Source organism: Rhea pennata, chromosome 17 (assembly GCF_028389875.1).
Source record: "Rhea pennata isolate bPtePen1 chromosome 17, bPtePen1.pri, whole genome shotgun sequence".
Classification (NCBI taxonomy): domain Eukaryota; kingdom Metazoa; phylum Chordata; class Aves; order Rheiformes; family Rheidae; genus Rhea; species Rhea pennata.
In genome coordinates this window covers 1,326,917-1,557,418 of record NC_084679.1, presented here as the reverse complement: position 1 = coordinate 1,557,418, position 230,502 = coordinate 1,326,917, and the positions used below count along the sequence as shown (strand labels likewise).

The 230,502-nt window shown below is 50.2% G+C and overlaps 3 protein-coding genes and 1 long non-coding RNA gene across 5 annotated transcripts; 3 read left to right on the top strand and 1 right to left on the bottom strand.

Annotated features, from left to right (window-relative positions):
• Positions 1–3,015: 3,015 nt before the first annotated feature.
• Positions 3,016–7,351, top strand: CRYBB2 (crystallin beta B2). The gene is made up of 5 exons (XM_062589826.1): positions 3,016–3,084; positions 4,357–4,475; positions 5,953–6,085; positions 6,681–6,823; positions 7,183–7,351. Exons 1-5 carry the CDS (start codon positions 3,031–3,033, stop codon positions 7,349–7,351), a joined length of 618 nt encoding a protein of 205 aa, XP_062445810.1. The 5' UTR covers positions 3,016–3,030.
• Positions 7,352–36,704: 29,353 nt separating this feature from the next.
• On the top strand, positions 36,705–111,085 carry GRK3 (G protein-coupled receptor kinase 3). Its single transcript, XM_062589750.1, has 21 exons — positions 36,705–36,899; positions 54,864–54,940; positions 75,866–75,939; positions 80,572–80,673; positions 81,818–81,892; positions 83,624–83,685; positions 84,727–84,778; positions 85,431–85,522; positions 88,692–88,791; positions 95,238–95,316; positions 96,546–96,676; positions 97,543–97,637; positions 98,827–98,934; positions 101,485–101,551; positions 101,783–101,883; positions 103,024–103,090; positions 103,476–103,571; positions 105,987–106,149; positions 106,816–106,952; positions 107,922–108,035; positions 108,575–111,085. Exons 1-21 carry the CDS (start codon positions 36,787–36,789, stop codon positions 108,734–108,736), a joined length of 2,067 nt encoding a protein of 688 aa, XP_062445734.1. The 5' UTR covers positions 36,705–36,786; the 3' UTR covers positions 108,737–111,085.
• On the bottom strand, positions 108,506–114,763 carry LOC134148055 (uncharacterized). 2 transcript variants are annotated; one of them, XR_009960135.1, is made up of 4 exons: positions 114,241–114,763; positions 111,112–112,854; positions 108,902–109,007; positions 108,506–108,730 (listed from the first exon to the last, which is right to left on the bottom strand). It is a non-coding gene; the product is annotated as an uncharacterized LOC134148055 (long non-coding RNA). The 2 variants fall into 2 exon arrangements; XR_009960134.1 differs by having other exon boundaries at positions 108,506–109,007.
• Positions 114,764–119,538: 4,775 nt separating this feature from the next.
• MYO18B (myosin XVIIIB) lies at positions 119,539–200,702 on the top strand. Its single transcript, XM_062589747.1, has 41 exons — positions 119,539–119,828; positions 120,066–120,132; positions 120,230–120,342; positions 121,218–121,397; positions 122,868–123,066; positions 123,185–123,327; positions 124,700–124,800; positions 126,458–126,521; positions 131,184–131,328; positions 141,520–141,690; positions 143,503–143,593; positions 146,342–146,534; positions 148,087–148,167; positions 149,349–149,496; positions 150,009–150,168; positions 151,750–151,933; positions 152,742–152,943; positions 153,554–153,663; positions 158,155–158,220; positions 159,841–159,969; positions 160,188–160,331; positions 161,532–161,621; positions 164,719–164,838; positions 164,950–165,058; positions 165,308–165,432; positions 165,869–166,023; positions 166,579–166,702; positions 167,450–167,650; positions 167,761–167,871; positions 170,108–170,212; positions 172,707–172,859; positions 178,488–178,601; positions 179,094–179,210; positions 179,988–180,071; positions 181,385–181,522; positions 181,938–182,123; positions 190,294–190,427; positions 190,877–190,918; positions 191,286–191,438; positions 197,812–199,124; positions 200,478–200,702. The coding sequence occupies exons 1-40, from the start codon at positions 119,622–119,624 to the stop codon at positions 199,121–199,123; spliced, it is 6,471 nt and encodes a 2,156-aa protein (XP_062445731.1). The 5' UTR covers positions 119,539–119,621; the 3' UTR covers position 199,124; positions 200,478–200,702.
• The last annotated feature ends 29,800 nt before the right edge of the window (positions 200,703–230,502 follow it).

Below are 230,502 nucleotides of genomic sequence, written 5' to 3'. Positions count from 1 at the left end.
CCCCCACCCCCGAGCGCAGGGGGCAGTGCGAGCCGGGTGCTGCTGGGGCTCGGCCTGGAGCGCGGCCCCCCCCCCCCCCCCCCCCCCCGTGCCCGAGGGTGCCGGCTGGTAGCCGAGGGGGGAGGGAGCGTCTCCCCACGGCGAGCAGCACGGCGGCAGCCCCGGAGCCAGCCCGGGTTCCCAGACCCCTCACCCTGTGGGGGGGGCACCGGGCCATAGCCCTTAATGCAGGGGGGGCCGTCAGGCGGCCTGAAACACCTTCCCAGGAGCCTTTAACCGCTTCCTGCCCGCGGCCGCTCCTGCTCGCTCCCCGGGGACGTGCGGCCGTGGCAGTGGTGGTGCTGGGGGCAGCCCTGGGGCGGCTCTCGCAGGGACTCGCCCCACCCCGGGCCGGCGGCGGCGGGGCCCGTGCTCGTCAGCCCACGACGACGATGACGACGGGCGGCTGCTGCAGCCCGAGGCCGACGGCGGACGCGGCTCTCGGCGCTGCTGGGATGTGGGCAGCTGGGCAGGCTCTTGCTTGCATGCTAGAGCTGCAAAGAGCGAGCAAGCCGAGTCCGTAAAACACTTTCCCCCGGAGCCCCGGGGAGTGCAAAGCCCTGCGGTGGGGACCCCGCGCGGCGCCCCGGGCCGAGAAGCAGCGGAAGCTGCCGGCCGGGAGCGGGTGGGAGCGCTCCGCAGGGAGCTCGCCCCTCTGTCCGCAGGGCGGCCGTGCTGCGAGACACTGGCTCGTGGCACGCTACGGCCGCGTGGCGCGAGGGCCCTGCTCTGCCGGGCCGGGGGGACCCGCAGCAAGAGGCCACGGCCCCCGGGGAAACTCGCTCTGCGGCGGCAGGAACGGACACGCTGCACCGGGCGGGTGGCGAGCCGCAAGCCAAGGGACTGGGGTGCCGTGCTCTGCTTTCGGCGCCTGCCTGGCACAGGGGCTGCCGCCGGCCGCAGAGCTGCTGCGGCTCTTGCACCTTGCCAGTGCACTGCAGGTGCAGCGCTGAGCCCTGGGCTCGGTGCGGTGGCGCTGGGGTAACTGGGCTTAGCACTGCTGCAAACAAACTCCCGTTGAGCTCCCAGGCTCTTGTTCATCGGCTCGGGGCACCACGTCTCCAGCAACAGCCGGCGTTGGCACCACGGCGCCTGCCAGGCCCTCGCGGCCGGGAGCCGGACACGCCGCTGTCGATCTTGGCTTTGGTCGTGGCGCTGGTGGGGCCGCAGCAGGGCTCCTTCCCACGGCCCGCTGCCCGCGCCGGGCTGTGCCCACTTGCAGCCAGAGCCCAGCGGCTGCGGCGGCTCAGAGGAGGCGACCGTCGCCCGCTGCCTGTCGTGCACGCTGCCGCGCTCCCCGGTGCGCTCGTCCTCTGCTCCGCGAGCACGGCACTGCAAGGCCACTACAGCACGTTCGGCACGGCCGGCGTTGGGCTCTGCCCGTGCCCTTCCCACAGTCCCCCGCCGGCTGGCGGGAAGTGGAGTGGGGCAGGACGGTGCATCCTTGCTGCTTGCTCTCTGCCTGTGCCCAGGAGCCTTACACGGCCCCTTGGGTCGCCTCTGCGGTGTGCGCTGGGCAGAGGCACCACAGTGCCGTGCTCAGGCACCGTGCATGGGCCTTCTCTTCCTGCTGGAAGAAAAGACTGATGTAAACAGACATTTACCAGGTATTTGAAAGCTGCCGGTTTGATGTGTGCAAAAACAGCCAACTTCAGCAATTTTTTGTGCATCTAGCTGTGGGGCAGTTCGTCAGTTTGTCAGAGGGATAAAGTCTTTGGCTCCAAAAATCCTGAAGCAGGGCTGGCTGGTGCTTTGTTTGAAAGAGATGGTCTGGGTCTTGGCATGCATTCGGCTGATGCATGCAAACTCCAAATCTCCTTGCCAACAAACCCAACAAAGCGGGCAACGCGAATGTGAAAGCTAATGAAATAATTCCACGCCTTGGTGTTTAGGGAGACAATGGCTGCTGCAGATCAGCTGACCTCCGTTTTCACTGAGTTTTAATCCAGCATTCTCGCTTGGAATCATGCGTTAACTATTTTGTAAATAGTTTTGGCACCACTCTTCTGCAGCTCAGTATAAATTCCACCTCTCAGCCCCAGCACTTCACTGGCTCAAGCGGGTACTGGTATTACTGGTAAGAAATTTCTATTTGTTGTCCTCTTTTTTTTGGTTTTGTTTCCACTCCAACCCCGAGTCGAGTAGCTCCCACCCGGAGCACAACAAAGAGAAGTGGCGGTGGTGTGTAGGTGCGTATATACAGTAAGGTGAACCAGCGGGACCAGCGCATCCCGCAGCGAAAAACCAACCCCAAAGCGGCTGCCAGCCTGGCCGTGGCTTGGTCTTGTTTCCTCAGCAATGATCCGCTTTTGCCCGCTCGGGCACGGCGGGTCCGGCGGGGCTCCAGGATGAACGTGCTGGCCGGGGGAGGCTGGGCACAGCGGCGCTGGGCTGCCGGCGCCCCGGCTCGCTGCAGCCCCCGGGGCTGTGCGCACGCACGCGGCCGGGCACGGCTGCTCTCCCTGGCACGCCAGACCGGCTGCCTGCCGAGGACGGGCTGCCTCAGGGAGTGACTTCCCGGGTAGGATCCGTGGGAAAAGTCTCAACAGCTGTGAACAGCCGCGAACACCTAGGGTCTTGGCTGGGCTCACACGTGTCCTGTGCTGGAGCCCCTGTGCCGGTGCAGTCGCGGGGCCGTCCCGCGCCCGGACTGTCGGAAGCCAGGAGCTGGGATTTGGCCCAAGGCACTCTCCACAGGCACCCACACCTCCGCTCGCCCTGATTCCCCGCAGCTCCATGCAATCCTCAGCGAGCACAACCCTTGGCGCTGGCCTCTCTTCCCTGGCAGGGCCGAGTGCAGCTTGCGGCCCCGGGGCGCCGGGAAGGGCCGTGCAGGGAGTGCTGCAGCGTGCCGGGCGCCGGGAGCAGACAGGGGTGCCTCCCACGTGCTGCGTGCTGCAGGAGGGCGAGCGGGCTCTGCGGTGCAGTCCCCAAGGGCAGCTTTTAACCGGGTGAGTTTTCTTCCCAGAGGAACAGACCCTCCACCTTACCATGGCTTCCGAACACCAGATGCCAGCCTCCAAGCAGCAGCAAGCCAGCTCCAAGGTCAGTGCGTGATTTCTGCCCCGGGGCACTGCGGCAGCTGTGCCGGGGCTCGGCAGCTCCCTCGCAGCCCCCGGCAGCTGCGGCCGGCCCCTGCCCAGAGCATCGCCCCGAGCATGGGGCTCCCCTGGGAGCTGCAGCCTGGGCTGCTCCTGCCCTCTGGGAGCTGCTCCCTCCTCCCCACATGGCAGACGGGGTATTTGGCACTGACCCATTTTGGGAAGGGGACGGGTGGGAGGAGGGACAAGGCTAAACCCTGGGAATTGCCCTGGTGTCACCAGGTGACGGGCTTTGCTGCGAAAGCGCTTCCCAGGGCTGTGTGCGCGCGTGGGCAGGAAACTCGTAGGGTTTTGCGGGCACTGCCCAGGGCCCTTTCCTGAGGCCTCAGTGCAGGGGCCGGGCTGGTGCCTGGGGGTGGGGGTGGTGTCTCTGCTCCCCTCAGCAAGCTGGAGGAGACCAGGCAGGGAAAACCCTCCGTGTCGGGCTTGGACTCCTGCCCGGAGTGCAGGGCCTGGCCCAGCGGCTGCTTCACCTGGCAGGTCCCTGCCGGCAGGGCTCTGCCCTTCCCGCAGCCCGAGCTGTCGGTGCCACCCCTTGCTGGGGGCGTCCCAGTGACCTTGTGGGAACCGGTCAACTCCTAATCTCCACAGACACAACACATCATTGGCCTCCCGCAGCTCCACTGACCCATGAAATCCGTGCTGAGCAGGCAGAGCCCAGCCCGCCGAAGATGCACTAATGCCGTCCGACCATGGCTAAGCCCCTGTTGATCTTGCTGACTTGCTAGGAGCCGGAGTCAGGCTACAGCCGTGACCGAGAGCTGCGTCTCAGGCAAACAACCCCGGTTGCCCAGCCACATTTTGAACCTGTCCTTTGCTCAGGGAGCTCTTTGCGAGTGGCCCCACCGTGCTGGGAAGGCATGGGGAGGAAACCCAAAGCAAGTCAGAACTGCGAGCTGATAGTGGCACTGGTGGCTGGAGGGACTGCAATGCTGGCTCTGAAGCTTGCTGACTGCTCAACAGTCACCAAAGCAGCAGTGCCCATTTAGGAGGAAAGTGCAAGGTCTGGACCGCAGAATGAGGGAACCCACGAAGCTCCCAGAGAGGGAGCAGGGACCCACGCCAGGCTGAGCACTGCTCTGGGTGGCCAGCCCACAGTGGGACATAGCATAGGGCACCCGTCTCCCCCAGGTCCTCTGCAGGGAACCCTTTGCTTTTGGCTCTCGCTTTGCTGAAGCCAATGTGCTGCTACTCTTCCCTCTCTCTTGTGTTTCAGATTGCCATCTTTGAGCAGGAGAATTTCCAAGGCCGCTGCCATGAACTTAATGGTGCCTGCCCCAACCTGAAGGAAGCTGGAGTGGAGAAAGTGGGCTCCATCCTTGTGCACTCGGGACCGTATGTACCGGCGTGGGGGAAGCGGAAGGAAAGGGACCATGCGTGCGGGTTGTCACGTGGGAGGGCTGAGCTGTGGCAGGGCAGGGTCCGAGCTACTGAAGGGACCCTGCCCTGCTCCCCGGCATCAGCACCTGCACCCTGGATTTCACGGCTGGCTGCCTGGGTGAGGACAGCCCCACACAGCAACCCTCAGCCCTTTCAGGCAGCACGAGGCTTCGTTGGATCCCCTTGGCTGTGACACCAGTCCTTGCTCTAGGACTGGAGGCTGTTTTCCTGCCAGTCTCAGGATGGGAAGGCACTTGCCTTGCAGGCGTTAAATGCCCAGCTGTTTGGAGGCTGGAGGCCTCCGCTCCGCCAGGCTGGGTTCAGCTCCACTGCAGCAGCGTGAAGATTGCTCTGTGCTGGGGCGGGCCACCTCTCCGCCCCAGCCAAATCCCCTGCAGGGCTCATTTCTCATTTTGCTCTGTGCCGAGTGCCCCAGTTGTCCCATAGGTGACTTGTGGTGCCACCAGATGTGCAAGTGGGAGCACAAAATGTCCTGGGGTCAGCCTGCATCTGCCCTAGCTTTGAGGAGCCTTAGCTAATAAAAACTGCAGTCTTGGTGTTCAGCCCTCCCGGGTGCTTTCTGCCGTGACGGTAGGGCCGATTGTAGCTGGGAAGTTCAGCTTGTCGTGTCCAGGATTTCCTGTGCTGCACAGTGAATCCTGTGGTGCTCCTGCCTCCCCCCTTCCTTGGTAGGGAGAGGAATAGGAAAGCTCTAGCACTAACTGCACTGTTAATCGTCTCCCCCTCCACCCCCAGTTTGGCTTCCTTCCTTTTCGGAGTTGCGATAGGCACAGGCGGTTCCTGCTGCTCCACCGTGCACAGCTCTGCAGGCATTGCCGCCTTCCCTTGTTTATCTTTTGACTCCCTCTGTGTGTGCTCCCAGCAAGGGAATTTGCTTCCCAGAATCAGAGAGCGACTCTGGGCAATGAGGAATTCCTTAAAAACACCTTCCAAAGCCCCAGAGCAGATCCCCTCCTCTTGTGAGAAGCAGCACTCGCCATCCCAAGGAAAGCAGCGGAGCAGCTGCACGGCAGCTCTGGCAGGAGCGCAACGCCCATCCAGGTCATGTCGGTGAGGACAGTTGCGCTTCTGCACAGTTTTTGCTGATAGAGGCCTGGGCTTGACTGCATCAGCACAGCTGTTGAACAGGCTCATGTGCCCTGCCAAAGAGGCACTGCCATGCAGGCAGAGCTGCCAGCTCTCACCCTGGCACCTCTCCGGGCCCCTTGCCAAGGCCACCAGGATGCTTGTTTCCACTTTATACTAGAAATTAGGGGCCTGTGCGCTGCCAAAAAGGCATGCTCACAGGGCTAACACTGAGGGCCAGAGGAGACTGTGTTTCTTGGGCTCCCTGTTGGGAAGCACAGTGGTTGGGGGTGCTGGTTTGTGCTCCTCTGCCCACTTCTGAAGTTCAGCCTCTGTTCTGTTCCAGCTGGGTGGGCTATGAGCAGGCAAGCTGCAAAGGAGAGCAGTTTGTGTTTGAGAAGGGGGAGTACCCCCGCTGGGATTCCTGGACCAACAGCCGGAGAAGCGACAGCATCACTTCCCTGAGACCCATCAAAGTGGTGAGAGCACCCAGACAGCCACTACCCACCCGTCAGGCCAAGGTCTGCAATGAGAAGTCTTCCCCAGCCTTCCCCAGCCTTCCCTAACCTCGCAGGTGGAGGAGCACCGACTCCTTTGCACCATTTGTTTGAGTTCTCCGTGGCCCCCCTCCCAGTATCCTCCAGGGCACAGATGCAGGCATAGGTCTCCATTGGAGCATCACACACAGCCAGGAGCCTTGGCTCACTGGGGGAACGCACGGGGCATCGTATAGGCTGGGGAGCAGTCTCTGGGTGTAGCTTTCAGAGGGAAGTGCAGGGACAGCAGGCAGTGACAGGACAACCTGATCGCAAGGATGTTTGTTGTTAAGTCTAACAGTGCCCACAGTACCTGTGCACACAGCCAGGTCTTGGAGCTGGAAGGGAGTAGAGTGCCTCTGGCACCAGCAAGAGCCACTGCATGCAGTCCTAGCCTGCCAGGGCCTGCTCTGGGTCCAGTCCCTCGCCTCAGTTTCCCCATAACCCTAGGCTTGCTGTAAAGTGCTTTGCTTCCCTTCTAACCCAGCCCTGAGTTGTTGCAATCGCTGACCCCCTGTTTCTGATCTCACCTCTGCAGGACAGCCAGGAGCACAAGATTGTTCTGTACGAAAACCCCGGTTTCACTGGCAAGAAAATTGAAATAATAGATGATGATGTGCCTAGCTTCCATGCCCATGGCTATCAAGAGAAAGTATCGTCCGTGCGGGTGCAAAGCGGAACGTAAGACTTCAGGATTGGGTTTGCCCTGTGTATTGGGACCTGGGCAACGTTTCTGCTGCTCCCTGTCCCTGCAATGAGAAACCCTGGGGCAAAAGCACTGCTCTGCTGGAGGCTGAACAGTCTCAGCTTCCTGGCTGCATCCAGCTTGGTGGCCAGGCTGCTCCAGGTGGAACAGGAAAGTGGGCAGTTCATGGCAGGGAGCCCAGGGACTTCAGGGCCCATGCAGGTGGCCCTGGGGCCCTGCCACGCTTTGCTGGGTCTTTGAGCCCTGGGCCCTGGCTGGGGTTGGTCCTGTGGCAGGGGCTTCTCTGCTGCGTGGTGTCTTTCAGTGTTCAACTCTGCTGTGCTTGCCTTGGCAGGTGGGTGGGCTACCAGTACCCAGGCTACAGAGGTTACCAGTACCTGTTTGAGAAGGGGGATTACAAAGACAGCTCAGAGTTCGGTGCCCAGCACCCCCAGATCCAGTCGGTCAGGCGCATCCGGGACATGCAGTGGCATCAGCGCGGGGCCTACCACCCCACCAACTAGAGCCAGCCGGCCCCCGCACCCTGCGGAGCAAGGAAGCAGGAACAAGCTTTCACCGCTGCTGTTTTCCAAAGGCCCCACGCTCCCACCGTGTGATTAACGCTGCCGCTGAAGCAACTGAATAAAGCTTTGAGTTTCAAACTCTGGTCTGGCCCCTTTCTTCCCTGTGGGGAGGCGGATGAGGGCAGACGCACCAGGGCCTGGGCTCCTGGGGGCACAGCATTAGCGCAAGGCAAAGCACTGCGCCCCTCGCCTGACGCATGTAGTGCTGACCCTGCTTCCCACCACCCTCCCTGCAAAACAGTCGGCATCAGCATCATTGCGGCAGTCCCTAGCCAGCGCTGATAAAATATGAAACTGTGATGCAAAGAGCTTCTCCCTCGGGAGGGAGCTGAACTGCTGAGTTCAACAGGAAGGACAAAAGCCCTTTGCCTCCTTCACAGACCGTGCCAGTCTGTTCCCACGGGGCTGGGGCCCAAACGCTGCACCCCACGCCCAGGACCGGTGTCTGCCGGGAGGGAGAGGCAGCACGGGGCGAACGCCTCCTCTCCAGCCTGGCGTCCTGCTGCCAGGCGGTGATGGTGTTTGGGGAGCTGGCAAAGATGTCCCCAAACTGCCATGATGTCTGGGCAGACACACCTGCAAGGGCTGGTGGTTTTACCCTCACAGCCAGAAAGCCTTTCAACTAAATGAATAATTACTTTAATAATTATTTGTAAATTGCGCAAATGAAGCTGTTCCATAGTGACTCTAGCAGAGAAAAGCAGGATTTTTCCTGAGTGCCCGTGCTTCCTGTAAGACTCATGTTTGCTCATGCCCTGCTGGTATGACAGGCATCACAAATGAGGCCTTGATGCCCCTTATCTATCTATTGCTAGGAATTATTTTTACAGTCCTGTCAGGATTTTCACAGCCAGCGGCATGCAGTGCGCAGTAGTGCCAGGGCAGGTCGCCGAGCCTCGGGGTGCCGACACGCTGCCGTCCAGGCGCTGAGCTCGGCCGCTGCAGGACGCTGGCTCGGCGGCTCCACGCCGGCCGCCCGCCACGCACACCTACGGACACGGCAGGGGCCAGGAGGCGGCGGGACGCGGGTGCCTCCTGCGCGGCGCAGCCCGGGCCTCTCTGCCCGCACGCTGGATCGCGGGCAGCCACTGTGTGTCACTGCAGCTTTGCCCAAGGCGCGTGCGGCGAGGCTGCCGGAGATGCCGGCTGCGGGGAGCAGCATGGCTCCTCCGGGAGCTTGACCACAGCTCGTGGCCCGTGCAGGGCGAGGGCTGGGGGCGGTCGCCGGTACCTAGGGAAGCGCGCGGGTCCCCCGTGGAGCTGCCACCCCCCCAGCAGTGCGTGTGCCAGGCAGACGCGCAGACATGGCGATGGGCGCTGCCGCCCTGGTGCTGGCCACGTGGGCCTCCGGGCAGCTACCCGCTGCGTGTCGCGGCGCCGCTCTCCACACCGGCCCGGGCGCTTCCCCCACGCTGAGCCTCAAGCGCAAAAATCCCCTGGGGCAACTGGCTGGGGGCCGGCAGGCGGGCGGCGTGCTCACGGCCTATTCCCTAGGCCGGGCGGTGGGTGTGAACGGCAGCCAGCCGCCCCACTCAGCCCGGACCGAGGAGGCGTCGGCGAGCCGACAGCCGTCGGGGCGCGGGTCGAGGCGGGAGAGGCGGACAAGATGGCAGCCTGTCAGCCACCGGACAAGATGGCGGCCGGGTGGTTGCCATGGAGACGGGCCCCTGGGGCCCCCAACAGCGGGGTTTTCGCCCTGCAAGTTCACTGCGTCTCGCGGCCCTTCCGCTGTGCTCCGAGCGCCTCTGCCCTGCCGAAGTCACCCCTTTTGGAAAGGCCTCCCTCAACCGGGCGATATTCTGAATTCATCAGTTGGCAAATGCTACTCGGAAATGGCAGCTGTTCCTCGAGTCGTTCTTTGGCAGTTATTTATTGCGCCGGCTTAATGGAACCGGTTTCCTGTGAAAATCTGTCCATTTTCCTCAAAGGGAAAAATTCAAAATGATCCCAGACCTGAAAATCTCTGCCCAAAGAATAGCTGTGAAAAATGGGGTTTTAACAAAAATAGTAACAGAGATCTCTCTACTGATGAGGGGAGGACACTGCCTCCTCTTGGCTTTTGTGTTTGAATTGGTAAGAAAAAACATCTTCTGTGGATGCAAACTGATAAAATAAGAAATATGCCAGAGAGCAGAGACCTGTTGATCTGGAGAGTGGAGCAGCTACAAGGAAGACAGGCATGAGGAAGATCTGTCGCTATCAGAGTAAGAGGATGTGAGGGTGGAAAGCAACCAAAGCAGAAGAGGACAACGTCAATGAACTTAGAGGCAACTGGTCTGTGACCTGCCAAAGGGATTTCCTTATCTGCAGCACCTTCGCGTCCGGGTCCGTTCCCTTAGGAGGCAATGGCAGCTGAGACTGGCCCTGTTGATGCAATGTGTACTCTGCTGAGTTTGGAGAGGGTTTTGGTTTTTCTGGGGGGTCTTTTTTTGAGAGCTCCCTGCTCTCATCCACCCCAGTGTGGAGAAGGCACGGTTTTGACACGGCCTCTCTTGGGGCCGAGCGCTGGACCAGCTCCTCGGAGCTACCATGTGTGCTGTCGCAGCCGCCTCTCCCCACTCCTCCTGAATTACTGAATTGACCACAGCGCTGAGATAGAGCTAATTAGTTGCTAGCTTTTCAGCTGCCAAACGGACTAGGAGTAGTTTGTAATCACAGCAGGTGTCCTTGTTTTTTTTACTTTTCTCTCCAAGCAATGCTTTCTGGGTAGAGTATTCCCTTCCACATGGGCACCCTGGTGGTGATTCCCATTGGCTCCCACAGGTCTTGCGTGTGCCATCTGCACAGGGTGATGATGGGCTCAAGCCCTGGCTCTTTGTTTCAGCTTGCCACCTCTCCAGCCTGGGCCAGGTGACACCACCTCAGTCAGCCTGCCAGAGTGAAGTTGGTCTCATTCCTGACCCCAGGGAACTGGCTCCAGCTCAAGCAGGGATAGAAGGATGGATTTGGTTACAGGCAGTGCTTGAGGTCTTCTCCCAGACCTCAGGAATCACCTGAGTGGGCTAGGATGAACTATCCCAAGGGACACCAGCAGGTAAGAGGAATCAGCTACGATCTGGCCCTTCCTTGGGGCTGAGGGAGGTATCCTGATTCATGCTGTACCAAGGCTGGGACCTGGGGATGTGCCATCACCTTTTCTAGATGTGAGTTCTGGTCATTGGCCTGAGTGAGAGACAGGCGGAAATGGACCAGCCGTGGTGATGGCAGGAGCTCAGCTTCCTTACCTACTCGCAGCTTGGTCCTGCTCTGACCATACCATGTGCTGTTTTGCATTGGCAGGGTGGGCTGTCCCCAACTCGCAGAGAAGTGGTGGGTGGGTGCATCAGCGCTGCAGAGCTGATGGTTTCTGCAGGGACTGATGTAGGAGGAGATGTGTTTTCCTGACTCTAATTGTAATGCGCTGAGCAAGTGGTTCTGTTATTTTGCAGTTGCTCCTGCTTTGACTCACATTTGTTCATCAGTAACCCCAGCCCTCAAACGTGTATTTGCCAAAGGAAGTAAAATCCCTTTCTGAACACCTTGCTAGTATGTTTTCATCTCTGGCAGGCGTGTGCAGTGTGGGTGGGGAACCCCCCTCTCCCATCAACAGCACCTTTTCTGCTTCACTGGGCTACATGCCTCAGCTTTCTCCTTCCCCACCTGTACAAAGCCACTCAGATGCACACCTGAGAACCAGCTGTGCTTTTTCCTTCCTCTTCAAGCTCAGAGAATTCAAGCACATTGTGCACACAATACAGGTGTATTTGTGACACTGGTGTCCTGGCCATGCAACGGTCTGTGGTTTATGATTATTGTGCTTTTTCTCCCATCACTCAAGGTAACAGATCAAGTCTTTTATTCTCATCTTGGTCTCTCCAGCCTGTGTTTAATACTGACTCACAATCTTACAGTTACCTGCTTGGAGTGAACTTTGAAGAGGAGCAGAAAGACAGAGTATTTTTAAAATGGGGTTATCATCCCTGTAACTAAATCCTCCCTGCTGAGTCAGTTCTTGTGAGATGTGGCATGGTCTCACCACTTTTGACCTGTCTCAGTAGAGAGGATGGGCAGGCAGGCCCCTGCTACTAAGAAAAATGTTATGCAGGTAGTAGAGCACCGTTTTTTTCACAGTTCCCTGTATCATTCCCCTGGAGAAGGCTTCATCTCCACAAGTGGTAGCCAGCCTTCTCTGTGCAACTCTTGCTTGCCTTTCTCAATCACTTCCCCATATCCACACAGGTGTCAGGGTGTTCCACTTGTCTCTGGACCACAGGATGAGGAGCAAAGCCAAGATGTACTGTTCCTGCTGACAGGTCCCCATCTCTCTTTTCAGGTGGGACTGGCATTATTCCTGGTCAGTGTCATAGTATCACTGCTGTTTTTGACTGCTATGAGTAAGAATAAATTCAGAGAGATCAACTTCATCCATCTGATTGGATTTTTGAGCAGATAAAGATAACAAATATTAAGCCATCTGCCCTATAATGCAGGAAACCCATGCAGAATGGGCAGATCTCCCAGTCTGCCTGAAGACATGGACTCAATTGAAAGAGGCAAAATCCAGATCTGTTTGGCTCTGAGAGAGTAGAAAAGGACTCACCATTCTATGACACTCTGCAGGTCCATTGATGACTCCCCAGGTTACAACTGGGCATCCCTCCTCCCTGCCTGTTGATGGCATCTCTCGGGTATGGACGTTTTGCCCATCAGCAACTAGAGGCTTTGACCAACAACAGAGCCCTGTGGTGCAAGAGACTGCAGACATTCAGGAAGAGGAAATTCCTGTCATCACAGCAGACAGCCTGGAAAGAGAAAAGGCACCTGTTTTTTCTCTAGCACTGAAACATGTCTCTCCTGTGGAAACTGGCCGTTCCTTCTTGTTTCCATAATGTACATGAAAAAGGTTTTACAGCTCACATCTTTGCGGTCCTCTGAAGGCTCTGCAAATAGATGCATGCTTGCACTCTAATTATTAAATTCCTCCTTAAAGGCCAACTCCATCTGTGTTTCCTTTGCAAGGAGCAAGTTTGGGCTGGAGAGGAAGAGGAAAGGGGAACAAAACAGCTGCATTACCCTGTGGCCCTGTAGTGGTGCATATTCACTGGAGCCTTGGATTTACCATGTAGCTCTGACTATACTGCCAAGAGCAAGAAGACGGTGAGCTTTCCGTTCAGGCTGAAATTAATGCAGACCTCAACTTTATATTGAAGAGATACATGAAATGCTTTGTGTTGGTCCTGGGGCTGGAGGAGAAGGATTGGGCCGTGCAGGTACCATCTCCATCCTGGATCCCCCCTGAGGCAGACCTGAAGGAGGATGTGCCAGTGCATGTACTGAAAGCACTGCAATGGGAGTCCATTGCCTGGGTCTCCTGTAGGATGTGAAAAACTCAAATGGTTACTAATGACACCTGCTTCTCAGCAGTCCTACATGTGAGCTCACATGAAACCGATGTCCTTGGAAAGCAAAGAAGGTTGCAATTTTCCAGTGCTGAGCAGTCCTCCAGAGTGTGTGACAGTACCTCTTCTGAGTTTCTGCAGCAGCTGGTTCCCTGGATGTCTGTTTGGTGAGCTGTTTTTGAAGGTTTTATTTCTGAAGACTATTTTGTGGGTTGATTGTTAGCTTCTCTCCCTCCTGCTTCACATGGTGTCCAATCTTTATTTCTGCTTGGCAGAGCTGGTCCTGTTGGTTCGCTGAGGCCCTACTTTTTTTTTTTTTTTTTTTTTTTTTTTTTCTGTGTGTGTGTGTGTGTGTGCGTGTGCATGCTATCTGGAGGTTTCTCTTCTGAAGTAGATCACAGGCTTAAAAGGAAATGGTGAGCTTTCTTGTTAAAAGCAATAACTGAAAAGGATCCTCCCTCTCTCACTGCAGTGTGGTGCCTCTAGCCCTTACATCTTCTACCCTGCTGCAAAACAACAGTGCTTGCAGCCTGGGGCTCCCCTTTTTGGTTCACTGCAGGTTACTAGCTCTTGTTTAGCTGGTGTGCACAACTTAAATGAATCAAAGGTGCTAGGAACTCGCAAAGTACTGGGGACTGCGTGCTTCCTGCAGATGCATCCAGCACAGGAAGGGGCAACTGGGTGATTGCATAGGGTTTTTGCATCTCTTTCGCTACGAAATGCGAAGAAAGGAGTTGTTACAAGCAGATGACTGGTCAGGACCTGTTAGGACTCTGGCTGTGACCCAGCATGTTCAGCTCCTGCTGAAACTGTTCAAAAAGCACAAGAGCTGATGGCGTAGAGAGTCACAGCATTCTCTGAGAGCAGTTCCTGGGCTACAGTATGCACCCCCTCCTTCCCCTGCATGGACATTAAGAGTTGGAGGGTCCAGAGAACAGACCAACCTGATAGCCCCTGCCACTAGCTATTGGGTGGCTGTGCAGTGGGAGCAGGAAATGCCAGGATTCAGCTCTCGAATTAAAAATATTGCAGGAAACGCTATTAACTGCAGAGATATCCTGGCTCTCCTCTTACAAGGATTATTTTTCAGCTGCTTATAACTTTCCCAAACTTTCTGATCTACCATACAAAGAGTGTGGGGTTGGAAAAGTAAGTGTGGGCTGTATGTTCTAGTTCTGTGTCTTCCTCTGAGATGCTTTCTCCCTTTGCTCCTTTAAATTCTCCTGTCTCTTGTTCTTTTGGAGAAACTGTAGAAATTTGTGAATCCAGATGGGGGTACAGAAACATGAGACTAGAAGGCTTTTTAATTCAATAGTCAACCAAACAGCAAGATCCACTGACTGGGAGTTGAAGCTAAACAAACTGAGATGAGAAATAGGTGCTGAATTTGAATGGTGAAGGTATTTCTTTGGAAAAACCACCCTTGGTCTCTGGTGGATTTGCCACCATTGCAATCTTTACTATCAAACTGAGTTTTTCTCTAAACAGTCTACTCAAATCCGGCATGAGTTACCTCAGACAAGCCTATGGACTGTGACCAGTCTTGCTGATAACGGAGCTGTTACAGCTGTAGCTTCTGGCCATAATTGCTGTGTATCAGTGTGTGGAAACCGGAAAGCTTTCCTATGACTGGTACCATTTCCCACACTGAACAAGCTGGAAGGGGATGAGGGGAGCACTGGCATTACTCAACCTGTGGGCTGTACATTAGTTCATTTGGGGGAGTCATGGTGAAGTGACAGAGCAAACCAGGAACCAACTAGCTAGAGAAGAAATGGTTTCAAACTGTGGTGTCCTAGCTGTCAGCTGAAGAAGGTGGTAGCACCTGAGGCTGTGTAGACAAAGGTTTTGAGGGTGACAGCTGTCCCATGCTGTCTGCTTTTGCTTTCACAGCATATGGTAAGACCAGTGCAGTTAGGTCCATGTTATTTAGATGTTCTAGAAGCATGGGGAGATGTAGTCATGCGAAAGGAGCAGCTCCTCAGAGCACAGCTGAACTGTGAATAGACACTGTCACCGAGTTGGAGGGAAATGTGAAGGTTTGAGGGTTTTTCTTTTCTTTTTTCTTTTTCTTTTTTTTTTTTTTTTTTTGAATTTTATTCAAAAGCACAAGATCGCCTCCATCCCACACTAGCTGAGAAGGTGCCATCTGGCACTCTGTTCTCCCTGCCACTCACTTCCTGCTTCTCCTCCCCCCTGCAAGGATGGCTGCCTTCTAATGGCTTGGGCTAAGATCCTGCCCCATGGATGCCCCAAAATGTGTCTCTTTGATCTTCATCTTTTCCTCTGCCTATCTGGACATAGCTAACCAGCAGCCCCACAGAGCTTCTGTGAAAAAAATGAGTGCTCGTCAGCAGTGGTAGCTGGTGATATTTCAGCAATTCCACAGCTCTCCCTGCTTGTGGGTGGTTTTGCTATTATGCCAATAGACTAGAGAGCTAAAGCTGTTCTCCAGACTGTCAAACTATTCTTTTCATCAGGCAAATAGTATGGGGAGCTACAAACCCAATTGCCATTATCCACAGTTGGTTTCTTCCCCCTCAGATGGCAGCTTCCTCCTCTTCTAGCCTTAAGGGCTCCTGTGGTCATTTAGGCATGTTCAGTGCTCATAGGAGCTTCAGATGCTTTTGATGGTGTCATCTGAAGCTGATGATCCTCCTGTGACCCTCTTCTCCTCTGCAGATTAATCTCAGCTAAATGCCAGGATCCCAGAGTTGTGTCTAAGGGCTGGGACACAAGAATGGATGCTATTAACCAAAAAAAGGAAAGTGCAGCAGTGATTTGTCACAGAGAAACTCATATGAGAATAAACATAATGCAAAACCATGGCTAAATCACATCTGAGATTTTAACGCCTTTTCCTGTAGCAGTTGCTCTGTGCCAGGACATCTCTTTTACATTATCATCAGAGCACTAGGAATCCAGTTCTATAAAGAACATTGCCTTTGAGAGCTAGCAGGCCCTGAAATATGCCTAGAAACTAGTGCAACCTTCATTGATCCAGGAATTTCAGTTCTTGAAATGTAGTACAAAAGGCAAAAAGATGCAACAGAGCCATGCACAGCAAATTGAAACAAACTGTAACTGCATGTGGAAGAACCCAGTTCCCTGCTTTTTCTATTTTCCCTTACTTTTCAACTTGACATTGGCCATTGCCTGTCCTTGAAATGTGTGCTCATGTGGTATCATACCTGATACAGAGAGGGCTGGTTGTTAGTGAAGTAACAAGCTTAATGAAAAGAAATATGAAAATACCAGTGTATTCACATTAGACTTCATTTGCCTTTCTATTGTCTTCCACAAATGCAGTGCTGTGCCTACTGAGCCTCAACAACTGCAGCTGTATGAATCTTCCTTTGTGCCATATTGTGTTAAGGATCTGGGAGACATGCCAAGGTCAGAAAAATAATTGGCTAAAAAACAATAGTCTTGAAAATATGAAATATTTATTCTTAACCATAGTGGGGTGATTTTTATCTTATCTGCTGTCTGGACACGTTGGGTATTGAACGCACCCTGCCAGCTTTTAGAGTTTTATCGCAGGTTATACAGATTTTGTCTTTTTAAAATTATTATTATTATTTTTAATTATCCCGCTGCTGGAGCCAAGTGATTACATGAGACTCTTAGTTTTGAATTTTTTAAATTAAACTGAGCTCCTAGCCTTATGTATATGCAGATGAAAGCCTCTAAACTCTGAAGACTTAAGAAACAAAACTAAAATAAGAAGGAACATAGCATATATTATTAAAAGTTCATGATTTTCTAGCTAGATTTTCAATTTTTTTTCAATGCTTGGCTTTGGCAGTATTGGATCAGGTATGTGGAATGGGAAAATATTGTCTCTCATCTCTAATTCATGTAAAATCTGGGACAAGAATGAAATAACCTGGTTTTATTTCTCCAGCTCAGAAAGGACCCTCTGTCCACTTTTGAGAGGCTCTGAATTCAAGACAGCAGAGGCACTGACATGGAAAAGGTGCTCTGATTGCGCGGTTCGGCTCTGAAAGGCTTATTGCCTGTCTGTGCCGTGACACCCTCGGAGATGCAAGCCGATATTTCCAGGATAAAGGAGGTGCTTGCTTCCAGGTTATTGTCCAAATGAGATGATGAAACAACTGAGCTGGCTGCTGTCTCCTGAGAATGGAGCAGAGCTGCTTTCTAACTGTTTGTTTACTTGTTTTTCCCTCTGTTGGTTTGAGTAAACAGCTGGCAAGAAAAAAGCAGCCCCTGAGAACATGGGGGAGAACCTGCTGTGTCAAAGTTCCTCAACAAACAGTCTGACACTGTCAGTCAAATGCAACTCTGGGGTTCGTGGAGGAAAGCAAAGGCAGTAGGAGGGCGGGACATTTGTGACAACCATGACAGAGGACCGTGAAGCCCCGGTGAGCAGAAATTCACGTTGCTTTGTTTTTATAAAATCATCTTTGGTTTATAGCTATAGGTTTTTAATACTCATATGGGAAAAGTGTTTTTTTAAATATTTTTTCTGCTTCAGACTTAGAATGCTGCAGCTAAAACATAGGATTAAAAATGAAAAGGAAATAAGCCGTGACTAATCACTGCTAGACATTGGTACAGAACCTATTAGCTTCTTTGGATTTAGTGCTAGCCCAAAGTACAATTTCTCCTGTCTTACAGGGGGCTGTGCAGGTCACCAGAGGATATGTCTTGTATTTATAGACTGAGATATTACTGAGTCCTAGTCAGCATCAGAACTGAGAACAGGTGAGACAAATGTGTCTTGACCACACCTTGGTACGCAGGGCTTTGCTGCCATGACAGGAGAGCAGATTACCAGAATCAATGCATGCTGTAGTCCAGACTGTCAGGCTCTCATGTGCTTTCTTTCTGCTCGTTTTTACTCCTAATATTAGTACAAAGAGGGAGGAAAAGGGAAGAAAAATGTCTTTACTGCTTCCTAGCCTTTTCTTAGCAAATAAAACTCCTGTCCAGTAGAAATGCAAATTAAGAAACATCATTTCTTCAAAGGCCAGAATTGGAGACATAATGGGATTAAAATGTATCAAGGGATTATAACAGTAGTAAGGATTTAGCAGAGTTGCTCCTGCCCCATGCACTATTGTCAGTCTTTCAGTATGTTTTTCCCAGGGTTTCATTATGCAACAGTCAGGACAAAAACAAAATGCTTTAATGATCTGAAAAGGCAGTGGTATGCACTGGGAAATAATGAATAGGCTGTGCTTGAACACCTAGCTGTAAAGAGCCTCCAGTGCATGACCTGCATCTGGATGTGCTCAGTCTGCCAAAGATCACCAGTGCAGCAGCACACGGAGCCAGGCAGCTCTTGTCCCCTCTGTCACTGTGGCAGCATGATGGCCACACAAAACATCTCTTCCACTGAAGTTCATGAGGGCCATGGCTGCAGTCAAACGTGATTCTGTGTAATGTCGCAAAGCCAGTGACAAGTGTGAATGCGAGGCAGTGAACACCTGCAGTGAGTGGTTTCCTCTGAGATGTGTCTGGAGTCATGCATGGGGAAGAACCACACATGGCATGACACTCCCTCCCCTTTGCAGCAAGAAAAAGTGATGTGAAATACAGTGATGAAACCTTAGCTGATAAAGGCATCACGAGAGCCAGCAGCTGGGAATGCAGCAAAAAATCCTTCAGTGACAGTAACTGCATGAGGAGTTCAGGAGCACCTGTGGGGCGAACCAACAGATAAAGCCAGAGGGATCAGCTCTGGAGCTGCTCCAGCTGAAAGGGGTGGTTTTGATGCTAGGAGATGAGGAGGAACGCTGCCATTCCCACAAACTGCTGCAGGTCAGTCCCCATTCCTGAGCTGACCAGGAACTGTGGGCATGGGACCACCATGCTCCCAGCTGGCACTACCTGTGGCATGCTGGTCTGCCTTCACGTGGCTCCGGGAGCCAAGGCTAGCTGCTGGGAGCTACCCTAGCCTTCTTGTCTTGAGTCAAGCTCAGGCCAGTGACACAGGGACCTGCCACGCTGTCAGCCCAAATTCTGGAGGTAGCAGATGGGAACTAAGTCAGGCTGAATGCCAGGAGTTGTGTCTAAGCTCCCTTGTTGGAAAATTGTTGTTTGTAGCTCACTCTGGCTTTTCAGAGAACCTGGGGATCCAGGGGCCAAAACCCAGGACAGTGGTGGCGAAGTCCTTTAGACACCTTTGAACTATGCCACCTTCTGCTGTTAGAGGAGGCTTTACATCAAACATCTTTACTCAAACATATCTAAAAAAAAAGAAAATGTCTTTCTCTCTGGGCAAGTGGCCAGGGCGGCATGGATTGCTTCCTTATCCTTCTACAGCAGGCAATTAAACCCTAACTATTGCCCGCAAACTCTGAATGACCTATCCACTGTACTAAAGCACTCTGACCTAATATTAGCACTGCTGCCTTTGTAGAAAAGATAGCAGTTCAAGGTGAGTAATTGGAATATGAGCAGCCAATACCATTATATAATTTTAGGCTGTAAAAACGAATAGCAGGGTCTCACTTTGAATGTCAGCATGAAAGGCAAAGAAACTGTTTTCAGTGATGTAAACTCCTGGGCAGCAGAAGTGCCAATTAAGAAACATCTGTTCCTCATACTCCAGGAGGACTACAAGTAACCACATGGCAACATAACGGGATTAAAATATATCACCAGATTATGTTAGTACTGCAAAGATCAGCTGCTGTGGATGTTCTTATGAAATCAGTGCAAAAATGAAAAACAAATTTCTCTCTTCAGGAGGGACATAGCCCTCTTTTATTTCATAATTTGTCTCTTATGTAACATGCAGAAGCTAGTGCCATACCTGTTCTCCATACGGTTCAGTTCATCTAGAAAGACAGTATGTGCTCCGCTGAATTTAGACAATTTTAGATGAAATTGCCACATACAAAGCTAGCCCCTTCCATACCTTGGATGATGTTTTCACAGCCTGAAGTTGGGCAGTAAGAGGCTGCAACCCTTATGCACTGGCTTTTTCCAGGTGCCTGGAGGATAGTGAAATACTGGCTGTCTTCCCTGTGCCACATCTGCGCTGCCTCTGTTCGTGTTGGTGGGTTTGGAAGGTGTGGTGCGAGCAGAATTTGGGTTGCTGGGGTAAGGCAGTGCCTTTTACTTCAAGTCATTAGTCAAACAGCTGCAGGGAAGTCTGTGCAGACATGCAGGAGGAGGAGGATGTATCGGTGAGTATCAACTCTGTACAGCTTCCTTGGGGGTGGAGTGAGAGCGAGGGCTTTTCTCACAGGTATTTGTCCTCCATTCTTAAAATATGGTCTGTGGAAAAACATGGGATGAAGCATGAAGAAAAAGAAAATACAACGCAGGGAGACAAAGGTTATCAGAGTAAGAGAGAAACCTGCTTTGCTGAGTCTTTGAATCTCATTTCACCTGCAAGGCTTTTTTGTTTTTACATCTTATAATGGGAACGTGAGCCAGCGCATCCTGTCCTTCTATATGGCACTGCCACCCTGGCATTCTCCTGGGGCAGAGAACCAAGATGAGAGCAGCTTAACTGATTAATGGTTCCCAGACTGTCCCACACTGCAGCTGACCCACCACAAAATAGTTTTGCACAGCAACAAGCAAAGATTTCTAGTCATTACATACTGTGAACTGAACAGACAATAGGGACATTCTTCAGTAAACCATACTAATAAAACAGAAATGCACCCTATTTCTGGATGCTCATATGCTCTAAGGCAAATGTCATTTATATGTAACATCCATTTTGGGAGCCTAGTAATGAAATCGTGCATCATAAGAACAGAATCGTTCGCTTAGCAACCTCCCCATCACATGATACGTTCCATCTGAGGGACAGGATTTCTCCTCAGACATACATGAAAACAGAATGCTGCTCACTGCTGTCTCAAAGAAATCTTTAAATTAAAGACACATAAGCTCCCATTAAAATCAAATTCTTGATTCTGGATTATGCCCCGAGTTAGATCTCACATAACACTTATGCTACAAGAGCCAGTCTGGGTCCTCGTGGCTTCTGATTTACACCAGGAAATTTATACACGGCCTTCTTAACTATTTCCTCTTTTTACAGATAAAAAGAAGTTGGGGCATTGAGTGATTTGCATGAGCCCTGGTACAAAGAAAGAAATGGAGCCCATGCTCCTCATCTTTGCTCTGCACAACAGTTTGGTTTGTGGCTGCAGTGCCATTTCCCTGGCTTGTAGCTGTGCCTTGTCATGTCATTAATTCTTTCTTAAATGTTTAAAGGTCCTTGGATGCCCTAAGCTGATCGAGCTATTGCAAACCTTTTTCCCACTGTTTCAGTTCGTCTGCTAGAAGTGCACAGAGGGGGCAGGCCAGGCGCTAGCAGTCAGGCTACAGATGCTGCAGGAGAGCTGCAGCGATTGCCTGAGCCTAGAATAGCACAAGGGGCTTCGGGGCAGGCATGCTGTCAGAAATGTGGATCAGGACAAGGTGGATGTAACCGAGGTATCTCCAGGTCAGGATTTAGGTTCCCCGGTAGAGCTGTGAATGCGCATGTGCACGCATCAGGCCTGGAAGAAAAAAGGGCCATTGCAGGTCATGCTGGAGGTGCTTTGCCTGAGGCTTAGGCTGTGCGAGTATTGCAGGTTCGTGGGCTGAGGTGAGGCCTCAGAAGCTGGCATGGGCGGGGGGCATTACTCGGTGTGCTTACTGGAGGACATGCCTTGCCCAGACGAAGTGCCTGGCTTCTCACGCTTTGCGTTCAGATGACATTTACAGAAACAGTGTGCTTTGAACTGGGAGAAAAACAGAAAGAAAGCGCAAAAGCCATCTCATTTATGTTTCCAGCCTCACGTTGTGTTTTTCAGCAGGCTCCCACGATCCACTTGAAGCAAGTAATGCTGTTACTTAACAGTGATTCTGAAAGGTTATTAGAAAAATAGCACGGCAGTGTCAGGGCTCCTCAGGAGAGTGTCCTGAGGAGCCCAAGAGGAACCACGTTTGCCATTTGCTACAGAATCTCTTTTTGTTTTGGGAATGCTACAAGACTGACAGGGAGAACTGCAATTTCAATTTATGTTGAGAATCACTAAGACTTTAGTGCAGTTGTCTGACAACATTAAAATAGCTAATGGCAAACTCGGCAGCATCGTTTATGGGAAATGCAGCTATAAAATCCTCTTGGCATTTTGTTCATGAAAGAGTCTTCAGAGAAACAGCTTGAAAACTGACCCCTGCTTTCTGGTGACTGTCACTTCACAGCTGCATCTTTCAGATGTCTCTGCCAAGGGCTGAGTCCGGTCATTGCCTTCTGCCTCCAGCAGGGTAGAGAGCTGCGGGCGGCAGCTCCTGGAGCGCTCACAGAAGTGCAGTTGGGTGTGTGCTGGCTGCAGGACCATGGCACAGCTGGCTGAGGACAGCCATATCACATGGGGAGAGAAGTGTTTCTCCTGGCTTACCCTGAGGTTTCTGGGTGATAAGCAGTTAAGAGAGAGAGATTTACAGAAGATTAAGTCAGAAGACAAAGTCCATTATCTGACTAGAAGAGCTCTGAAGGAAGAGGCTATACCGAACAGGGGAAGTATGACATTTTTACTATTAAACTCTCTTTTGAAATAGATCACTGTCTATGAAGGACAGTGCTGTCCTCCTGCTTAGGTGGTGACCTCTGCAAAAACTTCTGCACAAGGACTGTAACAGGTCTCTGCACACTCTCTTTTCCCCTTGGCCCCACTACCCTTGCTTGCTCACAGAGGACCGTGATGCTTGGCATCGCAGTAACTGTGCTTTCCCTTCCAATTTCTGAGCACATGGAGGGCCCACCCCACAGGAGGGAGGCAACAGATGAAGATCAAAGACTGGCTGGCAGCCAGAGTAAAAAGGGAACTCTCAAAGGATTTGGTTCATTCCTGACTGGTGGGGCATGCAGACCTCTCAGGCTGGGCACCAGGACCAGGCACTATTTCTACTCTTTCTGCTATGTATGATGTGTATGGGAACAGTTCACGTTGATAGGAGGAGACCTGTAAGAGGGCCTGAGATTTGCGGCATAGTCTGCACAAGGGAATCAGGAAGTTTGCAGGAGTGCTGAGATATCTGGAGGACAGCAGTGGCATTAGGGGAAAGGAACATGAGAGGGGCATGGGAATAACTTCAGTCTGTATCTGGTTCAGCACAGTAGGCAACATAACCTTGCAGCTAATTAACGTAATGCAAACATATGTGATATGAATGGTCTAATTTCCCACTGCTGTATCCATGTAAGATGTTTTTAACTTTTTCAGCTTCCTTCATAGAGATCTCAGTCTTCTTTCATTCTGGATCATGCTCAGTTCTTTGAACTATGCAGTAATGGCTTTTTTTGTACCCGAGTTAGGCCTCATTCAGCAAGTGTATAACAAGCACCCTTCTTGCATGAGAAATGTAAGCATATGTGATTCGAATGTGTTGTTTAAGACTCTGTACACCTGCTGTGTGCAGCATACACACTACACTGTAGACCTCACACAGAGGAAGCAATACGAAAGGTGTTATTTGTTGAGTTTGTGGTGCATGTGCCTACACAACAACAGTAATTAATACCTTACACTCTCCCATGTGTGGTTTACAGGCATGTAGCCTTCCTCTGCCCTACGCAAGCAGAAAGGAGCATGTTGCTTTTAGTATTTAATTGAAACAATACCATCAGGTTTTGATTTGCTCTTAGAATGCTCTTAGGCATGGTAACGATTGCTTCTTTTAGAGGATAAACTATTCTGAACTGTCCTATAAAGGAGGTGCTTTGCAGCATTGGGTCAAGCTGAGCTAAAGATGCTAGATCCACACACAATGCCCAGTCTGGTCTCAGCATGAGAAAATGCCAAACACATTTTAGAAGAAAGATGCTTTTGAGGCCACTGATGGTTTATTCACTGTGTTTTTTTGGAAATGTAAATCTTTCTGTGAATTGTTCCTTTTCTCGCAGAGCAGGCTCTCTTTGGGATGCTGCAGCTATCTGTCAGAACGCTCCGAATTAAACCTCAGCTACATGACGCATCCTGCTGCTGACTTCCTGTGTGCCCTTGGGCAAGTTGGTCTCTTTGGAACCGAGTTTCCTCAGCTGTGAAATAAAGATAATTTACTGGTTTGCTTTACAAGGACATTGTGAGGGTAGATTAATTGTTTGGCATATGGGGAGCCACAGACAGGATTGCTTATGTTCATGCAAATCCTTCTGCTTCATTATTATTCATATTGCAATAGCAGCACTGCTTTGCTCCATGGAGATTGCAGGAGTTCCTTACTCCACGTATGGCCCTGCATCTTCTAGGTACCTCTTTAGCAATCTCACTCTTGCTGAGTGCTTGTCATGCATTCAGGTGCCCATCATGAGGGCAACCCTTTAATCCAGACATGATCTCATTGTGCTGCTGTGATTCCTCTCACAGCTTCTGATTTTGGGCTGTGCGTGTTGGAGACAGCTCAGGTGCTGCTCAGCTTTGGGGGTGATCCATCTGAGCAGTACTGGAGAGCTGGGGGCTCACTGGATGGCGTCTTCTTGGCCAGGAGATGGTTTAGTTTAGCTACTGAGATTTATTTTTATTTTTTGAGAAAGCTGAGGATCGATTTAACCCTCTTCAACATGCTGCAAGACAGTAAACAGAAACAGCATCTCAGGGGTGGCATATTAAGTGGATCTGGCTACCTCCCACCTCACCCTCAAAGAGGACCACAGCCTCTGGTGACAGTGTGTGGAGTTGCGATGCAGCTGTCATTACCTTGGGGAGGAATCAGCTGCCAAATATACCTTTAGTGCCTGGAGTAAACCTTGCACGGAGACACTGAAAATCTTCTTAAAAGAAAGCTGACATAATTCCTTATGTTTCCAGCACACAAGCTGCAGTGAGAATTCAGATCCCTTAGTGCTACCAGGCATGGGTGTCAAAGGCTGTCTACCTGTAACCTATTACATACAGTTAATAGACAGGGACGCCTCATGGCAACATCCTATAGCAGAGGAGAGAAAATCCTCTCTTATCAGATGGTTTCAAGAGTCTGCAGAGAAGTGACAGATGTCCCTGAAATGTCAGCAGGCCAGACTGTCTGCAGCCACCGGCCCTCACCCCCCTAGCAGGGAGGTGCTTGGGCTGCTTTGCCGTGTCAGTCCCTGATGGATGTGGAAGGGGAGGCCACACCACAAAATATTTTTGCTCCCTGTCAGCTCTTCTTCTTTTCTATGCACCATTTCCCAAGCATCCTTTTGCCCCATGACCAGCATCAGTCCCTTGCCACGCAGAGGCTCACCAGTGAGGAGTGCCTCCCCTTTACCCTGCCCGTCAGCTTGCCCTTGACTCCTTCCCCTCACTTCTGGTCAATTCTGGGGATGTTTATTCTAAGATCAGGAGGTTTTGGGGGAAGAAAGTACCTGCTCAAGTGCTGGTGGCTGTACAGGCATAATGGTACTGTGAATCTCTTCTAGGACCTGGCTGCTGCGGATACAGAAGTAAGTTATCACTGTCAGCTAATACCCAACTGGAAAAGGCAGTAATTAAGGCTGCTGAGCACACACTTCTTCCAAAATTACCTCATTTATTCAAAGAATCAGATGCTGCAGTCTTTCGTGGCTTCTTGCAAGGCTCAGATCTTGTGGGATGTGAGTCTATTAATAGGAACAAGTCTTTCCCCTTTTTCTCCTCCAGGCTAAAGGGAGAAGAATTCAAACAAGGGCCCCTTTGATGTAACGAAAATACAGATAAACTCGATGCCATTTTGTTCCCAAGCTGCCAGTGAATTCCTGCGGTCTTTACTCTGCGTGTCTCGCGGGGCTTGCCTGTACGAAGGCGAGGGTAGCCGGCACCTGCGTGCCCTGGAGAACGGTAATGCAATGGACGGAGCAGGCCTGCCTGACTAGGATGTCGCAGCACTTTGAAAAGACATGGAGAGCACCAGGTTTCGGTCTGGGAGAGAACGGTTTTTCTCTCACTGAAATAGGCAGTGATGCAGCCAAGTAGAAAAATTAGCAGGGTAACAGCTGGCTCTCTGGCAGGCAGAATCGCTTGACTTTCCTCCTTGCTTTGTGAGCAGTCACAGAGAAAGAACCTTCCCTGCATAAATTTTAAATACAAAGCCCAGGCAGGAGGAAAGGAGGGCTGAGAAATCGGCAGCGGGGCGCAGGAGGCTGCGGTAGCGTGGCTTTCCTGCTCTCGTCTTGCTGCCTCTGCCCTCGGTCGCTGGATGTGAGCCTCCCTTCACACCTCTTCAGTTTTTGCAGGCGGTGGCTGGTGCTGAAGTGAAAAGCCTTCCCTTTGCTCTGGCAGGAGGCTCTTTTCTCTAGCAAGACACGGGTGGTGAAGCGGTGGTTAAGCAGCTGCTGGGCAGGGACAAGCCAGCATCATGCCATGGCTGCCTGCATTTACAGAAGCACCCAGGTTTGCTGCAATATACTTCTAATATCAGCTCCGTCCAGACCAAGACTAAGCTGCCAGGCTAGAGAAAAGATGACATTGCTGTGGTTCTCAGTGCCACTTTTGCTATGAGGTCTTTCCTGGGCCTGGCAGCTCTGCGAATAGAAGATCTAAGGCAGGAGATTCCTCTTTGCAAGGAGCAAAGCCTGGGTAGCGAGACTTGCTGTGGCAAAGACCTGCCATAAATCTGTGTGCCGTTTGTACCAGCTGGAGTCAGCGCTCCGCAGAGGGCCTGGCTTTTGGTGCTTCATTAATTTCTGGGTTTCAGAGCTCAGCAGTCCTGCCAGGTCTCCCCTAGCAGGGACAGCTCCATGATGATGTGCCACTGAGCACCACAACATGCTCTGCACTCCCCTCAGCCTGGACTTTGGCTTCTTCTACTATTTATCTTCTAGCTAATATTGCTGTCGTCTGTGGGTCATATCAGGCATCCAGGGATAGTTCTGAGACCAGATGTGGAATATTGGATTCAGGTGAATAATCAGCCAGAGCGGTAAATACTTATTTGTGTGCAAATAGACTTTGAGTATAAAAAGCCAAGGAAGATAAATGACTAGAAAGCATTTCACACATAACTGGAATTGTTTCCAAGGAGCATATTTTAAAGGTTTTCTAGTAGGCTGGCTCAGCTGCTGCTGTGCCTCCGAATCCAGGCGTGTCGGAGGCAGACGTGCTGGCCCTCCGGGAGCCACTCGGTGACTCAGTCCTGGAGCCCCACATGCAGCTGGTTGCCAGTCTCCTCGCCCTGCTCCTGGTGTATCCTGCAGCTTCCCAGGGCTCCCTTGCCGAGAGAAAGCCCTGTGCCCTTCCACTGGCTGCCCAAGTTGATTGTGTCCTTATGATCTACTCTTACAATGGGCAGTAAAATCACCCCAGAGATCATGTCTTTTATTTTCGGCATTACATGATGTACCTTTCATAAGATGTTGTGACAGAATCAAAATTAACTTGTGCCATTTCACTATCCTGCACAATTGTTGGTTTTTCTTCTTCTATCCCTCAAAATATATAGCTAAATTAGTCAATTATTGATTTTTTTTCTATATCAAGTTACATTCAAGCCTGGCTGTGGAACAGTGACTGCTCTTTGGTTCCCTCTTGACATCTGTTTGTCTAATCAGTCTGTACAGCAAAAAAGCTTCTTTAATGTCAGCTGAGATTAACTCTCTCATATAATGCTTTAGGGAGATTCTTTTCAGGGTTTTAAGATTTTGCTGTTATGGTCCTCGTTGGTTTTACTTGCTTTAAATCAAAACAACATTTTCTGTTAAGTCATTCAATCCTTGAAGACAGGTCAGCTCTGAGCTAGGTAAAGAGACATAAGAGCAGAGAGGGGACCTTAAGGTTGGTCCTCTGCAGCCCCAGCAAGGCGTTTTCTATGATGTGCATTATCAAATCTCTCCTGGCTTCCCTCAGGCACGTTTAACACGGTGGACAGCAGCGTGAGGAAACCCCCCAGCACATCTGATACGCGTCTGTGTCTATGTTACGCTGCTGTATGGAGAATCTAGGTGGAGATTTAGGTGTAAAATTGGCTTGAGGTTCTCCCAGGTCTTCTCCTGCCCTATGACAGTTGGTGCAGGGCCGTTCCTCTTGCAGAGGAGCCCAGGGTGGGTGTAACTGGTGCCAGGTGGGGTGGGAGTAACGGGTGCCAGGTGATGCTGCACAAAGAGCAGAAAACAAGGCTGGGTGTTAGGAGAGCAAATAAACCCCTGTGCCAGCCTTTCTCCTGCAGCAGGAGCAGTGAGTATTTCTGGATCCGCAGTGTCACGCCTGTGTCTCAGCTGGTTGCCCTCAGGCCAGGCAGAAGCTCGTTGGCGCGGCTGGGTTAGCTCTGCAGACCACACTCACTCGTAGCTGCGCCGCACCGGAGACTCCGCTCCTGCCTTCTCCTTTCAAGCTTCCACTGGCCAGATCAGAGGCATGCATCTTTTTTTAGATGTGTGTATGGTGGGGAAGAAAGCTGATTCATCACTGTGGTCGGTTTTAGTAACATTCCTGTGGGTATTGCTAAGAGGTTACATTCAGCTCAGGCTGCGTGCGGTGTGCGGACTGCAAGGAAACAAAGCCAAACCAAACCTGTGGGAAAGAAGTGATGGCTTTACGCAGCAGCGGGTGCGCATCACAGCCGGGAGGGAGGGAGAGATTGCTCGGCACTCGTTTTCAAGGGAAATGCTATTTTTTTTTTTTTACCCTATGTGTGGAGCTGGTAAGGGTCATTCAAGTTCCAAGAGTGTTTTTACATTTGAACTCTGTAGGCAGCCTCAAGGGAGGACACCAAGGGAGGGCACAAATGTCTGTTAACTCTCATTTTACATCTCAGTCATAAATAAATAAATAGTCTTTAATTACTGTGCTGCACTTGCCACTAAATTATGAGGCTTAGCCCATAATGCTTGGATCTTGAACTGATGCTCTTAAGCTCTTCACCAGGAAGCCCCTCGGAGAACTTTTGGTTCATGATCTCTCGCTGAGGAGAAAACAGTACTTGGAAGTGAGGTGAGTAAGAGCTGGGACCTTTAGTCCATGCAGATCGGTTCAGTCCTTGGCTCGGACCACATCGCGTCCTTTCGGTGATAGGTTCATGCCAACCTGCCTCGCTACCGGTATTGTGTCCTGGGGAAAGCAGTCTGCATTTTTGGAGATGAGCCAGAGCTAGCTTTCCCATCCCTTTGACTTCTTAAGATATTTGGTTTCTTCCTATTCTGCTGGAGGACAAAATCAAAATGTATTTAAAAAAAGAAAAAAAGGATACATGCCATATTACTAGCTGCTTGGAGGTGCCTGGTGGTTGGTTGGGTCTTTCTCTGCATCTTGTTGGAGCTGTTCCACTTTATTTGTCAGGTGAAGGAAGGGTTGATTTCATTACTCACTAACTCAGATACTTGTGTGAGTGGTGGAAAGTTGCATTTTGGTTCCTGGTCAGAATTAAACACAGGAGGAAGCTGAAGCAAAGGCAGGCAGGGAAAGACAGGACCAGGCTCCTTCTGCACTACTTCACTCTTGGTTTTCACCTGAGCCTGCACAGCCCTTTCTGCTCAGTCGGTGTACTCCTGCAGGGAAGTTCAGTGGCAATGAACAGCCATTTCCTATCCATTTTTGTGCCTTTAAAACTCTGTATTTTCTCCATGACATTCAATGTTTTTGTTCATGCCTGTTTCCATTCCTTCACTGAAAGGAAGTCAAGGGAAATAAATAGTAGAGACTCTTAAAAATCGAGAGTGATTCCAAAGGAAGGAACAGTATGCTTATTTAAAGAGAGAAAGAGAGAGTTTTTTTGTGTTTTTTTTTTTTTTTTTTTTTTTTTTTTTTTTTTTTAAGTCTCTTTGTAAGTTTGCACTGCTTAAATTTGGCCACTTTGTGCTCAGCCATTTTTCCAAATATCTTAATAATGCAGGAATTCCTGCATCACATGACAATTTATTTATGCTTTTTAGAAAGTTCATCTTTTAGTGAATTAATTTTCCAGCCATCTTTTCGTCTAAGTGTTTTGCCTCCTGCTGGCCCCGAGTTGCCCATTAGCTTGCTTTGAGGTTGGAAATTTTTGTCATTCAAAATTTAAAAAATCGTTTGTGTACGTAATTGTGGACATGCAGAGTAACTGCGTGAAATCAACTGTTCAAGGTTCCAGCATCTAACACTGGAGCTGCCACGCGGAGGGGTTAGTCCGGGTGCCTGGTTAGCCCAGAGGAAAGGTTCAATGTGCAATAATCTGAAAGACAAATTTGGTCTGTGTGAGGAGTCCTGAAAACACTGTTTCTGTGACTATCCCCTCAAAGTGAAATTCTTCCCTAAGACAGGGATCACAGAGCAGTCACTCATGTTAAGAGCATGCAGGATGGTTTTAGCTGGTCTCTATCAAGCTGGGGAGACCAGAAAGCGATGGACCTGCCTGGGATTCCTCGTGGCTTTGGGCTGTCGCATTAGCGCTTTGCCTGACGTGCATGCCATGTTAAAATTTTTTAGGGCTGTGGGTACATGACGAGGAGTCCCAGGTTGTGAGAAGTGCTGGTACACAAACCAGGCAGCTTGGCTCCTGTGGAGTATTTAAGCATTTATTTAGTGACCAAGTTTATTACTGCTATTGACGACCGTTAGTAACTATGAATGAGACCAATCCGACCAAACTGTCAGCTCAGCTCCTGGGGAGCGACCAGCTCCTTGGCTGAGGCTGGTGCAGGAGACAACCTTGCACCCTCCTCACCGGGAGAGGGACTCAACCCCTGTGGGCTCAGTGTTTGAGGCTGAGGAGGACTTTCCTTCAGATGTACTAATATTCTCATGGCTACAGTAGTAATAATTCAATGCAACTTCTTTCTGTGTACTGTCAGAGTCTAAATTGTACCATTTATTATTGTTGCTTTTCTCCAACTCAAAAGCCCGGCCATCCATCTATGACAAATGTAGAATCTAATACTGCCTTGGACTCCGGGCAGTACATGACATCAGTAGCTGTTAACCTGCTGCAGAAGAGGATTATTACTATAATTAGTGCTGATGGACATAGACCGCTCAAATGGGGCGGCGCGAGCTCCAGCAGGGCTGAGGGGCAGGCGCCTGGGAGGCGCGCGTCCGTACCGGCCCGCGAACGCCGGTGGAGCTGTAAAAATCAACCTCGGCTCGGGATTTGGGCCCCAGTTCTTAGGACGTGATTTGTACTGGAGATTGCCAGCCACACAGGACATCTGATTAGCTAGGGGCCAGAAGGATACGTTCTGATGTTGCCATCATCTGAATTAGATTCATTATTTCTTCAGAATTTATTTTGATAAAAATACACTGCTAAAATCATTTCAGTCAACTTCGAAGAACAAATATTTCCTCCTGGAGTATTAAGCAGAGGCACGAGTCCAGCCAGGCATTGCCACGAAATAGAGCAGAAGGGACTCGAGCTCCTGCTGGCCTCAGCAGAGCCTCCGTGATTTGCTGCTCCAGCAAGAGACTCTGAGACTCTTCCGAGCCGCCCCAGTGGGAACGTTTTGGAGGTTAAACGCCAGGCGGCCCGACCCCAGGGGAGTCCGGCGCACGCAGGACGCGGCCGCCCGGGCCGGCGGCAGCTGCTCACCTCCCCGCCGCTGCTGGGAGAAAACACCGGCCACCGGCGAGCCGGGACCTGACGACGAGTCACAGAACCAAGAATTACAGAGCCGACCGAGGAAAGACGAAGACAGAGAACAGGAGATTCTTAAGTGGCGTGTTGGTTTAAGAAAACCTAGAGAGGAAAGTGTCTGCAAGACGCTTTTATTACAGTAGTAAGAGAAGAGAAGTGGTAGAGCTGAAAACTGCAGGACCCGCACCTCTCTCCCCAAGACTTCGGAAACGGCATGGCTCTTGACTCCGCTCTAATCTCTATCCCCAGAGGACCTTATTACAAGTCAGACTATTAAAGCACGAATGTTTGGTGGTGCATAATACTTTTGATAATTTAATTACCTTTTATTTCCTAATTAAAACTTGGCCTCATCATAGTGTCAGCTAATTGCAGAAAGGAATGTGGTGATGACAAATTACATTAAGTGCTTTACCTACGAGCAGCGGTTGAAGCGTCTTCGTTAAGAGTATCCAGGAGAAAGCCGGAGGAGCGTGGCGAGGAGGACCGCTCTCCAGGAGGACAGACCGGCGGCGCTCGGTCCCCTCCCCGAGGCGCGGGGGCCCCACGCGACGGCACTGGGGAGGCAGAGCTGTTGTCTGCAGAATCGCTCCTTCTGGAGCGGTCGGTGAATAAAGGCGGCTGCAGCAGCAACGGCTGCTAATTATCCTATTTGTCTGCAATATTGCCTCTCGCTACGCGCTGGTGGAGCTCGAGGAAGCGCGTGAAGGGGATGGGACGCGGCACCGACGCGGTGCGGGTGCTGCGCAGGACGCCGACCGCTCGGCCTGGCCGTGCCTCTCGCGCCGCTCCGTCCCGCGGACGTGTGCCGGCGCCGGCCGGCAGAGAGGCTAAAGCCACCGCGGTGCCCAGCAAATCTGACTCTGCTCCTGGAGGTGCGGGAAACTGCTGCAAAGTCCTTTTCTCCCGACAGAGATAAGAGTGATCAGAGTTTTGTGCTTATTTAATTCCTAAATGATAGTTTTGGAACACTTCATGCTATACGAGCTGTGAAAACGTCGGTGAACTGTGTTTACCAAATCTGAAGAGGGCTAACGCTGCCGTAGCACTTCGGTCCGGCGGTGGTGAGGTCCGTGCTGGGAGAGCTTCCCTGTGCCCTAAGTTTCCCATTTTTCCTAATCGTAAGCAAGAACAGTTTGCATTTATTTATCTCCTCCTGTCCGTTGGGCACTTTGCTGTTAACTAAAGAATCCTCCCCCAAACTCACCAAGGAGCAGCTACCGTCGTTGGCTTTTCAAGGCAGCCCCTCGGTAGGAACCCGCTTTGACGTGTCTGGGAGAGCCGAGCTCGATAAACGGTGCGTGGCGAGCGCAGTCCTCCTGTCCCAGCCACGCGAGCTAGCGCGCTCCAGTCAAGTTAATACCGAAGTAGAGGAAGCAGCAAAGCGCAAGCTCCCAGCTTGGCTATTACACCGACAAACCGCTGAGAATCAGAACCCACCTGGATCCATCACCTGCAAATGCAATTTACTCCCACAGCACCGCTGCGAAGAGCCGGGGCTGGAGGAGATTTCTGCTCGCTTGCTCGCTCCCTCCGTAGGCAGCAGCATTACACGGAGGTAACTGAAGGTAACCACCACCTAATATTCTTAATCTCAAAACTACATGTACCTATGATAATATTAACATTAGAAATATTTTTAAAAATGCCATTCAGTAATTTCTAACATGACCTTTCCCCTCAAGTGGAATACTGTCACCATCAGGCACACAGCGCAGCAGAGATTGCGTCTAGTATCGGATTTTCCACAAGCGTGAAGGCAGCGGAAAGGATACCTCGGTCCTGTTTTGCATCATTGTCTTGATGTGACGGGGTTGGTATAGGAAGCACTTACAAATCTACTTTTGACCCGTTCCTCTCGGTAATACCGTCCGCCATTCTGTGAAGCAGAGCACCTCCAGAGCCAAATTAAACGTGGAAATCTTACAGAAATGGCCGGAGAAACTCGTGCTTCCAAAGGCAGGCACACGGGGCAGTATCCAGGAGCTTTTGGCCCCTGCAACGGGTACGTGCGACACTCTTTCAATGCCTGAACAGCATCGTCGCCTTGGCTGACGTGCGGGAAGCCACCTCCGCGGGCTCGGCTCGAGCGTACCGTCTTCCAGCCGCGCGCGCCGGGCACCAGCTGCGAGCACACGCAGACAGCACGCACACACACCCACGCATGCTCTTCCCTCTCCCCGTTCTGGAGCAGCGTTTCTCCAGTCAGCTTAAAAAAGTCTCCTTTGACCTCTGCTAACCAGAAGTGCCTTCACCTCGCCAGGTAAGGAAGCTGCAAGGTGAAGCTACGGATGCTTTTGGAAGAGAGCTAACGGTAATCGGAGATAAGGAAGGGATGCAAAGTAACAACGCAGGGCTGCGGACGCCCTTGCCTGCTTTTTCCCCTACGTGAAGGACTGCATTGGGGAAGGCAGCAGCGTGGGGCCATCAGTATTAACCTGCATGGAAGTTATTAATTCAGTGATGTGCTATTCACAGGCTGAATCCTTTTTCTTTTTTTTTAATCGATATTTTAAAAGTTATTTTTCAGAACACAGGCTGAAAATAACACATTTTGCTTTTCTGGTCAATTACTGCAAACATGCTCATGTTGTTCTGTTTTTTAATTCTTCTTAACAGACTTTGCTTTTGCTTTTGGGAGATATTTTGGAGAAGAGTGGAGGTACGTTGGGCAAAATTATAATACCTTTGCTTTTGCTACTTTTGTAATCACCGTATCTTCATGGTGTTTCCCCTCTAACCTCTGGGCTTCTTTCAACTACAGCTGCTACTTCCATGTACCTGCTCAAATGCGGTTCCTGTTCTTTTTCTGTAACCATAAAAGAAAAACTTTCCTCTTACTGACCTCAGAGCATTACAAATACACTTTTGGAATAAATTGTGAAGAGAACACCATTTCTTATACCCAATATTTTGGGCTTTCTTATACCACCAATATTTTGGTTCTAGCTGCTGCTACATGTGCGCTAGCATCAATAAAAAGCCAAAAGCATCAAGAAGAGAACAAATTCTTTAACTGAGTTTTAGTATTCGACATTTTTAAACATGACTTCCTAGAAATTGTGACAAATAATCTCTTTGAAGTGTACGTTACAATAATATCCAGATAAAAATAGTAAAAACATAGTTCAGAAATAAAAGGAGAACATTATGAATCCTAAGTGGCATTTTCTTGGCCATTATTGCAATTGTTATCATTCTAAAGTCATTTAAATATTTTAGAAAACAGAAGGACTTTCTTCAAAAAGGCGGTGCTAGGCAGGCATTAATGCATTTCTATTTGTTTCTTCTTCTCCTCTATGAGATTGCATCGTGATTTTGGTTTTTAGCAACACTACCGTGTCAGGTCAGCTATGACAACCACATTGCAGTTCTGCTGCTTCTTTCCCTGACCCCATTTCAGGAAATGAAAACTCGTTCTTTCTGTAAAATATCTTTGTGCTTCTTTCTAACTGAATGGTGAATGAGGACAGCGGGATTGCAAGAGCTGTAACTTCAGTATCCCTTTGAAAGAGTCAGCAAAATGCACGTGCCTGGTCAAGCACACAGGGTAAAAGTGTCGTAAGGGTGGCATGTGTTTAATCCCAGGTGGAAAAAAAACAGAATATTCCTTACAAGAGTGGATCAAATAGTTTTAGACCCATTGTTAGATAGTATCAGCCTTTCTCATCAAAACTTCTTAAAAATGCTAAAACTATGAAATAATAGGATTCTATAGATGAGGCACAGACCCCTTTTTTGCCTTAGTCAGTAAATTAGCACTTTACAGTGAAGCTCATCATATATACTTACACATTTACAACTAATTAGACAGTAATAGGATGTGTACCTGTATGTGCATTAATAATTTCAAAGAAAACACTAGGACAGCAGGAAAACTAGAGGGTAAGTGTTCAGGCAGGCTGGGGGAAGAGCCATTCCCAGCTCCTCTCCAGGCTGAGCCTTATGGCACACAATACCTTAAAAAAAAAGCTGGAATAACTGTACCCAGGTGTAATGTCTGTCTGGTTACAGGAACTCCAAAAAAGAGAACTGGTGTTAAGACACCGAGATAAACTTCAGACTAGGAGAACGGGGTCCAGACTGAGCTCTGAGCCTTAGGATTTAGGGAAACTAAGCTACAGCCCCCAAGCCAGAGCCCGTTTTCACCGCCAGCTCAATGAATTTATGAACAAAAACCACAGCTTCCGATGTTTTATCCAGAGCCGGAGGATCCTCTGGGCAGGGCTGGCGGGAAGGGCGCGAGGGAGAGACCCTGGGCGGCCGTGGGCACCGCGCCGGCTGCGCCCTGCCCGTGGGAAACCTTTCTCCGTTGATACCTTCTGGTGAAAAGTGTTGGTTTCGATTGACGTTTTCAACAAAAAAGCGGGTTCCCAGGCAGTTCGTAATGAGCCCTACTGCGAAATCCTCCCAGCCGTATACTTTACCCAGCTTTAATCAGATCATTAACTTTCATAAAGAAGTAGGAAGGAGGAGTGGCGGCGCTTGAAAAGAGCTCAAAACAAGCTGAGTTTGAAACTTCAGACTTGTCATTGACTTAGCCTTTCATTGAGCCAATTATTTATGACATATTTGAAGGAATTCAGAGAGGAAAGAAACTCCAATCTGCATACGCGCCCGACAGCGGCGAGGACGGCGGGGCGCGGAGGCGGGGAGCCGCGCGGCGCGCTCCCACGTGAGGCCTGCTCCTCGCCAGCCAGCGCCCCGCGGCGGCGTGCACGCGTGGACCCGCTTGGCGCCGGCCCTCGCGGGCAGCACGCTTTCCGTGGGCGCCGGCGGAGCCGTGTCCGGCCGCGTTAATTCCCACCCGTGCTCTCTTACGTTGCGATAACCCGAAACAGGGGGAGATCAGTTTCCAAGAGGAAGGCGAGGGGGCGCGGTGGCGCGCGCGCGCGCGGTCCGGCCACGCGCGCCGCCGGCCACGCGTGGGACAAACCCGCGGCGCGGCGCGGCCCGCTCCGCCGCGCCCGGCGATCCAGGTCCGCGTTTTCGCAGCGGCCGCGGCGCCGCCTCGCCGCCGCCGGGGCCGGGGCCGGGGCAGCCCCCGCTCGCCCGCGGCCGCGCAGCGCCGCGCCGGGGCTGCCCGGCGGCCGCCATGGGCTCGGCGGCGGCGGCCGCGCGCTGAGCGGCGGCCGCAGGGCCCCGCGCCGGCTGCGCGGAGGGCGGAGCGGGCGGCGGCGGCGGGGCGGAGGCGGCGCTCGGCCGCGCGGCGGGGGTTTCCCGCCCTCCGCCCGGCGCGGCGCGGCGCTGAGGGCGCGCAGGGGCCGGCGGCGCGGCCACCCCCGGGCGCTGCGGGCGGGCGCTGCGGGCGGGCGGGAGGCGGCCGCTGAGCCGGCGCCGCGCCGCGCGCGCAGCCGCGCCGGGCGGCGGAGCCGGGGCGGGCGGGAGGGGGCAGCGGCCCGCCGCGCTCGCCGCTCTCGCCGCGCTCGCCGCCGCCAACCCGCCGCGCTCGGGGGCGGCTGCCCCCGGCCGAGCCTCCATCTGCAGCCCGGCGGCGGCGGCGGCGGCGGCGGCGGGAACATGGCGGACCTGGAGGCGGTGCTGGCCGATGTCAGCTACCTGATGGCGATGGAGAAGAGCAAGAGCACCCCGGCGGCCAGGGCCAGCAAGAAGATCACCCTGCCCGAGCCCAGGTACCGCCCGCCGCCGCCCTTCGCGCCCTGAGGCGCCGCGGCCGCGGCTAACGGTCCGGGGGGCGCCAGGTGCGGCGCGAGGGAGCGCGCGGCGGCGGCGGCCGGGGGTCCGGGGGGTCCCGGGGGGGGTCCCGGGGGGGTCCCGGGGGGGTCCCGGGGGTCCCGGGGCGCTGAGGAGCCGGCCCGGCTCGGCGCCCCGCGTTCGCGGCGGGTCGCGCGGGGCTGCCGAGAGCCGCTGCGGCGGCGGGGCGGGGGGGGGGGGGGGGGAGCCCGGGGGCTGCCTTGCTCCAGACGCCCCTTTTCATCCAGCCGATGAGAAAAACCGGCTGAACGTCGAGGTGAAAACACGGCAGAAACAAGTTGAATCGTTCTCGGACTGTTCGCTCTCTGCAGCGCTGTTCGGGGGCTTTTTCCTCTTTCATTAAATATATATATATATATATATATATATATATATATATATATATTTTGGACGCTCCATGAGATCTGATTCGGGTTCGCCGGCGCGATCCCTGCCCGGCGGCGCGCGGCGATGGACGGATGCGCCGTGGCCTTGGAGCCAGCCCCGCCGGTGGCCTGGGCCCGGCACCGGGGCGCTGCCGCGGCTGGAGCCCCGCGCTGTGGGTTTAGCGGCAAAACTGGGCGAAACTCGGCGAGGCGGCAGCCCCCGACTGCCCGCGTGTGATAAAACGATTTGAGAATTGCACGCTCTTTGCATTTATTCCTCAGCTTAAAATTAAGCTTTCCCTCTATATTCCTGCCATATATATGAATATATAAAAATCAGGATGTAGCCAGCAAACATTGCATGTGTTGCATGCACTACAAAATACGTGTAGGTAGTTTGCAAGTCTAATGGTGGCCTCGCTGTCTGCCGTGAGAGAAGGATTAGTGAAACCCTTTGCTTGTTTTTCTGTCTTTAGTCTTGAATTCTCAAGAGCTGGCGGAGGCAAGCGGCTGCCAGCGCCGTGCTCAAGCCGTGATGCTCGCAGAGACGTTGAAACCTCAGAGTTTCACCGTCGTTGTTCAAATCCAGTTAAGGACGGCTTGCTGGGGAGCTGAAAGTGACTCTTTTTGTTATTGCAAGTATTTACACATACCAGGATATGCTGTGTCCGTAAAATTTAGCCTATACTTTTAACCCAAACTACAATATACTCTACTCGAGATGCTTGCAGTTGTGTTTATCTGTGCTTTGGTCGCGTGTGGTGTTTTCTTTAGTGCAGCGTGCTCCTTGTTTGTGATGTTGGCACGACGCGTTTGGGGACCGGAGAGTGCTGGCACGGAGGTCGCGGTGGGGAAGGTTCCTTTCGGTGCCGTTAGAAATCCCGGCAGCGTTGACGGTTGTGGTGGAGCTCGAAAGCTTCCGCCTGGGTTGACGGCCCCTCGCAGCAAGCGCAGCGCAGGCTCGCGCGGAGCACGAGGCCCGCAGAGCCTGCCGGCTGTCGCGCCCCTGCGCGGTTTGCGTTGCGGGGCTGTCGGTAGCTCCTGGGAGCTCAGCGAGCGGGTTGCTCTGCATTTGGCTTTGCGGGACGAGGCCTCGGCTGCGGCCGGGCTCGACGGGAAGTTTCCCCGGGAGCGGGAGGAAGGGCTGGGGGTTGCGTTGCTGAAACGCTGCGCTTGTAGGGAAGAACCTGCTTTGCAAATTGTGTCAAATATTAAAGCAAAATAACTGTTTGCCATCCCCTGTGGAGCATCATGTTCTGGAGAAGGTGAGAAGCTGCGAGCGGGGGAGAGACGCGCAGCTGCGAGGTGGCGGAGGGCGGTGCGGCGGGGATGGGGAGAGGGCTCGGCACAGCGGGAGGAAGCTGAGGGACGGCTGAGAACAGGCACTTACCTAAGCCCAGGACCACAAACAGCTCTGCAGCACTTGAAATGACTGAACTTTTCAGTTTTTAACTGAAACCAGGGATTTCCTCATACAGTAGGAAATTGTGACCGTTATTCTGGTGTCAGATGTCTTCATGGTGGTTTCTGTGTTTTTTTTTTTTTCTTCCAACCGTTCTCTTTAAAAACAGACAGTGGTGCATTGGGTATGTTTGTACGTTGTGTACCACTGGCAAACCGATTCATCTAAAATTGCATATATCAGCTAGTTAAATGTAGGTGGATACGCTAATATAATGATATAATAACAAGAAATTAAAAAAAAAAAAAAAAAAAGGCAGGGAGGGCGGCCTTTTCTTAAAGAGTTCTGAAGTGGCGCGCGTTCCCAAGGACTTCCCGGGTGTCAGTTGCTGGGCGCTGGGGCGGGGAGCGGGGAGGTGCTGGCCGGAGCAGCGCGGCCTCGCCTGGAGCCGTGCATCGATTCCCCCCGGCGGGCTGCTGCCCCCGCAGCCTCCGCGCTGCGGCTCTCCCCCCTGCCAGAGGGACCACGGAGGGTTTGCCGCTTTTACTACAATTTGCCTTTTGGCTAGCGCGGGTACACCTGTTGTCGCAATTTTATCTCCCTGAGATAAGACTGACACCAAACGAAGTAAATGAGTTCACTGTAATGAAAATTTGAGGGGGCTTCCTGTTTATGAGGAAATAACTGTAGTGGAGGCAGAATAAATTCCAAGGCTGCAGGCCAAGGCTTAGCAGCAAATAAACCCTGAGGGTGAAGAGTTTATTGGCCAAGGGTCTGATTATTGCTGAATTTACGTGAAGTGTCCTCGAGCTGTTTTTGTGCTGAAATTGTTAAGTATTACAGTTTGGAAAGAAAGAGGACAGAAAACACTAATGAGACAAGAGTACCTAAGGAAAAAGCTTAGTGTGTTTTTAAAAGACCAAAACAAAACAACCCTTTCTGCAGCTCCTGTCATCTGCTTTTGCTTCCCTTCTGTTTCCTCCTTTCATTCCAGAGAGCCTTGCTGAGAAGCAGGAAAGCTGCAGTATTTTTTTAATGTATGTTTCTTTCTTGAAAGACTACTGTGCACATAACTTTGTGTGGATTGACAGGAGTAGGACTCTAACTGGGCAGGAGGACTCACAAAGGCAGAATGACCTGCGGAAATAGGGCCTAATTTGGGAAGGAAGGCATTCATATTTTGATGTATGAATGAATACGAAACCTTAATCTTTTTCTACAGAATTACTGTCAAATGTTTTAGAGATTTGGGAGAAAAGGAGCAAATGAATTGCACTCTTAACCTTTTAGGCTGGTCAGCAGCCTTTTGAAGTTTTTCCCTTTTCCATGTAAATTTTAATTTCCCTTACTTTGGTCAAGGGGAACAAAAAAAATAATTATCAGCTTTTTTATTTGCAAACAGCTACTCACTTCTGCGTAAAGGATTTGCATAATAAAAGCTGAGAAAATAACTGCAAGTGGTCCAGGAAATTGGACAACTAGAATCAAAAAGAGTGCAGGGCTTGCACAGCACTTGCGTAGCACTGGTGTTCTTTACATTGGCTGTAACTGTTCTGTCAGGATAGTTAGTATTAAAAGCTGCCTTACTATAAACATCACGTAAGCTTAGGGTGTTTTTGGTGTACAAGTATGAAGGGCATGGTAACAAAACGTAGCATGCATTTATCCACGGTTCTCTTCCAAGTCTTTTGCCACAGTTGCGGATATTTCTCATCTCATCTTCCCTCCTCCCCACCTTGATTACTTCAGTAATTACATCTCTTTCATGTTAATTCTCATTTTTCTCCCGACTCTTCCACTTGATCTCCTGCCTTGCTCCAAATCCTTCTGCTTGGAGAGAGGAAGCATGTTGTAGTCTCGTCTTTCTTAAAATCACACTTTTGCCGTGATATTTTTGTTCAGTTATCATCGCATCCCCATTTTATCTCTAGAGGTGTTTTCCACGCTGAAGACCAGGGCAGCGATGCCCCGGCTGCCCCTTGCCCGGGTGGTTCAGGCTGTGATGCGCTCTGTGCTCTCGTAGCTGGTGTGCAAACTCACTTGGTTAAGGCTCTCAGCACTACGCTGCAGCCTTTCTGAGACCCTTTGAATGGAGGAAGATTGTTTTTTCTTTTTTTCTTTTCTAATTTCATCCTGAGTTCTTTGTGATTTGCTTTTTTCTTGTTAGGGTGCTGAATGCTGCTGAAACCTAAGTGCCATCTCCCACTAAGAGTCATTACTATTTATTTTCTTTGCATTATTGTATTCTTTCTCTGGTTCTTTCTTTTTTATTTTTTTTTAAGTTGTTTCTCAGATGTATCCTTCAGTCTTTTTCTCATGTCTCTTCAAACTTCTGCAACATCTCTGAGTTAGAGGCTAAATCTCTTCTCTGGTCTCTTTTCTTTGGCTTTGTTAATGCCTTCTTCTCCTGCTTATTCATTTAGTGTGCTGTCTCAGAAAATTATCCTGATGTTTGTTGATGTCGTTTTGCTGGTACTCGCTGCCGTTGTGCCCATGTCAGCCCTTCATTTGCGCCATTGCAGGCACTCCTTTTTCTCTGTCTTGTCCCATGTAGGATGTCTCTGTTCGGTTTTTAGGGTTCTGCACTTAGTTCTGAACTCACCTTACATTTATTACTATCAAGGTATCAGACACTTCTCCAACTGGCTGCCAAGGGCAACTTCTGTCATTCGCCTACTTAATTTAAAACAGTTTCTCCTTACCGCTCTCCGTGCCACTGATTTCGTTTCCTGAAGGCTTCTCTCACGATGAATCTGTCCGTGCTTGATGTGTAGATACTCATGTTGGGTTTGCTGACTGCCTGTGTGTCTCGGTCCGTTTGCACGCTCGTCGTAGATGGTGAGCACGGGACATGGGGTGTCTCTGGGCTGGGTTTGTGCTGCGCAGTGCAGTGGGTTCTTAGGAGCAATGCAGGGTTGTTAATACCAAAACCCCTGCTTTGTATGTGGTTTGTTTAGAGAATATAGTGGTTCCAGGAAGCCTTGTACTTTGCTGTACTATTTCTTCATAATGTGAATGCAAATAGTAAAAACCTTCAAAAACACTCTTTCAGAAGAAAGTAAGCTCATGCAAAGGTTTACGCATTTGCTGAACTTTACACAAAAATAGTGCCATTGACTACGCAATTAAATATGAGATTATGTGGAGGATTAAGAATCTAAAGGCTAATTCCGGTGAATTTATGTCTCAATAACTTTGCTTGTGTAATGTGGTGTTATTTTATTGATATAAGCAGATAGAACAAGCTTCAGTAATGATTATAAATTAATTTAACATAACTTCTTGTTGTATCATGAACTCTGTTTAAAGCAGTAGTGGATCTGTTTAACATATTTAACATAAGTTTGGTTCCAGCTGGAGTTAGAAATTAAAAATAGTGTTCTGTACACTTGAACTGTTCAAAGTAGTTTTATTCACATGCAATTTGTTAAACTGCAGAAGGAAAAAAGATTTGAAATTAAATAGCTTTATATTTCATCTATAAATTAATTTATTATTACGCAACTATACTATGTGCCACTGTTTGAATTGAACATTTAATCAAGAAATAAAGGAAGGAAATTTTGTGAAAGCTAAAGATCTCTGAATATGTAGTGTATGTAAGATGGAAGTATCCTGAGAATTAGGACTAGCTTTGTTTATTCTTAAGTAGGTGAGTACCTGAGGCAAGTACTTTTCAAGGTTAGTGTCCCCCAGTTAAACTCATAGTTCATTTGGGGTTTTCCTGAAACTGATAGTTAACTACTTAAATTGATACATTCCATGTTACTGGGCTGTCTAAAGCCTCCAACAGGTGCAGCTAGTATTTCTGAAGTGGTGAGTGTGGTCTCATTTCAGCGAGGCAGCAGAGCATCTGCCCTATTTTCAGGTGCTAAAAATACCTGTGAGTGTGAGAGAGTCCCCCTGGGGATACTGCTGGTTCCTGTTCAGCAGGTACCAGAGAGGGGGTACGGCGTGGATGCTCAGATGCTTTGTGCTTGCTCGTTATGCCTGGGTCGTATCCTAGCCTATCCTGATGTTTTTCCCTCCCTACTTTTCTAAGATACTAAATTATTGCCAATCATCATGAAGAAAGATGTTGTTCGTTTAGTTTAGTGCAATCCAAAGCAATGTGTGCATTTCAGAGATCAGCTTATGATCTTTGGTTTATATGGCTTGGGTGAAAAGGTGTGCTTGAATTTTCATATGGTAACCATTTGAGGAGGGGAAAAATAATGTTTTTTGCTGAACTGGCATTGCAAGAATGGTTAAACATTTGTATTTTTATAGTGGAATAGCTTAATCTTGACTCAGAGTGAGTACAGATGACAGAACAGTTAAAAACTCAGTTTTGTTAACTTCAGAAGTTCTGCCTTCTTCTAACTTTGCTCTTAGTAGAAGTGTTGGTGGAGAAGGTAGTAAAAAGATAGCTTTCTCGAAATAGTATCCCCAGCTTTCCCTATATATGCTAACAAAGCATATTCACTTTTTGTCTGGATTTAGATTTGGACCGTGGTGTTTTCTTAATGGGAAAAAGCGTGCTTCGGAGTGGGGGTGAGCTCTTGCATTGTAGGAGACTGTGCAGAAAGGCTGATAATGACCTTGCTGCATGTCCATGTGGCAATTCAGATCCCTGTTACAGCTGCAGCATCTGATGTCTTAATAAAAGACAGGGCCTTATTCTGTTGGGCAATACAGAAGTGCATGGAGAGAAAAAGGTCCTATTGCAAAGTGCTTGCAGCTTTGGTGGACAAGAAATCAGTGTCTAGAAGAAGGGCACTATTTTATTTGTGTGTATAGATCCCAAGTGAAACCAATAAGAAAAGAAGTGATAGATCCTTGTTCATGCGTAGCATATCTGGCAGGCATAGGAATTACAGCTTGAATTTCCAAGTTTCAGATGAATGATGGAGGCCCTAGACTTAGACTGTCTTATTCTGTAGCATGCAGTACTGGAGTCTCTCTGGGGACAGGAAACAACGAGCTGGCCTTAAGAGACAAGTTCCAATTAGTACTCTCGTCTGGAAGTAAAAGGCTGAAGCTTACATTTTTAAACATAAACCTTTCCCTAGGGCATTGCTAACTTAATTAAGAATAAAGGTAAATCCCAAGCATGAGGATGAACTGGGAAGAGATCAGTGTTCAGTCTTCTGTTACTGTGCTAAAAACAGAGGGACATTTATAGAATCTTTTTTTTCCAAAAATGTCCCTATGACATGATCTTATGTTCTTGGTGTAATACGTATGTATGATACTGTGCTTAGACTGGGCAGGCTGCTGGTGCCCCTGGAAGCTCAGCATGGAGGGACTGGAGGGAGCTAAGCTGGTGTGCCGCACACTACGCAGACTAAGTATTGCTAGTGAGAAATAGGTGTAGGCAGATTTGTTTTTCAGTGTAATTAACAAATGTGATAGGTATAATTATTTTTCAGCATCTGAGACCTTCCAATATGATATGCTTTCAGTAAAACCCTGGAACTACGACACCAGGAAATGAACGCATGCAGCTCTTGGTTCTGTTCTGGTGAAATCGTGCGGAATGGTCTGCTTTAATCTTCTTAGCGATAATAACTTTGCTTTTTATAATTAATAAAATTAGAAAAAAGCCTATCAGAAGCAGTCAGGTGCAGGTGCGTAAACTGAATCACATAATTTAAGTGAACTAAAATGTCATGAAAGCAGCAGTTTCTAGCTGTAGAAAATACAAACATTTTCCACATAAAGAGCTTTACCCCATGCTTATTAGTTTCTCCAAGAAAATTGTTTCAGTACTGAATAAATGCATGGGCCTTGCATAAATAAATAAATAACAAATTCTGTGAGTGTCGGGAGACTGCTTCTGTACAGTAGCCTGACAGTCCACTTCCAGTGATGCAGGAAATTGTCCTGTTAGCATGAATCATGCCCTGCTGAGAAAGAAACTTGGGAAAGGACAGATCTTTTGGGATCTGGTGGAAAGCTCTGCAAATCGAAACATTAATGAAACATTAGTAGAAATGTAGTAAAGTTGATGCTGCTTGTATGTGATATACTGCAGAAGATAAGCACCACCTGGCAAATCCTCAGCCACCTTTGGACCTCTCTGGCATCTCGTGTTGCCTTGGGTACTGCTCTGGAGAAGGGTGGATGTTTGTTACCCAGGAGGAGCCACCTCCTCCGCCCAAGGTGCACATAGGGAGAAAGCTCCCAGAGCTGCTACTCTCTCCAAGAAAACTGAAAAGCCTGGAGAAATCCAGTAAAGTGCTTGTGCTGCAACCCTGGCAGGGAACCCCCCCTTATGCAGGGACTGAGAGCGGCCTCCGTGGTGACAGCCTTCGAGGTGCTGCTCTGCTGTTGATTGCAGTTTAGTCTTTTAAGTTCAGAGGCGAGGGCAAGCTCTGTGAAATGCAAGTTTTGGTTAAACTGAACTCTATCTGAAAAGAACGCAAATGAAAACGTTGATGAGAGCTTTACTCTTGAGGTCTGAAGAGCCTTGTAAGACAAACCTATCTGCAACATAAGCCAATCTGCCCAACAGGAATTCAGTTTCAGCCGCTTAGGGCTGCTGTCCTGAGCAGCCTGTGGAGCTGCAGGGTGGCATGGGAGCAGTGTCCCTTGCCTGGGGCTGGCGGTTGGACCCCAGGGGCTCTTCTGCACTCGCTTGGTGCCGACCTCCTGCGGCATGCAGTAAGTCCTCCACATCTCGTGCTCAGTGCTGATTGCCCCAGTGCTTGCTCCGTGCCTCCCGACGGATTGCCCCTGTGGGATCTTGCCTGTTTTCCTGCAGGCCTTCCTATGTCTTTTAAAAAAATTACCTACTTTCCTAATCTTTTGCTTTCCTTCACTGATAAAGCTTCCTGGATGTCTCCTCAATACCTTGTAGTTGCAGATTCATTGTGCCAGCTTTTCACTCCTCTCTGTCCCCCATCCATTCTGCAGTTATTTGCTGTTCCTTTTTCTCTCCAGTTTCTTCCTCTTACTGCTGCTTTCTTCTGTGTGGTCTCTAAGGTGGTTAACCTCATCACTTCTGTCACTCTTCCCTTGTCTTCAGCATTTCAGCTCCCTTGATGCCATTTCCCAGCCCTCAGTATGTTGGAAAGATGTCTGAGTCCATGCTTCTGCGATAATTGTCCTTCCTGAGCCTTCTCAGTGTTCTCTGTTTTCTTAAACCTCCAGGCTGATTCCCTGAATCTTTCCCTTCAAACTGTTTGTTTTTACGTTTAAGCTGTTCTGTGTCTCTGTGCATCGATCCCCCCCCCCTTTTACTCCAGATTTTCCCAGTCTTTATTCCTGATTATTCTGTTTGTCAATTTTTAGTGTTCCTTTGTTCACATTGCCCTTATTTTTGGAATCCTAGAATTAATTTCAAGTTTTAAACACATGGTGAAGAGCAAAAATTCAATAAAGTCAGTTTTACGCTTTTTTTTGCTTTAAGATACTTGCTACTGCTGTGTTTTAGGTTCAAGGCTATAGAGGGATACTTATTTGTTTAAAGGAGATTGTTTCCTCTAGAATTAAAGAAAAAAAAAGCAAGGGAACATTTCTGTTAATTTTAACTTTTGTTTAAAAAAATTTTGAGAATCTAACTTTAGGACAGATATTTCTTGGCAGTTTGCTTTTTTTTATGACTTTGCATGGCTAAACCTTTAAAATACACTTTTGTAAGAAATATTCTGGCTATAATTACTATGTACTATTTTGCTATTTTTCTGAATTGTACTGTGTTGACTCTATTACGCTTTCAGTTTGAAGGCCTTTGAGGCAGGATTGTTATGATGGATTTGTATAATATTTAAATGTAAATAAACATTTAAATCTAAAGTTGCATCCCAAGATTAGAAAATGAAGAAAACTAAAACTCAGGTGTAGTATATCTCACTGTTTCAGTCAGTGTTGGCCTTATTAATTCTTGGTTTGTCAATTATTGTTTGTATTTGCACAGTAATATTCAAGGTGCACTAACTTTCTCTCTCTGTATCTAGAGAATATTTAGAACAATCTGACTTGTTTAAAAATATTATTATTGATAAATGACTTATTTGTAGCATGAGTGAAGAAATGTGATTTCCCCACCCCCTATCCCTCCTTGTAATTTCTCACTGGTAGCGTTCTGGTGGAAGGGCAAGTCCTTGACATTGCAATTCAGGGTAATTATTCCTGAAAAATTCATGTGCACAGAAGCTTTTATATTAGTTTCAGGTTTCAGCAATGATAATACAAATGATACTCAGGGAACTTCAGGGCAGTGCATATATTGAAATCATGGCTACATAGGTAGTGCTTTTGGCTCCCTTGTCATAAACTTTCTCATTAATATCATTTGCATAAGTGAAGCTGCATGGTCTCTGAGATCAGATATGCACATCAGAGGGGTTATGGGAAGTGTTGCTATGCTTTAATCCCTTACATTGCAAACAGGGTTCTTGACTAAAAAATCATATTAATCATCTTTGACACTGATAAGAGCATTAGTTCACTGCAGTTTAAATGGTTTAGGAGAAATGTGCTTAGCATAAATTTTAAAAACTAGAGGATATGTGAAGATGGAAAATGGGATAGAAATGGGGAAAGTTGGAACAGAAGATGGCAGAGCCCTATTCATGTCCTTTACAACATCTGGTCCAAGCTTAGCTTCAGTTCACTGCACAGGTACTCACCATAGGTGTAGGTATGCATGCATTATGTACATGCATGTACAATGTCTATCCAGAGAAATATAACAGTTTAGTTTCACTCATGGCACTTTTATTTACCAGCTGATGAGAATAAGAGTAAAATGAAGGGGTACACTAATTAATTTAGTACTAGTGATCACTTTGATTTTTCTACTAAAATAACTAAGTTAATTGGATATTGCATTGCTGTCAGGGTTATTCTGGTCATATAGGATGCTCAAGTCACAGAATAAAAGGAACATACTTTTTTTTCATGTTTGGGTATGCTGTTATTTCAATGGTATCCCAAAACGTTCTGCCCTATCCCTTTTTTCCCACTCAAATAGGGAAGTTTACAAGTAATAGGTAAATAGATTGAACTAGATGGTCTGATGAGCCCTTCTGGCTTTATACTCCGTTAATTTACTTTGCCATATGCATTACTTGGACAAAAGTCACAATGTAAAATCTCTTATGGTCTCTTAAGGACAAAATCATTTGGAGAAGCATTAAATTTTACAGAACTTTGAACTAGATAAAATATGGCGTGGAAACAAAATGAAATGTACTGAACATTTCTGGTATATTTTCCGTTTCTTTTTTGCCCCCTATCTGAGAAGGATGCTAATTCTTTTATTTATGGGGGTGTATCTAGTGTCTGCCCTTTGTTTTCACCCACAAGCCGAGCGTTCAGCAGACCTGGAGTTGCGATGCAGTGACTCGTTGCAGTTTACAGTCTCATTCAAGGGGAGTTGTGATCTTCTGTCCAGCTGGAGAGATACTTCCTGCCAGTGATGAATATGTGACAAGACAATAATGGACTAAATAGAAATCTGTATGTCTGACTAATAGTGATTCTAACAGACTTGAACTTGCTCTTTATATCAGAAAAAGTTTATTTTCTTCTCTCCATTGTCTTCTGTTAATGTATCTTTTTTTTCTTTTCTATTCTGCAAAAACTTGGCAGGAAAATACTTCCAAGGAGGAGAAACTGTATCACTAATGACATATTGGTAGTATTATACTTCAGACTTTCAGATTTTCTTGTCATTTGAAGTTAAATCTTAGAGGGTTTTGACTGTAAGCAAGCTCAGGTTTTTGTTAGTTTTCTAAGTTACACTGGCATTCGTGCAGAATGAGAAAGCATAGAAGAAAGTATAAATGAAAGCTGGGTGGGATGAGAGGACATCATAACTATAGTGAGGAAAGCAAGGTGAGAATAATATCAGATATATTTGAAAAAGAGAAATAGATTTTGATCAAGGAGAAGAAGGAAGAGGAGAAAGCAGACAAGAAGAAACGGGAAGTGACTACGCAGTGTAGGAGGGGAGGCGTGGAAGTGCCGCAAGTGGGAAGGTGTCAGAGACAGTGCAGGCGGTTGACATTCAAAGGCAGCATTAGCTTAGTTCCTTTCTGATATCTAGCATTTTTCTGAAGTAAATATTAGCATTTGAGTAGTTCTTCAGGACCTTCGTGTGCTGGGTACTGGACATACATGTGGCAGAAAGATAATACTTGCCCTGAAGAATTCATCTTCCAAACTCACAAAGAGCAGCAGAAGAGAAAATATTACTTTATTTTCCAGACTGGGGAACTGAGGTAGATACTGCTTATGACTTGGCCAAGATGTGCAGGAAGTGTTGGTAGAGTTAAGTACCGAACTCTGCTCTCCTCAGGCTGGTATCTGCAAAGTTGCCATTTCATTCTTGTTTTGTTTTTCTGTTCTCCTTTTTCTGTTTCAGCTTGTCAGTGAATATATGGCCGAGTATAAGTGTGCATTCTTAATGCATTTGTGATCATTTAATGCTGGCAATAAGGCCAAACAATCAGACCACATCATTTTATTTTTTTCAAGCTCTGGTGTGCATGTGTGCATCTGTACAATAAATAATAACCCACAAACCTGAACTCTTTATGAAAAAATAATGTGCTTCTATCATAAATAATTAAAAACTCCTTTAAGACACAGTAGTAATAAGGCCAACAGTAAGTAGCTGTTTGATCTAGTTCTGATAGTAGCAGTATGGATGTATCTGTATACATACCACCAAATTTTTCTTTACCCTTTGCATTTCATAGGTGAGAGATGCTTTCAAGAGAACTACTGTATAGTTCAGTATAAAAAATCCGCTGGGACAAAATTCGTACGTCTCTGAAATTAATAGCAAAACTTTTAGGAAATGTCAAGATAAGAGTATCATTTGTCTCAGGCTCTTGCAGTTTCTGGATAAGCCCTCGGTCCTGGGCTGTCTCTATGGCATTAGGCTACTGCTATGACTGCAGGCTCGTGCTAAGGTACTGGCTGTCCTGTGGCTTATACATACAGACCCAGCAGGTCGCTACCCTATGGGTTATGCAGTTATACGTACAAACCCAGCAGAAACTGAAATTCTTCTAATAGGCATGCTTGTTATGGGGGTCCCAGAATATCACTGATCTGCCACTGGGGTCTCAAGCAGGAACAGCTGCTGCTGCAAACCTGAGTGCAGCCCGTCTGCAACCAGGTTGTGCCTCGGAGGTAAAAACCCTCTCCAAAGTGCCTAGGGGCTTGTTTCTTCTGGTAGAGCTAATTTGAGAGGGAACGTTATGAATATGTGGCACTTCTGCAGTGCACGCATCCTTTTTCATGTTAAAAAGAACATTTTTAGTTTTCGATAGTATGTGTCTAAGTAGATATTTTCCCCTTGTTTCACTACACTGGCACTGTAATTACTGTCTGTGTGTCTTGTCAAACTGCGTGCTATGTTGCATACTTGCTGAAAGTGGAAGCTTTTTAATTATAGAAAATATTTTAACCTTGAAGGTTGCTTTTCAATAGTCATCTTTGATCAAGTTTGAAAGCCTGGAGTGCTGATCATTGTAACTAGAGCTCTAAGATACAATTTAAAGCTTCTTGTAACAGATTCTGCAGTTTCATCTTGTTACAAGCTTGCTGGCTGGGAAGGCAAAGAAGCTGACCTGGATAGACTGATGCATGCACTAAGTTTATATTTTGATGCAAAAAGTCCTCTTTGAGCCCATTCCTGTGATTTACCCTGGCAGAGGTGGTGGTGCGCTTGCTGCTGCAAGGCTGGGCAGGTCCTTTGCCCTCCTGCCTGCTGGATTGCTGGAGCAGAGGATTGGTTACTGGTGCTCCAAGGTAAATTGCGACCCAGATAAAATGATGAAGAAAATGGTAGTTTTCAGTCATGGAAATTACAAGGATATATCCAGAGTTCAAGTTGTGTTTTTGCATTTCTCACAAAATTTTAAGCCTGACTTGTGATTTCCCAAAAATACGTGCATCCTTTTATTTCAGCAATTTGGACAACAATCTGAGGATTTCTAATATTTTTATTTCTTGCTGTTTTCTTCCTCTCTGAAATATAAAATATATGGACAAAAGGTTTTGATGCAGTATAGTCGGATATGCTTTTGTTTCTGAAGTCTCTCTGGATTTCATTTTTAGCCGGCTTTTGTTTCTGTTTATTTTGAGTGTTGCTATTAAGGTAGAGCATGCTGTGAACTGAGATGAACTTATGCAAAAAGTCCACTTCTAGCATGAGCGTCTTGTTTGCTCTGGAAGCGTATTTGGATATGGAAAGTAACTATAAAGCTTGTAAGGGTTTTTTTGCCTTGTATTACAGAAATGACTGCTTTTCTGTGAAATGAAGCTTTTAATCCTGGATTATTTATATGTGTGGCAAATAATGATTCAATATACAAAAGCAGAGAAAAAACCTTCTTTCCTGTTTGTGGAATGTACTGGACTCTGTTTTAAAATTTTCCATCCGTACATGGAATATGTAGATTCTTCATCATTTCTTTTGAGCTTGGTAGGATTTTTACCTTTAACTTCTCCATGAGAATTAAAAAGACCATTATTTTGATGGTCATAACCTTTTCTACTTAATTTATTCATATGGCTAAACAGAAATGATTTTGAGGAGATGAGTATCTGTTGTTCAGAGCTTGAAATACAGCTTGGACTTCTGTAGCCTGTGATTGTTTCACGCTTACAAACTTGTTCAGATTCTTTAGTTGAGAAGACATTTAGTTTCTTTGACGTGTTACCTGTTAGACCAGAAGTAGTTAATAGCAAAGGAGAGAAGGAAGCATTCAGAAGAGCTTTATAGTTGCACAGGTCGTCTTGGTTGCTTCAGCAATTTAAGTCTTTTCATTTTCTTCTCTGTCTAGACTAAGATACATTTATGTAATTTCTTAGAGTATACTTGCTACAGCAAAGGGAAGCTTCCTTGACATCATTATTATTAAAAGGACTTATTACATTAATAATGTTGTGAAGAGCAGCTGGGAATGGGGCGTTGCTGTGAGTGTCCCGAGCGACTGTGTTGCAACGGACAGCTCTGGCGAGCCCCTGTTCCATGCTGGGAAGGTGGAGGAGAGGTTTGGGCTCTGTTGGGATGAACACTGTGCTCGGTCCTCCTGTGAGCTGGGTATCCCACAGTGCTGGAGGCACGGAGGTGCTCTGTCAAGGCAATACGAGCTTGCCTGGAGAGCAGTGGGGAACGTGGCATGGAGGAGGAAGGAGGAGTGTGGGGACCGGCAGCAGGAAGGGAAGGACGCAGGTGGAGAAGAAGGGAAGAGCCTGTGCTGGCTGGAGGAGCGGGGAGGAGGGCAGAGGGGATGTCCGATGAGTGCAGAGCGGTTAACGGGAGCGTGGAGCGGTTGGTGGACAGGCAGACCCGGAGGAAGGCACTTAGGTTTCTGTGGACCAAAGGCACGCTTGCAGTGCCGCGTGGCGTCTCGTGGGCGTCCGTTCCTGGCAGATCGCATAGCTCCGCTTTACAGCGGTGTGAGTCAGGGAGGAGCGCGATCGCTTCTGCTGCCTGTGCTCGCTCATATATGAAGTTGTTGGTACAAGTGGAGGATTTTGCCACTATTATGCTGTCATTTGATGGGTTTATGAGAAGAATTAAGTTTTATGATCACTATTTTGAAAAAGGCACTAAACTAGGATGAATGTTTAGAAAAACCTACCTGTAGAGCAGGCAAAACTTCGTAATTCTGCCAAATAAAATTTTCCTTGTGTTGCCTTGCTTTTTCTGAGTTCTTAGGATGTGAACAGGGTTTGAATTTACTGTTTCCTCATCATTCAAAACCACTCTTTGCTTGTGCTGTTAGAGTACTCGGTGGGTAGGCCTCGCTTTTGATGAACAAACAAAAAGGCTAGTAAATTCTTCAACAAATAAGTTAGTCTTAAACCTGATTAACGATGTTTAACGCTCCCAGTTTTGGTTGAACTTGATGTGCTTGTTAGCTTCTGTAGTTCTTACGTTGGATCGAAGTTCATAGATTTGTATTTTATGCAGGGCTTTGAGATGTACATAAAAACCATTAACAGAAGAATTTCCTAGATTGGGGTTTCAGACCTTTGAGTTAATTTCTTGGCTTTTATTATACACTTTTTTTTTCGTCCTGGCTCATGTCATTCAGTCTTTGTGCCTCAGATCCTTGTTTGAGGGGGAGTACAAATACTTTCCTTCCACAGTGATGATGGGAAGATATGTCCATCAATATTTGTGAGATTTTTTCAGACCTGATGGCGGTGGGGCCTCATAAGTGATGGGAGAAGATGGTCTCGCCCTTTGCAGAGTCGTGTGTTATATTTGAAGCCTTTCCCAGCAACGTGGCGTTGTGATCGTTGAGCCGAGAGGAGCTCACGGAGTGCTGAAGACAGGGGCCTCAGAGGAGGCACTGAAGAGGAATAACCACAAATATCTAGTATTTCTCCAGAGTATGTCCATTAACATTTCTCCACCAGAACTGGCTTGGTCTGCTGCATTGCAGAAGTCAGTATCTGAGTTTTTTCCTGACACTATGTGATTTAGAGTCTGCATCTTGCAAGGATTAGATGCTCAGTTTTCTGTCTGCAGCAATCAGAATCAGTGAGTGTTTTTTGACAACCTCATTTAGGATGTACTTCATACAAAATATTTGAGGTTGTCTTTATATAAACAGTAAGTGTGAAAATATCTTTTTTTATTATTATTTGGAAAGAGAGAAGTATAGGGGAATTTTGACTTAATGCTGTGACTCAATATAGTTGTTTTAGCAAAGCACAATACTGCTGTGCTACTATGTTGATTTTCAAATGTATATACTTACATTGTTGCCGATATTAATTCTTTGTGAACATTATATTAAAATGACTACTGAAGTTACTTTGTAAATAAGTTTAATTTTTGCTAATGCAATTAAATGTGTGATTCTGGTGTTATAAATTAGACAAAGGAGATGTTAAATGTACTGCAGCCTGGCCTAAATGTAGCTTATTTTGTCTAATTTTCTAAGTAATACATAGTAATTGTGTAAACAAGCTAGCATAGCTTTGATATGCTTCTACTTTTTTCTTTTTTTTGTCTTAGACTATGTAAATATTTTGTTTCATAGCTTTTCTTAAGAAAAATTGTTCAAAAATCAAATAAAGCAATGTAAGAATGCAGAAATGAAGAGAGACTGTCCCCTTGGACAGGGCTCTGGCCTCTCGAACTCAGCTCATTTTAAAGTGAGGGCCAGTTGATGTGTGCTGCCTGATGTGTCCTTCACACTTCCCCTGCAGTCTCGTATTTCTGTTTTCAGGGAAAAATACCCAGCATATTTAGTGCCTTGGCGCTTGATGGCATCTCAGTGCTGACATTCATTTCAGATTACCCTGTGCTAATGCCTGCGTGTAGCTTGCAAAGGTGTCGAGAACCGAGAATTGACTCTGAAATCTCATTAGAGCACATAAGGAAAGACTGCCCCATGGCAATGTTCAAATATCTACCTGGGATAAAAACCCAGCAAAAGCCTGGTAACTTTATCTTGAGATAGTCTTACTTCTGTAGTGGCATGCAGCAGAAGGAACCATATGGAAATACTGTTGTTTTTTTTTTCCCCTATCAATCTTGCAGTATAAAAGTAGTCTCTTCCAGACTGAAAAGGTACCAGTGTTAGTATTTGCAATGAGAAAAGAGATTTTTTCTTTTTTTGAGTGTAACTCAAACCCCAAGTGTATTTGAAAAACCTTTTAAAAAGTAGTTGTATTAAGACTATTCATGGCTAATTTCATTCTAGTAAAGTGGTGCTTGGAATTCATAGATCAGGATTAAAATTTCATAAAATGATTTGCAGTGTTGAAATCTTTGAGTTAATGGTGTGAAATTAGTTTAGTTTCTTTCCTGGCCTGTCATCTAAGGAGTTGTTTTGGTTTTTGATATCTTTTACAATATAAAACTGTGATTGTGGCTTGACTAAAAGCCTGTTAAGTTAATGACTGCAGTTCTCTGAACTCTCCTGGGCTTTAGCAAAGACCATAGGCTTTGCCTGTTGTGGTCTGAGTTGATGGAAGTAAATGGGTAGTGGCATCTGCTTGTGCAGGAATCTGTTACAATGATGTTTCATCACAGTGATCCTTTTCTCCCAAGTATATTAGAGTTCCTTAAAAAAAAAAAAAAAAAAAAAAAAAAAAAAAAAAAAAAAAAACAAGGTTTCAAGTAACTTTTTTTTTCTTTCTTTCAGTATCCGCAGTGTTATGCAGAAATATCTTGAGGAAAGGGGTGAATTAACCTTTGACAAGATTTTTCATCAGAAAATTGGTAAGTCATATTTGAACAAAATGTTACTCATTCATATATTTTCAAGATTGGCTTGCCTGCTACTTCTCAGTAAAGGATGCTGAAGCTAAATACTGTAGGTAGTCTTAAGAATACAGTAATATAGACAGGACTTAGTAAAATAAAGATGTTGAATAAAATGAAATGTTGTGAAAAGGAAAAAAGAGAAGCCAAGCAATCTGTCAACTTAACTTCAAGTTCTGGAAAACTGCTAGAAAAAAATACGTTTTTTGCAAACATCTAGGAAAAAATTTATTATTCAGCATGGATTTGTCAACAATAGGATATGTCAGACCAGTTTAATTTCTTCTTTCACAGGGTAATAAGCCCTGTTGATAAGGGAGCAGTAGTATAAAAGATACCACGTGTTGTCTTTACCATCTCACATCATTTTCTTGCTAGCAGCATAGGTAAATGTGGCCTAGGGGGAGTGGGCCAAATTGTGAGGATGTGAGGAACAGTGCTCGGTGCTTCACTGTCAGACGTGGAAGGATGTATCCAGTGGGCTTCCGTGATTCTGTGAAGAGTGGGTCAGAGATCGGTCAGTATGCAGTATTTTAATTAACGGTGTTAGTGTTGGAATGGAGAATGCATGTATTCAGTTGTGTGCTGAGGACACAAACAGCATTACAAAAGATTACGACAAACTGGAGAAGGGGATGTGAAAAAAAAAAGATTTCTCTGTAAGAACAAGCACTATCTTCTACACATATGCGGGAGTAATTAGTTACAGAGGAATAATTAGGTACACAAATACAGGATGGAGAACCACTGTCAGATAGGCATTTTTAACAGACTTGAATGCTAGAGCGAATTATAAGCTGTGATATGTCAACTATTCACATAACTTTAATATAAAATCAGGATTGTACCCTGTGAGGCGTGTGAAATAATCCTCCTTTGGCAGAATGCTATGTCCAGTTCTGGCACTGGACTGCAAAATATACATGGACCTGCTGGAAAGAGTCCAGGGGAGAGCAGCAAGAACAAGCAGACCTTATTTAGCAGTCTGCTAAATATGACCTATGAGGAAGTATTGAAATAGAGTGTTTCGTAGGTTACGAGAGAGAAAAGTGAGGTCGAACAGTCTTCAAAAAAATAAAAAGCAGTTGCAGAAGTTGTGAGGTTAATCACAAGTTAAGCTGCTGGAAAACAGACAAAAAATATGAAAAAATATTTTAATGGTAGCATAGCAGTGGAACAGATGTCATGAGGGCTTGTGGTATCTCTGACCAGTGGACGTTTGAGCGAGGGCTGCTGTAGATCTGTTCGGATAGTACAACTGCTCCTTTCCTGAGACACGGGCACGGGGTCGTAAAACAGAGACTGGAAAGACTTCAAGGTATCAGAGGGTCTATTCCTCTCTGAAATGGGGAGGGTTAGAGTGGAGCAAACCCTTGGGAGCGAAGTACCCGCCGTGCCCTGGTTCTGGGCGACCCTGGTGGGGTCGAGGCCTCCCCGGCCGGCCGGCTTGGCGGCAGGGCCGGTCCCCGCTGCTGGCTGCAGCTGCGCTCAGAGCTCCTGGCAGCCCTGAAACGTGCCGCTGAGGAGGCCTGAGGATACGTGTGGTGAGAGATTTGAGTGTTGCCAAACTCAAATTAATTAACGGTATCGTAGGTTGTCATTAATAGGATTCATAGCTTTTTACAAAGGAGGCTGTGGAAATGCTGTTGGAAAATTTGTGAGACTTATATATACGTACTTTAGATTATAGACACAGGCTCCTCTTCAATTACTGTAATTTGTGCATAAAAACTGTGATTTCTTATATTCTGACCAGAAGTTTTATGCTGTATATTACATAGATATTTCTTTTGTGCTGACATCTTTCGATATTTGCCTCAGTTTAGCTCTTTATGCTGAATATTAATGTATTGCTAGTGCACAGGAGTAGCAAAATAAATAAGCAAACTTTTAAGCAACCTAATAAAGGCTGACATTTATTGCTACCACAGAGAATCAAACAAGTAAATGAAACTTTAAAAAAAAACACACTGTTTGTATGTAATGGATATTTCTATTTATATAATTGAATACTTTTCATTAGGAGGTGGTTTCAAAGAAAGTGAAAAATATTGCAGTTATTTTGGTAGGTTATAGCAGTTACAGTTAGGTAATTGTAGCCATGGAAGAAGTGAAGGATTTAATCTGTTTCCACATCTCCTGCCCCAGCCTCATTAACTACCAGTATTAGAACCTAGTATTAATTTTATTAGAAGATTGGTCTTTCCCCAGATCTTGAGATGCATCGTCAAGAGGTGCAGAGAACATATACTTCGCCTTGTTTTTCCTCTGTGCTTAGCACAGTCATAGCTACAAAATCTCTAATTCCAGGGATATGAGAAGGTTGTCTGTAATCATTTTATTTGGCTACTTCTGAGGCTGTTTTCTCCTGAAGAAAGCTTTAGAGTGAAGGAAAAAAAGATAAAAGAGAAATGTGACTATTCTTAACAGAATACTTTCCATTACATTGAAAATACTGTATTTCCTTACTGCGGTTGTTCATTTAAATTTTATTGCATTTTCTAGCCTGTTCTTTGTCATTAAGTTAGTTCTGTTTCCAGACATTAGCATAATTGCTTGTGGTAAAGTACCTTCAATTTTGGGCAGGCATTATGCAAAATGCTGTGAAAATAAATATGCTGCAGTAAATAGAAAGAAAAAAATCACCTTTTCATTCTTACTATATTTTTGTATCCCAAGGATATGTAGAGGCTTCAGCTAGTGTTGGACTGTAACCTGCAGGTCTGTGGCCAACATATACAGCAAGATGACAGTTGTTATTCTAAGGAGTTTAAATCAATTCTTAGTCAAGTGTGTATCTTCTTAAGAAGTATAACAGCTGAGATCATCTTCTCGCTACTGGCTCTTCCTATGCCTTTATTTTATCAGTTAAAGAGCCTTCCAGTATACAATACTTTCTCCCTGTGTAGTAATTATAAAACTTGATCAGGCTACGTCTTTTATTCTCTTTGGTAAGTGATGTAGATAAGGACTGTTAAGTTTTCTTCCAGACCACAGATCTTTCTTACAGCTCCATTTCATTGTTTCTCCTGTTTTTCAGTATCCTTCTTTCAAATGTGAAAAATGTGTTAGTTCTTTGGTACCAGTCTTTCTGATATCATGTAATGAATCATGTAATTAAGTAACTTTTTTTTTTATTCCTATTGAATGTTTTATTCTTAATGTGTCTAGTTGTGGTGCTAGTCCTTTCAGCTGTGTTTATCCACAGTGAACTCTTAAATCCCTTCAGGATCAGTGCTTTCCAGCTCTGGCCAGCCTTTCCACCCCCATCCCACCCCAGGTACATGACTGCAGAGGATCTCATGGGCTTGTGAACTGAAACCTTCATTCTTTCGTTTGGGCTGAAAACAGTGCAGGAAGCTCCGTCAGGCTGCAGTATGGCAGTACCCCCTTGGGGGTGATAAAGGTCTTGAGACTTCATAATATTTGCATAAACAAACCTCTGTCCTCTTAATTACATCATTTTCTTCATGAAGGCAAATAAGTTGCTCTCTTCACTTGAGAATAGCATGAATATTTGCAGGATTGATTCTCCGAGATGTTCCTCAACTCTGTAAGACTGATTTGTTGAGTTACAGAGGACATGGAGATGATGCAGCCAGCCAAAAAGTTGCCATGCCAGCATTTATACTACAGCCAGCCTGCTGTTCCCAGCATCAGTTGCTTCCTCTGTGACACCAGCTTCATGGGGAAGTACAGCATGTGTCTAAGCGGAATGTGTAACCACCTTAAGTAGTTTTCTTTTTACCACATCCTGTTTGCTACATCACCAGATTATGTGTTTGCTTTAGAAAAAGGACATTTTCTAGCATTCCAGTATTTGTTTAGGTATAATTTATCTATGGAATCTGCTCATCCACTCACCTCATTACTGGCTTAAAATTGTATTTGAAATTCTTTGTGCATTAGGTTGTACTGCAGGAAGAGCATGCTTGTGAAAACACTGCTTTTGGAGAGCAGTTTTGTGATCTGTCCCAGTCTGCGTGTGCAGTAGGAGCTGCGCTGGCGTAAGCACAGCGCAGCCCTCAAGGTGCCGGTGGTACCCCTGGGCAGCCAGGGTAAGGCCAAGGTCTTCTGCAGCGGACACGATTTATAAGTATTCAACATAATGAATTAGATCACGTTATTACTTTAAAATAGGTTTACTATAATTATTACAGTTGAATCCTTTGGAGCAAACGTCAGTTATCGGTGAGTCTTACAGACTTTCAGACAAATTTTATGTACCTGGCAGATGATGAATAGTATGATGTTGGCTTAGAACTTCTGAGACTTGAAGGTAAAGAATCTTTTAACTTCAGGTCATGGCCTAGGTTTACCCCAGGGTTCTCCGGCAACTCATCAGAAGCTGATGACACACGGCAGTTTGACTGCGCTGTTCTCAGACTCTTGTTTGTTGTAGGGAATTTTGTGTTTGGGTGTTAGTGAAAAGTTAGAATAGAACATATTTTAGCTGTTTTGGCAGCTGGAGGTACTGCTATATGTATTTTTCACCTTGTTTAGTTTCTCTTTACCTCTGAAACCAGATATAATTTCTGTTTTATTTTCTTGAAATAAAATGCTTGTTTAAAAAATGTCATAACAAGTTGTAAACCTATATTCTTTTTCCTCTTCATCAGCTTTGGTATAGTGGGGAATGTTCTTTCTTGGATGATTCATTTAACTTTCTTTTGTATCAAATCGGCAAACTCCAAGTTGCAGGTCTTCCCAACCCGGGGTGAGCATATTGCCATCTGTATCTGAGCTTCTGCCTGCACACTGATGCCTTGTTAGGGGTTCTCTTGCATCCTTGCTGGTCCTTCTACACTGCTGAGGCTAAGTATAGCTAGTCTGGGTTTTGGTAGCTTTTTAACTGAGTTTTCAGAGCAGATAGATAAGCATTTGATCTACTTTGTAGTTACTTCTGCACAAGGGGCCTACAGCTGGGGGAGGGACTTTCCTATGCGCCCTGCAGTCAGAGGGAAATGTGCTCCTGACAGTTTGGACTGTTTTTTCCTCTAGCTTCATCAGTGAGCGCTTTCTGCTGAAAAACTAGGGTGAGAACAGCTTAAAAAAAAATAGGGCAATGTATCATGCTTTCTTTTGCTTGTTTTTGTAGTATGGACCCATCATATTTCATTAGTGCAAAATGTTGATGCTAATGATTAGATGGATCTTGAGTTAAAATCTGTTGAGAAAAACATTGTTGCTCTTCCTCTTTCTGTTGTGCAGTATGGCAGCACAACACATTGCACTCCCCTAGATACCTAAAAATAACAACCTTGAAAAAGTAGCTCCCTAAAGCATTATTTAAGCTATTGTTTAATTTAAGCACAAGATCTATGTGGCATTGGCATTTGAACTAATTAAATAGTCCTCTGAGGAAATAACAGCAAAAGAGTAAAACTTGGTTGGGAGTAAAGAAAAGCACTAGCGTTTTCAGCTATTAAATGAAAGGGCACAATGTAAAATTTGTATTAACAGATCTTATTTCTAGTCATTTCTGGCCACCGATGATGATTTTAAAGTCAAATGCATATGTGCACTATAGGAGAAAGGCATGTAAGAAGAGGGAGGGAGCTGTGCAGCCGGTATTCTCCCCTCCCATGTCCAGCTTAGCTCTGCAGGGATGTCCGGGGCTGCAAGGAGCCGGCGAAGAAGGGCTGGTCCTGGCGTGTTTGTGGCATTACTGTGGGAGCCCCTGGAGGGAGGTGGGCTGGGAACCTCTTCTCCTCTGGGAGAGGGAAAGCCAAGAGCAGAGGGGGCTGCACAAAACCTGTTCTGAACAGTGTGTTTAAAAACTGAGAAGATTTTTGGAGCAAAAAGTCATTTAGGGGCTTGGCACATATTAGCGACTGATGTAAGATGTTATTAACAATTAAAAACGTTGTGGTCTTGGAGTTCTTTCTCGGGAGTATATGTGAGACTTGTATCATAATGGTTATCCTCTATTACAGTTTGTTGATATTAAATAAGTGTGCAACTATGTAACAGGGAAAATAAAAATTTGCTTTGTGAGATTTTCTCTAAGAGCCAGAAAACCATTTATTCAGGCGTGTTTGTTTTGGGGTTCTATTTCTGACCTGGAAAAGACAGCTGCCACAGAGAAGTCGGACACCATCAGAATTAGGAAGTAACTACAGTAAAGAAAAATGATATTTAAAATGTTATGTTGAGGCTGATCTTCTTCTTTCTCTTGTTACTTCTTATTTTTAATTCAAGTTTAGACTAAAACCTGGATTGTGGATGATTTACAGGAATCTTTTCTGAATCTATTGAGCTCAGGCTTCCTTGCACATCTTTGAAACATGGTTCATATTATCAATTAAAAACAAGACGAAATCCAAACCACAAGTAAATGTCAGAAACTATGTGATTGTAAACTGAAACAGAAACTGTTAACGTAAGACAATTTTACTATGGAGCTGGTCTTTTAAAGTGATTCTCCACTTATATCAGACTAAAGTATGTACACTGACAGAGAGAAAATCAAAATAAACTTGGAGGTTTCTTACAAAAATCATTTCTTTATACATTTTTTTCACAAAATTAGTTTTAAAAACTAGTTTTCATCTCATAATTTTATTGGAAGCTACATTTCTCTGCATAATTTTTATTTTGTTACAAAGTAAACATGATATTTGCATGAACTATATTGCAGATCATTTAAATGGACACTGATAAAGCTGCCTGCTGTAGACTTTGTGTGCCTTTTACCTGCAGGCAATTTTTAGGTGTCTGTCTGTGTCAAGGGCAAATAGGGCTGAAAGCCAATATAAAAAATGTATGTATTCATTCTGTTTTTTCTAATAATGAATAATTGAATATTTCTTTGTTGGAATACAGTCTGCTATGCTCCATGGCCTTTTTTTTTTTTTTTTTTTTAAGAGGAGATGCAGATATTCTGTTGTCTGGTTTCTCAGTGGAGTTGCAGGTTTTTGTCTGAGCTGTAAAAAAGGCAAAATATATATCCTATAGCCTAACTCCATATAATGGATAATGTGCACATGCTGATACATATTAGCATTCATATACAGTATAGTTCTTGGAAGATTTAAGTCATAGGGAGAAAATAGTCTTTATCTCAGCACAGCAGTGTAGTTTCACAACTTTGGGGTTAAATGCTCAAGAATTCTAAGCAGACTGGAAGCTTTGAACTCCAGAAGCAGGTTATTGTAGGAGAGAAAAGAGCAAGTATAGATAAGGAATTATAAATTATCTGAAATAATTTCACGTGGATGTTTCTGCTTTTAGGTTTTCAGCAAAACGTACATATTAGCCAGTAAAATGCAATGCAGTTTTGACTGCAGTAGCTCTGTATACTTTCCCCTTGGAAGCATAAATGTAAACTGATTCCTTTCAGATTATTTGCTCAGTCAGTCACCTTGCAGCTGTACACCTTGTGGCTGCTGGGGCTTCGGAATGGTCTTCTGCAGCAGAGGGGCCCTTGGAGTTTCCTCCTGGGTCCCTGGCGCCCGGGATGGCTTTTGGGGCCGCGTGCGTGCGAGATTGCCACCTAGCTGTGCTCGAGTCCATCGAGCTGAGCTGAGCGGCGATGGCAGTCGGCTGCAGGCCAGCTGAGGGGTCGATGGCGAGTGACATGCAGTTTGGAGCGCTGGTAGGCTTCCATGCCCTTGGAAAGGTCTTTTTGCAGATACTGTAAACAGGACAAGGGTCAAAGTGTAGATGCCAATTTTAGGTGAACTCTAAGACCTTTGTGGCTTGCCAGATCCTCAGACAATCCAGAAGGGGTTATCAGTTTGGAAGGCTTTGAACTAAAATGTTATAAACACATCCTGAGTATGTTGCAAAGTGATTTCCATACCAAGCATAACATTTTTTAAATGCCTTGTTTGCTCTCTGCTTGCACTCCCTTGAACTTGCGGAGTTCATCTCTGATGTAATATCCTACTTGCAGATACAGGAGTGATGCAGGATTTCCCTCTGTCTTTTCTTAGTCAATCAGAAACAGTTGCATTCCCATGGAGTTTTTCATCTGTGTGTCTTGAAACAATTCACAGACTAATTAAGCATCAGAACACCACTATGAAATAGGTAAATATTAATTTTCCAAATCTGTAACTTGGCATAATAATAGTTTTAATGAAATTTACCTGCATAGCTGTGAACTAATAATAAACAAACTGTAGTCTTGCCAGTGCTACTCATTCATCTCAGTGGGGTAACTCAATAGTAACAGGAGAAGACCTCGGATCTTTGTGCCACTAAGGAGAATAAGTAGAATCTGGACTACTGAAGCTCTAAGTCCTTCTAACTTTCAACAATGGTCTTAAGTTTTATCAGGTCCTAGAAATTTGCAGAGCTGACAAGCTAGAGAGCTCTACCTGCCAGTCACCCACAGTTACACAGCTAGTGACACGGATGTTTGCTGTAAGCCTTTCAGATGTTTTATAGTACTGTACTTATATCGGTCCTGTAAAGGACACCTGCATGACCGAACCTGCAGCCCCCTGAGGATTTCTGCACATCTGCAAGGCTCTTGCTGTGAGCGGCGTTCAGTGCCCTGGCAGGAGGTGACTAATACGTGGTGTAGGGACTCTGAATCCTCAAAGTCTGTAGGGGAGCAGAGCAGTGCCCTTATAGGGTAGTTGCTTCTCGGTTTCCTGGCCTGTTTCCACTGACAGTGTTGTGTCCCGCCGGTGCATTTGTAATGCTCTGCTCTCAGATGTGTGCTTGTCTGGGTGGTGCTTGGACAGGTAGGGTCCGGAGCGTGGAAAACAGTTTCTAAATGTTTCTAGATGCTTCACGGACTTCTACTGATAACTTCTTTGAATAGAAGGGGAAAGTTTGAAGAGCGCTCTATCTATTTCTGAATCTGCAGCTCTCAGCAGTTTTTTCTTCCAGCTGCACAGAGCAGACCAGAGAGAGGCTTTAAAACTCATGTAGGAGAATCATCTGTGCCTTATCGCTGTTCTTTCAGGGGTTTTGCTCATTTTTACCTAACTAAATACGCTGTGTATTTACTAACTATGTACTACTGGTTTGTGTTCTGATATTAGCCATTGCATAACTATCTGCCTGGATGCTATTTTAGAACAGTTTGATTCTTTACAGTCGTTACAGTACTAAACAGTACTTGCTAAGGGGAGTACTGACATCAGAGATCTGTTTAAAATACCTTCCTGTTGTAAACGTGTTCCACATTGTCATTAAACTATCCTCTTGTCCAGCCTTAGCCCCATTTTGAAGGAGTCCTTTCTAAGCAGTGGTTACAACCAGTTGCATGCGTTCAATTTGCCTGTTCGGCCTTTTCTCTTCCTTCTTCCTCCCAGCATACTTCACTTACATATTAAATAATATGTAACAGTGATCTGTGCCTAGCCCAGGATGCTTCAGAATAAGTGGTGTGTTTTTCATTATTAGGGGATGTTGCCTTGCATTGTTTTAGTAATTTTTAGAAGTTGTATCATTGGTCAAGGGGAAAAAAAAAAAAAGCTCATGTCCTTTGTAGAGACAGAATATGTTTGTGATGTGGGGAAGGACCTGTTGCAAAACAATAATGGCATTTTCAGCCTATATGCTTGTGTGGTTTGGAGGTTTTCTATTTCCTTGTGAAAAAAGAATAAAAACTCCAAGTTTTACGTGTTTCTTGATGACCTCTAGTGAAGGCATTTCATCACATTCTTTATAGTAACTGACTGACTGAAATGAAATGTTTCTGTTCTAAATATGTAGCTGTTTGTTTAAAAGTTAGAATATTTTTACATATCTTCATTTAGCAGTATTAGTCCTAAGCCTTTCAGAGATATTTTGTTTAATGTAGAATCCTTTTTTCTTTCACCTCTGTGCTGAATGCCTTTGATATTGAGCTTTCAATGTATGTGTAGATCTCCTTTAGTTAACTGTAATTCTGCACATTAGGGAGAACAAAGCATGAAAGATAGCTCTGAACCACATTTGATGCCTAAGTTTTCCCCGTTCAGTTCTATTCATGGGTTAAAAAGTGATTTGTTTTATGTTCAATATTCAGAAGTACAATTCATGAGCATCTTATTAATATGATACGTGTTTTTCACCGAGCACCGAGGCAGAGTCCCAGTGGCAACTGCAGTGGGTGAAGCACAGACATATATATTTTTTTAATGGTTTACAGCTGCAAGTTAAAAATAGAGCACATTTTCCTTTTCTTTAGAAATGCTTTTATCATTTGAATTGGTGTGCTACCATTTGACATCTTGACAGCTGCTGCTTCTGCCCTTTGAAAGTGCTAAACTCTCGGCTGCTGTCAGTGGAAGTGGAAGGTAGTTTGCAGAGTGCCTTCTCATTTGAAATGTAGATCGTGTAATTTACCTTGAGTATTTTGCTCTAAACTGCTCTTCTGGGCTTGGAGTGGAATAATTGAATGCTCTCCATAAGTTGTTATATTAGCTCCTTAAAAGTCTCTACCTTGCAAGCCAAAATTGAAGCAGATTTGAATCAGAATCTCTAAGTACCCCTTGATGTCTGAAACGCGTGGCTGGGTGGAAGAGTGCAGCTCTTGTGTGGCTTTGTGCTGGTCTCGCGCAGTTTTTGAAGGCTTGCACAAGTCTAACTGTTAGGAAGATGGCTGACAACGACAGTTTTAATGAGTGGTTCCCTTGTGTGCAAAGCCTGCTGGAAAATACGGTTGGAAATCAGGATTTTCTTTAAAGACACTTGAGAAACTTTCTTTTTGTCTGTGGTTTATTTTCACGTAATGATTTACAGGAATCATTAAGCAAGCTACCTCGCTACTTCCAGACTCACTTGTGTTCAGTTTGCTCCTGCTCTGGGGAGGTTGTTCTCCTGCAGCCACCAGCGCTTTCTTGTCAAATATAATTCCTTCTTCTCCCCTGCTCTTTCCACACAGGGTTGTGTTTTAATTTGTTACGATACATTATTTTAATGAAAAGTGAATGTATGCAAGGCTCTGTTAGGAAAACAGGTTAAAGACAAACGACTCATTGGAAAGAGAGGTAGTGAAATGTGTGATGCCGCCCATGCTGCGAGGCTTTTCATGGCTTTGCTCGCAGACAAAGCTCCCATTCCTATGCAGATGAGTTTCCCGGCTAGTAGCAAGTCTCTTTGTTCCTGAAAAATTGTTGGTTCTCGTAATTCTGGAGCTCTAGGTGGTCTTAATTATCCTGTGCTATGGCAACTGAGTGCATAAATGATACAGAACAAGATTTTGAACTTGACTGGATATTCTGCAACAACCGTAGGTTGGTTAGAATTACGGTTTTTATGTGGTTTAAAAATAATAGACCTCTATTCCTAATTCTGTGGGTCAGAAACCCAGATCTCTTACTTATATCCATGGTGAGCTTATTGCATTATTTGAGACAAATGAAATAAAATGGGATAAAATGCTAGATGTTATACTGGGTGGAATAGTCTTGGAATTTTCCAGCAGAAAAGACAAATACGATCCCCATTTTTTATGATACAGGCTCTCTATTGTACAAAGGCTACGGACTGCACTGTAGAAGCATATCTGTATTGTTTCACTGAGCTGTAACAAGAGCTTGCTTCCAGCTGAAGATGATTTCAGGTGGGGCAATTCAGTTTAAGCATAAATATTTATAATAATTTCGCTGTAGGGCCTGTGTTCAGTTTTGCCGTTACTCCATGGCTACGGTGGCGCAGTTCCCTTGGGAGCGCTGCACGAGCGCTGTGCGGGAGGCAAGGCGCGGGTGCTCGTGCTGCCCGCCTGCGTCTGCCAGGTCGCCTTCCTCCAGCTCCTCCGTTCTGTTGTCCAAATCCAGCCAAATAAGAAAGATCAGGTGCCGTCTTAGAGGGAGTCAAGAGCGAGACCCGTAAGCACCCAGAATAAGGCAAGAACGCTGCGTTAGGCGGTTGGAAGCCGCGGCGGGTCGCAGCGAGGAGCGATGCCCAGGCGCGCTTCGGCTGAAGCTGCTGCCAGCCGAGAATCGGAGCCGCTAGCCCTAATCCATAGGGAGCAAGTCGTAGTGATTCCTGTGCATGTGTAACTACTTATTTGTTTTTCATTATTCTGAATTTATGTACTGCATGTTTTGATAGGGCTTGGAAGCAGCTTGATATTTTTGTTTTCTAATTTGCTATTTTGTCTACTAGAAAGGGCCTGCATCAGCATTCTGGACTGAATTCAGGTTTTCTCTAAATAGATTCAACTTCCTTTCAATCAGTGACATTGTAAGTACTTTTATCAGGGCTAAATTTGTCTTTTTTTAGCTGTGCTGTGTCACCTAGTGACTTCTGTTCATCTCTGCTTTAATAATATTTTTATTTACTCCTTAAAAGGGTGTTTGAATCCAATACTAATAAAATCCTGGTTAGGAACTGAGTAGTTTTCTCCAAGATTAATTTTATTATGAAGTTCCTCATTAAAATATTTTTTGAGTATTCTCTATTATTAATTGATGTTCTGCTGAAGAACATGATACAGCAGCATGAACGAAGAGCTAAGCTTTAAAATATCAGGACGTCAGCAGGACAGAATTGGCCCTGGGGCTCAGCGGTGGTTTTGCTCAGGCTGCCGTCCTGTTCGTGACGATGGGCAGGAATACACTGGTATTCATCATTAGCTTTTCATTAAAAATCTTGCTTTAGTAACGCTAATAATAGGACAGGAAAAGTATAAGCAACTTTGAAACTTCTGAGGCTTGTGTAAAACTGGTGTTTGCGGAGGCTTGAATTAAGCATTTCATAGAAGCAGATGAGATGCGTTAAGCGAATAAAGGTGGCAGGCAGGGATGGTGTGGGCAGAGGTCTGGGCTGGCGGGACCCGGGCGTAACCGTGGCTCTCCTGGGCCGGCAGACGCCTGCCGAGAGACCGGCAAGGGCGCCCCGCGCCGAACCACGTGGGCTTGTTCACTCTGCTATAATAAAATAATGTCAACTGTAATCAGCTTGTAAACATAGTGTCACTGGCCAGGTCGAGTTTAATAGAATTGCACAGGGGACTGACTAGCTGTATTTCTGTTCTTGGCCCCAGCTACATATGCCCAGAGTCCGGCAGTAAGAAATATTGAAGGAAATAAAATCCAGGCCTTATTGAATTTAGAGTGAGTCTTGGCATCGACTTAAGAGCCAAGATTTCATGCAAAACTTTGAAATCAAGTTTAAAAAATTTAATTATTTGAGATAAAAATTAAAGTTTTTTGGTTGTTGTTTTTTTTTTCTCCAGCAGAGAGGAGCTGACCTTTTTCCCTTCCCTTGCCTCCCCCTAGGCTTGCGAAGCTGCCCGTGTTTGGTGGGGGGATGCTCTCTGGGAATGACCCTGCTAATTTAATAGTCCCCGACTATCTCTGCTGAGTCTTCTGGTACTCAGCTCACCTTGGATAGCTCCTCATCTTTTCTCGAGTATCGATTTGAGATTGAGCTTCAAAGTTTAAGCTTCTTTTCTTATCCCTCTCTGAAAGACATTTTGTCTTGCTTATTGGGTTTATGGCAATTAATGGCATTTGACAAACTAAGCTGTTTAGGATTGTCCATAAAAACAAAATAGGAAAAAATTATTGCCCAGAAGATGGGGTATGAGAAGATTATTTTGAAAGTAGAGGCTTGGAGTTAGCTGTTCTGACACACACGTGTATTATTGATACAATCCATCACTTTGATGTTGCTAGAAAAGCTTAAAAAATACCTTTTTTTCTACAGATCCAGTTGTTGTATAAATTGTATAGAATAGAAGAAGAAAACTTTAAAGCAAAAAGCTGTCAACATCTTTATTTCATATGTAGTTGCTGGTTTCTTTTATCTGTTACTTACACTATCATTTTTTAAATTCCTCCTTTGTGTTCTTTGTCTTATTTTTCAGTGCGTAGTTAACTGTGCTTATTGTGCTTTTCATCTGTTCTACGTGAACTTCTCAAAACTACTGTCACTTATTCAATGTGACTTCTGTCAACTAGTTTTGCTATTATCTGAGAGCTGCAGTTCCTGGCTGATAATTTTTCACTCCATCTAGAACACCTGTAAGAGGAGAGCTATCCTTAATGCTGCAATGAGAATGCAAAATCCCATATTACAACAAGAGGACAAAACAGAAGTGAGAGCATTATATTCTAATTGGAATTGTTGTTTGAATTTAGGGCACAGTGGAAGGACAAAAGTTTAAGTATGCTGATCACTGATGTCATTGATTCTATAATCAGACCAGCTGTAAAGGCAAAAAGAGAAATGAGTATTATGTTTGCATTTGAAGTCAAGCTGTAAAAGTATAACTGATTTAAGGTCAGTCATTCCAAGTTGATTAAAAAAAAAAAGAAAAAAAAAAGAAAAAAAAAAAGAAAAAAAAAAAAAACAGGGAATAAGATCTCTTAAATGAAGAATTCACCCACCAAGTCTTCTTGAGTTTTTCTTAATATTCATTTTTTTTAATAGATTCTTGTGAACATTATTCTTAATTATAGAATGGTGCTTCTGATTCTGTTTTCCTGTATTGCAAATTTTTGGTGAATGATTTACAAGTCACTACAAACTGTTGCTAAACCCATGATACAGCAATCTGTTTTTGTTTCTCAGCTTCCCCAGTGATTTTTTTCCTTAATCACAGTTCTTCAGGCTTCACAGGAGTCATCCTGTCTTTATCAGATCTGCTTTTTACAGCCCCCACATCCTTCTTCAGTCCTTTTCCCTAAACATCAGCCGTGTTTCCCGAATCTCTCTCAGCCTCTGTTCATTTATCCCTTGCAGTACATCCTTCCTGCAGCCCTCCCTTCTTCCTGGCACTGTCGCAGTAACTTCCCCCATCCCAGCCCCGTTGCAGAGTATCCTGCTCACATCAGGCCTTGGACAGCGTTTGCCCTGATGCTGCCCATCCAGGTCCTGCTGGCACTGCCTGCTTCCCAGTGTCCTGTTCCCTCCTGCATCCCGCACAAACAGGAGCACCCAGGTGGGATGAGGGGCTGGGATCAAGAGAAAATGTCTCGGCTGACACCTTTCCCCCTTGTTTTCGTGAAACAGGTTAAAAAAAATTAATCACAAGAATCTCAATTAATTATAAAGAATCCCAACACCCAGCTTCCCAAAGTACAACCTGTTGAAGAGAGAGATTGAATTGGACTCCCACTGAGTTGTTTGATACATGTGTTGCTGGTAACTTAAAAATGGCAGTCAGGGTTGCCTGATGCTAACCAAGCATTAGGAAGCATGTAGAATCTCTGAAAGAATATGATTTGTGTCAGTCAAACACAAAATGGTCTGTTGTACTCTGAAAGAAGTGTATTTCCCCAACTGCAATGTAATAAAAAGGCTATCTAAATTCAGACTCTAGCACCTGATCTCACTTTACAGAAGGCAGTTGGCCAAACTCCCATGCAGTATGAGCAATTATGCTGTTAATTTCCACTACAGAGGTATTAATGAACACTGCAGCTGCCTATCCAGTTTCGATTTTAGTGTATTTTTCCAGTGTTGAAGCCACCATATAGTATTTCTGATGCTGGTACGGATGCTGTCATACGAAAGCAAGAAATGCAGTCTTGAAGGTATGCAAAACATATGTACCAGTGGTAAGGTATGGATCTTAATTAAAAGTTGCATGGAAAACCTGTGGGGTGAAACAAAAACTGGTACTTGATTTCAAAGCAGTGTATGTGTCTTTTTCTAGGCTGTTGCTTAGAAAGCTTATGTTATACAGTGCTTCTTGTGGCTTCATTATAGCATATCTTTTTAAAAAAAATAGAAACTTTTCTTTCAAAGGAAGTTGGTTGATCTGAAATGCACCACTTAGGTTCTGAAACAATATGCAGTGCTGTTATGAAAGGTATCCTCGAAAGGTATTGTGTTTGAATTAGCAAGTTTTACACGGTAAAATTCATCATCCCTCAGTTCGTAAAAGTTGTATCCTAAGGAATACTTTGTTTAATAACTGTGTAAATTGCATGTTTGTATACAACGATATGTTTTAATACACATGTATGAATACTCCTCGTCAATAGGTCTTCAGAGGAGGTTTGAAAGGACTTTTTTAATATCAACTCAACGAGTATTAAACACTGTTTGTTAACAGGGGATGTACCTCCCCAGCCCCTCTAAAGAAAAGAGTGAATAGCTGATAAAAGCTGATGCTCTAACTTACGAGAACTAAACATTCCTCAAGTATAAGAATATTATTCTTCTAAGTACCTGGATGTTGCTGTCTTTTTGTCAAATGTTTTCTTTCCATCACAACTCTTAAAAAATTGGTCTGAATGATTTCTCTCGCTCTGCAATAATTCCCGTGAGATCTCCTGCAGTAGCAAAGCCGTTAGTGCCTGTGTTTAGGAGAGGAGCAGACTCTGCTTTGGGGCTGGCGCATGTCCCCTGCTGAGGCCCAGGGGCTCTTGAGTCCCGTAGTTTCCTCTCTTGCCCCAGGAGAGGCTCTTGAAGGTGGTGCTGAGCCTAAAGAATCACCATAATTTTTTTCTACAATATGTTCTCAGATGTCTTATGTATCCTAACAGTGACTAGTTTAAGTATTAGTACCCTCAAAGAGAAAAGGTGTAATTGGCTTTACTATTTACTATTCTATTTCTTATTTCTTTAACTAGCTCACATTTTAAACGTTGCTGTAATACTTCTGCCCATCTTTAATGGAACCTGTAAAGCATCTATAAAAGTATCTTGCTTCTCCTTGTTTTAGATAGCTCCAGTTTTTGCATGGCAATACAATAAAAAGAGAAAAAAGAAAGACTCGGAAAAGGTCTATATAAAGCAGGCAGCACAAGGCTATTTCTCCTTGTTTGCTCTTCTTGTGAACCTTCGCTGCTTCTGTGATAATTAAAAAGTTTGGAAAATATTAAAGAGGGCTAAAATGTTTGGAATGGCATTGTTAAAAATTTGTGTTGCTATATTTTTGCACTACTCCCACAGTTGCCTTTGTGGGTATTTTTTTGTTTGTTTGTGGGTTTTTTTGGTAAATGGCCAGTAGTTGGGAACATGCCAGGGATTTTTCTTTGACTGCATTCATTTCTGTTTGTGCCACTCTTTAGTCGCTTAATTACATGACTGTAATCTTTTTTGGGTCATTGTCCAAACAAAAGTTCAGTTAATTCAGCATTATTTTGCTCTATGTTGTTGATGGTGTTGATCATGTGTAAAATAAGAGTAACAAATTACTTTTAGTTCCAAAAAGTGCCTTGTTGGAAATTCAGAAGTGTGAATTTAAAGGAATTTTTGTTGTTTTCAGATTCACACCAAAACCTGGTTTCTGCCACGTTTACCATGCAGGCGAGTTTGCGCTCTCTAGAAACGGTGATTTACATGTGCTTCAGGAAAGGGTTGGTCGGTCTCTGCAGCTCGGTGAGGTGTGATGTTCTTGGCGAGGTTTTCAGAGGAGCAGCTTCATGCTAGCTGGTGGCTTGCTAGGCGTGCTCTCCCGGGGAGAGCTCTCCCTCCCCGGCCGTGAGCCGGAGCGCGGTGCAGGGCTGCGGGTGCCGGGCGCCGGGCCGAGCGCCTCCTCCCTCCGCCCTGACGATAGGCAGCTTTACGAAGAGTATTTCCAGGGAAATGCAAACTAAGGCAAGCTTTTAAGAAGAAAAAGTCACCATACTTCCAAATTACTTTTAAGGATCGGAGAATGTGTGTTTTTAAAATACTTATTTGCAAAATATTTAAAGATTGATTTCTTTTTTGAAAATAACTGCAAAACTTGGAGAATCTCTTAAGATGAAGAAAACTTTCTTGATCCAATTAGACTGCCCTCATTTTAAGAACAAAAAACAGTTTTTATAGTCTTTAGAATATCCTAACCAGCTAAAGTAATCAAGCAGAGTATTGAAGGTCTTTGGTCAGGATCCCATTTTTACATCCTGATTTTGACCAAATAAATCAAAGGGGCCGTGGTGAAACATAGCTCTTACATTATGAAATTTAATTTGGGATCTAGATGAAGCTATAGAGAGACTCTATCAAGATGCTGATAAGTCACTTCCAGTTACATGTGAATTAACGCTTTTGTTTGCCTGATTACTGATGCTTTGCCCAATGTGATTAATGGCTTTGCTTATAAGAAATTTGTGAGTTTTTTTTCTGTAGGTCTTTGATAAATAGGGATAAGAGGGTGTTGAAGCACATGGTTTTTATAACTGATCATTAAATGCTTTTCTATATGCACTACTTTACCTTCTTAAAATTTACATTTTTGATGTCCTCTGTATCAGCCCTTACACATACTGAAAATGTGTGGATCATTTTGGCATGTTTATTTGATGTTAAATGATGCAGTATCTGAGAAGAATTTCTCTTCCAAGAAGCATTTCAGTCAATAAATAAAGGAAAAGAAAAATGTATGTTACGAAATTGAGATGATTATTAGTAAAAACCAACCAAACAAAACTCCTTATTTAACTCGATGTCATCTCCTTCCTCCCCTGCAGCATCACAAATGCAACATCCAGTAGAAACTTCAGTTTTTGAAATATCATAGCTAGTTGATGAAAGACAATAGAGATCTACAATATTTATAGAAATATTTTTAATTTATAGGCAAATAAAGCAACCTTTGCTTGTAGATCTCTGGTATAGAGGACACCTTGCATTTTGGCTGAAGAAACTACTACAGTGTAATAGTAGTAGAACAGAGAGATTTCCTTGTTCACTGCAAAGATTTTCTGGAGAATAATAATGTAACATTTGAGATGTATGATGGTCACAGATTTTCACGATGAGTTTACCAGTGATTGAACATTTAGAAAATTGCAAAGAAGCAGCGTATTTAAATATGAAATTATTCTTATTTTCTGTGCTGTTGAATTTAATTTTTAAAGCTGCTAAGCAAGTGTGTTTGCCAGCTGAACGTCCACGGAGGGGCCAGACCGGGCTTTGCCCGGCGGTGGGGGCTGCGCGGGAGCACTGGGCAGCCCTGGCCGTCAGCGGATCCCTGCTGCTGCCCACGCGCCCTCCCCGGAGCATCCCGCTTCGGCATTACCGCGCCTGCATGCCTGGCTCTTCGTTGGCTGTTTCGTGGGGTACAGATTTTTTTCCTTCTTAGAATGATTTTACATGGACTGTTTAAGCTGAAATTCAGCATATCAAGAATTTAGGCACTTTATCAATGATAACGTAAATCGATCTCTTAAACAGAATGTGGCAGCGCGCAGCTTTTGCATTTCCGAAGGCAACCAAATTATGTGACCAAGTTCTCACCTTTCTTTCTTTCTCACAGACAGACATTTTTGTTTGGTGCCCTGGTCGTTAGTTGTATTACAGGGACATCCGTTTGAACACTTGGACACACAGATGTGAAAGGAGGGTTATGTATTTGTCAGTCAGAGGATACACCTTCCTCAACACTGTTCTAGTTCAATAGCAGAAGCCTGGTATTTGCATTCGCTGAAAAAACCAGATTTCTGTCTGTTCTCTGCCTCTTTCGGAAGTATCTCCTTTTTTCTTTCTTGTGTCTTTCTTATTGGTCTAAGGTAAAAATCTGCATGCATTAACAGAATTGCAGTGTAATTGTCCTTAGATCAGGATGAGCCTCAGTAATGTTGTAGCAGCAGTGCTAATTAAATTGCTTGGTCCTTCGGTTCTTAGTGTTACTGCGGATAGTTTTGCTCCATTGAACTTCATGGGCACGAGAGCTCTCTGGTTTTAATTGGAGTCTTGCACCACAGCAGATTTCCAGTGACAGCAGCTGCTGTGTTTACTTGTTTGTTGACTTATCTTTAATTTGAGATATTTTGACACCCCTCACCCCCAAAATTTGCCGAAGACGGACAGACAAGCAAAGGCCTGCCTCCTTAAAAAATACTGTTTGGATGCCTCTTGTATTCTAGTCCTTCTGATAGGCAGGAGAAAGAGGGCATTCAAGCCCTTCCGAAGCAGTGCTTGGCATAAAAAGCAAGATAGCCGAATTTACCGTGACGTGGACGCGATGCTCTTGGCGAGGCTGCCCGGAGGTGAGCTGGCCCCGGCTCGCGGAGGGGAGGAGCGCCGCTGGCCGGCCTGGCGCGCCTGTGCCCGGCGCCGGCCGCAGCTGTCCCCGCAGCGGAGCTGCACCCTCGGCGGCCGAGGACCGGGCACAGCCGCGCGCTCCCGCGGCCCTGGCCCCGGCAGCCGAGGAGGAGAACAGGGAACGGTGTAGAGCCAGCTCGCCAGAGCCCTGGGAGCAGCTGCTCTGTCTTTTCTTGCTCACTTTGTTATTTTAGTGTACATTTTTATGGTCTTACCTACAAAAGTTGGATGTGCTTTCCGTAAGTAGGTAGTAAGCCCAAATAAGGAAAGGGGTCACCTGCCGAAATGAGCTGAACGCGTGTTCATTTACAGCTCTACAGGACTTGCAGATAACCCAAGCAATTAGCTGTGACAACAGATAGCTGCGTTGAGTAAAAGGATATCAGCAGAAATCAGCACGGGCATACACAAAGACAGTACTTCCGTGAAGCAAAGCCTGGGTGACACGGCTGAGATGCAGAGTGCAGAGCCTACACTTTAAATTACTTGCAGAGGGCCCATAAGGTTTCTAATGCAATCTGAGTGTGATAAAACGTGCTGGAGGTAACATTAACCAGTATTTTTAAAATCAAAGTCTAAAGGCACTGAGAAAAAAGTGTTCTTATCGCTTAAAAAAAAAAAAAAAGGTAAGTCTATTTCAAATAACAAAATACATGAATTTGTATGGATATCTGTCTTTTTATTCTGAGAAGAAAACCCTCCAAAACTGGTCGGTGTAGAGGAGTGGAAATTTCAGTATGTTAGGTAAACATTCTGTAAAGTTTCCAGCAGGTAGGAATTGGAATATGCTTAATATACCTATGGGAGGTGAATTATGTTTATAATCTTTTTCTATTCAGAATACTGTAGGGCCACTTATCATTGGTGTTAAACCTTGTCAATTAAGAATATTTACACAGCTATAGGCAATCCACGAAACTACCCGTTTCTGTGTATCCTTTGTTACAAGCTATTGTATTATGGGTGTGTTTTTTTTCCTGAAAAATGTTTGATTTTGTTTTTCAGGATTTTTGCTTTTTAAAGACTATTGCATGAATGAAATCGATGAAGCTGTCCCTCAACTGAAGTTTTACGAAGAGGTAAGCTGCCTTTTAGCTGCCTTTGGGACTGTGCGCTCGGGGACGTGGCTGGGGAAGGCCGGCGATCAGGCAGTAGGATGAGGATGCGTAAGGATCCGTACTGTTCTGGTTCCACGCTTCAGCTTCCAAGCTTGTATGGTTGATTCATAAGATACAGTATTTTATACTGTAGTAACTGCAACTCAAAGGAATAAACTTATTTAAACATGTTCAAGAGAGAGGTTTTTTTAAATGGTCACGTAACTACTTAATCAAGTTGGTCATTTAGCACAGTACTTTAATAGTGTATATTAGCAGAACAGTGTAGATGATTCTTTGCTCTTACTGGTTATGATTATATAGTTAAGATTTAGAAAATGGAGTATTTATAGCAGAAACTTGCTTAGCTCAAATTCTAACATTGCTTTTATTTGCATGTACTGAAACAATGTTTTTATTAAACATCAAGTGTATCAAGACCTTTCGAGGTGCTTTGTTAGTTGAAGAGTAAAGTGTACTTCATTTTGAAGTATATGTTGAAAACAAAACACTGGAAGAAAGTTTACGAGAAGACAGACACTTAACCATGTGTTTGTTCACCACATTCTTGCATCCAAGGATAACTTGAAAAATATACAAAGGATGATGAGGGAGAGAGTCCTAGTAGAGATTAAAATGTGTTTAGGCTTATTAATGCTTTTATCATAAGATGTGCTCCTTGACTGTGGGTCACTTGAAATATTCATAAGAAGTGAGCTTTGAATTAGGCTCATCTCAAGTCTCCGTTTGCTAAATGTCTCTGATGTCTTGAAGTTAGGCCAAGATATGTCCTTGAGAAATAGGATGTGCTTTTGATCTTCACTTGCGAAGGAGGTGATAAATCCTAGTTCAGCTACAAATATAGAGATGAAGTTATAGAAAAGTAATTAGCATTTGCTAGTTTTTGCTGGAATTACAGCAGTGGATTCCTTCTTTCAAAAAGACCTGAAAGCAAAACCAGTGTTTTTTTCCTTATAGCCGATGTTAAGCCTGTATTATCCGTTACGCATAATGAAGGCTTTTCCTTAAAGGCAGAAAGCCTGAAATAAGACAAACCCAGCAGAGAAACCCATCTCACATTGTCCCAACGCACATCAGCAGAAAACGGAGCGTGGTTTTCCAAATGCAGACGGCTTGTGTGTCGCGGATGGCGGTTGCCATGGAAATCGCTGGCAGCTCCAGGCTCCGTTCTGTTCCCATCCATCCTGCATGGAGGAAGAGGTGTCAGTCTTCCTCCTCCTGCTCCCCTATCCTTCCCGGTGCACCCTGCAGACACCTGGGGATCCTTAGTGCTCTGCTCATTGCTGTTAGGTATGTGACACTGAGTATAAAAAGGTAGTTAATCCTATCAGAGATGTTGCATTTGCTTAAGAAATGCATGAGCGTTTCTGTGAGGTAGCCAGTGTTGTTCAGTGTCCTTGAGAAAAGCTGCCGAGATCACCTTTGGCCAGATTGCTCCGTGACCTATGGCTTCAAGTTCTTGTCACTAGAGGGCTAAAAAAACCCCAAATAGGCTGCGCTGGTGTTAGTCGGAAGATAAATTCTTAACAGTATACAGTTCCCCCACTCAAATTAGATATGCCCTTTTCACAAAGAGGAATCTTTTTCTACTCTTTCCATCTTTTTATACATTGAACGTATCACTGTCATCAGTAATCAAAAATGCAAGTTGTAACAGATTGTTTAGCAAGATATTTCTAGCTACCTCTTTATCTCTGAAACAATTTAAAATTGTATTTTCAGGTTATTAGCAAAGTCTTGCCTAAAAAAATTTTAAATGCTGTGTCATGCGCTTTTAGAAAAATTCCATTAAAGATATTTAAAGAGAGGTTCATTGCATTTTTGTCCGTGACGTTCTGGATTCAAAAGGGTTGTGGTTTTTGTTTTTTGTCATTTTAATATTTGATTTACTTACTGCATTCATTACATGTAGAATAATTTGAGTACACTGTTACATTAAAAATCGCTTGATGTAGAAGGGCTCCGTACTCCAGGGATTTCATATTATTGCAGCTTAAGTCACGATCAAGCATTTAGCTGGATGAGTGATTCATCCAAATCTCTTCTTTTGAAAGAAAAAAAAGAAAAAATCTTCTAGCTGCCTGAAAACTAATGCATTCTAATTTCAAATTTTGAAAAGATACTTTGTCAGACACTTTTCGAAGGTGAGCTGAAGTTTGCCGGGGAGGTATTGAAATACAAGATGACATAGTACATTATCTCTGGGTCAAGAGTAATGCTGAGGAAACTGCTGCTTGCGGAGACAAGTTACATGATAAATGGTGACGCTTCCTTAGCTCTGCCCATCATTGTATTTTTTTGGCATGGTACAGTAATGTTCTATTTAATGAATGTGTAAAATTAGCTTGTGAATGTCAGGCGTGCATGTTAAATGTAATCGCAGGAGAGTGTCTCATCACACTGTCTCGTAGCTTGCAGTGGGCCAGTGTATTTGAGGGGGCACGTGACTGGAGGTGAGGCAGGTGGGTGGTGTGGCACAGCTCACGGTTTTAACACGAGTAAGTCTTTGGGACTTCTGTGGAGGATGGGGTGATTTGACCAAGTGGGAGAGACTCCAAGTATGTATCGTCCTTTTCTCTAGACCCTTAGAAAATCTTGATTTGGTTTTGGAAAATGTTTGAAAATGCAGAGGACAAGGGGATTTTGCAGTGGTTAAAAAGATTCCGTAAAGTCAGGTTGATGGCAGCGTGCCTGTGGGGAGGTTGCTTCAGGAGACCTCTCACGGCTTTGGGTGCTGGAGTTACATGATGTCTGCTCAAAAAATGAAGGAGTGGAGGCTGCATTCAAGTAAGACAACCTGTTATGTACCAGAGTTTCTCCCATTCTTTTAATTATTTTTGAGGCATTGCATTAATTAAAAAAAATCTTTCTTTGAGATGTTTTGAATGATTTTAATGAGAAATTGCTAGAAACGGGGAGGTAATCACAGATGGCAAACCATGGTGGAACTGTTGCATTACTGTAGTCAGCAAGCAAGGGGACTGTGGCTGGAAAACCACGGAGCTGGAGAGCGTGGTCAGTGACGGTGTTCCGCCCCCAGAGACGGACCCCTCCGGGTTTGTCGCCTCAGGAGGCCTGTTCAAGAGCAACAAGCACAGCTCATGCTATGAAAGGAGCAGCTTCTGAAGGGGGGAAAACAGTTACTGTGAAATGGAAGCAAAACACAAGCTTTTTCCTGACGTTTACTTTTAAAAGTCCTGAACAACCTGCATTCTGTTAATCCTGTTGTTGCTCTTGCAGCTTGCTGGGTGGAGTGGCAGGAGCAGAGGGTTGTGCCTGAGGTCCCTCGAGGCCGGACACCATGATCGCTCTGCTTTGGAAGGAGATGCTCTGCTACATTGTTTGTGCAGAGCTTATCCTGTAGTCTGAGGATACCAGCAGCTCCAATACGGCCTGTTCCTTCCTAGGCAGGCACAGATGAAATCCAGCTGAGCCTCAGCCTGCTTTGATTTTCCTGACTTGGAGCAGGAATACAGAGTACATCTGCATGCTTTGGGTGCCCCTTGGATCCCGGGACATCATAGCCTGGTGCCAGGAAGGTCCAGCGCGCCTGCAATTCAGTGCGTGCGTCAGAACTGAGACTCTTCCCCACAGCTCTTATGCTTTTTGCTTGCTTTTTCCTCCTGTCTGTCCTAGAAGAACTTCTTCCCTAAATACGTCCAAAGGACTCTTGAACTGATGTTTTTTCCCCCTCCCCCGGAAGGCTACCATTATAAGCATGATAGTCTCCCAGTAGTTTTGTTCTGTAATGTTAACCATGTGGGTTGGCTGTTAATTCGTGTGGAACATGCTGATGACTGATATAAAACCAGCAGAAACTCAATAGATTATACGCAACTGTCTTTCTAGCGACATCTAGGATTCAAATCCAACATTTACCTGAACTCTGTGAACAGTTTTAAGAGTGCCTCACATTCTTATGTAATCATCTTTACCTAACATGCTGTAATTGCTCCTGATCAGGACGTTCCAGTTTTCTCTTCTGAGCTGGGTCCATCACGAGTGATGCTTGTGCCGCATGCGTAATGCTGCACCCTCGAGCTGGTGTGAGCAGTGCTGCTGGCACTGGGCCCTGCGTATGTCCCAGAGCATCATGTGAGGTAGTCTGAGAGCAGGGATCAACATTCTTGCCTGCAGCAGGAGCTGAGGCCGTGCTCTCCATCTCCGAATGGAGCAGAGAGGAGAAAACCTCCAAACACCTTGTGCGTGTTGACTTGTTTGGCTCTCCCTGCCCGGTCCGGTCCTGGCACGCAGTTTCCTTCCTGTTTCCTATGGAGATCTGTAGCATGGCAAATGGTAAACAGAGCAAAACATGCCTCTCACTTAGTCCTTTTCAGAGTTTTGGAGACAAAACTTTGTGGTCGTGTTAAGCAAGTAAATTGGTTTCTTTGCGTAAAAAATTCTAAGATAAAAGGAAAATCTTAACGTCAGCTTTAGGTGCAGAATTGCAGGCAGCTCTTCTTTAAGAGCCTTTACTAAGAGTATAATAAAGCAAAATAGAACTTCAGCCAAAGCAAAGTCCTGTTTTTATCTAATGAGTGAAAAGTATTTAAAAAGGGCTGTTACGAGTGATCCTTATTTTTTGTATTGCAGATAAAAGAATATGAGAAACTGGATTCTGAGGATGAGCGTCTTACCAGAAGCCGGCACATTTATGACACGTATATAATGAAAGAACTCCTGTCGTGTTCCCATGTGTGTATCATCTAAATGTCACCCTCTTCTTTTCATTACTTTGAGTGGCTTGGTAGCTGTGGTAATTTAGAATAACTGATATTCATTCAAAGAACAATTAAATTTATTGCTGAAGGAATTGTTTCTACAAATATTTGCTGTGGATTTCAATTTGAAATCCATGGGACTGGGTTTGTCTGAATTCAGATTTTTTCCCAGGAGTGAAGTATAAAGATCTAGCTTTTGTTAAATTTGGTGATATGCAAAGGAAATACTTGAAGGATTCATCTATTTTATATGATTTCTTTAAACCAAAGCTATGTTTTAGAATAAGATAAAATGTGGATAGTTTTTGTGTCTTGAGCGCATCTCTGCGTGCGTATGCAACGCACACACACAGATACGTATGTATGTAAATAAATAAATAGAAAACCTAACTCTCTCCCTTTCCAAATCCTACAATGGCCATGAAAGCTTAATGAAAGTGTAAAAGTTGAGATTTTATCTAAGGCTGGTCACACAAAGTTTTTTTTTTTTCAATTTGAATTTGTTGGATAGCAAGCAATCTTTCTTATTGTGTTAGAGACAGTAGCCTTCTTAGCTGCAATATGATAAATTAAAGACATGCGGCTGCATGGTGACAGATGCAGCTTTGTTGAAGTCAATGAAAGCACACATTTACTGCAGCTGAAGTTTTGGCTCGTTGATGTACACTGTACACTGTTTAATTTTGGTTTTGTTTTAAGAACAATTTGCAAAGTATTTTGCCCTGGTTGTATGGATTCTTTTGAGGGAGGGTTTTAAGGAATTCCATGTTAAGTATGCATTATTGTCTCTTTATCGATTAAAAAGTCCATGTCCACTTCTGTATCTGTAGCTGTCCCTATACAAAGTTCTCTTCACAAATTGGGTGAAGGAGCATCCTCTTGCCTTTTTACCTTCACCTTTCTCCTCATCTTCTTCCCCTCTCCCTGCCTTCTAGTTTTAGAATAATGGGATTAATACTGTGTTCAACATGCTTTACAATAATACACTTACTGAAAGCTCCATTGCGTTCATTCTGAAATACATTTATTTGTCATATGATTAAAAGAATGACAGCGCTAGAGACCTTAAATGAAACTTCTAACATTTCCAACTGTTTGTAATTTTTCTTTCTCAAAAGCCTTTCTCAAAACAAGCTGTAGATCATGTGCAAATGCATCTAGCCAAGAAACAAGTGCCAGCCAGCCTTTTTCAGGTAGGTTAAGATGGGCTGAATGTTCAAGTTTTCCTCATTTATTTGACGGTGAGTGACTTTGTATATGTTTAAGGAGACAGACTAAAGGAGTTTTGGTAAGTGTTCTTCTGTGTAATAGAAAAACATTCTGTTTTGATTATCTAAGTTGAATACAAATGATAAATTACTATTTTTCTTTTCCAAAACATTTTAAGCACATTTATGAAAACAAAATATACCTTGCTATATGAATAGAAACAGTTCTTAAATTTATGTAATTTTAAGCCATTAAATGGCTTAGAATAAATCATTTTGCATCAGCAAGCTGCACATCCTGTCAGCATAAACTAAATCACAAAGTGGAGGATTTGTCTTAATGTTTAAATAATACGAAATCTTTGAAAGCAGTGAGATTTAATGTAACAACAGGTTGTATGCATTTTTTCCTTTAATTCTCAGGTATATTAATTTGTAGTTGACGATGGTGAGGAATTTGTCATTTTTACTATCTTGAATGTTTCTCTGCCTCTCCAAAAGGCAAAATTGAGTCAGAAGTTACCTTTAAAATTAGGATTTTCTGCCCTAGTGGAATTATGGTGCTTTTTTGTTACTTTCTTCTAAAAATTTAGAATTTTAGAAAGTACAGGCTTTGCTTACACTCAATTTAAATAGAAAAATAAATAATATCCTGGCTGATTTGCTGAATTCTTTATTTTGTAGAGAAAACTAAAACAAAAAGATAAAGAAATGGGAAATTAAATATTTATTGTATTGTTACAGCTCTAACACAGGTCAATGTAACATAAAAAATTCAGATTGATGCAAACATTTATATTTAAGATGAATTAAACCGGTGTGTTTTTACAGATATGAACCTCATCAGTCACAGGAGTGTCTGTAGGCTTAAATTTCTTTGCAATACATTTTACGTATTTGTATACACTGTAAAAATGTGAATATTGTTCCTGCTAGATTTTTCTTGCTGTTCGGTGAACTATGTTTAATGTTACAATTGGGTGAACTGACAAACTGATAACTACATTGCTTGAGTTGGAGCTCACTGCTAATCGGGTTGGGATTTGAAATCACTGCATGCCATAACACATCAAGGAAAAGTATTTCTCTACAGGAAAAGTCACTTATGAATTGAAGGTACTGATATCTTGCTAAGGTCAGAAAGGAGAGAAGCACGAAAAAGATTAAATGTGTCAGCAGCTCTTTGGGATTGTGGCCTCCAAAGGAGAGAACATGTTTAGTGTTTAAACACATGTGACAGAAAAGAAACTTCCAGTTGGATGCCGTGATTCTGTTATAAAGCTTCAGTATTTGCTTCCTCCTGTTGTACATAGGTAGGCATAATACACAGGTTTCGTGCAGCTCCCACAAGGAGAATATTTAAGATTTTGTAGCTCATGAAAATACTGTATGTTCAGCACAACTGCTAAGATTCCAAAAGCTAAATGAAGCTTAAATGCTTCAATGAGCTTAATTAAAGCAAATTACAGTAAATACTGTGGTTATGTAGGGCTAATGTTTATAGAATGCAGAGCAAATTTTCAGCACCTTACAGAATTATGCTCATTGCAGAATTTTCAATGGCTGGATGTTGGCTTTTAAAATTTAATGGCAGCCTGAGCTTCTAATGGCAGCAAATTCTGGAGCTTTAACACATGAATTATGTTTAATGGATAGTATTGCATCATCAGTTTATTATGTGCTTAAATATTAAATGTATTTCTTAATCCTTTTTAGCCATATATAGAAGAAATTTGTGATAGTCTCCGAGGAAAAATATTTCAAAAATTTATGGAAAGGTATGAACATAATATATTGCATGAACTTTCTACCTAATCTAGGAGGTAGTCAGGTCCCTTAAGTATTGCTGTAAAATAAGGCTAAAAATGTTTAGTAACTTCATTTAATGATTCATTAGTATATTATGAACAAGCTGTGAATGGCTGTCTTTGTGTGTATTATGGTAAAGGTCAGGATATATTGGTAAAAAAAATTCTCTAAGGGTAGTGGAAGATGGTTCTATTGCTTAATGAAGCATAAAAACAGACTGCTTATAATTTGTATCTTAAAGGTTTTAGAAAAACTCAAACAGTGATTTTAGGGAATATTTTCATGAATAACCATTTCTTCTATGTGACTAAAAAGACCTGCTAATTTTGTTTTGTATCTGGACACCTTGCAATAAAACAGAAAAGATCTGAATGGAGCTACTCCTGTATACAGAATCAGTAAAATTTGGCCCATGCCACCTACTGCCAACTATATCATATAAAATGGTATGGTGGTATTCTACAGACAAACTGAAATAGTTATAAAAATGTCTTTTTTGAATATAAATAGTTAATAATTTATTTTGAAATAGGAAAAGATTTTTTTGGCAACAGCCTCCAATAATACTGATGTTTTTCCTGTTTTAAGATAAAATAAGTTTAAAATATTCTTTGGAGTATACTGTGGTTCATTAACGTACATTAAACTGCCTGTTTCCTTAAAAATATCTTTTTCTTTCTGTAATTTAAAAGTTTGTTAATTCTTAGATTAATTTGCTGGTTGCTTTAAAAAATTAAAAACAGAGTCTGAAAGATATAAAGAAATATTGAACACTTACAGTTGCAGGAATACTGATGTATGGTATCTTTTTCTTGTAAGGATGCAAATATTAAGTATGCAGTGTTGAGTAATTATTGAGGGGAGAGATTACAATTGTTTATAAAGAAGATTATTGATTACTAAATATCACAACTCGCCATGTGGTAAATTTTATTTTCAATAACAGTGTGTTGATATTTCGTATAATACTTCAAATAGCCTCAGGTAACTTTTCATTTTTTTTTCTACAGTGACAAGTTTACTAGATTTTGTCAATGGAAAAACGTAGAACTAAATATTCATGTAAGTACTTACAAGTGTATTTATCTTGTCAAAGGCTGATACGAGAAAGAAAATGTTCAATTTTGAATACTGCTTCTTAAAAGGCCTTATTAAGAAGCACAGTGAATGTTGCTGTTCTACTGTTCTATTCTTAGCTGTTCAGTCTTAACAGTGCCTTTCTGGACATCCTTTCTGCCTGTTTTGAGCTAATAGCCTTACAATTTTATAAAAGCTGGAAGAAATTGAAGTGCTAGAAGTGCTTCTCTTTAACCACCCCACACCATCCTCTCTTCTTTTTCCCATTACAGTTCAGGCATTGTCTCCAGTATTCTTAAACTTAGCTTCTGCTTTGTCCCTCCATGTAGTTCTCGTGCAGCTTCTTTTTCTGTAAAAACAAATATCCTCTTCTGCAGACTTTGTCGTGAATGAGAATGTGTTAGTGTCTTTGCTAACAACAGTCTCATTTTTGTCTTACTGTTTTTTGTTACTACTGAGACTCTAGTGCTCGCAAGTATGTTGAAAAATAAATGTTAAGGTGCTAAGTTTTCTAGAGCAATGTATACTGTATGAATAATAATAGTTAAGCCTCTTAATATATTAGTAGATTATTTAGAGATTTTTCACAGTAACTTTCATAATATTGAAAAATGAAGCCTATTTTTTGTGCTTACAGCTGACCATGAATGATTTTAGTGTACATAGAATAATTGGAAGAGGGGGATTTGGTGAAGTATATGGCTGCAGAAAAGCAGACACTGGAAAAATGTGAGTATATACACACTGTATTTTAAAGATAATTGTAAACTCTGAACTATGCAAGAAATCCTTCCAGTAATTTATTACAAAATCACTGCAGAGCAGTGTCACATTACTGTGTACTTCATTGGAATGAAATTTTATGCCAAGAGGTTCTGATTTCTGGATCATCTTTAAGTCTCATTTGATATTTGATCCTGTTATGTCCCAGGCAGTGAGGCTCCAATCTAGCAGAGTTTTGAAGCACATCCTTTATTTAAATGGTCTTGTCCAAATTAATGGAGACTGCACATGTGTTTAAAATTAAGTATGTGCTCAAGTGATTTCCTGGATCAGAGCCTGACAGTGCAGAACAATGTTCTTGTGGAAACTGGTGACTGTGTGAGGTGTTATCCCTCATCTGCTGAAGGTTACTGTTCTTGCCATGAAACGTATCATGTAGCTGATGCTTCCCCTTCTCCTTTGGGTGAAGTTTTCCAGCTCAGTTTGAGCTACCTCCATTAAGGAGGTGGATGGTAACCTCACAGAATGGAGGTGTTGAACAGGTGGGAAATGAGTCATCATAAGGTAAGGTTAAAAGATGATAAGGGAATATGACCCCAGTGCTTTTCAGTTTGTAGGGCACATTCTGAATATGGCATTCTACATTTGTATAAATTAAGAAAGTTTTGTCCTCATGAGCACACATTTCAGTAGCAAAAGCAGTGATGCTTGCTTACACCGGGAAGAACATGGTTCCAGTGTTGAACTGTTAAACAGAATGCTGAGGAGGAACTGAAGATCAGCCCCTGTGTGTTTTGGTTTTCTCTGGGTTTCTTTGGTTTTCGCTGTCATTCACATATCTCTCCTAATCAACAGATTTCAAGTTTTAGGCATAATTGTCCCTCTATGTTGTGTTTTGAACATTTAGACACTAATTTGCCAAATTGTTCTTGGTGAGATTTTTACTTTCATCTTGCTCTTCTCTTAACAATCTTGGTCCAAGAACTATCCTTACACTTTTCTCTTCTGTATAAGCATGACATGTTTGAAGAGCCAAGTCTTTGCAGTTACAGCTGGCTTCATTGGCAATTGTGTGTGCTTTGCCTCCTTGATAATAAAATTCTGAGCTATTAATAAGTGGAAGACCTCTTAAAGTTACCTTTGTCCTCAATGTTTTTGCAGTGACCTCAAGTATACGTCCTACTACTACTAACAATACTGTCTTTGTTCTTGCTTTGGTACTTCCGTCCATGTACAATTCATTAATTTGTCTATGTACAAAACCAAACATTTTATTTAGCTTGAGCCACACTAAATAGGCCTCTACCCTGAAGAGGTAGCTTTTGCCTTTCAGTCATTGTGATGTCTGAATTTTTGCCATGGCACGAGGTGGATAAGCCTTGGGTCTATGTGGGCAAGCAAAGAACAGCTTTTCTCAGTTGTAGGTAGAGTAAAGGGAAGTGAAATGCAGGAAATCCAGATTTTTCAAACTTGAAGTGAAACTTGAGATCAGGCTCAGTTTCTGGGTAGAGGTTTGGTTTATTTCTTTCTTAATCCAAACCTGTTTACCCATCCCTAATCCAGATCCCGTCCACTCTAGATGTCTGCCTCTGCTGCACTTACTGTCTGCAAGGAGCTTGGGAAGCCGCCCCTCTAAGGTAAATGCCGTTGGTGTTACACTAACCCACAAAGATACACCTGAGGCTTCTTTCACATCACTTCCTTCAAGGACATATAAATAGGGGCAAGAAATGCAATTCAGAAAGCAGTCTAAAAGGAGGGATAACAGTCATCTTCTGGCACATAATTTGATAAAAGAATGAATGAGACACTTGATTTCAGCCAGCCTTAAATGGCCCCAATCATTCACTTGGATCAGTAATGTCAAAGCATAAGTAAAGGGTAGCTTGTAAAATGCTGTTTATAGTTGTTGTTTGCAGACTTCTCAGCAAGAACCTGTTCTGCAAATATATTCCTGTCTTTTACGAAAGTTTTAATGCCAGTATGTTCACTCTAACTTTTCTGCCACTCACAACACATGCATGGCAAGCAGTGGATTTGCTCGTGTAGGGAGTGCTAGTGGTGACATGCAAAGAGAAGGTGATGCAAGGCCTTGTTCAGTGCAGAGCTGCCTCAGTGTGCAGCCAGTGTGCATTGATGCCATGCTGTAATGTAGTGTTTTCCAAAGAATATTTTGAAATGAATGACTTTGTCCTAAAAATCCATGATTGCCCATGTCTAGAAATCTATGGAAGAAAGTAAATGTCATTCTGTGTCATTTTCTGCTGTTGTCTAGTAGGAGGCTCACCAAGCATTTTGAAAAAAAAAAGAAAAAAAAAAAAAAAAACACACCGACCGTGATACATCCTACTTTTGTTTGGTGGTTGTTAGATTAATGTTCTTTTTCAAGCAAAGCTTCATTACTTTGTAAAACTGTAGCTTTATTGTTCTAAATACAATATTTTATTTAAAAATCTGATGATAAAAAATTCATGTAATCTTTGGTCTTGCATCTATGGAGTAGGCACCAGCTGGCATCAGCCAGGAGCTGCCTCCCAACTGCACTTCCCATGAGCAGGGTTGCAGGTGGGAACCAGCCCCCGGCCATCTGCAAGGACGGTATCAAAAGCAGTGAGGCACTGATGATTATTCTTGTGCATCTCTTTGGAGGTATTTTGTAATAGCCACTCATTAATTCTGTGTAATATAAATGTAGAAGAAGATTAAAAAGCTATCTGATCATCTTTTGGGAGTAGAACACAAACTTCAGGAAAAAATTAAAAAAACCTAGTGTGTGCTTAGGATGTTACTTTCCCTGTAGAGTTGTAAGTGTTAAATGAAGGTATAAATGATCTATATTAATACAAACTGCAAATTCTTGCTTAAAGGTATTGAGGAATGGTCCTATGATACATAATTCCCATATTATTATGATGTCTTACTGCTGAACTCAAACTATTTGTTTAAGTATATTTCTTTGTTAGGAGGCTTCTGATGAAAATTATGTTTTCTTTCTGTGAGATTTTGGATGCTTTCTTATTTAGTCATGTAATGATATTTCTGGTATCATGTACAAGTCCTTAAGGAGACTGCATAGAGGCTGCTATAAATATGCATTGCATGACTGCTTGTAAAAAGTACTGTGCACAAGAGGACTCCTTTTCTGGTGCTTTTTCTGAATGGTTAATATTTTCAGGTATGCAATGAAATGTTTAGATAAGAAGAGAATCAAGATGAAGCAAGGAGAAACATTAGCCTTAAATGAAAGAATTATGCTGTCTCTTGTCAGTACAGGAGTAAGTATCCTTGATTTGTTTTTCTTCTTTTTTGCATGTAATATTAAAACTGTGACATATAGTACATACTTCATTAATTCAGTTGTGTGACATGCAAAAATACTCCTCAACACGTTCTAGCAATGTGTCCAAAGTAAGGATGGAAAAATAAGCTTGCTTTTTGGTTTGGGTGCCTGTAGAAATCAGCATCTCATCTTTGCAGAAAGGATTGAGGAGGTACCCCTTCCTTAGCTAATTCTTTTATTTTTTTTTCACCATCTGAGTTTTTAAAAATTCCTTTTAAACATATTTATATTTGAAGCTTTTCCAAAATGTTATTCTGTTTGGTAAAGAAAAACTTATTTTCTCCTATAGTTATATAACACTCTTATAAAAATATAAGATGCTGTTTCAGAAAAAAAAACTTAGTTACTGATTTTTCCACCTCCTCCTATGACCATGACATTAGCTTATCGAATTTTTCTTTTCTTTTTTTTTATGTACTTTGGCTGAGTAACTATCCATAATATGTACAAAGTGAGTGTGTCTAGGAGCATGCAAGTCTATATAAAGTTGGAAGCATCACAGACATGCATAAAAACCAACTTAACTGGCTTTGGTTCCACCCGACAGTGTCTTGTTACCTGTAGAAGAGAAGTTCAGTGGTGTCCATAACATATTACTCTCTTCAAAGCAGACTTTGAAGTGCCAGAACCTGCTGAGTACGCTGACCTCATTAAACAAAACTTGAAATCAGCTCTTATCACCATGGTTACACGGGAGGCTGGTAAAAAGGTTAATTTTGCTCATGGCTGTTACGGTGTTCAAATGAAATGTTGCATTTGCAGCCCAGGGTAAGCACATCCACTTTTCCCAGCCCAATTACAGCCTGGGAAGGCATTGCACACGGTGCTGTTGCAGGCCTGTTGGACGGCAAGGATGCGGGCACCACGTACGTCTTCCGCAGGAATGCGGCTGCTTTTGCCTGTGCGACTGCAGGGAGGGCTTTCTGCTTTTCTCTCAAAGACGAGATCCGTATCTTTTGCAGACTGTGGAAATCTTACCTTCACTTCTGCGTTGTCCAGATGGATTCATAAATGCTGATTTCTTTTCTGAGATCTAATTTGTTGTGCATTTAGTATCATTTTGGCCTTTAAGTGCATGCTCAGCATCCTTGAGGTCCTCTGCTGGTAAGGGGGTCCCATCAATCCGATGAGGCTTTGACGTGGGCTGTTTTCCCCCAGCCGATAGTCTGACAGCTGGCACTGTTTTGCTCACAGGCCCAGTTACAGAGCAAGCTTCCCGTGCTGTGACAGCCCCTTGTCTTCTGCAAAGTTAGGTTTAAAAAATAGAAATGTGTTTTTCTGGGTTTACATACAAATACAAAATTTCAGTTGCTAAGTAATGCGCTTTTCTAGGCAAACAAAAACACTATGAATTTGACCACATTTGTTACTTTCTAGCCTCCTTGTAGGCATGCGAGGTGCCTTTTTGCACAAATTGACAGAGGAATGAAGCTGGTTGCAATTTTGTTCCTTTTAGAGCAGCTTTTGAGCTTCTGCTCTGTTCTGGTTGGGTGATTTTTCTCTGTTGTTGGAAATACTCTGATTAGGTAAACTATAAAAAGGAAATTAGGGAAGCTATGCATCAAGATTTCACCATAAAGTTTAATTTTTTTCTTAGTGGAAAGCCCCTAAGGCCCTTGCAAAGACAGAATGGTTTGTGTGTTTCTTGTGCCTTTCTTCAGAAACTGTCATACCCATCCCCTGCCCCAACCTTTCACAGCAGAGAGGTAGACAGGCACTGCTATTAAAAGTCAGTGTATTTCCGTTACTGTAGAATTGCATCCGCATTTGGCTTGAAAATGAAGCTAGAAAAATGATAGAAAAAATATTCATTTTTTTTTAATGTGCGAAATTAACAGTTGGAACAGTTTAGCAACAGAATTGTATTGGATTTATCAGTTAGACTTTTGATTCAAGTTCCTCCCCCTGCCCTCCAAAAAAAAATAATAAAATAAGTTCTAGCTTAACCAAAACTTTCAGGATTCCGGAAGGGCAAGTGGATAAAATTTGTAGTGCAGACTAGGCAAGAAATCAGCCAAATTAATGGTAATTGTCTATTTAACTTCAATTTGTGATTCTTTTTCTTCAGTTCTGAACATGAATTTTTGTGTCTAATGGTTCAAAAATAATTCTTTACAAGGCTGCTAGTGGTTGGAACTAGCTCTGATGCGACAGAGCATAGCTAGTCATTTAGCAACAAAAAAGTAAGGCAAACATTTCTTTCATTGTTTTTTTTTTTTCCTGTTTTGTTTTGCGAAGGGTTATCAGCTCATTATAGTGTAGCTTCTGTTAGATTCTCAGAAGTTTGAAAAAGAGTTTGATAAAAGACAGACTGCCTGTCCCTGCCATTTCCTCCCAATTTCCCCCTTAATTTTTCTAATGTGAAGAGAGATTTTATACATCCAACCTGAATTGATAGCATTTTGTATCTGTCATTGCATCATAGTCCGGAGCATTTTGAATATGCAGAATTAAATAGATTCTGAAAATGATAGAATAAGATAATTAATTTCAGCACTGTGAATACGAGCTATTAGAGTTGTGTGGTGCTCGCCTTTCCCCGCAGCAGGATTTGTGCACTACACAGAGCAGCAGTGGACCTGGGGGGTTCGTCTTCGCACAGTTAGTCATTTAACTAGGAGTCCAGCTGTCTTTACAAAACACGTAATAACAGCTGTGCAGATTACACAAACACTTGTGTAATCGTTTTTTATTATCCCACCTAAAATTCTGGCATTCACAACTGGTTCTTCAATAGGGAGCTCCTACGTTTGAGAACATTGTGGTTACTTTACCAGAGCAGCTTTTTCCTGGTGGTGCTTTGACTCGGTGCTCGCTCGGGCACTGGGCTTTTGGTGCAGCGTGGGCAAACTGCTCCCTAGGTTTGTTTCTCCCCTCACAAGAAGATACAGGCCCCCTTTTCCTGCGTGGGAGAGGTGTTCAGTCTTCAGGCTTGAAACACCTCTTCAAATTCGCAGAAGATAGGATAGCAAGGAAAATATTGCAGTTTTGTTAAAAGATATTTATTTCCTTTACTGCATGATATTTGCCTAATACTCAGAAACCACAAAATTGAAATCAACCAGAACGTCACTGCTGATGGACTGTAAAAAATCAGTCTACCAAAATGCATGGTTGAAGAAGGTTGTTATTAAATAAATCTTTTCCTAGAGGGTAACAGGTGATCACGCAGACGGCACAGGTGCCGGATCAGCAGCCTTGCAGGGCTGTGGCTCCACACCGCTGCACCTTTTGGTTTTCTGGTTTTGACAAAAACAGACAGATTGGCTGTTCATCTCTCTTAGATAATTTGCCTAAAGGGAGACTGGATTCAAGTTTCCCCCAAGGGATGATGAGTATCAGGTACTCCTAGAAAAAGTGGACAAACTGCATCTGAGATCAATGGTCAAATATGGTTTGGGTTTGGGGCTGGGCTTTTGTTTGTTTGAGAAGAACAGGCACTTTGTTTTCATGAGCACCAAGATTTGTAGGAGTCTTGAGTTCAATGGAAGAATGGAATCTTCTCCCAGATTTTTTTAGTGACTTCAAGAACCATCTGTTGAAATAGCAGATAAAATCTCAGCATTGTAGAAGCATCGACTTTTACATCTTTCTAAAAAACACCCGTCAGGATAGAGCTACTGTTAAGTTAAAAACAGTATGTGGATACTTCACACTACGAACATGGTTTTTGCTGCTGTCCTTTCTACAGGACACGCTCTGACGTCGAATATTGAGGTATTTACAGGAAAAAGTCAGAATCAGAAGGTTTCCATCTGAAGTCTTTTGTAATATGGCAACATCTTTAAAACATTACGCTCCTACAATTTATGACAGATATTCTCATTTTTCTCCTTCCACATGGTGTATTACTAAAAGTTTATCTTCTATCAGTTATTTTGGATTTAATGCAGAATTGCTCCAGTGTAATGAGCTGTTTCCAAATTATTCTTAATTCATATATTGTTACCACACTCTTCTTCAAATTTTTCGGAGCAGAAGCTTAACTGAAACATAGTATTAAAAATATTAATCTCTTGGGAAATTTGATTTATTGCTTTGTGTTTCATTTAAGATAAATGTACTTCATTTAAGGTAAATACTTTTTGTACTTCTTTATTTTTATGCTGGAAAACACTCTTTTCCTGACATATAATCAGCTGCAAAATATATTCTGGCACCATCACAAATCTCTCCTCTCTATTAAATGATGAAGGAGGTAGTGATTAAATTAGGAAGGTTTACACTAAAATGAATTATTCATCACATTTATGCTTGCAGATTTCTTTTCTTTGAAAAATTGAATTCCATTAAAATCTAGGCACTTTTTCTGGGATGGAAACACTCTTATTTTTTTATGTTACAGTGTTTAAATTCTAACACTAAATCCTAGATGATTTGATTGCTCTAAGTTTTTAGGATGCTTGCTTGGGAGATTCTGAATTATGCAATTGATTCAGAAAATCAACTTAAATAGTCTTACTAAAGCTTTCATTTTGAAGTTGAGTGGTAACCATAATGGTCTGCTGTTATGAGCAATACCAAGTTTATAAGGAAAATAATATCTTTTATTAGATTCCATATTGCCTTGCCTATAGTCTTGTCTTTGCATATTTCCAGGACATTTAGCAGTTAGGCATTTGTCTCACGCGTGTTTCTACAGAGCGTTTCAGATGTGTGCCTGTGTTTTGTTGAGTTTCCTTGGAACTTGTATTTGTGCAATTAACATTAGAAAACCAGTTAGATCTGAACAGTACTGCAGGATCAATCCAAGAAATCCGAGAATCATCTGTAATTTAAATATGAGCATATCAAGGTTTGCGTGTAAGCTTTACTTGATTTTCCCTTATGGAAGGGAAAATCTGATGAACTGACTTAAACTGACCTGAACGGGCAGCGAATATTATGTGGCCACTTCCTTCTATTTCCTATTTTGTTGAAGATCAGCCAGCTGCCAGCACCAGGACCAGGGAGGGGGCCTGCAGACCTTGCTGCATAGCTGCTGTCATCTGGTCCAAGGTCATCGTGTTTTGCTGTTTCTAAATTGGGAAGGAAACGAGTTCCTGTCACAGATTCCCAGAGCTTTCACTATCAATACTATAATAATTAGGACATTGTTTAAATTATGTTAGTTCATATTCTTGTTTCCTGCACAGTATACTCGCTCATCAGCCCTTAAGCTTCTCTTCCTGTCGACTTCTGAGGTTTGGGTTCAGGCCTTTACATATCAGTATTTACAGCTCAGTCAAATTTGCTTTGATAGCACAACCGTTCTGTAAGTTCTTGTGGACTAGCAGAACAGCGAGGGTTTCATATGGCTTCTGAGACGGGCTTGGTGGTGCAGTAGCCACCTCTGCTAGGAGCCACGTGCATCAAGGGTGGGCTGAAGGAAGAGAAGACCTAGCAAAGCTCTGATGTCTTTCCATCACGGCTTTCTGTAGTATATGTGCATTACAGTATCAGCACACTGAACAGATGATTAGCATTAAAGAGGTGTTTTCCCAGCTGTGTTTTTTTTTTATGGCTGCTAATTGTAAACATCTGCGTAAATTAAGGTTAACTGCATTAAGAGATAAAAATGTAATCCATCCCAGGGAGTGGCTTCTCTTCAGTGACATTCTTAAATCCGCACCCATGCCTCACTTCATTTCTGGATTACTGATCTTGCTTCCCACATGTCATATAGGAGACTTGTAGTTTCCTTTCTAGTGTATTTATGTTCCTCCTGAACATCTGCTGTAAATGCTGCTGAAACGTGGGGTTACCTGAGCAGCAGAGGGTGGCAGAATTTTTGACTGTCACATTCGTATAGCTTTGTAAGTGAAGTGCAACCTGGTGGACAGTGGGTTATCAGTGTGCCTATGTTTAGTATATGGGTAAGGATAAAATTGTCTTCCCTTTGGCATTGCCTTTGGAATTTCCTATATTACATGACTCAGATTCTTGATTAGTGTTCCAACAGCTAAACATTTTCCCTGCAATCAGGGAAATCATGTGTATCCTTTACACTTCATAGGAAAAGGATTATTTTTCTGAGCTGTCATAAAGCTTTTTATTTTTAATATATCTTTCATTTAAGTCTAGTACAAACTCAGGTAAATATTTCTAGATTATCTTATGTTCTGCAATTGGAAATGTTTAGAAGATAGCTTTATTGCCTGCATTTCTTTCAGTCTTTGATTTATTGTTTTTTATTTTCAAATTTAAACCTGATAGCAAATTTAAGATCTTTAAACTGTAGATGAAACATCAGAGATGTAACTTTTAATAAAGAACTTGCTTTAACAAATTATTATGAATATTAGCAAATATCATAGGAAAAATAAATTTTATGTTTTTAGGTTCTGTAAATAGTACTCTCTTTATTACTTGATATAAACTATTTGCTCATTCCGTTCCTAGGACTGTCCCTTTATAGTGTGTATGACCTATGCCTTCCACACCCCTGACAAACTTTGCTTCATTCTGGACCTGATGAATGGTAAGCAAGGCTAATGAAAGGAAGATGATGATAGCATTACAGAAACTAGCCAGAGGACTTGCTGAGATCATGAGCAGAGTGTGTGTGGGGAGGGAAACAGGCATCAAAAAGCACCCACCTAAGAGCAGGAGGGGGAAATGGCCCTAAACAAGTGAATGTGTAGAATGAGCTGAAAAATACCCATTTCTCTATAACATTAGCATACCTAAATTAAGATAAGAGGAGCTATTAGGCTGGAAGCTTAAGGAAAGAATGGTCATGTTGGAAAAGTATGAGGAGATTTAGGTGGTAGAATTTCCAGGAACAGAAGTAAAGGGCTAATATGAAGAGCACTGCAAGGAAAATAGATGGGCATTCATCAAAGAAGCATTCATCAAAGGAGAGAACTGATTTCCAGAAGCCTTAGCATAACTGTTATGAGAAGGCACAAAGAGACCAATTGGCAGTGCCAAGAGGGAAGATCTTGCAGCTCTGTTACTGCAGAGGATGCTCTGTGCTTGTGGGATTCCCACTGGAACTCTCACTGTGGTCCGGCAGTGAGCACTGAAGGATGTTGGAGTACATTTACACATCGCATGTTACAAAGTGAAAAATTTGGTTGAGAAATAGGGCTCAGATCCTGTAAGCAGTTGAGACTGGCTTTGATGTTTTGCTCGTTAGGACTCTCATTAAAATCTAAACAGTAGGTCAAATTAAAATAATTGGTTGATTATTTTAAATTCTTAGCTTGATCAGAAACTGTGTTCTTGGAATATTCACTATTCATTCTGTTGATGGTGTGGATTACCTCATAGAGTGACACTGTATTGTGTCTATATTTTGATTTTAAAAGTGTGAAAACATCCCTAGCATGAATATTTGTATATGCTAATTTATTCGGTCCTACAGAAACTTGTATATATTCAGTTGCTGGATTGTTCACTGAATGCAAATGTGGGCAAAGTAAATGTATTTTAAAAACGGTGTTCCAAATTGATCATTTTTTTCTTTAACTTCCTGAGATATTTTGTCAGCATATATACTTGCTGAGTGTACTTGCTCATGATGGAGTGTGCAAACACTTGAATCCAGCACTTGAATCCTCTCATGCTTGGTTATTAAACCTGCAATTGCTGTGCTCCCTGCTACCCCACACCTGCCTCTTTCTTCCCCAGTCTGTGTATTGCCATCCCTCAGTGCAGCAGGATCTTACTCTTCTTTTAATCATGTCCCAATCCTTCTAATTTTAGGAGGAGATTTGCACTACCACCTCTCCCAACATGGAGTGTTTTCTGAAAAAGAAATGAGATTTTATGCTACTGAAATCATCCTGGGCTTAGAACACATGCATAATCGCTTTGTTGTGTACAGAGACTTAAAGGTAAACACAAGGGCTGCATGTGCATAGATTGCAAAGATTAGGTAGCAACAAACAATCCAGAAATACAGATGAGTTAAAGGAATTTCTTGTACACTCCCAGTATCTTACCTGAAATCTGTTCTTGGCAAGGATATAGATTGTTTGTTTACCTTTTTATCTAAATTTCTCGTAATTGTTCAACATAGTTCTAATTTGTTATTACCCAGTTAAACAGGCCTGGAAGCTGCTTCGTTGCTTGTGTTGCAATAAACCCTGTTCAGTATATTCACCTCATTTACCATCTTAATGATGATATTAGTTTACAGAATGTACTAGGCTTTGAAAATGCTTAGAGGGGAGTGTGTGTGATGGGAGACTGACAGAAAGGCAGTAGCTCGAGAGTATGTTTCACTGACAGTTGGGAAATTGAGGGATATCCCAAGGCAGGGGGACATTAGGCAGATGACCAACAAAAATGGAAAAAAATCTGCATGGAGCCAGTAGAATGTAGAATGCAATTAAGGGGTGTAAGATGCACATGCAGCCCCCACTGTAAAAGAACCAAAAGGAGTGAGGACTCGAGGCCAGATTGGTTTTGTTCCGCTGTGTGGCTCACGTTTCAAGCCTTGTCTGTTTTGCTTTTCTCTTACTTTTCAGATTTTCATAATCTTTGTACGGAATTGAATAGTACAATCTGCTAGAAAGGTGTAGATATTATCTATAAAATATTTGTTGACTTTGAAAGTTGTGTTTCTGTTTTGATTTTTAATAAAAGTAGCAATCCAGAGGGTATTGATGTTTGAGACTGTTGCTGTGTTTTGAGGATTTGTACCACCATCAAACAAAAAACACTGAGCAGTATTCTTTCTCTTTTTATTCACTTCTAGCCTGCAAACATCCTGTTGGACGAACATGGGCATGTAAGAATATCAGATCTTGGGCTGGCCTGTGATTTTTCTAAAAAGAAGCCACATGCTAGTGTGTAAGTATTATGTGAGCTCTGTTGCACATGAAATTATTGCTAAATAAATTCTTTACATTTTTTTTTTATTATTTGCCAAAAGGGAAATAACACTTGTGTGGCATAGGCTTTCTCTGTAACAGAGCTTTGCTGGCTATACTGTTACAGTTTTTCGGTCTCCCTTTTCTGTTTTCCTGCACAGTTGTAGCAGCTGCTGTGTAGGCATGGCTGGAAGATGACACATTATTTCAAGATGATTCATTGTTCAGAGAAGATAAGAACTTGACTGAGTTAAAGTTCACATTTGTTTTAATTGTCCTAAATGGAAAATTAAAATATTCTGAAACTGACTAAAAAACCCAGGATTTATTGTATCTTTCTTTCTTCTAGATTTTTCTGTAAGTTCAGGCAAATTGTATTCTTTCTGTATCTCTATCTCTTGACATCAGATCATAACTGGAACCTGAATTTTGTGCATCATACATGGATTCCCTAGTTTATCTGGCATGTTATATTATTAGGTCCTCGTTTGTGCCAATTTAGTCTCAGAGTTTATGCAAAAAAGCTTGATCCTGTCATATTTTTAAAAGATTTGCACTACAGTAGCTTCTTGAAAAGTTTATTCTTGCAAATTAAGTAGAGGGTAAAAGCAGTACATGGTAACTTTATTGCTGTGGGTGGCCAGCGCTTGAGGAGATGTTCTGTTGGCTATTTCTGTTTGTTGAAAGTGGCATGTGAGTGTCGGCTGAGAGAGAGGTGTGTGAAAGAGGTGTCAGAGAGCATAAACCAGGCCTGCTAGCCCTGTGTCTGGGGTTGCCTTAGTCTCACAGGGCCCAGGGCTGGAGCAGTCCGGCCTCAAAGATGAGGAGCCCTGGCTGCCTCCTCGTGTCTGGCTTCCCTGTAAGCCCAGTGGTCAGAATACGCTACCTTTCTAACTCTTTCCTCTCCCGCGCTCAGATAGATTACTTACTGACCTCTCTTCCAGTTCTGTTAAAATCTCACTGCAGGTGCTAGAGTTTGTTTAATTTTTCCTCTTGTTTCTGCTTTAAGGTATTGCATGGTCTCTATGGATGAGTGTGCAGCAATGGCCATAGGAAAAGCGAAAGAACAATGATGTTTAGGATTCATTCTTTTAAAGTCTTTTTAAGAAATTACAGGACATTTTTACAATGATAATTCTGACCATAATCAAGATTTTATTACTTGGCAGAGGTACCCACGGATACATGGCTCCAGAGGTGCTCCAGAAGGGAACAGCATATGACAGCAGTGCCGACTGGTTCTCTCTGGGCTGCATGCTTTTCAAGCTGCTGAGAGGGTGAGTCAAGTCTCGTCACCTGTTTTGTTTGTTTGTTTTTAACATGTGCCTGAAACTCATACCACATCTGCACATGAGACTAAGATAAGCTGTTTTCCTTCCAAAACAAACAACTAAACAAAACTCGAACCCTGCTTCCTTTAGTAGGCGCGTGCGGTGAGGAAGGCTGAAGCTCCCATCCACTCTTTAGGCCTGTTCTCGTGACTTCTTCTGATAGGCAATCCACTCATCTTTTGGCAATAGTTTAGTATTTTAGATGATGTGATATTATTCATTGCTTAAATATACTAGCTGCCCTTTTAAATTAGGGAATTAATTTTATGCTTAGGAACTTTTCTTATGGTGAAAAGACTGTTGCATTGTTCCTTTTTTTAGCATTATACTTGTTCTTTCCTTTTGTAGTTTTTGGGTAAGTTCTAAGGTATGGATGCTTCCAGTAACAGAATTAGACCTGTGAACATATTGATGTGCAAAAGTATAATAATTACAGCTTTTGTTGACTGTTACCTTGCCACTAAACTTACAAGCCTATGTAGAATTTACTAACAGATTTATCTGAACAGTCAATATGTGGTGGTTGGCAAATATTTTTTGAAAATAGTTTCTTCAGTGTTATTGGTGAAACAGAAGTTTTCTAAGCTTTTCAGAGCATTTCTCTGTAAATACTGGTCATCAGTTAAGTTTTTCTGTGTCCTTCTAATAAGTGATAATTAATTATAAGATCTTACCTTTATACATGCCAGGCACCATACAATGGAAGGTAAGCTTGTATTTTCCACTTTTTCACAAAGTAAATGTATGTGTGTCAATAAATAAAGAAATAGTGTTAAATGGTTCCTTTTTTCTTTGCAATTTAGAATTATGCATCATGCAACTGTGAGCAATACGCTGTCTCTAATCACTCCCTGAAGAATTTTATAGGTAGCAAGCTATGCAACAGTTTGGGTTTGCTGGGAGGATAGAGAAGAATGTGTTTCAGAAAGAGGACCGCTAGGGACTCCTCATCTTTTCTTTTGAGCCCTTTTCCCTTTGAGTTACTTGGGCACAGAGGAGCAGGGCATCCATCTGACGCTGATATGATTCCTCCTTCATAGGTTTAAAGTTGCTTGATGAAAGAACTGGCCCCTAGAAGTTAACAGTCCCATTTAGCAGCAAAACTCGGACTTGTGGGAAGAGGAGGTTGCAGTCTTTGCAGACTGATTCTTCCCAGCCGAGGTGTGTGGGGTGGTATCAGCGGGAAGGCAAAAGGGAGAGGATTATTCCTCGTGGGCTAGCTTTCCTAATCTGTTTGGAAGTCAGTTAAACAATCCAGATTGCAAAACAAGGATTGGGCGTGTAGTGCTCTTTCTTGGTGTTTAATAACTTTAGTTGATCATAAGATCCTGTCGGTAAGTATGCAGTCAGTCGTTTGCTTTCCTGATCAAGTTGGAGCCTCATTGTCAAAGTATCTGAGACCATATTTTAGCAATTTACTCTTGCCTCCTTACCTGTCATGCTTAAAAACAGAAAAACGAATTTCTGATCTGTCCAGCAGATCCATGGTACAGAAGCAATTTGAGGACAAATAGGAAATAACTCCAGAGTAGCAGGTCACCAGTGAAACAAGGCAGTACATGCTACTATGTGGCAACACAAAATGCGTTATAATGGGTAATTAATGAACTAATAGCTAAATAACCCTTTAATTTTGAAAAGTAACATTCCCTTAAGGTTTTGAAGATGACTAGGAAACAGGGAATACACATTAAATTTAATTTAAAAAAAAAAACCCACCTCATAATAAAAGATTTTTTACTTTCTCTTAAGCTAGTGTTTAAGTTTTGCATGGTAAATCTGTAATATTCAAAGGTCTGTATAAATTCCTGTATAGATGAGCGGTAAGTTCTGTAGGATGTTTTCATTTTCCATGTATAGGTCAATGTTTTTGCATATCTGTATTGCAATTGCTGTTGAGAACTTTTTCTTGTTAGATGGAGCGATTTATTTTATTGGAGATGTAATTTATAAGGAGTTTACAGCACAGTGTTTCAGTACTGGTCAGGGTCATTTAAGAATACCTTGATTCACAACAAGCATTAGTATGGATTAACTGAATCAGGTTTCCCTGATTTTAGTAATCCTCACAGGGAAATCTATATGTTGTCTGGAAAGGAGTTGAATGACTGCTTTCCTGTGGCTTTAATTTTCATGTCCACTGTATGCAATCATGCTGAAAATGGGAAGGATGTACTTTTTTGCAAAGTGGCACAGCTCTCTGCAGTGAGAAAAGAAAATGAGATGTTAAGAACTTGAACTTGAACTTGAACGTTGATATTTTTAAGGTGTGACTAGTAGTCACTGTGTTGAACTGTATATTAATGTGAAAAGTCTAATTTTTCATTGTAGAAGCTAAGCATTTCACTGCTTATCTTATTGTTCTGCAGGACAGGATTGATGAGGTGGAAGAACAGGACTAAAAGGATGCTACACACTTTCCTGGAGTTGCCACCGCTGAAATAACCTGATATGTTATGGCTTTACATTTATTAGTGCATTTTCTTATTTCTACAGTCACAGTCCTTTCAGACAGCACAAAACCAAAGATAAGCATGAGATCGACCGGATGACACTCACCGTGGTAAGGATCTCAGTGGCAGTTGCAGTTACGGTCTTCTCACTTACTAAACTGCGTTTTTGCTAAAAAGTACATCAACTTATTCAAGGCCTGCTTTCTGAGAAAGAGCTGTATTTACATATGCAAGAGTAGTTTTTACAAATGCTATTAAAGAAAAGCTACTTTTGTATGTGGTGAAAACAGATCAAAATAAATATATTAATTAATGCCTTTTTGATACTACTTTTTTCATAGAATGTGGAGTTACCAGATTCATTTTCTCCTGAACTAAAGTCCCTTTTGGAAGGGCTTCTGCAGCGGGATGTTAGCAAGAGACTTGGCTGCCAAGGGAGAAGGTAGGTGTCATCTTCTCCTTAGACCTATGACTTTAAAAACTTCCACTTTTTAAAATAAATGTCATAGTATGAAATAAAAAAAACTTCCTTGTAATTTTACTTTAGGTAAGAAAAAATTGAAAAGTGCAATTATATGATACTGTATTTCAGCTTGCTTTGGTTGTGGGCACATTACAAAATTTCTGTCATTAAAGATTTTCTCTTTTCCCATTTAGTTCTCTGTAATCACGTTCATTTTTGTTGGGGTTTATATATCTTATTCTAGATGTTAGTACTTTTCATCCCTGTTTTGTTTTTATGTTGTTTTGCCTAATCTGTTTTGACATGAAGTTGTACTACTTGATTCAGGCATACTGATAGCTAAAAATATTATTTGTGTTGTTGCAACTGTAATGATATGAGGTTATTCTACAAAAGATGCCCAGAAAGCCATGAACACTTGCTTCATTTTGGGTTACCTCTATTTTAAATGGCAAATATTGTTATCTCCCATATTCAGAGAGAAGCAGGGTTATTGCTGTGAGTCTCTAAGGTGTTGCTATCACTCATCTAAAAAGCAGTATTTGCCTGATGTGAGACCAGGGAAGAAAACTGCGGGAGAAGTAAACAGCTGTTGAGAAACTGTTGGCAATGTGTGGTGCCTGTTGAGTAACAGTCAGTCATACCTAAGATGGATGCAAGGTGTTGTTCCAGTGATATATTCAGAGTTTTACGTCATGAAGTCCTTGATGATAGTCACCAAGTCTGAGATTACTTTTCAAGCTCAGGCTTATCAAGAGCCTGATTGCTCTTGATTTTTGCTTATTTTGCTATAAAGTAAATATAATATCAAATGCAATGGAGCAAGGATGTTGCTTAGAATTAATCTATAGGATCTGAAAACAGAAGAGGACTGTTTTTTATTTGAGGTAATGGTTTTTCATAGTAAAATGAGTGTGACTGCTTCCCAGACGTTCAGCACTGCTTACAGGGTTTCCATATTAGTCTTCTCTTCTGTTGTTTATGTAAATCTTTTTTGAAAAAAAGCATTTTATTGATGTTTTCAAGTGATGTAAATGCTTGACCATTGAAAGCTTTAACTTTCTCAAACATACTTGAAAAGCCCTTCATTTTGTTAACTTCAGTTAATTTATTTTGCAGTGCACAAGAAGTGAAAGAGCATGCTTTCTTCAAAGGGATCGATTGGCAGCAAGTCTATTTGCAGAAGGTAAAGGATTCAAACAGTAACTTTAGCTCCCATAGTAAAGCAGTAAAAATAAGGAAGTCTGGACAGGTAGCAGATAGAAAACTTGGGGATTCCTGTTCCCAGCACAGGTACTCACTTGTGCCAGTACGTGGAAGATGGTTGATGAAAACTGTTATCAGCAGTTATCAAAAGTGGGATTTTTTCCTCTAAAAAAGATAGAAAAGACCTTTTACTAAAAGAATGGAGAACTTCTTTGTACTGAAATTTACTTTCAAGTTTTCAAGTGACATGCTGTTATGTAGTCATGTATGATGTGTTAAAAAAATGAAAAGGCCATGTTTATCTACAGAATGAATTTAAATAGTGTACATAAATTTGTCTACAATTACGCTATTTTTATTTCCAGTATCCTCCACCATTGATTCCTCCCCGGGGAGAAGTAAATGCAGCAGATGCTTTTGATATTGGGTCCTTTGATGAAGAGGACACTAAAGGCATTAAGGTACACACCTTTAAATGATAGGTAAAGAATGGTACTTTGACTGCTGTGCTCAACTTTCACATGTGCATGCCATTTCTTTGCTTTGGGGGCTACTGACACAGATCCATTAAGCGAGCAAGGGATTGTTTTCAAGTTTGGAACCATGACTGATTTAGAGTGTGCCATTGTGAAACAGTAGCTTGGGCTCATTTGTTGGTTTATTTTTGCTTGCCAAGTCTGTATCTCTTGTTTATATTTTAGATTGACTGAAATCTACCTTCCTATCAAAAGGTTTACATGATAAAGCAAAACTAGCAGATGATCAGACGACTTCAAGGAAATCCTCAGATTTTCAAGAATAATTAATATTTTGCAGTTTTAAAAATTAGTTCCTGCTCTGTGGAGGGAAAAAAAAATCATTTAGCATTCATAAACATTCATAAAACACCGATTGATTTAAATGCACATTCAGTAGTAATCTTTAAAAAGTTGCCGTTTCTTACATATTTAGGATGAAATCTTCTGGCTTTGGTAATCACAGTAACAATTTTATTATCAGTGCAGTTCTTCCCTGGATTAGCTTCATGTACATCCCATAAATCTGTGACAAACCAGTGTAGGAAATTAAGGCAGAATGTGTAGAACAGAACTTTTATCATGGTTTAGGGAAAATAATTATTTTAACTGAGTTACTGTTTAACCCTCCTGCTGCATATTTCAACTGCAGAACATGTTACCATCAGGAATCTTTCTGATGATGTTAAAGGGGGCGTCCCATCATGTCCCTATCCCCCGACAGGGGAAAACGCAGTTGATAATTTAAGAGTTGTCTCAGATTTTGTAGAAATTATTTTTGAAGAAGAAACTTGCCTTTCATTCTGTAAACATAAGATTTTGAACAAGTTCCTGTATGGACTGCAGTGAAACCTGGTGTATTAGTATCTGCAATACTGTGTACTATAATGGCACCCAGTCATCTGAGAACCTATTCTGGAGAACAAATACTGGCTCTTGAAAGCTTAGAAAAATAGAACTAAACCTTATTTTAGTAGTACTACCTCATGCCCAGAGAGCACAATGGAAAGCACTTAAAAGTGACAAACTATGTATTAACGTTTTTATTAGGTTAGAAAAGTGATAACTTTTCTAGTAACTTTCAGGTTCTGATATTTCAAAATCTTATGAAAACAGCTTAGAGGAAAAAATTCTGGAGTTAAAGCTGCTGGCCCATTCAGTCTTGCGTGGAGCAGGTGTGATGCCCTGCGCCTGTCCTGAAGCGTCCTTGGTCCTTGGAGACAATAGGTGAATCAGTGATTGTCTTGGGCATATCCTGTTCATTATTCTTGTCATACCTTTCTTCAGTAGATCCAACTTTGTTCTTGTTATTACAGAAATGAGTCAGGAGAGAAACTAATTGTTCCAAACTTTGTAAGCAAAAACATATTAACTCCTCACTGTGCCTAAAAGAGGGACTTATCTGTCAGTGTCACCTTCTGTAATTACAGAGGTTGACATAAAAAAGATTTTACGTATTTAAAGAGAAATGCGAAGGATCCGAGATATTTTCTGTCACACAAAACTCTACAGCTTCAATGTTAGTTTACCAAGATTTCATTGTCTGAAGTTGTGGAATGCTGTTATTTCCAAGGACCATTTTGCAAGGAGAAATGAGGTTGCCTTTCATGTGCTTAGGGGGTCCTAGATTCTCAGCGAGACTTGGACCCATAAACCGTATAGCCAAGTTGCCCTGCGTATTCTTTGTTCAGGCTACCTCTAAGATTTATTCTTAGATGTGAGTCAATGCATGGTGTCATGTACTGCTGCTTTGCTTTACTCTTTGGCTAAGACATCATAGTCCTGTAGGAGGGACTGAATAATTCCCTAGCTCTGCGTTGACCACAGGCAGAGCTGGGCTTGTGTGGCTGTCTCAGATGGTGAGCTGTCAGTTGTGAGCACTGTGCTCTCTCCTCCACTGCCTCCCAGGATCATATTTATCCTACCATGCATCCCATGACACTTAGAGGAAACATGTCCTTTAAGGATACAAACTAAGTGGACAACGGCCAGCAGACCTGACTGTCCCGGGTTACGATGTTCATGTGCATCAAAGTTAGGAATGCAGTAAAGTTAGGAATGTAGGTGTTTACATTTTAAACAATTATTTAAATGTAAGGACTGCAGAATAGGATGGGACAGCATTGAGTAAGGCTTTTAATGTTATTAAACCAAAAAGTTTTTGAACAGGTGGCCTATTTTCTCTATGTAAATTAATATCTGTACTAAAATTAATATCTCTACTTTCAGTGTTTGCACCTATTTGTTCTGGTAAGGTTATGGTTCAATACATCTTTTAAAATTGTGCTGTTATATGGGAAACCTTTGTTGTGGTTAAGAGTAATCAAACTTATTAAATGTGGGTTTCTTTTCCGTTGCAAGTTGTTTGATAGTGACCAGGAATTATATAAGAATTTTCCTCTGGTAATATCGGAGCGCTGGCAGCAAGAAGTAGCAGAAACGGTTTATGATGCGGTAAATGCAGACACGGATAAAATTGAGGCCAGAAAAAGGGCTAAAAATAAGCAGCTTGGCCATGAGGAAGGTAATCTATCAAATATATTTTTTTGTATTCTACTACTGGATAGTGATTTGTGTATTTGAAGTTCCAAAGAACAGACTTTCATTTTACTCTCATTTACCACTAGTAGAATTCATTTAGTCCGTATCATGTTTCTTAATGTTTTGAAACATTGTATGACGATATAATGTTTTGGAAGATCTTCAGCACATCGTTAAAGATTATTTTGTACAACCCTTTATTGCTTTTGTTTCTGATGTATGCTCAGAAAAGAATATTCAGGATTTCATTTCATGGCAAAGAGAAATGGAAAAGTTTATAGAAAACTTCACTTGTTTGCGTGAGGTTGCTACACAGCAGATTCTGACCTTTGGGTAGCACTGCACAACTCTTAACAGTAAATCAGTAAATACTGTTTTTCTGTTTTTGTTTTTTGTTTTGTTTTTGTTTTGTTTCCAAAGAAACAAAATCTGTTCGTGGTTATTCCACTGCAGTTTCACTAACTTGAGTAACTGAGGCAGAATTGGCTCTCTCTTCCATGTGTGTGCGTGTGCACATGGAAGCACTACCAAAAATCTAGCACGCTTGGTCCCATTGTGTCCTGGAGTATATCCTCTCTCAGCATAGCACACCTGCAGAATGCTTGAGGCAGTACATTATCTTGTGTACTAATGTTTCCTGTTATTGTAGATTATGCACTTGGGAAAGACTGCATTATGCACGGATACATGCTGAAATTGGGGAATCCATTCCTGACTCAGTGGCAGCGTCGTTACTTCTACCTCTTCCCAAACCGACTTGAATGGCGAGGAGAAGGAGAATCACGGGTAAGTGCAGTTACTCCACAGAGCAGCAACATCAAAAGGCATGAAAAACAGGCGGGTGTTGAGGCAGATCTGAGATCCCGTACTCAAACATCTCTCCCATGGAAGCAGAATTTGGCCTGAGTAAATGACCAGTGGATTTGAGTAACTACTCAAGGTAACCTATCCTTGCTTTAGTTAATGGGAAGCTACATCGCACTGAAGAAATATAAAGTTGACTTGAGAAATCTGTTTGTTTTGTTTACATTTTAAAGGGAATTTGGTAGTTCATGGTGTTGTTTTTCGTTTAGGACTTCTGGACTATTTATACAAAAAACCATAAACTGGTAAGGTAATAAATGATATAGCATTTTCTTTGAAATGGAATGCTATAGCAACTTTAGTTTAGTAGTTTAGTCCAGCTGTCATCATGTCCTAGGTGAATCGTTTGTATATTTAGTTATGTGAAGTTTGGGGGTTTTCAAAATGTTGTTCTCAGAGTATATGGGGAAAGCTTTTCTGCAACTGTTTTGTATGTTATTTTCTTTGTAAGTATATAGAGCTCAAGTATTCCCTTTCAGCCCTTTGATATAGATAGTAAGATTGTCCTTTGTTTTTTATAGCAGTAGTACTTCAAAATGCATAAAATTATATGTAACTCTCTTGAGGGAAAATAGTGCATATTTTATTTGTAGACACACCTATTTGTAGATTCCTATTTCATACTGTCATTACTGTCTCTTTTGGCTTATATTTCACTGTATCTGTTTAACTGACCAAGCCCCTTGCTAAATATCTCTCTTACCTTATAATCTATTTTTAGTTCATGAATCAGTCTTCAGAAATCAGGAAATGTTTGTGTAATGACTGTTGATATTCATTTATATGGATAGTCCAAAAAATATCAGTTATTGACTTTATTTGATGAGCAACGTTATTTTTTTTTTGGTCAAATCATATCTCTGCTTTTGTTGTTGTTTGCAAATACTCTAGCAAAATCTACTGACGATGGAACAAATAGTATCTGTTGAAGAAACACAAATTAAAGATAAGAAATGCATCTTACTGAGAATTAAAGGAGGAAAACAGTTTGTCCTACAGTGTGAGGTGAGACGCTTGTTTTTCAGTAATTGTGGATCAGATGTTTGTTCTGGTCCTCCTATAAGATACTGACTATGTAGCAAATCTAAATCTAAGCAAAACTAGGGAAGTTCTTGCTATACTTTATTTCTAAGTAGGAAACCTGCATCTATATCAGTTTGTCATCCCTAAAAATACGGATTTCAATGTTACTTTTGCCAAAAAGAGCTTAGTATTTTGAAGATCTTAACTTTTTATTACTTCTAACCTAGGCTGGCTTCTAAGGCCTTATTGATACAGGTGACTAATCGAAGTTAGTTTATGGCATTTAATGTGTTTGAAATGGATGAAGTAGGCAAGCGTTGGAACGTTTTGACCAGCTTTAGTTGCTGCCGACTTGCCTTATTTTGACTGAGTGATGGAAGCAAATGGCTGTTTATTTTCAATATGCAAAGGTACTCATTGCTGCAGAAAATGAAAATAAGTTACTTAAAGTGTTACACAAAAGAGAAGACAGTATTGGCAGTTTATTATGAAGTGCCAAACTACTTCTGTATCTCTTTCAGAGTGACCCAGAGTTTGTTCAGTGGAAAAAAGAGCTGACAGAAGCTTTTACTGAGGCACAGAGGTTGCTGCGTCGGGCTCCAAAGTTTCTCAATAAATCTCGCTCAACAGTTGTAGAGCTTTCAAAACCACCCCTCAGCCACAGGAATAGCAATGGTCTGTAGAAGAAATAGAGAACAAAGTTCACATAGGGAAAGCTGCTTTGTGAACATGTCGAGTTCCACAGAATCATTATTAATGAGTTACTTTGTACAGTCCTGGAAACAGGATGTACTTAGGAGAAGAAGAATTAGATGTTTACAGCATGGGATAATGTCAGAACTCGGTACCTGGCGGCTGTGAAGACAGAAACGATGGCAAGTGAGTTCATACCCCAACGGTGGTGCGAGTTCCCAGACGTGGAGGCTGCGTATTGCTCCCATGCATTCCTGCACCCTGGTGGTGTTGGAAAATGGTCCGTTACTCTAGAACTACTGATGGAAGGAAGATCCTGTTTTCTCTGCAATACCTTAGTTTGGTTTATACCAACCCTGGAAACTGAAATGGTTACTGCTGGTTAGGATTTACACTTCTGTATCTGATTTCGACAAATCCCTCAAATCTGGAAGGAGCTGCAGACTTGCCGTGTTGGAGAACATTTAATCTGTCATGTCGCCATGTTCTTTCCGACCATTACTGCTGACTTTACTATAACCTTTCTCCATACTGCTGATAATCAACAGTGTGACTCTTATGCACTTCAAAGTACTGAATTCTAACTGTCCTGTGGTTTAAATGTTATTGCTACTTCATGGAAGCATTGAAGTCAAATTATTCATTTGGTTTGTTGTACTCACTAGTAGTAGCTACCACCGTTTTGCTTCTTCTACGTATATGCAGTACTATAACTGACACAATAGAGTAATAATTGGTGAAGAGGAATTTATGGTAGCTTCATCTAGTGCTCTGTTGTATACATTGACTATTTTAGCACAGTTTTTAAAGAGCAGATTCCTTTTGACAAGTTTACAGTGAATATAAAGACAGTTCTTTTCCATTTCAGGTCAACTGCACTTTTTAAAAATTAAAAAGAAGTTATTCAAATTGAATGCATTGTAGTGCATGTACTGGGTTAAAACATATGGGTACCTTGGTACGTATTCTGGATGACTCTTCAGTTACGGGACTTGTGGATCCTTTTGTTTTACACAAGAACATAAGCAAATGTGTTCTCATAGCATAAATATCCCCAACTTTCATGGTAACCAAGCTCAGAAGAGTCATGTGTGCATCATAGGACTCGGCTTGCAGAAGGCTTTTTAATTTTCTTTTCTAGAGAATTCAAAATGTCTACATTGAAAACAGTCGGAAAATACTGAGAATGGAGCTGACAGAATGAGCTGATCTAATGCCAGAGCTATATTAATTTTACTTAAGACATCAGTATGTCATGTGGAAACTGTTATTTTGCAAAAGTAAAGATACAATCTCTTAATTGTTAGACAATTTTAAGCATGTCAAGTCAGCCTTTCCCTGGTTGTTGCGTGTTTTTTTTTTTTTTTTTTTTTTTTATGAGGGTTGTTGGGGGCTGAATTTAAGTGTTCTTCTGATTCTGTAAACACCCTAAGAACATTTTTCTGCCCAATTACAATGGTACAACTCTCATAGTCCCTCAGTACAATGGGAATTGCATCTCTGTAAATGGGAGCAGCACTTGCACCAACAACCTGTGCTGTTTGCCTCTTGTGCACAGTTTACATTCAGCTTGTGTTGCTAGCGAATTACCAGAGAGTTTCAGACCTGTTTCCTTCAAAATACAGATTAGCAAAAATACAGGATTTATTTCAGAAGTATTTGATTATCCTGAACACACCTGTGATAAAATCAGATGTATTTGCTTCTAAAAGTTGGACTGGCTAACCTTTGCATAGCATGTGCTTTGACAACTGTGCAAACTCTTTATTATGATCTGGCATAGCATAAAAGGAAAAATGCATTTTAGAAAATACCTCATGTCTGTTAGATAATATTTTTAATGATATTCCCCCCCCCTTTTTTTAATTACTTTATAAAAAGAGTTCCAAGCTATGAGTCCTTCTCACTGGTAAGTGATGTTTAGTGTCTAAGCATCCTCTGTAAGGAGCAGTTGTGGTATTTGTTGAAGTTTATACTGGTTTGGAATAGAAAATGTCTCATTTTATTGGCATTGACTGTGTATTGAATATTTTAAAGTTTTTTCTACAATACCATGCAATGCTCTTATTTTCCATGTTGATTTGAAAACTCAGTTTATGATAAAATCTTAGTTCTCATGTAACTTGTTATTTTGCTCATATTTTCTGAGTTCAATACCTACTCCATATTTTTCTTTGAATTATTTTCCATAGCTGCTTGTTATGATAAAATCGTTTGGGAACAGTAGCTGGGTTTCTGACAACGTACCATAGATTCTGCGTTGCTGCTATCCGTGAATAGGGGAGAGAGATGTCTGCTATTGAGAAACTGTGCCTCAAACCCACAGATTTTATATGAAACCAAGGCTGTATATTGGTTTACTTACAGAGGTATGTTTGTTTTGAAGCGTGACGGAGTTGGGATGGCCCTAGAGCAAGTTCATTATTTTGTCCTTCGTTGCCTCGTTCGCTTAAGTGGCGATTTGAAACTCTGGCAGCGGAGCTGTGCCGTCCGTCAGCTCGCTGCGGGAAGAGGTCACGTGGCGGAGGGCTAGTGAAAGAAAGTAACATCTGCTTTTCTTTAAGTCTGACTTTAGACAATTTATGAAAAAGTTTCATATTTATGACCCACGTACAGCTGTGCTTTTGTAAGAGAGAGAGAGAGAGAAGGGTTACCTTAGCAAAAACCTCAGGTACACACTGGTGAAATTACTTTCCCACTAACAAGTAGATTTCTGTGTGAAAAGAACTGGATCTTCTGGTGTAAAGAGAGCTTTGAAATTCAGCCATTCAAAACAGAATATTTGATACTGCTTTTAACTGGTAGTTCCTGATTTAGATACCAAGTTCTCTAAAGTTTTTTTTTTTTCTATTTTGAACAAACATTATTTTTCATGAGCATTGCCTTTTATGTATTTTAACCACATTCATGTTCTATGTTTTTGTTAGACTTTCGGGAAGGTAAAAACAAAAGAAATTAGAGCTTCAAGCAGCTTTTTAAACAAGTTACCTGAAAGTCTTTTTTAAAATTTCTGCTGTACTGAGGATTGATGCATGTAGGGAGGTTGTCTCTTATATTTCAAAATATAAGAAAGACCTAGATGGAGTCACCTTAAACGCTCCTCTGACCTAGCCCATGTTCCCTCAGAGTTGTGGGGATTATTTTCTAACCATTCTTCGTCTCTAACATTACAGCTGATAAATGTGGTAAGAGCCCATTTGAGAATGTAAGTGCATGAATTACATGATTGTAGCAAGATGTGTGCTTTTTGGAGGATCTGGACTTGCAGGGCTTTGTAGTGGCTTTTGGAAGAGTTGCGGCTCCGTTCTTTATGCTTTTCCTCCTTTTTCCCATCGTGAGGTCAGCAGCATTTTTGATACGCAGGTGTTGCTGTAAGTTAATGCCGCAGTTCAAGACAGGGTTAAAGCAAAGTCTCACCAAAGTCAAGGAGGCTTTTCTGAACTGAAAAACGAGTGTAGAAAAGGCAAAGCTCCGGTAATTCGTACTGCCAGCAAGGCTGTGGCTGTGGCACCGTCCCGGGCTGGGTGCGCGTGGTGGCTCCGGTGCGGCGGTCCCTGGGCGCTGTGAAGGGGCTGCGATGTCCCATCGCTGCAGGCGTAGATCAGGCACGTTTTATTATTGAAATTCATTCCGTGCTTGTGTTGTAAATCCACAAAGCTGTTAAAGGAACATTTGTTAATGTTCCTTCAAGTCCTTCCTCTGACTGTAGGCTGTTCAGTTTTCTAAATCGAGAGGCTTCTTCACGTACGTGTGCTCTACCTTCGTGCCGCTGTCCCTGGCTCAGTAAGATCTAAGGCAGCAGTTTCGTACGATACTGCTCATAATACTGCTTTGAGATCACTCCTGTTGTAAATGCCGGAGTTGATGCCACTTTCCTTGGCGTTACTGGTGTTACACCAGCCTGTTAGACTTCAAAAGCGAACTCTGAGCGGTTGGGTGGTGAAGGGGGAGATCTGGCACGTACGGGCAGTGCTGCGCCCTCCTCTGCGAGCATGACTGCGTGCACAGATCCATGCAATATACCTCAATTTAGTCAGGTTCAAATTTTCTTTAATTTCAACAGCTCTCCTCTAGGGAAGTGGCAGAAGTTCTGCTTCTCTCACTTTTACTGGAAAAAAAGAAAAAAAAAGTAAATAGGATCATTGGATTGATTTTGTTTAATATAAATGCAGATGTTTGTCCAGTGAGTAGATAATAGGAAATATTGTGTATTTGGTGCTAAAAAATGTTTTCTCTTAAGTTGTGATCCTGTAAAAATGGATGCTGTTGATGTCCAAGAGAACTGCTTCGGGGGCTGATCCCGTACTGCTTGAGTCAACGGGAGTGTTGCCATCAACTTAAGCAAAAGCAGGATCATGCCCTATGTGCATACAATTACTCATGTACTAATGCTTTTTAGGATTACAGTCTCAGATGATAGAAAGTTTGCTCATGAGAAGTGAAATAACCTGGAGCTCTGAGCGTGTGGCTCTTTTCCTGGCAGCTGATCAGTTTAAGTACTAAATTCTTCAATTCTTCTACTTACATATTTATGTACTGTAGATGTTCACAAATCATATAATTATTTTACTGTTCCCCACACAGCAGATGTCAATGATGCAGTTACTTTAACTATGAGATACTCACACGCTAAATATATATGGAGGAAGGACTATTTTGAACTGTACAGTAGAAAGTAAATACTACTAGTTATGTTAATTAATATAAGAAATAAGTCAATTCTGCAGATTAAAAAATCTGAAAAACATATTTTGAAAAAGCATAGTATTAATTTTAATATTGTAAAAAAGTGGAAAAATTGCTAAAATATACAGAGAACATATGTATATCCAAACGTCTGAGGAATTTCAGGATGATCTACTTCTGTTTTCTGTTCATTTCTATTCCATGGTGTACATATTGTGAGGACTGAACATTGGCTGTTTTAATACTATTGTTAAATTGTATTTTTATTTTGTGTTAAACTAATCATCACAGACTCAGCTTTATTTTGTTTATGTAAAGGTTGCTATGCTATGTAGGTATAAAACCAAGAATTCTATTTTAACAAAAAAAAACATTTTATATTATTTATTAAATATATGTTTCTCCAACTTCTGACATTCCATAGAATTTCTGCTCCTTATACATATAGCTTGTTTGAAGAAATGGCAGTTCCTTTCAAATAGGATCAGTCAGCTTTATTCTGTTTTTCATAATAAAGTCAAACTAATTTCAGTCAGCATGTCCAGCTTACCATTTTATTATAAGCACATTGACTTTAATACATTATTAAGACCATCTCTAAGTGCAATGGCTCATGAATGCAGAAACAGTTAAAAAGTTATTGCCAGTAAAACCCAGTGTTTGGCTGATGCTTCTAAATTTCTGCTTTATTCCTCAGCATTGCAGCGACTGAGGTTTTATTAACAAGAAAATGGTCTCCCGAGTCTGTGCTGGGCTGAATGGGCAGTAGTGGCCGTAAAGTGGGGCAAGGAGGAGGCAGCTCAGATACCTGAGGACAAGCTGTTTGGTTACCAGGCAGCCGCGGCGCAGGCCCGCCCGGAGAGGCCGCGGCTTCCAGCGCTGGAGCAGGCGGCAGGTGAGCGTCGGCTGGAGCAGTCTGGGGAGAGCCGGTTCGGCCGCAGCCCGGCGTGTCTGCTGGAGGTGACCTCTGCCGTTTTAGACTAATTCCGCAGAAAAGACGCGAATAGTCCTTAAACACAAAACGTACAGCTTGTGAAGTCAGGAGACCAGTCCCGCAGGGACCATCTCGCCCGACTTCACGTGTTCGGCAGCTGGGTCGGACGGAGCTCGTCCCGCTCCCGCCCCGCGGGCAGCGGTTCCTGTCCGAACGCGGGTGTCCGGAACGTCTCCTCCTCCGAACTAGCCGAGCCCTTGGACGCGGTGTCACGAGCCGGTCGAGCCCTGCGAGTAGCCGTCCGGCGGAGCCGGGAGCCGGCCGGGGGCCGCCGTCCCCCCGGGAGCCCCTCCGCCCCGAAGCGCCTCCGCAGCGGGCTCGCTGGAGGTGACACAGAGACCTCCTGCCCCAGCAAGGTACCAAAATAGCCTCACATTCATCAGATAACTCATTTGCTAAAAATAATTCCCGCGCTAGTCACGGCCTCCGCTGCCGGAGCGATACGTGGCAGTGCCGAGACGCGGGCCTTTACCGTCGGCCTGTCGGGGAGCCCGCGGCTCGCTCACGCTCCCGGCGACTCGCCGAGCAGCATCCTGAGGGCGCGATGCGGCTTGTGCCGCCGCCGCCGCCTCGCGCCGCCGCGTTTTGTTTCTGTGGCGGAAAGCTGAAGGGTAGCGACGAGCTGCCCTGGCCGAGAGCAGCTCCGGAGAGGCAGAGGCGAGACGCACGCGAGCGGCGCCGGCGCTCGCCGGCACGAATCTGCCGGGATTTGGGCAGTGCCGGTTCCAGGGCTGCTAAACCGCCTTGGCTCGCGCGGCCGGGGGTGTCCTGCCCGGAGCCGGGAGCTGCCCCGCTCGCTGGCCCCCCGGCTCGGCGGAGGCGCGGGCCGGCACCGGCCGCAGCGCGGGGCCGGGAAGCAGCTTCCCGGCTCCGCTGGGCATCTCCTTGGCCAGGGTCAGGAGAGGCCAACGAGCAGCAGAGATGGAGCGGGGCAAAAAATACAATGATAATAAAAGGTCTGAAAAACAGAATAAAGTAAGAATATCCTAGGAGAGGCATTTTTACGAGCACTGTTTTAATGACTAAATATGGTCCTTCAAAAAAAAAAAAAAAAAATTGGAGCAGATTCACATGAATAGTTACTAGTGATTTTAAAAATATATATATTGAAAGAGAACCTGTTTTCAATGTGTAATTTAATGGTGAGAAAAGCCAGTATCTGTAAATAACTTTAGATATTGTATCTATGAGAATCACTATCTGTTTTTATGTACTTTGCTCTTTTCATATTTATTGTGCAGAAGGGGGGTTTCTTCCCCGCCGGTATATACTCCTGCACGTCGGAGGCAGTACTTTCACAGAGACTGTGTTCACGGTTTACAGTCCGCAGCAGTTTGTGATGTGCCACACTTAGCTAATTCTGCCGTTATTTTTTTAAAGAATTCTTTTGGAAGAGCTAAGCTGCTTCTGTGTGTTGGTCAAAGAGAATTCCAATAAAAACAAGCTATGTGCGTGCGTGATGCCGTTTGGTTCTTTCCAGCCTCACGTCCCCAGCGCCCCGCGGCAGCGACGGCACCCGGCTCTCCTGGTGCGGCGGCCGCCTCGGCGCGGGCAGGTGAGTCGGACCCGGGCGCTCCTGGTTCTTCCAGACAAACGTTTTTTGGAGCGGAAGAAGGTGGAAGAACTTAGGAAGCAAAAAATCTTTGGTGAGAACCTGTGACCAAAAGCGCGGGACTGAGGCTGAGGAAAGTTCCTGCTCCCCGGGGTTCCCCCGGCTGCGGGCGCACCGGCCGAGCGGTGCCGGCACGGTGCGAAGCCGGCGGCGCGGCCCGTCCCCGTGCCGATCTCCAGCGCAGTCGGGCTCTGGCTTTTATCAGGTGTCGCTGAGATGCTTGGAGTGACCGTCGGTGCCATGTTAGGAAACTCGGGCGCGTTCCTATCCGCTTTCAGCTGAGCTTTCGGGGCGCCGGGGGCCCTTGGCAGAGCGGCGGCGGCGCGAAGGCTTCGTTCTCGCGGTCGCGCTCGGCCTGACGCCGCCGGCGCGGGGGCGGCCAGCGAGCCCCCGCCGAGCGGACGCCGTGTTGTTGGAAAGCGTTGCGGGGCGGCGGCAGTGGCGGAGCCGAAGTGACGATTTCTTTCCGTGGAGCGGAGGCTATTTCGGGCGCCGCGCTCAGCTCGCTCCCCCGGCTCGGCGGGGGCCGGCGGCGGGCGCGGGGCTGCTGCCGCGGGGGGCAGTGGGGACGGCCCTGGGGTCCCTCCGGTGCTTCCCCCCACCCCGGTCCCGCGCCGGGACCTGGGCTCGGCCGTCCCCGGGGCGCCGGAGCCGCTCGCCGGCGCGGCGGGGTCTCGGCGCGGCCGGCCGTGGCGGGGGGCGAAGGTGGCGAGGCCGCGCAGCCCCCTCCCTTGCCGGGGCCCCGCGCCGCCGGCCGCTGCGGGTATTTTTAGCGGTGACACGTGTGGCCCCAGCTGCCGCCGCGGAGGGGAGGGAGGAGAGGGGAGAGGAGGGCGCTCGGCCACCGCCACCACCGTCCCTGCTCTGGAGGCTCCCGGCGCCCGCACAGGTACCCGCCTGCCCGCGGCGAGGCCCCGCCGACCCCTCCGGGCGCGATCGCTGCCGGGCCGGGGCCCCCTCGCCCGCGGGGGCTGTTTTGAGGTGGGAGCGAGGGGCTCTGGGAGCAGCTCGGGTCTCTTTGTTTCCAGCGGCCCGTTTCTCCCCGCCGGGCTGAGCCGCGAGGGAGGGCTGCCGCGTGCCGTGCCGCGCCGTGCCGGCAGCTCCCGGCGGGCAGGGTGGGCTTTCCTGGGTGCTGGCCAGGAGCGGGCTGGGGGGTGGGTTGGGGGGGTACGGCCCCCCCCCCAGGCAAGCGGCTCGATGCCTGGAGCACCGGGAGAGCCAGTTCTGCTCGGGGCCTCGCTCGAGGCGCAGCCCCCTCCGTGCCTCGGTTTCCCCGCGTGTAGAGCAGGGCGGAGGGTCCCAAGCGCCGCGGCCGGCAAGGCCAGGGGGGGGGCTGGACGCCGGCGGGGCCAGGGCACGCGGCGCCCGGGGCCTTCGCCCAAGAAGGCGGGTGATGTCCGCGAGCCGGGGCTCGGGGGCCGTTCCCGCGGTCCTGCCCTTTACTGTACATGGAAATACCGCTCGCTTCGCTGCCGCGGTGCCGGGCCAAAGCGGCGGCTGCGCAGCGGCCGGGAGCAATGAGCCCTGACCCGCTCGGCGCATGAATGATCTGCACAGGTGAAGCCTGGGGCAGCCCCCGGCAGGGCACCGCGGGGCTCCCGCGAGCCGGGAGCTGAGCTGCCGCGTGGAGCCGCCGCCGGCTGCACCGTCCCCTCCCCGGTGCCGTAAAACGACCCGCGCGGCTGCCGCTCCGCTGCCGGCGAGGGGCTCGGCACACGGAGCTGCGGCAGGAGCGCACGGGCTCGGTCCCTGGCCCCGTGCCGGGCGCTGCGTCTGCCGGCGCTGGTGCCGGCACGGCACGCTAACGCTGTCCTCTCTCTCCTCTCCCTCCCCCCGGGCCCGGCGCGGTCCCTCGCCTCCGTAGAGCGTCCCTCGTGCCACCGTCCCGTGCCGCCGCCGCCGGCATGGCCATCTCGTCGCGCCTGGCGCTCTGGGAGCAGAAGGGAAGTGTCTGCCGGCGCTGCCGCCCGCTCTGGGGCGCAGCGGGGCCTTTCCGGTCCCGCCTGGGGCTTTGAGCAGTTTCTCCGCTCTCTGGGGCTGGTCCCTGTGCGTGCAGAGGGCAAACGGCCTGAAAAGCACCTTGCCAGGAGATCTGGGGGGGAACAAGCTCTGCAGCCCTGCGGGAGCTTGCACTGGGGCTTCTCCACAGGGTGGGGTTTTTTTTGATGCTTCTCCTCCTCCTCCTGCTCGCGGAGGCATCCTCGCGCTAGCCTGGCTGCTGTGACGGCCGGTGCCGGAGCAGCCTGGTGCTTGCTAGCGAGCTGCTGGGAGTGCGGGAACGGTGCCGGGCTCCTCCCGGCCACGCTGCCCTCGCTGCAGCCACGACGACGAGCACCTGCGCTGGCCTTGCCGTCCTGCCCGGTGCTTGGACGAGCTCGGGCTTGGGGAGGCCAAGGGGGCTCAGCCCCGGGGGGCACGTGCTGCTGGCAGCACCGTGGGGCTCGTTTGCAGAGCCGGCTGTGGGGCCAGGGTCTGCCTGGGCCGTCGCAGCATCCCCCCGTCCTGCCCCGTAACGCTGCCTCTGCTCCTGCAAACAGATTCGGGAAGAGGACCGGAGCCCGCCCCCGTCCTCTCCCCCGCTGCTTTTCTCCATCATTCCTGGTGGGTTCATCAAGCAGCTCGTCCGGGAGACCGAGAAGGAATCCAAGGAGGCAAAACTGAAAAAGAAAAATAAGGATATAGTGAAAGAGGATGTAAGTAGCAAACCAACGTCAGCTGAGCTTCGTGCTGCCATTCGGGTGCTCATGTGGCCAGAGCTGTCCGGGCGGCTGCACCTCCGGCTCGAGGGCCGCTTTCCGGGGGGTGTTGTGGCTCCTTGCACCAGGGCCGTGTCCGAATGCCCCGCGGGTGCGCCTGGCCGGCAGCGGGGCAGGGAGGCCCGTTGCACCGCCCGGGTCAGACCTAGAGGAGCGCAGCCGCAGCACCTTGCACGCTCCGACAAACTCCAGGTCCCTCCGGCGAGCTGCCCGGCTTAAAGGCTTGGGAGCTCGCGACTTCCTTAGCGCGGTTTGCTGTTCTTGATTTGCTTAATTGCAAGGCTAGTAATTAAGCAGTGAAACGTTCCCCGATTGGCTTCATCAGGCAAGCGTGGTGAGCGCGCGGGGCTTCCCTGGTTGCCGCACCGGGGTGGCGGGAGGGTGACGGGTCCCGGGCGCACGGTGCTGCAGCCGCTGGGCTGAGGTTGCTCCGCTGTGCCCGGCAGCCTCCGGGGACGGCGGAGGACGCGGGCCAGGCCGGACCAGCACCGCGCGCCCGGGCAGGGGCGGCGAGCGCCCGGCGGCTCCTGCAGAACGGCCCCAGCGGCGAGCAGCGGGGAGGCGACGCCGCGGCCCCGGCGCCGGCCGCCCCGGGGACCGTCCCCGGCAAAGCCGCGGCCCCAGTCCCCGAGCCGGCAGAGCCCCGAGGGCCGGAGGCGCCCCGGGCTGCGGAGCCCCCCCGCACCCGGGGCAGCCCCACGAGCACCGGGAAGGAGAAGGCGGCAGCCAGGAGCCGCGAGGAGCCCCCGGCCAAGGCCCGGAGCCGCGAGGAGCCCCCGGCCAAGGCCCGGAGGGAGCCGAGGTCGGCCAAGAAGGAACCGGAGAAAATGAAGAACGAAGCAGGAGGATGCAAGAAGGAGCCGAGGGACGTCAGCGAGCCCAGGAACGCTAACCAGGAGGCGCAGGGCTCCAAGGGGGAGCCAGGAGGCCTCCGGGCGAAGCCGGGAAGAGCTGCGGAGAAGGAGGCGGGGAAGGTTAAGGAAGAGGCTGGAGAAAGGCGAGAGGAGCCTGCGGAAAGCACAGGCCAGGACCAGGTAACGCGGCCCAGAAGCGCCCGGCTGCTCTCCCGCGTGGCCGCCAACGCGTTTTTTCTCCTGTTCCCGTGCAGCGTTTTGCACCTCGCCCGGGATTTCGGGGCCGGTTTTCCAGCCAGGGCGGCCCGGCGGGGCAGAGCGAGGGGCGTTCGGGCGGCTGGAGGCGCTTCCGGAGCCGGGCGTTTTTCCAGACCGTGGCGCCGGGCCCTGCCCGGCTCCGCTCCGCTCTCTCCGCAGGCTCCGAGGGACGCGTGGTACGAAGGCGAGAAAGTCTGGCTCATCCAGCAGGACGGACTCGCGCTCGGTAAGCTCCCTGCCGCTGCCTTCGCGCGCCGGCGCCTGGAGAAGGGGCGTCTGCGGCGCCGAGCTCGCGGCCAGCTCAGCCCGCGCCTCCCCGGCAGCCACGCGGCTGAGGCCGGACGTGGGGACGCCGGAGCCGCCGGCCGGCCGCGCGAGGGTGCGCCTGGAGGCGGACGGCAGCGTCGCCGAGGTGGACGAGGACAGCGTGCACCGGGTGAGCGCCCGGCCCCGCTCGCCGACGGCCTCCCTCCCCTCTGCCGGACCGGGGCTCCGGCCGGGGGAGCGGGCAGATGGGGGTGCCCGGGGGGCGCGGGGCAGCTAGGGGGTCTGGGGGGATCTAGGGGTCTGGGGGGGCTGGTGTCCAGCGGGCTCGGGGCAGCTCCAGAGGGGCTGGGGGGATCCGGGGGGCTGGGGGGGGGGGGTTGGGAGGGTCCAGGGGGCTGAGGGGATGCAGGGGGCTGGGGGTGGCTGGGGAGGATTGGGAGGGTCTAGGGGGCTGGGGGGATCCGGGGGGCTGGGGGTGTCTGGGGGAATTGGGAGGGTCCAGGGGGCTGTGGGTGTCTGGGGGGGATTGGGAGGGTCCAGGGGACTGGGGAGATCCGGGGGGCTGGGGGTGGCTGGGGGGGATTGGGAGGGTCTAGGGGGCCCAGGGGGCTCGGGGGGATCCAGGGGGCAGCTCTGGGTGGCTTTGGGGGCACAAGGCAGCCCCTGAGGAGTCACGGGGCCGTGGGGTGTGGGGCAGTCCCTGAGGAATGGGGGGGGGGGCGGGGGGTGAGAGGGTCCATGGGGCACAGGGCAGCTCTCGTGGGGCTGGGGGAGTGCATGGGGCACGGGATAGCCCCTGAGGAGCTGGGGGGTTGTTGGGGGGCCTGTGGGGCAGCCCTGAGGGGCTGGGTGCTGTCCGTGGGGCACGAGGTGGCCCGGAGGGGCTGGGGAGTGGGGGGGTCCGTGGGGCGGCCCTACGGCGCTGGCGGATCCACGGGGCGCGGGGGGGGGGGCCCGGGGGGATCCGTGGGGCGCGGGGTTCCGTGGGGCGCGGGGTTCCGTGGGGCGGCTGCCGCAGGGCGGCCTCCCGCTGCCGGCGCGCAGGCCGAGCCCCGCGGCCAGGAGGGCGCCGAGGACCTGGCGGCGCTGGGCAGCCTCAGCGAGTGCAGCGCCCTGGCCGCGCTGCAGCAGCGCTACCGCGCCGGGCTGCGCTGCACCCGCGCCGGGCCCGCGCTCGTGGCCATCGCCGCGCCCCGCGCCGAGGTGAGGGCCGCGCCGCGCCGGGCCGGGCCGGGCTGGGCTGGGCTGGGCCGGGCCCGCGCGGGGCTCGCGGCGCTGCCGGGGCCGGCAGGTGGCAGCCTGCGACCGGCGACAGCGGCGCGGGGCGCGCGGGGGACGCGGCGTCGCGGTGGGGGGACGTGGAGGATGCGGCCTCGCAGTGGGGGGACGTGGGGGACGCGGCGTCGCAGTGGGGGGACGTGGGGGACGCGGCGTCGCGGTGGGGGGACGTGGGGGACGCGGCGTCGCGGTGGGGGGACGTGGGGGACGCGGCGTCGCAGTGCGGGGACGTGGGGGACGCGGCGTCGCGGTGCGGGGACGTGGGGGACGCGGCGTCGCAGTGGGGGGACGTGGGGGACGCGGCGTCGCAGTGCGGGGACGTGGGGGACGCGGCGTCGCGGTGCGGGGACGTGGGGGATGCGGCGTCGCAGTGGGGACGTGGGGGACGCGGCGTCGCAGTGGGGGGACGTGGGGGACGCGGCGTCGCAGTGGGGGGACGTGGGGGATGCGGCGTCGCAGTGGGGGGACGTGGGGGACGTGGCGTCGCAGTGGGGGGACGTGGGGGACGCGGCGTCGCAGTGGGGACGTGGGGGACGCGGCGTCGCAGTGGGGGGACGTGGGGGACGCGGCGTCGCAGTGGGGGGACGTGGGGGACGTGGCGTCGCAGTGGGGGGACGTGGGGGACGCGGCGTCGCAGTGGGGACGTGGGGGACGCGGCGTCGCAGTGGGGACGTGGGGGACGCGGCGTCGCAGTGGGGGGACGTGGGGGATGCGGCGTCGCAGTGGGGGGACGTGGGGGACGTGGCGTCGCAGTGGGGGGACGTGGGGGACGCGGCGTCGCAGTGGGGACGTGGGGGACGCGGCGTCGCAGTGGGGGGACGTGGGGGACGTGGCGTCGCAGTGGGGGGACGTGGGGGACGCGGCGTCGCAGTGGGGACGTGGGGGACGCGGCGTCGCAGTGGGGGGACGTGGGGGACGCGACTTCGCAGTGCGGGGACGTGGGGGACGCGGCGTCGCAGTGGGGGGACGTGGGGGACGCGGCGTCGCAGTGGGGACGTGGGGGACGCGGCGTCGCAGTGGGGGGACGTGGGGGACGCGGCGTCGCGGTGGGGGACGTGGGGGACGCGGCGTCGCAGTGGGGGGACATGGGGGATGCGGCCTCGCGGTGGGGGGACGCGGCTTCGCGGCAGCCGGTGGCACTGGCGTGGGGGACGCGGCGTCATGGTGGGGGACGTGGCGTCGCGGTGGGGGGGATGTGGGGGACGCGGCATCGTAGTGGCTAGTGACACCGGCGTGGGGGACACGGTGTTGCGGTGGGGGACACGATGTCGCGGTGGGGGGACGCGGTGTCGGCTGGTGACGTGCCCGGGTCAAAGCCGTCCCGGCCGCTCGCCCCCGTCCCGTCCCGTCCTGTCCCGTCCTGTCCCGGGCCCACGCGGTCCCGCGCGGTGACGGCGCCGCTCTCGCCCGCTGCAGGCGCCGCGGGGGCAGCGGGACGGCGTGCCGCCCCCGCTCCGCGCCGCGGCCCAGCGAGCCTACGGCAGCCTGCTGCTGCGGCGGCAGGACCAGGCCGTGCTGGCCCTGGGCCGCCGCGGCGCCGGCAAGACGGCCTGCTGCCGCGGCGTCCTCGAGTGCCTGGCGGCCGCGGGCGGCTGCGCCGACGGCGCCGTCTCAGGTAGGGCCGCCGGGCGCCCGGCCGCGCTCCGAGCCCACGGGCCCGAGCGCCGGCGCTCTCGCGGCGGGGCCGGGCCGTGGGGCCGGCGGCACAGGGCCTCTCGGCGCTGCTTTTGCAGTGGAGAAGATCCGGGCCATGTTCACGATCCTCGGAGCCTTTGGATCCGTGACCACCAGCCACAGCAGCAGCTCCACGCGCTTCTCCATGGTCGTGTCGCTGGATTTCAACGCCGCTGGCCGAATAACGGCTGCTCACCTCCAGGTATCCCCGCCGTCGAGACGGGAGGGCTGCAGCCAAAACCTGCTGCGGGTCTTTGCTGGTGGGGGCACAAAGATCCCCTGCCCTGGGCCCGCGGTCGGTGGCAAGCCCAGGCGGAAGAGCTGTACCGGAGGGCAGGAGGAGCAACGTCCTCAGCTTTGCAACGAAACGGGCTCCGCGCCGGCCCGGATGTGCGCAGGGAAGCACTGGGTGAACCCAGTAGCAGGCTGAACCTTGTAGCAACACTTAGAGATTTCCCAGCGCAGGGCCCAGATCTCCAGTCGTTTTCCGCACCCTTCAATGGGTGCGCAGAGGAACCCTTTTGCTGGAAAAATCTGGCGTACTCAGTCCTCTCCCCCTCCTTTCTGCTGGAACAAAGTCCCCCGGGCTATAGCTGAGCAGAAGCTCTGCTAGCGGTGTAGCTGGGTCCCCCGGCAGCCAGTCGCCGGCAGCCCCTCCGCTGGAAGGGAGTGCGGAACAGCACTACAATGAAATATTTATGAGGAGATGTATAATTCAGCATTTCATTAGCAGCACCTTGCACATTAGCCTTGGAATTAAAGAGAAGCCTCTGCGGGCTTTTGTCACCAATTCCACACCGTTGTACAAAGACGCTTCAATCGAAGACCTGCCTGTGCAGCCTGGGCCTGGATTAGGGGAGGGGGAGGCATGAGCCAGTGTGTGCTGGTAGGAACCACAGGGGTTTTTCATTTCTGCCCTGTATTCACCTCACACCTTGGCAGGGAGCAGCTGCCTCCGGCTCAGAGACCTTGCTCAGGAGTGGGAACGTGCCCTGGGAGCCCTCGCAGGGTCCCTCTCCTGACCATCAGCAGCTTCCTGAGCTCCTGGAGAACAGGATAGCCATGGAGCTGGCAGCTCAGCAGGAACTCGTTCCCTGGGTCAGGGCCAGGAGCAAGCTACCCTGAGGAAGGGGGAGTCTGAGTTAGGCTTGCCTCAAGCCCTGGCAATGGCTTATCCATTGCAAGGACCCTGTTATGGCACCTCCTGAGGTGTTGAGAGACTGTGGAGTATTGCACGTGTACGGCTGAAGTAGCCCATGATGCATGCCTGGGGGCAGATCCTGCTCTGCTGCTGCATCTGCAGCATGCAGATCTGACTGCCCTGATGCTGGAGGAACAGTCACTAGATGTGACTCCTCCAAAGTCTGGTCTTGGTCATACAATGAAAACCCAGACCCTTCCTCAAGAGCTCCCACTGATGTCTCCTTGTTTTGGGGCTTGTGGGTGCTGCTGTTCCCAGATGCGTGGCTTTGCCTGGCTGTGGTGGCGAGCCCACCACCCTCCCTACGCCGTGGGGCTGGTTCTCATGGGGGCTCGGGGCTGCTGCTCATGCCTGTCTCTGCTCCTTCCGCCAGACCATGCTGCTTGAGAGAATTCGTGTCACCCAGCAGCCCCAGGGAGAGAGCAACTTCAACGTCTTTCCTCTGATGCTGGCAGGCCTGGACGCAGCTCAGAGGTAAGCGTGCAGCCGCTGGGGCTGGGTGCGCCTGGCTGCTGCCAGGACCCTCCAGCGTGGCTGCGGGAGATGCCGGGTGCAGGCGGCCATCCGGGAACAGCCGGAGAGCTGCTCGCAGCCCTGGGCTCCTCGCTTCATTGCACGGCTGACAGGGTACCCCGCTACCAAGGGCATTTGCCTGTTACTTACGTTCAAAAACATGGATCCTCTGTGATAAGAAAGGGGTACAGCGCAAAAGAGTGCGTGGTGCACAGACTGGCGGGAAGGGCAGGGGTACAACTTCACACGTCGATCCTCTACTGATAAGGAAGGTGGAAGAAAAACACCTGAAAGGCCTGTTGTTCACAAGGACATTTTAAGAGAGCAGCAGTGGCCTTGGCTGGTGGCTGTGTTTGAAAGAGCCAGGGGTGCTCCAGGGTCAGGTGGGACTGGCGGCAGGGACCAGCAGAGGACGTGGTGATGTTCGGGGACGGCTGGATGAGGGTCCTTCCTCAGCTAGGGGAACGAGATGCCTCCAGAGCAGCGCCAGTTTTGGGGAGGGCTCCTAGCTTGGCTGGGGAAGTTGGGTCTGGGGTGCCCAGACAACAGGGACAGGGCCCTGCACAGCCAGCAGGTTGGGTCTGGCTCTCCTAGTTGGTGACAAAGGGACAGATTTTTGTTTTAGATCCCCAGAGGATTGCTAATTGTTAAGTTAATCGCTTTAGTGACATGGCAGGGATTTTTAGACATTCTTATTTTAGATATTTTTCAGAAAACGGGCGTTTTCTGATGACTTTTTTTCTCTTTACTAAAACTTAAATTGGTCTATTCAGCAAAAATGGGACATAAATATGGTTTAAAAATAGGAACATGGTAAGCGTATATTCGTTCACAGAACTCCTCTGGATGCTGGCAGTGGTGGTGTCTCATGTCGTGTGGTTTCCCCTGGGATCCTGGGGTAATTTGTGCTGCAGCTCTGCCATTGCAATGCCTGCTACAGAAATAGACTGTCAGCTGCGGGCTCAGCTGGCAGGGACCAGCTCTTCTCCAGCCTGCGAGCTCCTGGCACGCTCTCTGCAGTACAGCAGTGACGACTGCCCTGGAGCCGGCAGCCCAGACTGAGTCTCTGTTTATTCTGGCTTTCCCTGCAAGCCGTGTGTCCCTAAACTGCCCGGGGTGAAAGGTACCGGGCTGTTTCTGGTGCCAGGCTCTGGCCAGGGAGGCCATAAGAAATGTCCTGAGGACAGGGTAGCTGGATTTTGGGGAGTGCTGTAGTGCAGGCAAGGAGGGAAATCCCTTTAGATGATAGTCTGGAAGCTGCTGCTAGAGAGGTCTTTTTTTCTGAGCATTACCTAACGTCCCGTTTGGCTCAGCAACCTCTGAGGCATGAGAGGTCGTGTTTCGAATCCTGTGGCGCTTTAGAAAGGTTTTGGAAGCCTGTCTGGGAACTTGAAGCAAAGAAAAAAACTAAATTCTTCCAAATGGTTGTGGTGCGGGTGCCTCTTCTGGCAGAGAAACTGCTTTATCCAAGCTCCTTTGCTGGCGCTGAACTCCACATGGTGCTGTGGGTTTTGGTATCGTTTTCATGCACCAGTCCCTCTTTCCTTTGAAAAGCAATAAGCCTTATCATGTTGCACTGAGGTATAGCTTCATTTTCATTTTTCATAACTCCTTTCAGGACAGTGCTGCATTTGCACCAGATGGCTGAGAGCAACTCTTTTGGAATCAAGCCATTTGCAAAGGTAGGGATAGACAAACCAGCTGTGTTAACTCCTGCTTTGCCTGTTTGCTTTCCTCCATACTGAGCAGCCGTATTTAGCACGCACGCTCTGTCTGCACATGCCAGTTGGCAAGTGCCCTGCAGTTTTCCTATGGCTTCCTTCAGCGACATGTCAGCTGTGGAACAGAATGAAAATAGCTTTTGGCTGAAATATTAGCCCAGCTTTACCAAGTCCTTCCTGCAGAGTTTCTTGGAGGCTTAGCTGTGTGAGTCCCAGGTCATAAGCAGAGTGCATGGGACTTGAGTCTTCCTTGCACTGGCTGAAGGTAAAGTGACTGCACATTAAACCTCCGTGAATGTTGAGGATGGATCTGTCTAAAACCTGCTGAATTACACCTGCAATTTCCCCTTCATTGACCTTGGGATGGGCAGGCAGTTCCCTCTGAAGCCCTGCTGTTGGCCATGGGATGCTCCATGCTGGAGTGAGCAGGGCATGTGGCCGGCCTGGCTCCCGCACGGGTGCGCGGGCTCTGCGCCGCACATCCCGGCTGTCCAGCCTCGCAGCTGGAGCCCCACGCCAAGGGCTGAGCGAGCAGCCGAGCTGCTGCTGCCTGCCGTCCATGTTAGATTAATCCACTTCCCTTCTGGAAGTGAGTTTGTCTTATGGCATTTCAGAATGAGACAGGCAGAGCTGCTCACCAGGGGAAATACATCGGTTTCTGATATCACCCGTTCAGCTCAGAGACAGAACGTACTGCTCTAAGTGTGAATAATTTCTGATACTTCCCTGCGACAACGGCTCTCGGAGGGGTGAGTGCCTCCTTCGGAGAGCACAGAGTGCTATTTTTAGGGGCTGAAAATACTGCGTTTGATTTCCAGCACCAGCTCCTTATTAGTCTGAGCTGTTTGCAAGGATTAGGCAGATTGCCAATAAGCCAAAGCACTGGAATTAATTGCAGCAATTTGCAGTTATATCATCTATTGATGAATTCAATATTCAATCTTTCTTATGTATCTACTGCTCAAATCCAATGGCCAAACAAATTTAGCTTTTCGAACAGTTGCTCCCATGCCCACGGCCTGGGTGAGGTTTCTAGTTACTGCCCCTTGCTCCCAGCCGATGCCTGGTGCCACCAGCCTTGCTGCAGGGCTGAGATGTGGCCCCGAGATGTGGGCAGCTGCTCCACGGCAGTGACCGTCCCCCACGCCGCAAATGCCTCAGGCAGAAGAGAGGAAACTGGGTGCTCGGGGAGGTGGCTCTGCCCGGCAGCGGAGGTGAGCGGCATGGTGGGGCTGGGGCTGTGTGCTGTGGGGTGTGTGAGTAAAGGCCTAGAGATCAAAGACGCCCCTGGGTCTAGCTTGTGCTGTGCATATCTGAGCGACGTCTTGGCCCGCTGTGCACCTCATCAGGAAAAGGATCAGGCAGGTTTCCCCATCTCGGATGCGCAGGGCTAGCCCTGCCTGGGGATCACTGTCCCTCCCCTGCGCAGGTTCAACCTCTGCAGGAGGCCCAGCTCAGACCACCGCCCAGGGACGGGCAGCCACTGGGGCACCACGTGCACGCTGGAAGTGCAGAGCTGCAGCCGGGCTGGTTTGGGGTTTGATGCTCTCTGCAGCCAGCCAGCCATGGTGGAGGAGGGTCAGGAGGAACAGAACGAATGGTTCCAGGGTTAGCAAGAAGCAAATTGCTGTTTTCACTCCATCAATCCAAGTCTCCTGGAAAGAGGGGAGAGTGGAGATCTTGAGTCTGTTGCCAGTAGCCTGATGGGACCAGCTAATGGGGATGGGTGACTGGTGACAGTCTCATTTCACAGTCTGCAAAAGGCTGGGCAAAGGCTTCCTCTGCTCCCGCCACCACGCAGCGTGGGATGGAGGTACTTCAGCTCATCTTACACAGCTCTGGAGGATCATTAGCCTTCCTCCCTCCCCTCCTGCCCCCTCTTGAGTACAAGCCTGCCCTTCTAGAGGGGTCAGGGTGCTGGAGCCAAAACTGAGGGGATCTGTGGAAACAGCAGGCATGCTCATGGCCTCGGGCTGGAGCTGCAGTGGTGACTTCCACGCTGCTGCCTGCCCGACAGCCATGCCACAGTGTCCTGTGGTTGTCCTGGTGCTTCTGCGATTGTGGAGGCAGAGCATGGCACCATGAGTGGCCCTGTGCTTGCAGGCTGCCTTCAAAAGGGCTGGTGTCCTTTTCTGAAGCATATGAGCTACGCAGCTCTTGAATCCAGGAAATACTCCCGCCTTCCTCCCCATTGTGATCCCTGTGCTCGGTTGAATGCATCATTGCTATGGTTACAGCTGAGATTTATTTTATTTAGTCTCTTTATGTAGCACCCCAGGTACATGCAGTGAGCGTGGGTGTCCTCTGCCAGGCACAAGGCATTGGTGGGCTGGTCAGGTCCAGCAGGAGATACGATTCTGGGCTGGACAGACTCAGGGCATTAATCCAGGCTGGCAGGAGAAGCAACCGCAGGATGAGCACAGCTCTACTCTGTGTGCCTGTTGGTGCCACGGAAGCATTAATATTGCCCGTGATCTCCATGAAGTGGCAGATGGTCAGAACAAGGACCCATCCTCAGAAATAGGTGTCCCCGCCATGATTTTTTTTGTCCTTCCAATGGTGCCAGAGATGTTCCCTGCACACATAAGTGTCTCTTGAAAGCCCATTTCAAACATTCAGCTTGGAGAGGGCTCCAAGAGCATCCCACACCAAGTGTTAGCAGATGGCCCATTTGATCTGCCTGATTGAGAGCCATGTGTCTTCCTAAGGCAATGTCACCTGGCCTGTGCCAGCAAGGCCATGCATCTTATCCCTGCTGCCAAAGGGGTCACCTAGGGACTGCACCAGGATTTGCTGGGGAAAAAGAAGCATGAGAGGTCAAAAATCTGCTTCCCTGCCAGAGATGAGCAAGTTCTTGGCACTGGAAAGGCACTGTCGCTGCAAGCTCTTATTCTAGGGATGCTCCCCTTTGGGATGAAACCATGCCTGGTCGTTCTGGGCTTAAGGGTGACCCTTGGTAATGCCCATTCACATGCACTTAAATTAGCTGTGAAGGAAAGCAAAAAATGTGCAGAACTGTATTGTGCTTTGTTTTGTTTTAGTTTGGAATCTGATGAAATTTATTGGATTTATTTCTGGATTAAAAAAAATTGATATATTTTCTATTCTGCCCCTCCCCTGTGCAGGTTTAACCTCCGCAGGAGGCACAGCCTATTTTTCAGACTGGAATTCTAATTGGTGGCTTCCCAGTCTTAGACCTGCTAGTCTGTGGGAATAACTCTACGCCACTTGCTGTGATGCTGCAGTCACAAATATTTGGGGGGTTGAGTTTGGAGAAACTGCAGACTTCAGCTCTGTTTTCTCATTAGTAGCTGCCTTGTAGGCCTTTGTAGGAGCAGAAATCCTTTAGATCGTGCAGGCTGTTTGCTGCCAAGACAGGGATGCTGCTTGTCGAAGCCCTTTTGTGCTATGTCTAGCCTCAGGGCTGCATGTGTCTGGATCGAAAATCCTCAGTTCAGGGGAAAAACTAATTTGTTGTGGGGCTACATTTGCAAATGGACTCATCGAATGGGATGAGGGAGCTCCTCAGCCCTGCTTGGGGGCAAATCCTGGGTTTAATGGGCTTTCCTCCGCTTGCCCTGCCTTGGGACCACATGCTGCACTGCTTGGATGGTGGAATGGGCTTAAAAGAAAGGAGACTAGACCATGATTTCTGGTGAGGACCAGCCAGCCCACTGCACTTGGACTCTTCGCCAGTGTTTGATTTGGATTCCTTCCCCCTTTCCCTCTGGGGAAGGAGCACTCCTAGGAGCAGAGCACTGGCTCTTCTGTTTGTGCAGCAGAAACCAGCCCCTCTAAAACTTGCTAGGAACTGTGATCATCCCACCCAAGCAGCCAGGGTAGGTTTCCTCAGCAGGTGCTATTTTTCTGTAATCCAGCCAGAATAACTCAATGATGAGTGAGAAAAATCTAAATTTTCCTTCTCCATCCTGCTTCTGGCATGCAGCTCACACAGGCACAGCCACAAGCTGTGCTTTTTCTTGCAGTGCACTGTGGGGCACTTGAGTTTTTGCTATTTATTATGTCAGAAGTATAAAAATGCAACTTTTCCTGGGGTTCTGACATTTGGCTGTTCCCTAGTGCATGACACAGATGGCTCCTGTTAGGATTAAGCTCCTAGAATAGCAAATGGCAAGTGAGAGTTGTTATCTGGTACCATCACACTACAGATGTGTTAACTGCTTTTAGGTCTACAAGGCAAACAGTGTATTTGAGGTGACTAGACAAAGTCCAGCTGGATGACTTGCAGTTGTTTAGCTAACCCTAATGTACCTATAGGTTGGTATATTTAGCAAGAGGTGGAAAGGTCTAAAATGTCTCACTTTAGGAGCTACTGTTTAACATCCTTTGCAGATATTTCTGAAGTGGGAAATATGCCTTGTCATATGATGAGATAACAAGGCTTGCTGCTAATACCAGGCTCTTGATGCACTTGTCAATAGATTCTTCCACTGCAACCTAAACCATTCTTTGGGTGCCTTTGTCTTTCTCCTTCTTGGCCGTGTTTTTCCTATGCTGTTTGTCTTCCCCTTTGTGTGTGTTTGTGTTCCCTCTTCCCCTTCAAAGAGCCCCATAATGCTCCCGGGGAGATAGTTACATTCATCTTGGCGTTTCTTCTTCCAGCCCGAAGAGAAGCAGAAGGCCTCTGCAGCGTTTGCCCAGCTCCAGGCTGCCATGGGCACACTGGGAATCACAGTGGAGGAGCAGCAAGCAATCTGGCGGGTGTTAGCAGGCATCTACCACCTGGGCGCTGCTGGGGCTTGTAAAGGTAAAGGACAGCTCGTGTCCCTCATTTTCTTATATCTTACTTGCTGCTATACTTACTTGTGCTGGAGCTTAAAGAGGAGGAGGGAGAAAAAGCACATCTGCAGCAGTGTTGGGTAAAGGAGACAGAGCATTTCTGCGCTGTCTCCCATGCCTTGCCACACTGGGAAAGCGTTCAGGGAGCAATGCTGGCATGGAGGTGGCTGCTGTGGTTTGTTGGGCAGAGCACACGTGGGACCCTCCACGTGGGACCCCCGCTCTGAGCTGTGGATGGCAGGTGCGAGTGTGCACGTCCATCCAACAGCTGTGCTCCGAGCCGAGGAGCGCGGACCCAGGTGCTCACGGCTGGGTGGGCAGGGCTCGGTGGTGTGGCCATCCCCGTGGGTGCTGGGACCCCATATGGAGCTGGGACCCCACATGGGGCCGTTCTCTAAGTGTGACCTTGCTGGTCCGGCGGTGCCTCACTGCTCTGCCGCTCTTGGCATTGTACCAGCTTGTTCAAAAGGACTGGGAAGGGCAGCGCTTTTGTTACCTCTTTTGGTTACTCTTGGGTTAGAGCGTTCCCTGTGACTGTATGAAGGGGCAGTTTCAGGTAGCAATAATTTTCTCTCCTCTTGAGTGTCTAATACAGTGACTGAATTATAATAGAATGAGTCTGGGTAAAGATTGTATTTATAAAGACTTTATTAATACAGTCGTATAGAAATTGCCTTATCCCTTATAAATTATTTTAGATGTACTCTAACCCATTTTAGAGACAGCCACATTGATTTACACACTTCAATTTATGAGGGCTGTATAAAGCCTGCTATAAACTAAGGCATAGACATTTATAAATGTCTCTGAAACATGTCATAACACATCTTATGGTAATTTATGCCATTAATCATTTATTAATTATTTTAAAAGGATGAATGCTGTCCTCACTTGAAGTGTGCTCTCTCTTTCTCCCTCTGTCTGGCTTTTTCTTCCTCTGTCCCCATCTCCCCTAATGCCCTTCCAACTTTTTAAAAGAAATTCTGCTGTCTCAGGTCGAAGCGTTGTGATACGACTCTTGATGAAAAAAGAAAGTCCTTCTGCCTGCAGAGTTTTTGGGAGAGCAAATTTTATAGACGCCTCCTTTAGAATGAACCAGCTTACGCACAGCGTTGCATGAGCACACAGTTACTGCGTTGGCGGAGGGGTTCCCGGGCGCGCTCCCGCGGCTGCGCCTGGCCAGCGGCTGCCCAGCCCCAGGCACGCGGGGTCCGAGCCCGGGCCGAGTCCGCCGCGGCCTCGAGTCCGCCGCAGCGGAAGGCAGGGGAGCACCGCCGTTTGCTCGCAGTCGCACAGGCCTTCTCCAGCCTGGCTGTGTTCGCGTGCTCTCACCCCGGCACTAACGCTGGCCTCTCGGAGCAGCTTTTTCTCCCCGTGTTCCTGAGCACATGTGCTCCCTGTGCGTGGTAGCCGGGCTGCGCGGAGCTGACCTGCTTTATTAAAGATGAAGGCTTTTAAATATACTTGTATAATAACCTGAGCCGATTTACTCAAACTTACTGAACTTTCAGCAGGGACTTTCTGTCCCAAGCATCCCGTAAGTCAGTCGAAGGTCAATCAACTGCTGTATTCGAAAAGTCCTGTAGCAATTATTTCAGCATGAATAGGAATATTAAGTGATGGGCCCAGGCAGGGCTTGTGACTTTGGTGCTGGCTTGGGTACAGGATTAGCAATCAGAGCATGTTTCGGCAGCACTCGCTCGTGTATTGATTCCCCCATCATGTGTCAACAAAAGGGGAGAAATGAAAGGAAGTACGGATGAAAAATGGATCAAAGCTGGATGGAGCAAAAGTCTCAGTGGGGGCGATGACTCTTTTAATGTGGTTAAACCTATCTCCCGATAGCCATCTCTTCCTTTTCCTTTTTATAAACTTTGAAATTCAAAATCCTCTCCTTGAAATCTCACCAAAGAAAGCTTCATAGCTGGGTTTTTTCCACTTGCATTCAAGAGCACAGCCAGAGACTGCAGCCAGCATCACAGCCACCACCACTGTAATCTCAGCAACAAAGGCACCTGGCACGTGGCATGCTCTGGCTGTGGAGGCCCCAAGTGCAATTTAAATATATATTTTTTTCTTCTGCTGATTGCTATCATCTTGTCACATACTCTGTTTGCCCGGGAGTAAAGCAGGAGGGACTAGCACCATCTCTTTGGCTGAGAGTGGAAAACAAGTTTGTAGCTAGAAAAACAAGAAGGAAAAAAGGTTGAATTTCAAAAGCCTGCTCTGTTCTGGTGTCAGCATTTATCGTTGCCTTTGAAATGTGTTAAAGCAATTATTTTTGTGAAAAAGCAGCCTGACATCCAGAGGCCAGCAGGGCATCTTAGGTACCCATTCACCTAAGTGCTTTCAGTCCTTTTGTGTGCTGCAGAACATTACATATTTTCATTTATTCATTAGCTCTTTAACTGGGAAGGTGGTTTCAGGCACAGCCGGGGGTCAGCATTCAGCTCACTCTCAGGCTGCCTGTTTTGCTGACTGCTACAAAAATAAAGCACCGCAGCTCCATGCTTTCTCTTGGCGTCCCACTGAGCAGCTTTAATAGAGGCGACCGTGTTTCTAGTGGCTGCAAGTCGCTGAGATCTTCCTGCCGTGGCAGGCTGGTGTGTGCGGCCGCCTCGCCGAGCAGCCCAGCGGCCGCTCCGTCCCTCTCCCGGGAGGCGAGGTTGTCCCGCGAGCCGTGCTGCTCCCCGGGGCCGAGCTCCGTGCACGGGGCGGCCTGGGACAGCATTGCCCTGAGCTAGCTGGCACGCCAGCAGCAATCTGCTTGCACTTCTGTATCGTAATGCTGCTGGCATTACTGTGTTTAGCCGTGCATTAACAGGGCGCTGGAGCTGCTGGTGGTGATAGGGTGCGTTGTTGATATTTTCTTGCAGTGTTTTTGGCTTTGAAGGGTCGCAGAGATTCATGCCGTTTCAGAGCCACGCTGGGGGGATGAAGCTGAGGGACCCTGCGTCCCCTGCTCCCCTCTTTCGCACCAGCAGTGCTTGCCTCCTCCGGAGGGCAGAAGCCTGGTGGGACCAGGCCTGCCTGGGGCATGCTCCCATGCGGGGGGAGTCTGCCCCGGCAGCGAGGCATCCTCTGGGCGCTGCGGTGTGGGTTTGGCTGCTCTGTCCGGCTGGTTCAGTATTTCAGAGGTTGTTGTAAGGTCAGTGGCCAGAACCTTTTAGATGGAGCAAAAGCAGAAAACCAGAAGAGCAAGCTCTGCTGCAGAGACTGAGCTGCTGCTGCTGGTCCGAGTGAGAGGCCCTGAGCACCTCGCAGCACTCTGGACCCGTCCAGGCAGCATCCTGCTTTTGCTCCCCCTCCCTGCACTGTGGAGCAGCTGATCCTCTGCTGAGGAGCTGGGAAAGCTCCAGGTGCAGATTCCAGGGGAGAAACCGAGGCACGGGGCGCTGCACTAGAACAGCCTGAGGCCACGCGGGGAGCTGGAGGCAGGGACTAGCCTCGGTGCCCTGGAGGCTCTCGCCGTGCCGGCGTGCAGCGGCGTGACGCTGCCTCGAGGCAGACGTGGCTGGTGGGCACATGGGAGATGAAACCTCCTTGAACAACCCCTTTAGCTTTCTGAAATGGAAAGTTTCCAGATGGACTAGAAGCCATTTAGCCAAGGACAGTAATGGGGATGTCCATCAAAGTGTAAAAGGGAGAGCACTTGGCAGGATCTGGCAGGCACTAATTACCTGGTTCCCATGAGCACAGGTGCCAGTCAGGAATGGGCTGCAGTGACTTACTGCATGCTCACCAGAGCTGAGAAAAATCTGTAAGCCTACATTAAAGCTGCTGTTTTACAGCCTCTGAGATGTAGTGACCTATCAGTAATTGATGTGGAAATGACACTTTGTTCTTAATTCTACCAAAACTCAATGCCCAAATTTATCCTAATTTTTCATTACTGACTGTTGCTAAAAGGATGAGCGAACAGGGTATCCATAATTAGCACTGACTCAGTCTCTCTTTTATGACTAGTATATCTATCCCTGGGGTGGTCACTGTTGCAGACGGAAAAGTAAACTGATAAACTTTGGTGTGGTGCGTAGGATGTAGCTGCATTATTGTTTTCAATGCAGCCCAAGCCCAGTGCAGTCTGGCACCGGTGAGTGGGCTGCGAACCCTAACAGCAGACAGGGGCACAGAAGCAGACAGCTTTCAGCGTAAAGTAACACCTTGCAACTTCACGCAGCGATCGTTCCTCTCCTTTTTCCTCCTCCCTCCTGTCTTGCCCTGGCACCTTCACCTTGCAGTGTTTTCAAACACATGCTTGCATAATTTAAGTCTTTAGAATTTGCTTATAGACATATCTGAGCTTGGGGAGGCAATAGCAGGCCCCTCCTTCCCCCTGGGATTCAGTAAGAGAAAAGGACACGGATTTACAAGGAAGCCTTGGTAGCAGTCTCCTGTGTTTGCTCGTGCCTGGCACCACTTGCATGTTGCCCAGCACCAGCTGCTAGAGAGGGGCCCAAGGTGAAGAGGACAGATGTGAGTTTAGGTCTGGGGAGGCCAAGCTGCGGCTCTGGTTCCTCATTAGATCCAGGTACAGATGTTGGCAGAAGGTTTGTGATCAGATAGCTCATAGACGGCTTCTGCCATTCGAGCCCACATCTGTTCTGAAAGATGCATTTGGGGCCCCTCCGTCGCTGCCTGCGGCGGCTCGCACCAGCGCCTGCTCCGAGCCGCTTGCCGGCCTGCCTTGCAGCGTTGCCATCCCCGCCACGCTTGTGACGGCAGGCTTGGGCGGGGGTCCCGGCCTGTCCTCCGCGGAGCAAACACCCCGACGGTGCAAGCACAGGGCTTGCTGTGCAGGTGGAGGCGTTGGTGTGAGCAGGGTGCGCGCCTGGGTGTGTTTCTTCTTTCAAAAGGGCTTAAAGCGGAGCGTGCTGTGCAAGGATACGGGGCCCTCCCGGGTGTCAGGAGCGTGCTGGGAGCGGGGGCTGAGGGAGAGGTGGGTCCCGGTGGGAGCGCAGCCGTGCCCCGCTGAGATCTGCTAACAGCGCCAGAGCAGCTCCTGGGACATGTGAGACGTGCTCTCTCCGTCCTGGATGGGAGGCTGTCCGACAGCCTTTGCACTCCTCGTTAACCCCTCGTAAAAACGGTGCTGCGGTGCAAACTGCTCTCCGCACAAGCTGGCGGTGTAAAGGACCCGGCTCTGCTGCGGCGCTGCCCGCGCTGCTGCGCCCAGGCTCGGCGGCCGCCGAGGGGTTGAGCTGTGGGTGTATCTTCGGCTGGTGGCTGCGAGGACAGAGCGTATCTGTGAGCTTTCTTACGTGTGCAGCTGCTGTCTGCACGGGCCTGTCTGAGCAGCTGGGAGCTGGAGGGAGCCTCTGGAACGGACCCTTCCAGCGGTCCTGGACGACGGCGGCAGCGAGGGCCGTGTCCCCCCTTGCCTGCAGATTGTGCCTCGGTGTAAGGAACTGCAGCACCCAGCGCAGAGAGCCTCCGCCTTGCAGGTGCCTCTGCACCCTGGTCCCCACCTCGCCTCGGCACGGGAATTAGTTTTCCTCTGTGTCCTGACTGTGGTCTGGGGTTCAGACCCAGAGAGCAGCGTCCCGGCTGCTCTTGCTGCTGACTTACGGGCGGCAGGAGAGGTCCAGCTCTGGGGACCTGTTACAGCTGGCGCTGGTTCTCCTTCGTGTGGATTTTTATTATTGCTGCCGCGGCTTCCCAGTCCGAGCGGGCCGTCTCCGTGCGCAGCGAGTTATGGCACTATCTATTCAGCACTCTGACATCTTTATTACAGACAGTTGGGGAAATGCAGCCAGAATGGCAGATTTCTTTAATCATGCTATTACACAGCTCTTCGCTTTGTTATATATAGGCTTTAATATGTTGTACATCAGACAATGGGTCAACAGAGAATAGACTGAAGAATTTAGTACAAAACAAATAAATTAACCATTGAAGCCAGAGGAAACCTCTTTTTCCCTTTCCCCACCCTGGGTAGTAAAGAGGGACAAATGGCTTTTTTATTTGTCCCATTAGCAGTTCAAATGTTTTAATGACAAAAGAAGCGAAAGAGAAAGGAGGAGCTGAGCAGGGGCGCCCCAGCAGCAGGCTGGGACGCAGGAGGCAGGGGCGGGTGGGCTGCGTGTCCCTGCTCACGCGCAGGCGTCCGAAGGGGAAGGCTGCTGTGGCGACACAGGTCTGTAGAAGATTAATTAGCTCCCAGCCGCGGTGGCCCGCTCCTCTTCTTGCCGTTTAGCTGGTAGAAGGTCTCTGCACCGGCGCGAGGCAGAGCAGGGCCGGATTTCTCCGGGGTCGGGTCCCGCTGGCAGCGCATAGCAGTGCTCCGGGCAGTTCCTGTAGCGGGAGGCCAAGCTCCCTGGGACTCGCGAGCATCGGGGCTTTCCGCCGGCGCTGCGCCTGCCTCCGGTTTCTCCTCCTAGGCAAGCCGGGCAGCGGGTTTCCGGGCACGTTCTGCCTCCCATAATTGCCTCCCCCGTGCACTGATGAGAGTGGAAATGCGAGGCTTGTCCGCAGTGAGCACCGCACGTCTCGAGTCTCGAGGCTCCTAATTAACGGTTGTAAAGTCAATAGAGCGTTGTGAGCGCGTGCTGCAGGCGCGGGGGTAGCGGGGCTGGGGAGCCGTGCGGCATCCCCGAGCCAGCCTGCTCCTGCGCCAGCCCTCGGCTGCCCGGGCTGCCCGGTGTACGGCTTGGAGAGCCGGCGCGTGGCTGGCAGGGTGCTGTGTCCCCGCGGGAGCCTTCGAGCCTCCCTGCCACCCCTGATCCCACTTAATCAAAATCCTCCAGCTGCAAGGGCAGAGGAAGCCTGGTGCTGACACTGTATTTTCATGCTGCTTCTCTTAAATATTAAATGTGCCAAAGTAATTACCTTTTAGGTGTTAAAGTTGGCGTGTTTTACAATGGTCAGATTACACCCTGGGCAGCTGCACACTGCTGCTGCTATTTATATTTTATGAAGCGTGACGTGCCGCTTGGCCGCTCTCGCCCCGGCTAGGGTGGGAGGACAGCGGCAGATACCGCGTCTGGGAGTCACGAGCAAGTGAGGAGTTCTTGGAGTTGGGTCCATGCCTGTCCCTTTGCTGATTCAGTGCACACCAGCACTTTAGAGCTGAGGTGCAACTCAAGGAATATCTCTGTGCAAAACCCACAGTATCACGCGCATTTCAGAACTATTTACCGCTCGGTTAGATACGCTCAAGTAGAGAATTCAGCGTGCAGAGCCAAGTGGCTGGGGTATATTGATATGCTAAGCAACCATGCTAGCCGCAAGCAACGCGTGCCTGGTGCAATAGCAGCTCTTCACCGTTTCTGAACTTCTGAAACATGTCGTAGCCCTTTGCTAGGGATAACGAGAGGGTCTTCCACGATGAAGTAGCAGAAGGTCAGAAAACAGGAAGATCTCACTGCACAGCTTGGAAATGTTTGCGTCGAGGCAAATCAAATTGTGCTGAGGTGTCAGCTGTTGGAGCGGGCGGCACGGGAGGCTCGTGCGGGACCCGTCCTGCCAAGCAGGGCAGGTTATGCTACACGGGGCGGCACCGCTGCGCGCGGGCAGAGGGCTCGGAGCTGCCGCCGGGCCCGCGGCAGGGTCTGGCCTTCGGCTGTGAAGCTGTGTGCAAACATCTTCAAGCTGGGCAGGAAGCCACTGTCCAACAGGTAAAATCAAAACAAGTAAAATCAAAACACATCCAAGCCTTGACTGCTCGGGCGAGTTCTCTGTGTGCACCGGCGCAGCCCTGATGCTCGAGGCTTTCAGTCGGAAGAGATCAGAGGGGAGAGGAAAGGTGGGGGGATGATTCCCCTGAGGGCTCAGGGCAGGCAGACACAGGGCCCGCAGGCAGTGCTTGCAGCAGGGGTGCGACCTGCTCGTCCCGCTCCTGCCCGCCTCCTGGGCGCTCTCGGGAGCCCCGTGCAGCACCTCGCCCGAGAAGGGGCCTGCGGGTGCAGCGCTGGTAGCTGGTGAGCGCCGGGGTGCAGCGTGCCGCCGTCTCCCGCACGATCCCTTTCCCTCGTTGGTGGCTACCTGCTTTGTTTTAAGGGCTCGTCTTCGCTGTGACATCCGGGGCTCGCGCCTCGTTAGTCACCACCCAGAAACACTCTGTCAGGTCTCTGGACGACTTTGCTCGTCTGCTCTCCTCTCTGCTCACCGCGCTCCTGTGTTCCTGATTTCGTGCCAGCTGGCTGGCTCCGGAGCATCTTTCATGCCTAGATCTGTAAAAGGATTTATCCTGTGGATTGTCTCCCTGTTGATTTTAATCATTAAGCTGGGATCACTATGCTGGATATAAATAATTTCCTTTGAAAGAGCATGTCAGCTCTGTTTGCTGATGAGGCCGAGAGGAGTGCTGTTCTCTGGGTTACAGGGACAGCAAACACTGTTGGGTCTGAGTAAGGTGATCCTGGATTTTGAGGGATTGAGTCGTAATCCCATCAGCTTCCATAAACACATCTGCTAGTTCAGTTCACTGAAGCTTTTAAAATACAGAGAAAATATTCATGCCTTGCTAACAGCAGCAGACTGGATAGGGTTCCCATATCCAACCAGGTGGTTTCTCACTCTCCGTTTCCTCCAGACGTGTCCCTGGAGCCAGTGGTCACCTCCACCGGGGCTGCCCGGGCAGGCTGAGCCCACGGTGGCCACCGTGCACGGGAGCCCCCAGGGCCTGTGCACCGGCAAGGAGCCGCCGCGCACCTGGGAGTGGGCAGCAAGCACGGAGAGGTCTCCTGGGGGGAGAGGCTCTTGTAGAAGGGTTGAAAGCACTGGTTTGAGATCCTTAATGTTTGCCACCCTCTCCCAATTGGAAAAAAAAAGAGAGCGAGAGAGAGAAAGGAAAGAGACCTTCTGTGCCAAACAATTATCCAAGAGGCAAATCTGTCAACCCTTCTTGAACCATCCAGTGTTCTGTTAACGCAATAGACACCTTGCAGAGCTGAGAACATTGCTTCAGCCGTTGTGAGTAGTGGCATTTGTGCAGAGAGGTGTAAGCAGGATGCTCCCCTCTTTTATTGTGCCCGGCGGGTAGAGGGGGCCGGCGGCAGGCAGGCAGGGCAGGGCTGGCCCTCGCCGCCTTAGCCGGGCGGTGGAAGCTGTCACGGAAGGAGAAGGGTGTTGGGCAGAGGCGGGTGGGCTTCAGGGAGGAGAGAGCTTTCCAGTTCAGTTGTAGCTGTTGCTCAGAAAGGGAGTCTGAGCCCTCAGAGTGAGCTAAGCATCTAACCACATCCACTTTAATTGAAGATTAAAAGGGCAGACAATAAAAAGAACTGCATAAAGCAGTAACACCACAATAAAAGGAATTAGAAAGAAGTATGTGATTGCTGACTTACTAATGCATACGGACCGCAGTCATGGATAGCTGTTAAACCAGCTGTAAAGGCCAGAAAAGCAAAGTGGACTTCTCCTGAGCTTGCGTGTTGCTGGAGGCTGCTTTTAGCAGCCGCGGAGCCAGGCTTTTCTGCGGGCCTGGGGAGGACCGGGGCCCGCAGTGCCCGCCAGCTGGGACGCGGTGTGCCAGCGGCAAGGGCCTGCTCTGCCCCGCGGGAGCCGCGGCGCCCGAGCAGCCCCGGCACCGCCAGCCTGCCGGCGCCGCTCTCCCGCGGCGGGTGCCGAGGCCACGCGGGAGCCGAACGTGCCGGCAGCGCCCGGCTCCTCCGGACCCGCTCCCTGGTTGCGAGCACTCCCCGAGCTGAGCTCTCATTTATTTGTTTGCGAGCTCTCACACTTCACGTGCCGTTAACAAGCATCAGTGTGTGCTGTGATTTCTGCTCAAGGGTTATGTAATTAAAACCATCCAAATGAGCAGGTAATTAATAGCTCCACTCTGGCAGGGTCTCCCTGGGTCTGGCCTGTTTTGGCCCAGGCTGATTCATCTTTCCAGGGGCATGTTTAGCCGTGGTCTGTAGGTTTGCTGCTCTGAGTGTGTCGGCAAGCGCGTGGTGTGAAAACTGCCTGTTAAGGATGTGAGGGCAGGTCTGCCCCAGCCGCGGCTGAGGTTCGCCAGTGCAAGACTCCCTCCTTCCTCCCCGTCCCACGCTGCAAGCAGCAGTTGTCTTTGCTTTGTTTATTTTGTTTTTCCTTCAGGGCTGGATGTGACAGTGGGGCAGGGAAGCGTGCCTGGGGCAGCGAGCGCGTGCCTGCGGCGCTCGGGCACGCTTGCGGGATCCCGTCTGTACACGCTGCCTCCTCTCTCCCCTCTTGGCAGTTGGCAGGAAGCAGTTCATGAAGTTCGAGTGGGCGAATAACGCCGCAGACGTTCTGGGCTGTGACTTGGAGGAGCTCACCACCGCCGTCTTCAAACACCACCTCAAGCAGATCATAGAGCGGGTCACGGCTCGGGGCAGCCGGCTGCCCCTGGACGAGGAGAGTCCTTCAGGTATCAGAGTTTTATAGTCCATTTTTCTTTATTTGTAGTTGATGCAGAAATACTGTGCTCTGTGCTGTTCCTGAGCAGGCACTGGGGGGAAGATGGAGCACTCAGTGCTCTAGGGAAAGGCAATGCATCCTTCTCTTTTCAGGCAGTAAGGTCCACTTTTAGATATATTCATATTAAATAAATTGTTAAATGTGCTCAGTCAGGTAACTATCCTGAGCTTTGAAGCTGACTCCACCTGTTGCTTCTTAAGGACACCTGAAGATCCAGTGAATTCTGATAAAAGTTAGGTTGTTTGTCAGGAAACTTCACCATTTCTGAGAGGCCCATTTCCAAGTGAGATCTTGTAGAAACACAAACAGCACGGGCATTGCAGCCTCTTTGCTCCACTTGTAAATCGGAGTGGTGCCTGTGCCTGTGCCTGTGCTGCTGGAGGGCTGGATGCCACCGGGCAGCAGCATTCTTGGGCCTGGACAGCCAGACCTCGTGGTTTCTGTATGCATGTGTCACTCGCTTTCTTTTCTATGCTGCAAACTCACTTCCTGAACTGGACGGGAGTGAAGGAGTCTTGTTTAATGAACCCATGCTCCATGGTGGACCTACAACCTCGCCAAGAGCAGCAAGCTGCTGCTGTTTCACCACTTCTCATGTTGTTCATGGAACAAGCAAGGCATTTTGTAGCAGTTTTGTGTTGTACTAAAACCAAGATAAGCACTCGAAAGTCCATGTTTCTAACCACAACGGGCTGAAACAGCAGTGCTAGGGAGAGGAAGGGAAAGAGTGAGCAGTGTCAACAAGCAGCTAAGTTAACTATAGGTATCAGGCAATTTTAAGTGGAAAGCAGAGGTCATATGGCTTCGAGCATAAGAATATTTTGCTACCTGATGACATCTGAGCATTCACAACCAGTGAATTCCAATGTTCATGTGTTTTTTATTCTCTTTCGTGATGATATTTTTCTTTTGCAAATTTGTTTTTCCCCTCTGCATGTTTGCAACCAGGGCTTGTGGCTCTCCAACATTTGCTGCAAAAAAGGACTACCTTGTTTGTGAAGGGTGCAAAGAGGTTGCCTGTTCCCTAGCAACTGGCTGGATTTCAGGGTTAAAGAAAGACCATGAAATGCTTTAAGAGCTCCCCCCAGAAAAAGGAAGAGGAAGGGATAAAAGAAAAAAACATAGCAAAAGGGCAACTGGCAGAGAGCTTCTTTCGACCATGCTCATAAATGAAGCAGCGCTGGTGCTTTGCTGCATGTGCCTGTATGGCTCAGGGAGAACTGGATAGCGTGCGGTACCACATGCCAGTGCTTGACAAACTGCTGCTGAGCCAGTAAAAACTTCAAATTAATGCATGGAACTAATTTGCAGAGGTAGCTCCAGTACGCACATGTAGGGGAGAGAATGAGATATTGCCCAGCTTTGAGGTCAGCCTTTCCATGCCATACTGGTCCTCGGCAACTGAATTACAGCCAGGCTGCTGCAGGCTGTGCCAATAGAAGCAAGAACTTGCAGCACTGGCCCTTAATATGGTGATGGTGTTATTTCTTAAATATAAATATAAATATAAATATAAATATAAATATAAATATAAATATAAATATAAATTTGGCACTAGAGGAACTGAAGGTGTACACCTGGATATTTAATACTGATGTAACTGGAGTTGTATAGCATCTGCCAGACAGAAATTAGGAGCAGCGCAAGTTATCTTACCCAGAGAGCAAGGGAAACACCTGCTACTGATTGTGTCTCAGGCAAGTTGGATTCAGTGGGAATGAAATGATGTGTCTCTGCTTGCTCTTCTCTTTGTATGCACTAGGGCCGAAGATGACGGGTGTGGAGTGTGTGGAGGGGATGGCTGCGGGTCTCTATGAGGAGCTCTTTGCTGTCATCGTCTCCCTGATCAACAGGTACAGATGCTGCTGGGGCCTGTGCCAGCGGTGCCTCTGAGCGCTGTATGTTCATGACATTTACCGCTAACATGTCCTTCTCCTGGCACTAGCGAAGAGCAGCCTTTACTGGGAGCTCTCTGGAGAGATGCATGTAGCAGGCAACCACTGCCTGCTGCGGAAAGGTTATCTGGAAATATCTGTATCAGAGAGCCTGTTGGCAGATCAGAATCTTCTGTGGGCTCCTGGCTGCTGGTAAACCTGGCAACATGAGCTGAAAGTCCCCAGAGAGCAGCACTTAGGTGCTCAGCCCTCCTGGGTGTTGTGTGGACCTCTTGTCCCGCCTCCCCGCTCTTTGCCTGCTGGCTCTGGCCCCGTGTTCCAGGTTGTTTCTTCTTTCCTAAGTGCCATCACGGTGGGAATAAGTGCTGAGCCCTTCGCAGTTGATGCCTGTGCAAGTCTGATGTTTCTGAAGGTGGAGGCTTATGCTGCAGCAAGACATATCTTCTGCTGGTGTGCAGCCACAGCAACCTCACTGCCTCGCTCATGCCTGCTCTTGGCTCAGAGCCTTCCCAGCTCCTCAGGAGCTGAAGCCTCCCTGGCCATGGGATGCCTGTGGTGTTGGCAGCCGATTAGCATGTTTTCTGCTGAGCGCACACCTCCGTCAGATGCTTCTGTTCTGGAGATATTTCCACTAATCTCATTTCCCAATAGGCAGCACAGTAAATGTAAATACCGAGCAGCTAAAATCAGAGCATTGAAGCGCTGAGAGATGCAGCTTGTTTACTTATTAATAATAGATGTGACTTTGCAGATTGAAATCAAGGTTACCAGTAAGTACAGAGCAATAAACCAGTCAGGGAATCCCATGGTGAGCCATGCAGATGCTTACTAGGAATTGCTTCTTGATAAAAGCTTGATTGCAAGAGAGAATCAAAATATCAAAAATTAGAGGGTCTGCCAGCAGAGATGCTTTATCAGTCTGTGTTTGTGTCCTGTTGTCTGGGGATTGGTGAAGCTCAGCAAGTCTTAATTTTCCCTGTTTCCCTGGGATCACAGCAGTTCTTAGTCTCTTCTTTCCATCTCAGGAGTCAGGACAGGAAGGATATCCTCTGTGGTCTGATATCTGCTTCTTCAACTGTTTATCTGAACCAGTTATCTGAACAACCTACTCGGATGGACTAATTCAATAGTGGAGTAAGAGAAGAACCAGGCTCCGAAACTATTTAGTTTTCTTAACTCTGATTCACAACTCAGTTCCTCAAAGTCAGCATCCACATCAAATCTGGTGACTGAAAATACTCTGTATCGTTGTCACAGGTTTATTTTAGCCTACAATTGGATATTTTCTATTTTAACTTATAGCAGCCAGATTTGAAAGGGAAATTGCTGTAAAGTCCTAGCATCATAAGCAGCATCAGAAGATCAAAATATTGCTGGTTCTCTTAAATACAGCATTAGCTCAGAAGATAAATCCCATATTCTGTCATCCCTTTAAAGCTTTCTTTGCTTTTCCTGATTTTATTTTCAAATCAATCTACCAAATCCTTCTAAACCATTGCCACAAAGACTGTGTAGGTCCAAGTGAAAACATATGTTTCAGTGCAGTCAGGAAAACGTTATTTTCCTCAGTGAGTGATAATGGCTGTGAACTTGAATTACTTTCAAGCTTTTGTAGCACTAGAGTGTGGCACACGCTGGTGTTGCTGCAGGAAGGTGCTGATATGGAAATCTTTAAGCAATTCCTAAATACATTTTTGTTTCTTCATTCAACCTTATACTTTTCATCGAGGTGCAGGAACCCTTGGTGGCATGTGCCATGTAGAAGAAATGCATCCTCTTAAATCTCACCCAAGTGGACTGCAGAGAGCTGCCTCGTGGCAAGCTGCTTGCAGGAGGACGTGCTGGGAAAGGCTGAGAAGCTCTGCAGCCGGTGAAGTGCAGAGTAACACAATGTGATGGCTGTTTCAGAAGTGTGTGTTAAAAACAATCACAGAGATTTGTCAGGGTCATGCTCCCCTGCTGCTCTGATCTGAAACACTGGGAATGGCTGCAAGCAACATTTTAAGAAGTTGCAAAAGGCATCTCTTTCTTCCAAGAATCAACTTGATCCTCGGATCATGCCTGTTACTATCTGCATTTCCAACTATGGATTTCATCAAGAACTAAAAATTGGCAATGTTTTCCTGTATAAACACCATGTATGTCATGGTGCTACAATTTGTGTTTTGTGAGTTTAGAAACTCACCTTGCCATCAACATTGCCATCACATGTCAGTTTGGCCACTTTTCAAATCAGCTCTTCTATCAAACATAATACATTTGGATTAAGACTTAGTACTTTAAATAAATGTCAGGACAGGAGCAAGTGTTGAAGGGTACATATCTCATCCTGTCGTTAACAAAGCATTCATTAAGCCAGGTCAGGAGTAGCCCATGCCAGATGGGCTATATCTAGGCTGGGAGAAGCTGCTTGGCCTGAGTAGATCAAAGAAGATGTTGGTGAAACTCAGGCTGTAAGAGACAAGAAAAGAAAATGTGCTATGTGGCTGTTAGTGCTCCCTGACGGGAGACAGAGGCAGGTGGTGTCCAACAGGGCCGCTGGAGGGTGGAAGGTGCTGGGATGGTTGTTGGTAGTTGAGTGACCTCTTGGAACCGTGCTAACGAAGGGATACACGTGCTGGGGAGGAAACAGTGGCTCTGTGAAAGCCGGGCTCGGGTGTGTGTTTGTGGGTAAAACCCCCAAGCTGTGTATAACTGTTTCCCCAGATCCTTTTCGTCCCACCACCTCTCCATGGCTTCGATCGCAGTGGTGGACACGCCTGGCTTTCACAACCCGCGGCACCAGAGGAAGGAGCGAGCAGCCACTTTTGAGGAGCTTTGTCACAACTACGTGCATGAGCGGCTGCAGGCCCTCTTCTACGAGAAAACATTTGTTTCTGAAATGAAGAGGTACAAAGAGGTGAGACCCGAGGGCCGGGTTGCCCTAAGAGCCAAGGCTGCGCTCCCGGCTAAGTATGAGCCAGAGCGCGGCTCAGTCCCGGGGACACGAGTTTTGTGTTTGACTGCACGAGCCCTTGTCTCCCGCTGTGGTGCGGCTCAGTAACTCCATCAAGAGGCTTGGGCGGGAGGAACGTTGCAGAGGTGCTGGGGGTCTGATTGGGGGGTAGGCCTGGAGCCAAGTCTCTCTCGTCCCGCTGCTGCCCCAGGCCTCTTAGATCATCATATCTCTCTTATATACTAGAAATGCCAGGCTGTCTTAAGCATCTATTTGGGCAAACCCTTCTATTGATGCAGCTGAGTTTTTGATAAATTTCCTCAGGTGCTAGGTAGAGTATAAAAAGAAAAATGGTAAATTACTGCAGAAATAAACTGCTGTAAAAATCTATAAGCAGAGATGCACTTATTGAGCGTTAGTAGTCATGCTTTAATACCTCTAGCTTTGGAAAAATAGTTGAATTCCCATGGCTTAATATTCACACATCACTTGAGTCAAGCAAGTCTATGTATGCTCTTCAGTAGCAATGAATATGTAGTTACTGACCAAGCTTGAAATGAAAGAGGGCTCGGCAAGGCCGCGTTGCCTTGTGTTTGCTGTTGGCTGAGGACGGCTGCCCAGGCTGCTGCAATGCCTTTATCTGTGAGCCACGCTAGTGCGGCTTGGGGCCCGAGCCCAAATGACCTGCGTTCCTCACAGAGCTCAGTCACCAGCCGTGCCCTTGGTGCGAGGCGAAATTCAGGCCCAGCTGCTGATTTCTGCTCCACCTGCATGTACAGGCTGCAGACGTGAATCCCTGAGCAAAACCTCCCTTTGTTACCATGGAGAGAGATTAAAGCTCTGGATTTTGCTGAACATCCCCTGTTCACATGTGAGCAAGGATACACTCACAGCTGCCCTTGGCACGAGTGGCTCCGTTAGCTGCACAGAGTCAGAGCACGCTCAGGGAAAGATGTTCGTTGAGGAGCTGCTGCCTCTCCTTGAGAGCGCTGCACACCCGGCGCAGGGATCAGTGCCAGGAGCAAGGGCTGGATTTAATGTCACTCGTGGGGAAGGTGCAGTGAACACCTGCAGCACCCAGAGCTGGGCAACACAAGGCTCAATCTGAAGTTCGCCGTTTAGAAAGGGAAATTTAATAAAAACAATGGTGAACCTTGAAGCTGAAAATTAAATAATTGATTATTTTCTTGATGCTTTCTTGTTAAGTCTTCAACTTTTTTTTTCCTATCCATTATTTATGCAACTTGTCTGATGCTCACAGAAGTGCTGCAGAAGCCCTTTGAGCGCAGTGGTCCTGACAGCCCTCCACATGATGGCAAGCGTGGCTGTTGCACTGCTGTCACTTCAAAGATGTCCCACTGGGGTGGGAGTGCTGCTAAGCCAGCGTCAGATCCTGCAAAGCAGAGCAGGATGGGAGCAGGCACCTTCTTCTTCCCCCCTTCTTGCAACTGCATCTCCTCTTGGATTTCGTTTGTCAGATCATGACTGAAGTGAATGTTTAAATAATGTTTTCCAGGAAAACGTTGAGGTGTCTTTTGATCTTCCAGAGCTCTCTCCAAAGGCCACGCTGTCCATCGTTGATCTGAACCCGTCACAGGTAATCTGTCTGATTAACCGGAGGGTGATGTATTGCACTGTCCCTGCTAGAAGCTGGCTGTCAGTCTGGCACTTCACAGGCACCTTTCTCCTTCCCAGAAGAATGAGGATTTCCTGAGGCAGAGGGGGATGTCATGATGTCTTGTGATCCCTCGTGATGTGTTTCACACAGGCAGAACAGCTCCTAAGGCATTACAGGGAAGGGTACAGCATTGATCAGTATCTTCTTGGTGCTGTAAAACACACATTTTAGTGCTGGTGGAGGCACAGTGATAGCCCCTGGGGTGAGGCCTGTATGTCCTGGGGTGTACAGCCGAGCCCAGTGGTTGCTGCCCCAGCCTGTCTCTCCCATGCTCTGTTCAGTCGGGCAGGAGACGCTGGGCTTGTGGCACCATCCAGCATCTCTGCTCCTCTCTGTCTGGGAGCTGCAACAAAGTGGGCTGGGGCAGTGCTCAGTGCCAGGGAGATTCCAGTGATGTTTGATGTGATGGGTTTCAGCTGGCTACACAATTCCAACTCGTCTTCTATAGGTGGCTAAACAGCCAATGCTGAGCTGTTTTATATGCACCTGGGTCAGGCTCGAACTGGTGACCTGGAAATGAGAAATTCTGTATCCCAGTCACAGCTAATGCCCTGATTCAGCAGCTCCCCATGCTCAGGAGCTGGCTGTTGGCTCTTGTACATAGTTCTGGGGCAAGACTCGGCGTGCCTTGTCTTCTGGAGGTCATGCCTGTCAGCTGGAATCAGGAAAAGAGAAGTGACTGTTCATGAGGGTGTTTTAGCACCTTTAGCCTTCCATCAGGAAGGCAGTTTGGCCCGTCTCACTGCTTCTGCACAGCACTCTCTGTTGCATATTTATATGCCCTTTCTGGTCAAACCCAAGCGGGCAGTCTTCCATCCTGGATGTCCCTTCCAGCCTAGCAGCAGAGCCAGAACTGACTTGGCTCTGCAGGACACAATGTCCTGCAGAGGGTTTCGTGGGTGATGTCCAGAGCTGCAGCAGGCCAGGAGGCTTTCCTGAGCCAGGGCTGGCTTGTCTGAGGCAGGAAAGACAGCTAGGCAGAGGCTGCTTCCCTTCCCAGGAACTGGCAGAGCTGGTGCGTACACGGGCTGGAGTTGTCCTGCCACTGGCTGCCCTCCTTTGCCTTTTTCCAAGTCCTAAGAGGCTTTTCCTTTGCTTAGCCACAGGTGCTGCCTGGCAGCCCAGCGGCTGGTCCTCGGGGGCTGCTGTGGATCCTGGATGAGGAGGTGCTGGTTCAGGGCTCTGGGGACAGTGCTGCCTTCGACCGCCTGTGCTCCTACTTTGCCAAGACAGGAGCTGACCAGGAGGGTAAGGAATGTGCGGGGCGTCTCCGGGCCACCTTGCCTTTGGCATCACCATTTAGCTTTGAAAATGTAAGAAGCCATCCAGTAAATTAACTATCTCACTGGGCTTTTTTTTCTTGGGTGATTTTGGTTTCCTAAGAAGCACAGCTCTGAGCTTTCTCTAGCCAGCAAGATAAGTGTGGGCTTCCCAGACTAACTCCTGGGACTCTGCCTTGGCCAGGATTGACCTGGACTTTCTGCCTCTGTGGCTGCTCAGATGGGGGCTGCCAAAAGAAATGTCTGATCTGGACCCTGGCTTGAACATGCTCCCACTGGTGCCTTGGTGCAAGGTGCTGCTGGGTAATCCCTGTGCCCTCCACCGGCCGAGGCTGCAGGAGCTCTTCTTATATGAGGTCATCTTTAAGCAGGTCCAGGAGGACCAAGTCCAGGAAGCCCCCTTTTGATGCAACCTCTGCAGACCTCTCTGAGCGTGCTATTGCCTGATATCCTCCTCTTACTGTTGTGTCACTCTTACAGAGGACTGCTATATGCGCAAGTGTGAGCAGACGCTGCAGTTCGAGATCTTCCACCAGCTGGGCACAGACCCTGTTCGCTACGACCTCACGGGTTGGGTCAACAAAGCCAAACTCAACTTGTCAGCACAGAACGCCATCCAGGTCCTACAGCAGTCCAAAGTGTAAGTATCAGGGCAGGCACCAGGCTTGGTGTTTAAGATGCACCGTGAGGCTCACAGGGCGTTAAATAGGGCTGCTCTACTCAGTGTCACTCACCACAGCACCAGTGATCACCTTGCCAGTGGGAGTAGCTTGGGGAATAACCTCCTGTAGTGAGACGAAGACCTTTAGTTGGAGCTGGAACCTGCAAAACCTTCTCTAGGTCTACGAGGAAGTTAATGGTGGGGAAGATGGTGGGTTTTGTGGGACACTGAAGCCCAAAGGAGAGGAGACAACCTGGAGCCTGGCTAAAGTCAAGGGAGCTGCAAAGAGCCAGGGCAGGCAGTCCCACAAGGAAGCACCTCTTGCTGTGGAGGGTTTCTCCAGCCAGCATTGGCCAATACAAAGAAAGCATGTGCTGTTGTTCTCTTCGGGTTTGTCATGGACAGCAGCGGAGAAGTGTAGCTGCTAAACCTCATTGCTATAATACAGCTGAGTTCTGGTGGAAAAGAAAATGCCAGAAAAACAGAGAAAAAGACCTCCTTTCACCTCAGCTTTGCAGTTTAGTTAAGGCGGTGTAAGCAGATGTCAAGTGATTTGCGTTTCAGCCGTCTTTCCCTTGCAGTAACGTCAACCCCCCAGCCTGACTGACAGCCAGATCTACACATTTTGATTGCAGCAGGCACTAAACAGAGAGCTGGTGAATAATGCCACCACTGAACAGCTTTCCATCAACACCGTCTGATTTCTTCCGATCAGCAGATCCATTTCATTGACATTTTCAGTGGAAACTCCCCTTACTGGCAGGCTGTGGCAGTGCAGGAGGCAGGGCAGCAGCACGCACTCGTGCCCGGTTGTCCCGTGGCTGTGGCCACGCAGCCTGGGGCAATGCCATGGCAGCCTCCGCTCCAGCGCATGGTGCTAGTCGGGGGCTCGGCAGCCTGCTGCCCACTGCGGGCTAAAGGAAACCCCCTTTGGCTGCAGGAACGTGGCTTGCTGCCTCTTCCTGAGCTGGAGAGGCCGACATCAAGGTTGGCCGGAGCTGTGCAGGGTCTGTCCTGTGCCGGGACAGGAAGATTGGGATCAGCACATGGCTTCATCCAGCAGCGAGACACTGCCCATCAAGGGCAACTTGCCCGTAGCAACCACTATGGGTTTCAATTGCTGCATCTAGAAACCTTCTAAACTAAATTGGAATTGAAGTGTAATCAAGCTGTTACAGATGTCTCCACATACACGATAAATTTAACCTTCTGTTTAAAGACTTTCAGCTCATTTTGTTTGGGCTTCAATTGAGGAAAGTTTTAATAGCTGTGAACAGGTCAGTGCCCGAGCCGTAGACAAACAATGGATGGAAAGGTGCCTTTGCACCCTCTCCTCTTGCCCTTTGCGGGCTCTCGACAAGCTCTCCGAGGAGTGTTAGTACAGCGTGGGGCACTAACGGGCCCTTGCTGGCATTGCAGGCAGCGAAATAATGCACAGTCGCCTTTTCTCTTCCCCTTCCAGGGGATCGTTAAACCCGTTGCAAAGAGGGTTTCCCTTGCCTTGTAGGCCAGCATCTCTGCAGCTCTGTCATCCTTGTCTCACTGCTTCACTCTCGACAGAAACGCTCTGAAGGAACTGTTCCTGCCTCGGTCCAAAATGCCCCTGATTTGCCGCTCTGTGGCAGGTCTGGAGGGATATTCCCAGCCAGTCTTGCAACGAATTGGCTATGTGAGGAAGACCTTCACCAACAGCTTTGCTGCCGTGAAGAGGAAATCCGTGTGTGCTCAGCTCAAACTCCAGACAGTGAGTGTGGGCGCAGGGACACGGGTGCCGCGCTGGGTGTCAGGGTGCGCGTCAGCACTTTGCAGCGCTGCTCGTTCAGCACAGGGGCAGCGGCAGCCCCAGCTCCGGGGCACCTGGGGCACACATCTCCCGTGCCAGCAGGCACCAGGCTGTGGCTGCTGGTGCAGCTCTACCTGCTGCGGGTGCCACGGCCCTGGGACACTGCTCTGGCTGCTGCCAGAGCCAAGAGCCTCTTGGAAACCTCTGTCCTGCAGGAGAGTGTTTCAGGAAAACAGACCATAGAACAGATTAGATGTGCACCTGGCTGAGCTGGTGTTTAATCCTTTAAAGTACTCAGGAGACTAGCCTACCATGCTAGTTATGTGCCAGACTCCTATTGATCTTAGTAGTAGTTAGGTGCCTCAGTTCTCTTGAAGATACAAGCCTTAGTCTCTAGACTTCTCTGCCAGGCCTCGTTGTGATTCTGGATCTCCCTGGCAGAGCTCATGGGCAAATCCCTACCCGAAACCTTGAAACATTGCAAGAATAAGCGCATCTTTTAGCTTTCCCTAACCCTTTGACCTGTCAATGGAAAGCCTAGGACGTCTGGAGAAAAGGTACAGCTCAGCATTTGTGACTTGCCTCTCAGCCCCCACATCTGGGGCAGAAACCCCTGTTGTAATTAGGCAGATGAATTTCTAGTGCTCTGAGAATAATTCCTTTACATGCCCATTAAAACAGGAGTGCTGGCCCCTCCGACCCCATGTGCTACCCCATTCCCTGCTGCCTTCAACCCCAATGCCCTTGCTGATCTCTGGTTATCTGGCAGGATGCGCTCACAAACCTGCTCAAAAGATCCCAGCTGCACTTCATTCACTGCCTGGTTCCACGGCCAGGGGCAGACGGTACGGACGGTGCGGGATCTCAGCCCTCCGTGGCGCCTGGGGACGACCTGCAGCTGGACATCCCGACCCTGCGAGCCCAGCTGGCGGGTGCCCAGCTGCTGGACGCCGTGCGCCTCTACCGCACTGGTGAGCCTCCCGCGCGCTGGGGCGGGAGGGCTCGTGGGCACGGGTCTGCGCGCGGGTGGCCTGGTCCTGCCGGTGGCTCCGCTGTTCCTGTACTCGCTCACCGTTTGCCTCTCAGCAGTCCCACCTGCACCGAAGCCCTGGCACATTTTTGCTGTTGTGGGTTTGTAGGGGCTCTCAGCTCCTCTCCCGCCATGGCCAGCCAAGCTCCAGGGACAGCTACGTCGGTGCGCCCTGAGCTTGGCCTCTTCCATCCTGGTTGGCCACTCTGAGTGGGGGTGGATGTGCCACACACAGGCAGGCAGGACCCGGCATTGACCTGCAGTCGCGGGGCTCCCGGGCCGTGCGGGAGGAGGGCGGCCTCGTGCAGGAGGCCCCAGCCTCTCCTCCCCAAAGCAGGGCACAGGGCACTGTCCCGCCTTCCTGAGCACCTCCGTGCCCGGTGCTTCTCCAGCTGCTCTCTGCTTGCACTCTTTGCGGGAGTCCTGTCCCCATAAGGGGTAGCACCCGTGTTCCCCACTGAGCGCACGACTTCCCAGTATTGCCGTGCAAAGGCCGTGCTCCCGGGCACGCGGCGCCTCTGAAACGTGCCTGTCCTCCTCCTCATCTCCAGGTTATGCGGATCGCCTGCCCCTGATACAGTTCCGGCGCCGCTTCCAGGTGCTGGCTCCGGAGGTGATGAAGAAATACACATCCGCCTACGAGGTGCCGGATGAGAGCAAGGTGCGTCCAGGGCAGGGGCAAACACGGCCGCAGCAGCGCGGTGCTGGCCTGGAGACTGCGTGCTGTGAGCTAAGAGCCCCTCTGGGGCTCCGCCAGCGGCTGAGTTTTTTGTGCCCTGGCTAATATGGTCAAGACTGTCTGTGCAATTGGGAGCAATTACTGGAGCTCCCTCGTGGTAGACAGTCCCTGCTCTGGCAGCCACTGTAACCCACGCATGCATGACACTGGCCATCGTCTCTCTCTAAACCGCTGGCCTGGGCCAGCATCTCCCTGCACTGCTGGTTGCCAACAGCTTCCCGCTTCTCAGCCTTATCTATTCATTTGGTGACAAATACAAAGCAAAAGCATTGATAACTTTCCTTACGTGACTAATGGGGCTGTAGAGCCCCTGCCTGTGGGTCTCTGAGCCAGCGGAGCCCGTGTCTCCTGGCAGCCATGGGAGATGCTCCATGTGGGCTGCAGGGCTGCCCTGGGTGGGGGGGATGGGGGAGTGCACATCTGGGCAGCTGTGGGTGAGGGTGCCGTCCTGCAAAGCCGTGGTAGCAGCACTGGGAGTGCAGGTCCCAGGGGTTCTTAAGTGCATGACTGTCTTCAGGAACTAGGAGTGAAGGAGAAAATGTGCATTCGGCGAGGCTCAGGCTGGCTTGCCAGAAGCGACAGGGCTACCGAGAGATGACGGTTAGGTGCAGGAAGCTGCAGAGTCAGCCCGTCCGTTCAGGCACTGTACTGTCAGCGCTCAGGATTAATGCACAGGAGCTTCAGATCTTAGATGGGCTGGCGATGGGCCTCGCTCCCTTTGAGAAGCAGTGGGCACAGCCACGTAGGAACCGTGATGTAGCTCTGATTTCCCCTCCGAGTTCATGCAGTACAGCCTTTTAATTCATTGCCAATGTATAAAGTGTCCTCATTCCCTCCCTGTCGATCTCATCTAAAGCGGGGGATTAACTGCTGGGAGAAGAGTGACTCGGTTGGTGCCGCTTTCACGCACCTTCCTCCAGATATTCTGCTGGAGTTACGGACAAGGTGGACTCGACAAGCCCCAGCGCTCAGCTGAGGGAGGCTCTGGGTTGCAGGGGAGCTTTACATCTTGCTCGCCCTCCTCCTTCCCGTGTGGGACTGAAAGCAGAGTGACCCGTGTCCTCTAGCAAGCCGCTAGGCTGTTCCTGGAATAGTAGCAAAGCTCTGCTTTTAGTCCCCCTTAGGACTGTGTTTTTGCAAATGCAGTAAACGTTCCTAGCGTGGGCTGCAGTGTTACTGCACCGTGGAGAGGACTTTGAGAAATCAGCCTGGAAATGAAGCCTGCTATTACTTCTTTTTAATACTCAAGAGCAAACTGCTCTGAAATTCCTGCTTGCTCAGAGCGGGCTGATGCGCGGCGCCCTGGTGCTCTGGCCGCCAGCCCTGCAGGGCTGGTGGGGCGGGCCAGGGTTACGCGTGCTGTGCAGCGGAGGCGCGTGGGGAGGGGGACACGCGCTTTCCTTTGGCCCAGCGTGGCCATGCCCTTCCCTTGCCCCGGCAGGGCGCAGCTGGCACCGACTGCCCCAGTGCTTCCGCTCCTGGAGTCGGGGTTCTTCCCCGTGGCTGGGCTTTGGGGCTCCCCCCAGAAGCAGATGGCCGTGGACAGGCCAAGCAGTGTTTGCAAAAGAGGATGGGGATAATTTAAACACCGGCTTTGGTGTTTCCTTCCGTTTCCCTCTGGACCCCTGGCCGATCCCACGATCCTTAGGGAGTTGAGGGCTGCTCGGGATGGGGCAGGGCTTTCCAGGGTTAGGGCTGGAACGAAGCGGAGGGGAGGTGGTCTAGGAGGGCGCGTGCCGGCGGGGGCGGGATCCCCAGGGAGCCAGCGGGGCCTATGGAAGCAGCAGCCTGACGTAGCTCCTCGCCTCGCGCGAAGCCGGCAAGTTGATGGAGCTCAGGAATGAAGGCGAAGATTTTATTTACTTACCAGTTTTGTTTGTTTCATAATAAATGTGCAGTGAAAACCGGGGAGGCCTGCCCCTGTCCCTGTAAGGACCTCTGCAGAAGCTGATAAGTGTTCGGGGTGGGAAGCGCCGAGAGGAGATGAATTAAACATGAACGCGTGCGCTGTTGTGCAAACTGCCAGCGAACGCGTGCAAATTCAGTTAAGACGTCAGGATTTAATAGGACAAGTTTGACAGTTGGGAAAGGTCAATATTGTTATTAAAGGCTGTAAGAAGGCAGAGGGTGCCTCGTCAGCAGCGTGTAAGCAGGAGATTTGAAAAATCCCATCCTCCCTGGAGCTTGTTGTCATGCGATTTTGTTAGCAGAAGGGCGTTACGGGAGCCTGCGATACGTCTGACAGGTCCCTCCTAGCCACTGCTCAGAGGTTCCTCCGTGGTACCGGCGAAGCCTTTGCCTTTTCCCTTGTGCCCGCCGGGCTGGAGGCAGAGCGCGGGCGCCCGGGGCGCGCGGGTGCCCGGGGCGCGCGGGCGCCCGGGGCGCGTGTCCGCGGGCAGCGCCGGGGAGGAGGCGCGCGCGCCGTGGCGCGCCCCCTTCCCACCCGAGCCGGGTTGTCCGAGGCTCTGCTCTTCGGAGCTCCCTGGCTTCGCGGCGGTGCGCGGGCGTTCGGGCGGTTCTGTTGCAGAGTAACTGCGGGGGCGCGCGAGGCAGCCCGGGGACTTTGTGCCGAGGGCGGCGTTGGTGGGGGATTTTTGTTACGGTTTGTGCAGCTCCAGGGTTTTCAGATCCTCTCTTTGTCCAGACAGTGCTCGTTGCCTTGAGGAAATGCAGGGGGTTTCTGGCTGCTGCTTCTGCCGCTGTCACGTGCTGGTCCAAAGCTCGCGGTAGCTGAGTTCAAGCTGCTCCTAAGCCTCGGGAATAAGTCGCGTTGGCGCCCTGCAGGAGGGCTCGGGTGGGCCCGGGTGGGCCCGAGCGGGCTGCTTCCTCGGACGGGGTTTGGTTGAAAGCACGGCTTTCCTTCCCGCCCCTCTCTCCAAGAACGGGGGCTTTTGGCGCCCTGGGGCTGCTGGCGCCGGAGCGCAGTGAGACCCGCCGGGGCCGGCGCGCGGGTCCCTCCGGACCGGAGGCAGCGGGGATGGGTGAGGGGAGCTCCTCCGCGCCTGCGCATCCCCTTCCCCGTCCCCTCCGAAGCCGGCCTGGCTGACAGCCCTTTCCGACTGGCGCTCGCTGCTGAGAAGCCGGTTCGGAGGCTCCTCCGTGCGCCGGGCCCTGGCCTGCGGGTAAGGCACGCACACAAGCAGCCATTTATTTTCATTCTGTGCTCTAAAAATCTTTGATTTGGGGAAATCATCTACAGCAGCCTGCTGGAAACCCAATTGTGTCCTTTCTTTCCACATTTAGGAAACAACTATCTTGGGAACGTATGAAGTGGTTGAATGTGCTTGTCACCGTAACACATTTTTCAAAAAAAATAGTAGCTGCCAGGTTAATATATTGTTTACCAGCATGTCTCATGGGATCTCCCAATATCTTTTAAGGGTTCTCAATGATATTTCTGTAATAAATCCCAGACTGAAGAAATGCGTGTGGACTGAGGTTTCATTGGAAACCTGAACAAGAGCTAAGTTTAATGAAAGATTTGTTCAGGTGCGGGACCCTGAGCAGATCTGGGACCTGCTTTTTTAAGAATCACTAAGCACCCACAGATGGAGCTGCAGTTATTGCAGTTGGAAATCAAGTCAGCGGAGTTTGAGCTGAAAGCACTGGAGGATATTTTTCGTTCATCTATATTTTCTATAGCGATGATATAGTTGTTCACACTCCCAAATTAAATAGAAACTTAGAAAAAAGTTTCTTTTGATATTTCCTAAATCTAATCTGTGCTGTTTGACTGGTATCGCGTTCTGTGCGTTTTCTGCCGGCTGCGCAGCGCGGCGAGGGCTGGCGGGGGAGAGGGAAGCACACACGGGCTCGGGAGGCGCGGGGGCTCCTTCTGCGTGCCATGCCCAGGGAGAATTGCTGATGAACCTGCTCGACGTGTCTCACAAGCAAACACACGGTGCGGCTGACGCACTGAAATCTGTCTGCTGCGAGATCACACTGTGTTTTTTCTCCGGGATCTAACAGTTATTTTTCTGCCTGCTTCGATTCTAAAAGTAACATGAAATGTTTAAGGGAGACCGAGGGCAGGGCATCCTCTTGCAGGGGAGGAGGGAGCGAGGGTGCAGGTGTGCAGAATCGCTGCCGGCCCCGAAGAGCGGTGGGCTTTACTGCTTGCGTGCTTTGGTGCATGGTGGTGCCAGGCCCGGCGGGACCTTCTCAGTCGCTAGGATGGGACGTTGGCCCGCTGCGGCCGGCGGAGCAAGCTGCTGGCAGTGCTGCACCTGGGGGTGGCTCTGCCTGCGGGTGTCAAGCGGGCTGCACCCTGGCTTGGTCCCCATGTGCACCAGCAAGTCCCCGTCCCTGCGTGTCCTCAGGCGCTGCCCTGGCTCTGGTGCGTGCACACCGCCTTTGTCCCCCGTGCGCTAGTGGAGGGGCTGTGCAACGCCTTGACCTGCTCCTTCTCCACAGGCGATAGAAGAGCTCTTCCAGGTGCTCGATCTAGAGAAGAAAAGCATCGCAGTAGGACGCAGCCAGGTACGGTGGCTAAAATGGGTGCTTCTCCGCTGGTACCAATGTGCACGAGCACAACCATTCGCAGCCAGGCACTGCCGGTTATCCTGAGCTTCCCAAAATGAGGAAAAGCAGGGTCTCCTGCTTCCTGCTGCAGCGCTTCCCAAAGCGCCTGGCTGGCTGATGAACTAAAGCCTCAGGGAAAACTGAGGAGGAAGGTTCCCAATTCCAATTTGAAAGCGTTGCCCTAGGTAAACTACGTACCTAATCACTGAAATCCAGCTCCTACTGGTGTTCTGGTACCTCATTACCTTTAATTTCCCACTGAAATGGATGGGGCTTAGGAAGCTCCTGGTCTTTGAGGAATTGGGGTTGAAGGGCTGCTGAACTAGACAGCTGCAGATGCAATAGTTGTCACATCAACAAAATATGAACTTAAAGCTGATAATCTCAAAGAAAAATTAGTTCTGTATGCATGCTTGCTTTTAGCTCTTGGAGTCTATAAAGAAAGAATTCGTGGAGCAGTTCTGTGAAGCAACATAACTTTCTTTTATCCTGCGTACTGCAAATTGCAATTATCTCTTCTATGAAATTCTTGTACTTAATCAATAGTGTGATAGCAGCTCCAGTCACATCTTGTTATATAGGAGTTAGTTTTGCCATCACTTTGAGCATTGATTTTGTGCTAGCTTCTAAAACTCACTGGCTTGTGAAGTTAATACAGACATTAATGAGACAATCGAATAGGTGGTGAAGCAATCATAGCATTATCTCAAGAAAGTGAGTTTCCTTGGAATTGTGCTTTGATTCAATTTGCCATCTTTAAAATGCAGCTCTTTAAGTATGCCATGGGGTTCAAAAATGTAATTTATTTTTTTATTAAAACTGAATTATGCAAATGGTACACAATATTTGGAAGCGATTGGTCCACATCCTAAGAGCTTCAGCAGGCAGCAGTTGAGAGACATCTTTTATTCTGAAAGATCAATAGTGGTCTAAATTCAATGGCATTAGCAAATCTGTATTGTTTATGACCTCTCTGTGGCAAGTTCAGAGGAAGAAAATGATGTGGTTAATTTTGTTTTTCCCATTTTAAACTAGTGTCTGTTTTCTGTTGCTGTTATCTGCCACGTGTGTATGTATGCTGCTGGAAATACCTTTTCCAGCAGAGTACCAACATTGTCTTTGCAGAGGGTAGGAAATATGCAGTGACCCATGGAAAAAGTTTCAAGGACTTGCAACTTCATGTAGATGGTTGATGTTTTTGTCAAAAAAGAAGGGCCATATGTGCACAGTGAAGTGTCTGGGGAGGGTATTTAGCACTGAAGCCCTCATGAAACCGAGGGGGACAGGGCAGCTGGTGCCTCTGCAGAGCCGCGTTTGGCCCCGTAGCAGTGGCTCAGGGTATTCGAGAGGGCTGGAGGCAGAGGGGGCAGGAGGGAGATGCAGCTGGGCAGGGGGCTCAGCGAGATGCAGACAGAGCCCGTCCAGGGACCTTGGGTCTCCGGCAGAGCTAGGGGAGGCTGCCTTTTGCTGGCCCGCAATGTGGATCGTTGGTGGTGGGCAGGTTTCATTTCTTGGCTGCACAGATGCTGGCGACAGACCCCATTCTAGGGGTGAGTAACTGCCTCTTCTTGCTGCTAGGTTTTCCTGAAGCCAGGAGTCATCTCCAGACTGGAGAAGCAGCGCAACAAGGTGATATCCCAGAAAATGATCCTCCTGCAGGCAGCTTGCAAGGGCTTCCTCAGCCGGCAGAAATTCAAGAGGTTGAAGGTACCCATCCCTGTGATCACGAGTATTCTGTGCCCACCACAGCACAGGATTGGGCCGCGGCAGGAGGGTCAATGCTGCTGTGATGTGGCCAAGCTCTCCATCTGCTCACTGCTGCCTCCAGCATGTCCCTTCCCCACCTGCGGCCAGCTTTGCCCTTCCCTGCGGTGGGCCCAGGTTGTAGCTGGGTGGGTGGCACTGCCAGCTCTGTCTCCTTGCAGATTCAACGCCTTGCCATTCGGTGCATCCAGAAGAACCTGGTGATCTTCCAGGCCGTGAGGCATTGGCCCTGGTGGCAGCTGATGAGCCGTGTGCGGCCCTTGCTCAGCATCAACGTCGCAGAAGATCGACTCCGTGCCAAAGAAGTATGCACCAAGTAAAGGGATGGGATGGGGGAAGAGAGAGTGGGGTAGGATGGGATGGGATGCTTTAGGAGCTCTGCTTAGTGGACTAGTCAAATTGGAGGTACCTCCTGCCACGGGAGACAGGTTACGGTGGCTATCCAGAAGGCTTTATGTTCCTAGCACTGCATTTTTTGCCCTGAGTAATGTCATATAGCTGTGGAGGAAGAAACAACTTTCCTCCTTCCTTAGATGGGTGGTTGCAGGTCTGCAAATGTCCCACAGTCCTAATCCTGTTCCAGGGATGTAGCTGTCCCAGTGCCCTCCTGACTCTCCAGGGCTGTGCCCAGTCCCTTGGGCTCCAGACACCACCCCGTGCTAGCTGGCCTCCCACATCAGTCTTTGGGACAAAGGAGGAGATAAGCAAGCCAAATCCATCCTTGACACAAGGGACTCTACTCTGTAATATCACCAGAATTGCTTTTGCTTCCATCAGAGCTGAAATCGGTGATAGGAGACTATTTAATGGGTATTTGCCGATTTAGGAGAGTCACCTTTCAGCCTTTCTCACAGTGTGTGACCTGTGCTAAATTCCTAGTCCGTCCTCTCTAGCTTTCCTGCTCCTCCTTTTGCCTTAGTGAAGTCTTAACAAGATGTTTTTAGGTTGGTTCAGACAAAATAAAAGCTGTCCAAGTGTGTGTTTCCCTCTCAAGATTTGTCTTGGCCTCAGCACCCAATGACCTCTATAATTTATCACATTTCTGCACATTCTGCTTTTGCTCACTGTTGGACATCAAAGCAGGACAACACTGCAATGAGAAGCTCTTTTTGCAGTTATAGTGAGGCTGCCTGAAAGAGAATCACACAAATCCATGTGCCTTTGCAACTGCTCTCTGATAGCCTGCCAGGTTTGCAAGGCACACTTGATGAGCAAAATTCAGACATTTGGATGCTCATCCCAAGCTTTTGAGGTTTGCTTCTTTCTCATAAAATGTGCTCTGTACATAACCAAAGCTGACAGTCCCTCCAACGAAATTCATGTCAGGAGTTAAAGTCCTAGCAATCTGCAGTAAGCAGCCTTCAAATTTGCCTGGTAAATTTTCTTAATAAGGCAGTTATGTCTCTCCCACTTATTTTTAACAGAAAACAATGTATTCATAAATAAACTGGGGATATTTGAGCTCTCAAAATCTCTTTTTTTCTTTTTCTTGAAATTTTACCTAGGAGGAGCTGGCAGCACTAAGAAGAAAGCTGGAAAAATCAGAGCAGTCATGCAGTGAGCTCAGGCAGAACACAGAAAAGCTGGAAAGCAAGGTAAAGCCTGAGAAATGCCTCTGTGTGCACCTCTAGGGTCATGTTAGAAATTGAGCCACAACATGATAATTATGGACAGCAATGCCAGGAGTCGAATGGGACTAACTCCCTGTCACCTGATGGGCTCAAGAAGGACTGTTTGCACCTATGTCGCCGCCTTGCAGCCTGTTTAGCGCAAATGCTGCAGGCTGGGTTTTCCCGTGCTGGGATTCTGCTGGTGCTTCCTCAGCCTCGACTGGTGTCAGACCAGCGAGGCTCGGGAGCCGTCGGCATGTTAGCATTTGGACGTGTGTCAACGCTCCTTGAAGAGCTGTTTTTTTCTTTTTAATTACCCAAGAACGTTACCCAGTGATTAATTTTTTCAGGTCACAGGCATGAAATGTGCCGCTTTGTCTCTGTGTGGGAAGCCGGCAGCTCTTTACTGCTCTCTGCCTGGAGATCTGAGCCGAGAGGGCTGTTTCTTGGGGAGCAATCATTGTTTGCTGCTTGCTGCTGTTTAAGTTGCTCAGCAGTTGTTTCTTTCTAAGACCTTTTATGTCAAGGTCCTGCAGCCAGTGCCAGATGAGAGATCTCGCGCCTGCTGTAACGTGTGATTGTGCTTGGAGGAGGCAGTGATTAGCAAAGGGTTGGGAAGGAGGGAGCTGCAGGAGTGCGAGCTGCTGGCAAAATCGGTGCAGCTTGAGGTTGATTCTGCAGGACGCAGCCAGGCTGCAAGGCCTGACCCACGCGTTCAGGCCAGCATCCCTGTGGGGCACCTGGTGTGGGTCCAGGCTTGCCAGAGCAGCAGACCCGGGCAAGTGGATTGGTGTCTCCAGAGATAACTTCATCTGTCGTACCCATGAATCCCCTATGGCTTTGACGCTCCATGCATCTGCCGTCATCCTCCAGCCGTGGTCCCCTCGGCCATCCCTGCGCCTGGCCCCCTGCTCCTGGCTGTGTCCACTCGGCCATCCCTGGTCCTTGCCCCGTGCTCCCAACCATGTCTCCTTGGCTCTCCCTGGTCTCAGCCCCGTGCTCCCAGCCACGTCCCCAGGCAGGGCTGCTGCTGCGTCCTGGCTCGTGCTCTCAGGACGCAGTGAGGAGGCATGGGGAGGAAGTGCTGTTGTCTTACTCTGCCCTGGATCGCCACGGACGCGGCATATTAGAGTGCTGAAGAATGGCAGTGCAAATGTAATCCATTCTCCTGACAAAGACTCTAATGAGAATAGGAAATTATATACAAATGTATCATATTCTCATTACACTCTCCAGATTGCAATCTTGGCGACCTCTGCAGACACCAGAAGTGGCTTAGTTTAATGGCACGAATGCTAATAATGAGGAGAAAGTACGTAGGAAGAATACTGTGCCTCTCCCTGGGCTGAACGTGTGACCCATGTGAGCAGCTAGAGCCAAGTGGCAGCCGTGTTGGGTTCCTCTCCGGGAGGCAGCTGGCTCTGCTGCCTAATTGCTCGTCAGAAAGGAGTGCTCAGAGGCTCATGCGGGGCCACGCACATCTTGGGGCCACTGTGCGCGTGCTTGGGGCCGTCCCCAGATGCACGAGCAGTAGTGCCTGGACGTCTCAGCGTTAGCTCGTGTTAGGCTTGCTGGGTTCTCTGGTCCTGGACGGGGAGCTCCAGATCAACACTGTGGCTCTGGTTAATGATATCCATCATCTCCCCGCCTTTCGTTTGGGAAGAGATTGTAGCCCTGAGCTTGGGGCTACCAAGGCTAGTGCTTTACAAAAGACCTAGAAGGGTGCCTGCGCCCGTGGGAAGGAAAAGCCTGTTGAGTTTACTCACCTGAGTTACGCTTTTTTGGACCTCTGGAAGGGCCTGCGTAGCCTTCCTGCAAAGCGTGAAGTGCTTTAGAAAGCCACTATAACGCTGTTAGATGGAGGAGAAAGACCATTTTAAGTCTGTGCACTTCCCTCTTTTGTACTGATCTCCTGGGGGCTTTGTAGGTGTCAGGGGCTGGTTCAGAGACGCTGGCCCGGTGGCCTCCGCAGCCCCTTAGAGGGATGGACCAGCTCAGACAGATTAAAGGGATCATGTCTGGTTTGCAAAAAGTGCAGTTAATTTTCCAGATTAATACTTTACTTCTTCATTTATGTGCTTTTTGTTTCAAATGAAATTTAATGCTCATCAGGCAGAAGAGTGCAGAAATCTCATCAGCCCTGACTGCAGCATGCTGCAGGTAGCACGTGGCTGGCGCGAGTTGTGGGCTGCGCGGCGCTAGCGGGTGCACTGCAGCTCGTGGTGCCCGGGGACACCCTGGCAGGCATCGTGCTCCGGGCGGCCACGGTGACGTGGCTCCAGAGGGGAAAGCAGACCTGTGGGGAGAATCCTGTCCTTTGGAAAATCAGGGAAATCTTCACCCGGATTTTTGCCAGTTCTCATATTGAGGGTTGGACGGCAGCTCCACATGAGCACTGTCGTGCTCATTGGAGAGGAAACTTGGGAGGCCTTATGTATCACTGGGGTTAGTGAAGTCCATCTTAGGTTTTAATTTAGCAGAACAGCAGAGATCAGGACTGTACCAGGGTCCAAGGGCACCGCTGCAAGTCCAGTGAAGTGTGGTACACCCCGTTGCATGTGCTGACATGCTGACTGTGCATCAGAAAGCAGGACAACTCCTGCAAGCTTTCAAAAACGTTTAATCTTTAAATGCATGTCAAGCAAAAGCCTGTGCGTGCTGCAGCCCTGCTGGGGTCCTGCCCCTGCAGCAGGGAGCTCCCTCGTCGCTTTGATGCCGAAGCTTCCAGCTTTAGCAAAATACTCGAATCTGACAATGAGTTTCACCTCTTCCTTATTCTGTTAAAAAACGACCAAAGATGAGAGCTTATTTTGAGGCTGGCAGGCTTTCCGAAGAGGCCAGCTAACCAGCCATGCGCAGGGTGCCTCGCTGTGTCTGCACGCCGCGCACGGCGGCAGGCGTGGGTCCGGGGAGCCCTCTGGGGCGGACGTGCCCACGGGGCGCCTCCGAGCAGCGCCCGGCTGCCCCAGGGCCGCTGCAAAGCTGCAGCAGCCCCGCGGGGACGCAGCAGCTCCCCGGGGCTCTGGAACAGGCAGATCCCGCCGGGGGTGAAGCCCATCCTCACCCGCGGCGGCTCCCACAGATCATCGACCTGACGACGGAGCTCGCCGACGAGCGCTACAGGGGCGACGCCGCCTGCCAGGCCCTGGACGGGGAGCGGGCCGAGAGGCTGCGGGCCGCGCGCCAGCTGCAGGAGCTGCAGGTAGGGCAGCGCAGGGCCGTGCGGAGGCGATGCCGCGCGCCCTCCGCGAGCTCCGGCGTCCCGAGGAGCCGGGGCAGCTGCCCCCCTTCCTTCTTGTTTTTTTTTTCCCAGAGCAAACACGACCAAGTGCAGAAGAAGCTGGAGTCAGTGGAAAAGCAGCTGGAAGAAGCCCAGCAGCTAGTTGAGTTGCGTGAGATGAAGCTAAGCGGCTCCGGAGGAGGTGAGGGCATGCCCAGGGTGTTTGAAGGGCGTTTTGCGCTCCAATGTGATGAGAAGGCTGCTAAGGTGGTGGGGGAGGAAGGTTTTGCTCCTCCAGCACTGCCTGTGGCAGGGAGCACCGTGGGAGGGGATGGGACGGGATGGGGCTGGTGGGTGGTGGGGATGAGCGGGTGGTTGTGCCTCGGAGCAGCCGCTCGGGCTGCGCGCCCCTGAGCCACGCGCCCGCCTCGCCGGGCCCCTGCGTTCACAGAGGACGAGTGGCAAGTGCGATTCGAGTGCGCGCAGACGGAGATCGGGTTTCTGCGGAAGCGGCTGGCCCAGCTGGAGGAGCGGCTGGAGGCCGAGCGGGGCTCGAGGACGGAGCTGGAGCAGAAGGTGAGCGGAGAGAGCAGTGCTGAGTAGCTGCTGCCCGAGGAGCAGGTGACGTGGAACGTGTCAGGCCCAGCACCGTGCGGCCAGGAACGAGGAAGCCAACCTGCTGCCCCGAGCAGGGCCTCCAAGTCAGGTCACTTCCCCTAAGAATAAAATAAAGGAAGCAGTATTGCTCATGGTACATTAACAAGTGATAAAAAAGCAGCCTATTCTTAGGAGCTTGGGTAATGCAAAACAGCCCATTTGCTTTCAGATAGTTAGTTTGGAATTACAGGCTTCATTAACGATTTTGCTTATTTAAAGTCAGCCCTTAATGACTCCGCACCCTGGCTTGCGAGAGCGCTGCGCTTCTCGGTGCCCCCAACTTGCTGCAGATCCCGCTGAGCGCGTGTGCTGCAGCGGCAATCCCTCCGCCGCTCACGGCCCCGTCTTCCCGCAGCTCGGCGAGGTGCAGGCTGCTTACGATGCTGCCAAGAAGGCAGCGCAGCAGATGAAGAGGAAGTGCAAGCGGCTGGCCTGCGACCTGGAGGACACACAGATGCTCACGGAGAGCCAGCAGAGCCGCAGCCACGAGCTGGAGAAGAAGCAGAAGAAGTAAGGCTGGGACCTGCGCTCAGAAGGGGCTGCTGCAGAAGAGCAGTCGCTGCAGCAGGGCCGGGCAGACACATGCTGGCACACACCTGCACGTGCCCTGGTGCAGGACGGGCGAGCGCGAGCCCTTGCGTGGCGGGAGGTTGTTCAAGCAAGAGGAGGTGCTCGAGCGCGGAGGAGTGAGCCCCTTTCCTCCTCGGGGGCCAGCTCAGCAGCAGGCTCCGACTTTTCATTTGGTGCCAAACTCCTGGAGGGTCTGTTATTTTTATGTACTTCAACAGCTGTGCCCCAGCACGTTTAAAGGGACTTCAGGCAAGTAATGGCCACTCACAGTAGTTTTTTGCTCTTTGGACATTGCTATCAGACCGAGTAATTAGTGATTCGCCAAAGGACTGCAGCACTTTGCAGGCAATAGGGTTTTTTTTGTCATCTCAAAAGCACCTGGAAAGCCCTGTGATGGGAGAAGCAGGCTGTCCCTGTGCCCAGCCCCCTTTCCCTGCCTTGGAGCAGCCTCCTCCCATGCTTGGCAGGAGGGTGAAGTGTCCTTTCTCCGCGCAGGTTTGACTTGCAGTTGGCCCAGGCCCTGGGGGAGTCTGCTTTTGAGAAGAGCCTCCGTGAAAAAGTGTCACAGGAAAACACAAGCATCAGGTGGGAGATGGCCAAACTTCAGCAGAGCTTAGAGGTAAGAGGAAAATGTCCCATTTTACTGCATGTTATCCAGTTTCCAGAGCAGCAATCAGGACAAAGCCATTATCTTTGCAATTAGATCAGGGGCAATCAGTTACAAACCAGGCAACTTGTTTCTGATTTCTTTTAGTGCGGTTCTGGGATGTGCCTGGTGTATTTAAACAGCAGTATCCTCTGCTAGAAGGAAACACTTCCACATTTTACAAGTAGAGACCCAGTCCCATGATTTAGCTTCTCAGGCACTCCCTGATTTTCCCTGAGGTCCCTTGTGGTCTTGTTGGTGCCTCTGCCCATAACCTCACCTGCAAGAAACTGCAGCCCTGCACCCTCAGTGCATGGCTCAGGGGATCTGGGGGCCAGCGTCTACATCGGTAAATGATAATAGACCTCTAGATTTGAAATCACGAATGCATCGCTCGTTGGCCTGGTGCATGCTCTCTAGTGCTCGATGTGGAGATGGGGACTGTATTGCACTGGTGTTGGAGGAGCAAGGGCAAGGGGAGAGGGGCCAGGCATGCTGAGGGCTGGGGCTGGAGGAAGGAAGGTGGCGGTAAGGTAATGCCAGGCAGTGGGAGCTGTGGGGACGCAACGGGGGGACACGCCGTGGGGTGCGAAAGGAGAGGTCAGGAGCGAGCGAGCAGTGCTGAGAGGGGAAGCAAGGGCGAAGGATGACCAGCAGGTGGGCAGCTTGCCCCCTCCTCGGTTCGGGGTGCTGGCTCACGCCCGGCCCTTCCCCGAGCAGCAGAAGGAGGCGGAAGCCCGCGGGCTGGCGCAGCGGGTGACCCAGCTGACCAGCCGCGTGGAGGAGCTCAGCGCGCCCAGCGCCCACGACACCCGCGCCGTGCCCGCCCTGAGGAAGCAGCTCTGGGACCTGGAGGCCAGCGCTGCCGAGCAGCAGAAGGAGCTGGCGCGGCAGACGGCCACCGTGGATCACCTGGAGCAGGTAGCGCCGCCTCGGCCCCGCCGCGAGCCCGCCCCGCGCAGACCCTCCCCGTCCCTGGTGCCCCGGTGCTGCGTTCGCCCGGACGACGTGCTCCTCTTCGGGTCTTTCAGCTCCACCAGCGGCTTGAGCTGGAGATTGAGCGGATGAAGCAGATTCACCAGAAGGAGCTGGAGGACAAGGACGAAGAGCTGGAGGACGTGCGGCAGTCCTGCCAGCGCCGGGTAGGGCAGTGCTTGGGATGGGACCAGGGCTCCCTGGCTGTGCGGGAGGTGGGAATGGGAGCCGGGAGGATGCAGGGGCCATAGTGGCCAGGACGGAGACTCTGGGGACGGTGACCCTGGGCGTCCCCACCTCCCTTCTCGCCCCCTGGCTCTGCTAGTTGCCTAAGGGAAACATTGTGCTGGAAAAGTGCGTGCTTATCGGGGAATGGCATGGCAGTTAGAGGCAGGGAGGAGGTGCTGGAGCTTCCTGCACCCTGCTGCCGCTGACCCCGGAGACTGTGGCAATCACTGCAGGCAGCCCGACTCCTGGCTGACACCACAGTCCCATTCAGCCCTGGGCTCACTCCGCTAACAAATGTGGTAAACTGGAGAGGGATTTCCCTGGGCTCTCTCTGTCTGTGATGGAGGAGAAGAGAGAAATAACTCTCCCTTGAGAGTACTCGTTCCTCTCCCAAGCAGAGACGCCAGTGGCCACTGCTCTCCTCGCTCCAGGCACTGCAAAATCCAAGCTCTCAGGCAAGGGTTGATCTCTGCTGCTGTGGAGAGACTGTGGCTGAGATCGTGACTTAGAGCCATTTGCAGCCCAGTGCACCACGGGTATGACATTCCCAAAGAGTAGAGCCAGAGTCAGGCCAAGGGCACCGACTCCAGATGGCCAGGGCTCCATTTTCAGTGATAACGAACAGAAATTACCCTTTCGACAAGGTTTTGAGAAGGTTGTGAGGTTGGTGGCTTGCAAACGTGAATTCAGATTTCCCTGAAATCCCGGAGGTATTTGATTCAGGGCTGCACTGTTGCTTTGTGGCAGCCAGTTTCTATTAGGCCTGAGGCATGCCTGGCTGTCGATAGTGAATTAGTATTGCTAAGGCTTAATGAGTGGGTCCAGTGGGCTTTGCACGTGCTGTTATAGGAAGGCAGGGCAAAAGGGAAGGCAAAGAGGCGATCTCTGTTCCCCCTGCTCCTGTGAACTCGCAGTCACGTCCCGCGAGGCTGGGTTACCTGGGGGCCGTGAACCGGTGCAAACACCACCGGTTCCCACCCCGCTGCCTTCCCGCAGCGCTGCTGTTCTTGCAGGACTGGAGAGCGACAGTTGGTTCAGTGCTTTTCCTCCTTCCCTTTGCTTGTCCGTTCCTGCCGGAGCTCGAGGCCTGTTGCGAGCTGTGCCTCGCTCAGTGCTCCCCTCCAGGTCCTCTCTGCATTTCCCCTGGCTGCTCCTCTCTGTCTTCTTAATTGCCCTGTCCAGAAGGGCAAGATATTGCCAGCATCACTAAAGGCAGTGCAGTGCCTTCAAGGCTGCTGTCAGCCAACGGGGTGGCGTTCATCCTTACCCTGCCCAGCCTGAGTATTTTTTTTTCCAAATGAGTAAATGGCAGAGGCTCTCCAGAGAGCAATCGGTATTTACCAGCCTGCTCATGTTCCACTTTTAAGCACGGTTTATGAGCAGCTTCTCAGAGGTGTAGGAGGCGGCTGGCTCGGGGCAGCGAGGCCTCCAGAGAGCTGTGCCAGCTGCTGACGGGTTCACAGCCCCGAGTCTGCTCGGCACGTCTGCTGCTGCGGGCAAGGCCTTGCAGCTGCTTGCGAGGAGGATCCGCGGCCAGTGAAACAAGCTCTTTTGGTTTGTCAACACTTTCCTCCCCACCACATTTCAGCAGGACTTGCTGGACCTTTTACAGCTGCGCAGCAGAGCTCTGCAGTGCCAGACCAGGTCCGGTTCTCTTCTGCAGAGCACTTAATGTTTTCCCTTGGCCCTGATGGATGGATGATGCTTGAATAGAGGCCGCATTAGAGGGGGATTCAGGCTTCCTGCACTCAGGGCTAGCACGGAGGCTCCCTTTTCTCCGAGGAGCAGTACAACTCCTGCCTTTATCGCACCTTTGGCCCTGCGAGGTTGCTGCCATCTTCTGCGTTTCCTTGGTGGGGAGCTGGAGCGAGGGTGCTCCACACCTGGCCTATAGTTGCAGGATGCTTTTACTAAACCTGGGACATGACATTATACACGAGATGAGATTTTCCCAGCTGGAGTGAGAAGCCAGGGCTGTGCCAGGCTGCACATTTTAAAAGCGAAGCCAGTCCCCTGCAAGCTGTTCCACTCTTGGTGCTGGCTCCTGCAAGCAGAGAGCGAAGGGGGAGCACGGGGAGGGCGCGAGCCTGGGGCCAGCTTGCTGGGGCTGGTGCGGAGCAGAGTGGAGCGGGTGGCTGCGCTATGAGCATATCTGTGCTTGTCCCCCGCACACAGCTCCGTCAGCTGGAGATGCAGTTGGAGCAAGAGTACGAGGAGAAGCAGATGGTGTTGCATGAGAAACGGGATCTGGAAGGGCTCATTGGCACCCTGTGTGAGCAGGTAAGAGGATGGAGCCCACGCGCGCTTGCTTGCAGCAGCCCAGGGCAAGGCTAGCAAGCTGCTGGCCAGGCAGACGTGCGCTTCACTCTCATCCTCGCTGAGAGCTCTCAGAAGCAAACCTGCTTCTCTGGCTGTGCCCTGCTCAAAATGCTGACTGTGAAGAAAGGAGCGTGACTATGTGTGTGTGCATGTGGACAGAGTGATAACTTGCTTATTCAAACAAATGCAGCCGTCACGGAACAAACAAGGCCCTGTTAGCTTGCCCCTTGCAAACCACCCTGGCAGTGTGCTGGTCAGAGCGATGGCAGGTGCCTCAGCAATTACTGCTGTGCCAGGAGTGTTCCAGGACAGCAGGCATCATATTGGAGGTGGGAGTCAGTCTCATGAATGACTCTTGGAGGGGGGGCTGTTCACTTTTCTACAGAAAAGTTATCTGGATAGCCGATAATCAGAGAGACATCCGCTTTTTAATGTTATTTTCCTAAGAGAGTGAAACTAAACAGAACTAAAACTGGAGCAGCACCATCTGTCCAGAAAAGCAGTTTATCAGATTCTGCTATTTGCTGTGGAATTTTGTCTCAGACACATTTGTTGAACAAATCCTTTTTCACTCTCTAATGTGTGTATGGCAGTGATTGAAGTGCATGTAATAGGAAAAGCACACACAGCTGCTCCGTGTTAAAGTAGAAGGCAAGGGACTGAATGCAGCTTCATTGAACAGCATTTATCAGATTGGGCGTCACTTAATATCGCAGAGCAGGCAAGGCTGGAAGCCATCTCACACCCCAGCTCCTGCAGCAGGAGTGCTCGCCACCAGGTGAGGTGTGCAGAGCCCGTGCCGGGCCGTGTCCTCAGGGCCGCGGGCAGCAGCGGGCACGCAGCATTCCTGGCTCCCTAGGATCTGCCCGTGCAGCCTCTCTGCCCGGCTCAGCAAGGGCTGAGCGGGCTTTGTAAGGGCAAGGGGACAGGGAGGAGTACAGCTGGATATGGCTATGATATATATGAAATATCACTGGGGCCCTCTAAAAGGCAACTGCTAAATTGCCTCTCTGCTTTGTAACTTAAAAAGCACCAGACTCTAATGGTGGAAGGAAAGGCAAAGGCTGGCACACGCGCTGTTCCCATTCGTGGTACAAAACCCATCGTCTGGTATGGCAAGCACTGAGCTATGCAGAAGGTACTGAGCAGTGTCCATCATAGAGTCTATAGGGAAGGCAGGATACTCTGCTGTAGTGTTATAAATACAGTCTGATTTACAGTGGACAGTATGTTTCAGACCAGTTCATTAAAAAAGGTAAAATAACCAACTCAGAAAACTAATTGCAGAAATGGAGATGCCAATAGTGTGAGGTTCCAGCAAATGCCAGCTAGCTCTCGGATGGGCCACAGGTCAAATCCGCATGACTGGCATTTGCCGGTGAACAGAAAATAGGAGTACAGGTTTGAAAGTAGAAGAGCTGTGGAAATGGGACTAAATGGAAAATGTTTTCATGCTTCAATTAGTTTGAAATCAAGCAGTGAAACTACGTCCCTGTTTATTTGGTGTTTTTCTAGTTCTTTTAGACCTGTAACCATGGTTGCTCTCAGTTTGAGGGGGTAGCATAGAATTCTTTCTTTTTAAATGTGCTTCCTACCTTCCTTCTTTAAAAGGCTTCAGCGTAATGTAGTGACACCACATTGCCAGGTGATGAGCCTCCAAAATAACACAGCAGCTATTTTCTGCCAGCATGGCTGGAGATTCAGAATGAGAAATCGCTGCCTCCCCCACCAAAGGCCGTAGCACTGCTTACGTGCCTCCGTGGCTGACGAAGACTCGAGATGCTTTGCACTAGAGATGCGTAAATAATTCTTAATGAAGCTTTTTTGATCAGTGGTTTGCATTTTTTTTTCCTTTGGGCTGATTTCCTCATGCCCTTGGCACTGTTTTTCCGACCTGTGATTTCTCCCAGTAAGTTGCGGAGGTTTCTGTCTTCCTTCCTTTCATGCCTCAGAAACGTGCCCTGAGTTTTTAATTTCTGCACCCTGTGCTTGAGGGCTCCCTGGCAGCCGCGGCTCCCCTGCGAAAGGGAGTCCTGGGCCGGCACAGTGAGGCCTCTGTGCAGCCACGCTGCAGGTGGGAACGCGGGCTGGGCAAGCACGCTCCGAGGAACAGCTTTTGGGTGGGAAGCACAGTGCAGCTGTGTCACACTCAGAGCATTTCAGTGGAATCTGCTGGGTTGGATGTTTACATAATTCAGTTTCTTCTTTTCATTTAAATATTTTTTTTGATAAAATTGTAATTTCTATACGTAGGCACTTACAGCTTCTTGCACAATTTCAGCATTACCAAAATCCTTTCCTATTCTTGAATCAGTATTTTTTAGAAGTTCATTTGCACAGGCAGCATCCGTGGTTGAGTTCAGCTCAGCACCAGCAGGTCCAAACTTGAGGTTTCCCTGGGGCAGGGGATGCCATGTCCCGTTGGTGCTCACGACAGCTCCTCTCCCCTCTCCAGATCGGCCACCGGGACTTTGACGTGGAGAAGCAGCTCCGGCGGGACCTGAGGAGGACGCATGCGCTGCTGGCGGACGTGCAGCTCCTGCTGGCGGCCACCACCGGCCCCGGCACCTCGGCAGGCAAGGAGGAGCTGGAGAGAGCCCGCAGGCAGGTAGGAGCTATGCTTTAAAATGCCTTTAAGCACGTAGGCTTCCTCCGTTCGCCTTGGCGTCCCCCCTCTAGGGGAAGAGACAGCGGTTCCCGCGCCGTGTGCATCAGCATCCTCGCAGCATCCTTGCCCCGAGCTGCCATTGGGGCGTTGGGGACCTGCACCCAAAGCAGCCGATGAGCCGTGTGCCGTGCTCCAAACCGGTGGGGTCTCCGGCACACGGGACCCCTCCGAGGCCGGTGCAGAGGGGTCCCTCCAGGACTGCGCTGCCCGCCCGGTGCACCCCAGCCTTGCTCGGGTGGCCTTGGGGGCTGGGGCTTTCTGAGGGCTCCCAAGCGCTTTGCGAGGGGCTGGAGGAATATGTGCCATGAGCAAGCTGCTTCTGCTAGTTTTCCTCAAATCCGCAGCGCAAACCATATGAAAAGGCAGGAATTGCCCCAACCTCAGCCCTGCGCGGCCCCCAGCAGCTGCGTTTGGTACCTCCACCGTGCGCTGGAGGTAACGGGTGTCTTGTGCCATCCATCATCCGCTAACGAATAGCGCTGTGCTGGTACAGGGAGGCAGGCCTGGCCTCTCCCAGGAACGTCATTTATTTACCTTGACCAAGGTGGAGCTGCAAGAAGTATTTACAGAACTTCTGATCTTAATTGTGCCACAAGCGAATGGTGACTCCTGCATCGCTGGGCAAACATCCCGCTCTCAGGCCAGCGTTAAAAAGTGCCTCTCGTGCTGACGAGGGTATTCTTGTATGAACTACTTCTGCTTAATTAAGACAACAGTGGTTAAGTATTTCTTCTTTTCTTACAGCCCCTGTTAATTACCTTCTGCTCAGTGCATTTTCTGTTTAATAACGAAATCCAGAGGCCTTGCTTTCAGCGCGTGTTGTCATAGAAATGGCTGCAAGCGTTGAGGGCGGTGGTGGAGCCTGAGCAAGGATCGGCGCTCATTCGCCGCCCTTTACACCGGCTGCGCCCGCGGCCCGAGCGGGACGCCCCGGCCCCGGCTCGGACCCCGACACCCGCGGCGTGCCCTGCGGCAGGACAGCGGTGTCATGGAGCCACGGTCCTGGTCTCCAATTCCCCACCTGCTCCTGCCGGCCTCCACGCAGGCTCTGGTGTAGCCCTGAGAGTCCCGAAGCCCTGGGACGGGGGGAGGTGGTGCAGCCATGGAGAGGGGAGCCCTCACCCCAGAAGCCTTGGCCAGGTCCCCCGTTCCCGCGGGCATGGAGCGGCTGGCCGGCGGGGCGAGCGGTGTCCAAGGGCCGCGGTGCGTCGGGCAGGCGAGGCCAGGGCTCGGAAACCCGTCGGCAATTCATCCGCTCCGTACCTTTCCCCTGCAAACCAGCTAACCTGGAGGCATAAACGCTCCCAACATCGCGCACGCATAATTGGGATAATCGTTCTGCATAAACAGCAGCTGCGAGCCGCAGCTGCTCCCCCTGCGCCCGGCGGCCGCGGCGCGGAGCCCGGCCCGGGTCCGTGGGACCAGCACGGGCAGGCGGCGTGCCTGGCATGCGTCCGGAGCGGGCATGCGGCGCCGAGCAGCGGGCAGGCGGGTGGAAGAGGTGGCTGCCAGGTCGCCGGGTGCATTGGCTTCACCACTGAGGCGGAGGGGCTGTTTGCTGCCCTGGAGATCGCTGCGGGGCAGAGCCCCGTGCTCGCCAGCAGCCGGGCGCTGCGCTTTGCCGCGGCCGTGGCGCTGCTCTGGCCCGGTGCGTCGCGGGGCTGTGTGCTGCCGGCCTCCCCGCCTCGTCCCGCCGGGGCAGCCCGCGGAGGGCAGCGGTGCCGAAACGCCCGGGCTGGCGTGCCGCCCGCCGTGGCCGCCCCTCCTCGCGCCTCCCCGAGCCCCGCAGAGCCCGCAGCGAGCCTGCGCCCGCCAAGCCCCCCGCGCCCCAGCCCGTCTCACCGCTGCCAGTCATTTCCCAGCACCGTTCCCGCGGGCCCGCCGCGAGGGCAGACCCAGAGCCGTTCCTTGGCGAGTGAGCTTGTCCTGCCCCATTTTCACTGGCTCCCCTCTATCCAACCCGTGAGCTGTCTCTTGGGCATTATTCAGCTGTTTGCATGCCACAGCGCTACATTTTTAAATTATTGCCTCAGTATTTCTTGAATCCCCTCGAGAGGATGCACAGTCCCTGCCTTGCTCTTCCGCCAGCCTCCAGCGCCTTAACTGGGCAATTTATCGCCGCTTGACAAGGCCCTACGCTCAGCAGGACAGCGATTGCACCGCAGCAGGCTGGTGCTTGGGGAACCCTTCTACATGCTGATTAAAGGAATAAGCAACTGTGCAAAAGCATGCATTGCTGGCAGTCACCAGGACTTTAATATCCCCTTAACTCTTCAGATGAAAAAGAAAAGGAAAAGAAAAAAAAGGAATGATGCACAAATTCATGGCTCACGTTTTGCACTGACTGCTCTCAGGGTGGAGATAAACGTGAGTGACAGCGCGTAAGTCCAGGATCTTTGTTGAGAATCATCTCAAACAAATAATGCCCTTCAAGAGCACCGCCGAGCACCAAAGCTGTGATGATGTTCGGCGGCTCGAAGGAGGCGTTTTGTCTCTGCGCTGAGGAGCAGCTGCTACTCTAAGAGCCCCGCAGCGCGTCCCTGAGCGCTCCGTGCTCAGGCGGGAGAGGAGCTCAGCATGCTCAGCGCCGCGTCCCGCTGAGCAGGCGGAGCGGCAGCGCCGGCGCCTCCGCGCTCTCGGGCACCAAGCAAGTGCGATCCCCAGTGCCGCCGCTTCCCCGCTGTCCAGCCACGTCTCGCTGGGGAGAAAAGGTCTTGTGCTGCAAGTACATGTGGTCCCTCGAAAAGAGAGGGGTTCGCGTGTGATGTTGCTTGCATTTGCTGATTGCTGCTTTGCCTTCTGGGCCATCCGCTGTCTTCTGCTGGGTGACATCTGCCTGGTGCTTTTGGGGAGAGTAGAGAAAAGCCTTGATGTTGTGAATATTGAGTTTTTATAATGCTGCCAACTCTGAGACTCTGCATGCGTCAGATGTGCCTCACGGTTAGGCCGTCTCTTAAACTGGAACGATTTCTAATGGCATTCGTGAGGTGGTTCTCAGAATCCAGTACGCTCTAGCACCAGCCCACAAATCACTGCAAGAATAAAAACTTTGCTAAAATGTTACATTTTTGTTAATCCAATACGTTCTAGCACCAGCCCACAAATCACTGCAAGAATAAAAACTTTGCTAAAATGTTACATTTTTTTAATCAAAATCCATATGGTCTTGAAGTATAGTATTGTTTCTTAATAAGTCTGTAGCATCCGTTTTATGCAGGTATTTAACAGATGGTGAGCGCAGCAAACTAATGTTGTTCATCAGTTCATACATTATGCATTTTTTGGGGTGGGAATTTCAATTTATTCTTCCCAAGTGGGAAAATTCCATTGCATAAAGTGAAAGGGAAGCTGGTATTCAATGCGAGCTACTGGAGCTATACTTATCTCTGGATTAAACTATCTGGAATTGCTGTGTACTTGCGGACGGGGAAGGAACAACCCCAGAGCCTGTCTGCGGACGGGCTGCCGCTGGGAAAGCAGGCGGCTGTGCGGGTGGCGAGGCTGGGGCACGCAGCGGCGCGCCGGGGCAAGGAGACCGAGGATCCCCGCGGACTGGGTGCGTGCGTGAAATGTGAACACGACACCAGGGAAAACAAATGCCTTTAGAAGAGAGCCTCAGGCAGGGCTCTGTTATTGTCCTCTGGACTCCTTTTGTAGTAGGAGCAATAATTCAGATTGGAAATGTATGACCTTTAACGTCTCCCAGAAGCTATCGCTTGGGTAATTTTGGTAACTGCTTCCCGAGCTCTATGCAAAATATAAAGGCTATTTTTCAGCTGGTGGAAGAAAGCAGAATACGCTGTGCGTCATTGTAAAAAGTGGCTCTGCAGATATATGAATAGATTGACTAGATAATTCATCCAAACGGGCTGAGTTTGGGCACAGGAATATGATTTTAAATAGCAGTTTTAACAGGCTTTGAACTGCCAAGTGCACGTGTGCCTGACCTTTAGGTTTTGCATGGTGACCAGTGTCGGGCTGGCGCTACATCTGGAGGCAGACCAGGGATGTCTGGGGTTGTTGGCTCCCTTTGGCTTTTTGGTTTGCACAGGGATGACACCAATGCCGTGTCGGAGCGAGCCCGACGGCGCGAGACACGTTTGCTTACAGAGTTTTGCAGCATCTCCCTGTTGCACGGGAGTTTCCACGCGCCGGGGATGCAAATGCAGCTTCCAGAGCACACGGGTCTCCCGTGCCCCGTTTACCATTCCAGCTTCCGTCGCTGGACCGAAGCTGTGCTAAGGCCGGCCTGGCCCCAGGGGCGGCCCCGCGCCGGCCCGCTTGCCGCTGGCTGCACCGCGCACCGCCTCCGTCGGCCCCTGCTGCCGCATCCCAGAGAGCTCACTGGTGCGAGTGTGTAAAAAGGATCATTGACTTTAAGGGAAAAACGACTTCAGTTTCCTCTGCAGATGAGACACCAAGGAGGCAGATTACCTACTTAGTTTTTCCAAGTATGTCTCAATCACCCCAAACAGTTGAGGGAAATGAACTGCCAATTGGTCACTTGAAATACTTCAAAATCCCCCTTTTTGAGAGAAGAGAAAGAAAAGAGACTATTACCTCATCCCCTGAGAAAACAAGTTAAAAAGATCAAGACTTGGACTCTCGCTGTGGTGCGCGGCGGGTCCCGCGGGCGCTGGGGTTTGCGGACAGCCCTTCCCACCGCCCAGCCCTGAGCTCTCCGTCCGTCCACCCGGGGTGCAGCAACAGCACAGGGAGAGCTGGAGATGGCTGCGAGGAAGGACATGGCGGGGAGGGAGCGGGCGCCGGGAGTGAGCAGCAAATGGAGGGGTTTAGTTTTGTTATCTTAAAGAAAATAAAGAAACCCAAGCGAGCAAGGCGGGGATTGGAGTTCACGGTTAAGGCAGAGGCTGTGCACCTCCTCTGGCACTGCCGGCATGATGTTTTGGGGATGAGGCTGCGTCTTCCCAGATGTTTGTAGCCTGCTTAAGATCTTTGTAGTTCTAATGGCTGAGCTATAAAAATCAAGAGCAAATTAGCATTTATAAATGTGATATTTCATGTGTATTTGCGAATGCAATTTGTGCTACATGAAAAGCCCATTTGCAAACTCCGAATCATGAATTGCTCTAATCAGGAATTACATGTAATTCACATAATTTTGCAAATTAGTGATCCCAGCTCTACCTCACCACAGCAGTGCCAAGGCGAAGAGTGGATCTGCTGTTTGAGATGCTAACTTCAATGCTCAGCAAGGCAGTCGTTTCCTTTCGGAGTCTCGTGTAGGCATGTGGGGAGCTGGACCGCTGCCGGAGAGATGGCAGCATCCGGAGGGAGCTCCACACGTGCTTCCCGCTGGAGGCTTATTTCACAGCATACCGGCCACTGGGAAGGGAAAAGTTTTGTCTGTAGACTAGAAACAGACAGTGTGAAGAGCATCACAGATTTTAAAAGGTCGAGTTTCAGAATACAGTAGCTGGGGAAAATGCTCTGAGAGTAAATTGTGACTAGATGCGGCTGTGTGGCAAGGGGAGCGGCATAGTCAGTACATGAGCTCTGCAGATGCTGACTGCTCCTGTAATTATGATCTCCCTCAATTTTTCACAGCGGGAAGAGAGCGAAGCGAAATGTGCGGAGGCCCAGGCGTCTCAGAAGACGATGGCCCTGGAGCTGGAGAACTTGCACACGGAACTGGAGAGCCTCAGCCGAAACAAGAACCTGGTAGGTGCACAGAGACGTGGCCCCGGTGACGAGGGGCAGCACCGGCCTCTCCCACCCCTTGCGGCAGCCTGGGGTTTGATCACTATAATGACTGTATTTAGGTTAGAGGATGTGGAGGGAGAAACCTGTCCGGTATTTTTTGATTAGAGCCATACTAAATTACCTGCTCTCTTTGGAAAGCACGGCCCTGGGTGGCTTAATGCAGGGATAAAATTACTCAAAATGCGCAGCATCCCTTAGTCTCCCTCTGCAGATACGTGACATACAACGCGTGAGCTCCATTTGCCTCTCTCTGGTTGACATGGCATACAAGCACAGAGCTAGAAATTGAAAAAAACAGAGAAACACAGAGCGAAGCTCTGGGCCACAAATGTGCCTGTGCCGTGGCAGAGCGTCCCGCAGCCCGGGCTGAGCTCGCAGCCCCACGGGCGGGAGCAGGTGCCCAGGGCCGTCCATGAGCGGCAGCTCCCCCTCCCCGTTTGTCCACGGCAGGTTGAGGAGCAGCTCTACCAGCTACAGCACGAGAGAGCAGATCTGCTGAGACGCATCGATGAGGACCAGGAGGATCTGAACGAACTCATGGAAAAGCACAAGGCTCTGATTGCCCAGGTAGAACCCAGCACCCTGGCAGGCTGTGTAGCATCCCCCTTCTGGGGAGGATGCTTGGAAAACACCCAGAGCTTAACCCAAACCAAGACAGTCCCTGTCGGTATTTAGGGGACTTCCACACCACAGGGTAGATGCCTTGATGGGAGAAGGGGATGTCTCACAGTGTGGTCCCCTCTCACTCATAGCTTTTGACTCTTCCTTGAAGAGCTGTCTTGATTAGGTTTTCCATCATTGGGAAATCCTATAGCATCCCCATCTGGATTCTTTTCAATTCTTTCTTCCATTATTTTCTCATGCAGAGCTCAAAAAGTGCTGAGAGACAGCCCGGTGGTTCCCTGCATAATATCCAAACTTAGACAGTCCCTAAGGACTGAAAGCGGAGCTGAGAGTCTCCAAGGCTTCCAGCAGAGCAGCCATTGGCCCCAGGTAGGCCAGTGAGGCTGCAAAAATCCACAGCCTGGTGCCCGTTGTAAGATGTTTTGGACCTGAAATATGTATCTGGCATGATCTTCAGGACAGAAGTGACCTTGACAAGAAGGCTTCTGACCTAATCTGCAAATACTGGTTTCAAAAGTCAGGAGAGGTGCATTCAGGCAGTAGAATTAAGCTCATTCAGTCCAGTGCAGGAGGGGCTTGTTATTTAGATGTGTGGGAAGTGCTACCCCCTGCCTAGAAATAGGCATGAGCAAGCCTTCAAAATTACACTTCTCTGTGACATCTGCACGCTGCTTCAAGTTCTTGGCTTTGCTTCCACTGATGAAGTTTCTGTTTCCTCAGTCTGCAACAGATATTGCTCAGATTCGGGAGCTACAGACCCAGGTGGAGGGAGCAAAGAAAGAAAAACAAAGCCTTCAAGAGAAAGTAAGTCCTTCCTTCCCATAGGGTCAGAGCTCAGAATAGAAGGCAATCCGTGGAGGAGGGTTATTGCCTGGAAGATTTCTGTGCCAAGGTGTGTCTCAGGGCACCAGTCACGTGAATGCCACATTCCTGTTTGAGGGCAGATCGATTCCCTGCCTAGATATTACAAAGACGTTTCTCCTTTGTGTAACACTGAGGTTCCTCTTCTCTTCCCACCCCGCTGTGCACGCACACGAGGGCGGCAAGGTGAGCGCTGCCGTGGCAGCGAACCTCCCTGCCGTGCACCTTGCAGGACGGGTGCAGGGAGGGCTGAGGGCCAGGAGTGAGCTGCTGCTTCAGCAAAGCTGCTCAGCTCTGCAGCACATGGTCCTGGGGCTGAAAAAAGTCTACCCTTGCAAGGCTCTGGGGACTGGCAGCCCCCATTTTCCATCCCTTCCCAAGCTACTGGTGCTGCTGTCTCTGCAAGGCAGTACCCAGTCCTGCACTGCACGCGAGGATACCTGGGTTCGAGCTCGGGGCTGGCCCTGGAGCAGTCTCAGTCAGACATTGCTCTTCCTCGCTTGTGCAGCTGCGGTGGCAGTCCTAGAGTGCATGTATTTAATTTTAAACGCATGAGCAATCCCATTAAGTTAAGTGCTTTATTGGAGCATAGCTAAGCTGCCCAAGAATCAGGAGCAGGGCTTGCCCACGCCAAGGCGGAATGGATGGCCCTTTAGAGAGAGGCCAGATAAAGGAAGATAAATTCCCATCGTGCAAGGTCAAATATAAAATATGAACCAGAGTTGTACTGCGATTGATGAAAGTGCAGTCTGCTTTGGAAGTCTCGGTGTAACAGCTAAAGAAAGCACTCAGCTACAGGCAGGTCTCCACGCAGAGGTAAACTGAATTTTCACATGTGCTGGCCTCAAAGGGTTTGCTGAGGAGAGAAAAGCAAAAGAGACCCAAAGAGGCACCAGCTCGCTAGAATATTTTTCCTTCAAAAATGCACGCCAGAGTCATGCATTTACTGCACAGTGTTGCCGCCCGTGACTCCCTCGGGAAGCTTGAGGCAGTGTTTCCCCATAGTGCCTGGCAGCCTAACGCAGGCCTTGTCTGCGCGTTTTGGTTTTGGAGGGGGGTGTAGAAAGTCCGGTCACCTCGGTGGAGCCTCCGTGGCCGAAAGAGGTGCTCGGCGCCCGCGGTCCCCGCGGCAGAGATCGCTGGGGGGGGCGGGCGGGGGGCCTGAACGGCGCGGCCCCGAGGCGTGCGCGGGCGGTGGGGCCGGGGCCGGCGGCGGCGCGGTGCCTCCGGCCCTCACGGGCGCTGTCTGGGCGCAGCTGCAGGCGGCGGAGGCGAGGCTGGCGCAGCTGGGGCGCGCGGCGGCCGAGCGCGGCCTCGCCGGCCGGCAGGAAGCGCGCGTCTGCGACCTGCAGAACCGGCTGGAGTTCCAGAGCGTGCAGATCAAGCGCTTCGAGGTACCGCCGCGGCCGGGCCCTGCTCGGCGGGGGGGACGGGGCGGGCGGCTGGGGAGGCACGGGGCGGCTCGCAACTCCCCCTGCTCTGAGCGTCCCCCAGAGCACGCGGCGCCGAAGTGCCCCCCTGCAGTCGGCACGCTTCTGGGGCCTGGGGGAGCCCCGGCGAGGGGGGAGGCGGGGGGGGGAGGAAGCGAAACGTCCTCGTGCCCGCGAAGCGGCAGCAGCTCCACGGGCCGCCCTGGCACCCTTGGGCCGCGGCACGCCGCTCCGGGGCAGCACCGTCTTGCGGAAAAAAGGGCCCCCACACTGCCCCTGGTCTCGCCCGGCCACCGCTGCCACCACGTTGGGGAACGAAGCTCCGTGTAATTCTTCCCTCGGTCCCCGCGTCACCGCGTGCCGCCTCGCTCCTCCCCAGGTGCTGGTGCTGCGCTTGCGGGACAGTATCATCAAGATGGGCGAGGAGCTGGAGAAGGCGGCCGAGTCGGAGGCGCGGCAGAAGGAGAACGCCAAGTACTACCAGATGAGGATGGAGGAGATGAAGGCCGATATGAACGAGCTGGTTCAGAGGGAGCTGGAGTCCAGCCGCCGGCGCATGGAGCTGGTAAGAGGCTGCTGCCGCCGCCGGTCCGTGGGGTCTGAGGCCCAGAGAGTCCCCTGCGTAACGGGGCATGGGTTTTTGGCTGTTCACGCCTCAGGGATAGTCGCCAGGTTTTTCAGGCAGCTGCGTCCCGTTTGCAGACCCTCACGATGCACCTCACAGCCCCTGGAGCCCAGCCGCAGGACTGGCCTTGTTCCAGGTCCGTGCTGTCCTCTCTTGGTTGGGCAAAGACTCTGGAGCATGTTTGTGGCATGTGGAGACCCCAGCTGTGCACGGTGCCGTGGCCTCCTGGTGCGAAACCAGCAGTGCTTTGGCCATGGTGGTGCTCTGCCAGGGAACTTGGCAGCTGTGTCGATGAGGGACGCCGGGAGAGCGCGGGGTGAATGCGGTCCGGGGGCGCGCGGCCGGTGTGGCTTGGCCGATGCCCCGGCCAGGCGGGCGGCGAGGTGCCGGCGAAGCTCCCAGAGCCTCCTGCTGTCTGTCACATCAGCCTGCTCTGCGGAAACTCCCGTAACCTGCAGAGTGGCCCGAGGGTCCCGGAACAAGAAGTAATTTTCTGCTTGATGTTTTGTGCGCTCGGGTTGGAGATGCGTCTAGCCTGTGTGGTGTTAGCCGGCCTCAGCGCAGGAGAGGAGGGCTTCACGGGCTGCTGCCTCGGCGGTTTGTCCTGGGTTTGTTCACGTCAGCGTGTCGGGCTCAGCTGTGACGAGCAGAGCCGGGAGAGCTCTCCGAGCGGCTCTCTCAAGGTGCAGTGAATTGCTTCTCTTCCCTTCTTAGACAGAAGTCATTTAACCAAAGCTATTACCGTGGCTCTAGGAGCTCCCTTCCCTGCAGCCGCGCTGGCATGCCTGGGCTGTCCCTCTGCTCCGTGTTTTGTTCCAAGAAGGAAATTGCTTTGACTGCTCAGCCCTAATAAATCCTGAGAAGTTCCTCGGGTTACTGCTGGCCACCTTCTTAGCAAAGCTCGTGCTGCGTTTGAGGCCGTCGGCCGGCTCCTCCGCGCGCCGCGGGCTCGGCCCTCCCCGCGGCCAGGTCCTCGCGCCGTCCCGTCGGCTCCTGCCGCCCGGCCCGTGTGCCAGGCGCTCCCGGTGAACAGCTAACCTGCTCTGCGTGCGCGCAGCCCCGGGCAGATCCTGAGAACGCAAACATTGATCCACTTCCATTTTACAACCTTCTAGGAGCGTTTCTTTTCACGGTGGGTTTATTCTAGTAACTGAAAGGGAAGTGTTGCTTCCAAGCAGTAATTGAAAGATGATGGCCATGCTAGAAGCAGTTATTTTATTAATAATCTTTTATTTACCAATCAAGTAGATTTCACCATTTATTTTACCCTGAGGCTGCCAGCCTTTCTAAAGGGAATGGTGTTTTAGCGACAATTATTTCCGTTTTCTGAGCGTGCCGCGTACGTGCGTTGTCCTTGCTGTGCCATTGGGTGCTGCGTGCTCGGCTGCAGGAGGGACCCCTCTCACCCAGGCAAGAAATGAAACCCGCCACGGGGTCCGAGGCTGTGCAGCACGGATGCTCGCCAAAGAGCTGAGATTTTAAAATAAGCAGCTTTGCTTGGCGAGTCCTAGTCGCTCCCGGTGACCCAGGAAGACTCCGCCGAGCTCCGGCTGGCTGCAGCACCGTCGGCTCGGCCGGCAGCAGCCGAGCCCGGGGTTGGGATTCCTGTGGCGTTCTCTGCTGGCACCGGGAGAGAAACAGAGGTTTATTTGCTATGAAAACTGTATATTTATTGCAGCTTTGTTAGAAACGCAGTGTTGTGAAACACAGATGTGCTGTCTGCTAGGATATGGATGGATTCTTTTAACTGCTTTTTTGTATTTGTGCATGTATTTTTAGAAGCTTTTTGAATGTTTCATATAGAAATGTAAATCATGGGTATAGCAAGATGTTTGGTCTTCTTATCATGCTTCTGTTCTCACAATTGATGTTTTCCAAGAAATCTGAAATGGATTTTAGGGATGCCTCTCTGGAACAAGGGATAAAAGCCCATAAAAAGACAAGCTCATAAGCAAATACTAAAGGGCACTTGGATTTATCCAGACACCCAGATATTTGGGCTTATCTGACATCTGCTGTAGCCAGAGGCAGAAGGAAATGGTTAAGGAAGCCCTGCTGTAGATGGGTTCCCAGAGAAAACCCAGTCGCATCTGCAGCCATTCCTGGGTTTCGCCCCGCGGGACGGCTGCCGCTGGCTCGGGTGGTTCACGCCGCGGGAGCCAGGGAGCCCTTGGAGCAAACAGTGACAGAGGCGCGCAGCGAGCCGGGGGCTGCCGCGCGGAGGAGGATAACGCTCCCTGAAAGCAGAGACGTTCCTGCAGACTGTGTGTACTCTTAATATGCTTAAATAAAACATCGCAGGAGAGCTGTGATCTCAGAGCCCAGCCAGGCTTGTCAAGTGGCTGGCTGAGAGCATAAATAGTTAATAGAAAGCCACTTACAGCTCTGCTCCCGTTAAATCTCACATCAATTATAAATACTGCATGAATTATTCACTTAACATTGCTTAAGTCTAGGACTGCACCTAACATTTTTATTTATTTATTTAAGTAAACAGTTATGAGGTCCTGGGCTTGCCATGGACTATGTGGATTTAAGGAATACATTAAAGGGACATATTCACTGTACCAGTCGGGGTTCAAGGTTTGATATTCTTTCCTGGGATCCTAAGACTTGAAAACTGTATGTAAGGATTGATACCTGATACGTGCAATGGTCTAGGCTAGTATCTAGCGGTGGTGGAGACACTTGAAAACCCTTTACTGCTACAGGAGATCGATATTCCACTATCCCAGGCACTGGACAGCCATCTTCATCTTTCATTCCCTCATTTTTTAATCTGGCTTTGGGCAGTTGGGAGGCAGCAGCTTCCTCATTCCCATGACATTCAAGCAAAGCGGGGAAAATACAGAAAAGGGATGGGAGCCTGGAAAGCTGGCTGCCAGGCAGATGGCTATGCCTTATGAATTTGCTAAGAAGAATGGGCTTTGAATGCTTTCCAGGCCTGGTGCCATCACACCGAGGGATGTATGTTTTCTTTTGGAGGTGGTAGTACTTGGTCTCACTTCCCTCTATCTTTGCTTCTGTCTCATGTACCAGATATCTTCCATGGAGCTGTGGCTCCTCTTCCTACAAAATCTGGATCTCAGCCTGCAACAGCTACTTGTTCTTCCGCTGCTGTGCTGACACCCAGAGCGTGAAAGGCTAGACCCAGCTGCCTGCTCTCCTTGGGCTATAGCAAAAGCTGAATTATAGAAAGAATGGACAGATGGATTTCCAAGTTAGAATAAATCCTTGAGGGCCTAAAAGCAAGCCCTATTCTGTTATCTTATCGTAAATGCACGTGCATTCATGTTTGTCCTGATTCATGAAGTACTTGGAGATACCACTACCTCGTGTTGTACAGGGAAGGCCAGAGTGGAGGTTAGGACCTTGTGGGCCCCAGATACATAGATGAAATCTTGCTGAGATGAGCTTCCCTCACTACAGCCATGCCAATACCCACCAGCTGGGATTTTCTCTCCTCGTGCGGTTGCAAGGGCTGGGTGCCCCAAGGTGCTTGGCACAGTCTGGGCTCGAGGGCTACGATGGAGATGGGTAGATGGTTTGGCATGGGCCTTGGGAAAACAGTGGTGTATTTTCAAGATGCCTCATTTCAGCTAGGCTGTCTAGACAGGATTGCTCTGAGGTGCCCACAGCACCTGAAAACCCTGGGCAGGGGCATGGACACCTTGTGGCACCCTATAACATGTCTTGTCTTGATGGGAGCTTCCGGGAGAGCATTCACCTCTGTACCAGCAGGGTTTCTAGAGCAGAGGTGCAATATGCAAACGACCACCAGCTCAGCAAGGACTGAGTCACCTTTTAGATATTAATTCTTCCACTTACATGCCAAGTAGTAGATGATAAGTTTAAAGAAGCTCGCGTTTCTATAAGGGCGTACATATGGCTGTGCTTTCTGTTGAGCTGCCCATAGCCACCTGGATTTCCGGAGAGACCAGGAAAGGGCTGCTGGAGTGGGACAGAGAGTGTGCAGGCTCCCTGCATGGGGCTCGGGGCATTTCTACGCATTCAGCAGGACGCAAACGGTGGCTCTGATCTCTGTTAATGCGAAGCTGAGATTTGGCACGGCGCTTCCCGCGTTACCTCGTTACGGCAGAGAGGAGATGCTGACCTTTGAAGTCAGCATGTACATACTTCATCTTGAAGTCAGGTTTCTTTAATGAAGCTGTGGAATTTGTAAGCAAAAAAATAACTATTTTTACTGAAAATTGAAATACAAGTGTTAAAATATTCTGCACTCGGGAATTTTTCTAGGGTGAGAGTCACAGTGTAAATAACCGTTTTTATGGTTCGTATGATAGAATATATCCTTCATAATTACAGTCATGTTATCACCATGCAATCCAGCACAGTGTAGCATAATATAGCCTGGTATTTATGAACTTTTTTTCATATGCAAGGTTTAAAGGTTTCAGTGAACTTGACGAAAGAAATATGAGTTGTTTATGCTTCTAGCCAAGAGTGCAGCACTCCCACCCAGCCAAAGTGAAGGCTCTCACCAGGGCCTGAAAGAAATGCTCTGATCTTTCTGCAGCCCTCATCTCCAGCATTTCTCAGTTTAGGTCTTTTGGAGCTGCTTTTTTCTTTAAAAGCTAATGGCTTTTGTTAAATGTAACTACAATTATCATCAAAAGAAGTCAGTCCTTAGAGGTGAGATAGGGTGATAGGGAATCTGATAGCGAAAGCTCCACCTCTGTGCTAATTAGCGCTGTGGTATGGAAGGCATGTGATTTCTGTTTTGCCATTAAAGAGGTAAATTCTTCAGGAAATCATCAACACTTGTGGTTGCTAACTGCAATTACAGTAATGCTGTGTTTGCAAGAGGAGACGGAGACACTAACCTCGTCTCACTTGAGACTTCAATTGCAGAAATTTTGTCACTTTAAACTTTCTGAAAACCTGAAGGTTAATTACTTAATTAAAAATAATAATGATTGATGAGTACTGCAGGTGTTTGCTAAATTATTCAAATAGAGGCAATCCAAATTGGGCTAATTAGATTACATTTCACTTTGGGTAGATGGGAGCTTGCAGAGGTTATGTTGTGGCAGCAGGCCACAAACAGACATAAAAGACAGCGATGAGGATGTGGTGCTTGGTGCTCTGTGGCACCTGTCTGGGCGTCCTGTCTCATCCCATAAATTTTTTCACTACTGTTTTTGCTTATCTCTTTTTAACTTACCTTCAGATGCTTCCAGGACAAAATTAGATGAAACAGATGTTCTTAAGAAAAGTCATAAATCCTTTTCCAGGGAAGAAGTGAGGGCAAGCCTAGAAGAGGTGTGGTGAAGCAGGGGCAGGAGGTAAGTGGGTGGGAGCTAGGTGTCCCCCGTCCTCGTGTCCCTAGCAGGGATGGGCACCAGCAGAGGCCATGGTTTGGATTAACGGTGGAGGGCAGAAAGGGTCCAAACCCTCCTGCTCTGCAGCAGGACGCTCTCTTCAGCCACGCCGTATGGGCTGGGAAGAGGTTGAACCTTGAAGAGTGTCTTTGTTCCAGCTGTGTTTGAAGAAGCAGCTGCAGCTGACCGCAGGGGGACCGGACGGGCTGCCGAGAGCGCTCTGTCCTTGCCTCATGCGGAGGTCGCGCTTCTCTGAACCCCCTTTGCTTGGGTGCTCGCTGCCTCCTGTGTGACGGTCTTGCTGATGTGCTACAAAATGTTTCTGCCAAAGCTAAGCGGGGGCGAAGTGCCCTGAGGTGCCCAGTTTTCTGGGAGAGCTGCAACGCAGCAGCGATGCCTTTCCTACGTGGTAAACCTGCTCCTTCGTAGCGCGCTGGGCTGGAAACTGGTGGCTTCGTGGTGGGCACTGGCAGGGTCTTAGGGAGTTGTGGTGGCCCCCAGGAGCCTTGGGCAGGATGAGTGCAGAGAGGTTACCTGAAATAAGGGCAAGGGCAGCTGCCGGGCTGGATTTGCCAGGGCCACGCTGACGAGCGTGCAGCTCTGGCACTCGCGCGAGGAATTCACTTTTTTTGCTGTCTCCATAACTCGTCCGGCTCTTCACGGCGGGAGCAGGTCCCGCGGGAAGGGTGCTGGCGGGAGCGGCTGCAGTTCCCGGGGCCTCGTGTGCCGGCGATGCCGAGCTATCCTGAGGGAGCCGTTATCTCTTTAATTCCTGTTCCCTGCCGGGAGCGTTAACCTCAGCCTGCCGGAGCAAGGCTCGTGAGCTGCCAGCCGAGCAAGGCCCGCGGGGATTTGGCAGTGCTGTCCGTTAGGGCAATGTGTCCCCTGAAACGCTGTGACGTGGCGAGATCTGGATTGGAAATGCCTGCAAAAACAGACAGCAAATACTGTGTTTAATTAGCAGGATGGGTCCAGCTCCTTGGATTGATGGACCGGTTTGAGGCAAGGGCTCAGGTCCGCCGGTGGAAACGGCGCCCGGAGTTTGCCGGCATAGGAGGGTTAAACCTACTGTAACCCTCTGCAGCCCTTAGAGACCCCCGTAACCCTCTGCAAAGCAAAAAAAAAAAAAAAAAATTATTGGATTGTTCAATGAAAAACAGAACAGTTTCGAAGCCAAGGACTAATAGTCCTGCTGCATCCTCCCTGGCGTACGGGAGCAGCTCCAGCCCGCTGTCGGGAGCGTTTAGGCTTTTCGAAGTCTCGCGTCTGGTACGCGCTGCTTTGCAGTAACCTGTGCCTCTCTACCGGAGAGGGAACGAGCGCGTTCCCAAGGGCCGATGTGACCAACTGACATGGAAACCCTTGGGAGCTGCAGTCCGACAGCTCAGCCTCTTCCAGGCCGACAGCTCCTGATCTGTCCCCTCGTGTGACAGCGGCTGCCGGCAGGGAACGGCCCCGCGGGCGCAGGGAGGCGGGGGCGGGCGAGCGGCGGCCCCTCTGCACCCGGTGGTGCAGGCACTGGCTGCCTCCTGCCTCCGAGGAAGAGCGTGGTCCTCCGGGAGCCGGCCGGCCGGTGCCCCCCATCCCCGCGAGCGTGGGAACGGGCACCAGAGCCGTCCTCTCGCGGGCAGTGCCCGGCTTTCCCTAGAGCAGGCGGAGGATGCTGTTTCTCAGCCAGCGTTTCCCCCTTTTTATTTCGTTCCCTTTCCCGTTCAGAGGAAACGGGAAGCCAGCAGTGCTCTGCGGTGCGTCCTCACTGAGGGTGTTGGCATTCACACCAGTTGCTGTATTAAAAGGGGAAAACGCTTCTTGCATCTACATTTAGATTGAAACAACACGTGGCAAAGGTGTCTAATAGCTAGCTGGAATAGCGCTGCCCTGGTGCTGGGACATTCATTGTCAGTTTATGTTGTGAAGATGATTTTTTACATTTCAAATTTAATTATGTTAATATAATTATTCCCTTCCTTGAGAAAATTGTGTAGTACAGCTACATTATGTTTGAATTTAAGAGGAAGGGGCAAAACAGGTCCTTTTCCTGCAGGCTTAAATTTTGGTGATACCAGCTGAAAGCAGCGGGTGCCTCTGATGGGCGAGTGCTGGGAGATGCTCCGCCGCGCAGGTGCAGCCTCGCGCTGCCCGTTCGTGGCGAAGCGCCAGGCACCGGGCCGGCCCGGGGGCTTCAGCTGCGCTGCAGCTCGCGGGGGGCAGGGGCGTCCCCGAGCGAGCGAGAGGGGCCCCCGCGCTCCTCCCGGGCTGCGTGTCCCCGCTCCGCGGCCCCCGCGCTGCTCCGCAGGGAGGGCGCCCAGCGCCGCTCCGTTCTCCCACCTCCTCTCCCGGCCAGTGCTCAGAAATTCCCGTGCGGAAACCAGTCCTCCGTGCACTTGGACAGTGATTGAACGGGCTGGCAGCTTCGATCGAGTTAAAATCGCAGCTTACACGCTCTCTCCTGTCTCTTCTCCTTCCTCCTTTCCTCCTTGCCATGGGATGCTTTAGAGAGCCGCACGAAGAACTCCTGCGTAGCTGGGCTCTGGAAAGACCTGGCAGGGCTTCGGCTTCCCGTGCTCCTCCTCTCGTAGAGGGTGACATCCCTATTAGCGACTTTTGCACCAAAAAGTGGTGCTCGCAATCCCTCTGCGCCAGAAAGCAATGGCAGGGAAGAGCCCCGGGAGGGAGGCGGCGGTAGCGCAGCGCCGGGCGAGGGGAAGGCGCGGGGCAGCCGGCGCGGCGGGCGGGCGGGCGGGCGCTGACGGCTGCCCCGCGCGCAGGAGACGCGGGTGGAGGAGCTGGCCGCGGTGCGGCAGGCGCTGCAGGCGGACCTGGAGACGGCCATCCGGCGCATCGCGGCCCTGCAGGCGGCCCTGGAGGAGGTGCAGAGCGGCGACGAGAGCGACGCGGACAGGTAGGTGCTGGCGCCCGCGGTGAAAACCCTGCGCGGCCTCCAGCCGCGACAACGAGGGGGACTGCAGGGCTCGGTGAAATGGGGCGGATTAGGAAGCTTATTGTAATAGGAAAAAATGGGCAGAAATCTTTGCAAGAAACTTATGGATTCTGTGGATTCTTTTGCCTCTAAGTTTTCAGCTGTTATTTCCACAAACCTCCGATTTTACTCTCTGTCAGGCTCCTAAAAGAGCGTTGTGACAGGTTGCAGCAACGTTTTGCTTTGCTCAGATAAAGCCCTTTCAGTTCTGCTCTGAGCAGCACTGATGGTCAAAGCAGCAAGATGTATTACGGTTAATCGGCGAAGTTTTCCACCCCCTTAGCCGCAGGCTGGCTGCGGCGGTGCTTTAGCACCAGGACAGTGCAAACCGGGGGCACAACTAACGCTCAGCTCCGCTTCCTTCCTTGCAGCGTGCAGACGGCCCGGGAGTCGCGCTGTTCGAGGAGAGAGACGTAAGTGAGCCCTGAGGAGCGCTGGCCGCCCAAAGGTTTGGAGCTCGGGGTGACTGGGAGCCGGGATATTGGCTCGCGGCTGCCGAGAGCGTGTTTGCCGAGGGGCCGGGGTGCGCGGTGGCCGCAGCGCCCTGGGCGCGATGCCAAGTGTGCTCCCGTGAGCACGGGCACAGCACCAGGTGCGCTCCCGTCCCGCGTGCCGCGGGAGCATCCACCGGCTGCGCTCCCTCTGTTACACCGGGGTAGATGCCCTCGTTTTCCCCTTGCTGTAATAACCAGAGCAGAGGCGGTTCCCTGGGGCCGCAGCGGTGCGGGGCCCCCTCTCCGTCCCGGTGCCCGTGCTAACGGGGACGTGTCCTGCCCGCAGGGACACCCGCTCCAGCCTGGGCTCAACGCTGAGCCTGGAGCCAGAAGAGAGCATCCGATCCTGGCTGGGCTCGGCGGCGGGCTGGTCCTCCCCGGCAGGGAGCAGCGTGGCGGGCAGCCTCTCGGCGCAGTCCAGCAGCGCCCGCAGCCTCAGGTAAGAGCCCTCCTGGCATCCCCGGCTGTGGCGCGGCCGTGGCGGACTGTGCGGCCGGCGCCGGCCTCCCAGCAGCTTTCCTCCTGGGGAAGCTGTGAGCACTCGATGGCAGCTCTGGTGCCTTACGCAGTGGGAAGGGAAATATCCTTCTGCAAGGGTTAGGGTTGCAGCAGCCACTGGAGAATTAGCAGCCAGTGGAGAATTAGAATTTAAACCTCTGTGTATTTCTTGATCTTATGCAATATGAAAAAAAAAAATCCCATGCGCTAGGCAGGAGCGTGCTGCGGGCACCCCTGCGTTTGCACCGCACGGGCCCGGGGCCGCGGCAGAGCCAGCCGGGAGCTGTCGTCCCGCCGGGAGCTGTCGTCCCGCAGCGGCCAGCCTCGCCCGAGCAGCCGCCGCAGCCCCGGGGATCCCGCTGTCCGGGCGGCCGGCGCTCTGCTGCGGGCTGGCGCTCGTGGGAATGGCACGGGGCTCCCCGAGCAAGTGCTCCTGGCCTCCCCGGGCTCGAGGTGATTCCCTCCACCTTGTGCTGTATCCTCAGGGGCTCCCACTTGCTCTCGCTGACTTTTATTTTCTTGTGGGGGGGGGGAAAGATCCGAAAGTCACAATTTCAACAAAATTTAGAAAACGTGAAATGTATGAGCCAGACAGTTCTCACAGCCCTCCGAGCCCCAGTTTCCCACTGGTTTTCATAGGTGGGCCTGGGGAACATGCATCAGGGCAGTGCCTGCTGCCTCTCGACCTCCCAGGTGGTTGCCGCTGCTCACGGATGAACGAGGGGAGACAGAAAAGAGCTCTGAGGCCCGTGCGCCGCAGCCGTCCCCGTGGTGCAGCCGGGTCTGGCCCGGGTGCCCGCGGCCGTGCGGCGTGTGCCCTCGCTGGGAAGGCAGCCTTGGGGCCAGGGTGACCGTTGCACAGATTCGTTTCTCAGAGACATTGCAGTCAACACTTTTGCTGGTGCCTATTGATTTAATTGTTGTTTTTCCTTCAAGCTAATATACCTTAGAGAATATTGAGGAAAAAATTATTTACAGGCATTGCTAGTGAAATAACCCAAGCAGTTTAAAGCAGAGTTACTTTATTAGTTCGTTAATACTTGCTCTGTAATGAAAAATACATGCAGCCTCCCATTTCGCACAGCATGTCTGTGTTCAGAGCACTTTAACTAAAGAAATATTTTAGTTGGCTTAGGGGCTTGCAAGGCTCCACTAACAACGTTTGCAAGGCTGTAGATTTGCAAGTGCTTGGAGGGGAGCGAAGGAGTTGCTGAAGGCAGGACGTGGGCAAGCGCTAAAGAGGCGGTGTGCTGCCGCCCCGGCGCAGGCGCTGCCAGGCGTGCAGGGGCAGTGTGCCGTGCCGGGGCGCGGGCGCGGGAAGCCCCGGGGGTGGCGGGGTCGGGTCCCGCACGTCCGGCCCCGGGCCTGCCGCGTTTCGGGCCGGGCGCTTTCCAGGAGGCGCACGAAGGAGCTCGGTGCAAGGCCGAGGCGTTTAAGGTCAAAGCATCAAACGAAGGAAGGTAGTCGCTGCCGCGCCGGGATCAGTGGGACGTTAGATGAAAGTCGCTGCATCAAAAACGTGCTTCAAGCAGTAAAACATCCCTTGATGTATTCTCTAGGGATAATTTAAAGAGACAATGTAGTCTGTTTGAGGATTTGTATGCCGTATGCTCACTCTTTCACTGCTGAAGATGCATTTATACACTTTAACACAAAATATGTTAATTTTTGACGGTGATGCTGAGGGGTACAAGCAAGCTGGAGAGCAGCCCAAGCACTCGCATGGCCCGACTGCCTCAGCTCGGCTCAGAGCCGAGTGGCACTCGGGTTGCTCGGCAAAACCCGTGGCTGGAGCGCGGCTGGTGCGTGGTGCTTGGTCGCAGCGGGGCTCCCTCGCCCGCGCAGCCGCTGGCCCTGGCAGAAGCGGGCATCTGCAGCAGACTTACACTGTTTTACCCTTTCCTCTTTTGCAAACAGAGATCTACAAAGTGGCAGGCTTATAAAAAATATATAAAAAAAATAAAAAAAAGTTTTTTGCATAATGCATAACCTGTGGAATTTCCTGCCACAGGATTTTATGGAAGCTGTAAGTGTGCAGGGATTGAAAGAACGACTGGCCAGATGCATGGAGGCAGGGCCAGAGGAGGCCACCAGCCTGCATCTGTGGCTCGGGACGTTGCTAGTGCTTGGGTTCCCAGGGATGGTGCATCAGAACACCATTTTTCCTGCTTTTCTATCCGTTTCTTGGGGTCCTGGCTGGCGCTGGGTGCAGTGGGCCGTGGGCTCCTTGCAGCGTTGTTGCCCTTGGCTGGACAAGAAGGTGCGAGGGCAGGCCGTCTGCAGCTCCCAGGAAGGAGGTGCGAGCGGGCGCCCACGGTGCCCGGCGGCCGCTCCGTGGGTGCGGGCAGCGTCCCTGCACCTCCCGCCCGCCGCAGCACCCCACGCTCGCCCTCTGCCCATGCGCACGGGGAGGACGGTGGCTGAAGGCATTGCAGAGGCTCTTTTGGTGTCCATCTAGCATCCGTCTGCTCCGTACTTAGGCACGGTTTCGTAAATGGGTGCTCTAAGTTTATATGATTTCCAAGGCTCTCATTTCGTTGAAGACATTAGCATTAAGGCTCCCTGTTTGTATTCTGTAGAGATCTGTCCTCACCGAGTTCAGCTGCTTTGCCTAGTAGCATAACTAAATATTACCAGGATTAATTTCCTGAAGAGCAAGTCCCCTGGCAGCTGATAGCTAGAACGTGCTGGAGCAGTCTGAGCTTGTCCATTGGTGGCCAGGCAGGGCTGAGACCTGCGCGCAGGTGACGGTGGGAGCCCTGGCAGCAGCCCCCGACCCGGCTGCAGTGCCGCGCTCCATCGCAGCATCCCGATAGGAAAGGTTTATCTCTAGCCCTAAGCACCTCTGGGAGGGTTTGGTCCAAACAATCTAACTCTGATCGTAACTAAATGGCAGTAAATCAGAAATTACAGCTTATATCGTATTACTGAGCTGAAACGCGCTGAATTTATAATAAAAGGGCAGATATGTAGGCTTGGGGATTAATAAAGAGAACTTACTGCACCGACCACGGCCGTTCTGGTAGGACATTTATACCCAGACCTGGCAATAATGTGACAATCTGGCTCTGCTCTGAGGTTCGTGAAAAGGCAAATTGCAAATCCCAGTGTTGTAGCTGCATTTGGCTTCAGCTAATCTAAGATGGAAATATTAGAGAGGAGGCTATATGAAATGCAAACAAACAGGAGATGAGTCTGGGAAGGTAATAAAAATGAGATCAGAGAAGGCGAGCTCTTCCTTATTGACGCTCCTTTGTCTTACGCTAGCACCCAGTAATGAAAAATGAATCTTGTTAGCCTTCACTTCTCAGTTGTACGTGTGGGTATTTCCTGAACAAACAGCTGTCAAAAGCTAGAGAAACGAATATAAGGCTATAATCTGCGGTGTAGTGCCTAGAAACGAGGGATTTGATTAATCGTGTTCTTTAATTTTCTGCTATTTAAATGCTTGTACAAAATGTTTGGGAAGCAAGGCTAAATCTTAATAAATATGACACCTCGCAGAGCTGGAATAAACCATCGAGTTTTTTTATTAGGAAGCAAATCCGCAATCTTGCCTCGTGCCGGGGGGTCGCTGCTGTGGGCGGCAGAGCGGTGCGGAAGCGGCGCCCCGGGCTCCGCGGCCGCCGCGCGTCTGCCACGGTCGTGCTAGAACATCCTCGTGTCAGGAGCAAGTCGGATGTTCTGAGACCTGGGAACTCCTCTGTACATGATGGCTTGACAAGAAAATACTCTTCTGGCAGAAATTAGGCCAATTTATGTTCTGTCCCTGAAATGGAGCTGTCTTGGCTTCTTTTCTGAGCGAGGAGAAGCATCCCAGCCACGCTTTTTATCTGGTCATGTGCTGCAATGCATGTGTGGATTTTATTGTATAAATTATTTCAACTAGCATAATTGTAATCATGTTAATTGCTGTGTAATCTTCACTAATTATTGTTGTATGTCATTTGCTTTGGTGTGAATGGCATATTACAGAGTTCGGTTTGGCTTACAGATGCCTGTGGAGCGCTGCGCTGGGGCCTATTTCTGTCTCCGACTTGGGAAAACCGTCTTCCGTGCGGGCTGGAGGAGCCTCTGCGGCTCGTCCTCTCCGCTGGGAAGAGCAGCGGGGACGGCCGCTTCGGCGCCCCGGCCCCGGCGCAGCACCGGTGGCGGCTTGGCCCACGATCAGAAACTTGCTGCGTGGTTGAGATCGGCTCCTGGCGGGCGGGCTCCTGGTGCGGGCAGCAAGCCGCGGGCGCCCAGCGGCCGCGGGGCCGGCGGCCGGGCTGCGAGCGGCAGCGCGAGCACGGAGCAAAGCCAGAGCAGCGTTCCCTCAGCAGCAGTGTTTCGGCTTCTCGAGAGGCCGCTGGGGCTTGGCAAAGTGAGTCAGGACAAATTTGTATAATTTTTTTCCCCTCCAAAGCTAGAAACAAATGGTTGCTTGATGGTTTTGCTTTTGGTTCACAGTGGGAAACGTCACAACAAGTACCTTCACTTAGAATTCACCAGCTCAGCTTTTGAGACAGAAATGAAAATGCATTTGATTCAAGATGGAAAAAAAAGAAGGGGAAACCCACAGTGTTTCAAAATTTCGTTCCAACAATTGAATTCCAAAGTTGTTTGTACTAACAGGGGACGCCTGGCGCTGGCAGGCTCCGGGCGTGAGCAGAGCGGGTACAAATCGTGCCTGCTCCTGCGGCGTGCAGCCGCGCCGGCGGCTGGCACCGCTGCCGAGCGGAGCCGGGGCCGGCGCAACCCTCCCGGCTCAGCCCCGAGGAGCGCGGGGCCTCGGGCTGCCCAGGCCCGTGTGATACCAGAGCAAAGCTGCTCGTGGCCTGTCCTTTCTCACCCCTCGTCTCCCCTCCCGTCCCTCACCTCGGGGCCGTTCAGTTCAGGCCGGGGGATCGAGGGCTGCTTTGGCCTCCTGGCGTCTAGGGCAGATGCAGCCAGGGATGGAGATGGGAGATCTTGGCTTCGGCAACCAGGCTTCCCAGGAGGGGAAATGATAATGATTTTTGCTGGAAGGACTGGAGTGTTTTGGATGCTGGAAAGAAAGGGGAAAAGCATCAAAAGCTGAAAAATGCTGGCAGCATTTTCCCATTGCACAGTGCCTTCTTGCTGCAGGTTCAGACCACACGAGTTATTTGCAGTTTCATTTAAAACCGCGTCGTCAATGTTATTTGGAAACAAGGAGAGTGACTGGAACAATTTCTGTGCAAATCGTCCTGCAAGGCTTACACCAGCTATTTAAGTAAGATACAATTTAGGATCCTCAGAACCGGCTCTGGTGGACTGTGCCGAGCCGTTACGCAGCCGCGAGACGCGAGCGGTGTGCGGTCAGTCCGGGAGGTTGCTGCGTCCGGCCGCTCACCCTTGGCGGTTACTTCGTTCTGTGCCGAACACCGATGCAGTTAGGGCCCGTTTGGGCTGAAACGGCGGCGGATTTGCAACGCGCAGCCTCGCCCTCCCAAGCTGGTGGCCCGGCCCGGCCCGGCGCGTCCCGCCCTCGCTGGGCTCCCTGCCCTCCAGCCGCTGCCATTGCCATTCTTTCGCGACCATCCCTGCGCGTTAGGTCTGAGAGGCCTTTGCCAAGTTCTGCTCGGTTCCCTAACGGGCAGGTTTTTCTCTGAACTGCAGTTGTTTAGAAAGGAAATCGGTGCGAGCAGGTGCAGGAAAGCCTGTGACCCCCCCTTGCGATGCGCTGTCCTTTGCATTCGGGTGTCGCGGTGCAGCGAGGCCCCGTCCCCTGGAAGCGGGTCGGGGGCTCCTTGCCGCTCGCGCTGCCTGCGCAGAGCCCGCGTGTCCTGCCGGACCCCCGAACGCGGGGGGTTCGGCCCCCGGTACCTGCTGCTTGTGTTCAGCCCACGGCCACGCATCTCTTGTGCTTGTGCAGTTCATAAATTTTTTTCCCTCCCAGAGGGAGCGTTGGTGAAACGCAGCCTGCGGTAATGCCGAGAGGCATTTGGGGTGCTTCGTGAGGGCGTTTCGTAATATCTCAGAGCATTACCTTTGGTTTTGGCAGAAATAAAATAATTATTAATTGCTGTAATCTATCAAGAGCAATGGAGAATTTGAGGTATGTGTTCGTTTGGCGGAGTTAAAGTAGATCATGCCACATGCTGTATGCCATTGATTTAACCTGGTTAGTTTGCTCAGAGTTTTTAAGGTAAAAATTTTGAGCATTGCTGAACTTATTACTGTGGCAGCTAAAGTTTATTCTGAGATTACCATGCAAATATAGGCTTTTCAGGGCTTCGACTTGTCCTCCCTGAATGACGTTACAGTTACTCGAAATCATGCAATTTAAGCTAACACAGATATCTGTTGTTTAGGATGAACAAAGATGTCAAAGAACCAGAAATGAACCGTCCAGCTTCATCCCTCAGTGCCGGAAGGTCTGTTGATGCTGCAGATGCTGGAAAGGTTGCAAGTCCCTTGCTTGGTGCTAGAAGACGGGAATATGCAAAACCTCTAGCAGACAAAGAGGAGGTTGAGAGTCAGCAAAGACCGGCAGAGAGCCGAGCAGTGACTTCTCCCTCTCCGGTGAGGAGATGGACCTCCCCCGCCCCAGAAGGGAGGCTTCCCAGCCCGCAGTCTCCAACTGTGACAAGAAGGAAGCTGTCTTCTGCACTAGAAGATAAGTTCCCCAGCTCTTCATTTGCGCTTTCTGAGTACATAGAGGAGCTGAGGAGGAAAAGGGCAACAGAAAAAGAGCAGGGAGCACTGGGATTAGATGACGCATCTCCACTACCAATTTACCAAACAACTGGTGCTTCAACCCTCAGACGCTGCAGGACTTTCAGAGAGGCTGATGATTCCCCAGTGAAGTTTGAAGTGAATGAGCCAAGAGAAAGTGAGGGAGCACCTGGAAGCCCTGGCCTCATACGTTCCTCTAGCCTCAAATGCATGGCCTCGGAGAAAGTGGAGCCAGCACGCTCTCCAGCACTAAAACGAGTATCAAAGTTCGGCTCCTATGACTCACTGCTACAAAATACTGATAATTCCTTTCCCCAGCTGAGCTCACCTGCTGCGGGAGCAGATGCACTCAATACTTTGAGACTTAAATCGTGGAGAAGTTGTCTCGAGCCGTCATTAGAGGAAGGAGGTGACATTGATGTGGGAAAGGATTCTCTGGTGTTTCAAAGCAAGCGGTTCAGCCACGACCCGGGCGAAGAGAAAGAGAGTGACCCATTCAGCTGGAAAATACCAACCCTCAACTACGAGAGGAGAACGAACGTTGACTTCGATGACTTCCTTCCGGCTATTCGGAAATCGTGCTCGACAAGCAGCCTGGCCAAACCCGGGAAGGACAGAAAGGACGGACAGAAGCCACTGACGGTTCGCTTTGAAGATCAGGCTGCAGCGGACAGTTCGACCTCCTCCGAGGTAAAGCTGACATCGAAGCAAAGCTCAGCCACCAAGGAGGACTCCGGAAACCTCTCCGACTCCACCTCGTCTTCCGGCTCAGCCCGTTCCTTTCGGAGTGCCGACAGCATCAAGCGCCGGCCCCGGCCCCAGAGACCCGACGGGGAAGGATGCAGCAGCGTTGCCACACTGAGCCCCAGAGAGCCCAGGCGATCGGAGGCCGAAGGCAAGGAAGATGATGTAAATAGTATTATGAAGAAATACCTGGGAAAAAACTAAGGTAAAGTTGAAACCCCCTGCTGAAACCCTCACCCGAGCTGAGCCCCTCCGGGGCCTTTAATCCCGTAACAGCAGATTTGCCTCGGAGGTGCTGTGAGACCCTGCCAGCGTCTCCCTGAGCCGTGTCCGGGTTAGCGGCTGCAGCCCGGCAGAGCAGGGCTTTTTGGCTAATTTGAAATTTGGTCTGGCTGGACACTCAAGACCACCCTGTCCGAGAAGGTGGGTCCTGTCCGGAGTCACACGTGTTTCCTGTAGGTAGCAGCTGACTCTGACAGCCACTTGGATCTGATTTTCATACTACAGCTGACACTTTGAGAATTAGGATTTATTACTGCAATCCAGGTTTGAAGGCAAAGTCCCTAATGAATGCACCACAACCGTAATTAAGTGTTTAAAATAGATTAGAAAAATGTTTTGTAAAACCATTGCCTTTAGACTAACTTGCTGGATGTCAAGCTGTGACCAAATTGACTAAGCCAACACAAGAAAGGAGCATGTGTTAATAAAACATTTCTTTCTGGGAAGCAAAATTTGCATAATGAAATGTCCCACTTTCCCCTAGACTTTATTTTAATAAACAGTAGTAACTGGCCTCCGTGATCTATGGAAACAAGGGACTGCAACCATGCAAAACACTTTACCGTTCTTTTGGAAGAGCATCTAAATAGGGAGCGTGTAATTTAAACAGAGATTGGAAGCGGCTCCCCAAAAGTCATGAGATGTTTTCTAAAATGAAACTGGTGTGTGTTTAGACATCCTTTGGCTTCTTTATGTTCCTGTTCTCTGCTTCACATAGTTGCAGATATTTTCAGGTCATCTGGGGGGCTAAGGACTTGCTTTTCTCTTGCAGTCACTTGACTCCAGGAGCTAGTGTTTTAAGTAAAAAAAAAAAAAAAAAAGGTGGTTTTCATAAAGGCCAAGCTAGTGTCTTGGGTTCTGCCGGCCAGGGGAAGGACACGCTGTAAAGAGCCGGAGGAGTACCAAACCTGGCTTCTTCACCCCAGACCGTGCAGCCCAAGCTGCAGCCCGTGCGAGGCTGCAGCCGGTAGCCTCAGCAGAGCCGGTCCTGCAGAAAGCCTGCTTGGGAGGACCAGGGCCTCCGCGAGCTGCAGCACCGGGCTGGTCTCTGCGGGGCGTCGCGGAGCTTTCTGCCTCGACGCGCCATCGCGGCTGCCAGCAGCCGCTCGGAGGAGCCGCCTCGGCCCCTGCGGCCCGGCTCCAAGACGAGCGCCCGCGCGAGGCAGCAACGCCGCGGGGAGCGGGCAGCGGGCAGCGGGTCGGGCCGTGCCGACCTGCGGCTTGCGGAGCACTTTGAGCGTTCGCTCCGTTGATACGTTCTTCTTTTACTTTTTAGTTTCCAGAAGCTGAGCCCCTACCTGAAGCTTTTATAATTTCACAGCTCTTTGAAGACAGATACGTATGTGGTTTGATTGGCTCTGACCACCCTGGGACATCTTGCTTTTCCTGGACACGTCACACTGGCAGGAAAGACAGCGATGCGGTGTATGCTGCCATGGGAGGCTGTATGCTGATGTCTGCTTGGTTTTTACAAAATAAAATATTTGCTTCTTTGACATAAGCCTCTTCCTGTCTTTCCGTTCCCCGCAGTGCGAACAGGTATGTGCAAGCAGAAGGGGTTCGCCGCTGCCGAGCGCGGCTCGCGGCTGCAGCACGCTGCACGGCACTTTTCTGCAAGATAGACACGTAGTCCTGGAGACTTCTCACTGGAAACTCTGCCTCTCCTGTCTCTGCTCATGAAACCCTCTTTTCCCAGTCACAATCCTCTTCTGCCGGAGGGACTGAAACGTAGCCATTCGCCTTCACTCGTCTGCCTTACCGGCTGCCTTTAGATATTTCTGGCCAAATTATACGGATGCATGAAAACCTCTCCCCCTTTTAATCGGTCTTTTCTAAGTATTTTGCCAGACTGGAAAATTTGCAGCACGTTACACAATCTCGTTTGACCTTCCAAGGCAAACTCATTGTGTCGGCAGTTTGAGAAGCAAACGGAGCAGCTTTCAGCATTTTGTTTTGCTCTTTGAATTTCTCACATTCATTCCTAATTTAAACTAAGCCATTGCAGCAAGAAGCATTTTCCTTGTCACAGATGAATGCAAACCCTTCATATCTGGGTTCACATCAGCAGTTTACTTAGGCTTTTGTACAGTGCCAGCAGTTTCTCTCTCCGCGCTAGCTCGGGAGGCAGAAGGAGTCCGAAGCGCCGCTGCATCGCTGCGCCTGCGGCGGCACTGCCCAAGTGCTGGCGTCGCTCTTTTGCGAGATACGAGTTGTGGAAGAAAACAGCAAATGAAGAGAAATAGCTCCAGTTAGTCTAAAATACGCTTTCTAATGATTCTGCTATTTCCAGAAACAAAGCGAACGCGCTTGGTCGCTCTTTGCAGCCGCAGCCCTGTGACCGCGGCGTGCGGATAAGAGAGCGCAGCGAGCGCCCCGGGCAGGCGCCTCCGGCGACGCCGCTCTCGGGCACGAGCGCCGCTGCCGCGTCCGGCCCGGGAAGGCTGCAGCTTGGCGCCTCCGGCATCTCTTGTGGGTCTCGTTCGGGCCTTGGACGCTCCCACAGCGCGGAGGGCAACAGCAAGAAGCGCGCTGTGCGTTGAGCTCCCGTGCGGCCAGACCCTGCAGCTGCGGCTTACGGTTGTCACGGGCTTTTCTGAGTATTAACTGGCTCTCGGTGTAAGTAAGTGGGTGTCGTTGCACATACAATTACGACTGCTTCAGAGGTTTATTGGGGCGGGCACTTGGCTCTGGAAAGCAAGGCTCCGGCTTTGCAAACCGGAATGCATTCGCAGCGGTCCTTGCGGAGTTCTTCACTGCAACTCCTTTCCATGGGCATATTAAATTTTCGGTGCTCTCAGTGCAGCCCGATTAAGAAACCACATCCTGGGGGTTTTTAAATCTTTTTTTTTTTCCCATGAAACAGACAGAATGGATCACTGCAGCGCGCGGTGTATCCATTACAATGCCGGCAGCGTCACAAATGAAGTGAAAGGCGTCTTCGCCAGTTCTCTCTGCAGAAAGCACCTAACTCAAAGGGAAGAACAGTTTATATCGAATCCCTTTCTCCCTTCCGGGCTCCTGCAAACTCTCACCTGGCCGTGCCAGGGGCTCGGGCAACACCAGGAAGGCCTCTTCCCGGCGGGCAGCGACCATCCCGCTCCGCTGCAGTCAGCCCGCCTGGTCGTGGCACCAAGCCGGCCGGCCCCATCCTCTGCCCCCAGACCGGAGGTGCTCGCGGCGCGGCTCGGCCGAGGCGGCCCCCGCGGCGGGGCAGGGAGGGCACCGGCGCGCTGCACGGGGAGCGCTGCTCTCTGCCCAAATGCTCTAAGGCTTGTTCCGGAGCAACCTTAGTCCATAAAGAATAAAAATGCTGGAACGTAGTTTTAAGATAATTATATGGCTCTATTAAGAGGGATTTAAAAAATATAGGCTACTCTGCACTGCTGCGGAGGACGGTCCCCGAGATGGCAGGTTTCCCGTGCCAGGAGCTGGAGGAAGGCGGCGGGGAGCAGGGGAGGGAGAGGCGACGCGGGGCAGAGCACGCGCCGGCTCAGCGGCGCGCGGCAGAAGCTGCCGGGATTACCCGGCCGCCGGGGCCTCCCTGCCGCGCTAATGAGCTCTTGCGTGAGCTGTAAAAAGGTGCAATTACATCCAGCGCTGAGGGTGTGCTGCGGCCGAGCCTTCGTATTTACCTGAAAGTAAATGTTTTTGAAATGCAAAATTGAATTTAATGCTGTAAATCTCTCTCCGTGCCTAGAAACGCCCGGCGGAGCAGAGCCCGGGGCGCCTTCGCGTGCAGCCGCCGTCCCCGCACCGGCTGCCGCCTCGCTCGGCTCTCGGGACCGGGCTGGTGCAGGCGCCGGGCCGGAGCCCGGGTGAGGGGCTGCGCGCCGCGGCGCTGGGGCGGTGCGTGGCGCGGCCGGAGGCGGCCGAGCCCTGCGCACAGCGGCAGACACCACGCAAAGGCCCCGAAGCTGCGGAACAGGAGAAAGAGCCCGTAGCGGAGGCAGGTGGGACGAGCCCCAGCTAGCACAGGTGCCACAGAGGGTTTTTTTTTCTCCCCCCCCCCCCCGTCTGACCTACAAACCCTGGCGGGACGAGGTGTCAGTTTACAGTTCAGTTTTAATCTGAATTTACTACATGACTGAATAATCTCAAAACGCTGCATAAATTGCTTATTATTTGGTGGCTGTAACAAAGATGATTCCTTTGACACTGAGCTTTTTATTTGGAATTAATACAGCGTGCTGCTGCAGTGGGTTTGCTCAATGTTAAGCTGTTAATATTTAAGCTTGCAAAAGACAGGCAGATTTGTGCATAATATTTTTTTTTTTTTTTTTTTTTTTTTTTTTTTTTGCTTTTGCTTTTGCTGTGCAGGACACAGAGGAAATTGCTCTATCGCTTGAAATGGCTTTGCACATCCTTTAAGGACAAAGCGAGGAGAAATGCAGGTTGCACTGGACGATCGCAGGCTGAGGCTGGAGGATCTGCTGGGGGCTCCTGCCGGGGCCTTTGCTGTGGGGATTTCCGACGTCCCTCCGTGAGCGAGACAGACCTGACCGATACTCCAGCGCAGCAAACGAGGCCGGCGCTGCTGATGGGCAATGCACACTGCAGCCGCTGTGGCACACGTGGCGGGGAGCTGGTGCAAGCGCTGGGACCAGGGCTGCCAGCACCAGTACGGCTTGCACAGCTTGCAAGTTTGCATGGCTGCTGGGTGCGGAGCAGAACCCCTTAATCCTCAGCCTAAATGCTCTCAGCTTCCCAAGGTTGATGGGCTTTCCCCATCAAACGCATACTGGAAAAGCCAGGATTTCTCTTTTACCTTGGCAATTCCCTCCACTAAAGGAACGCTCAGCGCATCCTTCAAAACTTAGTATTATGCAAACCATTGGCCACGACCCACCGGGCAGCGGGTCGCAAGCCGAGGCCGTGCCGGCGGACGCCCGGGGCCGGCCGTGCCGAGCTGCAGCCTCCTCCCAGCGCTGCATGGTGGCTGCCCAGGGAGGCGCTTGAGAGGTCACCGCTGCCCTTCAGGGGCCCCGTTCCTGCGCCGCCCCGACGCCGGGGTGAGGGCTGCCCAGGCCACGGCGGTGCCGGAGCGCGACGAGCTCGGCTGTGCGGAGGGCGGCTGGATTCCTGCTTTTCGCCCGGCTCCCCGTCGCTAGTGCTTCTGCACAGCTCGAGGCCGAGCTGCTGGCAGGTTTAGGGCCATCTGTCAGGTTTGGGTTTTTTTTTTTTTTTTTTTTTTTTTTTTTTTGTCCTACCAGGGTTAAGGCTGAATTTTATCCCTCCTGAAGCCTGGTTGTATTTTCTGGGCAACCCGCTCCCTGTTCCCTTGCTCCCGGTCCTGCCGGGCGCCCCAGGCCGGCAGGGAGCCCGCGGGGCCGGGATGCTGGCATGTTGCTCCGGCTCGGAGGGGCCAGAACAAGCTGCTGGCGTTAGAGACGAGCTTGGTAAAGGCGAGGGAAAAAAGCATCATCATCGTCACTCTGTTTGCCAGTCCTTGCTAAAGGGACTTTTGCTGGAGCTCTGTTAATTTATTATAGTTTTTTTTTTGTTTTATTTTTAGTGCCACATAGGACTTGCCCATGTGGGTCCGGAGAGCTGATTTTTGCCCCTGCTCATTGAGCAAAACCGCCGCAGGCTGCAGGAAAAGGCAAAGCTTCAGCATCGGCAACACGGATTCAGTCCTCCCAGCCGTCACTTGTGTGAAGCACCGCGCCGCGGCGGAGCAGCTGCGGGCCGGGGAGCCGCGAGCCCCGGGCACGGAGCCCTCCGCTTCCCGGGGCGCTGGGAGCCCTGCGCCCGCACGATACCGCTTGGATGAACGTTGCTGGCTGCAGCGTGGAGCCCAAGCACCTAGCAAGTTAAATTATTTATTCTCGAGAATCGTGCTTACACGATTGCCAAAGGGATTCGCCTAATTGAAAGTGCAGCTAGAATTTTAACAAAACTATAAAAGGGTGAAATGTGCAGAAGCGGAAGAAAAGTGTTTAATCTCAACGCGATCGTTCCGCGTCAGTGGATGCGGCGAGCTCCCAATATATCGGAGCAAATAAAACGGAGATCCCAGGAGCAAGCAGGCACTTTTGTCTCGCCATACCAGCGCTAGGTTTACGTTTGACGTTTTAATCGTGAGCTATGTTAGCTCCTTCCCAGGGCTGCGGAGGCCCCGGGCGGCGGCTGCGCGCGAGGCGCTGGATACGCCACTTAGCTCGTGGGAGGTGGAAGCTAACGAAGGGGCTAGCAAATCCCTGGGAATTGCTTCGCCAAGGAATGGCGCGCCACACCGTTCCCCCGGGAGCCCCGGGACCTTCCGCGGCGGCTCCTGGGGACGGCTTTTCCAGAGGCGTGATTTTGGGAGAGGCAAGGAAAAGGCAAAGTGTGCAAGCAGGGACGCTGGGTGGGATCTGGAATAAACGGGTGCTGTGTGAAGCTGGGAATGCTCGGCCCTGCCGGGGTGGGGAGGGGGGGGGGACCGGGATCGTGCAGGAACATCCTCCCCGCTCCCTGGACTCCTGCTGCTGCTTCATCAGGGTGCGGGAAGGCGATGGAAATGCCTCGTCCTTATGATACAGGGCAATTAGTTCAGTGGTGCTTGGCCTTAAAACGTCAGCCCGTCTCAGGGCTGCACAGCTTTTGAGGCCGGAGGGATTTTGCACAGGCTGCGCTGACCTCCTAGCGCAGGCAATTAAATTCCTTCAGTCACTGCTGGACCGAGCCCAGCAACTCGTGTTCGAGTAAAGCTTCTTCTTGAAAAAAACACCCCATCTTAATTTGAAAACTTCAAGAGATGGAGAAAGCACCACTTCCCCTTGATAATTTGTTCCAGTGGTTAATTACTCTCACTATTAAAAATGTGTCCTTTGTTCCAATTTAAATGTGTCTGGCTTCAGCTTCCAGTCATTAGTTCTTGTTATGCTTTTCTCCGTGAGATTAAAGGGCCCTTTCACAGCGCCGTTTTATCCCTGGGAAGGTTTTTGCAAAGCACCTCTGGATCCTCTGTCTGCTGAGCTGGACGGACCCGGCTCCCGCTCGCTCCTTTCAGAGGTGTTTTTCCAGCACTCAGAGAATTTTCCTACTTCTTTTATTCGCCCTCTCCGTTTCATCCAGCCCCTTTTCAAACGCCCGCAGTTCCCGGCGCCGTCGGGAACATCGCAGCCGGAGCGGCGCGGGGCAGGACGCGGGCGGCCGCGGCGCCCCACGAGCGCCGCTGCTCCTCGGCGGCTCCGCGGAGCTTCCGGACGCCGGGCGGTCCGGGACGCGGCCTCCCGCTTCGCAAGCACGGCCCGTATTTTGCATCTCTTGATTAGGGCTTTTGCTCTCAATTATATTAAATTTTTTCCTGGATGGTGCTTAATTTACCAAGTTACCCAGATCAGGGAAACAGCGAGGCAGCTCTGCTGGCGCCGGGGCTCAGCCCTTCCTCGAGGAGCAGGGCAGCGCCCACGATTGCTCCCTACCGACCCAGGAGCCGACACGGACAGCAGCTGTACGAGGAAGAGTCACCCTCCCGCGAAGGTGTGCGGCCGCACCGACGCCGACCGCAAGCCCTTGCGGGGCGTCACCCTGCTCTCGCCGGGCGCTCCGTCGCGGGGGAGCGGCACCCCGCCGGCCGGGGGGGACACGCCTTCCTCCCTCCTCCCGAAAGACAGCTCTAATGACGGCCAAATCACCCAATCATTGCATTAATTAATAAGTATCTGGAGCCTCCTGAGATTGACTGGCTCATTACAACACCGAGCGAAGCCTGAAGAAAATTCCGGGGGGGAGGCAGAGTCCCGAGCCGGTTCTCACTTCGGCTCTGCTCGCTAGCAGAGAAGCGTACCGAACTCAAAGCCGGTCGGCGCCCGCGGCCGGGAGCACCCTGCGTTTCTCCTGGCTAATTCACTCCAGCAAGGCGCAGGAGACTTTGCAACCGGCTCCTCTTCTTTCGAGCTCAGAGGTAACACGGAGCCGAGCGCCGCTGCGTCCTGAGGACCTCGCGGGCGTAGGGACGGCTGGGAAGAGCCCTCCAGGCACCTCCCGCAGCCCCCACCTCCTCCTCCTCCTCCTCCGGAGGTGAGCCAGCACGTCCTCCTCCCTCGCAGGCCCCGCACTGAACTGCGGCCAACGCCGCACGTGTGCAGAGGGACCTAGAGGAACGGGGTATCGGTAAAGGGAATAATCTGGATGAGGGCCTAACTCCAGCTTCTACCTTTTCCTTCCTCCAAAGCAGCACCAAAACCACATCTTCCAGGCACCTTCAGCCACCCGCGGGATTTCTCCTCCCCTGCAGGAGAAGAGCCAGGCCCCTCTCCCTCGCTCCCGGGGAGGGGGCACCGCAGCAGCAGGCTCCTGCTCCGCACAACACGGTCCGCGCTGGACGGTTACAGGTGCCGCTTCTGCGCGCGATGCAGAGCTGACAACCACGGCATTTCACGGTGGCGGAGCATCACTCACCTCCAAGTACCAATGCATTTTTGCAGACATTGATTAATTAAGCCCCTAAACACTCCTGCAGACCAGTGCTACTGATGTGCATAGATTTAGGGTTGCGCACGGTCTGTGCCAAGGTAGGAAGTTTCTCCTGTCTAGCATCCTGAGGTTAATACTAAAGCAGTCCTCGGAGACCGTTTCCTCCTAAGTAAGTGGCCTAGAAATACAGCCAGCACCATTTCCTCCTTCAAGCTCTCACTTTCTCTTTAAATTTTAGCTCCAAGACAAAAACAAAGTGTGACTTGACTAAGCTGCAACGGTGTCTTTGGTCCACCAAGGTCAAGAGCCACAAAGCGCCCTGGAAGGCAGGTGCTGCTGAGGTACCAGGATCCCTGTTAGACCTCGAGGCAGCAGCGAGCACACGCTTGCCCCGGTGATGCCCTCCTCCGGGAGGTGCCACCCGGAGGTTACCCAGTCCAGCCTCACCAGGCTGCAAGGCACCCAGCAGATGGGCAGGGCCAGCCAGCACTGGAGGGCAACACCACGAAGCCGGGGAAGGAACTGACTGCCTCTCCATCAGAGCAGGTGACCGGGGAGGGAAGAGTCCTGCAGCGACGAGGAGAGTCAGCCTCCCTCCGCGGCCACTCAGCCCAAGCTCTGCGCTGCCGGGCAGGTCAGGTGTGCTCAGACCACGTGCCAAGGTCTACGGCCAGGTATCCCTGGGGACAGCCAGCTTCTCCTACATACCTCTATAACGAATTCTTCAAGAGCGCCAAGAAAATAAACTTGAGCCGGGGCGGGGGGGATCGGAATACCTCCTACACGTACATTGGGTCACCACCCACACTGAGCAGGAGAGTATGAAGTAACCACGAGTGTGCTAAAGCACCGAGCTGGCTTTCCAGCAAACGAGGTGCTGTTAAACCATCCCACCTTGGTTTGTGCTGCACTCCAGCCTAATTCGAGTCCATACCCATCTCCCCCACTGCCCTCTGGAGCTGCAGTTGCAACGTGAGCTTGTCTTTCAGCATTACGTCTGAAACAGCACCAAAAGCTTCCTTCTGGCGTGTCCCGAAGGCACCGCGGCGCTCGCTGCTCACGGCGCTGCTCAGCCGTCCTGGGCAGGCTGCTCCCCCCTCTCTGCGCGCTGGCTTCCCTTCCTCCTACTCCACGCCACGCAAAATCCTTGCGTTTTCCTCTAGGCAGGACAAAATTGCATTGCCCCAGAAGGGCCCTCTCCAGCCCTCCCCTCTGCGGGGCGGGAGGGGAGGGGAGCACGGAGAAGGGCGGGAGGGAAGCGCGCGCAGGGGACACCGAAGCGGGAGGCAGCTGGTCCCGGCTCTCGGCAGCTGCGCCCTGGCTGCCCAGGACTTCCCGAACGCAGGGTGGCTCCGCGCCGCCCTCCACCTTGTTTATGTTCTGCCTTGAAAAGCTTGGGGGGAGGCAGGAGAGCAGCCCTGAGACAGAGCCACAAGGACGTGGGGTGAAAGGGGCTGAGAGCAGACAGCAAAACTGGGAAAGCAGGAATGCCCGAGGGGCTGGGACTGCAGCGAATCGGCTCAGCACGCGGATCCGCGCGTTTCTTGCGGCGCTCCGCACGCCGAGGGCGGGCAGGGCTGCTGGGCGGCCGGCTTCTGCACCGCCGCGTCCAGCTCACGCCGCGAGCGGGCCCCTCCGCCCGCGAGCGGGGCGAGCGCTGCTGCGGGGAACCACCAGTTGTTCTGCCGGGAGCCCTTCCCGGTCTCGCTAATCCGCCCCACTCACCAACACCCACGTCCAGCAATTGGAATTAGGGCAGTCATGAGCAAATTGAGACTTTTCCTGGAGTAGAAACAAAAGCTAATGAAAGTGAGAAAATGCCAGGAATGACTTGCTTTTACCGAGGCGCAGGGACAGGGCTGCGCGCGGAGGGGCGGTTTGGTGGCTGACCCTGCTCTGCAGCACGGAGCTGAGGCCGCCCGGCACCAGCACCCTGAAAAAAACAGCCTGGGGACCATGGACCGCTACGGGATCTGGGTGAATAGCAACCCGTGACAGCATACAAAACCCATCACTCACTTCCCCGAGACACAGTCATCTCGGAAGAGATTTGACCAGCAAGTGCCAAGTTTCGTGGAGCTGTCACGTCTGTGCAAAGAGCAGCCACCGCCTCCCGCCTCGGCACCTCCCCTCCGGCCAGCACCCGCCTGGCAGCACCGCGGCTGGAGCGGCGCTCCCGGTGGGGCACCCAGCACCAGACCCCGCACCCCGAGCCGCAGAGCAGAGCGCCGGCCCACCTCGAGCCGGCACGGTCCTCGAGCTCCGGGAGCGGGAGCGGCTGGGTGCGCACGTCCCGCTCGGCTCCCCGAGCCCGTCGCGGCGAGGCGGGTCCAGCAGCGGCGCAGGGAGCACTCGGCGCCCGCCTCGGGGCTCGTCCCGGGGCCGCGAGCCCCCTCGCTCCGCTCCCGGCGCGGCAGCGTGCCGCCGCGCTCGGCGGCTTCCCTCGGCTGCCGCAGGCTCGGCCCTTCCGGCTGCAGTTTCATGCTGTTACAAGCAATCGCACTCGCAAGGCAAAACTCGCAGCCACGTCTCGTAGCCGAGCGTGCAAAGCCACATTCCGAAGGGCGGCGAAGCCCCGCCGGCAGCTGCGTCCCCCCCTGGCCCGGAAGGGGCACGTCCCCACCGCCGGGACCCGCCGCCGCCGCCGGGACCTGCTGCCGGCGGGCTCGTGGCCGCGGCCCCGGGGCGCCGCGGGCTCCGGCTCAGCCGCAGCAGCGCGCGCGCGCGACGCCGGTGCAGCCTGGCGCTGGCGGCGGGGGGCTCAGCACGCCGCTGCGGCCCGGCCGCGTGCTCTCGTGCCCCTTTCGCGGGTCTCGCAGCAGGCTTTCGCGCGGAGACACGAGATCCTTCGGAACAGGATCAACCCTTCTCTCACAGGAGGGGCCCGACCTGGGAAAGACGGTGCTTTCTGCAAGCCAGACGGAGCAGCGGGGCCCGGCAGCGAGGGCCTCGGGCTCCCGGCTCGGAGAGGAGACGGGAGCTGAGAGCAGAACCCTTCCGAGGGCCGGAGCAACGCTATTTTTAGAAATAAGAGAGATTTAAGACAATTGCAGCTGTGGTTGAGAACAGTCTGTTTCCCCGAGTAATTAAACGGCTGAAGCGGCAGTCGCTGCCTGCCCCCATCGCCGGCCGGCTGCGCCCCGGCACGCGCCGCGGGGTGCTCTCGCTGGCGCGCGGGCGGACGGCGCTCGGCGCCCCAACGCGGGAGCCTTCGCACGGGGAGGCGCCAGCCGCAGAGCCCGGAGAAGCCAGGCGCTGCTCACAAACCGCTCCTCGGCTCCCTGCCGCGGGGCGCGCGGGGCACAGCGGCCCCCGCAAGCCCCAGGCAGGGCTCCCCGCTGTGAAGGGGAGCCCCCACGTCCGCCCTGCTAGCCAACAGCCATGCGCAACGCAACACAACGCAATGCAACGCAACGCAACGCAACGCAACGCAACGCAACGCAACCCCCCCCCGCTCCCACTCCCATGCACCCAGGCCCTTCCTAAAGGCTCTGCAGGAATGAACTCCAGGTGGGAGTGAGCAGCCCAGCTGGGACGCGTCCAGCACCTGCCCTGGACTCCAGTTTGATGCTAAGGTGGTCAATCATCTGGATAACCCAAACAGCCACAGCCTGTCCCTGGCTCCCTGCTCCCTGGGGGCACCCAAGCTGCAGATGCGGGTGCCTGTCCCAGTGCTGGTGCCGCTGCTTTCCTGCACGTCCCACTCCAGCGGCACTGCTCCTGCCCCATGCACCCCAGCCTGGCGGCACCGCTGCTTTCCCATGCACCTCACTCCAGCAGCACCACTGCTTTCCCGTGCACCCCACTCTGGTGGCACCGCTTGCACCATGTGAGCACGCTGGAGCACAGGGCCGGGGCTCATGGGTCTCTTGGGTGCTGTCAGGGTGCAGCGGCCTGCACCCACAAACATCTCTGAGTGCGAGTCGCGGCACGTGGATCTCTGATCCAGGTGTGTGCAAAGCACACAACGGCGGAGAGCTCCATGGATTCCCCCTTGGAGGAGTCCGAGGAACAGAGCCTCGGTTATTCCTTCCAAGCCATCGTGCTTTGCACTAAGTAAATCAGCTGTGCGCGGGCAGCTGGCGAGCCAGGCAGGGTGTGCTTCGTGTGTGTCGGGAAGGAGACAAAACCCCGTCTGGTGCTCTCCATCTGGGCTGCAAAGGTTGCCTGGGAGGGAGGGACGGCCAAGAGCCCGGGAGCTGCGCGGTGCGGCGCGGAGCGGGCACCGTTCCCGCGCAGCCCCTGCGCCGCATGCAGCCGAGCGCCGCCGGTCCGGCCCCGTGCCGAGGAGCACGACCGGGAGCCCCGCGGCGCGGCAAGGCGCGGACCGGGGCCGGGCCGGCGGGCAGCGGGGCTGCAGCAGGCAATCCGCCGCAGCGAGGGAGCGGAGGGAAGGAGCAACCTGCGGCTGCGCTGGCAGGGGCGGGCTGCAGACCCGTGCGTTTGGATCTAAGTTGGCAAATAGCTTTGACACCTCCCCCCGCAAGCGGAGGACAGCCCCCACAGCCAGCAAAACATTTCACACTTGCACTTTTAAAGAGTTGATACAGCAAAATTTAGCTCAATGCAAAGGAAAATCTTTTTTAAAGAGAAATAACTCCCCAATATTTTGTTTAACGTCACTCCGGACAAATGCAAGAAAGAAAGACTGTTGTGGTAAGGAGAGAGTCACTTGGCCGGGCTCTGGCCAAGCCGCTGGCCTGCACCTGCACAGCCTCAGTGCTTTCCAGGGCTGCTGAGGCAGGAAAGTGTTTAGAAACTCATGTGCTGTCACATTTATGTGCCACCACGGTGCTGTGCTCGGAGCTGCACGGCCCAGGAGCACCCACCGCTCTGGTCGCCACCAGGGACGTGCCCGAAACGCAGCTTCAGCCCCAGAAATGCACCGCGGGCAGACCTGGCACGGCCAGGCTGCGCAGGGGTGGGATTGCACTGACCTCCAACCAGGCGGGTTTCTGCAGCACCAGAAATCCAAGCGAACAAAAAAAGCCAACAAAAATCCCAACATTTTACTTCCTTCCTGGGAAAAAAGCCAGCAGCTTGAATTACCCTCTCCAGCACTCCTCTGGCTCTCACATAGGAGCTGCTCACAAGCTTTCCATGACCTTACCTCTGGCATGGTGCAGCATAACCTGGCATGGCACAGTGCAGCAAGGCGCGGCATGGCACGGCATGGCACAGCACAGCATGGTATGGCATGGCACGGCATGGCACAGTGCAGCGTGGCACGGCATGGCACAGCATGGTATGGCATGGCACAGCATGGCATGGCATGGCACGCTCTCCTCCCCCGCGGCAGCAGGGTCGTGCCGGGCCCCGCGGCGGCCTCGCCGTTCAGGGCTGGGTCTCGGGAGAGGCACTATTGATCTGCGGCACGCTGCGGTGCTGCTAAGGCTGGCTGCGAAGTTTAATTATTTGATCAGTAAGTACTCGTAGTTCCCCAGATGAAAGAGCTCAGTAATTACGAAGTATCATCCTGCGACACTCAGAGTAATTGCAGTAACTGCTGCTTGGGGTTGGCTCTCGGAGGCAGCATTACCTCCGTATTTAAAGTTCCCCTCCAGGGACAGACGAGATTCTCCTTGCTCCCTAGGGAAAGCACTAGGCAGCTCAGGCCCGGGAACAAAATCCCTCGTTGCATCTCCCTGGCTGCCGGTTCTCCCAGGAGAGGCATGAGCCCGGCGGTGTCCTGCCGGGCAGGCGGGCGCCGGTGCTGGCCTCCGCCTCCGAAACTGCCGGGAGGAACGGCACGGAGAGGCAGGGAGAGGCGCCGAGCCCCGAACTCCAGCAGTGCTAATGCTGGGCCCAGCGCCACGGCCACCGCAGCAGCCGCAGGAGCGGGGTGCTTGCAGCAAGGACACGTGCACGGAGCCAGCCGTGGGGCAGCGCTGGGCTGCAGCGGGGACGCTTGCGGGAGCACCCGGCTTCGGCACCTCGCACCCGCTTTGCTTTCTACAGTTTGCCCTTTTGTGGGACACATGCCTACAAGGGCGAGAGGGAAAAAGATCTCTTTCCTGTTGCAGTTGTCACCGTCGTCAGTGTTACGAGTGCAGCTATGTGTCTGAAGAGACCTTTTGGCTGTCAGGCTTGTCCATATCGAGGGTTAAAGCCAAGCCTGCAGCCCACAAAAACCTCCATCCATGACAACTCTTTCTCTCTGCCAAGCATCTTAGAGCCTGGCCAAGTGCATCATCTGAAAACATGTGGCTTCAAGCTAGCTGTAATTGAGGCTCCGGGGAACTTAACCGTTTCTAGGCAGCGGTGCACCAGCCCAGGCAGACCTCCGGCTCTCCCTCCCCGGCCGGCCGGCTGCCGTCTTGCTCAAAGAAGCAGGCTGCAGGTGGGTGCTCCGATTTGTGCATGCACAGGCTGCAGGCGTGTGTGCCCAGCTGTGTGTGCAGCTGCAGGCGTGTGTGTCCAGCTGCGTGTGCAAGCTGCAGGCGTGTGTCCAGCTGTGTGTGCAGCTGCAGGCATGTGTGTCTGGCTGCATGCACAGGCTGCAGGCATGTGTGCCCAGCTGTGTGTGCAGCTGCAGATGTGTGTGTCCAGCTGTGTGTGCAGCTGCAGGCGTGTGTGTCTGGCTGCATGCACAGGCTGCAGGCGTGTGTGGCCAGCTATGAGTGCCAGCTGCAGGCATGTGCTTTGCTCTGTGCATGCAGGCTGCAGGCAGGCAGAGATGAGGCCGGAGCCCCGTGCGCCTGTGAAGTGGTTGCTGGGAAGAGGCACCAAGAGCAGATCCTTCCAGCCAGGCACATGCTCTGCTCGCAATGTGCCGGAGCAGTAGGAAACACATGGGGTGCTTTCCGCTGAGGGACCATTTCCCTGCACAAACATTTACCCAGTGCCTCCCTTCGCTCCCCTCTGCCAGCAGGCAGAGCGCAGGGGTTAATGGTAACATTACACAGTAAACTAGGCATAAAGATTTGCATTCGCTGGAGAGAGAGATTTCCTTGCGCAATCGTTTGTGTTTGCAGTACATTAGCTAATCTCATTTCGGCTGGCGCTACATCTCCCATCGTGCGAATGCCGGCGCACGGGCGCTGCAACCCCGCGAGGCCCCGCGCCAGCGGGCTCCGGGCTGCCCGCTCGTCCTGCTCCGCAGCCGGGTCCCCCGCGGGCACGGGGCTCCTGGCACAGGGAGCTGCCGCAGCCCTGGCCCCGACGTCCCGTGCTGCGGCGGGGGCAGATCCAGGCTCGCCGCCCTCCGATCCCAGCTGTTTGTTTTCCCCCTGCCTCTTCCCAAACCGCCCACCGGAGGGTTGCACCAAACCTGGCTGGGCGAAGCGATCCCTGCCTGGGTGCAGAGCCGCGGCTGCATCCTGCCGGGGGGCGGCTGGCAGCGGCGGCCCCAGCGCTCGGCTCGGCCGCAGCCGGGCCGGTAGCTCCTGGCGCTCCCAGGTTTGTGCTTCGGGAGGAAAACGTCCCTCCGGGAAGCACCGCTGGGGAACGCCGCCGGCCGCGGGGAGAGCGGAGCAGAGCTGACGCTGGCCCTGCCGGCTTTGGCGAAACCCTGTTAGCGGGCTCTAGGCAGGTGCTGGAGAGCTAAGTGCTGTTATTGCAGCAGCGATGTTTATACAGCAGCGCTTAGTGACTGCTGGTAGCTTTATTACCAGCCCCTCATCATAGTGACACACCGAGCAGCGGAAAGTTAGAGCAAGCCTTGATAATAGCTCTGCCCGACCGAAATGCTATTATTTTGCTGAAATCTCTGGTAATAAATAGCACTGTGTCTGAGCGACGTGCCCGCGCCGCGGCGCAAGCGCGGCGGTCCGTGCCGACGCCACGGGGAGGGGGTGATCGGGGCCCCCGAGCTGCGAGGAGGAGCCGGGTACCGGTGAGCCGCGGCGCGGACTGCGTTTACCTGCAGCTCGTACGTGAAAGCCGAAGTGGCGGCGGAGCTCAGCACCGGTCCGTGAAGGGCTCGCTCGCCGCTCCTCCATCTGAAGACGAGTCGTCCTTGCCGACGGCCTCCTGAGGTCTGAAACGAGCCTGTTCTCAGCCCTCAGCAGAGGCGCTGGGCTGGCCCCGCGCCGCTCTGGCAGGCGGCTCCGCGCGGCTCCGCACCGCCGCGGCTGCAGAGGCCGGAGACAGCTACGCAGAGCCCCTTCTCCATCAAATTTGTAATCTCTTCAGAGACTTGCTTGACAAAATCTGTTTTCCACCAAACCACAGTTACTGGTGCTAGTTGTAATCTGGTCTCCGTTCCTCTTCCTCTTATTTTGCCACTTCTCTTATTTTACACGTTGGTCAGCCTACGTTGCCCAAGCCTTTCCGCGTGCCCGCGGTGAGTATCGGTGCTTTTCTGAATCCCTCCAGTTTCTTTGGTGTTCCAGGGGTCGTTCAAACCCTAGAGACTTGCCCAGGGAGAGCTTCATTCTTGTGAGCAAATTATTGGGGCCAACTGGCTTAAAAATATTTACCTCTGCTGAGCGTTCAAGGCTGTGCCTTCCCGCCCAGGGCCGGGTCTGCAAGCGGAGAGACTGTCCGTAAAGACCTGTGGTGCTTTGCCTCACTGCTAAAAACTTCTAACAAAACTTCCTTTTATTTTTTAGGGAGAAATTATCGGATAGGAGAACACAAGTCCTGTGCACTCATGAATTTACAAATTCAGTTTGCTCTATCAGTAGCAGTATCTGGCGTGGAGTAACTTATCCTGCAATTTATATGGGATGCAATAAATAACTGCCAGCAGTGTCCTCGTATGAATACCAATTTTGATATAAATACACGAGCTGGAGGCACAAGCAGGAAAACCTCGGCAGAGCAGGTAGTTAGCGACAGTGAGCACGCGGCGGAGAGGGCAATTTTCTTCACACACCCGTGGAGAAGGTCAATATTTGGCTGCTCTGCTTTTGTCAGGCAACAGAAATACTGAGAGGGTGCCCGCCTGCGCGGAGACGCGCTCGGTCTGCAGGAATTCCCGGGCGATGCTGCTGCCCGGGGCCCCGTCCAGCGCCGGCTTTGCCGGGCGCCGCGGGCGCCGCCGGTCCCGCCGGACAGAGCCCTTTTCTGCCCGGCGCGGCGCTCCTCGGGGCCGCTGCTCAGCCTCCCCGTGGACGCCGGCGGCTGCCGCGCCCGAAGCGTGTCCGAAGGCTCCTTGCGCGATACGCCGGCCCGGCGGGATAAACCCTGCGTTCGGCTGGCGCCTCTCCGGCTCCGTAAGGTGCAGCGAGCCGAGGATGGATTGCGATCGATAGCTGTAACTGCAAAGCAAATGCGGCATCACCGAACTGTTGCATCACCATGATGAAAATAAATGAGAGATTGATTTTCCGAGCGGTTTGGGAGCTGGGCTGCTTGCGTAGCTCGCGCCAGCTGTGGCAGCTGGAGCACAGGCATCGCCGGCACGGCACGGCTGAGATCTCCCCGTGCCCGTATTCGCCAGCGAGAGGGAGCTGCGGGGTGGCCGGAGACCTGGATGCCCTGAAATGAGGGCAAGAAGGGCGCAGAGGCTGGAGAGAAGAGGGCGCCAGAAATTTCCAGGGACTTGGAGGAGGTGGAAAGCGGGTCCTGCCCCCGGCGACCGCCCTTGCTTGTGCCGCTTTGCGCGCCTCTGCCCAGGGCAGGGGCGAAGCCACGAAGCCCCGGGGAGAGCTGCTTCTCGGGAGATTCCCGCTCGGAGTTTGCCCTTCGGAGCGGCTCAGGCAGCGGGCGGCGGGATTCGATGCCCGTGTTTCCGCAGCGGAGCCAGCGCGGTGCCTTCGCCCCCTGAGACCCCGGACCTTGCTGAGCGGCGCCTGCGTCCTCGCCGCAGATGCACCGGCTTGCTTGTACCGTCTTATCTTCAAACGACTCCTGCTAACTCACGTCTGACTTAATTATGGTAATTAAGATTGATGTTAATACAAGACTAAAATGTGAAATTAAAATTAGCTATGAAACTTATCTGATTTTTCACTGTGCTTATTGATTTTCTTCACTGTTAATCAAAGGTCTGAGGTAAATGCCAATTAATGCAGCGTTAATTAGAGCAACGGCCACTAAAATAGCCTCAGGGGAGGCTACTCGCTATTTCTTTTACTATCTTCCAGTTTTCCAACCATTACAACAATGTTTCCGGCCCCGAGTTCCCTGCCGGAGGAGCAATAACCACCTTTCCGCCCGCGCGGCCGGCGCTTCCCCGGCCGAATTTCACAGGCCGCCAGGCCTCGGCGGCGGCTGCCGCGGCGCTGGGAGAGCAGCGGCGAGAAGCTGCTCCAATAACCCCGTTACGTAACGGCCGCGGGGAGCGGACGCTGCCGGGCCACGGGCCTCTCCCAGCGCAGCGCCCGCCCGGCCGCGCTCGCCTGCCCGGGCGAAATCGGCCCGGCTCCGGCTCCGGCTCCAGCTCCGGCTCCCGCGGGAGGCACCGGCCAAACTCCCGCCGAGCCCCGCGGCCGCGTGCCGGGCGCCTGCCGCGCGGCGCCGAGCCCCAGCCGTGCCGAGCCCCGTCTGCCGTCTTTGCTGCGATCACTAATCCACGCTGACTAGCTGAGTTTGGAGCTTAACTATTCTGTCTCCACCACTAACATTTTTTTTTGCCATTTTATGGGTATTTTTGCATCACAAATTCACTATTTGTTTTTTTTTTTTTTTTCTGCCTGTTTCCATGGCAGTGATGTTATTATCTGGGTGTCTTAGGAGTTTACTACAATGCAAATGAACACAATAAAAATCACTCAGAGAAAACTACTAAACTGCTAAATTGGAGACAACTTTCATCTCTAATAACTGCAGGCCAGAAGGGAAGGCAGAGATGGAGCCGAACGGGAGCCGAGCAGGCTGCACTGACCTCTCTTTCGGCAGCTTTGTTATACTAAATCAAACCTCCGGGCAAGTGAATTCCACCTTGCGTACGAAAATGACAGGGTTAAAATACACACTGCACCTCTTGGAGATTTCTTTCCCTTCCTTATTTTGTCCTTCTCTTGCCTGCTGTCCAACTACTCCCAGCTGGCATCAGCTAGGAGTGACACCGAGAATGCAAATAACCCTGCGATCCACACAGGCTGCTTCACACTCCTAAAAATACCGGGGCTGCTCCTTCTCCCGCTTGCACCAGAGTCGGGTGAAGTAACTCTGCAGAACCCGGCAGGGAAAAAGACAGCAGGATCAGTCCCCGTGTTTGGGCTGTTTCTTGACTCGCTGTGTTCTGCGTGGTGGCATTTGTAGCGAGACCATATTGTGATTATTGTTGCTGAGGTAACCAAATCGGTGTAATTGCTTTCTAAAAGGTAGTAGGGGCTTATCACAGCGCAGCACCAACAACCGAGGCGTTTGGGGGGGACGCTGGCCTTGATCTTGTGGTGTTTGACACTTGTGTCGTGTTTCATGACATTGCTCCGGCTATTGGATCTGACAGGCAGAAGGGGCAGTGCTCCCTGGGAAATGGTTTACAGTAAACATTTCAGGGCTTGTGTTTGTGGTTTTGAGAGAACGAAGCTTCCATTTCTGTTTTTATCAAAGTCAGTGTAATTTCACCATTAGCTGTGATGGGCTCCGGAGGGGCCAGCTGAAGACCTCAGCTCTTACAGCCGGTGGTGGCTGGGCAGGGTGGACCGGCCGGGTCCCCGGAGCAGTGGGCCCACGGTCCTACCCACAAGCGAGGAGGTGGGGAGCTCTGCCTTTCCACAACACGCAGTGGCGGGAGGGCAGAGCCCCCAGATCCCTGAGTCCAGGAACGCCGGCGCTGCTCCGGGAGGCAGCGGTCTGCAGGGATGGAGGGAAGCGCCAGCCCCCTCGGACACGGAGAGGACGGAGGCCCGGGAGATGGAGGGGGGCCTGTGGCAGGAAGGCGCAGGGGGCACAGGGCTCCCAGAGCAGCCGGGGGGAGTGGGGCACACAGGCGTGCGAGGGCAGAGGGGAATCGGGAGCAGCCGGTGGACCTGGGAGCAGTGCACGGGCAGGGCTGCCCGGGCCCCAGGTGGGAAGGAGGTTCAGGTGGGGGCCGCTGGGTCTGTGGCAGAGGCTCAGAGCAGGGGCTTTCGGTGGGCCATGATTCTTTCGTCTCAGGGCTGAGGAGACTCTCGTGTGAACTCGCGGCCCATGGTGCCAGCCCCACATTATCGGGGTCCTGCAGGGCTTTCACAGACAGCAACCCCCCACCCTTACCTGTGTCCAGAGCCGGCTGCCCTGCCGTGCCTGTTCAGGTTGCAGTGTGCAGCTCCCTTCCAGCCTGGCCTTGCTGGCTCCAGCAGCAGGACTGGACCTTGGCACCTCTGTGCAAGGCTGAGAGCCTCCTCTGATCGCACGGGAGCAGCAGGATTTGTGTCAGCTCCATCCTTCCTCCTCCAGTGGCACCACTGCCTTCTCCACAGCCTGTGTTTGGGGACCCAGAGCAGAGGGGAAGGGCAGGCTGGGGCAGGGAGACAAAAAGGATCGGGGTGCTGAGAGGCACTTGGGGAGGTGAGAAGGGTTGAGGGACCTGCAAGAGGATGCAGGAGAGCAGGGACAGGCTGGGCAGGGGCCTGCGGGGAGGGCACAGCCCGACACGGGAGGGCTGGAGGGCACCAGGACCCCTGCGGCCGGGGGGAGTCACAGGGAACTGGGGGACTGAGGTAGCAAGGGGGAGCCGGGGGAGCCGCGGGTCGGGGGAAGCAGCGCGGCAGCGGGGCTGGGGGAGCCGGAGGGAGAGGGGAGGAGCCGGGGGGCCGGGGCGAGCCGGGGTAGGGGCAGCGGGGGAACGGGGGAGCCGCGGGCGGGGCCGGAGCGCACGGCGCTGCGCGGGGGCCGGGGCTGCCGCCGGCGCCCTCCCCCGCCGCTCCGCTCCGCGCCGCACCGCGCCGAGCCGAGCCGAGCCGCGCCGCGCCGCTCCGCGCCGCTCCCGCCCGCCGCCGCCGCGCTCGCTCCCCCGCGCCGGTTCCAGCTCCGGCGGCGGCCCCTGCCCAGCCCGGCGCGGCCCGGCCCGGCCCCCCGCCCCCGCCCCCGGCCCGGCCCCGCTCGGCTCCGCTCGGCTCCGCTCGCAGGCACCGCGAAGGCGCCGCCGCCGCCGCCGCACCATGCCGGGGCCCCGCGGGCTCTGCCTGCTCGCCCTGCTGCTGGGCAGCCCCGCGGCCCCGCGGCCAGGTAAGCGGGGCGGAGCGGGGCGGAGCGGGCCGGGGCTGCGGCGCGGCGCGGCGCGGGGCTCCCCGGGGCACGGCCGCCGCCGACCGCGGCCCGGGGGCCTGCGCGCGCCCGGCCGCGGGGTGCGCGCGCCGCCGCGGGGAGGGGGCGGCTTGGCGGGGGGTGGGGGGGGGGGCAGCTGGCCCGGGCAGGGGGCGCAGCCGGCGCCGGGAGCGGGCTGCTGGAACGGGCCCGGCCGGAGCCCGACGACCCCCGGCCGGTGCTCGCGGGGTCCCCGCCCGCCTCTCCTGCGCCCCGGGCCGGGCTGAAACTTCTGGCATTGCTGGGAGCGCACCGCGCCCGGCCACCGCCGCCGCGCCGGCACCGGCACCGGCACCGGCACCGGCACCGGCAGCGGCACCGGCACCGGCTGCGGGACGGCGGCGGCTCAGCACCGCGGGGCGGACAGCTCCCGGCGGGGAGCCGCGCCCGGCCGGGCCGCGCCGGCGGCCGGGCCCGGGGAGCTGTGCCCGGGGAGCTGTGCCCCCCGGGGGGCCGTGCCCGGCTGTGCCCCCGGGAAGCCGTGCCTGGCTGTGCCCCCGGAGAGCCGTGCCCGGGAGCTGTGCCCCCCCCGGGGAGCCATGCCCCCAATCTCGGGGCTGCCTGGGGCGTGCGGGCACAGCGCTGGGGCAGTCGGGTCTGAGGTGGGGGGTGTCATCCAGAGTGGACTCAGGGGCGCAGCAGCGCACACGGAAAGGCGGCGACCCCCTTTTCTCCTCCATCCGCCTTCCCGCGGGGAGGGCATCCGGCTCCGTGCGGGCCCGGGGCCGCAGTGCCAGGCCCCGGCCACCCCCGCGACAAGCAGCAGACGTTTCCGTCCTGCTGGCTCGGGCACCAGGGATGGACATGCAGCGGTTGCAGTTTACTGAGAAGCTGCATGTTAATTCCACGTGTTTCAGATTTCAGCGCAGATCCGCTCCCTCTTCCTTTCCACCACCATGATGACAGAGATAAGAATAGGTTTCAGGACTCATTTGAGGGTGACTTGACAAAGTCATTGCAAAAGAGCAGGGTGTTAAAAGATCACTAATCCAGTGTTTATCCTTGGTCTCTTGTAATTGGAAGGCTGCAGGGACAAGGCAGGCGGCTTGCGTTGATGGCTCTACTGGTATAAACGCGGACTGGTCACAGAAAGTACTGGAGAGGCCAGTATCTGTGCTGCAGTATTTGAACAGGGCCCAGGAGACTGACCTCCAGGACTGATTTTGTATTTTGAGCAAAGATTAACAGCTACTGGTGTCAGGAGCGCTGTGCAATGCTTCTTGCTGTGCTTGTCCACACTGCATTAAAGCACTCTGACATTTTGGTCTTATATCCAGCTCTTCGTACATAGGTTATTTTCCAGAATCTAACCTTCTTTCCTGGTAATAAATCAAAATAGACATAGAAAGATTATGTCATTTTCTCTCCCATAGGCATATGTTTGTATTCTGCATGTGAACATATACATAGCTAATAAGGAATCAAACTTGAAGTCTCTGTTTACAAATGATGACATCCAGTTTTAGCATCACAACAAACAGGAAAATCCACTTCTCCCCTGTGTAACACAAATGCTCTCTTGTCCAGGCTGCTGACTAGCTGCTATACGAGACATGTCTGTGTCGCGGTATTCCCCCTGCTGCTGTGTGTGTGTGTGTGGTGGGGGGGGGGGTTGGGGACTGGGAGAGCTGGGCAGCTTAAGCCAGGTGAAACACAGGGCTCGCTGCGGGTCGCACAGTTCTGCTGCTGCTTCTTGGCTGGGAGGATGCAGGACCCCTCCTGTGCTCAGCACCTGTTGGGAGTGCTAGCCTAATTCTCAAGAACGGGATTTGGCCCTCATGGCACGCGCAATCTGTAATAAATCTCAGGATATGAGAACACAGTGTACTGAATTCCCTTCTTGTTGGCAGAGAAGGAGCTGACAAATACTTGACCCTTTGCAAGACTCATTGAATTATTGCTGTAAAATCCTGAAGTTCTGGACACACAGCCCTGGCGCTAGTGGCAGTGTGGCCGCTTTCAGTGTGCCTTGAGGGAGGTTTACCACTCTGCTAGCAGGGGGTTGCAGGCAGTGCTCAGATCAGCAATCCCTTCTGCTCTTACACTGCGGGGGGGGGAGACGGAGCAGACCGTGCAGAAAGACCATTTCTCGTACTGTGCCGGCCTGAGCTTTCAGCTCATTGTTTGGAGAATCACGGATTTCACATCACTTGCACCAATCAGTTGCTCTGCTGCTGGCTCTCTAGTGCTTTGCACTAGCGGAGTCATTTGGATCAACAGAGAGGAGGTGTGAAAGTCTACCCTGCTTAGCATCATTTTACACCCACCTACCAGCATAAAGAACAGCAGCAGGAATAAGCAACAGAGGCACGTCCCTTTGCAAGAAAACTCGTGCAAGAAAACTCCTAGCACCAGAATACACGTAGTGCATTTATCAGAATAGGTGGGCTTTTTAGTACCACGTGAATCTAGCGTGTAAATAATGGGGAAGGGGAAAGCTGGCAGGCCGTGCGCGTGCCGGCAGGGCTCAGGCAGAGGCGGTAGCCGGGTAGGGTGCCGGGTGCCTGCCGCTGCTGCCGCCGAGCTGCAGAGCGACCCCGGAGCGAGAGCGCAACCTCGCCAAGTGCCGCGCACCGTCAGCGCCCTGCTCGGCCCGCGGGGACCGGAGGGGCACAGTCCCTCAGAAGCGTCCAGCCTGGGGAGGTCAGGGCTTTCTAAACATACCACTTTTCAAGCGATTGCGGTGATGTGGACTTTTGTCCACTAGAGGTTGTGATGAGACCGGTAAATCCATCTTGCCGCTCTGGTGTCTGGAGCAGAAACACAAATCGGGGTGTTTCTGAGCACTCCTCGATAACCCCTTCATTTGGACTCTGCCTTGTTTCCTTCAGTTCGTTTGTATTGTCTAGGCTAATTGCCGCAGACGAACAGCAAGCCACAGTGCTTCACCCGGCCTTGGCGTGAACATCGCACTTAGGAGAATTTACCCAGAAAACCAGATGTGTCCAGCAGAAAGAAAAACTGAGCACGAACTAAGCTAGGTCTGCAACAAGTTACCAGCATGTTCTCGTTGCAATCAGCAGCACCCCAAGCGGTATCATCTCAAGAAATGAGATAATAGCATACATTCAGACTGCCAGCAGGCTGCAGGGCCCGAGATAACAGTGGGAGGAATTTGTCTGATCAGGAGGTATCAGAGGCCGTAATAAATATATATTTTTTTCTACCTTTCTTAATAGAAAGAGCTAGTAAAGTCTACATCAGTAGCAAAAAGATGAAATTAATCTCTTAGCCTGTTGTATTTTTGCCTTTATGAATATATAGACATAGTATTTAAAATGTACATTTTGCAAATGCTAGTGTCACAAATGCTTATTTCTACATACTATTTCAGTGAGGAATTTGGTAGAAGTGTTAGGGTCTGAAGATACGATCTATGGATTAATTCAGCTAGAAGTACCCATTCGGCATACAGAACGTCACATGTGGGTCTTATAAAGGCAAACGATGTAAAAATGGAAGCACAGAAGATGCCAGTGCATTACCCAGCCATTGCAGCGGCAAGTCAGCTTCTGCTGGGTTCAGCAAATTAACGGGTATTAGGTTGCAGATGAGCCAGTATCACAGAAGAGCAGCAGGGCATCACTGTGTGTATATATAGGCATTAAAAACGTCTGCTGTGACAACGGCGTTTTCTTGTGGAGGGCCAGGATTACGCGTGTGGGTATTCAGGGTCAGAGTCAAGCTGTACACATCACTTTTTATCCCATTTTATACAAACAGGCTTTTTAAATGAAATGCCAGCTCTGTGATTAAGTATGGTGCAGTTCTTGATCTAGAATACATGCAGCCTCGGAAATGAGCATATTTTACATCCTGTGTCACGGCAGTGAGCAATATCAGCTCCACTGGGCTTTTGGGGGGAAAAAAACCCAAATTTTCCATAAGCAATTGCAAAGTTATTTACTTGGTGTGATTTTACTTTTCAAATATTTGAGAACGATTACTGAACAGCAAAACATGCTTCAAGGAAATCCTGTTACAAAACATAGGCTATATTTTAACTAGCATAATGTGCAGTTATGTTGCCGGAGCTGGAGCCTGCCAATAAATTTATCTTTCTGGAATTCAGATACATGCCTATAGGAAAGAAAAACACAGTGCAAGCAGCGGTTTTCCAATTTTCCAGGCTATCAGGACAGATTTACACTCTCATCAAGTGCAAGAAATTGCTGATGTCCGTGGTGAGACAGTTCCGCATCTTTAACTGCTCGAACCGCGAGCTGCTGCCAGCCCCGCGCTGCCGCCGGGGCCAAACCCTCCCGCGTGCGCAGAGGAGCCCCGGGGCCCCGTGCTGCCGCCGGGCCAAACCCTCCCGCGTGCGCAGAGGAGCCCCGGGGCCCCGCGCTGCCGCCGGGGCCAAACCCTCCCGCGTGCGCAGAGGAGCCCCGGGGCCCCGTGCTGCCGCCGGGCCAAACCCTCCCGCGTGCGCAGAGGAGCCCCGGGGCCCCGCGCTGCCGCCGGGCCAAACCCTCCCGCGTGCGCAGAGGAGCCCCGGGGCCCCGCGCTGCCGCCGGGCCAAACCCTCCCGCGTGCGCAGAGGAGCCCCGGGGCCCCGCGCTGCCGCCGGGCCAAACCCTCCCGCGTGCGCAGAGGAGCCCCGGGGCCCCGCGCTGCCGCCGGGCCAAACCCTCCCGCGTGCGCAGAGGAGCCCCGGGGCCCCGCGCTGCCGCCGGGCCAAACCCTCCCGCGTGCGCAGAGGAGCCCCGGGGCCCCGCGCTGCCGCCGGGCCAAACCCTCCCGCGTGCGCAGAGGAGCCCCGGGGCCCCGCGCTGCCGCCGGGGCCAAACCCTCCCGCGTGCGCAGAGGAGCCCCGGGGCCCCGCGCTGCCGCCGGGGCCAAACCCTCCCGCGTGCGCAGAGGAGCCCCGGGGCCCCGCGCTGCCGCCGGGCCAAACCCTCCCGCGTGCGCAGAGGAGCCCCGGGGCCCCGCGCTGCCGCCGGGGCCAAACCCTCCTGCGTGCGCAGAGGAGCCCCGGGGCAGCCCGCACCAGCCCCGGTGCGGCGCGGCGGCAGCGGGCTGCCTGAGCGGCCGAGCCCCGAGGGTGTTTTAGGTCTGCGCGGCACAGGCAGGGCGGCGAGCGGGAAGAGCAGGGATGCCCTCCGCCGCCGGCCGCAGCCCTCGCTAAGCGGGAACGCTGCAGAGGTGGCGAACGAAGGAGGGACGGTCTAGGCTGGAGGGGAGCAAGGGAGGGTTTTCGACCGTCCTGACCGCGGTTCCTGCAGTTCAGCTGCCAGGTGTAACCATCTCGCAAGGCTTCCCAAAGCCCTTCCCAAAGGGGCTGCTCCGCAGGGTCACATCTGTGCCGACGAGCCGTGCCCGGCCAGGACGCGCCGGGGCGGTCGCTCTGTGGCGCAGGAGCTCGGCTGCTCCCAGTGCCATCCTGAGCCCAGCTCAGCACCGATAACTCGGTCTGCATGAGCCAGGATAAATCAAGGGAGAAACGCTTTCCGGAAGGCTGTCCGTTCCCACTGACGTGCCCTTTATTTCCGAGGAGAGGCCACCAGATGTCTGTCGGTCTGTCTCTTCGCAGCTTGTTAATAAGCAAGTCGTTAAGGATGTTCTTGCAGAGCCTCCTGGGCTGGTCCGTCTGGAGCCGCCTCCGCCTCCGGCAGCGATGTGCCTCCGGCGGCCCTGCCGCGAGCGGGAGGAGCGCTCCGGACAGACTGCCTCCAGCGCAGGACAGACCGCCTCCCACCGGGAGGGCCGCTCACATGCTGCCCTTCCTCCGGAGGGATTGCCACAGGAGCCGCGCTGCTGGGACGATGGAGAAGAATAACAACTAAATTTCTGACACTTGGAGTGACCCCTCTGCAGCCCTGCACCTCTGTTTTCTCTCGGCCCATGTTCGTAAAGGCTTTGGATCCACGGAGGAGCAGAAGAGCGGGGCAGAGCCTGCCAGAAAAGCTGCTGCCCCGGCTGCCGGGCTCTGGGTTGCCCGTAAACCGCTCAGCGGAGCCTCCCCGGGGCCTCGCGCCGACACGAGTGTCTCCTGCGGGCTACAGGAGATGCCAGCCCTCACCCGCTTCCCGCCGGCGGCTTCTGCCCTGCCACGGCCGTTGCAGCCTTGCGTGAGCTCCCGGCAGCGCTCCAGCAACCCCAGGACCACCGCAAAATGGGAAGGGGGTGATAAGCAAGGAACCGTCAGAAAACTTTAAATGTTGGGGGCTGCGAAGAAGAGGAGCGCTCCTCCTGCTGTTGCCAGAAAGTCCTGCTTCTGGCCCTACATCTTTCTTAGATGACATGGAGGTGGAATAACGAATTCTTTGAAGCGTATTGCTGTAAATTAACATCAGGCCATTAAAGCTAGTGGAGTCACGAGGATTTATAAAAGCAAGAATGCAGCTGAGCTGCCCAAATCTGCGGCTGCAGCCGGAGTTCGTGGCGCAAGCGAGCGGAGGCAGCTCAAGCCCGTCCTTGCGGTCCCGGTGCTGGGCTGCTTCGGGGCCCGGCCGTGCTCGGGGAGACGCGACGGCAGGACGGGGGCAGCAGCCCCACGGCACCGGGGTCCCCGCGCTGCTGCTCGCCGCCCCGCGGCGCTCGGGGCCGGGCAGCGCGCGCTGCAGGGGCGTGCAGGACAAGGTGATCCATGACGCTGCCGGTGCAGTTAACCTCCTCCAAAGCTGTTTTTTTTCCCCCTCTGCTACTAATTTTTCTTGTTAAAACACACCACTGTGCTGCATTTTAGGCGGAAGAGTGCAGGGGAGAGAGTGGGAGCCAGGACTCCAAAAATTTTTTTTTTTTTTTTTTTTTTTTAATTTTCCTCCTTTTTCTTTCCTTGGGAAGGGGCCAGGAAAGCCTCTGGCCAAAAGGAGCCTGAGCGCTGACTGAAGCAGAAGCTTTTCTGATTCAAAGCAGAGGGGCTCTGCCTGCATTTCCCCGGCCAGCTTTGTGCAGGGAGAAGCACAGATTCGCCTGGTTCTTTCTTCGTTTTGTTGACCCCAGGCTCCCGCAGAAAGGGCCTGATTGAGAGGCATTAAATCCCCGGGAAGGCTCTGAATGACTTCAGCAAGCGAAGGGTTGGGAAGGAGTAAAGCGCACAGAAAGGAAAGGGCTTTAACGAGCCAGGACGGCTTTAGATGGCTAAACCCGGAAAGTACAAGGAAACTTTATGCAACTGAAAGCCAAGCTTCTGGCAGCAGGAGAGAGGAAATATATGAGCAGCCTGGCTAGCAATCCTAGCTCTGGAGGTGTGATTCAAAATGCAAAGCTTTAGTCTAGGAAACAAATCCGGCGCCAAATGCAAAAGAATCCAAAAATTCAGAACGCAAAGGAAGGGAAAACGGTGGGACCGATCCCCCGAGAAGCACCGTCAGCCCAGCGAGAGGGACGCGCGCGGCGCAGCCCATCCCGCGGCACCGGCCCGCGAGCCCAGCGCCCGGGCTCTGGAGAAGCCGCGAAGTAACTTGGGAGAGGAGGGCGAAAGGAACCGCTCGGGAAATTGGTCAGTTCAAGACAGTTTCAGAGCTAGTCGGAACGGTCCAAGAGAGTTACAAGTGAGAATTTCCATTTGACTTAAGATGGATTAAGGAAGCACGGCCACGTTTTGTAGATAAGACCCTCCATCTCCGGCAGGATGGGGCTGGGGGACAACATCGTGAAGAACAGTTTCTCACATCCCTTTCCCCGTATTCCTGAAGCTCTCTCCTGGCAACGAGGCTGCGTGATGATACGGGGGGAATCAAAGACACTCTTTTGTCTTTTCCATCTGTCTCTTTTGTTTTTTCCCCCCTTTCTTTCCCCAAACCTCCCAGGCACGCTTGGAAGAGGGACAGGCTGTGACCACAGGGCACTGGGCCGCCCCGGACATCAGCGCTCACCCCGCAGCCCCGGAGAAAGCTGTGACACAGAGGGACCTGAAACATCACCGGCACCTGCAAACAAGCAACGGCACGAGGTGGAAAACCCACTTTCCCAAAAAATACCAGCCCTGGTCAGACAACTTCGCTCCCTGCGCCCCTTATCACCCATCCAGATTATTCAGGCAGCACTTTCAAAATTGCTGTTGGACAGTATATTTACATAAATATGTAAGCCAATGAGGTCTAAAATCCTGGTGAGCTCTAAACAGTGTATTAGATTGTGGAAAGAGGATTTTATCAATTTACTGAGCGCACAAATCAACAGAGCAGAATTTACAAACCCATCAAAAAGTGAGGTGACAGTTCGGAATTAATCCTCTGCCCGAGGCACACAACATACATCCGCAAACATCTCCCAGCATAAATATATTTGAGAAATAGTGAAGGAAAATGTAACTTCTAATGCTTTTGTACAGCGCCAGCGAAACGGCTGTAACATCACGGGGGAGATGAATGGAACTAATGCCACTGGAAAGGTGCTGCCGCATCCCGCTTTATTTTTATCCCAGACGCAGCCCCCAGCTCGCACCGTTACAGGGGAATGTTTCAATTCGCCTTTGTGCCTGCACTCAGCGTTTCCCCCATCTTTGCCCCCCAGCTCTTCCCCCGAGGCGCCCGCGAGCCGCTCCCGGGCCAAGCTGCAGCTCTGCCTCCCTGGGGCCGCGTCGGCGCCTGCCCCGAGACCCCGACGCGCCTGCAAAGCGCCCCGAGGCCGAGCAGGCGCCCGCCCCGGGCGACGCGCGACACCTCGGGGCACCGGCTTCGGCTCCAGAACGAGCGCTCCTCTCCAACGCCTCTAATTGCATTCAGTGGTAGGAATTATCGGATAGCTCCGTGCCCATCAGACCCTCGGGGCACACGGGTGCTGGCCAGACGGCGGCCGCACTCGTTGCGCAGAGAGAAACCCCCCCCGGTCCCCGAAGGGAGCGGGGAGTCCCGGCGGGACGAGGACCGCCGCCTCCGCTGGGGCCTCGAGCCGCGGGAGCCGCGCGGGAGCCGCGCTGCCGTCGCGCCTGCGACGGGCTGGAGCTGCTCTCCCCGGGGGGGGGGGGGGGGTCGAGCTGGCGCTTAGACGAAATCAGTGAGCCAGATTTCAATTAAAAGCCAACTTCTCAAGCTATCTAATCAAAAAACATAAAGGCTTCTTTTTAGCTTTTGTTTCCAGCGTGCAGAGGAGCCCGCGCTGCCGGCGGCGAGATGCCCGTCTTTATTGTGTAGACGACTGTGAAGGGCATAACACCGCGTTTCCCGTTGAAGGCGGCACTGGAGCTTTCCGGGGCTCGTCAGGAGAGGCAGGAGGCAGGGACGCAGCCAGGCAAGAAGCCCTTGGGGCCGCAGCCTGACGCACGCAGGCCAGCGACTCCCCCGAGGCAAAGCTTTTTATTTCTTCCATTACAAAATCTCCTTTGCAACATCCAAATGCAAAATTGTTTTCCACTGCAGGGCTGGGGCCTTGCTACAGTCCCTGCAGTGGACGGGGGGTCGCTCCCAGGCACCAGCCCCGGTGGTTTCTCGGGAGGGCCCACGCAGCGCGGAGGCGACCGGCAGCTGGCCCGTGCCAGCCGGAGGGAAAGGCCACGCAGCAGGGGCCGGGAGAGCCGCGGCGATCGCTGAGCACCGCAGTGCATCGTCGCTCGCCGGCGCCTTGTCACCCAGCTGCACAAATCGGGCAGCAAATAGCATCTCCTCAAGTGGCTCAAACTATCCAGGTTGGCTTAAGCGCGCCAGGGCTCTGCATTCCCTGTATTTCTGCTCCACACGCATCGCCCTGGACTCGCGAGCAAAGCCTTTCTTGCACTATTCAGCATTGCACCTTTAATCAAAGGGGAAAACCCTGGAAGAATAGCAAAGGCAACACTGCTTAAATTCAGGATTACAAGCCCAGAGTTAGAGTCAGCTCTGGATAAGACATTCAGC

Bases quoted from the DNA above. Each gene is read 5' to 3' on its own strand.
- CRYBB2 (XM_062589826.1), top strand. From the start codon at position 3,031: ATGGCTTCCGAACACCAGATGCCAGCCTCCAAGCAGCAGCAAGCCAGC. The intron at 4,476-5,952 runs GTATGTACCGGC...GTTCTGTTCCAG, and splicing joins ATCCTTGTGCACTCGGGACC to CTGGGTGGGCTATGAGCAGG. The intron at 6,086-6,680 runs GTGAGAGCACCC...TCACCTCTGCAG, and splicing joins CCCTGAGACCCATCAAAGTG to GACAGCCAGGAGCACAAGAT.
- GRK3 (XM_062589750.1), top strand. From the start codon at position 36,787: ATGGCGGACCTGGAGGCGGTGCTGGCCGATGTCAGCTACCTGATGGCG. The intron at 96,677-97,542 runs GTAAACACAAGG...ATTCACTTCTAG, and splicing joins TTGTGTACAGAGACTTAAAG to CCTGCAAACATCCTGTTGGA. The intron at 106,953-107,921 runs GTAAGTGCAGTT...CAAATACTCTAG, and splicing joins GAGGAGAAGGAGAATCACGG to CAAAATCTACTGACGATGGA.
- MYO18B (XM_062589747.1), top strand. From the start codon at position 119,622: ATGAAGAACGAAGCAGGAGGATGCAAGAAGGAGCCGAGGGACGTCAGC. The intron at 119,829-120,065 runs GTAACGCGGCCC...CTCTCTCCGCAG, and splicing joins AAAGCACAGGCCAGGACCAG to GCTCCGAGGGACGCGTGGTA. The intron at 179,211-179,987 runs GTAGAACCCAGC...CTGTTTCCTCAG, and splicing joins ACAAGGCTCTGATTGCCCAG to TCTGCAACAGATATTGCTCA.